This window comes from Sinohyriopsis cumingii, chromosome 1 (assembly GCF_028554795.1).
Source record: "Sinohyriopsis cumingii isolate HCF-2022 chromosome 1, ASM2855479v2, whole genome shotgun sequence".
Lineage (NCBI taxonomy): Eukaryota > Metazoa > Mollusca > Bivalvia > Unionida > Unionidae > Sinohyriopsis > Sinohyriopsis cumingii.
In genome coordinates, this window is record NC_142961.1 from 54,459,224 (window position 1) to 54,725,003 (window position 265,780).

At 35.0% G+C, this 265,780-nt stretch overlaps 1 protein-coding gene across 6 annotated transcripts; it reads right to left on the bottom strand.

Moving 5' to 3' along the window:
* Positions 1–13,057: 13,057 nt before the first annotated feature.
* LOC149806892 (uncharacterized) lies at positions 13,058–240,867 on the bottom strand. 6 transcript variants are annotated; one of them, XM_089959185.1, is made up of 17 exons: positions 240,639–240,867; positions 233,363–233,671; positions 227,431–230,108; positions 226,593–226,759; positions 218,481–218,592; positions 206,731–206,823; positions 202,737–202,923; positions 179,386–179,492; positions 171,116–171,218; positions 163,800–163,907; positions 134,749–134,789; positions 111,820–111,883; positions 99,483–99,539; positions 67,607–67,696; positions 57,833–57,949; positions 50,925–51,011; positions 13,058–13,807 (listed from the first exon to the last, which is right to left on the bottom strand). In XM_089959185.1, the coding sequence occupies exons 2-17, from the start codon at positions 233,612–233,614 to the stop codon at positions 13,661–13,663; spliced, it is 4,410 nt and encodes a 1,469-aa protein (XP_089815311.1). In that variant the 5' UTR covers positions 233,615–233,671; positions 240,639–240,867; the 3' UTR covers positions 13,058–13,660. The 6 variants fall into 6 exon arrangements, 5 of the variants coding, with proteins under 5 accessions (XP_089815311.1, XP_089815302.1, XP_089815319.1 ...); XM_089959176.1 differs by having other exon boundaries at positions 206,620–206,823; XR_016421237.1 differs by lacking the exons at positions 13,058–13,807; positions 50,925–51,011; positions 57,833–57,949 and adding an exon at positions 149,142–149,161 and having other exon boundaries at positions 67,616–67,696; positions 206,620–206,823.
* Positions 240,868–265,780: the final 24,913 nt, after the last annotated feature.

Consider the following 265,780-nt stretch of genomic DNA (forward strand, 5'->3'; position numbering starts at 1 on the left):
CGCTAATATATACTTGATGGTGAACAGTCTTGGTACATTTAAGATATGTTCAACATGAGAGAGAGAGAGAGAGAGAGAGAGAGAGAGAGAGAATAAAAAACAAAATCTAGTATAAACCCACCAAAAGACAAATTGTATAGACTATAATACTACTACTACTAACAATAATAATAATAATAATGAGGACTTTGTATAGCGCCTAATCTTTAGAAGCTCTAAGCGCTTTACAACATTAGCCAACACCTATAAGATAAAAAACATATAATGATATTATTACAAAAACAAACACCATGAAATTAGAAAACATTTAAAAAAAACATGCTGAGAATATTTAAGGTAGGAAACATTATTAGGTCTTTAAGTTTGTTCTTGCAGTCGAAATAAGTGAGTTTTGAGAGCACTCTTGAATGTGATCACTGTGTCTTTGTGTCTAAGTTCAGTGGGCAATTCATTCCACGTTGTTGGGACCTGGTATGCAAAAGAACGCTGTCCATATGACTTTGTTTTCATAGTGGGAATAATGAGTATACGATTGTCAGAAGAGGAGCGTAAGTATCTTGCTGGTGTATACACAGGGGTGAGGTCGGACAGGTATGTTGGACTAGAGTCCGACAGTGAAACGTAGCACAAAGAAATTTTGTGTTTGATTCTGGATCGAATGGATAGCCAGTGTAGGGTACAGAGCAGCGGGGAGGTGTGCTCTGATCTTGGTACTCTAAGTATGATCCGAGCAGCTGTGTTTTGAACTTTTTGAAGTTTCTGGAGCAGATATTGAGATGAACCAGACATAACTGAATTACAATAGTCCAGTCTTGAAAGTACTAAAGAACACACAAGTGTTTTAGTGGCATCAACTGAAAGATATTTGCGAATTGAGCTGATGCGTCTCAGCTCAAGATATGCAGCCTTGCATATGTTCATGATACGTTGGTACAATGCGAGAGTAATATCCAGAGTAACACCTAGGTTTCGTACTGATTGTGTGAATTTAATGTTGGTGTTGCTGATATTTATTGTTTGAGGTAAAGGATGTGAAAGAGAAAGTCTTTGTGTTGTGATCAGAATGGCCTCAGTTTTATCATCATTCATCTGCAGCTTCTAACATGTCATCCATTATTTCACATCAGAAATGCACCTCTCTACACCTTGGATGGTAGCATCAACTTTAGTTGGGTGGCTAGATTTGTATATTTGGGTGTCATCAGGTACAGTTGGTGAGACACTGGATGATGATATACGACACTTGAGAGCGACTGAGTGTACAGAATGAAGAGAACAGGACAAGAACAGACCCCTGTGGAACACCACAACATAGATCAACTGGGCTGGAGTGTATTCCATTTGCAGATATAATTTGTATCCTGTTGACCAAGTAGGACTTGAACCACAGTAAGACTGTATCATAAATGTCAAATACATGCTGGAGACGGTGAAGTAATATATCATGGTCTATTGTGTCAAATGCTGCAGACAAATCAAGGAGTGTGAGGACTAATCTTTCCGCTATCCAACGCAGAGAGAATGTCATGAACTACTTTTAGAAGAGTAGTTTCAGTACTGTGGCAAGGGCGATATGCAGATTGTACATTGCTAAAAAGACTATTTGAATTTAGATGAGATACAAGCTGGGATAGAACAACCTTTTCTAAGATTTTTGGTATGAATGGGAGATTAGAAACTGGGCGGTAGTTCTTTAAATCGTTATGGTCTATTGTTGGTTTCTTCAGCAGAGGTTTAACAATGGCAGTTTTGAAACATGATGGGAATTCCCCGGATGAGAGAGAGATATATTAATAACATCAGTTAGTGAAGGCAATACAGGATCTAAGCACTCAAGCAGCAGTGATGTTGGAATTGGATCAACTTCACATGACTTTGGTGCACTCTTCATCAGGATTGTACTTACGAAATCCATAGAGACAGGTTCAAATGGTGCTAATAGTTGCCGCTCAAATTCTGTATCCCAACTGTATGGTGACGACGAGTCAATTGAAATTATAACCCTTACAAATATAAACACTGGTTTAACAAATGTCTAATAAATTAAAAATATAAATAAACCTGGAAATAATTTAATTTATTTGTTAACATTTACAAAACAATAGACATACTAACAGAGCCAGTAATAATGTCAGAAAGAGAAAGAGCGAAGTAAAGTAGCCATGTTAAATGTATTTGATGGGAATAATTATCTTAATACAATGTCAAGGAAGCAAAAGGCGCAATATATATACTTTTGAAAGAAGTGCCTGAAATATTTTTATTCTGAGTTAACATTACAAGACCATACAAGAGTATGAAGTAAAATAGACGACACAATTGACGTAATACCTGGAAAGGGTTCCGTAGTTAAGTTCACAAACCACCATCATTGACTGAAAGCTCTGTTCTTTATTATGATTTTGAAACTAACAAGGAACACGTTAATCAGCTGTAAACAGAATCAGAATACATTATCGACAATAAAAACATCAAAACACTTACCATCATGATTTATCTCTATATGATATAAATTCGTTAGAAATATAATCCACAACCCTTCACATCTTAAAAAAGACTACAGACGTGTTTTGTTCTCAAGTCGGAGGAAAGAACAAGTTTGTTACGGTGTAGGGATACGTCTAGGCCGTGAACCTGTGATATTCGTTAACCAAATCAAGCGATTTCTGTCCCCCGACTCGGAACAATATACATATATTATATATTTATTACATACCCCTCTTTCTTCTCTTTTACACTTTCATAATACTTTTAGTTTTCAGTGTGAATGAAATTGTAAACGAATTGGGGACATTAACAGTTCGTTTCAATGGGTCTAAGAACGCCGCTGTAGATATGTCAGTGAAAGTACGTAATCGTTCCAGTTTGTGTCTGTGGTAATGAAATATGGATTCAAACATCTGTATTGACAGACCTACAGCTAATGTGAAACTAAATGAGTGTGCAATACAAGAATGTTGCCACCTTCATATTCAAGTTATTCTAAAGATACTTTTTTCATATTATTACAAGTTGATATTTCCATTTCATGATTTATGTACAGGTTAGATTCTTCTGTCAATCAAGTAAATGTCAGCATGCCATTTCATGCTACAGAAAAGAACTTAGTAAAGTCAAAATCCGTATTTCATAACAAGGTTCTTCTCTTCTTGGGTAAACATCATATAGGTCTATTTTTTTACTTTCAAAGTTGCAGATCACACACACGCGCGCGCGCGAGAATTTAGATTCGTTGAAAATACCTTTGAAGCTCGTTTTTTCTTACGTGTTTATTCACAAATAAAAACAATTTTATTGCATATAAATGACTCAGCTTCATAAAGGAACCATTAAGCATGCCCTCATTTCCGTTCTGTATACCATTCATCCTTTATTCGCTGCCAGTAAAGTCTTTTGCTTCTAAACGTCAAGAGAATCGATGGTTAGTAAATATAACTGACTGTAATTGCCCATCTATGTTATGTCTAAATAAATGGGTATATGTGGCTATGTAGTGTCGGTAACTCAATCCTAGCACAAACTAAGGAATATAAAACATGCAAGAACTTGGATCAGATTTAAATCATTTAACAACCGAAACAGTTTGACTTCGTCGACCCCGCAGTAGGATCATTTTCCAAAACGTTTGCAAAGCACAAGTACTTAGTTCGAGTCCCAGGCCAGGCGGACCGGCTGCTGTGTTTTGTCTTATTGGGAAAGACACCTTACTTTCATTGTTCAATAAAACTAATCCAAGCCTCTGATTAAAAGACCTAAGACCTAAAAGCGGGCATAACTTAAATCCAACTAAACGAAAATGATAGGACGCATCTCTGCCACACACCACTATTTCAATCTCATTCTTATGACTTTTCGAGCGATTATTTCCTTTCCTACTGTTTCCATTTTCGCTCTATTTCATTCATTAAATAATAACTTTTACTTTTGAAGATCCCGCGTCTTATAAGCTATCTTTCTTGTTTGATATATTCCTATTGAAACGAAATTACTGGTTTGTTTAGAATCTCAACCTGTTGGTCATTTTATTAAGACATATCTTGTAATTTTCTTGATTGAAAACAACAGCAGGAAATAATTTCAAAAATAAGAGAATGAACAAAATACTGTTTAGCATCATTATTAACAAGCAGCATGTTATTATTAAATAAAAAATACAATTATTTGTTTACCCAAATAAACAAAATGTCATATTACTTTCTTCGACATTAATCCAAGAATCTCACTGATTTAAAGTTCTTTTTGATTCTAATTCGATAAACCGCTCCGGTGGCCTAGTGGTTAGAGCGTCCGCCTCAGATGCGGGAGGTCGTGGGTTCGATCTCCGGCTGAGTCATACCAAAGACTAACAAAAATGGTACTAACAGCTCCTTTGCTTGGCGCTCAGTATTAAGAGGTTAATGTTAGGACTGGTCGGCCTGGTGTCAGGATAATGTGACTGGGTGGAACATCATGCTACATGTCTGCGGCATGGTGCCCCAGTGCTTGACATCACTGTAAACTGCCACACTGCAGACATCGTAGCGATATGACTGCAAAACTGTTAAAGCTACGTTAAAAACCCAAATCACACACCTAGTTCGATAAAACGAACGTTATAAAAAAAGGGTAACTTACATATATTTCACAGATATGACTCGCCAGAAATTTAACAATCAATGTTAGGCTTTGGTTTCATTGGAATGTTAATTAGAAATGTCAGCTCACAATAATTAGTACCACTGACTAAAAACGAAGCCAATAAAGCACGGAGAAAATTCAATGACACTGACTCGACAGGCTGGTAGGGATGAAAGAACTAAGGCGTTGATCTGCATACACAATAAGTAGAAAATATTTATGATGGTTCTTATTGATGTATGTGCTCATTTATAGAAATATGATGGTTAGATAATTTCAGAAAGGCTTCAAAGGCTGTCATCCGTCCTGCAAACCTGTATCCCAATCAATATATATGACATAAAAAGAATTAAAAACTGCTACAATATAACATATTCGAATAAAAAGCGGTCTTACTATGTGAGTAGTAGGCATGCCTCGCTTTAAAATAATTCAGACCTTTACAATAATCACTGACATGAGAACATTTAAATATCAAGCATGAATTGTTAAGTGGACCATCTTTTCTGGCATCATTAGATTTCCTAATGGTGCGAGTAAAATGAAGACAGTTGAGATAATACTTTCTCCTTTCAATGGTTTTGCTCTTTGACTAATATATTTGCGTTTCCTGGTAACTCGTGAGTATAATTTGATTTGTGTCACAGTTAGCTAATCTTGATAACGTTTATATACATGAAATAAACAAAATAAACAAAATTAAAAAAAAAACCATTAGCTCTTAAATATTCAATCTATAAAGCATCACTTTACAATGCTAAATTTGAAGTATTTTCAATGGAATTAACCTCTTCCAGCACGCTACTGAAACCTGACATCAAAAATCGTCAGAAGAAATATGTCGTGCCTAATTAGACTAGTTTCACTTAATGATAGATTGTGAAAGATGCAACAGTTTTATGATTTGTTCAGAACCAATTTCAAATCAAATCCCCATAGTTCGAAGGGAATGAGAATCGTGTTTTTGCTTGTTGCTGTATTTCTTGTTAAGGAGTGTCTCTTTTCTATATAAATAAAAATGCACATAATAATGTTCCTGGATGTGTTAGTATAAATCTTTAAAGTTTACTGAATTAAACCAGTTATATGTGATGATATATTGTCAAAGGTGAGACAATTTTATGGTCCGCTTATTTAGCAACGAATATCCAATCAGGCTGCAATGATTCTTTCTTCATTAAAATGAGAATCGTGTGTCTGTGTGTGTGTGTGTGTGTGAGAGAGAGAGAGAGAGAGAGAGAGAGAGTACAAAGGTACACGGACTGTACCTGTATTTGCATGAGCTTAAAGACTTAAGATATTTACACTACTGCGCATATCGAAGACTGTCGAGATTCGAGAATATAGTGAATAGTCTCTACATGCTGTGGCTGGATCTAAGACTATCATAGCATTACAAAGGACATACAATGTACGTATCATTTCTTCAGACTAGATAAAGACATTCAAAATTGATGCGTATTTGGATCTTTCCTTAATAATAGTATTTTAAGCTAACTAGGCAGGGACACACGATTTTTGTGGTTGGTGTGATAGGAGTAGCGATGACAAAGGTGTGCTAACGAACGGAGGGACAGCTGTCGGACGATGGACAACAGGTCATTCCATTTTCTGGTCTATGATTTGCTGAGCTGAAAATCTCATAGGCACAATTCTTCATCAATAGACTCTAATAGTATTGACCCAGAAAATGAAATTAAAATAACAAATCCAGAATCCGAGACCAAAATAAAAGACATTCCAAGAGTTACCATTCTAAATCAAATTATTAAAAATGGAATGAAAGATTTGACTTGTGGTTTGAATTTGTGAAATTAAACTTTGAAGAACTCCTTTTCTGAGGAAATAAATTTCAGCTAAAAGTGATTAAAGTAAATATACACTGTGCTTCCCAAAAACAAAATTCACGTGTTGGTCATGAAATTCACGTGTTGGTCATAAAATCAGCAATGTTTTGTCTTTGAAGTAATAAAGTGAATCCAGCTGAATTGAATGCTAATGCATAATATTCAGGGGTCATTCAATTTTAGCAAATAGTCTTCCCGAGATGATGTGCTTTTTTGCTCAACATAAACCAGCGTACATAATGATAAGTGTTGCGAGCTTAAGGCAATGAAATCAGCATCATTATACATAACACCAAAATCGTGAATATTATCAATTTTTTTATAGAGTAACCGTTGGCTTATTTGACCATGTTCTCGTCGTTCGATTAGTAGCAATTTTTGGATCCTAACTGTAGCATTGCCTAACGCGATGTATTATGAAATATGTCATTTAGTTTCTTTTAATTTTTCTGTATTTGAATTTAACTCACATAAGATTCAGGTAGGCTTCATACAAACACAGATTTTACTGGTTTGATCTGTACTTCAAGAAACATAATACAGAAGAGCTGCGGCGAGACCCTGCTTGGCCAGAACATCCATACTTATGGTATATCAAAACAAAACATTTATCATTTATGATATTACTGTCGTCATGACGATTAGGAAAAGTCATGTTGTTGCTAGACCAACATAACAATTCTATCCGTTTCGATGGTAACAGTCGCATAACACACACACACTTTCTCTTTCCTTCAATATATATATATATATATATATATATATATATATATATATATATATATATATGTCTGTATATGTGTGTGTGTGTAACCATTGTATGCCACCATGTTCATGGGAAGACTAAAGCAGAAACTTCTCTATGAAGCACCATATACGCCCTTAAGTTGGTGTAGATTCATTTATGCCAAATGCATCGAAACCGGCGACAAGTTCAAAATATGTTTTGAATTCGCCAATAACTTTCACCTTACGATTAAATTCAAGTCAGAGTCATTGAACAGATCCAGTATATTCTCGGACACTCAATATACCCTTCTGGAGGGAAACAGCATAGAATTAGATCAAAACATTCTGGGTCGCATTGTGATGGACACAAGGACCCACTCGTCTATTAATTCTGCACAACTTTGTATTGTTATATCTGTTATTGTAAATTACACCTAGTGATTCTAACGTTTAGGAGTCCAGAGGTTTTCGCAGATTTTTTTGTCTTGTTTTTTTATAAGTTTTTTTTTTCTCCCTCTGATGAAGGCCCCGTTTAGCCCAAAACGTTGGGAAACCATTTCGAATTAGCGCTGTTTTAATTTTTGTGGATGTATATATATATATATATATATATATATATATATATATATATATATATATATATATATATATATATATATATATATATATATAGATAGATAGATAGATAGATAGTATTTACGCTGTATCAATGATATACCACGAGATGTATAAATTTTAAATTTGTCATTAAAAGGATACGAGGCTTACTGAGTTTCCTTTTAATGAAAACTTTATACAATAAGTCGTAATCATTAAAACAGCATACATACTATACATGTATTTTATTTATATCGCATACAAAATACATATATTTGCCCATTGAATGTAGTTAAATATGCTCTGGCCAACTGTATATTGACCGAGTGAATTAACTCCTCACATACCTGCGAGTGTGTCCGCTACAAAATGTAGTTCTGTTTTCCTCTTGCTGTTCAGTCATATTTGAAATTGATAAGTTGATTGTTTTCTTTGAGTTTCTTTTTTTTTATTTACAATGATTAAATCAACATAATACACACTTATGATTTAAATATGAAATATGGATTTTATGAAGAAAGTAGAGCACTACAAACACGGTTAACTTACTGTATACTGAACGCACATGCATTTACGTACTGACGTATGAAAATTAGCGTGGAATAGAAACTAAGAGAAATGACAAACCTACAAGCGGTAATTAAAATATTTTAATATATTTACAGTGGATCTGAGCCATTATTCTGCTTTAATTAACATAACTACCGACCATAAAATTCTTCTGCTTCTTCTTCCTCTCTCGCTCTCTCTCTCTCTCTCTCCTTTAGCCGGTTTGACTTAATTTTACCATCATTCATAGGTCCCAGAGACATCGTCGTATGACACAAACGAAAATCCCCAACGTTCCTATTTTCATGGAATTTCGCCCGTATCTTGCTAAGATGGTGCAGAGAGAGAGAGGGAGAGAGAGAGAGAGACTATTTAATTATAATAACTGATGTTTAGAACATTATAATAAGTTTAAGAAACAACAACAAGGCATTAAATACGTTACAATATGTGTGCCTTGTACACGAAAACAGTAACGTATAGTGTCGCCAGACTACTGAAATTATGTATCATTGATATTATGAGCACAGTAGACAGATTCCAAGGAATATGTAAAGATATCGTTACGACGAACCATATTCTTGTAAGCTACTTTGCGCAATTTCAGTTTTAAGGTTTTCATCCAGCTCAAACTGTTTTTCTCTCTCACTCCAGAGTTCTGCGCATTTTGTCCTTTATGCATAAGAAGGGAGAGGGGAACGGAGTAAAGAAAGGATTGAAGGATTGCGATGAAATTGTATACGGGGATTAATATTACTTTTTATCATTATTTCATACGTTATTAATGATTAATGAGTGTAAATTCATCATCGATCTATAGGCCTGCAGTTGTCAGAATGTTTATATATTTTTTGTATTATTTCGTCATGGGCGGATCACAATTTGATATACCAATAATATTGGTATATCAATTTGCTTTATAACAAACACTTTAAAAGCCACGTTACTATTAACCTTGTTGTTGTAGGGTTGAACGCCATTTTTCAGCACAAGACAGGCTTTACATCGCGGCCAGTATAAATGGTGGAGGAAGAATCCGGGAAAACCCACCGACCCACGAGAAGCTACTGGGAAGCTGAGTGGAGGAAACCTGTTTGGAGGGGGTAGCAACCCTATCTATGTAGGAGATGATCCTGGCAGTTGAGTAAGCGGGAGACCCATGAGTGGCTACCCGAATGCAACAGACTATTTCAACCTCTACTTCTTACTAGACGGATGGTCGAAATGGGCCCGGTCTCAACAAATCGGCTCGTCACGTCACGTTCTAGGAGGTCTTCTTAATTTGCTTCTCTTACTTTCTCTTACTTTTTTTTGTTCCTTGTATCTCTCGTGTCCCCACAATCTATTCCTTTGCTTTCCTTTTTTTCTCATTTCATAAGCGTTCCTAGAAGACGGTGGGGTAACAGGTCAATCGGGAGATATCTTTACTTGCCGAGTCCCTGCACTTAAGAAGTGTCCTCTTGTTGGTCTTCCTGGTGGTCGAGTGAACGCGGGGGATGAAACTAAAACAAAACACGATGGAAATATAAATAAAAAATCAGTCAGAGAGAAACAAACCTCTGTCTGATTCGGACGATGTACGATGTGGCGTGGATTAATTCCCACGCGTCATGGTCATTCAGTCGACTGATGTTTTACAACCGCCTGCCGTACTTTCCACATTTGTAGTCAAAAAGACTATAATTGGGTTAATCGGCATACAAAAGCATGAAAAACTTGCTTGCTTGTGAAGTGTGAAGAGAATCGGTCCGGAAAAGATCCAGAAAGTTAAGAGTTTTTTTGATATTCCAGTGTCGTCTTCACTTCACTCCTCACTCAATTCATCCATCTGTATAATTCACAATCGCGACTTAGCAGGAGTTAGTTACATTAAAATCATCGAAGGAATGAAGAACCAAGGTGCACTGCATTTCCTCAAATTCGTATCCAACGTGGATTAAATTTGTCGGACACCAACACCATGCTACTTACCTTCCATACATCGACGCTACCAAAGGTAGTAAAAGCTGCATTTTTGTAGGTGAAAGTTGAGGTTTACATACCAAATCCATTTCGGTGTTTCAAGTGTCAGAAGTACGGTCAACACGAAGATAGATGGTCCAAACTTTCTGTATGTGGTCGATGCGGCGACTCTTTTCATCGGGAAGCAGAGTGCAAGGCACTCCAAATTTCGCAAAGATCACCTTGCCACCCCAAACACTGCGAAACCTGGAAGCTAGAGAAGGAAACTCAATACAAGTGAAATACAACAAAACCATCCTTTCCAGAGGCCAGAAAGATGGTAGAATTAACCTCCCTACTTGGCACAATCTTCTCAACTGTAGTAAAGACAAAGATTATAAAAGGATGCCCAGACCAAAAAAATCTACCCGAAAGAGCAACATTTTCAAATTTCCCAGATTATAAGCCAGACTAAAAACACTCCATACGGACAACATTCAATAACGACCAAACACCAAAATCACCAACCAAAAAGAAAAAGAACCCTAACAGGCAGCACAAGTGATCGGGTGACACTATAAAGCTGCATAATAGGTTTGGTGACTTTGAGGACATATGTACGGAAGAAACTGCTCCGTGTACTCAAAGCGTCTCCAGACCTACGAACGAAAATTTTAACCAAATAATACCTCCTGATAAATAAGCATATAAATTTTCCTCGCAAAAGGTCTAACCTAAGTTGTACACTATCTCTGGTTTAAATTCTCAATGAAGAACACCATCTTACAATGGAATTGTCGAGGACTTATTAGGAACTATAATAATATTCTTGTATGTGTCACGACTGAAAGTGCAGGAAAACATTCAATGCACCTTTCGAATAATGGTAAACTCAAATCTTTTCATCGTAAACATGATTAGGTACAATCAAAAAAAAAACGTTTTCATGTGTAAAGTCGAATTTTGAATAGTACTGAACCTTAAAGTTGAATGCATTCAGCATTACAATTTTATCACATTTAAGCCAGAAAAGTCTTTGTGAAAGGTCACTTCGACCTTTCTTCTTTTCTTCCCTCCCATGTCAGTGTTAAACTTGAAAGGCTAACTTCTATGACTCATTGAGATTTGACCAGGGCATTGAAATGCTGTCCTGAGAAAGTAAACATTTGAGCTACCAACCATTATCGCCTGATAGGAACCCATGTCCAATTATCATTTTCAAAGGGAAATTGATATGCAACGTAGTTCAGAGGTTCTAGGCTGTCCAAAATCTGACGAAAGAAATGATTATCTTGGGGAACTTTAGGAACCGCTACATACGATTGGTCAGAGTAAATTAAGGGTTACACTTTGGAAGTAATGTGAATTTAAAGTGATGACCTGTGTCGAAATTCTTTAGTCCGAAATCCTGAGAGGAGTAGTTTGGCTCCGAGGAAGCCTAAAAAGGAATAGTGCTTTTCTCATTAAACAAGCGGACCGGGTGACTGTCTTGTAAGAACAGAGAGAGTTTAGTGCTAGACGCACAATTTCTGAAAGAGAACATCATTAAGGCACGGAATTTTCATTTTCCACGTAATTTTATATGTTTGATTGTTTTTTGAAAATGTGTTTGATATGACATGGATCCATATTATGTATCGTTTATTCAATTTCATGGAGATCTCTTGATGCTAACGTTGTTATGCATTTTATCTATTTAATTTTACAGTTACTAGTTCATTGATAGACTTGACGGACTGCATGCTATCCAAGTTTTCATATGTGTAGGATTTCATAGGGTTATATGAAATAATTTCCTTTGTTAGGACGATACTGATTATCGTGAGTTAACGATAATCGCATATTTATATCTGATTTTGTAATGTTTAAATAATCTTGCAAGTTAGGGATTGCTGTGAGCTAGAATTTTGTAAATTTTATGCAATAGTAATCGAGTATGTGGTAGCGTAGGTAAAGAGATGTGGTAATGTTAGATACACCACTCACATGTTATTTTATGGTCGGTCGCCGTGAAGCGAGAGTGATGATCTATCGAATCAGGTCAAAATTTATACAGGGTTTGAATAGCTAGTTATTTATGCTTCTGAGTAACGTAAGTGAGGGAATTTTATGTACGTCTAGAAAGTGATACGTATAGAGATTTAGGGGTAATTTTGTCCTTTAAGGAAACAACTTTCTGGGTGAGAGAGAGAGAGAGAGGATAGTCCGAAGACGGAAGTCTGGAATAGATGACGTGTTCAGAATAAAGGACTAGGAGGTCCAGGAACAGATGAAGCGTTCAGAATAGGAAGACTACAGAATAGGAAGACGTGATACACAGGTCACGAGAGGAAGGTGATGCAATCAGTCGTGAACTTTGCGCTCTTTTCACCACTCGTTATTATAATGAAATAAATCAAAATTAGACACAGCTATTAAATTCTGTTGACATAACTTAGATTGAATTGGAGTTGCCGCTATTAATTGTTATTGAATACATTTTGTTATTTTTCTTGTCTAAGGGGACTCTTATTGCATTATTTCTTCCCAGTAGTCTTGCTTAGTTCTCTGTTGATATTCTATCTACTCCAACCGGGTATAAAATCGATGGAGGTTATCCTCTAGATAACGCTAGCCAAATCCAATTAACCATCCCTCTTACTGAGAGGGCGACGTTACGAACTGTAATATTAATAGAGCATTTAAGAAAGAGATTGTATATTTAGACATACTTAAGACCCAATAAGGTTTCAAAATCTAGTAATATCCTAACGGTTGCAAATGAAAATGAAACAATATATTCTTTAAATGGATTTTATCGGTCTTGTTGCACGACAAGTAGAGCTCAAAATAATTTTACCCTCTGTTATGAAGCATTTATTTAACAATTTTGTTTTGTTTTTTCTACGTTTATCTTTTTGTAAAAAGCCAGTTGATAAATCACACAGCAGAAAACGCTTGAACGGTATTATTTAAGCTGTGTGATTCGGCAAACGACAGCTTTTAATACAATAAACGAAAAACAAACCTCGATAAACTATTGCATTTGCACTCTTAAATTAATGAACCTTCTTTTCATTCAAATACTGTTTTACGTATCTTTTCATTTTCTCACCTTCCAAACCCAGTCCCATTATAAAACATTCTCTCTTATGCCGGTCGATTTCTTGAATAAAAAATCAGATCCAGATATGTGTGTATTTATTACAGACTGAATATATCACTGTTTTTAGTAGAATTAAAGTTTTTGGAGCGTAGTGTTGGGGATGGGCCTGCCTCTCGATACACATGAAAGGGAACAATTCAGAGTTGGCACAAACATGATTACTAACACCTTATGTTGCAAGTCCAAAACCGCTTGAAAAGCGTTCGTTTTAACGATCCAGAATACCGTTTTCAAATCAAGTACCATACAGCATAGAGTGCACTGTTGCCCTAACATCAGTGTCCATGTCGGATGCAATCTTTCTAAAGCACGCTTCTGCTAACTTCTTCTGACGGGAGTCCTCACTGATGACCAACTCTCCAAACAAATATATTCCCATAGCCTGGAAGACAAGAATGTAGTAATGCTTTAAAACCAGCAAGGTATTTCTGTTTGTGTATTTTGTATGCATATATAAATGCGAAAAATAAGATAGTTAAATTTGATACTAAAATAGATAAACAAATCTCGTTGATAAAAATATGATCCATGGGTCTCAAACACGCGGCCCACGGGTCGCATGCAGTCTCTGGAGTTATTTCCTGCGGCCCGCAACGTCAAATAGAATCTGTACAATAATTAATAACGCATTTTTTTTCCCAATGAGGCGGCCCTCGGACCAATGTACTATTCCTCATGTGGCCCTTGTCGTGATTTGAAGTTGAGACCCCGTGATCTAATCTGTCATAAAAGATGGTTGATTTACCTGTATCTGTGTTCAAAAGATCATTGCAATGGTTGTCATTGCAATTGTTGTCAAAACGCTAAATATTAGCACCGCGAATACTCGAAAAGGCGACAATAGCAACAAGGCCAACGTACGGTGAAAATACGTATCCCTTGCTTCTATATGCAGAATAAGACACAATATGACCATCGTTACATCTCTTATGTCATCTACAATCCTATGCGACATGCATAACAACACTTCGCTCAGTTTCTAAAGTTTTCTTCTGTATCCCAATGCCTGTTAAGGTGCGAACGGAGTCTGTCACAAGAACCTATTTATATAAAGAAACAAAATTCATCACAAAAACTATATAAACAAAGAAATAAATAGGGTGGGTAAGGATGGGATAATTGAAGGGTTAAGACCAATATGACTTAATACGAGGAACAGGGATACTTTATCGCTGTCTCATGGAGATAATCTTGGTTAGCAAGGGCTTCTCAATGAAGAGAGGGTAGACCAGAATAATTGGATCTACTAACAGCATGTCAGTGACGTCACCGAGGAAAGTTGATATTGGAAACCAGACAACCAAGTTGTCATAGCTTTTGAATTGCAAACGTTGTTAAATAATTGAAATAATTTGTAATTCAAATAAGAGTATTGACAGAGAATTTCGAATGAAACGGAACTGTGCTCCAAAGAGCCAAAAGGTATATAGTTTTACTGGGAATTAAAGAAAAGGAATGGAAAACATTCCCGCGAGTTTCACGTTTCACTAAATATATTAGGCTGTGTGGCGGGAATGAATGATGGTAAGCTCTAAGGATACTATTAAGCAGACACTAATCAATTAATCTGAATAAACTATAAAAATGACGGCTCAGACTTGTGTCTTCATAGGTTTCTTTAAGGAAAACTTTACTAGCGAGGTCATTTGAAGATAAAAAATCAGGTACCAGTGAAGGATTTTAGAGTCACTTCCCTCCTTTTTTATTACATTGCCTGGAATATCATAAATTCCGATTGTTAATTCATCAACATATAGTAGTCAACACAGAATATCAAGATATGCCTAATTATTTTTAACACATTATCAGTGTTTCCTTCCTCGAAAGCTTTTGTTCAATGCATTGTTGCAGATTAAAATTTAATTCTGATTTATCTTTTTCGTTTCCGTTCAGAACGGAAGAGAATTTAATTGAATTGCACTGAACAAAATCAGTAAAATGAGTACACCGATTCAGAGAATTCAAACATAGTTTGCAGATGACACATACTTGTAACTGAATGTCAGAAAACGTAATTATACTTTTCAAGACTGCACTTATTTTCACTGAATCACGTCTATAAAAGTTAGACAATACCAAAAAGCGTAGGAATGGTAGCAAAAACAATATCACAGGTAAAGCATACCTGGACGTAAATTTTTATTTGATTACTTGTATGTCTCAAATATTGATGATAGATTTAAATACTGACCTTAATGCCATGACAGAAATCACTATGGAATGTCTCAACGTTTCTAATTTTAAAAAGTAAAACGAAAGCGACACCTTTAAGAACGTTCTTGCGCCACGATGGAATGTCTCAACTTGTCTAATTTGAAAAAGTAAAACGAAAGCGACACCTTTGAGAGCGTTCTAGCGCAGCCAGTCTTATTGGCAAAATGTTTTCTTGTATATTGTTAGCGCTGACATTCATGTTATGGAAATATGGCCAAACTGTGACAAATATGGCAAATAACGTAAAAAATGAACTTAGGATAAATGTACTTATAGTAAAAATGACTTAATTTGAGGAAACAAAATTAACCTAAAAAACTGACACGGTCATTATGGATTAAATATAATTTTTAAATTGTCACTAGACCAATATACTTGAGTTGGAGTACGAAAAAGGAATGTGTTATATTCCGGATATAATGAAGGATGAAGTATTCTTTTACCCTCGAAAACAGAAAATAATACTTTGGACAGACGTTCTGTTAGCATAGCCAAACCTACTTCACACGAAGAAACTAAATGCTTCTTAAATTATTGGCAGAGTTAGTGTGGTATTCTCTTTTAAAAAATTTAGAAGGTAAAATAATCTAGTCAATGTTTCTCTACCAAAATAATTAAAAGCTGAAAAATATTTCAATGATACTTTACTTAAAGTCGAATCTCCAATCATAGCTCATTGTAAACAATTATTCTTAAAACTTTCATGGGAATTAATGACTTCTACATTATTTAGACAATAAAACATATGCTCAATCTATTAATTAAAGGGCAAATTGGTTCGAGAAAAAAAAAAACGCTATACTGAAATAAAGTACCGGAAACGTGTATAAAATTTGTTTTTGTACAATAAAAGAAATTGTCAAATACAATATAAATAATAGCAAAATAGATTATAGATGTTTAAAATACTGAAGATAACCGTTGAGGAATATAAGTTACATTTGAAAGCATATTATCTGCTTGAAAACATACACGTATTTCTATCGTTACAAATCTGATACGTTTAAGAAGCCTCGGTCTTGCCGGCTACTGAAAAGGTTCCAGACATTTTTCCCCATTTCCAATTCCTACTCATCATCATCACCTCTAAATTTTCCTGTTTTCGTTCTTCTTCACATTCCCCAATTTTCTTCCCGGTCCATCGTTACTTCAATGTTCAATTTAACTGTCCTCATACGTTTTGTTGTATGTGAAAATAGCTTGATAAATATTATGCAACATGATTTTTATGGACACTACGTGTGTGTGCTTTGATGATATTTGTTAACAATGAATAAAATATGGAGGCAAAAAGGTAAAAGTACATTCCATTAGCAGTATACGTCCGTACAAATTACCATCACTTTACAAACTTCAGTGCCGGATTAAACCCTGTGGAGGTCCTTAGACAGTCGAAATCTAAGGGAAACTCCACGCAAATTATCTCCTAATATGTTTTATCAATATTATTTTGATCCGTTGTCGCGGGGCCCCTAAAAGGCGACGGGCCCATAGGCCGGTGCCAACTCTGCCTATTTGGAAATCCGGCACTGACTAACTTCATACTGACACCTCGCATTTTATTGTAAAAAGTGGAGTTATACTGGGCATAAATCCGATTAACAGCTCTCGTTTTTTCTTTGGATTTTAATGAGTTTTCCAATGAAAGTATCGCGTATTGGGAATAAACGCAAACATTGATCCAATCAGTTTAATCGAAATTTAAATCCAGAACGTTTGGGTTTCAAATACGTGTCCGAAAGATCAGGATTGAAAAGCATAATTTCATCCACAAATCACTAAAATCCTCCATTCCAATCCCTTTGTGTGGGAGTTTAATTACTGACAGTTACCTCGATCTCGGTCCTTTGAGTGTAAATGGAAAGCAAATAACAATCTGCTCATGTATACATAACCCCACATATAGTAGAAACAGCCGATCATTTCCACTAAGAAGGCTTATGCAGTAATGTGCTTTCTAAAAACACAAGCTAAGGAACTATCTCCCAAACTTCACATTATGTTGATATTACAAATTTTACTACATCCTGATAATGTCCTTCTAAAGATAATAATAAATTATATGTTGAATTTTACTTAAATGGTTGCTTTCACAGTTTGTATGTTCCATAGTTTGAGAACATATGAGTCAGAACTAATATATCCGCTCATAACAACAAATACTTCATCCAAAGCTGAACTTAAAGCAAAACAATGTACGTCACAGAGACCTTCATTGTAAGGGTGTCGTTCTAACATAAATGAATTTAATATTCAACTGTCAAATTCCACTATTATGACTTATTTGTCTCACTCACACACACATGCGCGCGCAAACACACACACACACCTATAAACAGTTTCAAAAAAGTTATTGAAGCATGGCATACGAGTCAAAAAGAGCTCTTTTTGCAATTAGTATGTAGAATTTATCAAAATTCTACTCATCATTTTTCCACTCGTCAAGTTTTCTGATTTCAAAGATAGTAAACATAAAACATGCCAAACAGTTACCTACCTGGTCATGACCTAATTTAAAAAATTTAATCACGGCCAACAAAAGCCAATAAAGCTTTTTTGTTGCAAGGGTATGGTACGAACAGAGATGTATTTCATAAACAGTTCCTGAGAAATGAACATCAAACAAAAAATTTAACTCGGGTCTGTGAAACGTAAAATAGGAACCATACTGATCTACTACTGAAGCGAGGGTAGTGTTCGTCAAGTTGCATCACCATGCTTCATCATTTTGTAATGAATAACATGTACATAGCATGATAAAATCTTTAGTAAACCTATGTAGTCATGAGCTAAATGCAAAATCTTATTCTATGCCAATCAAATAGGAAATATCGGTGGCCTATTATTTAAAAATAAGGTTAAGGTATAACATAATTAAAAGTATGTACAAAGGTAGATTCTTCTCCAGAGGGTAGAGTAGGCTGGTTCCCTGCTCAGTATGCTCCCTGCGTTGCACTCTTCTATATTGTAGTGTAACGCATGGAGCATACTAAGCAGGGAACCAGACCAAGGTAGAGCAGAAAACCCATGCCAAATTTTTTTTACCTAAGACTGTGGAAGAGAGAATAGTTGAGAATCAGTAATACTGTACATATGTTTATGATTTTATCTGTGCCGACGCCTACGCATGAAGGGGGGGGGGGGGCGGGGGCGGGCGATGAGTAGTTCAGCTACTACTACTATTTCTAATAACGATGAATTTAGAGCACAAATCTTTGAGGAGTTGATGGAGAAATATATTCCGACCCCCATGTAAAACAGTGACTTTAAAGATAACCACTGTTGGGTGGAAAAATCTTGTCTGTAGTGTTATGTATATTTAATTTTCATTGGTATTTTTTATATTCATTATATAATAATAATAATAATAATAATAATAATAATAATGAGGACTTTGTATAGCGCCTAATCTTTAGAAGCTCTAAGCGCTTTACAACATTAGACAACACCTATAAGATAAAAAAAAAGGATTATGCGATGAATAATTGATTATTCTACTTGACTTTGTCCAAAATCAAGTTATCTGTATTCGTGACTAAAGACACTAATCTTGTTTTCATTGTCATATACAAATAATACATAGCGAATAGTTTTATAAGAGTGTGGGTTAAATAGTAGGACCATTATCATGGTCTGAGTCAAGGACATGATGTTTACCATGTTCTTTATTACAATTTTAGATACATAATCTTCCAGAATGGAATTTTCCATGAAGTAATAGTTTTTATTTTAGTTTAGAGAAAATCATATTTGTGACCCATGTCAAGTAGTGGGCTTTATAATCTTGTATACCTAAGAATTTACTCATTCGTGTTGCAGTAACATCAGAAGCAGAAATGAGTCTTATCGCTGTGTTTAGGATTTCACTTGCACTAGAATTATGTATTCAAATTATTATTCTCTGGAATAACAAAGTACTCAATGATATTCTTGGACAGAAACATTAATTTGAAATTATAGAGAATTCAAACAAGGATATCTTGAATTATATTACTGTAATTCATCAAAAGATATTTGGCACATAATCACACATCAGGCCATTGGTACGTTAGTATATTCGAGACTACGAGCATATCAACGTCTTCAGCGTTGGATCTTATTCGTAACACCACTGGAAATTAATTAGAACTTTACTGAATACTACTGGTAATGAAACGTTTTGGATAATTAAGGATTTAATTCGCATTTCTTTAAGTTCTTTTTTTAAAGTTTCACACTGTATTCTAGGGAAATAAATCATTTGTTGAATTTTACAAAACTTTAGTTTTCGCTCTTTTCTGTTACTTAGTTTAAAACCATAGTGTCGTAATAGTAATAATTCCTGCCTGAGAAAATCCTCCAGAGTCAATTTTTTCGAGAATAGATCGAAATCACATTTCGGAAGCCAGATGTGGCTGTATGGAGGGTTAAGAAATAAATTACTCCTTGGCTAGGGAAAAGCTAATTTTTGGGACCATATGTATTTTATATCGTCGGTCTGTCGGGTCATCATTTACCAAATATATTCAAATTGAACTTTCTCTATTAGACAAGCCTTTTCAAAATAGCGTTCAATGAATACATTTTATCAGCAAAATCACTGAATCGTTGCCTAACGTTACCGGAAATCACGTGACAAAACATCTCATTCGAGCTACATGTAACCTAAAGCCACGTACCTTATGCCGGACATCTTCAGTTAACTGTACACACTAATTAAGGGAATCAGAATGTTGTTATATCAAAAGGGGTGATGCTGGTCATATCTTAAGTGGTGGCCATTTTCCTCACATAAAAGTAAATAAGATGATACAAATAACTTCGAATAATTAAAATGGCGACATAATTACGGCTATTAAATCCTCGATGACATGTACAGGATTGCAAATCTCCTGAAGGGTGATCATCAAACCAGAGCGTATACCTTGCAGTGTGTACTGAGAGTAACACACATTTTTGTCCGTGTATCGAGTTCCACCCTGTCATACGCATGTACTGAGAGTAATACACATTTCTGACTATCTATTTCCACCCTGTCAAACATAAGTTGTTAATGTGAACTCAAGCTGTTTTCTGACAATTTACAACCAGAAAAAATATTTAAAAGGATGTTTATATATATCAAATTGTGATCCTATATTTTAATGACCTTACTTTTCTAATCTTTATCTTGCTTTTGTTACATATCTTTAAAGCATTTCAACATTTTATATTTTACTTGTAGGATACATGTGGACTTTATTCTCAAGGGTTTCTCTTTCTTAAATACTTTAGAGCTTAATATTTTTATAAAAGCATGTAACCCCCTCCCTAAAAAAAACCTGGTCCCAAAAGTGCAAAGAATGGTTCCTAGAAGAGACTGGTGCTAGGCGAAAAGAAATTTAAATAATTCAAGATAAGACGATTTCTTTCTTTTAACTGCTGAGTGTTCAAGGGTAACATGATAATCAAATTAGCTGTTGTGGTGAATATACTGGATGTGAGATTAGCACCATTTATATTTAGGACCAAGTAGGCATCCTCAGAAGTCACTTGTTGAAAACGTCATGTCAATATGACCATCCGTTCAGGTGGATTAGCGACAACAAGATTTTAAATACAGACATCATGTCAGCCGCATCGGATGTACGGTTGGCACTACTATCATTTGGGACTAACTAGGCATCCATAAAAGTGTACTGGTTAAAAACTCCACGCAGATATAATCATTCTTTCTGGAGGTGTATATAAAACAATATTTTTAAAATGGTCATGGTGGATATATTGATAGTTTGCATCAATATCATTTAGGACCAACAAGCCACCATAAGAAGTCATCTGAAGAAAACACCATGTCAAAATAACCTTAATTTTAAAAGTAGTGATAACAAGAGTTTCAAGATGGCCACCATGGTGGCCCTATTGGACGTTACATCAGCACCAGTTAAATTTAAGACCAACAAGACAATATAAGAAGCCTTCTGGTAGAACCCTTGGTAATATATATTTCCGTCATGGAGCAGTAACAATAACAAGATATCAGATGCGCAACATTTCCATTTATAACCAACTAGACATCGCAAGATATATTTAGTTAAAACATTGTCGATATGACCAGCCACACTGAGATAACAATAATAACATTTTCCAGATGGTCATTGTAGCGGCCATATTGGTGGTCAGACTGAAACCATTTTCATTTACCACCAACTAGACATCACAGGAAACCTTTTATTTAAAAAAACAGTAAGTCTTTCAGTGAAAACCACATGCTGATATGGTCATTCATTTAGGATGAGTGGCGATAACAAGATTTTCAAAAGGCATCGTTTTCATTTAGGACTAATTAGACCATGTGTGTATCAGGTTTTATGAAAATCCTCCACGAAGTTTAACAGGAGTAGCGACATAAAATGTTTGTGTTAACGGACAGACAGACAACTGACTAAACCCCATAATATAAGCTTTCTTGGTCTATAATCAAAAATCGATGCAAGTACAAAAATCAAATCAGATCATCGAAATCTGCACATAAACATTACATGCTATTTGCTGGGTGTTTTTATAATCGTGCTAAAGAGATTACTGACGAGGTTTGAGTCCAAAAGGTCTTAAAGACTAATATCAATGTAGATATAATTCACACGGTATGATATAAACATGCCTACCAAATTACTCTTTCCGATGTCAAATAGTTTTTGCTTAAACATGCTTGTTTATTACCCTAGATGTACTAAAATGACCCAATCAAGGCATTTGTTATGCATTCAAACTGGGGCACAAGAATCTAAACGTGTCAAACTATCCTAGTCAATGGAGATAGATAGAGACCCAACAACCGTCAGGAATATAAACAGATTATATATATATATATATATATATATATATATATATATATATATATATGCAAAAAACAACAAATACTATGATTACTGCACGTCCGTAAAAATCAAAAAGCAACTAAATTAACACAAAGGACAACACTTCAGGGTTCGGTTCTGAGACTAGCGAATGTGAGACCTACAACATACAACAGACAGGCAAATACATACAATACAGGTCACACAGACATACAGTTTGTGTCTGGAAGTGTCAGATATCCGTAAACAATCTTTATTTTGTTTACGAGAAAATTAGGAACCCAAATCTATCTCGAAGCAGACTCGTTTTCTAAGCCTTGAATTTATAAAACTAAGCATTATCCTTTCAAATTATGTAAGCCTTTACTCAAGTCTTAATTAGTATTGTTATTAATTGGGCTTGAGTAAAAGTCTAGGTCTAATCCAATATGTGTGGTACGGTAATATTATGAAGAAAAAAAAGCAGGAACGTCGGTACTAATATTATTTTTATAAAAAAAACAGCTCGTGTTTATTTATGTTAGAATTTCCAATCGAAAATTACAAATTCGGAGGTGAAAACGTGGACACGTTCAGTACCGAAATGGTTTTTGCTTTTTTGCGTCGTGATAAAAAGTTACAGGTTCGGGACATTAAAACAGTGTTGGTTAAGTTACCTAAAAAATACATTCTGATGGCCTGTCACACTCAACGTCGCGGGTTCGATACCCGGCCAAGTCTTACAAAAGGCTTATAAAAATGGTACGCTTGGCGCTTAGCGTTAAAAGGTTAGTGTTAGACTGGTCGGCCTGGTATCATGATAATGGACTGGGTGGGACATGATGATGCGCTAGTGCTAGATATCACTATAAACTGCCACACTTGCAGACATTGTAGCGATGACTAGAAAACTGTTAAAATTGTTAAAGCTACGTTACAAATCCAAATCAGACGTATGCACGCCCGCACGCACAAACATCAAAGAGACAGGACTCCATTTAGCCAAAAACCTCGTTATCCTCTTTCAGTGGGAACGGAATTTCTAAACGTTAATTTGCTCCGTTAATCCAAAAATCCGCATAAATCAATATCGGGGTCAAAAGTATAAAACTACTTAATAACATGCCTCAATAATCTATAAGTAATCCGCAAGTTATCTCTCCAAAAAAGAAAAAGAAAGTTCGAAGAATCGTATATATGAAAATAAAGTCAGTCGGGTAACACAGGTGAACCAACGCAAATTTAGAGGTCTGTAAATTTATCAATCTCTGGCAAGTAAAAGTTATAAATTGATCGCTTAATCATGTGTCTGGAAAGACTTAAACAGCGACTATATAAACAATGTCTGCTTTAGCTTCTCGCCGACGAGTTAAATACAAGCACTAGGATCAAATCGCCCGCATTTATGACATAACATATGTGGGTCTTTAGGTCTCTGTTGTTTACCAATTGTATGTAGCAATCACAGTTTGGAGATAGTTTGTACATAAAGTTGATTGATTTAAGCTTTGGACTTTTATATGGCTTCATTTCAGCATTAAAAAGGCGACGTCAATTTTTGGCTCATTAGTACCCATAACAGTTGTAAAATAAAACTTATGACTGCATTTTATTGGTTTACCATAATTATAGGTTACTGAATTTGTATGGGAAAATATGAACGAGTTTTTTTTTTCTGAGAATCGTGCAGCACAACCATGGGAGTACAGTATAAGTCCGAAAAAACGAGTTCACATTTTCCCATACAAATGCAGTGACCTTGTCATATACTCGTTTTGATTTTCTACCTACGGCTTAATAATAAAAAAGAATACATAACATTTACAAAGTCAATGAATTTATTCTATATTCCAAAATAAATACACAACCGTAGATTCATCAATACAAAGTAACGATATTAATGCGCACACAGCGCTGCCCAGCGACATTTTGTACTTCCTCGCGCGCTCGACATTAGTTTTAAAAATGTGTTAATCAAGTATGCGAAACGTTTACATCGTCAGTAAATGTGTATGTGTAATTGTGCTATAGCGTCTACATGTAGCACATAATGCTGATACGTAACTGGCTGTAGTTTATTTCGTCTATCGTATGTCATTTCCTTCTTGTTGTCAATGTCATAGTCAGTCAGGCATTTTCTCGCATCGACTTGATTACGTCAATATTTATAAATGAATGCACGTTTTGAGAAAAAAGAAATAAATATTTTTATTGTAACGTATCAATTACATTTTAAACGTAATATTTGTCACTGAATTAAAAAAGAAACCATAAAATACTGACGTTAATTTATTCCCGGCAACTCATCAGCTAACTTAACTATATCACAAACAATGTTACTCACTTAATTCGAGTAGAATCACTTCTTAACTTTCGTTGATGTTGGAAAAACTTCTGATAGAGTATGGATTAAAGCGTTAGCTTGTAAGTTTGAAAAATATGGAATTACCCATAAACTTCTACAATGACTCAAAAGCTACGTAACAAACCACTACCAGGGATTTTTTTAATCAAAATTTAGTATTAAAAGATGTCAACTAATTGCCGGGATTCCCCAAATGTTCCGCGCCAACGCCTTGACTATTCCTAATCTATATCCACGATATAGCAGACAATGTGAACTCGCTTGTGTGGCATTTGCCGACGACACTTCTCTTGCAACTTCATTAGACCCATTACAAGTATAAAATAGTTTTAAAAATTTATCTTAAAAATTTAATGCATGAGACAACGACTGACTTATTATTTCAAAAACTTCGAAAACATACTTTTATTAATTACAAACAGGCAAACTGACTTTCCCTTTCTTAAGTTCACTTTCAATAATATTAATCTGCTTTCTGTTAAAAGTCATTGACAGCTGGAACAACATTATCCTCGGTTGCTAAATGGACTGATCATATTTAGTATTATGATCCAGAACGCATCTAAATATACATGATGCGCGCGAATAAAAACTCCTCTCGCGGAGCAACTTTGATCAAACTATTTACACTATTCAAACCTCCAATTTTAGAATATGCTTCTTAAGTCCTGGCTAAATGCTGTATTGAAGATTCAGAAAGATCTGAGAACAACAACCCAATGGAAGCTGCTAGCATCGGTACAGGTCTACACTGGATATCAGATCACCTCACTTTCATTCAGGACCAATTAGATATCACAAGACGTATTTTATTGAAAACCCCATATTGATATGACCATTCATTCAGGAAGAGTTGGGATTTTCAAGATGGCTGCTGTGGCGGCAATATTGGTTGACCGAATGATGCCATTTTTCAATTAGGGCCATATGACCAACTAGACCATATATGAATGTGGGTACGTTTCATGGAAATGCTCCGAGTAGTTAATTATGAGTAACGATAATAATGTTGTGCTAACGGACAGAGCATCGTAAACTACAGACGACGGACAACAGGCCATTTCATAACATCTTCTGGTCTGTGATCAGCAGAGGTAATGCAAAATCAAACACTCCAAGCTGTCAAAAACAGGTTCGCGTGGAGAAAAACAAAGCTGAAACTGTTTTCATGAAAAATCGCAAATTTTATCACTTCTGTTAAAAGTACCCGCAAACGATTATGGATATAGTAACAACGACAGAGAGGGACCACAACCTGTTACCGTTCTTTGCTTTCACCAACTGTTGTTTTCACAAGGAATGCTGTTTACTTCAATCAACGACAAAAACAATATTGCACACATTCGAAGAGTTTACATGAGTATTTATGTCGATCATATGATTATATGCTTGCCAGAAAATGCCACTTTGTTTTAACATAGATATCTTGTAATGCAATAAGATCAATTCCAACTTCAGTCATAAATATTATGGAATAGCAGAAATGTGCCGACTCTGGGATGAAAAGTTTTTCCTTTAATTTGAGTATTAAAACTATTGGTTTAAAAATATTTTTTCTCTGAACCCCTACCAATTAGCTACAATTGCAGGACAGAGTCAAACTGGATTATAACAGCAGAGCTGAGATACAATTTGATTTTAAGTCTAAAATAAAGTGCAGATCTGAGGAATACAAGTATCTTAAATTAATATATAGTTAAGGCGTTCGTTCTTCATCAAGTTTCGACTTAAACAATCGTACCTACTGGCAAAACTGGAGGCGGTCGTACATTTTACAACAGTGACTCAAAGAGGGAAAATACTACGTGACATTAGAGCAGTAAGAGGGCTCGTAATGCCAACATAGTTAAACGCACTTAGGCGATTTCTTACACAAAACGGAAATAGAGTCTGATATATTTACTTGGCTGCTTAAAGAACTTAACTGTACTGAAGTGTAAAGCAATGAATCGAAGGGAATACCAATTTGCTTGTTTCGACCAAAGATCAATGTCGCTTAAACACAATGTCACGAACTTCATTAGGACTGCATCAGTTCTTTAATATCTGGTGACATGGAGCAATATAAAATGACAAAGTCGCTTAAAATAAACTCAAACGAACAATTTAACACGGCACCCACTCACAGCAGTAGCAGCTACAAAATTCACGCTATAAACAATGCGCATGAAAAGCCAACATAACGCTGACTGTAATTGGAGGGAAAAAAAACATTTCAAAATTCATAATCTGTATCTAAACGGTGGGATTTAAAATGGGACACTTTAATAAAACATTACTTGAAATGTAATTTTTCAACATAATGCAGCACAAGAGTAGGATTCAACTAATACATTACACAGGTGAAGAGGAAATTTTATACCTGAAATACGGCTGCTTAATCCATGTCATGTACAGTAGTAGTGAAACAAGTTAGCTCCATAGTAGTTGCTCGCTATGAGCAAATTACTCGCCCATCGTTTACTTTTTATTTATAAATGACTTTCAATAACAACAATTCTGTCATTAGGATCGATATGATCTCCCGCTTCTGCATGTCGTATGTTGCTGTGACTGGGTTTAATGCCATTTTTCAGCACAAGAAATACTATGCATGGCGCTCAGTATAACTGGTGGAGGAAGAACCCCGGGAAGAACCAGTGACACACGGGATGCTACTGGCAAGCTTTCTTGCGTACCCACGTTAGCCGAGCCTGAGACTCGAACCCACGCAGACTAAGGTTAGATGGCAGTGATCCGGAACGGTGAGCGCTTTAGAACACTCGGACACTTGGGGCCCCCGCAATTCGTAAGAGGAGAATAATGAAGGCAACCTTTCTTGCCCTGCAACGTATCATATGGTGATGTTCCAGATGAGACGGTCTTTGGACATTTAAAAGAGTGCGGTTGATATCAAAATGTTGGACTCTGAATAGTTCTGTCTCATTCTTAGCTTTATATTTGTTCTGCATACATACGTACGTACGTACATACATACATACATACATACATATGGAAGACATTTATTCTTTATCGAGTTCATAATGGCATTTGTGATATCAAAAACAACGTTTATCATGGCGAGTACTGCTGGAAACAAATATAGATCTGAACGATCCCAAATGAACAATTTAACCATTTTCGTTCAAAAAGAACCACATGAAATAAAGTCTCAATTTGCGCTAATGATTCCTATGTTCACCACCAGTGGCGACAACATCCGGATTAATTGTTAAAGGTATACGTTGACTCAGTAATGATGACAGTTGTTAAATTATTAACCTATTGTATTCAGTATGACATCTACATTGTGAAACAAGTTCTGGTGTCGTCTTCCAAGCGCGAACACGTTTTATATACATCAGCAGTATTAATAATAATGAACAACCTTGCATTGCTCTACATGTTGTTCAAATGGTATTGCATTGAAACTGAAACTGTGAATGCATTTCTGTTAAATATAGTTTCTCAGTTCTTTTCTTTTCATGTAAAGATTCGTCGGATGCCAATAGCGCGTTGACAGTTGGGCTGCAGAGTGTTTAATGCAGAATTTGTAGATGGTATGACATTGAATGGGAGATGAACATCAAATGCTTTGAGTGCCTTTCTACAGCTTATACCCCATCTCATCTCCGTGCAAGGCACTATTTTTTTCGTAATTTTCATCACGACTACTCTATGAAAGCCATAATGAGTTTCTACTAGAACATTTGTTTCAGCTATCCTCTGATGCCCCTAACGATGAACTCAGATATTGCTGATAATCTTGCTTTTCCATATGCATCAATTTGTGTTACAAAGTAATGCTAAACTAACCGAATTTTTTTTTTTGCTTCTATATAATATGTACGACTACTGTTGTATTTAATACATTCCCTGGTCACCCATTTGCCTGCAATTTCAAATGTTTCTTTTTTATATTTTTTTATACAAATAAGTATATATCTAGATTCAACATCCATTATTAAGGAACCCCAGATCATTCAAAAATGATTGTAAATCAAAGTAATCTCGATCAAGCTAAGTAACCAAGATCGAACACGAAAAACTGAGGTCGAATTTGAGTAACTGAGAGTTAACTGGATAACCCGAGAGGGAGAAATGGAGATGGAGCGGGAGAAACCAAGATGAAACTAGGTAATCGAGATCGAAGTTGAGTAATGGAAATCGTGATCAAGCATAAGAATGCGAGTAGGCAATCTGGACCAACCGAGAGGGAGTGGTAGTGGACACTAAATAACTGGAAAGTGAAATCCAAAGGGGTGGGAGAATAAGTGGTCAAATTTAGTTAAGCGGCGTTTTAGAAGTCGTTTAAATGTTTCTCTGTCTTTAAAAACGGTGGCCTTATTTGATGACAGATCGCATAATTTGTATAGATTTTGAAACGTCATCACGTCATAATGTTCTTTCTTAATATCGGTCGAAATTCTAAGCAACAGTCTCGGATAAGTCTTTTACATTTTTTATTTTTTATTTTTAGCAACGACAGCCGTATGCGATTGGGAATCAGCATCATTTGTACAGACTTGAAAGCTCTTTATGCCGTGATAATACTTACTGTTAAACTTGGTCAAATTCTAATCAACGGGGTTGGGCAAGAAGTTTCAATGTTTTCCCTTCTATTTTTAGTGTGTGTGCTTTAGATTTTAACGCATATTTAACAGTCTGAGTCTTATCGCTACGATATCTGCAGTGTGGCAGTATATAGTGATGTCTAGCACTGAGGCATAATACGGCAGACATGTGGCATAATGTCTCACTCAGTCACATTATCTTGACACCGACCAGTTTTAACACTAACTTCTGAATATGAGCGCCAAGCGAGACAGATTCTAGTACCCATTTTTATAAGTCTTTGTCATGACTCTGCCAGGGTTCGAACCCTTGACCTCCCTCATCCCAGGAGGACGCTCGAACCACTTAAGCCATCGGAGTGATCCTCTATTTTTAGTATTGTTCGCCATATTTGATGGTTGATCTGCATCAGTGGCACAAACGTGATGACAATGTGTGCCAGCCTTTTCGATAAGTCGTTCAAATGTTTTTGTGCTATTTTTTGTTTGTTTGTAGTAATATCAATCATATCTGATGACAAATCGGTATCTTCTGCATACATTTGAAAGATGTTCATGTCAGGACGATTTCTGTCATGTTTGGTCAAATTTTATTTCAAATAGTGATGGAGAAGTCGTGTCAAGAATTTTCTACTTTTAGCAACAGATGCATTATTTTGAAGGAGGATGGGCATGATTTTGTATAAGTCTCAAATGTCTTCACGCCAGGATGCTTTCTGCGAAATTTGATCAAATATTGTTCAGTCGTTTAAGCGAAGTCGTTCAAGGGTTTTATATTTCAATCAAGGCAATCGTATTTAATGACGGATTAGCATCAGCTGTACAAATCTTAAATCCCTTTTAGCCAAAATGTTTCTGTAAAATTTAGTCAAATTCTATTCAGCGGTTTTTCAGCAGTGATTTAAATGTTATTGTTTCTGTTTTTAGTATCGGCTGTCTTGCTGACGGCGGTCACCATCAGCTGTACCAATCTGAAAGCCGTCTGTGCCAGGATGCTGCTGTCAAATTTGGTAAAATCCTGTTTAGCGGTATTCAGAAGTCGTTTTCATCTTCCGTTTTATAACATCGATCACATTTTATGACGGATCTGGATCAAACTACATACTATCATCCTGTCTGTCAAGTTTGTCCATTTCTATTGAGCGTTTTTTGTGAGGTCGTTGAATTATTTTTCTCATTTTACTGAAAGTGGTTTTTGTTTTTGGTCATGGCAATCAAATTCGAAGGCGGATCGGCAACACTGTACAAGTATGAAAGGTCATCCAAACAAGATGATTAAGTTTCTATCAAATCTGTTTAGCTATTTTGCAGATGATGTAGTTTAAAGGGGTTTTACTACTTTTAATAATGGTGGCCATATCTGTACGCAAATCTGCATTGTTTGTCAACTATTTTAATCCGTTCGTTGTCTGATCGTGCCAAAATTAGTCCTGCTGTTTTGAGAAGACATTTTAAAAAGAATGAAAGAAATTCTTGTCACACGCATGACGGACTAAGAGCTATACCATAAGCTTACTTGGTCTTCACCCAGGTAATCTTAAATACAGCTATTACAATGATGTCTACAACCTATGTATTTTTATATCTAAGCCAGTTATCAAACCGCTTGAAAGTTTAAATAACATTTTTTTTAAATCTCACTTGATTCGAGAACAATAATTTGGTTTGTAAGTGCATCAGTGTGTGTGTGTGTGTGTGTGTGTGTGTGTGTGTGTGTGAGAGAGAGAGAGAGAGAGATAGAGAGAGAGAGAGAGAGCTGCTGCCTTAACTATTTTGTTTAAATTTTGGAGACAACATTCACTTGGAAGAAAGAGCGCTATTATTGAGGTCAACATTCACTGGAGACAGAGTCCTCTTATTGCGTATATATATATATATATATATATATATATATATATATATATATATATATATATATATATATATATATATATATATATATATATATATATGTGTGTGTGTGTGTGTGTGTGTGTGTGTGTGTGTGTTTGTTTGTATTGATTAAAGTTTAAATAAAGTTAGTACAATAATGGCTATATATGGATTCAAATAAAAGAAAAGTTTAAAAAATTGTATAAATGTTGCTGTTGTAGCGTTTAACGCCATTTTTTCAGCACAAAATAGGCTATACGTGGCGGCCTGTACAACTGGTGGAAGAAGAACCCTGGAAAACCACGGGAAGAACCAACGACCCACGAGTGTATAAATGTTGTTGTTGTTGTAGTGTTCAACGCCATTTTTCAGCACAAGATAGGCTATACATGGCGACCAGTATTAATGGTGGATGAAGAACCCGGGAAAACCCCGGAAAGAACCAACGACCCACGAGAAGCTACCGTCAAGCTTTCTCACATACCCATTGGCCGAGCCACGCAGATAGAGATGAGATGGCAGTGGTCCGTAACGGTGAGCGCTTTAGACCACTCGGCCACTCGGGGCCCCCGTGTATAAATGAACTGCACATACAACAAGGACCATAAACCCTTCGAAATAAATGATGTGAACATTGAGCACAAAAAGATAAAAGGCAAACATTTTTAAAATTCTGTAAAATGCTTAAAAAAGACAAATGTAAGAGATATAAAATCCTTAAAATATAGGTAAACATTTGCTAAAAATATCGAATCCCCACAAATGTCTAAGATGTTCTAAATCGTCATAAAGTTCCTAACTTGAGTTCACATCAAAAAAGGTTTAGTTTCACAGCTTGGAAGTCAATACGCTCGACATGACTTTAACTTTCAGTGGACAATGGTCGAAGCTCGGCTTTTAGGAGGTAAGTACGAGTCACGTTTGTGTCCCAAACGCGTTAGGCACAATACCACACCATCCATGCCACTCTTTAATGGTGGATTTCATGCTACACAACTTATTTGTGTAGTTTTTCTCTCATATATTTTACCACGCATATACAACTTACATACTGAGATAATATTTAAATCAGTGTATGGAACCTCCCATTCGGAAATTAGTGAATGAAGAGCAGCTTTATCTGCTCCAACATTGTCCTTAACACCAATGTGACTAGCCAGCTAACGGTGCTGAATATTAACGGGTTGTAAATTTGAGGTCTTTGCAAGACATTCACAGCGGAATAGGACTACGAAAACATGATTAAGAAATGCGTCGCAAGAAAGCGTCCCATTAAAAAAAATCTGACATTCTATCATAAGGACCAATCTTTCGTCAATGTAATGCCTTTTATTTTATGTACATATCATAATTCTTACTGGCCACACATTATTTGATGCATTCATTCGACAACAAAACAATATTCTTTATGTGACATTATTCCATTACGGTCATGCTAAATCGTCCAAAAGGACGTTTTCTCACGTCGCGGCAGCTCAGTTATAAATGAAGCAGCAAAATCCGGTCATATATAAAACATACGTTGATCTTGCTCATAATCAAACTCAACCAATATTTCTGATGATACGAGACCAAATTAACAGGTCTAATCAAAATCTGATCAAAAATAGTGTTGCTAGAACATTGATGTGGTCAATCAATCAGATTCAAGATCCCATTATTAATACGTGGATCTCGCTCAAATCGTATTCTTCAGAGATCTTGATGATTGTAGCCTACAGTTAAGTATGAGTCAAATCCTAAATAAAATATAGTCTCTACGGTGGCGCTATACAGTTTCGCATTTTGCATGGGTTAGGATTTTAAAGAAAAAGAATGTCCCCGGCTTTCCTCACTGGTTATACTGGCTATTTAAAAAAGACCTTGTATATCTTAGGTATAATGCAAAGAACCTTTAATTCCCTTTATTTTGGTGTATGATTGATGGGTGTACTAAGGGTTATAGAGTATACAGCTTGGCCTTACTTCAAAAGTGCACCTTTCAAAAAAGTGCTAGCTCTACTTGGTCATTTTCACTTCCTGAACTTCAGAGGTAAATTGTATAAAAAAGAGCCGATAACTTTTTTTACATTTTATATATTTGGTAATTCATTCATTGCACTTTCAGAAGCTGGTATTGTCTAGTCTGGCAAAATTCATTTTCCCTATTTTAATAGCTGCTATGTATAGTGTACTTTAGACTAATTCAGACTGATTTTTTAACACAAGGGAGCAGTCATTTTAGTTAGCAGTGTGCTTAAATCATGTAAAATTTCCAAAAGTACAATATCCAAAAGAAATATCATCCACATTACATTAATGTAGCATAGAGGTATGCAAACATTCTCTCCACTGTGCATGTTTTAAATGTGAACTACTTCACCTTACATACGTCACTCTCTCAAAAGTACATATTATCTGGTGAGCGCCACCTGCATTGGCAAATCACGTACAAATTTAAACAACTCGCGTTGACCTCGTTCTTAATGAAACTCTTTTGGTTTTCTTGACCATACGAGTCTCTTGATTTCTGAACTCGCTAACTTTACCTCAATGTCGATTACACAACTCGTTCTTGTCTAGTACGTGTAACTCTTGCTTACATTTGATACCGTTCTCCAGCGCTCCACCTCGATTACTCACACTCGATTTTGATTTCTGCGGCTCGCCTTGTACCACTCTATTTAAATTACGTTGTGTTATACTTGTTTCCCTCAACGATTTGCCATTTCATACTTTCGTGGAAAAAATATATATAATTTCGGAAAATATTTCAACTACTGGCCGGGTAGCTGTGATTCTCGCATATAACACGATGACGGTGCTCTAAGCACTGTACGAAATAAACTAAAATCATAAAACGTTTAATATCAATCCCCCAAAAATGAAAAAAAAAAACTTTTACCCGTTTTGAAATAGAAACAATGAAAGGTCAAAGGTGACAATAACTGAAACTTCTGAAAGGTAGCCACTAACAAGCTGATTGACAAATCAACGTGGAGCTCGCTACATGCCACGTATACATTAAACAAAAACACTACTGCATCAAACCTAGGGTATGTGCTTTTTATATTTTTGTGTCCATTTTTAGTCTTGCTGGATTTTAGTGATTTTGGGGAATCGGTATTGGGAAGATATTTCTCAAACCCAGAAAGTAGTCACTTACTAGGACAAGGCATCTTTATGTACAGTATTCACAAGACTTTTTTTATGGTAGCTTGGAGTAGTGTAGTAAAAATGGACTCTTTAATGTCTTAACACGAAATATTCTCCGGATATGCTCACGCATTAGTCTTGGTCATTCGAAATAGTACTAATTCTGTGCATTGGATATTTGAATTTAGTGGTACGTGGCATGAACTACCGATCCACGGCTATACAAAAGCGTAACGATAAAGCATACAAATGTGAAGCTGGAAAAACTACCAATTAAAGTCTTGCGAATATGTGCTCTTTAGCTGACTAAATAACAATTATTTGTGGTATTAACACGTTTACGAACCCTTCAGTTGACAACGACTAATGTCTTGAGGTCCATGGAAATAGGAGAAATGTCGAGCTCAAATATTACGCAAAGTTTTCGACATCGTTTTGCTCGGTAGTGACTTGCTTTTGGACCTCTTGTGTCATAAAACACTCGAGTCTTCCGTCATAAAACTGTACTAAACATTTCAAGACAAATCTGGTACTACAAACTAAAAATGTTATGCGAAGTGTACAAATGCAGCCATTGCAATGGTCAGAATACGAATGGGATTTCTAGTCGCGTACAGTTTTATGATGGAAGAGCCAAGTGATTCGGACAATATCAGGAACAGTGTTAGAATCGTTAAAAAACAATGCAGAAAACTATCCTTATGCCTTTAAGATTGAGTTAGAAACTCAAATATCTGACTTTTGTTGTACAGAGATCTCCAAGAACACCATCCACCACGTGAAAGAAAAAACATCTAATAATATTTTAAGGAAATAACGCTATCAGATGAGTTTATCTAGCAGCTACAAAGCCGTTATAGCACACACACACACACACACACACACACACACACACAGCTACAAAGCTGTTATATCATACACACATACATACACAGCTACAAAGCCGTTATATCACACACACAGAGCTACAAAGCTGTTATATTACATATATAGACACACACACACACAGCCACAAAGCCGTTATATCACACACACACACACACACACACACACACACAGAGCTACAAAGCTGTTATATCACACAAGCGCAGAGCTACAAAGCCGTTATATCACACACACACACACACACACACACACACACACAGCTACAAAGCTGTTATATCACACACACAATGATTAAAAATACTAATTTTTGTCAAAAATTATTTTGGCTTAGCAGTATCTAACACTGCCCTTTAAATTTAAATTAAAATATAATTAATGTAAAACCATACAAAAAAGTTTTCATTTCACACATCTAATAAGGCGCAAATCTAACGCTTTTTATTTTCCCTGTCAACCTGTAACAATCACCATCATACTCACCGGATTTTAGTAAAATACCAGTTTATATGTTATAAAAGTAAACAATGTAACATCTTTAGGATCCGTCTTAACAAGTACCACCAACACGCTAAACATTGTACAAACATCTGATCTGACTTTCACTCTTCTAAAAAATTATTATATTTTAAGTCGAAAACGGAAAACATAGGAAAGATAAACACACAAACACACTCATAGGGACACAAAAGGGGTTATATTTTGCGTCATTTTTCTTTCTCCTGGCACCTCCGTATATCCATTAAGAAACTTCATATTTATAAGGTGATGTTTGCAAAACTACGTTCTACTCTGTAATATTCTCATTTGAATTTTTTCCTCAATTAAAATAAAACAATAAGTCAATGATACATTAACGTATTTGTTTCAATGGCGATATTTTGAAAAGCATATTAAACTGGCACCGATGAATGTCATTCACAAAGTACAATTGTTGATCGGTTCTTCTGAGGCCAATATGCATTGTTCATCCTGTCAAAATATTTCACTAAATAATCATTTTACAAGCGTTCTTATAGCTTCTTGAGTTCTAAACTTAAGATATCTCAATAAACTGGCAAGCAATTTACATGAAGGCTACATGCACTAAATCTACAACCTTATGTGTACTACAACAGCCATTTTAACAACAGCTTCCAGTGAGATTTCTATCAAAATTTTCTTTGAAACATTTATTATCACTCAATTACCAACCCAAATATGAAAGGTTAAATGAAGATGTATGCCTTCAATTGATTGTCAAAGCATAACAGTCATAAAATACAGTGCAACTCACTTATATCAACCACAAGTGAAATAGAGTGCGAGAATGGATTCAATGGAAAGGTCAAGTGAAACGACGGAGGCGTGGTTAACCCGTGTTTGCCGAGGGGTCGATTGATGTTAATCTTCACAATATATGCTAACATTATTGCAGAATCGATTGCTTTGATCTGTTTATCAAAGGCCATACAGCGGTAATGAAAACGGACTCGGGAGATTTATCAGCATATATGCAAAATATCAAACTTCAGTAAATACGCCTGAGTAATCTAGCTGAAGCCATCTTTCAGCCGTCCAAAGTACTTAAAAGATTTAGAACTTGTTTTATAGTCACCATCAAATGAAGATTAAATTTTCATATGAGCATACTTAACATATGGCTGTGTATACCTCCAAGAACATGCTAAAATCTCATAAGTGTAAAATGTAAAAAAAAAAAAAATATCTGCCCTTTCCCGTATTTTTTTCATATTATTAATGGCAAAATGGACTACAGTATAAAATATATATAAATTGTTAAAAATTTTCAAAACATTCCAGCTTGATTGCATTGTATTCATTTAAGATTGCACACTGGCTGTTTACAATCCGTAAGACAGGCTTTCCATTTTATATTTCACCTTTTTCTCACGCCGACTGAACGACACGTTTTATAAAATTAAGATGTATACAATGAGCCGCCACTGAACTCGATAGACGTGTCAAATGGAGGTGGATATGACTGGGAAACCCCTAGTATTACGACCGATCTTGGCTGTCTGACTAATTGCCTTCAACCATCCTAGAAATGGGATGAAACATATTGCTATACAGAAAGCCCATTTCCTCTGCGCCAACCACGCTCCATGGTTTTATTCATTATGTCCGTTGTAAAAAAAAAAGGCTATATCTGCCTGAAGGTGAAATATTACTCACATAAAGAGTGGATAATTGCGACAAAACATTATCGACAATAAAAAAACTCGCGTATACTCAAGCATGACTCGAAATAATTACTGTACAGGTTATGAACAAAGGACAATAGCAGTAAAATCTAGTCAAATCATGCATCTCTCTGATCACGGTATGTGATATTTATATTTAGTGTAGTTCCATATTAAAACCTGATATTGATATGAGAAATTTTTTTCATATTATTTCCTAAAACGACAGACTTAAAAACATGGAAATGACAATGAGTGCGTGGGGAATGATAAAGCATTGTTGATTCAAAGCCAGTTTGACTTAACTCGATGGATTATATTAATCATTTAAAGCAACAAAATATGCTAATGAAAAAAATTATGTTCCAGCAGAACACAGTTTTGGCCACCACAGAAAAATGAGTACAAAATATTTGGATAAATAAATAAATAAATAAATAGATAGTAATTAACGCCTCCAGCAGTGTGTCCAGACAATTAGCTCAACGAATTTAGTTTAATTTGGGTGTTTTATGGCACTGCAACATATAATAGTTATATGTTGCCGGGGGATAGTGGAGTCAGGTGTCTTGCCCAAGGATACATCATGGAACCAGATCTGGTTGTTGGAATCGAACCCTCTACTTTCTGGTCACGAGTCCAACGCGGTAACCACTGAATGCGTATGTAGGGTGAAAGCGTAATGCTGCAGAACATATGTGGTCAAGAAATGACAGATAATATATAGTGAGCGTCTACAGCTTAGAACTTTCTTTTTATTAAACAATAATCGCTGCAGAAAAATGAATAAAAAGTTTCATATTTCGGAAAAATTACGTTGTTTTTATAAGTTTTAAAAAGCACTGACAATGCTTATTTGATCTCGTATAAATGCCTTCTTTCACTCCCTTATGAAAGTTCAACCCCATAAACAGAAACATGGCTCCCTTCTTTCCTTGATGACTACATGAGTATTTTTGAAGTGATTTTGCCATCATTTTTGTTTCAAGACATGCTGAGGTTGCAAGTAATTTTATGATTTAAAGTTTCATTTCAATTGCACAAATAGGTATCATTTTCTACACCTGTCATATTATGGCGCGTGCATATAGCGTTACCAGGTCCGTCCGTCACAATTTTGTCAACCATTTACTATGAAGGTCGTCGTACAATAATCCAAATTAAGTACAAAGCTTTATATGTAAGACCCAAGTAAAGTTTGACTTTTAAAACTTTTTTAACACAATTTGACAAAGATACCACCAGTGTTTGACTCAGGTCCTTGTTCTTGCATAATGAATCATGCTTGCTTCAACTGCATCGTATTGCCGGAGGCAATAATACAGCATGGAAAGATTTCTACTTTAGTATATATTTATACTTAGTTAGGGATTTTTACTAACATTTGTCGCACATTTTGCGGCTTAATGCCATAATGTTATCTCTTTATTTACACTTCAATTGTAAGAAAAAAGTTTTATTTCTCTGTAAAAAAAAATACAACAAAAATGGCCATAAAGAAGTTTTGACGTTGTACTAACCAGCATCATACTCCCATTCCGCAATACCTAGAATAAAAATTCAGCGTATCTATTTTACAAAAAAGAAACCAAACAGACCTAATTCCTTTACCGGTATTTTGTCAAACCTATTATTGTCGAACCCATAGTATTATACATATATATATATATATATATATATATATATATATATATATATATATATATATATATATATATATAACAATAATAGGTTTGACACAAACCTATTATTGTTGAACCCATAGTATTATATATATATATATATATATATATATATATATATATATATATATATATATATATATATATATATATATATATATATAATACTATGGGTTCAACAATAATAGGTTTGACACACGCGCGCGCGTGTTTATCTCAAAGCCGGCATTATATGCTAACATAGTATGATTTTCATAATAACCTAACAACCTGTTGGACCCAATTCTGTCAAGCGCTTGGCCACGGCGATTTGTTCATGTATTTTAAAATTGTAGACATATTTGGATTCTTTCAAATAAGTCCCGATTAAAAATAAAATAAAAAATACCAAACACATTTGATAGATTTATCTTTCAAATTAGTGTGCCGCAGAAGGTAAAGTATAAACCACCAACATAAACCTTATTTTAAAAAAATGCTATTTGTTAATTATACTTTGAGTACATAAGAAAAGACATGTACATGTATGGTTCCAACAGTAATCCGAGGTATATTTTCACCAATGTTGTTTTTTTGTTTTTTTTCCTGGCCTAAAACTTCCCAAGAAATGAGATGGTATCCTGTGTACACCAGCACCTCTGTTGCAGACACGACTGACTATAAGTATAAGTAAGCAGCCTAGTTTTTGGGGCGAATAAGAATAATAGGTAATGGAGTATACGTTAAGAATTTTAAAAACTGTGCACAGGGGAGTAAAATAGAACAGCTTAGTTAGTTAGTAGTCACTAAAATTTCAGAGATATAAAAAAATTGAAGCGTTTTATCACATTTATAGCTGTAGCATACTGTGATAGAGAAATTTTATTTTCATCATCGTACAGAATGAAACTGTCCTCAATTTTAAAATGATAAACAAATTGAAATAATTTTACCATCAGTACTGCATAGAACCATTTCACATATGTAACAAAGGACCGGAGCTACTGACCCCAAATCAATAGGGTTTGCATTGGGCTAAGGGAGCAAATGTACCAGAATGCGTCAAAATCTGTCCACAAGAACTCCATTAATCAACCAGAAACCAAAACAGACGTCAGACCGCCCGCCCAGATGGATGACGGTAAGCAATAATACCCAACAACTTATTTTGTTCCTTGAGGTGGTCTCTTGCGGCAGTTTCCACTGTGTTTGTCCGATTTATTACTCAGTTCATAATTATGAAACAAAAGTCGAACACACGCGATATTCCATCATTGTTACTTCTGCTTTCTCATTTAACCTTGACTGATTCTTCTTCCTCATTTTCATTGGCTGATAAATCAAGATTTGCGAACCATGTTCCGCGCAACCCAATGTCTCGCCTGCGTGCTTGCGTATCTCCAACCACCCGCTATCTTACTTGCAAAATATTAAAAATTAAATGTAAACACTGAAGACACCGTCATCATCGCTGTCGTCGCGAAAAGCAACACGAGGGTGAGACAAAATTAATTAAAACTATGAACATGTTAGTAGACAATTTTTCTTAATGGAAACCTCTGGAAAGGATGAATATTTGAGATTTGAGTACTGAAACCAATTAAGGTAATCTTAAGAGAGGGTTAAAAGAAGATAATATATAAAAGCTCTTAAATAGGAGTCATGTCATATCCTAATGCGACTGCCTATCTACCAAATATACCTCGTCCCAAACGCGTCTCTAAAATGGACATTCAAAGCTACTTTTACATTTCATATTAGTGTTGTGTAGTGTTGTACGTAGAGGACAGGGCTGTTATCTTTATTCCATCTGAAAATCTGACACTCACTTTTCATTAAATTTTAATTTACGTTAAGTTACAAATATAATTACAGTTCTGTTGTAAACATTTTAATGGCGTGTAAAATGAAAGTGAATCAATAATTTATCACAGACATCATCTCTGTGATAAACCAATCAAAACGGGTTTATATATTATTTATCCCATTCAATCCAATAAATTCTGCGACTTTAACAGTCATTGTTTCTGCTTTCAGAGCAATTTGTGTTACGGAATGCACTGATACATTTATTCTACTATTTTCTGGACTTAAACATTTTTTAAAAAAAAGAAAATAACTAACTTCTAATATAAAATTGTGGATACGGTCCGAGTATAGTGGAAACATGGCTTCGACACGTATGGTAAAATTATTAATATCGAAAGCCTTTAAGATCTAGACATTGTACAGCTGACAAGGAATTTGGTTATAAACAGCTTTTCAATAAATATCCATTACCCACCGACATTCTGCCTTGGTCTACAGAACATTATAACCTGCCCTATTAAATTATCTGCAATGAATTATAGACGATTTTTGTTGATCCTGCATGGGTATGGAGTCTCTGTGGTGCCATTTCCTGATCTAGCTCTGTTCCAAAATGGCGTCTGAGCAATTGTGGGACAAACAGTAATAACGAATCCGCGAAGCTGTTTTGAAATCTGCAAATCTTATAATCTGCACACTATCCGTGTTTTTCCCTTGCATATTCAGTTTTTAAATTCTGAAGAGAATGTGCGAAATATGAATGGCTCTGGATTAAAAGTAGAACTATACTCCATTACATTATTTTCACCGTGACATGTTTTCTTTTTTAATAAATCTTACCATATAAATGATGCATGTGAACTTGAACAATTTCAAAGCTCGATTATACTTAAAGACAGTAGATAATTTTGCCTTGACACCGGAGCTAAATCTAATAAATGTTCATCGGAACATGACGCTGCCATTATTTTTACTGTGCTTTAATAATAAATCGTTTTTAGTGCCGTTTGGAACCAAAGAAAATGCATTTTTTAAATAGTGATGGTTTTCGATTAGGGAAGAAGTCTAATAATATGTGCAGTGGTATGAAAAGGTCAAAAACTTGGGACAGTGGTTAAAGTGTCATGAATGATACCTGAAAACGCATAAGAAGGTCCGTGTCCAATAAGAAATGTGGCATAATTGTAAAAAAAAAAAAAAAAAAACAAAAAAAACACAAAACATAGGACATAGAGAGAGCATTCAGTGCGTCCTGACTGCGGTAAAGGAACCCGATCAAGGCAATTATTTAAGAGAAACAAGCACTTTTCCAACTTGTTGAGCAATATGGTAACTTAATATACCCAACTGTTACATAGCTGATTTGTTCAAAAAAAGGTATACAATAAGCATTTTAGGAATAAGGCTATTATCCGTTTCGTTCTAGAGTGAGTTTATGGTTCTTTGTTCTTTCTTAAAACAGGGATACGACAATTCGTCGAGGCATTAAAAGGGCACGTGTACATTTATGAGAGTCTTCACAAAGTTATGTTCATTAAAATACATGCCCATTGATTAAATTGAATTTAACAATGTGAGAAGGGGCCCCGAGTGACCGAGCGGTCTAAACCGCTGTCCGTCACGGATCACTGCCATCTCACCTCTGTCTGCGTGGGTTCGAGTCCAAGGCTCGGCAAATGTGGATATGTGAGAAAGCTTGCCGGTAGCTTCTCGTGGGTCGGTGATTCTTTCCGGGGTTTTTCCGGTTCTTCCTGCACCATTAATACTGGCCGCCATGTATAGCCTATCTTGTGCTGAAAAATGGCGTTAAACCCTATAACAACAACAACAACAATGTGAGAATATGATCCTGAATAATGTCCATGTGATTTATATCAAAGCAGGTAATTTAAAATGCTTTAAATATCATCCGTGAAGGTTTAATGATAAATGCAATGCAATAATAATCAAGGTAGATGCACTTTGTGTCAATTTTCCCCTTCAGTGGGGGAGGTGAAAAGTTAGCAAGAAGACGTTTTATGTTCTGTAGTCAACGTTTATGCTAATCTGATTATTAAGCTGCCTATCCACAGAATTTCCGCCTAAGATTCGCTTATGATAAAATGAGTGAAAAATAGAATTTATGTAGCCCAAGTGAAAAATAGAAGTTATGCAGCCCAATCGGAAGCAAACTATGAGTGAAAAATAGAATTTATGTAGCCCAGTCAGAAGCAAACTGTGACTCAGATGACACATGCTGATCCAATACTAGTAAAAGTAATAATTTTATCCAAATTTTCATCCTACAAACGTATGAAAAGGGTACTTCTACAATGGAAGCGGTGGCCAATATTCATCACAATGTTGCCTGAATAACAGTAAAAAGTAAAAGTGCTGGCATTTCATCGATTATTGAAACGCCAAGTGTTATTTTCATGACCACTCATTTAATAAGAATTTGTCTTTCACACACCGAGAAGGATGTTCGTTCGTCAAAAACCTACCAATTTGGCAAGTATCACTACACTTATGTTCTGAATGAATACTATTATTATTAAATTAACAGTAATCCTAATACGTACTTTTTGCAACAAACAAAACTAGAATATAATCACCGCTTACATAGTTTAACTCTATCAAGCATTTAGTAGTCTTCAGCAGCCTGGTGTAAACATTAACTATCATGCAGATAATACATTCAGACCAATGTGACCTTGACTTACGAAAAGAAATTGCAGAACTTTATTTTCTATGAAATCATTGCTGAGACGATAAAAACTAAAGAGTGTATTTTTTCCCTTCATAAAATCACTGTTTATAAAATCTGCTTCCATATCAGTACTGCCAACTTCCAGAACTTAGATTTTACTGGGTGTAAGTCACATGTTTTCAGTAACACTGGAGTGACAGCCAGTATGACCGCTATTATAAAAATAGTTCACGCATCAGTGATCACCCTGACTATTTACTACAACAGATGCCTTACACTAAATGAACCAATCTTCTGATAGATATTTATTTGTATGTAAAAAAGAAAGTTAACCTGTTAAGAGTAACCTATCAAAACATACAATGTAATAATATGGAAAGTTTAATACTAAATGAAGATTTATTCCTACTTTCAACTGCACCGGTTTGAAATGGTCTGGTATGTATATAGGATGCAAAGATGCACGTGGTCATGGGCTAAACACAAATACATAACCTATGTTAGCAATGTCTAAAATATAGATCACACTGACCTTCTTTGGTTAAAATAGTATATTACTAAAATAGATGCATCCATTTTATCAAGTGTCAAGACTCTTACCCAAATAGTAATCAAGAAAATTTAAACACAGGAAGTCTCTGAAGCATGGAATATATATGAAGGTCACAAACACCACTTTTTGCAATATGTGAGTAGTACTAATGGTTCGGTCTTTTTATAGTTTTACAATAAGGCAAAACCTAGGTATTTATATCATGCTAAATAAAGTAGAGTAAATAGTAATACCCAAGGACATGCCACAGCATTGAAACTGAGTTTATCCAATGGTGGGCATCAAACCACCCTTCACTCCTATGCCCTGACCATTGAGCTAACATGGATATGCAAGCATCCCCTCACCAAGTTTTATCATTCCAACATGAACAGTGACTTCAAAATGAACTACAAGCATGAAATCTAACCAATGTCAGTGAAGTGCAAAATACGGTCTATAGTAACTTACTTTTGTAATGAAGGTGTATCCCCTCACCAAGTTTCATTACTCTAGATAGAATAGTATTATTCATTAAATCAACACCCACCCCCATCTGTACTGGTATGAACATCAGCATGGCTGATTTACTGGACTAGGATAGCAGATGTACATGTATGTATAAAGCATGCAGAAACCTGTGTTCATATGCTAAATGCAAAAACTTAACCTAAGCCAGTAGTAGATTATAAAGTCTAGGTTACTGTGACCTTATTCTGATGCAGAGTTGTAGTAATAACATAGAATATACAATTGTCAAGCTTAATGATTTTTGCATGAAGTATTAGAAATAAACAAAATATAATCAAAGTTATTGAAGCATGAACTATAGGTCACAGTGACTTCCATTTGGGATGATACAATCAAGTTTCATGATTCCAGATATAACAGTAAGCCTACAGAATGCAAAAAACTATGCGGCCATGAACTAAATACAAAACTTTAACCAAGAAAGTAAATGTACACATAATGTAAATGCACAGGGAAAGGTGCCATTAATACCACTCTAGACTGTCACCTATGACCTGTGATAAAAGAATGTCTGAAATTCACTGAGGCTGTACACTGTGTACTGTTTATGTCCTCTGTTAAAGTAAACTAAAAAAACACTCTAAAATACAAGTATGCCTGCACTGTACATGAGAATTAGGTTGCTTAAGTCTTATATGTATGCTGTTTTCAACAAACTATCAGACATGTGTGACTTGAGACCTTGTGACTTTGCACACAGTATTTTGTCATAGGCTCCAGCTCATTTGACAACAAACATACACATTAATCAACATTCTGCCAAAACATTATTGCCATGTCAATCTTGCCATACTACGATCTGTAACTTGCAAGAGACTTGTCTGGATTCAGCTTATATCACAAGAAGAGACCCAAATAAACCTGACATCACTCACTGGATAGTTGGCAATTGGTAGCTTGTAAATGCAAACTCCCTCATGTATTGAAACTGAAGAGTCAAAAGAAAAGCTTGTCCATAAATGTTTAGTGTAATTAATGTTTTTACCTAGACGAGATATTGGATCACTTCCTCAGCATAAAAAAGGCAAATGATTTAAACAACCAGCATTTACCCCTGGATCTCTTCCTGTCTCTTGGGAGTAGGCCCTTAATCCTAACTCAGAACTGTTCATTGCCCCATCTTTAAAGTACACACACTTATTTGGCATTATAAGGGAAGTTAATCAGTGCAGTCAGTATGTATAATGGGTCTGTCCTTAACACCCTGATGCCATACTAACAGCCTCTGGGGTCATAACTTTGGAAACAAATGAGATCCCCACCAAGGTGCTGATACAAGCTTTCATACCAAATCTGATCACAATCTGACCAGAAATATGACATATATAGTGTTTACAAGCTTAGCCAATCAGATGAAGGTCACCTTGTTGCTATTTGTGTATGTTACTCAAAAGTAAACTTTTCAAAGATTTCAATGATATGAGCTTAAAAACCAAACTTAATAATAAATATAGCCTTAATAGTATTTACAAGTTCCAGGTAGTTGTAAGATCACCTCATTAACATGTGCCGATGATGCTTATAATCAAACTCATTTGAAATCTTGATGATATAAGCTTACATACCAAATTACAGTAATCAAATTCTGATCAGAAATACTGCTTCAAGAATGTTCACAAGGTCTGCCAATCTGATGCCAGACCACCTTAATACTATGCACAGATTTCACTGATAATCACATCCATCTGAGGTCTAGATAATATAAGTTTATGTAAAAAATCTGATTGAAATCTGAAGCCTTCAGAGTATTCAAAAGCATCTGTTAATGGACAGTGGACAGACAATGCATGATATACAAAAAGACCATATCATAAGCTCACTTGGCTTTTGGCCTCGAGAAATAAAAATGCAAAAACAGCCAAAAAAAACTAAGTTGATCATATAACAAATCTGATTAAACAACTACATTAACTGACAACTGGTGGCAGATCAAAGAATGCTCCAACAAATAATTGCCTTTTCTATTTCTTAATGATTGCCCTTTTTTCCTTGACAAAAGTAAGGCTTACTGACAGAAAGTTTATATATGGGGTGAACATTTTATGAAAACTGGAGGAGAACGTTCCATCAAATAATTAGCTCCTGTTTGTTTGCTTATCTAACTCAAACATATGGAGTTTAGGTAAATATTCATACCTAGCTGGGTGATTAGATTAATCAGTGGGCTACTAGAATGAATGTCATGTGAGAGATAATTCATAGCCTCATTACTCAGTCAAGAGTACCAGGCCTGGCCCTAGGATATGCAGGGCCCAAGGCAGCAATTGATGAATGTGGGGCACTAAGCAAAAAAAAGAACTCATCAACATGACTTGTTAGATATGCAAGAAAGTAACTTCAATGATGGCCACATTGACTGACCTGAAATTAATACTGTATGAAAGTTTCCATTGGATAAACATAAATGCAACCTGTGTTGTTGTCTACTTGTTGTTGCCATTATGATTATCCTTTCTCCTATGTAAATATAACAAGGGATCTGACTGGATCAGTTTCTTTCAGCTGCACCTAATCAGACAGCATATAAGTTGGTTTTGGCTAGTTATATTTTAAAAGGGTTGATGTGGAACAAAGTGGAAAAATGACCCTTAGCTAGCAAAGATGCATGATTTTTGCTATATTTTGCACTGTGATAAAATGTACACTTATGTTATTGATAAAAACTTTGCACATTTTGACATTTTCACAGAAAAACCCCATAACCATGTGGTATGTATATCTATATTGCATGTTTTACTTTTGTCATTGATTGTGGATTGTAATGATCATTTGTAAACAACATATTAAACAGGTAATTGCTTGCCATGATCGCATATTATATTTTAAGATAATGACTGCTTGTAAGCAACATATTTCCTTGAATTTGAATTCAGGACACTGGTTTTAACCTTGGAAAAATCCATGGTGTACCTGATTTGTGTCAGGTTGTTTGTTAAAGTTTAAGTAAACCTTATTTACGAATTTGATGGGAAACTTACTTATATCCAGGTCATCTTATTGTGACTTAGGATTTTATATAAATGTTGTGATCAACAGAATAATTTATTTCTATTTTTACATCTGTCTAGTGGAATCAGTCTTTTAGTTGTTTTCAGTTACAATTTTTGAGGAATTATTTATATAAGTTATTCATTGGAATTACAGTGTTCATTGACTTTTGGACTAAAAAAATTGCTCTGGGATTATTGTAAATTCATTCAAAACATTCTGGATTATATCACTTAGATACATTTAGACTGTGAGCATATCAGCACATTCAAGACTATTTGTACATCAGCACATTCACAATTGGAATTCATTTTGAACACTCTATACTTCTGGACAAGTGACAGAACTTTTGGGATTATTTTGGGATTTAATTCACAATATTGTAAATTCCTCTTAAATTTTCATTTCATAAGTTGGAGAATTATATTATTTGCTGAATTTTATAGAACTTATTAGTCTTGCTTTTTCTGTTAATTAGCTTAAGACCCTAGAGTCATAACACCATGCCCAGTAAATATGTATATTTTAAATTACCCATAATTTACCATTACACCTGTCTGCATGAACAATATATACTGATTTTATAAGCACTTGGTTTGATTAGCAAATGTAAAACTCCATATTATAAATAAATGATATCTGAATGAATCTTTGTAACAGACTTCTACATTGCTTGGAAAAATGGTAAAATTGGATCCAAACAAGATAAGAATGCTGTGTTCACACACACACACGACAGAATATGAGGTTTAATTAGGCATGATATCACTCATCTGGCTGACATCAATATAAGTCAGTGTCACATTGTGGGAAAATTTGCAGATACTTCCATGTATACATATATCTTCAATACTTCAATAGTTAATTCACCTAGACTCTTTGTTAGACTGTAGTCAAAGAGCTAGTGTACATGGCCAGAATGTTTGTTGCAAATCGCCCAGGACTTCCATCTCAGACATGAAAGAAATTCAGACTGTGGGAAAATGGGTAACAGAGTGACCAGCAAGGCAGTTTCAAAGAGACATGATCATATCCAATCAAAAATAAGATATTAAAATTAAAGGCAGATTTTCTAAGCAATTAATCTGTTATTTTAGACTAAATTCATTTTGAAATTAGTACATGGGTGAACCCAGCTAAGGTAGGATCACAGAAAGTTTAGATTGTACTCCAAGTGGGAAACTTGCCGCTAGTAAAAGAGAAGAAATTCTCATGGAATTCGAAGTTGGGATCCGCGAATGAAGGCTTCTTAAGGTAACATACCTTTGCCAGAATATGCGTACTACATTCAAAACAAGGAATTTGTAAGATTGATACATTGTTACGAATAGTAGATTGTTGAACTGAAATCCAAGTGTATTGTGTCATTTACTACTACATGTATGTTGCATCGTAATGCATAACTGAATTTATAGAGATTTGTGTTAGAACTGTACTTGCTTATCGGTATATGAACATTTAGCCATTGTTGGACTTAAGCACACGTATAAAAGAGATTTTATATATTTGTATGTGTCATTTGTAAATCACAGGGTGGAAAATGCATATGATTGCTACTGATGATGATAATTTACTATATCGAGAAGTTAACAATTAAGGATGTTTATGCAGGTATTTGAAACTTTTTAATAACAATATTATTGTAGAACAATTAAATATAGAACAAAGTGTGTATGGAATACTTAGATGTGAGTGCATGAGTTGACCTGTTAATTTATTCCCCATTATTGTGAGAAAGTGGTGAATTTTCCTTAGAGTAGAGTAGGAAGACAGATTACATGTCCCTTTTAATTTTACACTCTACAGGAAACTTTCCAGGTGGAAGTGGCAGTAAGACTCACAAAGAGCAGGAACGTGTGAAAAGATACAAAGAGTGCGAGGAAGACGCCATGTCAGAGGATGAGGTGCAGTGGTGGAAGGAGCACTTGACTGTGAGCATCGCAAGTGCCAGAAGAGCACATTAGCAGGGGTACTGGAGTACCAAAGACAACAGAAGGAGTGACAGATGAGTAATTGGATCAAACATTGGAATGGAAATACTCTCTCTCTCTCTTACGACTGTTAAATTTATGTGATCAAATTTGGCAACTTGTAAAAGGTTATCGACTAATATAGTCTGAAGAGTTGAATATGAGAAATTGTCACAGGAATTATTGAATTAATTGTTTTATTTTATTAAATTGTTATACTTTCCACCTTGAGTTATTTATGTACTTAGACTGTCGACTGGGGGCTCGGATTAATTTAAAATTTAATTGTCCATCTTTCTCTGGTATTAGAAATAATACCATAGGAAGCATGTAAGTCAGATACAAGAGCCATTAGCAAACAAATGTGGGTTAGTAGAAAGCTTTCTGTCAAACTTACTTAAATTCTGTTGACTGGTTATGAAATTTTCTCTTTTTACTGTAGCTGCATCCATATTAGATGACAGAGCTGCATCATTTTGTAAAAAAACCCAAAATATCTTTACACCTGGATGCCTTTTGCCAAACTTGGTAAAATTCTACCAAGCAGCTTTTGAATTATATTAAAGCATTTTAAAAAACACTTTTGTTGAAGAGTGGTTTAAATAGACGATATATCAGCATCTATTACACACATCTGAAAGTGCTTTTTGCCAGAAATACTTTCTGTAAAAACTGATCAAATCCTTTTAAGTGTTTTAGAAGAGAATATCATTTAAAGTTTTTCTTACTATTTGTGGTAAAGGCTGACTATCTGAAAACAGATCAGCAAATCTGAAATGCCTATACACCAGGATGCTTTCTTTCAATTTTGGTCAAATTCTCATGTGCAGTTTTATACATTTATCTGTTTTTAGTTACAGTGGTAATATTTGATGGTAGATTGGCATCACTGGACACAAACCTGAATTTCTTAATGCAAGAATGCTTTCTTTTTCATTTGTCTGAAATTGATCCAGTAATTTTGAGAAGCTGACTACAGCAAATATTCATATAAGAATGAGACAATGCACATTGCTTGACAAATATGCTTAATTGACTCCCAACTATGCCATAAGCTCATGCAGTCTTATGGTGATCTAAAAAGCTGATATTGATAAAAAATAATGCATATTCCATTAAGGCATTAAGACATAATCATTGAAGAATCTTAGAAATTAAGGGGAAATATTATGAAATTTTTCTAGATTAGGTTAGCCAAGTTCAGTTTAAACAGCACCTATTTTAAATTATAATGAAACAAAGAATGTTTGTATGGACATAGCTAATTTAAGATCTATGCATACACTGAATCCTTTAATAATTAATAATAACATACCTGATGGTTTACCAGAAACCAAAAAACATCTTGGTAATTAGTCTGCAGCTTGTGTTTGATTACAAGCTCACACCATCTGTGCAGCACCTGCATAGCAAGAAATCATTGTTAGTTAAGCAAGTATGCCAGTAACAAGGCTAACAAATCTAAAAGGTTGTTCAGATCAAGATTTTGTGCAAAAGAATAAAATTCCAAATACAACAAGACATAAATACAAGGAACATTCAAGGGACATGACAAAATTCTCCTTAACAGAGACGTGTCCTTTTATACAGGGTCAGTTCTCTCTGTGTGAATAATAGCATATTTAGTTATGATGGAGTTTTGCAAAAAATGCAAGTTCAGTTTTTAGGTTTAATAGGATTGTTTAACAAATTAGCTGCACTATTACGTTCAATAAAAATGAAATTCCAGCAAGCAAAATGTCAGAATCCAGCTAATGTATGCATGTATGTATTGGGCTTTAATGGCACAGTAATGACTATATGGTGTAGATTTAAGGTAAAGCCCTACAAATGAGGAAAACAAAAACTGAACTAAACCTTTTTGAAAGATATTTTTTTTCATTGACTTGAAGAACATATTATTGGCTACATCATGCTGAGAAAATGGGAGTTAAGTGCCTTTCCCAAGAACACATTTTTGGCTACATCATGCTGAGAAAATGGGAGTTAAGTGCATTTCCCAAGAACACATTATTGGCTACATCATGCTGAGAAAATGGGAGTTAAATGTCATTCCCAAGAACACATTATTGGCTACATCATGCTGAGAAAATGGGAGTTAAGTGCTTTTTCCAAGAACACACAGAGGCAGCGGATCTAGGCTGGATATTGAACCAGTGACCCTTATAGTTTGAAGCTCAAGCAACTCAGCTACCAAGGCTCCCCTTTCGAAAGATAAGCCTTTGGAATAATATAAACATGAAGTACTACAACATATAAGGTACAAAGGCAATTAAGAACACTGTTAACATTATACTATTTCAAAGCCAGACTCACTTGTCAACTCTTTATTTTATACAATAGTCAGAGCTGCAATTTTGTTTATTGGCAGGTTGCCCATCACTATAAATGTAATTTTTTATTTGACTGATGAAAAACTGTATTTTGAAATTAGTCCTACGTGAACTTGTGATAAAATGAGACCTAGCTGAAAATGGTTTTTGTCCACTAAGTAAATGTCAAAATAAGCTAGACTTTCCAAATATGCATACATTTGATAGTGTTTATGGCAAACTGCAAAGGAGGTAATTTGGTGCATGTGTGAAAACATATCTTGTTATGTGCATCTTTATTTACTAAAAACACTTGAGCCTGAACATTACCAATATAAATGTTTGTGATGAAGAAACAAATGATCTCTCCAAAGAACAAGGTTAGAACAACAGACATGGTGTCAATCAATGCTGCATTGGATGGTACCAGTAAATGAATTGGCTACAGTTATTTTTTCAGATGAAACACACATAGTGCCGAGTCAAGATGGGAAAATAAATGGCAAAAGAAACCCCCCAAAACAAGAGTATCCTGAACAGTATTTTATATGCTTGCGATGTTTAAGCAGCAGGAGGAGGTATGCCAGCTGAAAAAAAAGTTTGTCAGCTTTGATGGGGGATTCCCCCATTAAGGCCTCAATGCTGTAATCTGGCCTACAAAAAACTGAAGATATTCCATGACAAAAATGATACAAATTACCACCAGTCAACGAGGCCTCCATGCTGCACTATGGGCCTGAAAAAAAATGCTGACTTTTTTTGTTACCAAAAGTCAATCTGAACTCTGTATGAAATCTGTTATAGAAAAGATGTTTTTGATCAATATAAGTAAATTTTATTTTCTGATCAAACAATTTTGATGTAGCCAGGTTAGTTTTACCATTTGCTACATAGTGCACTGAATTAGTGTGAATATCTAAATATTTTCCAGCAGAATATGTTGAAGGAAATTTCTTTATTTTGTTGTTTCTAAATTTATTGATCTAACTGACCCCGTGTTTTTTTTTGTTTTCCAGTTTTTGCTCATTTGCTATTTTCACTCAATGTGATTGCCTGCAGGTTTTCTAACAATTATCTGTTCTATCATAGTTGATATGGTTGATAATGAGACCATCATCTATCGCACCATTGAAACATTCATAAAGAAATCTGTACAACAGATAACTTTTTATTTTATGACTGCCAGCTATTCAAACTGTGACCAAGATGTAGCCGTTTTTATTGACAACATCAATTTGTTTCTTTAGCTGACAGTGTCTGATCACAATGATTTGCTTGATTATATTTTTTTTTTAGTGGTCTGTCGAGATAATCTTTGGCGTCCTTTTTTTAAATATCATCATCATCATTTTTTATTTCGTAAATTCTTTTCAGTGCACATTATTTTCATCCACCACATGATATACAAAGCTCTGTGTTTCCTGTGACACCAACTCCACATTTCATTCATGACTTTGGCCCATGGCTTCCACATGGTGTTGTTAATCTGATCATCTCCCAGTTATTTTATCCTACTGACATTATTATATAATATTCTGATGTTTAATTAGAAAAGTTACTTGCTTTTTATATAAAATCATGTTAAAGAAAAATATTTTTCTTAATAATATAATGAGAAAGTGGTCAGCTGCAAAACAATTGAGGGAACTGTATTTGAATCCGACTGGGATTAAACCAGAATTCCCTAGTCAAAAATTGCCCAAGAAAATTTATGAGATCAGATAAAATTATGGTTAACCTCAAAGGAAAAAAAATGAGTTTAATTAAGATGGTGCTGCCCATGTTTGGTGAAAATTCTGGATAGATCACAATGGTATTTTTATTGATTCCACCATAAATGATGGACAAGCAGACGAAAAACGATATCTGTTCAGAACAAAGTTTATTGTAAAAAATGATATCCAAGATGGTCCAACATGGATTATCCATCATAAACTCAACCCTGTTAAAGAATCATGATGACATAACAGCGTTGTCACAGTGGACACAATTTCTAAACCAGGTATTTTTGAAGAGATTTACAATATTAGTAAGTGCGACCCTGTATCGGTGTGGCTATTTCACAGTGATGGAACCAATGATGACGATGGTGAATCAACATTTGATTAGTTTGTGCGACCATCTGGTGTACTTTATCTGAAAGAATGTCTCCAACACAAGATGAAAAAAATTGTGGTAAATATATCAACAATATCAGTGGCAGAGCCACTGCTAGCATCAACATAGGTGAATTACTAGTTACTAAGATGGTGATTCGCCGCAGTTGACTCATTTGAGATCTTTGATGCTTGCATGTTCATCAATAAACCTGTTATCGATGATCAACAGATTTCTAATTGATGCTGTTAGAGTCGTCATGAATTTTTTAAATATAAGTATATTTGGATCTTGTGAAATCATTTACTTATGGCATCGAAGATGTTAGTGGCTGTGCCACTGGTGATGGCATCAAGGATGCTACTGTTGGCTTAGCCAACATACGTTGGGGTCATTGGAGAATAGAGCTCGAGCAAACATGTAATTATTCGGAATCAGCTGATGTTAAACCTCCAGTGGTGTATTACTGCAACCATAAATTATCACAACCAATTCTGAGTCCATCAGTGAATGATCCAATCACAAGACATAAAATGGTTTATCTTAATGGTCCTGGTAAAACAACACGTGTGATAAATTAAATTTTGTTAATTGATATTGACAATGCCAGGTGATATATAACAACCGCTACCTGTTGGATCGTTATCTCTGAGAATATCTGGAGGGTCTCTTATTTTGCCCGATGCTGCAGTGATTTGTGGAGAATATTCGTGAGTTATCAGCCATTGAGATATTGCTGCATTTGAATGATGTTCAACCTTGGTAGTGTATGCCATGCCTTCTTTAATTAAAGGTAGATTTACTTCTCCTATTTTCAAACCCTCCCCCATAATGAATTACTAATTCTATCAGTTTTTTAAAGATTTCAGCATTGGACCTCACCTGTTCAGATGCTGTACTGTCAAATTAATTTTTTGTTTAAGATCATCATTTGGATCTTCGAGTATACATTGCTCAAAAAGCCTTCTCAGATCATTTTTTTGGTGTTTTTATGTTCATGCGTTATTTCAGTGATAAGAAACCCCTGATGACTTTCCAGTCTGGGAAGGTCTGGCCACTTTCATCAAGCGAATACCATTGAATTGTCTAATCCACCAAATGATTTTGCTCTGATATCTGGCCAACTATAATAAACTTTTAGTAGTCCCAGTGCAATCTCAGCTGACTGACTTAAAGGTGCTTTTATTGGAGTTGGAAAAACAATATCAAATTCCAGCTGCATTGATGTGGCTGATATCATTGTGGTGATTGTCGGTGTTGTGTTAGTAATAATTTGCTCCAGCTGTGTCATTATTTCTGTGGTCATTATTACCTATATGGTGGATTCTACATGTGTTGATGGCAACATTGCTGTGGGGAACATTGTTGCCTGTGCGGCTATTGGGTTCTTGTGATATGAATAATAAATATCCCTAATTGTAGCAAATTCACTATCTGATATTACACCATCATTTAAACCCATGTTATTTCTGTGTGTTCATGTAATTTCTTACCAACACATCTAGAAAGTTTTTCTGCAATAATATTTAGGGTACCAGCAGCTCCAACAACAACAGCGATAATGATTCCAATCACAGGCGATATCATGTGCATCGCTGATAACATACCAATTAACGCTGTTGTTCCAGTGACCTGTGAGGACACTGCATACACAACATTGTTGATAATGATGATTTCTTGTCTCAGTAATTTTTTTTGTTATGTCATATGCTCATCGATAACTTTTTTTTAGCGATGCCTTCCACATACATGCTTGATTATATCTGTAAGATTGTGTGGGATTCATTGTTGCTCTATCTTATATACTAAGTAATCTATTGAGGTGTTTGTGCGACAAATACTAGACACCACCAATATGCCATTGCGGTTAAGTTTTGTCTTCTGGATCCAATATGAATATTTCCTTGGTATTTTGATTTAACACAACCGACACAGTTCTGGAAAACCTATCGGTGAAATGGCATCATGGAAATGATGTAATGATCTTAAATTTTTGCAGACCTAAACACGGAATGCTTCAAGACCCTGGTGACCTCAGCAATATATTTGATTGTGTTATTTTGTTTTGAACATGCTGCTGAACCAGACCCCACCGTGTACAATGTATTGATGAACGGAGCTGTATAAATTACACCCATGCAAATCTATTTTTTTTAACTCTTTCTCCATGTCAGTGAGCTTAACACCACTGGAGCTCCAAAGAAATCTTTTTTGATTTTATTAAATCTCAGAGTGTTTCTGCAAAAATTCATAAATGCACCTACATGAACTTCATACACAGATCGCAACATGGTTAATTTATCACGCATTGTTATTAACATGGTACTGATTGCGGCACTGCTGTTGTCCACATATTTTTTTGTTTGTTGCGGCATCATCGTCTGATGCCAGCTATTTCTGTTCATGTTCTGGTCCTCGCAATTGATATGCTTGAGTCTATGATTTTTCCATAACGGGATGTTATCGTTGATGATGCCTAAAACTCTCCAGACAATATCAACCCTCCTAATATTGCTTGTCTTTATATATTTATGCCAATCACCATGACTTAAAGTTTTAGTATATTCAGGTTTTATATATTTTTCTTTTTCATGCCATCCAAACCCAGCAATATAAAGTGCTTGGTCTGGATCCTTGATGGCTCCAATACCATCATCAATATATTTATCTATTACGTTGGTTCTACCTCTTGGTGGTTTTGGTAGTTGAACCATGGGTGGTGGCTGAACTGGTGGCGGTGGAGGGGGTTGAAGACAGCCAACAATATCAGCAGGTAATGTCCCAAGAGTTCTTTGGCTGGTTTGACAATTGTTTTAAATAACTGTTCTGTACCTTCTGTAAATTCAAGATGAGCCTTGTGATGCTGTTGCAGCTGCTGTTTGACAGAATCATGTACTGGAAGATATTTCTTAATAGCGTCTAGTCATTGTCTAGCTAATTCAGCCATATGAGATTCCAGAATAAGTGCAGAATCACTCATTATTATTATTACAACAATGATTTAATTACAAATCACAAACAAGATTTCAGTTTATATATTAATGTAACATATTTTTTTACCCCCAAACTACAACACTAGATTATCAGACACCATTACAGTGACTTTTGTGCTTTGGACCCCAAAATCTATAGATTTCTTTATTTTATGCTAAAGTGTATGCCATCAAACAAATTTGGTAAAGGAACTTACTGGTACTCTAGAACAAAGTTACTGTGGAAAAACCATGTTGTTTTGGTATACAAAACAACATAACCCTGTTATCTGAACCAGTGTGATGTTTTGAGAGTGTACTGCTATTGTATTCATAGAACCCTTATGCCTGAGGAGTTTGTGGGTATTCTGGATCAGAATTTATGGCCAGCTGTTTTTAAGCATTTTAACTACAGTAGTTGAATTTTTGATGATGATAATGAACTCATGCACATATGTCAACAACTCTGAAAATCTGACTTCAAAGGTGGATTTCAGAAACAGATTCTAAAAAAAACCTATCCATGGTATCCAAGAAATATGGGTTTCCATTTGTCAAACAAATGAAATCTCTCTATAAAAGTCTATCTACTCAAGAAAAAAAGGAATGTCTAAGTTTCAGGTTGAGTTATCACCATACAGTGAACACATCTGGTTTGTAAATACATTCGGCATAAAATCATCAAGAATACTGGGCAAACAGTATGAGCATACAATCATCAAGAATACTGGGCAAGCAGTATGGGCATAAAGTCATTTAGAATACAGGGCAAAGACTCACTTAAACTTAATCAGCATTAGAGGTACAGAGAATGTAGAATGACCTGAGGCAAGACAACTTACATCAGCATTAGAGGTATGGAGGCTGTAGAAAGGCCGGAGACAAGACAACAAGTGATGGTGAATATGTTCTTCTTTTAAGAGTTCCTCCAAAAACAGCACTAACTGGTCTCCATCTAGCTGCAAATACAATTTTTAGGATATGAAGTTATATATATATATATACATATATATATATATATATATATATATATATATATATATATATATATATATATATATATATATATATAATTTAACCATATTTTAAAAGGGTCTGCAGAATTTAGTGCAATGCCTTTAGGCACATCTTATGATGTAATTAGAATGTATATCATGCCTGTAGCATATATTATAATGTAATTTAAATGTGACTTGCAAAAGCTTAAGATACTGAATCTTAATGTTGTCAATGACACAGCTGCTGAACTAGTGATACTCTATAATGCAAGTCCACCACTTACTGTATGTTGTCTCATGTTTCACTAATGCAGTGTGACCAGCATAAAAAAACACAAATCAAACTGAAAATGTATTTATTGTCAATTCATTCAACTTTTTATGTTGGTATAATTTTTGTGGTTACAAAGAAAAAAATAATTTCTGTTGAGACTTAAATTACTTGATGTGCATAAAAAGAGGTGGGAGACCCATTTTATTTATTTGGATTCATCCTTGGTGGGAGACCCATTTTACTTATTTGGGTTCATCCTTGGTGGGAGACCCATTTTACTTATTTGGGTTCATCCTTTTCCACTGGGGTCTTAATATTTGTGGTACATCCATGAAATCAAGGGATCTGGTGTTTTATCTCACAGTACAGCTGATCTGACAATGGGAATTTGTTGATGGGAACTGAACTTGTGCCTTTGAAATAAAATAAAACTGGTACAACAAAAAGACTGGAAAATGCAGTTTCCTGAAGAGTGTGGTAATATATAAATTATTCAGACCCATGAGGAAACTCTCATTTTGTCCGGATAATGACAACTGGTAGTTTGGATAATTGATTCTCTTGATAATTGGTTGTCTGCATAATCTGCTGTCTTGATAATTGGTTATTTCTATAAATACTTGTCTCGATATGAACCAATATATTTATATCAAACAAAGCCTGTAGTTTTGGGTGACACTACATTGGAACAAGTCTAGAAAAGTGATGTCCATATATTCAATGTTTTACTGTATAGCATTTAATTTACCAGTGATCCTATCTTCATATATACAAACCAAAAGTACCATACAATTAAGTTGAACATACATATATTTGAACACATAAATTTGCTTGTCTTTATTTACATTAATAATTTTTTAATTTGATTTTGACATCTCTAGCTACCATTTTAGTCTCAAGAAGGTCAGGTATATGTTGTTTGCCACTTATCTGTTGTAATGGTTGTTGTTGTTGTGGGGTTTAATGCCAATTTTCAGCACACGATAGGCTATACATGGTGGCCAGTATTATTGGTAGAGGAAGAACCCAGGAAAACCCTGGAAAGAACTACCAACCCAAGAGAAGCTACTGGCAAGCTTTCTCACACATGTTCTTATGGGATTTTACTTTTTGTTACCCTAAGATTTTCTATGTAAAGTGACCAATGGTAACATGTGTTTCTTTTGTGGGGTGGTGTAAAACTAATATTAATTATGTAATACTTACTTGTTGCTACTGTGTGGTTTAAGCTTATTTTTTTCTGGATGAAAAGTACCCCCAACCATATGATGAGAATTTATCCTCCGACAGGATGACACCAGAATGTTCTTAAGTGGAAGCCTATAGCTTCTGGCTCCTGAGCAATATCCTTTATTCTTTATCAGGATATGACCATTAAACCAGTGGAACATTAGTGTAGAGCAGGAGGAGGAAATCAGGAAATAGCAAACAGTAAGTAGTACATCATTAAAATTAATTTACCCACTGCAATCTACAATTAAATAGCAGTAATATATCATCTTTAGTATTGTGTAGTTGAATATGACAGTCTGGTGTGAGGCTGATGAGTGTGGCAAACTCAGAGGGTAATCCCTTCCCAGAAAAGAGAGAAAGGGCATGTGTGTCTCTTATCACCTGAGGTACACTATTACTGATGTGTCATCATCAAAGACCATCATACAGTGACCTATTATTTTACTGGCACACCCCTGAAGGGCTAGAAAAACTGCCCTCATTTTCAAATTGTTAACATGGAGGGCAGATTGTTCCTGGATCAAGAACCCCAAAGAAATAGTAATTTATACTCAAGATGAGTGCCCCACCCAGAATATAATGCATCTGTGAACAGACATGAGCTGGGTTTAGAGGGTGGGCATGAGAACTCTGGCCAGAAACTGGGCCTGACTAGTCCAGCATGAATCAGATGATTGTGGAAATCCAGAGTGAGAGAAGTCTCTGCATTCAGAGGGTCCCTGTGTGGACTCCAGTATGCTAGAATGTGGACCAACAATGAGACAGATCTACTTTGAGGGACTCTAGCTGGCCGTTTATGGATCAATCAAATGCCAAAATGTTAGAGGACAAACAGCTTGCAGTGACCTTAATATGTGGATGGCAACTACTCCCACATAGAGATGTCAAAATTTTGGGAAAGTTCTACCGGGTACAAGTCAGTCCTAACAACCAATTACCCAGGTACCTGATTGAAGGGAAACTGTCTAAAATGTGAATCTGAACTGCTTATTATAGGTTCATACATGCCAACCCCCAAGAGAGATATAAGTGTAACTTATTACTAATATAAGTGGCAAAAAACATAATCTGAGCATAGAAAGAGCAATTTATATATTACATGGCCCTACTTGAGCTTGAAAAAGGAATAAAATATTTCTCAGTGGCAACTGGGGTGGGAAGATTGTATCCTAAATACAAGGTTATGAAGTAAAAAACCAAAAAACATAACAAAAATTGCAAATAATGAGAGAGAGAATTCTATATAGGAATAATATTGGATCTAATGGAAATATTGTATTGTAAGATTGATGCACCATGAAAGAAAACCCTCTATTCACAATGTATGCTCAAAGTGAAGGCAATCTTCTATGGAGAGTGACCCAGAATGTCCTAATGATGCAGGATGTCCAAAAAAGAATGAAAATTCTGAAATCACGTTATGTAAGGATGAATTCTCATTATATGGTTGAAATAAGAGCAGGCAGCAAGAGGTTATGTATAACTGATTTTAAAATATTGTTTCATCACTGTTTGATATGTACCTTCTATACTTGCTTACAAGTCAATCCAACTGCAAATAATATAGACCACGATCTGCCATAACATGATGCACCAATATATGAAGGTCTACATTTTTTTTGGTGTCCTGATTGGTCCTCACAAAACTGTATTGACTCAGATCTACCAGTGCATTATGTGCAAGCAGATCTGGGTCTTTGCAGTTTGCAGTTGGACAAAACTTATAAGCAAGTACATGTAGATGGTTTAACTTGGTCATTCCTCCAAACATATACAGTTCTTGATCACTTAACAGGCATAATGTAACTGCTATTTATTTTCATCAGGGAGTATACATCTTATGAATGTTTTCTGGTGAAATTGAGGTATAGGTAATAAACATTTGAAACGGTAGCTTATTAAGGATTTGACAATAATCTACAACTCTCTGGCCAGTAAAATGACAGGAAAAGTGATGACTGCTTGTGAAATGTTGGAGTATTTCAGATTTTGATTGATATTTTTACATACTCAGGAGTCAAAGCAATCCAAAATAATTTTTAAATGTATAGATTAGTATACATTTTCTTGCATTATGCTCAGCTGAATAACTATCCCCAAAGAAGATCATCACATAAAAAAAAGTATGGAAAAATTATCCTGTCAAAAATTAACTATAATTTACTAACAAATTTATAAAAGTTCATTAAATGCACAGATTGGAGATCACAACAAACAAAAGTGAATACAGTCAAGAGATTTTTTTCAGTCTTGTGCAATTATCAAGATCAGCTTTCCACAACAGAAAGCTTGCCTATTTACAGCAGTTGATAAATTCAACTGACTAACTAATGTCCCATATATTTTTCACTGACTTTGTCTTTCACAGGACTGTTATTGTGACCATTAAACTGTATATCAATTTTTCATATTGATTAATTTCTAGGTGACAAAAGACACAATGACATAATTTCATGTCCAGTCTCTTCCAGACTTGACCTTGATAATGTAATAATGTAATTACCACATCTTTTCAAACAGCATGGTCAATGTATTGATTTCTGAGAAGTGGACATCCTAAAACCTGCAATGTATGTTGTATCACCAGTATATCACCCATGTCCTGAATCCCAAATAACAAAATTATCATGTCAAATCTAAATCTAGTCTGATTCCAAAGTAACATAATGGAAACAAGTGTCCCTAAAATGGACTGATGCTATACTTTCTGAAAAGAATTTCCAGAAATCCATGATATGACTGTTTGGACTGGAATGCAACTAGAGACAAGTAATGAACAGAACTAAATACAAGTCAAGATTCAATATGCTGATAATCAGCTTATTCATTGGAATGCGATTAAATACATGTCAAGATTAAATACCAGAGTGCTAAAGATTTTCTGGCAGAAATTCTGTGGGTGAGGTCAAAATAATTTGTATACAGTAGCCATATTTTACAAGCAAAAAGTTTGTTTTCTACTTAAATGTTGGTATGGCCAACATATCACTAAAGTAGCTGACCCAAAAGTTTTCACATTTTGAGAGGTGACATTGGCATCTTTCTCATTCATGACCAATTGCAAAAAGTGAGAAGTGTTTTGGTGAAAACCACATGCTGATACTGTTATTTATTTAATATAACATGTGTCCAAGTATAACACACACTCATGTATTACCCACAGATTTTAAAAAAAGATGTTTACTTAAATAATAATTTGGTCAATCAGCTCATACACATAGAATCTAATGAAGCCATTTTTAGTTGTTTATATAAATGAAATAAATAAAAAAAAATAAAACAAAAGTCAATCAGGTCAAGCAGAAATGAACTCAGTTTTGGACAAGGTCAAACCCAGTAAAAAATGTTACATTACAATAGCATGTAACGAAATAAAAACAATTTAAAACTACCAGACAAATAATTAAACTGAATATGCATAACAATATGGTAAGAAGTTTCTCAGTGAGAACCCCATATTTATAGGGCCAACTATATATTGTAAGTTTCACAGGGTGAACGCTATGTCTCTAGGACCAACTAGATATTGTAAGAAGTTATTCAGTGCAAACCACATGTCTATAGGACCAAAAACAGATACTGTAAGAAGTTTCTCAGTGCCAACCACATGTCTATGGGACCAACTAGATATTGTAAGAAGTTTCTCAGTGAGAATCCCATATTTATAGGACCAACTAGATATTGTAAGAAGTTTCTCATAAGAAATTACTTTAACAAGATATTTAATATTGCTACAATGGTGGCCATAGCGTAGGCCTGCAGAACCAGCTGCATTTTATAGCATGTTGCAATTTCTATCAAATTTGGGGAAGAAGTAATGATGGCAACCATCAGAGGCATAGTCATCATGTCCCCCCAACCCCCAAACAGCATGAAACAACTGAAACATTTCCAGGAGTAAGTTTCCTTTACAGTTAGATGGCAGAAATTATACCAAAGAAATGCTTAAACTGTAAGAGATTCTGGGGGCTACACCCAATGGGACCCCACTGATTATCCTATTCTACAGATCCCTCACCTATCTGTTTACAGCTCCCCTAAATGATAATTCTGAATCTGCCCCTGATCATGGCCATGAAACTGGAGATCTAATTAGCATCGTTCTCAATTAGGATCAACTACTCAATATAAGATGTCTTTCTTAATGTCTGTGGGGCAACAATTTCAACATGCATCTGAAGATTTCAGGTTCCTTTCTCAAACAATGACGATTTGTTTAATAGTCATAGTAATAAAAGTAGTTATATTATAGCTACTATTTTTCATATGCCAGTTTCAATTCATTGGACCAGCTGTCAATTTTTATGTTATTTTCACATAAGAAATGTTGGTCATTATTGATTATTAATAAAGATAAAACTTATATACAATTACCATATTCACTGATTATCACACAGTCTGGACACTTTATATATAGTGTGTGCAGTTTAATATTTTTTATATTACCACATGTTAACATATCATTTTATGTATTTCTGACTGGTCCAAAATAAGCCCATGAAATTCTTGCACAGTATTCTCTTTACTGATTGGCTGTGACTGTGAGAAAATTTGCTTTAACCCGCCTTATGGAACTTTTTCTTTTTACTATTGCTATGAATATTTTGGTGGCCATTTTCAAAGAGACTAACCAAAGTGAATTGAGAAAAAAATGGTCAGGTCTTTGTGAATATTGCAAATTTAACCCACTGAGGCTCGTTATGCCATGTATTACCATGTGCTGAAAAATGGTGTTAAACCCCAAACAACAACAACAAAATACAATTGAGGGTATTTGTCCATTTATAGTGTGCATGAGGGGAGGGGTGAGCGGTAATCCTGTAACAAGGAATTCGTCCTATATAAAAGAGTGGTTTAAATGTTAACTTCTAGAATCGAATAAACTCACCTCTGTTCACAGAAAAATGTAAACATCGACCAGTCTTTCAACTGACAGACCATTAAGCCTATCAAACTACAGTAATTTTACACAGTAAAATAACTCAGATGATCTAATGTCTCTTATGTTATGCAATTCCACTGTCTCCTGTTCCAAATCAACTAATGCAAATATCCGGTCACAAATACATTACAGTAAATATGGAATTTCTTCATCCAATAATAGTCATTTTACATGAACATCCAAAACATCCAGTGCAAACATAAATGAATCAAAATATGAGACATCACACGAAATTCCTATACACGTTATGTGTTGAGAAATGAAGTTTTCTGAGTCAACTGTTCAATTCTTTCTGAAGGACAATTACTCTTTTGATTCTAATTTGTTAAAGAAAATCTGTTTTAACTATATTGGTTATAAAACTGCCAAAAAAATACTATAGTTTGATACTTTTTTGTTAAGTGCAACAAATGTAAGATACATTGTCTGAGTCAGAAAGAACAAAATTATTTCTTCTTCTTTCTATCAATTTGTAACAATAAAATATTTAAAAAATATGTGATAAACAGAATCTCAAATAGGTAATGATTCAATATTAAATTTATGGAACTCACTGAAAAATGTTTTGCGAGCCAAGGCTCACAAAAGTTGGACATTATTCAACTCATTTCATAAATTCAGTATTAAAATATTACCCATTTGAGATCCTCTATATATGATGGGACACCATAAAACTTGTGTCAGCCTAAATGATTATTACAAATAAGTTTTTTTTATGTATATAGAGTTTTGGGACAATTCATGTCATAATTTCTTTTTAATGACAAACTTTTTGCAATATTCATATACAATAAAAAACTTCTCCACAGGTTTGTTAGTTCAATAAGCGTGACTTGTTTATGAACCCTGTTATGACTCAAAATTAAGTTGACTAAACAATCTATGATTTTGACTGAAAAGGTATACTTCTGCTTAGGTAAAAAGTTAATGGACAGCTAAACAGATTTCGGAAAACAATTATACAGGACAAAGTTATAACCATGTTAGCAGAAGCACAACCCAACAATTTTAGTCCAAATGTATTTCATGATCCTGAGTGAGAAAATAAGATAGAAAAAAGATTGGAAAACTGTTCGCATATCAACAATTACAAAGATCTTGAAAACAGCAGTCAGCAAAACAGTTGCTGTCATAAATATTATGCACTAAACAACTATTTTAACAAAGTAACCAGTAACTTAAAAGAATCACTTTTGAGTAATCGATTTTTAAGCATGGTAGTGCCAGTTTGTGTTACTATCAGTGAGAGTAAGGCCCACACTTACTGCTTATCTTTTACTTGCTACCTTGTGTATTTTGATCATTTTATGTAGAAGCATACAGGAAAAACTAAGTTAAAGACAGAAGAATAAACATATTTATGACATTCTGATGAAAGCTTGAAGAATGATTTTCATATCAAATGCAACATTTTGTGGGAGTGGTATTTTGTCATTTTCAAACATCGTGGGACAAATTTTTCAAGTAAATTTTGTCAGTTCCTAACTTTTGGGCAAACATAATTATTATTTGTCTGCTCTGGGGATATATGTTAATCACAATATTTGAAATAGCAAAAAGAATACTGCTGTGAAAAGCTTTGAGGAACTGGCCAACGCAAACAAAAGGTAACGGTCAAAATTGTGTAATAAGAATTCTTTGAAGGAACTGACACTATTGCATAGCTGAAAAGAGTGTTTCTTTATTTTCACTGCTGAGCTTGGAAAACATTTCTGATATCTATAGCAATAACAAGATTTTAAAACTCACAACTGTGGTAGTAATGTTGGATATAAGACCGGCACTAATTTAATTCAGGACCAACCAAACACCATGTTGAAATATTCATCATTTAAAGAAGAATAGTGACAACAAGATTTTCAAGACGGTCACTGTAGCAGCCATACTGGATGTCCTAGTGACACCATTTTCACTGAGATCAACTAGGCCTTGGGATGAATTTGTGTTTAAGTTTCATTGCAAACATTTAAGTAGCTTAGAAGCAGTATTAATAACAAATCTGCACAAATGGACAGATGAATAGCAGATGATGGACAACAGGCCATCCCATAAGCTTTTCTGGTTTATGATCATAGAGCTATGAAGCAACTAAATGAATCAAGAAAATTATTGTCCATTTATGTTTAGCAAAGGTTGCCATAACCACTAGCCTGGACAGCTCAGTGATGTGTTATAAGCCAGCCTAGTTTAGGAATATAGCTTTGAGCCAAGATCAGGTTATGATTTTTTATTTTATTTATCCCAGCTGTCAGGCAGAATTCCATGTTTATGCATGCAACCTACACTGATTGGGAATATACAGGTGAGGGGAATTAACTGAGACAAGGGTGCATGTCTCAGGTAAGGCAGAGATGAAATGTAGCAGAGCTGACCAGAAGTACTGTCTTGGATACTACAGGTATTAAAGGGTTCATCTTCTTTTAGAGAGGCCCTGAGTATAAGCCAGTATGGCCATACATTTTTTCCCTAAAGGGGGCACTCACCAGTTATTATGTACTTTTAAGAGAGTGATGTATGTAGGGTGAAGTTGTTTGCATTTAAAACATGCACAGTGGAGAGAATGTTGGCATACCTCGATGCTACTTTAATGTAATGTGGCTGACATTTCTTTGGAAATTGTACATGATCTAAGCATACTGCTAACTAAAATGACTGCTCTCTTGTGTTAAAAAAATCAGCCTGAATTAGTCTAAAGTACACTATCTGTAGCAGCTATTAAAATAGGGAAATTTAATTTTGCCAGACTAGACAATACCAGCTTCTGAAAGTGCAATGAATGAATTACCAAATATATAAAATGTAAAAAAAGTTATCGGCTCTTTTTTTATACAATTTACCTCTGAAGTTCAGGAAGTGAAAATGACCAAGTGGAGCTAGCACTCTTTTGTAAAGTACACATCTGGAGTAAGGCCAAGCTGTACACTCTATGACCCATATTACACCCATCAATATGATTGATGGATGTAATATTGGTTATAGAGAATACACCAAAAAAAGGGGAATTAAAGGTTCTTTGAACTATACCTAAGATATACAAGATCTTTTTTAAATAGCCAGTATAACCAGTGAGGAAAGCTGGGGAAATTCTTTTTCTTTAAAATTCTAACACTATGCATAATACGAAACTGTAGAGTGCCAAAAAAGCTTCAGTCTCATTATTCACACTTACTTTTGACAAAATATCCTCTGGATTCTTTTTTCGTCTCTTTGTCCAATGCAATGACTTGTATTCTAACCCAAACTCCTTGAAAGCCTTCACCTGCAAAGTTTGCAAAACGCAAAATGTTTATTCATTATAATGTCATGTCTGTTTAATTTATATTGTATGATTGACCCTTGTCTGTAATTGATGGCAGAAGCTGGGCCTACAAGTCTAATAACATGTAAGGTAAACATGTTACTAAATCTGAGTTCTGAATACCACCTTCATTCTGATCTTTAAATTCAAAAGTAGAATCAGTCTTATTGTTTTGTTCAGTTTTTAATTTGCAAGGATTTATTTAATTAAACTATTCATTGGAATTATAATGTACTCAATATTTATGGACTATATCACTATCTGGGGATTATTATGAATCCATTCAAAGACACTGTGAGGGGGTGGGGTGATATGATCCCCCTCATCTGTTAATGGTACTTTGGTTATGATTGACCACAGTGTTAATCTGCCCACATCAAGCAAACAATAAAATAAAATAAGAAATTAATTGATGGAAATAAATGAGATCTGAGCAAAGATATAGAACAGAACAAAACAAGCCCCCGTATGTAAAATATAAAAATTTAGTCAATTACATAAACAAAATAAAACTGAACATGACATTTTTATGATACACTTTCTCTAGAAGTTTAATTACAAAAATGCAATTAGAAATTCTGTTATACTAATAAAACAAATTTCATCATAGAACTGAGCAACTGTTTGAACTCAAATCTCAAATTGCTGGCACATCAGCATAACCTGATTGCTTCCACTCCTTTCCAAATCACTGCTGGTGACAGGTCAGTGTTGCCATGTTTCTCTCTCTTTCTCTCAGTGTTGCCATATTTTCTCTCTACCCACCCACCCACCCTCTCTCTCTCTCCAACTCTTATTTTTACAATTTACCTTTGAAGTCCAGGAAGTGAAATTGACAAGGCGAAGCTAGCATTTATTTGAAAGTTGCACATTTGAAGAAAGACTAAGCTCTGTACTCAATAACCCAAAATTACACTCATCAATCATACACTAAAATAATGGGAATTCAAGTTATTTTAACAATACCTAAGATTTGCCATGCAAGGTATTTTTTAAATAGCCTGGAAAACCAGTGAGAACAGTTCTTTTTCCTTACAAATCTAAGTCTATGCAGAATATGAAACTGTAGAGCATCATTTTAGGATATGACTTTCTCTTGAGAAGTAGTGATAACAAAACTTTCAAGATGGCTGTCATGTCAGCTATATGAGGTCCAATGCAATATTTTCATTTATAATCAATTACACAGTATAAGAAATCCTTTAGTGAAAACTCAGTGTCAGTATGATCATCCATCCAGGAGTAGTGACAACAAGATTTTCAAGATGGCTGTCATAGTGGCCATAATGACTGCCAGATTAGAACCATTTTCATTTAGGACCAACCAGTCATCATAAAAAGAATTCTGGTGAGAGCGAAACTGAATGAATTTCCAGTCAGGAGTAGTGATAACAAGGTTATCAAGTGGGCTGGCATTGCAGCCATACAGGATGTCAGGTCAGCACCATTTTAATTTAGGACCATACAGACATCATAATTAGCCATTTGGTGAAAACCCTATGTTGATATGACCATCTGTTCAGATGGATTAGCATCAAGAAGATTTTCAAAGTTGAGACTATGGTGGCCATATTGTATGGATGAAATGGACCATTTTCACTGAAGGTCATCTAGACCTTGGGATGAAAGAGTGTGTCAAGTTTCATGGCAATCCTCTGAGTAGTTTTGGAAGAGTAGTGATAACAACCTTGTTCTAATGGATAGAGCTGTGAATAATGGATGATGAATAACAAGCCCTCTCATAAACTCTGCTTATCCATGAGCCAAAAACATCAGCAAGAGCATTCCTCCAAAGTCTGATCAAAGGCTGATTCTGAATGAAACTATGCAAATTATCAAATCTGAAATATATCTTTAAGTTCTTGAATCTTCCTTAATATAACCTTCCTTGTCTAAACCTTTCATTTTTGTTGCAAGTATGGTAATATTATCATATTTCTCTCTCCCTCTTCTTTGTTATGGTGCGAATCAACATAAAACAATTTGTTCCACTGAATAACTCAAAGCTCATTGTTTTCAAATCAGTCAGTAAGGTTCCCAGAGGGGGGATATCAATTAAATCATCTGCCTGATCACTGACCTTTGAGTAGAATATAGGCTCTCATCAAAATAAAACAACAATTAAGGATGGTCAATAAAAATATGTTGGAACACCCTGAAAAGTACTTCAACTTTATCTAACTTGTCAAATCTACAACTACATGAAGATATATTTCGGAATAAATATTGATACCACTAAACTTTGGAACTCTAAAGGGTTTTGTATGTCAATACCATTCAATTTTATAGTAAACAATGGAAATCAGTTAAAAAAATACCAAAAATGTTTGAAAGTTAACAAAACTGTTTTTAAGATGATTATTTGGATTTATTCATTTTGGTAAATGATACACACTGATTCTATTTCATTTCTGCAGTATAAAAAGCGATTACATTTACAGAACATACAGTCTGAAAAAACACTGCTTCTGATAATTATTCAACGGAAGCATGGAAGCATTTACGGTAATAAGTATTCATGACCCATGCTTTTATGGCATCAAGAAATTGGTTACAATTCTTAAGTAAATCTGAATTTCCGTTTTAAAATACCCCAACAAGAACAACAAGAGAGGGACTGATGCTCTACTATCTGAAAAGAATTTCCAAGAATTCAAGACCATTTCTTCTTTTTAGCTGCCGAATTTTAAACCATCTCTGATGTTCCTGAGTTTTAAGATTTTCAAATGAGACACATTGGCAGCCATATATCAGATCAGCACCATTTCATTTAGGACCAACTAGACATCATAAAAAGTCTTCTGGTGAAAGCCCCATGCTGATAAGACCATCCATTTGGAGGAAGTATGAACAAACAAGTGTTACGACACTAGGTTTTATATTAAAAAAGAAATCAAAAATGAAGCCAACAATTTAAAGTAAAATCAAGAAGCTGTTTATTTCTTTAGAAACAAAGTGAACATTTGAGATAATTACAGCATTTTGAATTAAATCCTAAATAAGCCTAAATCTACTATCACACGTCTAAAAATACAGAATGTTCAGAATGAATTCCAATGGTCTTGAATGTCCTGATCTACCACACTGGTGCAATCCAGAATCTCTCTGAATGACATCACAATAATTCAAAATAATGTATTAATTCCAAGTGTCAAAAAGCATTCTGTAATTTCAATGAAAAATTTACATAATTCCTCTTTAACTATATCTAAGTACAACTGTTGATTTTGATCAAATGGATTCCATAGACAGACTAAAACAGAAATGAATTATTTGTTTGCCAAGTCTTTATTTATGCCCATTTTCACTTGCCCTAAACATGAGTCATTGTAATGGAAAATTCGAATAAATTTTGAAGTGAGTCCATTACTGAAGATACTGAACTCAAAAAGTCAACATCTTATTTTCAACTTACAATCATGGACAAAAGTGAGCATCCTACTCACCAATCATAGACAATGATCTTCCAGAAAGTTGGTCATCTTCCATTTATTCACAATGATCTTTAAAATGACAAAACCACCCAAGAATTATAGGACATGTCAAAGAATTACATCCATACACCTAACTTGTATTTACAACCACCTGTTGCAGTGCAGCATAAATGTCACATAAAACACGTACTGACGCAATTGTTTCAGAACTCATCATTGGTGAACAAACTCTGTTTGTCAAATATATCATGAGTATCTTCGACAAGTCCATACATCAGATCATATGTGTCTCTGTACATGAGATCATTAGTAGGAAACTGATGACAAATTGATCTAGCTTCATTAATAACTTTGGGTGCTTTGTTGCCTGCATGAACTGATCACATGAGCATTTCCAGTCAATCGGCAAGGTCATAAGGGTCCATCAAGGCCTTCTCCTTGTTTTACCAGATATTCTTTATATCTTTTTCAGTTGTTCAACAATATTTTTGTTGTATTTTCTCATTATTTCTTCCATTGGGCTGGTTGATCTCTCAATATCTATATCAGCTTGATTTAAGAACTCTTCAAGTTTTTTTACTTTTTGTTCATTTGCTTGCTAAAATCCATGCAGGTTCAATTAGATTTTTTTTCTTTTTGGGATTTGCTGATGGAGGACTGGTACAGGTGTAGCAGGTTTTTGTTTCTGGTATAACCTTTCTATTTGTTGTCTAAGCCACTTAAATTCTTCTTACTTTGTGCCAAATTCTGGCTTAGGTTGTTGTTCTGCTGGCCGGCTCATAAATTGTTTTTGTAGTTCCTGAATAATACATTCTTTTTCTTCTTGTGTTTCAAAGAATAGCTTAGGTATTCGTGACCTAGGGCTTTGTTTTTCTACATGCTGACTTGGTAATTCAAACTGTGGTTGTGGCTGCATCACTGGTTGAGTAGAAAACTTTTCCATATATTCTGCCCATAACTCATCACCTTTCTCAATTCTTTTCTTTGTATATCCATGAACAAAATGGGCACACTGATCCCAGCAGCTTGTTTATTTCTAGTAAACTTTCTGCATAACATTTTCAGCCATTTTTCATCTATGTATTTAGAATTTGTCGTTGACGGTATTCTCATCATATACTCTTTCCAGTTGGTGCGTCTGTGAAGGGCAAATTCTTGATGTTTTGTGAAGATCACTTTGTAAGCTGCTTCATTAAAGAATTGAGGTGGTGTTTTCAACTGTGACTTTTATTCTGCTGGCATTTCTTATATTCTGGCATGTGCCTTTCTAGTATCTTCAATAAGTTCACTGGTGTTTGGTGAGCATACCAATTTCATCAACATCTTCTTTGGCTTCCTCAATTACATCTGGCAAATACTTAATAGTTTCTGCAATTGTTCTTGTGGCATTTTGATAGGGTTGGTGTATTTGGCTATTTTACATACTGGACCAGGTGCTGCATCTATTCCTGCAAGTGCTGCCACTTCTTCCACTGTGGCATTTGTAGCCTTTTTAACATCCTCAGCATGTTCTGCTATTTCCTATGTGGATTTAATCAGAGCCCAAATGTTTGTTCAAACCCTGCTTGAGATCTTAGTAGTTTGTGACAGCTATAACATTTCTTTAACTTTTTGTGTGACCTTTAATTGCATTTTGAATCAATACTTGCTTTTATTGAGTGGCTTTATGGCATCGCTTCCAATACTTTTCTATGGTATCACTACAAGAGATTTTTACATGATTCAGTTTTTGATTATTAAACTAGTGCATCCACAGCCAAACCAACTCAATATTTACTGCAAGTTCCAGTCAAATAAAGGTCAGAAAAGTATATTGGTCCTTTGTGATCCATGCAAACATATCACCAAATTTATCCTATGTGTGGTCCTTAGCACACCCAGTCCAATGAATTTTTCCAAGACCATGCATGCCAATGCCACAAAATATTATCAGCATGTTACAGCTGTCATGGATTACTTTTGGCACATGGGCCTGTTGTTAACATCCATGTCTTTGTGCCCACCTTGTGAAATATCTGTGTGGGACAGACTTGATTTTCAAGCATCGCATTGTTGTACATGACAAGATTGTTTTTGTTTGCATCCAAATTGTCAATAGTAAATGCTGTCTTGATGGTGGAAAATAATTTGAGGTGATGTTGTTACCACTTCTTAAAGTTTTTTGAACATCTTTTAAAACATCATAACATGGTTCATCATCAAGCAATCCCAGGTTAACCATCATAAAACCATATTTAGCAACAGTTGAGTTTTACTTTATCCAGAATGGCCAATGATCAGTGCACAAACTAAGTTTGGAAACAAGGTTAAAATCACCATGCTTGGATGGTTTAGGTGCTGCTTGTATGTAGAAATCAATCACAGTTGCCTGCCTCGTTTCCAAGAAAATTTGTTGCCACTAACTGGAAGGCTTTCCATGTCATCTTTTCCTTGCCATGCAGTGCATGGTCAAATGCATCATCTCAAAGAAGGTAATGAATCTGAGGACCAATAGACACCTTCCTTCATCTTAGCTTCACTTACCTTGGAAATTTTCCATGGAGGTACTTGAAAGCTGCTTGTGTTTTGTCCATGGCCTTGACAAAGTTCTTCATCAGACCCAGCTTGAGGTGCAAGGGTGATAACAAAATCTTCCTTGATTCAACAAGTGGTAAATGCTGAACACTTTTCCTCCCAGGCTCCAATAACTGGCAGAGTGGCCAGTCTCTCTTGATATAGTGGGAATCTCTCACAAGAATATCCCATCTGCAGTCTGCAGACCAGCAAGAGAGCAAGAACCTTAAAATCACCACAAAGCTGCCACTGATGTTGGTCATAGTTCATATACCTCAGAAGTTGTTTCACGCTTTCATAGGTTTCCTTCATATGGGCTGCATGATCAACTGGAAGTGACGGCATGACAAGGGGGGGGATAGGTTCTTTATTTTAAAGACAACCTTACTAAATAGAGTAAAAATGCTGTAAAGGTATGAGGTGATCTTATAGCATTTTCTAATCAATTTCATTATAAAAACCATGATATGAAAGTAAATTCAGTCTATTCAGTTGGCTACCTCACCTCTGAATTTTGAATTAAACTTTCTTTGAAAATTTAAGTGTTATGCATATTTAATTGAATTATCTGTTTATTAGTTCATTTTTATAATATTTTAATCCATTAGATGCAGTTGTAGTGTAATATTGCTTACTGGATTTGATAATGTTAATCCACTTGTAACTGACAAGCCCTTTTTGGATCAGAAAGTTGATCCTATTGAAAAAGAATTCCCTGATTTATACCCAGCTTGTGCAGTTACAATAGCTATGGCAAAGAAAGCTCTTGAATGATGTTGATCAGGAAAGTATTCCTTAAAATGGGATTCTAATGAGAAAATGGACACCTCCTGAGGTACCTGCTGGTAATGAGTGGTCAGTGAACTATCAAATTGTAGTTTCAAAATCATACAGACAGGAAACACTTAGTCTGGCCCATGAAACTCCTTTGGCTGGTCATTTAGGGTTTAATAAGACTTATCACAAGATCTTGAATCACTTCTATTGGCCAAAAATTACAAGTGATGTTTGTAAATACTGCAGATCTTGTCATACTCGTCAAATGGTAGGAAAACCCAATCAGAAGATTCCTATGGCTCATCTGCAACCTGTTCCTGCATTTAGGAGAATAATGGTAGATTGTGTTGTTCCCTACCTAAGACCAAGTCAGGTAACCAATACCTGTTGACCATAATGTGTGTATCAACAAGATTCCCAGAGGCAATTCCTTTGAGGAATATTAAAACTAAAACAATAGTAACAGCTTCCATATAAGTTTTTTTAATCAATTTGGCATTCCCAAATCTGTCTAATCTGGTAAAGGGTCAAATTTTAGGTCTGGAATTTTCCAGCCAATTATGCTTGAATTTGGCATCCAGCAATTCAAGCCAAAAGTGAAATTATGGTTTGACAGAAATACGATGGAGAGAACTTTTGAGTCTGGTAATATTCTGTCTCTCTTGCTCATTCTTCAAAAGTTTCTTCAGATTAGGTTTTATGGCCCTCACAAAGTTAAGACGAAAATGAATGAGTTAAATTATAATAATAGCACTCCTGGGATGTAAATAAATTATAGGAGTACCAGTATGTTGAGAGAGATAGCCAGGTTAAACATGCAATTAATTTAGTTGTACCTGTCCCACTCACTGTGGATTTAAGTGCAGGAATACCATCAGACTCTACTGATTTTGGAGTGACAAATCTTCTAAATTCAGAAATTATCAATAATCTGGACCAGAAACTTTCACATTAGCAACAACAAGAAAGGAATGAACTTAAAGTTATTACTTGAATATGAGCACTTATTTTTATATGTTCCTACAAGAACAAGCAAAATTTATCATGATGTTGAAATCGTAAATTCCACACCTGTACAGGATGAACCCTCTCAAACAGGAATATTTGAAAAAAGAATCACAGTATTTGTTGGAGAATGATTTCATAGAGCTGAGTAAATGTGACTGGGGTTCACCATGTATATTTGTTCCGAAACCAGATAAAACTTTCTGCATGTGCACTGATTATAGAAAGGTGAACATTGCGAGTATAACAGATTCATTTCCATTACCAAGAATTGACAACTGCATTGATAAAATTGGAAATGCAAAGTATGTCACCAAATTTGACCTTCTGAAAAGGTTTTGGCAAACTCCACTGATGGAAAGGGCAAAGGAAATTTTGGCATTTGTGACTCCAGATGGACTTGATCAATATTAAGTGATGTCATTTGGGATGAAGGGTTTGCCAAGTACTTTACAATGTTTAATGAACATAATTACATCTGGTCTAGATAAATGTGATGCTTACATCGATGATGTCATCATCTACAACGACACCTGGAAAGAACATTTAGCAACAATTTGGAAATTCTTTGACAGACTCACTGATGCAAGTTTGACAATTAATTTATTCAAAAGTGAGTTTTGTCATGCTTGTGTAACATTTGTAGGACATATTGTGGAACATGGACAAGTTAAACCTATAGATGCTAAGGTCAAGGCCATCGCATTCCCTGGATATGGCTGGATACTATTGGAAATTTTGTTCCATTTTTTTCGTAATTACTGAACCCTTGACAAATTTATTGAGCAAGTAAAACAAGTCTCTTTGGTCTGAAAATTGTCAGGAGGCTTTTGATAAGTGAAAGGTTACACTGGACAACAAATTTTTACAAAAGTCATGTTACTGAAATAAAATTAGTCAATTCTTATCAATTTTTATGTGCTGAACACGAATATGACAGTCAAATTGCAAAATTGGCTCTAGTTTTTTTGTAATCTGCAAGAAATTAATGTTTACATAACGAAATGCATTCCAATAGTAAAAGGTCAACTGTAATAGCCTACCTATAAAAAATCAAGTCATTGACTACATCTTAGATTTCTTCGCCTGTCTCTTGTACAGCTGTTCGGGAGCATCTCTGAGGAGTGTCCAGCAGTAGTCAGCCAGCATTGTAGTGGACCATTTTCCCTGGTATCTTTGTTCCATTGTTGCGATATCTTGATGAAAACGTTCGCCGTGTTCATCACTAACAATACCACAGTTGCTAGGAAAGAAATCCAAATGGGAATGAAGGAAGTGAATCTTTAGAGACATATTGCAGCCAAGTTTCTTATACTTCATCAACATGTCTTCTACTAGTTCCTTATAGTTTTCTGCCCTAACATTTCCGAGGAAGTTTGTAGAAACTAGGCGAAAAGCATTCCATGCTTGTTTCGCGTCACCTTCCAGCAAGTTGTTGAACCGGTCATCTTTGAAAAGCTCTTGAATCTGAGGACCCACAAAAACTCCCTCTTTAATCTTTGCTTCGCTGAGTCGAGGGAATGTTTCATGCAAGTATCGGAATGCTGGCAAAGTCCGGTCAATGGCTTTCACGAAGTTCTTCATCAAACCTAGTTTGATGTGAAGGGGTGGTAGCAAGATTTTCTGAGCCTCAACCAGAGCTGGGTGTTGGATATTCTTCTCTCCAATGGCTACATTCTGCCTGTGAGTCCATTCCTTCCTCATGTAGTGCATTTCCCTTGCTCGGCTATCCCACTCGCATAAGAAACACATGTATTTTGTATATCCTTGCTGCAGTCCCATTAAAAGGGCAACTACCTTCAAATCACCACAGAGGTGCCAGCTGTACTTGTTATACTCAATGGAATTCAGTAGCTGCCTTAAGTTATCGTATGTCTCTTTCATGTGGACAGCATACGCTACTGGAATAGATGGAAGAATGTTTCCATTGTGCAAAAGCACAGCCTTGAGACTCAGTTTCGAAGAGTCCACAAATAGTCTCCATTCTTGTGGGTCATGAGTGATTTTTAAAGCATTCATGAGGCCCTCAATATTGGAACAGAATATCAGATTACTTTCCTTTCTGAAGAAAGGCTCCAATTGCTGGTGGCGCTTTCGATATGCAGTAATTGTGACATCTTCTTCTAGAAGATTCCATTGTTGGAGTCTTGATCCTAGCAATTCTGCCTTGTTCTTTGATAAGTCCAAATCACGAATCAGGTCATTTAGTTCTTCCTGTGTTATTCTGTGTGGGGTTGATGATGCACCACTTTGAAAATCTGGATCACTGCATGCTGATGGACCAGGAGAAGAACAGGTCGACTCACCTTTGTCTTCGTCAGATGAATCAAGAGAATATTCTGCTGGAGGTTCTGGAATAGGAAGTCCCTCACCATGTGGAACTGGTCTCAATGCAGACGGAATGTTTGGGTAGACTATTCTCGACTTCTTTCGCTTCGTTATTCCGCCGGAAAGAGGAGGAACCAAGCAGAAGTAACAGTCATTTAGGTGGTTGCTTGGCTCTCTCCACACCATTGGGACTGCAAACGGCATTGATGACCTTTTGCAATTCAACCACTGTGAAAGCTGTGTTGTACATGTAGCACAGCATATATGCGGAGCCCAAGGCTTGTCTTGGTCACCAACCTTGCATCCGAAGTAAAGATGATATGCCTTCTTCACTTGAGAATTGATACTTTTCTTCTGGTTGGCAAATGTCACTTCCCCACAAATATAGCAAAAATTGTCCGCGGTATTAACACACTTTCGAGGCATTACTGTTCTTTATTGTACGTAAATGGATAAAATAATAAGTTTTATGTAACAGTAGCTTGAACTGTCTCGCACAACGTCTAAAATATTTTAAATGCTGAACCTATCTGATTGGGCTTTATATAGTACACTGCTTACGTCAGCTTCAGCAGCCGCCTGGCATTAGTATAATAGGCCTACACATGTATAGTACACTGCTGACGTCAACTTACTTCAGCAGCCGCATGGCATTAGTATTGCATTGCTTCAGAAAATGATGCAATCAACTGTGGATGATGTGAGCATGATGGTATTATGCAATGTTACATCATTATTCCGGATGTTGCTGCAGTCCTACTGGAGAAATTTACACAGTGAAACATAGAAAATGAGGTATATGAATATCTTCAAAACGAGAGCCAATACAAATTTTTCACGGTTATATTCGTGTTCGGCACACCAAAATACTACAGATTAGGGCCTTTTCAAGTCAGTAATGATTTCACTGTTGACCAGTGTTATACTTAAAAGTGAACCAGTTCTTACAGCTCCAAATTTTAACCAATCATTTAAACTGTTGATTCAAGTAACGTTTGGGTTGGAGCAGTATTGATTCAAGAAGATAAAAATGGTGTTGGTCATCCAGTGTGCTATTTTTCTAAGAAATTAGGTAAGTACCAGAGAAATTATTCTACAATCAAGATGGAATGTTTGGCTTTGATACTGGCATTACAACACTTTGAAGTTTACATTAGTTCAGCTGCTTCTCGATTATTGTGTTTAGTGATCACAACCCTTTTACTTTCATCGGCAAGATGAAAAACAAAAATCAGAGATAGCTAAGGTGGAGTTTGTTATTGCAGGAATATAATATTAACATCAGACACATCAAGGGAAAAGATAATTTAATAACAGATGCACTTTCCTGTGTATAGAAATGTATTATTTCATGTATATTTTGTACCATTCATAAGATTTCTTCTTATGTTATTTTTTATATATAAGCCACATGTATAATTTACTTTTTCTTTTTCTTTTAGGGGGGAAACTGTTACAAATATTTAATTTAATTGTCTTTTAGTTTGAAATTGTTTTAAAACAAAATTCCATTACATACTATTGTAATGTAATATTGTTCACTGGATTTGATATTGTCCAGAAAAGAGTTCAGTTCTGACTGTAATTATTTTTATTTTCAATGTAAACAATGTAAACAACTAATAACAGAAACATTGTATCTAGTTTCTAGTTGCTGACCTTGTTTCAAAATCAGTGACAGTTTTAGTAAATAACATTTTTTGTATCTTTTTTAATTATCCTTCTTAGAGTAGGAATCATTAAGTTGAATCAAGGTCATACCATGGACTAAGTGACATCAAGCACGTGTTAATGTTAATTGATAAACAAACTTCTATTTTTTGCAAAAGGATGAATCTGTTTTGTATTTTAGTTAGTCTTATAACTGATGTTACGATAAGAATTCTATCAGTCGTGCCTTAACACTTGAGACGTCAAGTTGTTTTATGTTTTGTCCAGTTTGGGCTAAGTTTTTATTTTCTTCAAATTACTGAATTTCAAGAGATTGTTTTCCCTGGAAATACAAAAGTTCTCTGATAATTCGTGGACAAAGACATTTACTGGATTTTATATAGAATTCAGAATCTGGAATAATATTTTCTGTGATACAACAAGAGACTGTTGACACATCAGTACAACGCTGACTATTATAGACGTCATCACCTTCCATTTTGGATTTTCATCAGGATTTGAATTGTGATTCACTTAGGACTTTTCATTGATAGGACTTGTGTTTTTTAATTTTTGGACTTAATTCGCAATACTGTAAGTTCTTTTTTCTTATTTTTCACTTAGTATTTAGGAAAATAAATTATTTGTTAAACTTAACAAAGCTTGTTGTTTTCACTCTTTTCTGTTACCCTTTTTAACAGCATAGACTTGTAACAATAAGCTGTCAGTTTTAGCAAAGTAATGAAATGAACGCCACAATATTTGTAATCACGTTCATTCATAATAGACCAATTTCACAATACCTAAAAATAACGCTCTTGGGTTATCTTGCTAAATCTAAAAAATCCAAAATAAGGCACTCATCGCTGGAAGAATTACAAACAATCAGGATGTGAGAAGTATATCAATTACAGCCTAGAGGACTGACAGTGTTTAACGTTCAAACAGTTAAAAGAAAACTTAAATCTCATTAGTGTGCGTACAAATGGCCATGCTAGTGTCATGCACCTACAATATAATCTGCAGGAAAAAGTACTGTTGTTTAAAAGAATTTAGAATAATGTTACTTTAATTAAAATAATAAAACAACAGAATAATATTATCTTAAATTAAAGTACCAAAACTATGGAATAATCATGTTAACTTAAAATAACCAAACTACAGAATAATGTTAATTTAAATTACAATACCAAAACTGCAGAATAATATTATGTTTATTAAATAACCAAAACCAAAGAATAAAGTTATTTTAAATTACAACACCAAAACTATAGAATAATGTTTTTAGTTACAGTAATTAAAATAACAAAACTATGGAATAATGTTATTTTAAATTAAAATACCATAACACCAGAATAATGTTGTTTTAAATTAAATATTTAGACAAATGTCAGACGTAGATCCATGATTCTGTCAGATCATAGTAGATTTCACTACAGACTAATATTAGTATAAGTCTAATTGGACTTTGGGAAATTTTATTTTAAATTTAAGTTCAATATAAATGGTGGGGTGGGGTAAATATGCAATGATGGTGATTGTTTTATGCTTTTCTACTGATTTTAGTTACAGTTTATTTAAGCTACATACCCCTAAACATGCTTTGATAGCTTAAAACTGTATATACCTCAAAATATGATTGACAAATATTACAACTTAAAACAAGCTTGCTTAAATTTGTTTGGTGCAAAAGATAAAATACACTCTAAAACAAACTTTTAGTAAAAAACCAATTTCAACTAGATATTTTCACCTTCGTGCCTGTGTGTGTTATTTATTTTTTATAAACATGTTGGGGAACATGTTTATTATTATTATTATTATAGATCTACTGTATATATTCTGAATGTTCATTTTTGTTTACTGTAAGTACATGTACCTGATGCTATGATATTATTTTGACTCTCCACTTCAAGTCAATATAAAGAACATTCATCAAGCAGTGATAGCATCATTTTAATTTTAGCGATCAATATCAGGAATGGCAACTCATATAAAATGCATATTGTGAAAGGGGTCCACTGAACAGCTTGGCCTCAAAATTTAATTAGCATTGAGTAAACTCGAGATGATCAATTATGGACATATAAAACTGAGATAATGAGGCAATTATCTATTTTGAACTGAAGAAAACATGCCTGCTGATGTACCACAAGGCTTGAAAATGTATCCTAAAAGTATCTGTAATGAAATCAATCTTGTGTTAGAAATACACCATAATGTCATTGCCTTTAGTTGCTTTCTATTGCAACATATTTTTTTTGGACAATGTATCCAGAGATGCATAGGTTCTTGTAAATTTTTCTCATACAATTTACCCCTGATGTTATAACTCTATGGTTTTTAAGTAACAGAGAAGAGCAAAAACCAACAAGTTTAGTCAAATTCAGCAAATATGGTCTTTTATATCCTTAAAATACAAAGTGAAAATTTAAAATGAACTTACAATATTGTGAATTAAATCCCCCAAATAGTCCTAAACATTCAATGACAAGTCCAAAAGTATAGAGTATTCTGAATTGATTCCATTGATTGTGCTGAAGTACCAATAGCCTTCAAGAGTGTTGATGTACTAACAGACTTTAAGTATCACAATGATATAATCAAAAATCTCTAAATGAATTTTAAAAAATCCTAAACCAGTGATTTAGTCAGAATGTATTAATGAACACTTGTAACTCAAATAAATAAATCCTCTCAAATTAAAACTGAACACAACTAAAAGATTGATTCCACTTAAGATGTTAATAAAGAAATAAATAATTCTGATGTAAACAACCTTAAAATAAAAACCTAAGATGCAATAAAAGGACCAGAATGAGGGTAAAAAGTTTATTTCCAGAACATTTAAAATTACAAACAAGATCGGGCCTATAACTCAAACTTTGTAAAGAACATGGACAACATCATTAGGACCAGGAATTCCCAAGAAAAAAACTAATTTCCTGTACTCAAATCAAAGTAAACATGTTTACCTACAAGTAATAATTATCTGCAAATATAATCTACAATCATAGACAAAAACTAGCTGTCATATATTGCTTACAAAAAATGACAGTCATGTATACACTCTAATAAGCAGAATACTCCAGTTTGTGGTTCTGGACAGGCCTTACATTCTAATTGCTGTACCTGAATACTGGAATGCTTATCTATGCTCAGATGAACAAATTTAGCACTTGGTATATCATTTTCAGTAAGAACACAGAAAAGGTCTCAGCTTGCCATTATGCTGGTGATGAAATTGAGTTGCTTGCTATTTTTAGGAACTGATGTCAATGTGTGTGATGTATCACTGAATTATAAAGAAGTGCACTGATTACACAGCTTACGTCCGCAAAGCACTTAGTCACCTTCTGCAGTCCTGGATTTTAAGACAAGAATTAGTTAAAGATGTTTTGTAATGTAAAATAGGGCAGGAATAATTTTTATGATAGAATAACTAGTTACCTTTGATAGGGCAGAATCAATGGAATAAACATCAGTTACCATTATCAGGTTTCACATCAGCAGCATGTGTGGAGGACGAAATTTGAAAACATATCACATGTTGGGAACAGTTGAAACGATACAGATTGAAGAGTCAGAACAACAGTGACAATTTTAGAAAAGAGGTTGTATTCTGCTAAAAATTATATTCCATATGTAAAGAAAGTGGGTGTTGGTACATCTTAAGGCATATATACACACACAATAATTGATAACAGCACAAATTCAAAATGGTTTCCAAACATTCCAAGCTAAACAAGCTCTTAACACAATCTACAAAACTATTCTGTACTCCTATAGGTTAGAATCACTTGGGACAATTTACAATTAGTTATATAACAATACAAAGTTGTGCAAAAAAATAGACAAGCAGGTTCTTATGCCTACAGCATAGCAAACTAGTATGTTTTCACCTAATTCTAACTTGAAACAAAGGACAGAAATGCAGCTTGTTGAGAGATCAATGCCATCTAAAGGATTTTGCAAAGAAATTATATCCCAGTAGAGTTATTCAAGTGAGTTCTGAAGGATAATAATAATAATAATAATAATAATAATAATAATAATAATAATTTTAACATGTATTGGCAATATTAGCTCACAAACTTGCATTGTTCATTCAGGGGTTCCTAAGGGCTCCGTTTTATGCCATTATCCTCTGTCTTATCTATGTAAATGATCTACCTTTAAATAATTTATTAAAAAAAGCACACAAGAATTTTTGGTCTTATAAATAATAGAAGAGCATCAAGTTCAATTGGGATGTTAGTTTGGTACTGAGTACTGTTACTGGGCATGCTTATAAGTAATAGAAGAGCATCAAGTTCAATTGAGATATTAGTTTGGTACTGAGTACTGTTACTGGGCATGCTTATAAGTAATAGAAGAGCATCAAGTTCAATTGAGATGTTAGTTTGGTACTGAGTACTATTACTGGGCATGCTTATAAATAATAGAAGATCATCAAGTTCAATTGAGATGTTAGTTTGGTACTGAGTACTGTTACTGGGCATGCTTATAAGTAATAGAAGAGCATCAAGTTCAATTGAGATGTTAGTTTGGTACTGAGTACTGTTACTGGGCATGCTTATAAGTAATAGAAGAGCATCAAGTTCAATTGGGATGTTAGTTTGGTACTGAGTACTGTTACTGGGCATGCTTATAAGTAATAGAAGAGCATCAAGTTCAATTGAGATGTTAGTTTGGTACTGAGTACTGTTACTGGGCATGCTTATAAGTAATAGAAGAGCATCAAGTTCAATTGGGATGTTAGTTTGGTACTGAGTACTGTTACTGGGCATGCTTATAAGTAATAGAAGAGCATCAAGTTCAATTGAGATGTTAGTTTGGTACTGAGTACTGTTACTGGGCATGCTTATAAGTAATAGAAGAGCATCAAGTTCAACTGGGATTTTAGTTTGGTACTGAGTACTGTTACTGGGCACCAACTGGGATGTTAGTTTGGTACTGAGTACTGTTACTGGGCACCAACTGGGATGTTAGTTTGGTACTGAGTACTGTTACTGGGCATGCTTGTGAAGAATTTATTGAACATTTCCACAATGTCCTTTACAAATGTTGCTATATGATGATCAGTCTGCTTAAGTCTAGATAGAAAACAACTGTTCTTGGGTGAGTTCAGCTCTAATAGATGCTTTTGCAATATTTTTTACTTTACTTTCATCAAAAGCCTGTTTATAGTATATCCCTTTGCCTTATCTCTCACATGCTTAGCTTTATTCCTCCACTTTCTATTAGCTTTTCATGTCTTTTTTTCTTTTGGAAATTGTCTCTTAGGTGCCTACCTCACTGATCTCAGGGGTAATCGACTTGGATGTAATTTGGTGTTAAACCCTTTTTTTGTTTAATTGGGGCATGCTTGTCTAAGGCTGCATTGAACATCTGATACCACTTTTTGTCTAAGACAGTGTTGACATCAGCTATATTGCAGACTGATTGGAAGGGTTTGCAAATTAAATCACTTAAGAACATTTCCTCATCAGACTGTTTAAAGTCCCTATATTGTATTTCAATGTGTTGACCATTTTTAGATAATCTGGGAACATGTCTAGTTACACAGACAGGATAATCATAACTCAATGCATACACCAGCACATTAATTCACTTATGTTGTCAGATTTATTAGTATAAACATTATTGATGATACTAGCGCATTTATCTGTTACTCATGTTGGGGTGTTAATTAATTGGGTACAATTGTAAGTTTCAAAGTTACTTATCCATGTTAATTGTGGATTTTTTATGTAGTTAATGTTAAAATCACTTAAAATGATACTTTCTAAATCTTCCTTTAGTAAGGCTTTCTGAATTTGCACCTCATATCTATCAATCCAATCATCTGTACAACTAGTTGGCCTGTAAACTGAACATAAGAGTATAGGCTTGGAATGGACAAGGGTTACTTTGATCCAGATACTCTCCACCCCAATAGTCTATAGGCTGACAGTTCTGTTATAACTAATGAAACAGTCTAAACAGAGAATACCCCCATCCCACCGCGGATTCCCTATCTTTTCTTTCAAAGCTGAACCTGTATTTGGAGAGCCAAATCATCAGAGAGAAAGGCTTTGCAGAGACCCAGAATACTGACTGACTTAGCTTGCTTAACATTAATTTAATCTCATTCAATTTTGGAAGGATGTGTTGAGTTTTTGGGTTGACTAGATACAATCCATTTGGTGTTACTATATGAGATTCATAAAAGACTTTTCAATTGCTTAAGTTGTTTACATAAATTGACAGAAGAAGAGTGTTTAAACGGACTAAGGTATGCGGAGAAGTACCTGAAATCCTTAGTCAACAAGAGAACTAATACTCACATACCCTGACATGACAAAACAATTCATTTTGGATACTGATGCTAGTGAAAACGGAATAGGTGCAGTAATTTCCCAGGTTCACCAGGGTCGTGAAAAAGTCATGGCATATGGAAGTAAATCACTGTTAAAATCAGAATGATCCAACTGTGTGACACAGAAAAAATTATTTTGCTATAGTGTACTGTGTGAAACATTTAAAGCCATACTTGTATGGAAATGATTTCTAATTTGGACTGATCACATTACATTGCATTGGCACATGATGTTAAAGAACCCAGAAGGTCAACTGGCCAGATGGCTTGAGGTTTTAGCTCAGTAAGACTTTGAAATCTTACACCGACCAGGCTTGAGTCACAGAAATGTGGATGCATTATCAATAAAGCCATGCCTACAGTGCGGGAGTCAAACAAATTTTGAAAACATTGGAAACAACAAGAAAAATGTGCTACAAACAGTTGCTCTGAGTATGTTATGTTTCAAAAATCATAGCAATGGTATGTATACATCGCAGATACCGGATCAAAGCTGCTGGAACCTCAGTGCAGCGATAATGACCTATCCATAGTTAGACAGTGGGTGACTGGTGGCGTAAGACCATACTGGAATAAGGTATCAGGCCCAAGCAATGAAGTCAAAAGTTTATGGGCTTAATAGGACTAACTTGAGTTTCACAATGGACTTTTGTGTCGGCAATATCAAACATGTGATAGTAAAGCGAGACATCGTAAAGCAATTGTCCCCTATGAACTCTGGAAAAGTGTATTAAAATTTTCTCATAATGGTAAAACTGGAGGCCAACTAGGGATTTCAAAAACCTTTTAATAAAATTAGGCAGGGATATTATTGGGTTCGACTACAGCATGATGTTAGGGAATGATGTGAAGTATGTGCAAGGAAAAAGTCTCCCGGCAAGAAGAGAAGAGCCACGATGCAACTCTGCAAGTCAGTAAGTCCAATGGATAAAATAACATTGGACAGTATGGGACCAGTACCAGAAACTTTATTTGGAAATTAATAAATTCTAGTAACTGGAGACTATTTTACTAAATGGACAGAGACATTTGCATTGCCTAATCAAGCTGTAGCCAGTGTACTTGTTGAAGAGCTACTCTGCAGATTTCGCATGCCCTGCCAAAATCATTCAGTTAAAGGGACACAATTTGAATCTGAAATTTTCCAAGAAATGTGCAGATTATTGGATATGAAAAGACAAAGACAGCTGCTTACCACCCACAGAGCAATGGAATGGCTGAAAGGTTCAACAGATTGCATGCTGTGATGCTTTCTCCATATGTAAATGAACATCAGGACAACTGGGATGAACACTTGCCATATTTAACAATGGCGTATCGCACAGCTGTCCAAAAGTCTACAAATTTCACTCAAAACTTCTTGATGCTGGGTACGGTAGCGACTGTTTCACTCGATATTCAATTTGGACAGCCACCTGATGCATATTCTCAAAATAAACCATCTAAACCAAAGTATGTTATGCCAGAAGAGATTCTACAACAGTTGACTGAACAGGAACAGTTCAAACCAGGTGATATGGTTTGGGTTTACACTCCACAGAGAAAAACAGGACTGTCAGTTAAACTGCTTTCTTGGTGGAAGAGGCCATTTCAAGTTGTTAAATGACTCAGTGATGTGACATACCACGTACAGTGTGGATACAGCGGCAAAACACAAGAGATTCATGTGGGTAGAATGAAATGAGCATGACATGGTTACTGCTTGCTACAATAATCGTGATGATTTATCCTGAGTTACGGATCTACTTTGGCCTTACCCTATGAAAAGTACTGTGTCGGAAAACCTGTAACCAGTGACGCAGTGAACATTTTTATGGATGTAGTCCCTGAACCTCAGTAAAGTTTGAAATCCAACCAAACTGGATTACTACTGAAATCCTAGATGCCATGAAAACATAAGACCAACTCAAGGCTTCCTCCACCATTAATACTGGCTGCCATGTATAGCCTATCATGTGCTGAAAAATGGCATTAAACCCTACAACAACCATTTTCATTTAGGACCAACTAGATCTTGTAAGGAGTCTTTTGGTGAAAACCCCATGTTGATAGGCTTTCCATTCATGAGTAACAAAAACAAAATTTTCAAGGTTGCCTCGGTGGTGGTCATATTGGCACTTTTTTTTATTTAGGCCAAGATGGACCTCATAAGAAGTATTATAGTGAAAATCCTGTTTTAATATATGACCATCCATTCTGGAGGTGTAGTGATAAGATTTTGAAGATGGCTGACGTGCTAGCCATACTGTATGTCTGAGCAGCACTATTTTCATTGTGGACCAATTAGTGTATAGCTTCACAGCAATCGTCCAAGTAGTTTTAGGCAGAGTGGTGATAACATGCTTGTGCAAACAGATGGAAGGATTATGGGTAATGGACAACAGGTCATCCCTTAAACTCTTTCATCTACGATCTGTAGAGCTAAAATCTTGTACACATTTTGGACAAAATTACTTTTGCTTCCATTACATGTAGTCTCCAAATGTTTATGCGGGGTGCAAATATGGACCACCAAAAATGGGTATTGGGGTAAAATGTAGCTGGATGTCCAAAGAGATGGACACATAAAAATAGATATTTATCCATGATTAGTAATGCACACTGGAGTAAAACTGCAAGCTCTGATTAATTATACTTGAATTAAAATGTCGGGTGAGCCACTGGAACTTCATAACACCCTTGCACGAAAAAATAAAGGTGCTATAATGTTTTATTAATGACAGAAGGTGGAAATTAAAACAATCAAAGTACAGCAAGTTCTGAAGTTATTTAATAAAATACACTTCCAAAGTTTTAGAATGAAATTTACATCCTGTGTATTTCTTGCTACATGTATCTGCAATAAGGAATGTTGTATCATCATGTTAACCAGTTTTACAGAAGCCATATCTAGAGTGATGGGAGTTCTATCAGCACATTGGGAGCCACTTATTCTAATTAGAGATTCAAATTATAGATGCAGACAGATTTATTTTTTAATAGATCTGAAACAGTGTCTTCTTTACTGTGGCAGCTACTTAAAATTACAATGGTTTCCCAGTTACTATTACGAATGTAACTATCCCCTCAGTTTGAACCCATTTAGTACTTGCACAGAAACAGAGCAACCCATTTTCGAACAGACATTTCATTATGAACAAAATCACTTGCATAGTGACAGACTCATCCATTAGAACAAACACTTCATTATGAATAAAAACACTTGCATAGCAACATAGTAACACATTAGAACAAACTTTCATCATCAACAACAAATAATGAATCACCAGATAAACAACCATATCTTACTACTTATTATAACCATAGGTGTCAACCCTTTGAGATGAAAACCTGTATGCCAGACCAATCATAGGTGTCAACCCTTTGAGATGAAAACCTGTATGCCAGACCAATCATAGGTGTCAACCCTTTGAGATGAAAACCTGTATGCCAGACCAATCATAGGTGTCAACCCTTTGAGATGAAAACCTGTATGCCAGACCAATCATAGGTGTCAACCCTTTGAGATGAAAACCTGTATGCCAGACCAATAAAAACCTAACAAAGACCACAAAAACCTTACACGAAAAAATGTATTATATAAGCTCAACAGTTTCAAAACAACAAATGCTATACACAAAGTATTTTCACACATATTTACATAATTAATTAAATTTCTGAAACTTTATTTCATTCTTTTTACTTATAACACTATCATCTTCCTGCTTTGGCTAAGCAAAGAAGCTTTTGAATGATGCTGCCTTCTTCATTTCAAAATTTCTTTCATGCAGTTTTGTCCTGAAGTGTTCCTCCAGATCATATATGCTCGATACCACCACTTTAATGTCTTTACTGCATATTTTTACAAAAAGCATGTGAAGATCTTGGATACATCTACAATGAAAGGGAAGACTTTAATCCAATCAGCCTGAAACTTGTCATGACTTGCGTTTCTTTGACTTAGACTTAGCCACTTGATGGATGGAATATTTCAACTAGATGAAGGTAATAAAAATAATTAAAAATTTTTAGATCTGACATGTGATATAGGAAGATCTCCTGATTACAAATATGTTACGAATTTATATTTTCCCCCATAAACCCAATGATATTAGGCCAGGAGCTCTCCAAAAATTGAAATCTAGAAATAAAAAAAATGAAAAGATAGCAGTCCAGAAGTTTACACTTCGTAAGCTGTTAATCGTTTCTATTAAATTGTGTATCTGGTGTTTGAAAAGCTATGAATTTGCTATATGGTGTGCCGATTTTGGTCACAAACTTGATATAAATTGGTAGTGTTACATGTTTTCAAGCCATGAGAATGACATCACTCATTATCTGTACAAAGTCCGTCATTATGGCAATGCATCTTCCTGTATGCATTATGTATCTGATGAACTTAATTCAAATCGATGACAGCTCGATAAAATGCTAGTTCTAAAATCAGTAGAGTATTTATTTTTTACATATACAGTTTTCAATTTTTAAATAAATCGACTTTATCTCCACAGAGAAAAGTCGGAAGAATTACGGTTACACCAACATGACTGCCACACTATGTAAAGTATGAAAATTGATGCAAACTTTTATCATTTGATAGTAATAAGTATAAATAATAAAATAATAATGTATAAAATAAGAAAACATACTTACTACACAGGTAGTTGGTAAATATTAGAAGTCCAAGTGAGCGTCAAATTTCAGAGTGATTAACATCTTCAAGATCTTCACACATAGGAGTTGAACCATGAATGAAACTTGTTTCATTATCAAAGGAAAAGTGTGGTTTTGAGTATGATTTGATTGGTTGTTTCAGGCCACCCTAGTCACAATGAATTCTCATTCTAAAAAGAAAATTATGCCCAGAGCCCCGGATGCACACAAAATGAAAAAAATAAAATTTTTTTAAATTACAATTTTGTATGAAAAAAACTGTACAAAATGGTTGCATGGCTGTACACTGATGAAAAAGGAAAAAAACTGTACAAACTGCGGGCAAACCGTACAAGTTGACACCTATGTAAAACAATGGGTATAAAGTCTAACTTTCTCTTCCAACATAAATGAAGTTACATGAGTAAATGCCCAACATTTCAGGAATACTGAATTGTTTATGCTAGGTCTATTTGAATTTGTACTTATTACAAATCTGCATACAATTATCCAGGTATCTGAATATCAAACTGGAATTCCCATGACTGTAACTTTAATTTTGTAAAGTGTAATCACTTGCACATTGCTAGTAAAAAATATCTGACAGCAGTCTACTGAAATTCAAAATTTTGCATATTAATTTTCACTAACAGGTGGGCAGAGTCTGAGATTCATTAATTGCAAGGGTCTTTATGATAATTTACTTTAGTGATGGGATGCTGTAGTTAAAAGTCATGCACTAGTAACATTAAAAAGTATTTTAAATTACTAATCGATCAATGAAAATGCATCAAATTAATACTGTAATTCTAGTGCAAGTTAAAATTCTTAAGATTATTAAGAATTTAACCTTATTTCATTAATGCTGCTGCTTAAATGAAATTACAATATGAAGGAACTTGCCAATCCATGTGATCTGTCACTAGATGACGCTAGTACACGTGATCTGTCACTAGATGACGCTAGTACACTATGTGATTTTGAGACTGGTTCTCTGTTCATACAAATTCACTTCTGAGCATAATTTTTGAAACATGGAAAGAACAGTAAACATATTCCATCTGGAGGAATAATGTGTGGCTGAGTCTCAGTGAAATGCTAATATTATTATTAATCATTATGAATGTTAGAGTATTTATTTATTTAGTCCAATTATACCTGCAATATCACAAACAAACCATAAAGAAACAAAAACATTTTGCATGCAGAATAGTTATTTTCTTGCAGAAGCCAGCTAATCTATTTGTTCTTGCAGTCGAAATAAGTGAGTTTTGAGAGCCCTCTTGAATGTGATCACTGTGTCTTTGCGTCTAAGTTCAGTGGACAATTCATTCCACGTTGCTGGGCCCTGGTATGCAAAAGATCGCTGTCCATATGACTTTGTTTTCATAGTGGGAATAATGAGTATACGATTGTCAGAAGAGGAGTGTAAGTATCTTGCTGGTGTGTACACATGGGTGAGGTCGGACAGGTATGTTGGACTAGAGTCTGACAGTGAAACGTAGTACAGAGAACAAATTTTGTGTTTGATTCTGGATCGAATGGATAGCCAGTGAAGGGTACAGAACAGCGGGGAGGTGTGCTCTGATTGTGGTACTCTAAGTATGATCTGAGCAGCTGTGTTTTGAACTTTTTGAACTTTCTGGAGTAGATATTGAGATGAACCAGACAGAATTGAGTTACAATAGTCCAGTCTTGAAAGTATTAATGAACACACAAGTGTTTTAGTGGCATCAACTGAAAGATATTTGCAAACTGAGCTGATGTGTCTCAGCTCAAGATATGCAGCCTTGCATATGTTGATGACATGTTGCTGCAATGTGAGAGTACTGTCCAGAGTAACACCTAGGTTTTGTGCTGATTGTGTGAATTTAATGTTGGCATTGCTGATATTTATTGTTTGAGGTAAAGGATGTGAATGAGAAAGTCTTTGTGTTGTGATCAGAATGGCCTCAGTTTTATCATCATTCATCTGCAACTTGTTACATGTCATCCATGATTTCACATCAGAAATGCACCTCTCTACACCTTGGATGGTAGCATCAACTTCAGTTGGGTGGCTAGATTTGTATATTTGGGTGTCATCAGCATACAATTGGTGAGACACTGGATGATGATCTATGACACTTGAGAGCAACTGAGTGTACATAATGAAGAGAACAGGTCCAAGAACAGACCCCTGTGGAACACCACAACATAGATCAACTGGGGTGGAGTGTATTCCATTTGCAGATACAATTTGTGTCCTGTTGACCAAGTAGGACTTGAACCACAGTAAGGCTGTATCATGAATGCCAAATACATGCTGGAGATGGTGAAGTAATATATCATGGTCTATTGTGTCAAATGCTGCAGACAAATCAAGGAGGGTGAGGACTGTAATCTTTTCGCCATCCAACGCAGAGAGAATGTCATTAACTACTTTTAGAAGAGTAGTTTCAGTACTGTGGCAAGGGCGATATGCAGATTGTACATTGCTAAAAAGACTGTTTGAATTTAGATGAGATACAAGCTGGGATAGAACAAACTTTTCTACGATTTTTTTTATATGAATGGGAGATTAGAAACTGGGCGGTAGTTCTTTAAATTGTTATGGTCTAGTGTTGGTTTCTTCAGCAGAGGCTTTACAATGGCAGTTTTGAAAAATGATGGGAATTCCCCAGATGAGAGAGAGGTATTAATAACGTCAGTTAGTGAAAGCAATACTGGATCTAAGCACTCAAGCAGCAGTGATGTTGGAATTGGATCAAGTTCAAATGACTTTGGTGCACTCTTCATCAGGATTGTATGTACGAAATCCATAAAGACAGGTTCAAATGGTGCTAATGGTTGCTGCTCAAATTCTGTATCCCAACTGTATGGTGATGATGAGTCAATTGAAATTGTGGTGTCAAGCTTATCTCTAATGGTTTGTAATTGGTCACGGAAGAAATTTGCAAACATGTACGGAAGGTCGACTGGAGAGAAGGTAGTTGGAAGTGGTGTTGATTTGTTCCTTGATATTAGCTTGTTAGTAATCTCGAAGAGCTCTTTGCAGCTGGAACTTTCCATGATCTTAGTAGTGTAGTGGGCTGATTTCGCTGCATGGACTATATCTGTGACATTCTTCTTAGCGACTTCATAGATTTGCTTATGAATAGTGAGTCTGGTGGAAAGCCTGAGCCTCTCAGCTTTACGGCGGTCTCTTTTAGCAGTGCGAAGCTGGTCCCTAACACTGCTATACCATGGAGAACACTTTTGAATTGATACTCTGCACTTGGTAGCTGGGGCATGTTTGTCAAGCAATGAACGCAGACAGTTATCGAGTTGTTCTGCAGTAGGAGGTAAGCAAGTTGTTAGGTTAGTTTGGATGTCGTGCATTAGTTTGGTTCTATTTATCTTACCGAGGTTTCTCTTAGTAGCAGATAAAGGTGGAGGGTTAGGGACTGATACGTCAAGATGGCATATAATGCAGAGGTGATCTGATGCAAGATCATGGGATACCAGGGAGGACCGTAGAATGTTATCATCAGGTCCATGAAGAATCCAGTCTAAAATGTGACCATGTTTATGGGTGGGTTGGTTAACTGACTGTTTGAGGTTGAAAACATTAATGGAATCTATGAGTTTTGATGTATTTGAGTTTCCGGGACAGTCAAAGTGAAAGCTGAAATCTCCAAGAATAATCAGGTTGCCACCTATCGAATTTCCAGTGATCATTTAAAGCAATTAATGAGGGTCCATCGTAGCATAAACGGGTTGACTGGCGAGTATCACGTGATGGTGGTTTGTTCAAAAACAGTGGAGCAAGACAGCTGAAAAAAAGTCTAATTGTTCTCATTTCCAAAACAAGGAGATGAAGAAACACATACGAATATGGTGACTGGTTGGTCTTAAAAAATTCTTCTAATCCAAAATGGCCAATATGATGGCTGTCTTGAAAATCTTATTACTACTCCTCCAAGATGAAAAACCATATCAATATTGGATTGCCACCAGTAGATTTCTTATAATGTCTGATTTGTACTAAATGGAATTGGTGCCCGTCTGATATTCAATATGGCCACCATGGCAGCCATCTTGAAATCTTGATACTGCTACTCCTCCTAAATAGAAAGTCATATTGATATGGAGTTTTCAGTAGAAGACTAATTATGATATCTTGTTGTTTTGGAATGAAAAAGGTGCTGATCTCACCTCAAACATTGCTGCCATAATTGACATATTGAAAATCTTGGTGATCCTTAACTAATGGTCATGTCAACCTGAGATTTTCACCAAAAGCTTTTTAATGGTTTCCTATTTGTCCTAAATGAAGATGGCCCTGATCTTTAATCCATTCTGGATGTCACAGCTGCCATTTGAAACTCTTAAAACTCCAAAATATCAGATATGGTTTCAACCCTCAGTAGTTAAAAAGAAGAAATGGTCACACCTTATAGATTGTCAAAAATAATTTTGAAAAAATACGAGTAGTATATTTTAATAAAGCAAAGTATTTAAATTAGAATGATAATACATCTTAGGAATTAAATGTAGGCAAAACAAAAATATACAATAGGAATATAATAGGTAACATTCTGAATGGATAAAATAAATATAAAACTAACCTGGAACATGTGGAAAACAATAGTGTATGTAGTCTTGGAAATTAATTTGCTTAATTTTTTCTTACATGCATAATAGCTTAAACTGGACTCATCACAACCAAACCAGGTATTATTAGTGTTACTGACATCAACGACCTCTCACTGCCCAACAAAACAATCTGAAGCCATATTAAAATTTCTTAAATATTTGTTGTTTTTATGTGATAACATATATATGCATTATTTTATGGCATTTGATATGTTAAATTCCTTTAAATACAGATTATTTAAAGTTTTTATTTTGTATTTTATTTTTGAATAAAGAACAATGACCCTGTTTACCTTCCTTTTGAAACAATTACAGATTTAATTATCATTATTAATTAAATATCCAGTTGAGATACAATTTTCTGTATGCTGACCCTGGAAATTATCCATCCATAAAAAATGAATTTTCAGAATGTTGAAACAGTGTTATTCTTCTTTTCATTCATATATAACAGTACTTGACATCACACTCAACTCTTACTATTTCTCAAGACTTCTACTATTTCTTGCAATAATTTTTAATGTGCCTACTGGTCATGGACTTGAAAGCATGATTCAGTAATAGTTACCTTTGTTATTTGTTCACTAATTGTGGCAGGATTAAATTTACAGCAATTTACATCAGATGAAAATTATTGAAGTAATTATACAGTGAATGCATATCTAACAGCTGTATAACATGTTCAGTAATACTGACAAGGACTTTTCAGTAACACTGACAGGGCATTTTGAGTAATAATGACAAGGACTTTTCAGTAACACTGACAGGGCATTTTGAGTAACACTGACAAGGACTTTTCAGTAACACTGACAGGGCATTTTGAGTAATACTGGCAATGAATTTTCAGTAACACTGACAGGGCATTCTGAGTAATACTGGCAATGAATTTTCAGTAACACTGACAGGGCATTTTGAGTAATACTGACATGGACGTTTCAGTAACACTGACAGGGCATTCTGAACAACACTGACAAGGACTTTTGAGTAATACTGACAAAGACTTTTTCTGAAAGGAATAAAATTGATGACGAAAAATGAATAAAAAAGCGATCTAATTCTCACCAGCCAACCCAGTTTTTTTATTGAACAGAAATACATAGGCTGATGTGGCAGCTAGGTACTCCAAACATTTTTTCAGTATAGTCTTGATTGGATTTCATAAGCTTTATTATGTCAATCAACAGGTGAGTGGTATCAGTCCAGTTTGGGTTTTTTCTTCATTTATGGTCTCAGAAATGCATTTAGGGTTTGCATTTATCATTTTCATTTCATGTTGTTTGCTTGTCTGGAACAAAATGGAAATGCATTTTTTGAAGTCTCATTTTGTTCTTCAGAGTGTTCAGTGTTGATATTAAATACTTCTTGACATGTTACTTTTTAAATGAGAGAACTGTGATAAATACTGCTTGAAATGTCACTTCTATAGATAAATTGCACCTCTGAATTTGACTTGAAATGAGTAGCTTATATGATCAACTCACATTTAAGTCAAATTCCAGCATTTAAAGAAAATGATAACATCTGGTCTGGATAACTGATGCATTCATTATTATGGTCATCATCTACAATGATAACTGGAGAGATCACCTGAAAACCATTCAGAAATTCTTAGATTGAGTCAGTGATGCAAATTTGATAATTTAGGTAAAAGTGAGTTTCACCATGCTTGTGTTACATTTTTAGGACATATTGTGGGACACAGTCAAGTTACACCTGTAGAAGTTATTCCCAGGACCTATCAATAAAAAGCAACTGATGCAATTTTGGGGTATGGTTGAATATTATTGGCGATTTCACTAAAAAATTTCCATCATTGTTTAACTCCTGACCAATATTTTTTTGTGTAATTAAACCAAGTTTCATTGGTCTGACTAATATTTTAAGATGGCTTTTTGATAAATTAAAGGACATACTTAAGAGCACACCAGATCTTTCAGACCCAGGTTCAGTCAGTTATTTAAAATGTCTGTTGATGATTTTGATGTAGGTATTGGTGGGGTATTGATTCAAGAAGACAAAAATGGTATGGATCATCCAGTGTGCTATTTCCCTTTAAAAAAAAACTAACAAGCACCAGAGAAATTATTCCACAATTAAGAAGGAATGTTTGGCTTTGCAAAACTTTGAAGCACATATTATTTTATCTCCTTCTTGATTTACTGCTCCGGTGGCCTAGTGGTTAGGGCGTCTGCCTCGGATGCAGGAGGTCATGGGTTTTGATCTCCAGTCGAGTCATACCAAAGACTTGCAAAAATGGTACTAACAGCTGCCTCGCTTGGCACTCAGCATTACGAGGTTACTGTTAGGACTGGTCGGCCTGGTGTCAGGATAATGTGACTGGATGAGACATCATGCTACATGTCTGCGGCATGATGCCCCAGTGCTAGACATCACTTTAAACTGACACACTGCAGACATTGTAGCGATATGCCTGAAAAATTGTTAAAGCTACGTTAAAAATCCAAATCACACACACACCTTCTTGATTATTGTATTCAATGATCATAACCTCCATACTTTCAATAGCAAATTGTAAAACAAAAATCAGAGATTGTTAAAATGGAATTTGATGTTGCACGAATACAACATTGGCATTAGACTAATCAATGGAAAAGATAATCTGATTTCAGATCTTCTTTCATGTGTATAGAAAGTACCATATTGCTTTATTTATATTTTGTGACACTCATAAGGCATCTACCTATGTAATTTTTATTAATGTAGTATCATGTGAATATTTGATTAATATGTAAAAGAAATTCATTGCATAAATCTTTCCTTTTCTTTATGAGGGGAGGTGTTATTTGTATTTATTTTTTGTGCTTGACCTTTATGCATGATTAAGGGTAGAGGTTTGGTACATACCTGCCTTATGTCTTGTTTGTAAGTTATAAATGGGTATTTACTTGGGTTTAAGTTCAAGACTAGCCTTGATTATGACCTTAGTAGATTCTAAAAATGAATTTGTTTACAGTTTGGGATAATTTTCAGTTAAGATTAGATTGAGGTTTTTTTTCAAAAAGACCTATTGAGACATAGGTCAAGTAGTGTTGTATATAAGGTTGGTGTCAACAAGATTATTCATTCCTTCTTTTAATATCAGTCTGGAATAATTTTCTTTTCTGTTCAGATATAATTGAGAGGAATCGTTTATTTAAATTATTCATTGGATTTATAAAGTGCTCATTGACATTTTGGACTAAAACACTATTTTGGGATTATTGTCAATTTATTCAAGAACATTCTGAATTATATCATTGTGATACATAAAGATGGTTGGCAAACTCAAGACCAGGAATTCATTCAGAACACACTGTACTTTCGGACTTCAGGAATATTTGGTATTTAATTCACAATACTATAATTTTCATTTTATAGCTTAGAGAAATAAATTATTTGATGATTTTGCTAAACTTACTCATTTTTTTCTTTGTTTTTGTTACTTAGTTTAAGACCATAGAGTCATAACATGTTTCAGAATGTTATTTTCAGATGTCTCAAATGGTTCATAAGAGTGAGCCTATGAAACGGCCAAGGGGCACTCATTAAACTTGTATATCTTGCACAAAATGTACATGATTACATGGATGTACCATTTATTGACTTAAACAAAATACTGTATCTTCTGAAAAGAAGTCCACTTCTTTCTATCATAAAGGGTAATCAACCAGCTTATTATTATTATTATATGAAGTCTTTTGGTGAAAACCCCATGCTAATATTACTTTCCATTCTGGAAGAGCACCAAAAACAAGATTTTCAAGATGGCTGCCATGGTAGCCAAATTGAATGTCATACTGGCATCATTTTCACTCAGGACCAACTCAACATCATAAAAGTCTTCCAGCGAAAACCTCCTGTTGATATGAGTGTCTATCCAGGAGGAGTAGTGAGAACAAGATTTTCAACATAGCCGCTATGGTGGCCAATAATGACTGTATAAATGGCTCCATTTTCTTTAGGACCAATAAGACTGGGATGAATGTGTGTGTAAAAATCTGACAGCAATGCTCCAAATAGTTTACAAGAAGTAGTAATAATAAACATATGCTTACAGATCAATGGTTAAGGGCTACAGACTATGGACAGTTGATGGCAGATGACAGACAACAAGCCAGCCATAAGCTTTCCTGGTCTATGACCTGTAGAGCTAAAAATGAGCTGAAAAGGGCAGGAAAATTAGAAGTTTTATGGCCATCTCTTTTGTATAGATATAATGAGATGGACAAAAAATATATTTACACATGTAATATAAGTCCACTCATTTCTCATTTATCAAAACTGCTCTCTCATGCGAAGTATCCATGTCCCTGGACTTTATTCACACTACTGAATAGATGTCTCTGGACAGTTCAGAAAAAATTATATTTACTGCACTAACATTACCAACCTGTGCAAGAACTTGCTGTGCCAGCTCATTGTCCTCTTGTAATCCACAACAGATGACCTACACAGAGAAAGACAATAATCCATATTATCATTATTTCATTAAAAAAGTAAAGAAATCTTAAAGCACAGAAAATAGTGAGAGGAACCCTATACATAGTTGAAAGAATATTGCAATAAATATGTTGCAGGAACCAGCTATGAATGTTGGTTTTGTATGAATCAGGTTCACCAAACTAGAATTCAGGAGATTCCAGGTTCAGCTCCCAGTCTGGCTGAACTTTTCACCTTCGTGATATTTGGAAAGAGAGGATGGTAGAATTGTTTGGCATAGAGACACCAAAGAGTGAGGATAGCAGAGGTGGAATAGTCCTGAGGAAATGGTTCAAAATAGTGGATGTGTGAATTACCTGAGATCAGATACTGTTGCCATGCCATCTCATTTGCAAAACAATTTATGTACAAATCAAAGTTTTTATCACCAATATACTGAAAATTTCACAAAATATTTGATGACAAAATTTTAAGTTATGGCTAATTTAGATTTTGAAGTTTCATATGATTGTGAAATAATGAAGGTGTTGGAACATGACAGGAGACATGTATTTGGCCTGCAATCACGCTTACTCATACCTTAACCAGCAATCACAGTACTCAGCTGCCCCGTGTTACTGATCCATTAATTTAAGTAGAGACACAGGGATGTCTCTGACATGACCCTGATATCACTCATTTGGCGACCATAGCTAAACAGCTCACCATTTCACTAAGCAGACTTGTGTAACATTATAAGGAAACAACACATGTAAACTATCTAACAAACTTTATATCATGTTGATTTGAACTATTTTACAACATACTGATAAAAATTCTTTCCAAAGATAAAGGCATAATACATATACTCTGACTCTTGGTCATCAACAAAATCATCCTAGAGCTTGATGATATAAATACATTCATTAACTGTATGAGAAATATGGTCTCTAGATCTAGAGAGGTAATAAACTCAACCAATCAGATACTCTCATTAATATCTGCACATCTTGTTTAATACAGAACCAATCTATGAAAATGATAATATAAGGTTATTTATGAAGGTGTACCAATATACAATTGAAATTCATCCTGCAAAGTGGTAACAAGCTTAGCCATACAGACAAAACAATGCCTCATTACTATGCATAAATCTTGGTCATAATAAAACTTATCCAGCACCTCGTTAATATAAGACTATTTAACAAATAAGGTCAAAATCTGATTAGAAATATAGTTACCATTCTGTTGACAAACTCAGCAAATCAGATGCAAAGTCTCATTTCTATACATAAATTTCACTCAAAAAATAACTTAATGAAAATCAAGATGACATATGCCTTTATACAAATTTGGATCAATTCAAATAAAAATACAGTCTCTACAGTGGGAAAAAACTCATTCCAATGAACGATAACATAAATATGCATGGTTGTCACTCATAATAAACATCATTAATCTTGACAATATTAGCCTATTTACCAAGTCAGACTAAAACTGGATCAGTAATACAGTATATCAAGTGGCAAAAAGCTTAGTCAATCATATACAAAATCACCTCATTAATATGCATGGATCATACTCATTTTCCATAGGCCATTTTAGGAGTGCAATGTGCCATACTGTCCTATAATCACAGTAGGCCACGTGGAAACAGGCTGTGCCAATTAGATACACCAGCACCTCTGTAATATGCATAGATCTTGCTGAACTCATACAAGATCTTGATGATATATGCCTGTATTTCAAGTTTGATCAATATAAAAATATGGCTTCCAGAGTGGTAACAAATTCAGTCCAGTCTGAAAATATGTGTGCATCTCACTCATTATCAAACTCGTCAAAGATTTTTATGATCGAAGCATACAATCCAAATTTGTTCAGAGCAGAAATAAGGCTTCCTGCAATCAGATACAAGATCACTTAATTATGCATGTATCTATCTCATTATCAAACATAACAAGATAATAATGATATAAGGATGTATTTAAAGTTTTAATCAAGATCATAAAAAGAAATATGGCTTCAAAAATGGTAACAAGGTCAGCCAATCTGATGCAAGATCACCTTATTAATATGCAAGGATCTTGCACAATATTTAACTTTTCTCTTTCTGATGACATAAACCCATATATCAAGTCTAAATGAAATCACATCAGAAAATTGGACTCCATAGTGTTAAGAAACAATTTTTGATGAACGGATCATGGACACATGGAAGATGTAGGGTCATATCTTGTGACATGGTGAGACAAAATGCAGTTTAAAAAAAAATAATAAAAACTAATAGGAGGGAACAGAGGCTTCAAAAGCACTGATATAATGTTTAATTGATTTTTACATTAAAATTTGTCTTTGTTATATATTAGAATTATTAAGCATGCTGGAAGCTGAATCAATGATGTCAATATGGAATCATTATGTCAGGTAATGTCACCAAATTTATTCATGTATGATAAATATTTGATAAGCGACTTAATTTTTTCACATTGGGAAAATGTCTCTTTCATAATTATAGTTAACAAGAAAATCTATTATCTTAACTTCAATAATATATAACATATATACTCGCTTATAAGTTGATTCCAACTACAAACAACATAGAACCTGACCTGTCATGTTGTTTGTTCAGCTCATTATACCTAACAAACTGCATAGATCTAGAACTGCTGGCACATTATGCAATATTACATTTAGGCAGGTGCAGTTTTTTAGCTGGGCTTATAAGTGAGTACATATGGTCTGTATTATGAATATGTGGATTCAGTACACTGTATAACAAATAGCTGTTCAAATGAACTTTTTGTCCAAATGTTTGTTAGTGTTCCCACCAAAGAGTATGGATTCCATGGTTCTTCTGTTATCAGAGAATATTACCAAGGTTAAAACTTTTCATCAGATTAAATTGTTAATGTGCACCCTCTTTATAATGCTGTTTATAGAATCCATACAAATTACTTTTTATTGAGGGAACCTGACACTGAGAGATGGTTCCATAAGGCTGGGTCCTGATACTGATTTCAAAACACTAAAGTTTAGGTTTTTTTAAAGGTAAATCACATTTTAATTGATTCACACAAGCCAAGAATAAAGATAAAGTGAATTTTTTTATGTATCAATGATGATAAAAAAATGTGACCAATTGAAGGGCATTTATGATAATATTCATTATAAGAGGAAGGGTAGTAGGGTTATGGAGCTTTACAGTGTGTTCAACCGCCATTCCACTAGTCCATATCAACAGTTTAATTCATCTCTGGGTGCCAAGATCAGATTCAAGAAAAAATATACCAACTTGAAATTTTGCAACAGTTCTATCAAAGTACTGTAAAAGAGACTTGATGTTCAGAGATTTTATGCACTAATTAACATTATTAAAAATAACAAAGACAACATGTTTATTATGAAATGGATACACATGTGATGTGTAACTTTTTATCCGGGGCCCCGAGTGGCCGAGTGGTCTAAAGCGCTCTTCGTTACGGATCACTGCCATCTCACCTCTGTCTGCGGCGGTTCGAGCCTAAGATTCAGCCAATGTGGGTATGTGAGAAAGCTTGCCAGTAGCTTCTCGTGGGTCGGTGGTTCTTTCCGGGGTTTTCCGGGTTCTTCCTCCACCATTAATATTGGCCGCCATGTATAGCCTATCGTGCTGAAAAATGGCGTTAAACCCACAACAACAACAACAACTTTTTATCCTCCAGTTTTCTAAATCTTTAACTTTTAACACCATTCACATTCAGCAAATTAGTTCTAATGAAATTATTGAAAAGGATGAAATGCAGAGCAAAAGCTATTCAGTTTAAGAACTGACTGAGAAATAGATCTGCTTGTGGTGGATTATAGAAAATTTCTCCCATGATAATCCCATGATAATCCCAAAGGTACAACATTGAAGAATTGTTTAAAGTTGGATTGGGGGAAGGAGAAGTTCATCAATGATAGTCTTACATGAGGGTTTGATTTTGAAAATGTGGTTGTTTGTTTTGTTTCAAAAGAGTAACTTTTTGTTTTTAAATTAAAGTAGCCAAAATTAAAATGAAGAGAAAGGGAGTTAGACTTAATCATCACCCACTACCACAGCCACCACTGACTCCTAAATCCATTCTGGATCTGACAGTGGAGAAGGCTTCAGACTGGTTAAAGCTTTCCTAAAATAAAAGTTTGTAAAACTTTTAATAAAGTTGGAATAGGTTAGGACTTTTAAAAGTCAGTATTGATTATCAGTCTCTTTAATATCCATGAACAATTACTTCCTAATTATTTTTCAGCAAACACAGAAAAAGGAGCGTGAAGTAAATGCACTTGTGAGCTTACACAGTTCACTATACCATCCTACATTACACTACATGACCCTTGTACAAGACACACGGGAACCTGGCTTTAAATAAAAACTCTAAATAAAAATTCCATCAAAATGCTTAAAATTTTCTATTTCTGTCTTGAATGATGAGACCGGTCACATAAGAATTGAGTATGATTATGTATATTGGGTTTATTATGAGAGAATTATGGAACATTTCCAAGCTAATAAAAATTGAGGCGATGATGGTACTATACCCTCTTCAATATAACATGAAGTCTTAGGCCATTTTGTAGGTAAAATGATATGTATAATGTACATCATTATGAAGTGTTTTCACTATGAGGTGGTATACTACTGCATTACTCCCACTGGTAGCATTTTAATAAGTGAGTTCTGTAATTGTCATGTTTAATTTTTGCGCTACCTTACAGTGAACACAAAATATCCACTAAGAAGATAATACTGGATACAATACAACAACATTAATCTACTGTAACTAAAATACTAATGAACTGATTTTGCTAAAACCTAAAATTTAGTTTCTGTTCATTTTACACATTAAACATTCATATGTTTTGATGCATTAAAACAGATTTTCCAATCAATGGGCTATGCATACAGCAATCCTCAGAACTAATTATGTATCATGTTAACATCAACACCTGATCAATGCAATAATCAACTATTCACATTTACCTTCACTGTCAATAGGAATCAAAAGTTGTTTAAAGCATAAAAGCAATCAGCAATATGACTTTCTGCAAACTGGGAATATAATGGCTGCAAGAGCTTTTAAAACAATAAATTTGATTGTTTATTTTGTCAAAATCCATTTCTATAACTAACATAGACACTCACTTATAAATGCAATTAAACTGCAAACAACATAGACCCTGATCTGCCATTGCATGATGTACCAGCAGATCAGGGTCAATATTATTTGTTCTACTGATTACTCTTAAATGCACAGGACCAGGTCTGCTAGTGCATTGTGTGATCGCATATTTGTGTCTAGGTATGCATTGGTATTCAAGCAATTGATCTCGTAACTGTTAACTAAATATTGTTTATCTGTGATTCATGTGGACCAATGACTGATTGGACTTGCAGCCAGCTGAAAGATGTTTCAAAAATTACTCCTGCACTCCTTGTATGTCCGAGTTTTTGCTGACTGATATGCTAATAAGAAGGCAGAACATTTGGTAGGGCAATGCAAACATGATTTTGAGCTAAAGCTGCTTAATTTAATCAACAACAGGTTGAATGAATGAACTGACTGACTAACTGATCTGTGGTTAACAGAATATATAATGGCCAGGTTATGGATGTAAACTGTCCCCAAACCAAAGACATACTGCATTCTCTGACATGAGTTGGTCAGTAAAACCACAGCTAGTAAATCTGCTCAGCACTGATGTGATGCCAGCAAGTGTCTGTAAAATAATACATCAAAGATTGCAAATGAATGGTTGAAAGAATTAGCAAGTGAAGAAACTGAAATATAACTGCAAACCTGGAAGCGCGTAGTGGTTTGTCTGATACTTGTCGCTGACCCACCAGTGATCGTTCCATTAATTTATCTTGTGTGAGACATCAGTAAATATAATAAAATGTTCCAGTGTGTATCTATCTGATCCTGCATCTGACATGGACACACCAGTACATGTACTCAAAATTGAGTCTGTGCATGATTATCAAGATTATTCTTATGAAGCATGAGAACCAAACCAACAGAGACTAATCGAACTGCAAGTTCAAGATACATCCAGATATTTCTTGCCCACCTTGGTATTCACTGAAGTTCAAGCTAAAGCTGACAGTAATCCATACAGCAATCAACTAGGTGGTTTCATTAAATATGATGTTATGGCGTTATTCGACATTGCACACTATATTATCAATGGCTGAGAAGTTTGAGGTATGTCATGATAATGTTGACATTGCTATGGATAAAGCCAATAACCGACTATAACTCAGTCAAAGGCCTGATGCACATGTCAAGGATGTACTTGTCAATGCCAACGTGAATTTCAACTTTGGATCCGCAGCATGTAAAAATCAAGGGAGATTTAGCTATGCGATTCTGCTGTCACAAATCTTTAGTTTCTACAGAACTGTTAGAAAAGTTACCTTTGGGGTAAAACATAGAGTTACACTAGTTCGATGTGGCATTTATGACGAAGCTATCTGGCATGCTGAAGGTGCTAATCAAGCTGCAAATGTGGTGCTGCAGTGAAGCTGAAAAATCTGGCACTGTGACACCATCACTTGCTGAGGAATAACAGTTGCTATCATTCATGGAGAGTGGTGGCAAATCAACATCGTCATGGCTGATGATGATCATGAACTTGATTAAAAGCACACCTGTTGGTACATTTGCATGGCAGATTGCATCACAGCAGTGAGTTTCAACATCATGACATGTATTTGTAGCATTTCAGGATGCCAGATGACAGAATTCTCAGATAAGAACCACAACGGTGTTTGATCCACTTGGGGTTAATGAACTTTCTCTGTGGATACATGGACATCAAGAACTATCTGAAGACGTGTTACTGGATTTTGAGAACAATCATGTCACACATACATATCACCATTTGCTGACATTTATGGGATGTGATCAGAGTGTTGATTCTTGTTTGCAGATACCTCAGTGGGATTACACATTATATCCTATTATTTCTCACTGGAACACTTGGATTTGTTTAGACAATCTGTCACTGACATACATTTTGAGCTCGCGTAGGTACACTGCCAGCTGATGTTACTGATTACAGAGTAATTGCTGTGATATTATCAGACAAGACAATGCAGCTTGAAGGTATTTGTGGATGAATATTGGTCACTGTTGTTGTTGAAGGGATTAATGCCATTTTCCAACACAAGATCGGCTATACATGGCAGTCAGTATAAATGGTGGAGGAAGAACCTGGGAAAACCCCAGAAAGAACCATTGACCCACAATAAACTACTGGCAAGCTTTCTCACATACCCACATTGTGTGAACCCAAGACTCAAACCGACACAGACAGAGGTGAGATGGCAATGGTCCATAATGGTGAGCGCTTTAGACCACTCTGCCACTTGGGGCCCCCAATGTTGGTCGTTGATGCAACTGTGGAAGACATATAATTGAATCATTCATGATATTGTATATAATGTCATATCAGCATGTCACTTTTACCCTGACACCTGGTCAGATGAAAAAGCTACAATCAGCATCAGCGAAAAAATCTGGAACAATGATATGACTGATATCAATGGTGTTACTTAATACTTATATAGGAACAATGAATCACACACAATCTTACAGATATAATCAAGTATGTGAGTGCCAGTCATTGCAGAAAAAAAATCACCAATAAGCATATGACAAAACAGCAGTGATATTGGAGACATGTCATCATCATCAATAACGTTGTGTATGTGGTGTCCGTGCTAGTCACTGGAATGATGACTTTAATCAGTACGTTATAGGTGACATGTGATAGCACCCGCAGTTGGAATCGGATTGGCTTTTGCTGTTGGCATTGCTGGTATTCTTAATATTATCGTGAGAAAACTATCTATGTGTGAGTAAAAAATAAGATGAACACACAGAAGCACTGACAATGGCAACAAAGGCACATGTTGCTATATCATCGGGCTAAACAATGGTGAAACATCAGATGGTGAATTTGCTGCAATCAGTGAAAATGTGTTCTGTTTTAGCTGCTTACCAGAATCAGATTTCCTATTATTAGAATTAAAAAAAATGTTGATCATTATTTTTAAATAAAGAATGCATCTGGAGTTACTGGTTTCAAACTGATAACTGATATCTGAAGCTTACCGATAATCACATGTGATAATTCAGTCAGGAGTGCCTCAGTAATCACTACAAAAGCTATTAAAATTGCATGACACATGAAGCTCAGTTGAGACTGGAGGCACGAGAAAGAATTTTGATGGCAGAGACTTGTGTTCATGTCCCAATTTTGATTATCAAAGTTTTTACATATTAATTATTTCTGAGACAGAAAACAGGTAAAGGAAGTGTGAAAGGTAAAATGTGATCGCTGATTCTTTCCTGATACCGGTACTGTAATCTGTATGATCTGCACAGGTCTGCTTGTTTGCTATCAGTAGTTATCTTGAGTCTTGGTGTTAACCCTCATTGACCATTGCTTCATTTTTTGCTTCTTAATATTTTAACAATATATGAAGAAAAAAAATGACAGTGACTAATAAGTGAATACATATGGGTATTGCATAAAAGTTGTCATTAATGCAACAATGAAAACAAGATAAGAAAGCATTTGGAAGAAGGTAGAGTAAATGATTTTAACTACCAATTGCTAATATGGCTTTGAAAACCCTCTGGATAAACTGCAGGTACAGTTCTAAAGAAGAAAATAAAAAGTGAATAGAGGCTTTTTTAAAAACAAGGACCCAATTGTAAAATTATTATTATTATTATTACTATTATTATTATATTTTTAACTCAGGCCTTTCCCATCCTGGTTCTTTCTGACCTGTTATTGGCCTTTCTGGACCATGCCTTTTTAACCCTGGCCTTTTCCATACTGGGCCTTTCTGATGCCTATTGTACAGTTTTGAACTAATATGGTGGCTGCTGGTTGCATTAAAGGGGTGGCCTTTCTTGTGAGGTACTTTTAAACACAAACTTGTCGGTGCCAGGGGATTCTGGCCATAAAAAGTGGGTGGCCACTGGTCAGGGGTGACCTTTATGAATGTGACTGCTGTATTACAATGATGTGAAGTCACAATCTCCGATAATCAGTTTGATTTTAAAAACCAGTATTCAACAGATTTATGTCTCTATGCCTTTAAGGAAACTATTAACTATTATGGTATGTAGAACATGGCAGCCTGGCATTTGCATGTTTTTTAGATGCTAGTAAGGCATTTGATAGGGTCAATCAATGGACACTATATAAAAGGTTGCTTGTCATTCAAAAACCTGTCTATATAGTTTATACTTTAGTTAACTGGTAAACAGTTCTACTACATGTGTTGGGGAAGAGTGATAACCAATGCTTTCCATGTAATCAATGGGGTGATGCAGGGAGGTATTCTTTCCCCTTTGTTATTTAACATATAGATAGATGAGTATATTATAAGATGGGACAAATTACTCTTTAAATGTCTGATATAATTTCATTCTTATCAATACCAGACACGGTCCATTGTAACTTTGTACATACAATATCTATGATCTATTAGGATTAAAATGCTTTTTTTATATGTATATTTTAATTTAGATGTACTGACCATGCAGTCTGAAATAAAGAATTTGTATCTTATCTTTTCTTTCTTATGGATTCAGTTTACCTTAACCCTGATGGGGATATATTTAGTTTTATAGCACATGATCCCACAGGGCTGTATTTTTAAGAAATGAAAATTGCATTCTCCTTTTAAATTGTATGTATTTTAATTAGACTTTGTGCATTTGATGGCGTGCTTTCTAATTTTGTCCATACAGCATGTATATCAGACTCATATTAACACCATTTTCAGGTTCAAAATCACTCACTGGTATTACCATTAACACTTTTCGAGTTCCAATAATCAGATATACTTCATAACTTTAAAAATTATTGTCATCATCACTATCATCAACCAGTATCTGCTGAATGAAATCATCACCTGAAGATGAACCATGCTGGGCATCAGCCATTTGGGTTTTCTAGATAGCCCGTATTTTGAATATGAATTTGTATTACTTCCTTGATGTAAGATTCAAACTACAACACAATGCTTGTTCCAAGGCAGAATGTGCCAAACAAATTTAGTTTAACAACTATTCATGTCAAGCTGAAGAACCCAGATGTGTAAATAGTTGCCTACCTTAAAAGCAGATGTCGCATCAGGTTCTATGATAACTCTACTGGCATCACTTATATCACTACAAGCACTTTAAGGGTGAATGGTTAAATAAAAATTGTATACTGTGCTGGTACATTTTCATGTGCATGACTCTAATTAATTTGTGGGAGTTCTCATGCAACACTGCTCTCCAAGTGCAATTCATACAAACTTTGCACAGCGCCTTGGCATCATGTCTATTTAAGTACTCTACAGATCAATTGATGACCGTTTTTGACAGAGGTGAGATGGCAGTGATCCGTAACGGTGAGCGCTTTAGACCACTCAGCCACTCAGGGCCCCACCATTTTTTGCACTGAATCAACTACATTAAGTTCTGATGGGTGGTTACTGTTTGCCCTGGACTGAATCAAATAATAACCACCAAGATATAAGTCAACAAAGAAACTTTGCATAAAAGTGGTTATTAAATGATGAGTAATGTGCTTCATTATTCATGTAGAACAAATTTGGAAGGTCTCTTTGATGCTGAACATGCTGGTGGAATAAGATATTAAGTACGGAACTGGTGGTGGTGGGGAACAGATTATGAACCAGGTCACTTTGTGTTAATTCACAGATGGTGAGTGAGTGTTGTCAATAGTCTTATTTTGCATTTAGTAACCAAAAAAAAATGATTGCCTGTACCTCAGCTTAAAGAATAACAAGGCAAGTGACTAATAATCATATATGAAGATTAAAATAACTTGCATATGATAAGCATCATTCTGTATCAATTCTCTATCTGTTGTATAAAAAAAATTACCAATGCATCGATATATCAATGAATCAATTCATCACAATATCATTCATATGTTCTGTTGGTATTTAGATATTTCCAGCTGATTGTTAAATCAGGGAACAATGTCATTATTGCATCATAATATTGTCCAATATTTTCTACAGTTTCTAGCTCAGTGCTATCCAGCTTGAATAAAAATGACATATAATGCAGCTCCTGTGGTGCTATTATGAATTCAATGGTTGAAGACATCTTTAATATCCTTTAAATAAGTCACTACATATAATTGGTGATTGCTTAAAAGGGGTAACCTCTAAAACAGTTCAACTGTATTTTATGCTGGTGCAAATTCAATTAAGAAAGCATAATTTAAGTAACATTTATGACTGTGTGTTGGCTTCAGCCTTTTAGAACCTGGACTCAGTTTCAATTACAAAAAGAAAAATCCTTAAAATGAGATTTTTATATAAAAAATCTCACTAATAAAACTCAAGAAAATATTGGAAATTTTCATCTGACGCAGAAATTAAAAAAACAAATAAAAACTATTTAGTAATTTCAGAAATGTAAATCTGGGAAGGTTATTCTTTAAGAAAAAAGTGGATAAATTTCTGAAATTTTCCCCAGCAATAAAATAAATAGTTCTTTAGACAAATCAAGACTGCATTTTAATCCTTGATATTTGTTACATGTTCAGTGGAAAATTTATTGCTGAAACCAAAGCAGTAAGAATATAATTATGACTTATAATCTGGAAAAGATTTTAAATGTTTAATGAAACAAAATAAAATTTCCACCTATATAATGTAACTGAAGGACAAAGCTTTATTTCAAACAGGAGCAATAATTCTTGTAAAAAAAAGTAAAAAGTGATGAAATCTAAACCTGAACAAGGTCTTTTTGATGTAAACTCTAACAGCAAATTCTGCTTCAATTCATGGTGTTAAAGTTATCGAGTGGAAAAATATTAATGACAGAATAAACATGGCATGATGGACATAATGGGTAACACTATCATTATGTCCCATCAATGACATGGCAGCGGCCAAAAAATATGGGTGGTTACCACTAAGTTTCACATGCTTGCATGCAGGATCAAACCCAGGACAGTTGAAATGAAAAGCAAGTCTGTTACCACTCCACTATCCAGACCATCTAAACTGCAAGTCAATACCGTAGAAGCTGCATACAGAACATCTGCAACCATGCTTCAAATCAAATTTGCACAATCCCCAAAATTTAGTATGTTTTTTTTCCCCAACGATTAACAAATTATTAGATGTGGAAATGTCTATACTGACGGTAAATGAAAGAGCAGTGATGCATTTAATCCCCAAAGCAAAATGATTTGTTTGCCTCATGAATGAAGATAATTGTGTTTTACATTACCTTTGGCATGCCGGGGTTATCCAGCCACTCCTGTGTTATGCTTTCTGTGCTAACTCCCTGAAGACTGAAAAAAGAGCCATGAAACCAAAATGAAATGATGATCTGCACTTAACAGAATGTTACATGCAATGCACACTTTAAACAAAACAAATTTCAAAAAGAAAAAAGTTGGATTTGTGCAATATACATAGCAAAATAATTTGTATCAATGGGCTCTACATTTTAGTCCATTTGGAACTAACATCAAATTAGTGTTTAACATTACATGTAACCTTGAGGCATGTCCTGAACTGATTGATTTCACATAGAGGTATTAATACCACATGGACAAATGAACAAATTCAGTCCTGAAGGTTATAATGTGTGCCACAAAGGGTATCCATGGTATACCTTACACATCTTGAAACCTTTCCAACAATTTTCCTAAACCAGTCCCAAATTCATTTGCTTAAGAAAATCTTTACTTTAAGTTTTATAATAGTCTGAAACATTACCATTACAGGTAAATTATTTTAATTAAACAAAACTTAATGCATCAAAATCCAAGTGCTGTGTTTCTAAATCTAATATATAACTCATATTATTATGTGCTCATATTTTATCCATTAACTTTACATTCTTAGATTTATATAGTATTTTTCCTAAGTTAATATTGCATGGCTTCATACTGCATGACACATGTGCCTACAAACAGTATAGTGTTTTAGGAACTACTTTGTAAACAAATCATGTACACGCATGTCATAGATGCCTTAGCTTTTGGCTGATTACATTTGTTTGTGAATGAACTAAACAAGTTGTTTTGTCTATTTGAAAGTAGAGATGATATGTTTAAGTTCACTCAGTCACATGATATTTGCAATGTCAACAACAAACATGAGACACAGTAATTGAAAATGCTATTTTCATCATTGAAACAGTTTTTTAGGAGAAATATTCATAACTTTTTGCAAACAGAATGGCTCAGACTGACCAGTGCTTTCTAGGGCCTAATATTAAAGCATAGAAAAGTGCACTGAGGCCATTAGGACTATCATTTATCTATTAAGATGTACCATTTTACAAGTCATTCAAAACACTAAATCTGAGGAAAAAAATGCAACTGAAAGCTTTGGTTGGAAACTAACTGCCTCAGAGCCAATAACCCAAGACAGCAAAAAAGTATTATTTCCACTGGCTAAAAGGGCTGTGATACTGCAGCTGCTTTGCAATTTTCCTCATTTTCTATTTTGATACAATGTTAGGCTAGCAATAGAAGATATGAACTATGATACAGGCCATAGCTGGGGTCCCTTCAACAGCAAGCATGCAAGTGACAGGACATAAATACATGTCTCCTTTAGCTGGTAATAAGAATGGTAACAAATATACTTACATTTATGCATCCTGAATTTCCTCAAAATGTACTTTCTTAGTTACCTCTGCAAATCTGAATGGCATTACCCATATCACAAAAAAATCTGATACACACCGAAATTGTACTGTAATTTGGAATACATTTCCAAATGAAATCACATTCTCCTGATTGCAATGAATTGACCCAATAAATCCAATCCATCAAAAGCAGAAAATCACACCAACTGAAAGTCTTTTCAATGTGCATATATGACTCTATATTTCAATCTTAAGTAGATCAAAATGATAATTTTTAAAATACTAATGTCAAGCATGCAACACTCTGTACTGATGAATCTACTGTTGTGTATTTATTTTGAAATACAGCATAAATTAATTACCTTGTTTCTTTATCATTAAGCCTTAGATAGGAAAATGAAATGAGTATATAAATTGCTGTATTTGTACGGGAAAATATGAACTTATTTTTTCAGACCAATACTGCAGTATTACTCAGAAAAAAACTTGTTCATATTTTCCCATACGAATGCAATAACCTATATATACAGAACAAAATGAAATGCCCTGGCCAGAATGAAGAAAGAAAAAGATACTAACAACAATAGCTAACTTTAATTCTTATCTTCCAAGACTTATTTTTGGGCCTGCTCAAATAAAACTCACCATGTGACTTTGCTGGAAATGCATTATATAGGTGTTACTTATTACTTAGATAGAAACTTTGCTGTTCACCAATTATCAAGTAATTTTTTTTTTATAGTACTGTGGAATAAAACAATGCTTTTGTGTGAAATTCTAAAGTATAGTTTTCTGTCTGAAAAAATGAATTTTTTTATATAAAAAAATTAGTTTGAGACGGAACTTGAAGGGATAATACTAACACTTAAATAATAGCAAACCTAGAACCAAAAATGACATATTTTCTGTTAATTTTAATAATTAATTACTAATGTTTACTTTTTTCACAAGTCATTATATCACCTTTGAATGCTTTTCTATAGAATTTCATAAAGATATGGTCACCATGTTAATCATAAAAAAAAACAATGTATGACGAGAGACATTAGAATTTCTGATTATCAGAGAGGCCTAATTTTTCTAGTAAAAAACGTTTCTTTGACAACACTTACTGAATCACAAGTTAAGAACTACTAGCACCTCACAAATCCTGCTTTTCCAGGCTAAATCCATTTAGCTGAAAAACTAAAAGTTATCTACCCAACCAGATGGCAGTTAGACTGATCTGCCATTGATACTGGGTTTGGCACCAAATTCCATGAATTTTTCTGTTACTACTTGAGCAGAAGGAATGCATTCTATATGCTGCTGCATGGAGGCTGTGAGGATGTGTATGTGTTATTGAAGAAACATTTTACTAGAAAAACATAGTTTTTCTTCAAATCCATTACCCGATCATATCTTAGGAGAATAGGTAAGAGGTGGATGGGGATATGTACCCTTAACCCAGAGAGACTATCTCAAGTCATTTACGGTATCTGAGACAGCTTCTAGATAATCAAAACAGAGAACAGATTCCACATTTTGGGGAGCAGCTTTGAAAGAGAAAAACTTTTCCTCCCTCAAATCCAGCAAACATCATTAGGCCACATCCTCAAGAAGCTAGCAATTGATGAAGTAAGCAGCCCAAAATGTTAGTAACTCTGCCAGACTGTGGGAACTGCTCCATGCTAAATCTTCAATAACAATATTTAGACTCTGCTTTTCATGAATTGTATATTTTCCTGAATATATTTGCCCCAAGGTTTATGAAAAGAGACAAGCTAATAAAGTGGTATTTCTCAGATTCAACAATGTCCACCATTACTTAACTATGACAGGTTCACTTATAGCTCCAAACCTTTTCTCTTTTGTGAAGAAAATAATGTACACACAACAGTTAAAATATTTGTGTTACCAATTCTATTCTAAAAACACAAATTGCTATTTACACAAGTTTAAGTTTCGAAACACAAGTTTTTTTTTTTTTATCATCAAGGAATAAGTTGTGGAAATCACAGTAATAGTTACTCCCTTACTCAGGAAAAAGATAATAATGGTCAATCAGCAATCAAAACACATGCCTGTGAATGTGCAAGAGTTTGTCATTGCAACTGATATCAATACCAAGTATATGATGGCTTGAAGTCTACATTTCACCTTGAGTTAAAAAGTAACACTACAACTAACTTGGCCAAGGCAAGGGGGAATATCAAAACAGACAGACATTCAATGTTCCTCTAAAAATATCGCTTTCCAAACAGAAGAAGGCAAAGTTTATTTTTTAGACAACTTAGTCGCCCACTTTGCCTGGTAGCCTGACCCTTGATTTCCAAGGAATTTGAAAGATTACGCAGAAAATCACTGAATATTTATCAGAAAATGGTTCACCTTGGTGCATGGGGCATATGAGATGCAGACTGTCATTATTGTGAAAGGATCTAGAAGGGAAGTCATGGAATATTTAGAATCATATTTCATATATCAATACACAAAACTGTTTATCAATGAAGATACGGCCACAATTTTTGCAAGTGGATCCTGGTACAGAATTTTTTTGATCCACTGCTGCATTATTAACCAATTACTGTTTACAATTACATGTTGGACATGTCAGCGGTCATTATGACCAGGCTATTGTGGAATGTTTTAACTGCATACTCAAGAAATGGTTTATTTGAACATCAGTATGCACAGGAATTGTTAATGACGCCATAGTGGTCTCAGTGGGGTAACATGACTACTGCCAGCCATAGCAGCACTAAAGAACAAAATCACATGCACAACTGGATTAAAACCAGCAAGTGCAATTTGGCAAAAGTTTTACTTTTATTCAGAAAATGATTTCAAGGTCGGCACAATTACAAACACTGGGAGACAAATTTGTTTGGTATCTGCATGCACCTGTAGAGTTTGAAGGTGGAAAATGTGCTACTGACCCAGTATGGTCCATCAATGTTTACTATCTCAGAACAGATTGATACTTCAAGACAACCAACACATAATTGATTAGGACCATCACAAGGTGGGCCAAGCATTTGTGTGAGAGAAATTGCAAGTTGTTCAAGTGAATATGGAACTGCCACCAACATTTGCTTTAACATGCTAATGCACTAAAAAAGATGTGTCATTCACAATAGCATTGTGGCCAAATGCATAGGTAGGGATTCCATTGGAGAGCATACATCACTTGGTGAATGGCAACAAGTCCACCATCAAATGTAGAGTCATCGATGAGTCTTCAAAGTTTGTCTTGTTCACTATCATGCACACTGTTGACTTAAATTTATCTGCACAGATTATCCATGGTTTTTCAAAACACAGAATTGTTCATGAGCTTGAAAAGGTCCTTCTCAAACTCATTGGTGGCCTTAGTTCTGAGATCTGTATTCATCTGGATACATGGAGCCATCCATGTGTGCTATTAAAATTCAAGGACTCAATGGGTCATAGTGATACCCATACCCAATCGCTGATACAGCTTAAGGCTTTCTGCATGCAGTACATATTAAATGGTTTTTATCCTAAGACTTGGTACATCATTTTTTGCATTCAGTAAATTTGTGACAAGATTTATCAATGATCGAGCACTGATATGGAGACAAACACAGACAAAGCTTCTGATGCCAGCAGATAATTGTTGATTGTCTCATGTAAATGTTCAGGGTACAGTAGATCAACTTCAAAGAAGTATCTATGGTCACTGTTGAAGATGTTGTAATTGCACATGTTTTGTATGTCAATGTGTGTGTGGTCAATCCACTGAAACAACCAACCAGCAATGGATGCATCATTACCCACTCACAGAGGTTAGTGGTGTTGACGTACATGATGTGACTCTTGGGGGCATTAGAGTCATACCTGTCCATGTCTGCATTGTTGGCATGTGCATATCTGTGAATCACCATCGAAATCCCACCATGATGAGATTTCTCAATAAACAGATGTTTGTCAATATAGGTGAACAATTCCATCTCCATTTTGGTTTTGGACAACAATGCAGACCATTCCCGGTGATGATAAGGAAATGAGCTTGTACACATACATGGAGGTGTCATGAAATTTCTTAAATACATCAGCAAGCAACAGCAACACATCAGTGCACAGATACAGATATCCATGTTTTTGTTGTTGTTGTAGTAGGGTTTAACGCCATTTTTCAGCACACGATAGGCTATACATGGCGGCCAGTATAATTGGTGGAGGAAGAACCCGGGAAAACCCCGGAAAGAACCACCGACCCACGAGAAGCTACTGGCAAGCTTTCTCACATACCCACATTGGCTGAATCCGAGACTCGAACCCACGCAGACAGAGGTGAGATGGCAGTGATCCGTAACGGAGAGCGCTTTAGACCACTCGGCCACTCGGGGGCCCCCATGTTTTTGCAATCAAACCTTGTCTGTGTGCTTGTGTTCTTTTTCTGTATGTCTTCTCAATCCCATGACTTGCAAAAGGCTTTGGCTGGTGGCAAATGAGTTTTGGCAAACTTGATCCAGTCATTCATGTACTTGTATAGAAACACACCTTTTCTCGTTAGCAGGTCTGTCGTGGCTGGATGGTATCAACAAGTGGTTGCAAAGTTTCCTGCTGCTAGGACAAATTTATAACCTACAATGAATCAATAGACTGTAATTGTCCAAGTCTAAACATCATGCATTTTTCCACGCTGATGCCAAGGCAAATGCTTGTACTAATAGGTGACAATCATACCCATGTATGTTATGAAACACCACTGGGATTTTTGTTTTGTTGGGACAAATTCTTAATTGTAAATTAAATATGTTGTATACTGCTCCTCTGTAAGCACCAGTGGTATGACAGTGATCTTAGACTTTGGCATCAGTGGAAGTAAAAGCTACTACACAGATCCAGCAATGAGTAGCTGTGGAATGTTATCACCAGTCATAATCATAACTGCTGGTGAATAGAGCTTTATCAAATCCATTTTGCTGTAACCTTGAACGATTTAAGAAACACCTTAACTGAGTCTTTACCATGATACAAAACTGGTGGTTCAGTTGCCCATCACATCTAATTACTATGTAACAAAATTGGCATAGTTGTTGGTCAGCAATTTGTATTGTTTTATGGTCATTATTTCTACTAGCAATAGCAGATGCATGATGTTTTTGTTTATCCTTAATAAGATGGCAGTGTGTTTCATCATCAGTATTGCAACAGTGTTTTCATCCTCAAAACAGCACTGATTTTCTCCACACATCTACTATCACAAGTATGTCAGCTTTTCTTGTACCTCTTCATGTTTTTATAGTATGCTGACGGGTAAATTGTTTCAGTTGTTGTACAGTTGCTTTTATATTAACAACTGGTAGTGGATTAGTGATCAGTGGTGGAGCATGTTGATTTAGTGCAAATATGGGTCTCAGTAAATTCAAATATGTCAGCTTTTTTCATACAACTTGGTATTCATATTCCATGATGCTGTGTGATTTGTTTTAGCTGATGTACAGTTGGCATGTTTATATACAGAGAAAACTTTCTCTAATTAAAACATCTGTCCATAACTTATTTTAATTTTTGTGCTGTATCAGGATCAGAGACTATAATTGCTTTGATCCTAGCTATTATTTTATTTATTTCTGTACCTACAGAGACTATGATTGCTTTGATCCTAGCTATTATTTCATTTATTTCTGTACCTATTTGCTCAGTCACAGGCAGTAGTGTCAGATTGGGTGTTTTGGTTTCTTCTGCCTGGGTTTTACATGCCTTGTAATATTCATGAACAGATCGACATGGTCTGCAGAACTGATTGTTAGCCATTATATACCACAGTCATTCTTTAATATAACAGAAAATCTATCAGTTTGAGCTATAATTATATCTGCATCAGTTACAAGGCTTGATTATCAATCAAAACTGGGCTTGAGTAATGAAAACTTACATAGCTTAATAATTATCGATCGATTCAGTACTGCTTGCTTTCTAATTAGCTGTATACAGCCTAAAGAATATGTTTATGTTTTGATTACATTTGTAAATTAATCATCCACAGGTTGTGCATTTCTGTATTTTGCTTGCATGCCAAATGATGGGGGTATAGAGGCTGTGGCTTTGGGCCAGACCCAAAGGGGGAAAAAGCCATAATGCCCACTCTGACCCTAACAGTCTCTCCCATGGTCTAAATCTGTAATACAAAAAAAAAAGAGCAGACAATATATACAGGTGTGGCATGTCATTTATCCTGCTTTATAAACTTCAGTGTCCTTGCAGAGCTACACATTATCACAATTTCCAGTAAAAGGCCAGTGTATGTAAAATTAATCCAAGTAGCTGGTCTGTAATTCTGATATGCAAGATGGTAACTGAGACTGTTTCTTTGCTCTCTATCTCATTCCCCAGCAAGTGAAAGTGTCAAAACTTAGCGTATAAACTGATGACATCCTTGTCCCTCAAGGTACATTCATGTGCTTCCCCTTTAGTACCCAGAGTACTGCCATCAATTGATTTGTGTCCACAATATCAAATCTGACAAGCGTTCATAGATTTGCAACCAGAGTAAGCTATACATGTAGAGTGGTTGTGAGTATGATCTTGCCCTAAATCTGTAAGACAATATAGAGCAGACAAGAAATACAGGTGCAGTACAGCATACATCCTACTTTATGTACTTCAGAATGTACATATGGAGCTACACATTATGACACATACCTTTCAAAGGTTGCATATGGCCACCCATAAAGGTAGAGCATCATAGTGTTGCTTTTATTACTTACGAAGAGGTTGCTAAATTATCAATTCAAAAAGTTTCCTTAAGGAAAGGCCAGTTGACTAATCATACAGGTAAAATCAGTGAAGCATCAATTATGGTAGCTATAAATTGGATGTTATGCTTATACAATGCATAGAAAACTTACCTTAATGTATCTGACCACAGTGAAAAATATTCAGTAATATAAATGAATTTTCTATAGTACTGTTAACACCCTAAGGTCTTAAACTAAATGACAGAAAATAGCGAAACCCAGCATGAAATTCAAAATGGCCAGAGAACAGAGGGTTGTTTTATTCCATGTGGATTTAAAAGTCACCAAACATAGGATTTGATCCAGAAACAGTATGTACATATTGCCAAAAGAATCCTACAGCCAATGGCAGCTCAGTAGTCATGAGAAATACCAGCAAGTGTATAAAATATACACCAATTTGTGCTGACAAAAGTAGCTTCAGATTTGTGCAGGTTTTAATGAATAGGCAATATCAGCCCCTAAACTACCAGTAAATGACATTATAGGTGTGGGGCTGACTTATCAGCCTACTGCCTGGGAAGCCAAGCCATGGGGGCTGAGGTACCATTTCATTTTTTCCATATTTTTTAAAAATAAACAGATTTTTCATTTAAATACATTTAGTTATTATTCTCATGACTATTAATACATTTAAAAAAGAAACAGTTTGTAGACGGGTGTTTCTCAAGGGTTGGTGGGTGCTGAAAAATGTGCACACCTGGGTCACCTTTTGGCCCTGCACAAACAAGCAATGGCCCTGGATGCCAATCTATCATCAATGATACTTTCTATTGTAACTTAGTTTACATCAAATTCCAAATAGCCTCTTCCAAGTAACTATTTAATTATAGCTAGCAAAGACATTGGTTGGCAGTTCATTTGTATTTTAAATATGTTATAAATCCTCCTGGCTGTTGGCAGACAAGAGGAGCTCGGCCATTCTTCAAAGCACAAAACAATAATAATGAATGGTTTGTTTAAACTAAATCAAAGGGTGTGACTGCAACAGTCATATGACACTGAATATTTTTTTTAAAAAATATATGAGAGTAATAGATCTTAGCAGCAAAAGGGTTTTGGCCTCAGCTGAATGCTATACATATTACGTGAATCAGTAAATTTAATCATACCAATGTAATTAATACAAAATCATCTGTAGTAAGAACACTCCCAAGGGTGCACAACTCTCTGATTCTCAATAATACATTTTTACTCCATTTATTGGGTTTTAAAATCTTGTGGAACCCTGACATAAAGCCTACTCATAGGACCAAACCAAAAACTGTTTTGTACTTTATGTAGTACAAAGTGTCATAGCTATTCATTAACAGAGACAACTGGGAGCTTCAAAAATGCAGATCTGTCATCCAAAGCTGATGATAAAGATTTGAATTATCTGCAAAATCTATTATCAACAGCTGCATCCAATATTTCACTAGAGTGGCAATCAACCAATTTGGAGTACTAATAAAAAACACTATGCATAAAATCAGATCATAACATAATGCGCATCTACAGTGTAATACTCTGAAACAGAAACTATTGTGGGTATGTCTGAAAAATATTTTGATCAGCCAATCAAAATATGGCTGCCATAATTAACAATTTCTAACAGCAAACTGATTTCATTTGACCTCATGGCAGAAATCTGAAGTGTCTTTTATATATAAAATTAATTAGTGTGTAAAACATTTATTTTTATTACTTGGAAAAAATTTAGAAAAAATGATTAGCATTGTGCTATTTTCAACCTGATCACTATCTACCGCGTATATATCTGATTCAGTTCCCTACAGCCTTGGCTGAAGTACTGATGCATTAAAATTTGATTTTTATGACAACTGATACACTAATTATACAGATGTGAGTGCTGGAAATGTGAGATTAAAAATTGCTTTAATCCCTTCTAGCTAGGTTTGAAAATATTCTATTTCCCAATACACTGGATGTTACTTTCTACATCAATACAGTTAAAACCATTTTTTTGATGGCATAACATTTGAAAATAAAAAAAACAAACAAACAATGGTTCCATGCAAAACTAAGTCTCTAATCTCCATCTTTTATTCACCTTAGCCTAACACCCTTCTGTTGGCAACTAAAACCTCAATTCCCTATCATGCCAAATAAGTGTAGAATTATATACATTTATGATGGAATTATTATAAAATTTCTCCAGGGGATAATGAAAGAACCAGTGGCCAAAGCTGGCTGCATAAATTACCTGATTGCATAAGGTAATTCCTCTTATAATCAGTGTATAAAACCAAACAGAATATATATATATATATATGCATATGTGTGTGCGTGTGTGTATATATATATGTGCGTGTATATATACATATATATATATATATATAAAGTTGCAAACTCTAAGTCTTAAAGTAAGAAAAGAAAAGAGTGAAAACAAAAATGTTTTTGCAAAATTAAACAAATAATTTATTTCTTTAGAATATAAAGTGAAAACTTAGAAAGAACTTAAGAGTATTAAATACTCTGTCAATTAAATCCCAAATAGTCCTAAAAGTTCCATCACAAGTTCAAATGTATAGAGTTCCAAATGAATTCCAGTGGTATTCCGAATGAATTCCAGTTTTGAATGTATTGATGTGCAAACAACCTTGAATATGCAAATGTTCCAACAGTTTTGATGTATCAAAATGATCCAAAATGTCCTTGAATGAACTCACAATAACCCAAAATGGTGATTTAGTCCCAAAACATTGATCACTTTTTAAATTCAGTGAATAATTTAAATAGATAAATACTCTCAAATGAAAACTGAAGAAAAAAAGAAGACCGATTACACTTTGGATGTTAAGATAGGAATGACTAATTTCCAATGTAAACAACTTTATATACCTCTCCACTTGACTGTGTCACAATTACCATTTTCTGAAAATACTCTGTCATCATAATGGACTGCTCCGGTGGTCTAGTGGTTAGAGCATCTGCCTCGGATGCAGTAGGTTGCAAGTTTGAACCCTGGCCAAGTCATACCAAAGACTTATAAAAAATGGTAATAACAGCTGCCTCGCAAGTCATTCAGCATTAAGAAATCAGTGTTAGAACTGGTCGACCTGGTGTCAGGATAATGTGACTGGGTGGGACATCATGCTACATGTCTTTGGCATGATGCCCTAGTGCTAGACATTACTATAAACTGCCACACTGCAGATATTGTAGCGATACGACTGAATTTTTTTAAAAGCTGTGAAATAAATCCAAATCACACACACGCAGAGTAATGGAAAATTACACCAGACTGTAAACAAACTTTATTTCTGGAGCCATGATTGAAATGTATACCATGTTTTATAAAGTCTCAAATGAATTGGAAGATATTAATCAGACAAAAGTATGAAATTTGTATAGATGGGCACAGTTTGTAATACAAATATAGATAATTCTTAAAATGCTGATCAAACCTACATTTTTTACAGAACAAAGTGTCTACTTATGATACAAAAGCATACCAAGTTTCATGAAGATATCTCAAAGGATTCAGAAGATATTAAGTAATTTGTAACGGTGAAACATTTTGTAGAGATAATTCTACTGTGCATTCTGTCATGGTCAGCATGGCACGTAACCATTAAGACTGATGTACTGACTAGGCTCACTACAGCTTGGCAACTTGTAATAATTAACCTCTCCTGTTAGGAAGCATGAATTGAACTTTAATTAGGACGCAGTTAATGGTTAGAAAGAGACAGAATGCAATGTTAATGCAAGGTCAATATTAGTAAACATCAGGAAAATATCAGGAAATTTTGGACCATTTGAAACAGGTGTCATAAAATGACATTTTCTGAATAGGTATTAATAAAGGCACTCAATAGAGAAATTATTCTGACTTTGATTCAATAAAACTTTGGTGGTTAAGGAAGTAGCCAAGCTAAACAAGGGGGTGTCTGTTCCCAGATGGAATTCAGGCTTTTAATAAATTCCACTTCTGAAATTAATCAGTGTAAATTTCGGAGGTGAGCCAGAATTTAGCACCAGGAAATATAAGATTTCTTATTAAATTGTCTAAGAACACATGTTGGAAAGTGAGGGACATGAAGGGAGAGAGATTCGACTTCATAGGGAGGTGTGTTGGAAAGTGAGGGACATAAAGGGAAAGAGATTCACCTTCATAGGGAGGTGTAAGTCTAGAATAAATCACAAGGTTAGTCTCATTTACATACAATGTATGTTCCTTGATGTAAGTTTGTAATTATTTGTTGAATCTATTTATTTAAACTCATACTTCAATTTTTACTTGAGTTCAAAAGTTAACTGATTGCATGCATTTTGTCTCTAATGCAATAAGACTCGTGTATGATATGAATGAGCACGGATTTAGTTGTTTTGTATGTAACAGAAATCATGTGTCATAACAATTTCATGCATTTCTTCGGGTACGCATTGTGAGAATTAATTTATTGGTCTGAAATGAAGTATGCTGAGAACTGATTTTTCTATGTTTTGAAATATATGTCAATGAATCACTATTGAACAAGGTAACTTAGTTAGCACCAGAAGTTTAGTTCATTAATTCACGTGTATTTACATTGTGAATTCTCTTCAATTGAGAATGGAGGAGTGTGTACCGACTGACATAGTTTAATTGGTAATTTATAGTTAACAGCTGGAGGTGGGGGCGGTAATAGTATCTAAGCAGACTAATTATGCCATAGTCCCAGTAGGAATGAGCCATTAGAAAATATATAAATTCACGTTAATAGGCTAATGAGCATGTATTAGGTTGTGAAACGACCATAGCTAATTTCGAATTTCGATAAGATGATACCTGGTGCAAAATAAGGTGGAAATATTTGTTGATCACAAAAGAAAAATCTAATATGTATTTAAGTTGGGGACTATATTTTTATTTGAAGGAAAATACCTCCATACCTGACTGCACAGTGGAAAGGGAGTGGAGTCTGCAACCAAGAGGTTGATGACATGAAGAGGCAAGAGAGAGAGGAGGAAAAAGAAATATGGAAATCTGACATATCACCAACTGTGATTTGGAAAAGACCAGAAGCACCTGGTGATGCTGATATGCCAGCAATTTGTGTTCAATCACTCATTCAAGTATATCATGAAATTTATTCTATCAGTATAATAAAATGTCTAATTGAATTTTGTATAAATTCTGTAACTCTGTTTCCAAGAGAAAGTGATTCATTTAAATGTCATGTTCAATTTCATTTTGTTTATGTAACTGATTAAAATGTTATATTTTACATATAGGGGTTCATATTAAACTGTTCTGTATCTCTCTCAGATTTCTGTTACTCGAACCCTTAATTTGATATTTTATTTTATTGTTTACTCGATCCGGGCAATGACACCATGGTCGATCATCTCCTAGAAAATGATAACCAAAAACCATAAGACGCAGTGGAGATCACACATTTCCACCACTTCCTGACAGTTAACAAATGACAAATTGATGGAGTATACCCTCCCAAACTTCATTTGCAGGGGATGGTGATTTACAATGGCAAGTTATTGCAGTTGCTCTAGTTATATTTTTCTTTTCTCCTTTATCTGATAAAGGAATGTTAAGAACTCTCATCCCCCTGCCAAGCAGCTTACAGATGAATGAGAGTAAATACAGATCTATAAATTCAGTTTTACTAGATGCAACTTTTGAATTTAATCTTTCTATATTACCCAGATGCTAATTTAACATATTGACTCCAATGATGTCACTGTGACCTTAGTAACCTTGACCTCTGATGTTTTAACCACCCACTTAAACTAATATGTACCAAACTTGATATGAATCAATGTGTAGAAACTTAAGACAACAGACTCTTCAAATAGCTCAAAACCTTCCCTGAAAAAAGCTAAACAACAATTTATCCTGTGACCATTATCTGAGACTTGTGGAAACATTATACCCAAAGATGCTCTATGTACACTGCTTAATCTGGTTCAAAGCCTAATGCATATCTATTGACACATGATACCTGTTTTCCAAAATTCTATTTAAAAAAATACTATGACACAGAGTTCATTTTACCTCCACATAAATAGTGATACCTTAAATCCATTGGTAAATATCTTTTCCATTACAACAATTTATCCATGGTAATGTTATAAAGTATGTACTACCTAATTCAAAAACTGTAACCACTGACCCCCCCCCATATTGATAAACAAGAGGTTCAAGTGAAATTTTTGTCTCTAGATCTATAAAGGTAAATAGTTTTGCAAGATCATCTCATTAATATGTGCATATCTCACTTATTACAGAACCTGTCAATGACAGTGATGATATAAGTTTATTTACCAAGTTGGAGCAAAATCTCATTTGAGTTTGATCTTTAAATTGGTATATGTATCATGTTCAGTCAATCACATCCAGATTTACCTCATACATGTGCAGATCTTATTCATGACCAAACTCATCCAACATGTTGATAAAACAAAACCATATAATAAGTTTTATTAAAATCTAATCATCAGAAATATGGTTGCCAGTATGCTGAAAAGGTGACCAGATACAAGATCACATTATTCATGTGCAGTTTAGGCTCAAGATCATACTCAACTGAGATCTTTATGATGGAAGCATATTTACCAACTTCTCAAAAATACAGCCTCTAATCAGATCACCTTAGAAAAGGTATCGGTCTCACTCATTCCAAATCTTGATAACATTTACATAATTACCAAGTTTGATAAAACTGGGTCAGAAAATGGTAAGGAGCTCATCCAATCAGATGCAAGATCAGCTTATTAGTATATATAGATGTTGCCCATAATTAAACTCACTGGATATCCTGATGACATAAACTTATTTAGCAAATCTTATAAAAACCTATCACAAACAGACTTGCCAAAGTACTGACAAGCTCAGTCAATCAGATGCAAGATTGTCCAATTAATATATATCCCACTCATAATTATATCTATCCTGATCATTAAAAAATATCCACCAACTTAAAGTCTGATCAAAATTGGAAATAGCCTCTATAAGTGACACTCTCCAGTTTTGTATTTTGTATGGTGAAATTTTTAAAGAAAAACTATTCCCTATGATTTCCTCATTGGTTATCTTCGCTTTGTAGACTTCAAAGGTAAAATGTAAAAAAAGGAGCCATTACTTTTTTCTCTTTTTACATATTTCTAATTCCATTCATTGCATTTTCAAAAGGTGGTACTGCCTGGTCTTGCAAAATTGTTATCCCATTTTTAATAATTACTTAAGATAATGCACTTTAGATTAATTCAGGATTGTTTTGTTGTGCACATGGTGGCAGCCATTGCTTGGATCATACCTCATTTCCACAAACAATATCCAAAGAAATGTCTGCCACAGTACATGAAAGTAACATAGAAGTAAGCCAACATTCTCTCCACTGTGCATATCACCTTACATGTGTCACTCTCTCAGAAGTATGCAACATCTGTGGGACACCTCCATATTGGTAACTAGCTTAGCCAATCAGATACAAGATCACCTGAATAATATGCATGGATCTTGCACATTATCAGACTCAAGCAATATCTTCATGATATATGCCAATATCCAATTCTGTTCAGAACTGATTTAGAATTCATTATAAGCCTATGTTCCAAAGTTTGATCAAAGTGGAGGAGAAAAATGACCTCCAAAGTTTTAACAACCTCAGATAATTAGATTCAAGATCATCTCATTAATATGCATGGATCTTGCTCCTTAGCAAACCCCTCCAAAATGTTGATGATGACCTTTGACCTTTTAACCCCTGAATCAATTAAAATCGAGGTGAGTGGTAAAAAAACTATTCATCTTTGTGGAAATTGTTTTTCCTTTTTTCTGTCTATGAGTCTTGATATCTGACCTTTAGGATTCCAAATCAAGATGCCTTCCTTTTCTCTAATGCAAATCAAAGTCTTGCCAAAATAGGTGAATAAGAACCCAAGATGCATGCAAAGAGGTCCCCCCTCATACAGCCACCCCTTCTGCACAGGGAAAGTAGCCACATAAGCTGGGTGGCCTTCCCAGAAGGGGACTATAATTTTAGATGTGTATGTATATGTACATGTATGTGTATGTAGTAAGAAAGCTACATGTCACTTCAAAGCATTTAATATTTTTATTTAAAAGTAGCATTAATTATTAAAAGATTTTTCTGATCTTGAGAACAGACTCATTTCAAGTTAACATAAAGATTAATATATATTTATTATTCATGATATAAGCATGAAATGCAAGAGGGGTATTGTTGGCATGCACTTTGCAAAACCATTAAAAAATGTCATTTAAATTTTGGTACATACATTGTTTAGCATTTAAAATAATTCTCTTTCCATTTACTCCATTTTCCCCCTGCTGCAGAATATTCTCCTGATCTGTTACAATGTTGATTACTTGACTTCTCCTAACATAACATTTTTTGACATGAACTCATAACATCTCCCCACTGTCACCAAGTCAAATAATTTTAACTTTTATGAAAGTATTAATTCTCTGTTTGTGTGATGACATGTTTGAGTTTTGTAACGATTTATTCCTGTGTTGCTAATTGTCCAGTACTGCAATTTAATGTAGAGCAGATGAACTGTCACATGATTTCTTTGGTCTTGTCTGGTACCCTGTTTTCTTCAAAGGTTACCTTCTCTCAGTTTGCTAATCCACAAAATCTATATTCAGCCTATGCTAACCATGTTATGATCTTGACAATTACATCTGGTCGTAATCATCAAAGAAAACACCTCAACCACAGTGTGAAGCCCAAAACTCTATCACAACAATGCTGACCCCATTTCCTGTAAATTTTGGCATTAATGATATAATATTAACCTTATTGGCATGTGTACTTTAGCAATCACTTCATTCAGTCATGAAACCATGACAATGGGAAACAGACATCAGTAAACATAATCAGATTATTTACCAAACCAAATGAATTTGATATTAGTTCTGGGCACATATTAAAATTAAATATGTCTGCTTGTAAGGGGTTAATTTTACAGTATTGAACTACTATATTGTCCGCTGGTCACATTAGAGGGATGGCCTTTTTTGTGGGGTACCTTTGAACACAAAGTCAGTGTCAGCAAGGTGTTCTGGCCATATAGAGTGGGTGGCTGCTGGTCGAGGGGGGGGGTCATGAGAGGGACCACTGCAGTATGTGAAAACCATTTTTCTTCTTAAAGTCATTGTGATTTTGACTTTTTTGCTTTTCTTATCTCAATTGCAAGCCTTTAAAAAAGTTAAGTCAAGGTAATGTGCTAAAATGAAATAGGCCAACAGATGGATGAACACATGATAACACAAAATATGACTGTGTTGCTTAATTTGCCAGCCCAGTGAGAGGATGAAAGTCTAAACTAAGCTGTCATTGTGAACTTGCCACCTTATATCAGGCATATAAAAACCAAGATTTAAACAAGAGGCCCTCAGAAGGACTGACTATCTACTGTCTGCAAAATTTTTCCAGGAATTCAAAATACGACCATTTCTTCTTTTTATCAGCTGAGTGTTGATACCATCTATGATATCCTTGAGTGATAAGAGTTTCAAATTAGCTACTGTGGTAAATGATGAAAATGGTAAATAATAGCTGGTAAGTATTACATAACCAAAAATCTGTTTTACATCACCAAAGACTACATTATAATAGCAACTATGCATCAACTTCTATGACTGTGTTGCTGAATTTGCCAGTGGGAGGATGACTGTCTAGACTAAGCTGTCAATGTGAACTTACCACTGCCATCAGTAGGGTGTTCTACTGCTGATCAGACAATGGACATACAAAGTGATAACTGAGCTCAATGAATAAATGTCCTCGCTGTGGCATTGATCAAAGGAACAATGATGATACAGTGTGACAAAAAGTGCCATGGAGATCACCAGCAAGTGACTTTTATGATATCATCCAAAGGAACAAAATGCAAGCAATAGTGCTGACCTCATGGGACCTCATGGGCTATTAATTAATGAAAGAGAGATCTCACCCACCGAGGGCCTGACAAGTTCTTTTATTAGTCCAAACAATCCAAAGAGAGATGGTGGTACCAAATAGAAGGAAGACCATTTTAAAAGTATGGTTTCTGAAAGAAGCTTCACCCAACTGAGGATACATGAGAGATTTAACCATGGCATTAATGAGCAAGAGACTGGAATCTGGAGCTCAAAATAAATGATTAGTTGTGAAACTGTGGGTCAGACCCTCAGTGGAACCCATATAGAAATTAAGAACATTGGAGAGAGCAGCTAAAGGCAAGCAGACATGATCAATACATTTCCTACAACAAAAAATTCTCCACTTGCCATCATGAATCTTGGAAGTAAACTGCCTTCTAGCCTTAGTGATGTATTTGGCAGCCTTGCTCATAACCTGATCTTGATGGACAGATTATTTTACATGAGCCAGGTGTGAAGGTAAAGAACTTGTGGAGTGCTATGCAAGAGGGTCCCTCATCGCTGAGACAGCAGATCCCTCCTCAGTGCTGATTCCTTGTGATCATCAACTGGTCAAAGATATTAATTTACCACAATTGCTAGGGCCACAAGGCAGCTGTCAGAATGAGCCATGACTTGGAAGTCCTGATTATGTGAAGAACCTGAGGAATTATTTTGAAATGTGGGAACAGTTGATCCCACCTCAGAATGAATGTACCCACCACCCATGCCCTCTGGTCTGGAACTTGAGAGAGATAAAGAGGGAGTTTGATGCTTGTCCAAAATCAAGTTTGTGTTGTACCTGACCAGTAACATTTGTTTTGTGGACAACAGAATAAACAGCTGATATTTTTCCTATGATTGTGGATTAAGTATTCAGATTATAATTAATGTAAACATGTTTATTTTAATCTGAGTCTAGGACAATGGAATTCCCCCAAAGAATAACCTGTCAACCTGATGTTTACCACATTCTTTATTGTAATTTTAGTAACAGATTTTATCTTGTTGACAACTTAGAATTTGCTAGAAATGAACTTTTGAGCATCTACCTGTTTCTACTTTTGTGTCCTAGTTTTTTATATAATCATGTTTATTTAAAAATTATTAATTCTTGCATTTAACATCTGAGGCAGAATCAGTCTGATTGTTGTGATGAGTATTTTGTTTGGGTGGAATTATTTATTCAAATTATTATTCACTGGAAATGCAATGTGTTCATCAATAATCATAATCTTGGATACAGACATTAAGTTGGAAATATAGTGAATTCAGGCAAGGACATCTTGAATTATATTATTGGGATTAATCAAAATACTGTTGGCACATCTCCACATCAAAGACCACTATAGGCACATCAACAACTTCAAAGTTGAAGCTTTTTTGAATATAATTAGAACTTTATTCATTAGGACTGGCAACAGAACTTTTTGAACTATTTGGGATTTAATTCACAACACTGTAAATTCTTTTTAAATATTCACGTTGCACAAAAATGTTTGGTTTTCACTTTTTCATGTTACTTAGTTTAAGACCATAGAGTCTTAATAGTTTCTCCATAGACAACCTTCTGAACTGATAATTATTCTTTGCTGCCAAGAGAACCATAGCCTAGAGTAATGTAACTGGTATTACATGCCTGGCTACTAGCTGGTTGTTGTTGTTGTTGTTGTTGTAGGGTTTAACACCATTTTTCAGCACACGACAGGCTATACATGGTGGCCAGAAAGAACCACCAAACCTCGAGAAGCTACTGGCAAGCTTTCTCACATACCCACATTGGCTGAATCCAAGACTCGAACCCATGCAGACAGAGGTGAGATGGCAGTGATCCATAACGGTGAGCTCTTTAGACCACTCAGTCACTCAGGGCCCCGGCTACTAGCTGGTAACTTCTGTATCAAATCCCATTGCAACACTTCTTAATCAGAAAAAAAGAAACAGATGTCTTGACTTTTTGGTCACCTGAATTACTGTTGACTCAAAAATGTTTTTGGTTAAGGTTGAAAAGTGTGTGCATAAGCCATCTTTACTGCAATAAATCTGTTGATCTAGAACATATCAATCAAACCTTTTATGCATACAAATTTGCCCATCTTCAAATGAGAATTAAAGAAAAATAAATAAATATCAAAGTCCTCAAGCTATAAAATAAAGGTTACAACATTCACTCTACAACATGATGTTGATTATCTAAACACCAATAAATGTGACATTTCAATCATCTCAACCACTGGAGTGTCCTTTCAACCCATATATTGTTCCTTATATTATTATGTCAATTCCCAAACACTTGTTTTGCTATGAGTCTGGATGATCAGAGTCTGACTGTACTGCATTGGTCCCTCAATATTGTTTCTGGATGGTCAATCTCTGTACTACAGTGGTTTCTCATCACTGTTCCCCAAAAAATCTGGATAATCAGTGTTTTTCTGTACTACAGTTGTCCCTAGCTACTGTCTACCAGAGAGCCTGGATGATGATGTCTGATGGGACTAGTCATCATACAGTAATATTTCAGAGTGTTCATTCACAACCTTCTCTGAGAGAGCCTGGATGATCCATATTTGTATTACAGTGGCCCCTCCCTACTGTCTCCCAGTGAGTTTGGTCAATTAATGTTTGACAGTACTACAGGGGTCCATCACTATGTCTTCCAAATAGCCTGGATGATCAAAGTTTGACTATACCAAAGTGGTACCTCACTATTTTCCCTCTGAAAGTCTATATGATCAATGTTTGATTACAGTACAGTGGTCCCTTGTTACTGTTTTCCAGCAAGTTTGGATGATCATTGTTTGATTGTACTACAGAGGTAAGTTACTACCATCTCCCAGTGAGTTTGAATGATTAATGTTTGACTGCTACAGTGGCCCTGGTGGGCACGTCAGTGGTTTCACCTAGAAAGTCTGGATGATCAGTTCGGACTATACTATAGTGGTCTCTCACTAATGTCTCCTTGAGAGTATGTGACCCACAAACCTCAAACTGGTTGATTGGTGTTAAATGTACTACAGTAGCCCCTCACTTGTTTTTCCAAGAGACTCTGGTTGATCAGTGTTTGACTATACTGCAGTGATCCATCCACTATTGTCTCCCAGAGAGTCTGAATAATCAATGCCTGTACTACAGTGGTCCCTCACTACTGTCTCCATGAGAGCATGGATAATCAATGCTTGCCTGTCCCACAGAGATCTCTCACTAATGTCTGCCATAGTCTGGATGATCAGTGTTTACCTGTTCAGTGTTGGTCCATCACTATAATGCTGTTCAATGGAGCCATAAATGAGTAGTGTGATGCATGTAATGTTGCCTTACACAGGGGTACCATATATAACATGGGAAAAATAGTCCGACCTGCAACATGGAATCCGTAACCATACCATTTATATCAAGGACTGTGTTCTACTGAGGTTATTCATAAATGAGGGACCATATATACATCTCCAGAAACTGCTGAATATGCATCCAATAAACCTACACTACACATTAAAACAAGACTGACTTCTGAATAATATTCCAGGTCTCCCATCTGGTTAAGAGAATACAAATTATATCTGCAAGTATCTTTATCATCATATGACTAAACACAGATACTTTTCTGTAGTAAAATAAATTTTTGATTCATGAGCTTTTGACCTTTTCACAAGGTCTTCATCAGCAGAATAATTTCTGGACTGGAAGCACATGATCATGTGACGAAATCCTTCTGTACAAGAGCATAAGTCACAATCCAGAATCACAGTTAAACACTGGCTCCCCTCCGTGATTTCAATAGCTTCCGTTATTTTTCTTTCGAGGATATTATTTTCTCTACTGAGTGCTCTGATGTTGTCCCAAGAAAATACAATTCTTTACAATGTTCACCAATTGCTGTCAGAGATTCTCTGTTGGTGTACAAGTGTTTTTAAGTCTGGTTTCAAGACTTCTTGTGGTCTCCCCAATGTAGTCTTTTTCACAATTATCACAATGGAGCTTATAGATGATTGAGCACTTCTTCTTCAAAAGTGTGTGGTCTTTAGGATGTATCAATACTGAGTGGATGGTCTTATATGGCTTGTTGATCATATTAGCCATATATTGTTGAAAGTTTTTTTAAAAATCTTTCATTTTTTATAAATCTTTAATCTTTAGTCTACCAATACACATTGTGCAGTTAGGGGACAGCTGCACATCTTTCTTCTGTTTCTTTCAGATGTTTTTCTCTGTACTTGTTCAGGAAACACAAACACTACATTGTAGTCCTTGGCCCTTAAAACTTTCTTAATATAACTGAGATCACATGGTCTTCCTCAACACTAACAATGCTATTCACCCAATGCAACAGAGTTCTCACCACTTATGTTCAAAATAGTTGTTGAAGTTGAAGTTCAGATACTGGCCTGTATGGGTTGGTTTATGGTATATCATGACTTTTGTTCCCTATCATCTAAAATGTAAACACAAATTTCTATAAATTGCAATTTCTCATACTGTTGCACTTGATAAGTGAACTGGATATTTTCATCAAAGGAATTGAGGTGCTCCAAGAATTCTTAAATTCATGCATCATGGTGAAAGTGTCATCCACATACTGGAACCACACATCAGGTTACTGCAGTGGAAAGAGCATTTGTGTTTAAAATCTTCCACATACAAATCTGTCACCATTATGGATTGGAACTTCTGCCCTTGTACAGAAGGATTTCATCACATGATCAACATTTAGTTGATCACATGACTACAGTCCAGACCTTGTGAAAAGGTCGAAGACTCATCAGTCAAAACTTATTTTGATAGAGAAAGGTATCCATGCTTAGTCATATTAACTTTAAATAGCTATAATAGCAGGCAACAGCATTCATTCTAGAACTTTACCTTCATTATTGTAAAAAACAAAATCTCAAAACATAAATCAATATTTATTAATTTAGAAATTCTCAATCTTACCTACGATGTGAAAAGCTGCTGAAAAACAGATCCAGTACATCCTGAAAATATAATGTGTAAATTTTAATGTGAAATACGAGATTCCTGAAGGGATAATAGATGATTTGCAAAATTAACACTAAAGCTGTGTATTCCCACTAGCATCACTACTAGATATTTATTACTACGTATCACAATTTGTATCTTGCGCTGAGTATCCACATGATTTTGCTTGTGACAATATCATTTAATCTGTTTATTTGTTGGTCCCTCTTGATGCAAATTCAATAAATGTGGACTATGCTGCCGTTAGGGTAACCATCTACAAGGAAAGTTTGGGGTCATCCTTAATAATAATAATAATAATGATGATGATAATAATAATCATAATAATAATAATGATGCTTTATTTATAAAGGGTGACTCATTAGTCAAGGACTATTCTCCCTTGAAGCCCTCCTAAGGAGAGTATAACAATGCACATAATATGAAGAGAGCAATATTTACTGTTTATTTTAACATGTTTAGTATTAAAATACTAAATTCCATTATTTATTAGAAACACATACATGCTCATGATATCTCTTCTTAAATACTCCAATATTTTCAGAAGATTTTACATGTAGTGGAAGCTTGTTCCACAGAACTGTACCAGAGTATTGGAAGCTCTTTTTAAATTGCTCTGATCTTGGTTTTGGTGATAGAAGGTTTCCATGTGATATTGATTTCAACTGGTATTGTGTTGAAAAAGGCCTGAATAAGTCCTGAAGATACTCTGGTGCAGTTCCATGTAGACATTTATATAAAAGAACTGCCCTGTGAAAATCTATCCTGTCACATATTGTGAACCATTTGAGTTCCGCAAACAATGCTTTTGAGGGATGATCTATAGATGCATCTAAAAGTATGCATGCTGCTTGTTTCTGAAGTTTATAAATCCTATCAAGCTCAGATTTAACCCAGTTTCCCCATACATTTGAACAATAATCCACTGTTGGAAGAATATATGACTTGTAGTACAGATTGCGAGTTTCCATAGGTAAATATTTCTTGATTCTGCTGAGTAGGGCAATTTTGGATGACAGTGTTTTACAAAGCTTATCAATATGGTCACTCCATAATAAATTATTATCTACAGACACACCTACAAGCTTTTCATGTTTGACATTTTCTAACGGATGATTATTTATTGCAAGAGATAGCTCTGGGTTCCCTGACTTGTGTAGTTTTTGTGATGTCCCCAAAATCATACATTTTGTTTTTCCTTCATTAATTACCATCCTATTTTATTGTGCCCAGTTTTGGACTCTAATAAGGTCTGAGTTTAATCTCATTTGGATAACTTCAGTATCAGAACTAGATGTATACAAGGTTGCATCATCAGCTAACAAATCTGTATTTGTGGATTCATTTTTTAATGGTGGATCATTGATATAGATAAGGAAGAGGAGAGGGCCTAAAACTGAGCCTTGAGGGACCCCTGAATGAATAGTGCAAATTTGAGAGCTAATATTACCAGTGCTTACTTGTTGAGACCTTTGGTTTAGGTATGATCTAAACCAGTTTAAAGATGGATTGTAACAGTGCAACTTTTGCAGCAGAATTTCATGATCAACAAGATCAAAGGCTTTCTTGAAGTCAATGAAAATAATCCCAGTCATATGTCATTATCCTTTTCCTTCCTTCAGCCAAAGATCAATTAATTTGGTAATTTCTGTTTGGCACGAGTGGTACTTTCTAAATCCTGACTGTGCTTTATTAATTAGTATGTTTAAAAAACTTTATAGAATGGTTACATGCTTTTCAAATAATTTTGACAATACAAGTAGAATTGATATTGGTCTGTAATTCCCTGGATCCTCCTTTTCTCCTTTCTTAAAGATAGATGTAACCTTTGCACATTTCAGTGTTTCTGGAAAATTACCACTCATTATACTTAAGTTTACGATATCCATTAATGACTTTGTTATTACTGGTGCAGCAATTTTAAGAATTCATGGACCAATACCATCCAATCCAGATGATTTATTAATATTCACCTTAATTATCATATCTAAAACATCAGCTTCACTAACATTAGCTACTGAAAAATAATTATCATCAGGAATTTTAGCTCTTATAAATGATAAAAGAGCATCAAGTTCAATTGGGATGTTAGTCTGGTTCTGAATACTGTTACTGGTCTTATGTTACTTGTTTAGGCTCTAATAAACAGTAACAAAAGAAAGAATGAAAACAACATGCTTTGAAAAAAATTTGAAAAATGAAGTACTCCTAGTATGACCTTGATAAAAACCAATCATTTTACTCCAAGAATAAATTAAAAATAAAAGTTGTTTACTTGTCTCAGTGATTTCTGAATCCTGGTCAGGAACAAAGTAAAAAAAATCACAGTGTTTCTATTATTAGGTATTTATAAAAAGGTCAGGTAAAACTGAATTTTCTGGAAAGTATAAAATTCATAATAAACAAAATTACATTACTTTGACATGTAATTAAAATAAAAAGAATTTAAAACTTACAAACAATGTAATTAAATCAAATATAAATTAAATCAAATATATATAACACACCCCCCCCCCCATGAAGAAAAAGAAAGATTTATATGATAAATTCTGTCTGGTTCATCTCAATATCTACTTCAGAAACTTCAATATGTTCAAAACACAGCTGCTCTGATCATCCTTAGAGTACCACGATCAGAGCACACATCCACGCTGCTCTGTACCCTACACTGGCTATCCATTTGATCCAGAATCAAATACAAAATTTGTTCTCTGTGCTACATTTCACTGACGGACTCAAGTCCAACATACCTATCCAACCTCACCCATGTGTACACACAAGCAATATACTTACGCTCCTCTTCTGACAATCATATACTCGCTATGAAAACAAAGTCATATGATGATATGGATAGCGTTCTTTTGCATACCAAGGCACAGCAACATGGAATGAATTGCCCACTGAACTTAGACACAAAGACACAGTGATCGAATTCAAGAGTGCTCTTAAAATGCACATATTTTGACTGCAAGAACAAACTTAAAGACCTAATAATGTTTCCTACATTAAATATTTACAGCATGTTTTTTATGTTTTCTGATTTTATGGTGTTTGTTTTTGGTAATACTATCATTTTATATGTTGGTTTCTTTTTGTTACATTGTTATACATGGGAAAGTGCATCTGCTATTAAATTATTGTTTCCCTTGATGTACCTGATGTCAATATCATATTCCTGTAACATAAAACTCCACCCTAGTAGTCTTTGATTTTTATTTTTCATCTTGCCGATGAAAGTAAGGGGGTTGTGGTCACTAAACACTATAATCGAAGAAGCAGCTGAACTAATGTAAACTTCAAAATGTCGTAAGGCCAATATCAAAGCCAAACATTCCTTCTCAAATGTTAAATAATTTCTTTGGTGCTTATTCAATTTCTTAGAAAAATAGCACACTGGATGATCAATACCATTTTCATCTTCTTGAATCAAAACTGCTCCAACCCCAACATCACTTGCATCAACAAACAGTTTAAATGATTGGCTGAAATTTGGAGCTGTGAGAAATGGCACACTTTTAAGGATGGCTTTTAACTTGTCAAAAGCCTCCTGACATTTTTCAGTCCAAAGGAACTTGTTTTTCTTCCTCAATAAATTTGTCAGTGGTTCAGCAATTATGGAAAAATTGGAACAAAATTTCCGATAGTATCCAGCCATACCCAAAATTCGCATCAGTTGCTTTTCATTAACAGGCACAGGGATTTCAGAGATAGTCTTGACTTTAGCATCTATTGGTTTAACTTGTCCATGTCCCATGATATGTCCAATAAAAACTTTCACATGCACGGCAGAACTGACTTTTGGATAAATTGTCAAACTTGCATCTGTGAGTCTGTCAAAGAATTTCCAAACTGTTGCTAAATGTTCTTTCCATGTGTAGTTGTAGATGATGACATCATCGATGTAAGCATCACAATTGTCTAGACCAGAGGTAATCATATTCATGAGACGTTGAAAAGTACTTGGCGACCCTTTCATCCCATACAGCATTACTTTATATTGGTAATGTCCATCTGGTATCACGAATGCCGAAATTTCCGTTGCTTTTTCTATTAGTGGAATTTGTCAAAATCCTTTCTGAAGGTCAAATTTGGTGACATACTTGGCATTTCCAATCTTATCAATACAGTCATTGATTCTTGGTACTAGAAATGAATGTTTTTGTCACACTATTCACCTTCCTATAATCAATGCACATATGGAAAGTTTAATCTAGTTTTGGAACAAGTATGCATGGTGAACTCCCGTCACTTTCACTGGGCTCTATAAAATAATTTTCCAGCAAATACTGAATTTCTTTTTTCAAGTATTTCTGTTTGAGAGGGTTCATCCTTTATGGGTGTTGTTCCACAGGTTTGGAATTTACAATTTTAACGTAATGGAAAACTTTGTTTGTTCTTGTAGGAACATCTGGAAATAAGTGCTCATATTCAAATAATAACTGTTTAAGTTCATTCTTTTTTGCTCTTGCAAATGTGAAAGTTTCTGGTCCAGATCTTTCATAATTTCAGAATTCTGAAGATTTGTCACTCCAATATCAGTACAACTGTTCTCCAATTGCAACTACATTTGCATTTGTTTTTCTTCTTTATCTTTCTGAAGTTCCAGCTTCCTCAACTCCAATTCCATCTTGTATTTTAATTCTAATTCCTTTACTTTAATGTCAGAGTCTGATACTGATCAAAACCAAAGCACTTTTATCCAAAACATTCTTTTCTACCAAGTACTGGACCACAATATTTTTTATTTCTTGCTTCATTAAGGAAGTCTTTACCTCAGAAAGATCATATTTTCTGGCAAGTTGAATTAATTCATCTTTTTTGAAAAGGTCTAATTGGTCCTGGGTGGGAAATGAAAGAAAGACTTCCTCTTTTGATGACATTTTAGAAAAAGCTTATCGATTTCACTAAAGATTTCAAAAACTAAGGGAATTCAAATTTTAAAAAACAAAGTTTTCTGAAATATTTAGCCAAAATTCAAATATCCCAAGGGCGAGTGACACAATTTCTTATGTTACTTGTTTAGGCTCTAATAAACAGTAACAAAAAAAAGTGAAAACAACAAGCTTTGAAAAAATTTAACAAATAATTTATTTCCTTGGAAAAACACTGTAAAAATGAAAAAATAAGAACTTATGGTTTTAAGAATCAGATCCAAAAATAATCCAAGAATAATCCACAAATCAAATTTAAGAAGTCCTAGTAATGAAATGTTCTAATGCAATTTGAGTTCGAGTCCCGATGAAAAATCCAAAAATGGAAGGCGATGACGTATACTGTAGTCAGTATTGTGCTGTTGTGTCTGCAGTTCTTTGTTGATTTACAAACAATAATATTCCGGTGTTTGAATTTCCAAATAAAATTTAGAGAGCTGTCTTTGTCCAAGAATTCTATATGAGCACTCAAATATTTCCAGGAAAAAGAATTAATCTGTTAGAATCCAAATAATTTGAATAAAAATTAATATCTGGTCACAAACAGACACTTTCAAATGTAAATTAAAAGTAAAAACCCAAACTGAGAAATAGCTTTCTAAGCATCCCTATTAAAACTAACTACTGTGCAATTTTGGAAAACCAAGAATTGCAAAATAGAAGCTGTTTACTTATAAGAAAATCATGTACTTCTAGTATGACCTTGATAAAAACCAATCATTTTATTTTAAGAATGAAATAAAAATAAAAGTTGTTTACTTGTCTCGGTAATTTCTGAATCAAGGTCAAGCACTATGTCAAAAATAGAAACTGTTTCTATTATTAGGTATTTATAAAAAGGTCTGGTCAAACTGAATTTTCTGGAAAGTATCAAATTCCTAGTAAACAAAATTACATTACTCTGACATGTAATTAAAATAAAAAGATTTTAAAACTTACAAACAATTAGGTGTATGTGTGTGTGTGTGATTTGGATTTTTAACGATGCTTTAACAATTTTTCAGTCATATCGCTACGATGTCTGCATGCCGCAGACATGTAGCATCATGTCCCACCCAGTCACATTATCCTGACACTAGGCCGACCAGACCTAAACTAACCTCTTAATGCTAAGCGCCAAGCGAGGCAGCTGTTAGTACCATTTTTGTAAGTCTTTGGTATGACTTGACCAGAGATCGAACCCATGACCTCCCGCAACCGAGGTGGATGCTCTAACCACTAGGCCACCGGAGCGGTTCAAAAACAATTAAGTTAAACCAAATGTAAATTAAATAAAATAAACATAACACTGAAGGATGCTTATAAAGAAATTGTTAAACATTTCCACAATGTCTTGTACAGATGTTGCTAAATCTTCATTTTGCTTAAGTCCAGGGGGAAAACAACTGTTCTTGGGTGGGTTCATCTCTTTTAGATGTTTCCACAATGTCTTGGTACTCTAACTTTCATCAATAGCCTGTTTATAGTAGTTCTCTTTTGCCTTATTTATCAGGTGCTTAGGTTTATTCCTCCACTTTCTATAGCTTTTCATGTCTTTTTCTTGTGGAAATTATCTCCTTGGCTCCAAAACAACTGCTTGGGGCCTCTGGAATTGGGTCAGTGGTCTGGTGTATACATATTTCAATGACATGCACACTGAAATTTTAAAATATTTGTTGACAGAACTTGATTGTAGTCACAAAGTGTGACAGATTTTGCATCATGATCCCAGGGCCATTGTCTGGGACTTGGGGTGAGTATGAAGGATACACAGGGAGGACTGGAATAAGTAAAAAAAAAAAAAACATGCAGATTTTCAATGCCTCCAGATTTGATTTGGACAAATGAAAATAGATCAATTCTGCCATAATAATTTATTAATACTGGAGCACATGCTCTCCAATCATTTACTGAGAAAACCATGAAATGATGTCAGAAAGAAACACCGATACAATATGAGAGCAGAAATATGTTCTTGGAACACATATGCCCTACCAGTGCCTGAAAATTAGGCCTCATACAAAACGTTAACTAAGTTGTAGGCTAGATGGACAAATGAGGTGAATCCTTATTTCTGGTTCCACATACTGCATCTCTGGTCACTGGGAACAATTAAGCAAGTACTGTCTACTTCTAGGCTGATTTATATTATACTGTGTTACAATCTTTTCAACTTAACAATATTTTAAAAATACATCTTTATATATGAATATTTTATAATCTGATAAAACACTAATGTTTAATATAGAAAGACTATGAAGTCTTGTTATAAATCTTCAACTATTAGTACTTAAATGACCTCTTTTGAAGAGGCCCCAAGTGGCCGATTGGTCTAAAGCACTCTCCATCACGGATCACTGCCATCTCACCTCTGCCTGCGTGGGTTCGAGTCTTGGGCTTGGCCAATGTAGATATGTGAGAAAGCCTGCCGGTAGCTTCTCGTGGGTCGGTGGTTCTTTCCAGGATTTTCCCTGAGTTCTTCCTCCCCCATTAATACTGGCCGCTGTATATAGCCTATTTTGTGCTGAAAAATGGCATTAAACCCTATAACAACAACAACAACAACCTCTTTTGAACTTTTTCTATTTTCAATCATACATTTTTTTAAAAACATTGTTTTAAATAAATTCTATTTCTATACATTGTTTTCATATTTTAAATATCTCTGCAAATTTAAGTGCAGAAAATCACTGGCACAGAATTTACTGACACCAGTGATTGTGTGATACTTGGAATATTTTAATCTTAAAATTACGTTTGAAAGTGGAAGGTCATAAAGACAAGTAGGAAGAAGAACAAGTCATGTTTTTTATGAATTAAATAAACTCTTTTGAATTCATTTTCATTTTTAGTGTAACAATGGTCAATATGTGATGAGAACCGAACCCTCTCCTAAAGTTGACAAATTCAAGCATTGATGAAAATTTCATTTTTTGAAAAACTGCAACAATTGATAATATGAATAGGAATGAATTCAAAGTACCCTCAGAGGCACAACAATTCAAGTCAATGTCCTTGTCATCTGCAGTGACAGCATCAACAACATCAATGATACAGTATAACAGATTATTTTTACTGCTAAAAATTTTTTTTTACATCATAGTGATGAAACTTTTGAGTAAAATGTTTCATTGATAATCAAAAATTAAATCAAACATTTTCTTCCTCAAATAAAATACCTGATCATAATACCTTAAGAGAACTATTACTACCTCATAAATTCAGCACTCTCAGATTAAAACTTTTTAACTAGAAAGCTAAAATTTATCTGCTGAACTATGTGGCAGTTAGTGACTTTCCATTGATACCAGGACTGGTGCCAAATCTCATGAAATCGTCATTTACTACTGGAGTGGAAGGCATGCTCCCTTCATACATGTAAATGGGGGAAGGCTGAGAGGCTGCATTATGATTGGTTAAGTATTATTGAAGAAACACATTTTACATATAAAAAAATTTGATTATGTTACCTGATCATAACACTTTAGAAGAATAGGTAAGAGGTGTAGGGAGATACATCCCCTTAACCTGAAGAGAGACCATCTCCAGTCCCTAATGGTATGCAAGACAGCAGCTAGATAACCCAACTGGAAAGTAGACTCCATATGTCAGAAAGCAACTTCGAAAGAGAAAAGTTTTCCCTCCCACAAGTCATGAAGCCACGTCCCAATGAAGCTGTGAAACCTTTTGCACCATTACTGTAGGACCACCAGACTTAGGATAAACAATCTCTGCGATAAAACTGGAGAATTATTGTAATCGGATCTGAATCCCACAGCATGGATAATAACAATCAGAGAACAGTTTCGCTCATATGCAATTTTTGGTGCGACAGTCTTAACTTCATGAGCCAAGATGCAAAGCAAATTCATTTGGTTTGGGGTTATTTTCACAATGTGGAATGAATAATAGCCAACTTTATGCATGACAAAAGTGTCTGTGTTGATATACCATCCTGTCTCCCATTGATGGCAAGAAAAGGCATGATCTCCCTCAACACAATGGCTCAGTCTTTCTTAAGCACCATTTCAGAGTTTGCACTGGGTCATGTTGTCTAAAGCACTTACCCTTACTGATCACTGCCATCTACCCTCAGTCCATGTTGGTTCAAGTCTCAGGCTCAGCCAATATGGGTATGCGAGAAAGCAGCCAGTAGCTTCCATGGGTCAGGGGTTCTTACCTGGGTTTTTCCCAGGTTCTTCCTCCACCAGTTATACTGGCCACCATATATTGCCTATCTTGAACTGAGAAACGGCATAAGACCCAAACCAAGAACATCAACCAAAGTCTGATTAAAATGAATGGTAGCCTGTTCTTGGCGATAAAAGCAGGGGGCATCATGAGTGATACTGACCCATCTTGTCGGAACTTCATGTAGACAGGTCCAACAACAGGACATGGATTTACTGATTCTGCCAGCCATTCATCAATGCAATGAGGCAGGTCTTATGTGAGGGGTGAACCAATGAAGCTCTTGAGTGCAGTTCAAATTTGTCTTGTTTAGCCAGGTTAGTACCCATGATAGATTCCAGTTGGTCAAGGATCCAATGTCACTGGACATGGCAATCCAAAATAAACATAAGATCAAACTTGTATTCATTTGTCTGATATGTTCTCTTGAATTATGATGCATTGTGCCAGTGGTCATAGAACAGTAGGTTATAATTGTGATTGGTGGTAACTGTTTCTCATTGAAGAACCATTGGAAATTATACTGAGGTATGGATGCCTGCAGTGGCATACAGTGTTCTTGTGAGCACCACTGTGACAATAGATTACAATGCCTTCGCACACCTTGAAGGCAGAGAGTCCATCTGGATTCTCCATGATTTGTTGTAAGAATTGTTTGTTTCCAAGCATGTATTTTAAGAGGATCCAGACAAGCAGGTTCAGAAACTCTGAGCTAGGATGAAACACCTGTCATCAAGGTTGCTTAAAGCAGATGAGGGAATATCTTTGTTCCTGGCAATGCTGTTGTGAGACTGATGAGGTTGATCCAAGATTGATCACTATGGAGTAATCACTATGAGACACTCTGATATTATTTTGTTTTGCTTCCTGTATCACCTTCAAAACCTGAGGTGTTGGATGAGAAGTGTTTACAGTTGGTCATTCCAATCTATAGAAAGAGCAATGGTTATCTGAATGAGAAATAGGTTAGAATACTGTTCTTCAACCTTGTTGCCAATAGGTCTATCAGAGTTCAATCTCATCAGATACCTATTGAGTGAAAACCAAGGGAGGAAGAGACCATTATGCTTGAATTAGTTCATTCTTGCAGGACAATGAGTCTGCCGATACATTAGTCAGCCTAGGATTTGTCAAACTTGGACATGGATTTGTCATTGAGGACACCACTTTAGAAAATCCCAAACAAGAATACAACAGTCTGGGGACATGGTTCCACCTTGCCATTTGAGATAAGTCACCAGAGTAGTGCTGTTGGAAAGACTGAAAACTCATTCCTGTGCAGGTTTTTTCAGCCACCAATGAAAAGCTTCTGGAATTTTTTGATCTAGGAAAAGGTGATGAGTAAATAATGGTCCTGATGGGAACAAACTCCATTGGCATCTCAAAATTGTAGGAGACTTGCCCTTGCAGGTCCTCTGTGTTCACATCCATACAGAACATCATTGCTGGAAGTTGTACTTTCAGAGTTATTCCCAAAACAAGTTAGTAAGGTTTCCCTGCCTCTGAGATGGAACCTCATATTGTGCAGATTGTGAAAGCTGGTCCAAATGGCCAAAGATTCAGCCTCTATTTGGACCACAGAATCATTGTAATGGGAGCCCATGATGGTAACCTAGAAATTAGATTGTCCACTGTGGCACTGACCAAACCCAGCAGGCAAAAGAATTCTCCAGTAGGCGGATTATTCTGTATAGGCAAGGAATCCACCATTGTAATAATTCAGTTCCCTTTCCCTGGGAAGACATACTCTGTTGAGGTTAAGGTTGAGTTTCAGACCTAGATGACCAAAATCTTGAAACTGTATGAGATCAGAGATTCCCATGTTGACAAGGAGACTGAGAATGAGAAGGAGGATAATAATATCATGTATTGCTCTGAGATGTAACTAGCCTACTAATTTGTAGGTTTTTTTGTAGGCAAAGCACAGGACCTTGTGGAAGCCATGTGAGTGGTGATGTGAAGTCATATCTCTTGCAAGTCCATACTGATTGTGTAGTTACCCCATTGGACAGCATTAAGAACCCATTGTTCCATTCCATTGTGAACCCAAGAGCATCAATGAGTTGCTAGAATGTGCTAAGGCTGACAAACACATACAGAATGCTGCTTTTGTAGCTGACGGAAACCTGAGCAAAGGTAGAGGTGTGCTGAATGTGAAACTGGTTCTTCCGGAAACCACTTGCTGGACCCATGTCATACAGGAAACCTTCCTCATTTGGCAGCAAAAGATATGAGCATTCCCCCTACCATGATCAAGGGTATCAAAGTGATGTCATTTGAAAAAGGGAGGGTCTTATGAAGAGAAAATACTGGAGAAAATGATTGCCCTCCCTTTGCCTCTTTTCCACTTAGAACTATGGTTTTCTACAGTTGTAAATTTGGAAGGACTGCTTTCCAGTGGCCTGTGTTCTAAGGTCATCATTGTGATCTTATGTTGATTGCACTGCAAATTCCTCTACTATAACTGAGACGGTGAGAGATAGAAAAAAGGCATCCTTGGTGACTTGTTTGTGAATTCAATCAACCTGATAATTAGAGAAGAGATCAGATGATTAAGGTTGAGAGTGTATGTTGCTGAAAAAGTGGGCCATGCTAAAAATAGGCTACCATGGAAGCAAATGAAAGTTGACTCTTCCATAGTCAATGATTGCCTCATGTCAGAATTGTAGACTAGGCAGGTTTTTGAACAGGAATGAGGAGGACAGAACTCCAATGTGTTATGTATATCTATATCTCATGGTTTCTGATTTCATCTAATTTTTAAATGTTTAATCTTTGCTGTAAATTGTACAGAATCTTCCGATAATTTTGCTTACATGACCTGAGGCTGTTAAGAGCATAATATTGCATATAATCTATAAATAGATGCTTACGAATGTGTTGACAATTATTAATAATAATCTTAATAATAAGACTTCATGGCACCTTTGGATTTTAATTCATCATTGGCTGATGGGGTTTTGACATTGCTAATAGAATTCACTAACTTCCCATTGGTTGGGCTAAATCACATGAATAAGTGAGTTCGATGCAAAATCAGTCATGAGATCTGTCACTGAGTATAGTATGAAATAAGAGTCATAATATTAGGTGTATATAAGGAAGAGAACTGAACAATCAGATTCATTTTAACTTTTGAGTCAATTTTATTACTTGTATTCCTGTTATAAGTCTGCAGACATGCATTAAGTTGTACTTCAATATTATTTGAGAGGATAAACATTGGTGTTGACTGCTTTGTGGACTACAATATTATTCTGGAACTATTGTGAAATAGTGTGTGTGCATGTATGTGTGTGTGTGTGTGTGTGTGTGTGAGAGAGAGAGAGAGAGAGAGAGAGAGATTTGGATTTTTAACATAGCTTTAAGAAATTTGGCAGGTTATAGTGATGTCTAGCACCGGCCATCATGCTGCATCCATGTAGCAGGATGTCCCACCTGGTCACATTATCTTGACACCTGGCTGATCCGTCCTAACACTAATCTTTTAATGTTGAGCACCTAGCGAGGCAGCTGTTAGTACCATTTATGTAAGTCTTTGATATGACTAGGCTAGGGTTCGAACCCACAAAAGAAACAATATTATTCTGGAACTGTTGTGAAATACTGGAGAGAGTTCTGGATGAATACATCTTGACAACTTCACAATTCTTGGCAGACCAGTACATTTCTGGTTTTTAAATTTATACAGAACTTTTCATTTATTTCTTGGTTTCATAGAATTTTCTCAGGATTATTCTAGATTCACAATATAATACTAAAAGTTCCTCTTGCATTTTCATTTATGACTTTGATAATTAAATTCTTTTGTTTAGTTCTATAAAACATGGTTTTGCTTCTTTTTATTACTTAGTTTCTGACCACAGTTTAACAAATGGGAGTGGCCAGAAAAATTCTTCAGTCAGAATCTTAAGGCTGAGTTTTCATGCACCATAGTAAGATCTAATAACACTAAGGGAACTTAAAAAAGCCAGTTTTCATCTAATAACACTAAGGGAACTTAAAAAAATCAGTTTTCATCCAATAACATTAAGGGAACTTAAAAAAGCCAGTTTTCATCAAATAACATTAAGGGAACTTAAAAAAGCCAGTTTTCATCTAATAACACTAAGGGAACTTAAAAAAAAACAGTTTTCATCTAATAACACTAATGGAACTTTAAAAAAAAAAACAGTTTTCATCATATTGGATTAAGCGGATTAGGCAGTGAAGCCGATGTCTCCAGTGCTACCTGCAGAGTAGATGGAGAAGAATGTCAAGGATGGCAGCTCACTACACTTGTAGTACTTATTAGTTATTTCCCATAATTTCCAAGGTAACGGTTATCTCTGGGTGGCAAAGATTTGAGGATGAGTGAAGAGACTTTGCTCAGAAACTGAGATTCCAAGCTGGACATGTACATTAAAGAAGAAAATGCGATGCAATACCTATGTCTTTATCATGGTTATTTGTTTTCTAACCAATGTATCTTAATCCACATATATGTAATCTAATTTAAACATATGATATCAGTGCATGCTGCTTTAGTGAAATTACATCCGATGCACATGCATTTAATACTAATCATCATGCAAATATTTTCAAATCCTTCTCAATGTCAGGTTCCAATATTTTTTCATACATGATCTCTTCCCCAAAATTACACATTACTGTTCATACTTTGGAAAAATATTTATTTTGTTATATATAAAAAAAATTACATGACATACAATGAAATGATCTGAATAAAAAAATCCATATATAAGTCAATTCTGAGTATAAGATGAAGCTTTATGAGTGTTCATACCAAGTTACACTCAACAATAAATACATGTAAAATGTTGCAAATTGCCTGTACATGCTGAAAATGAGAGCATCACTATTAATACTTGCAAAATGGATGCTATGTGGGAAGGCCAATTTTTGACTGTCTACGCAGGTAAAATCACTGCAGCATCACTAACAGTAACTACATGCATGAAGTGGCTACGATGAGTAAACCATGTATAAAAAACCTACCTGAATATCCAACCACAGTGGAAGCTATGCAGTAATATAAATGAGTTCTCTACAGTACACACAAAATCTGCACATAAAAAGGTACTTAAGCGCCATTATTGATATAACAAAAGAGATGCTACAATATCCATTGTGAGACAATGTTACCTGTAGGAAAGGTCCAATGATGTACTTACTATACAGGTAAATTCAGCAAAGTGCCACATATATAACTATGAAGCAGATGCTACAACAATACAGAAAAATTACCTGTATGTATCCAGACACAGCTGAAATTATACAGCAATATTAAATGAGTTTTCTATTGGATGCACCAGATCTGTACTTATCGATATGGTTATACAATGTCATGGGACATGATCATGACCTGTGCAGGTATTTATGAAATGCACCGAAGTGTGTGAAGATGGAAAAGCTATAACACTGAAAAGTCAGAAACTTTGTCACCAGTGATAGAAAGAACAGAAAAGTTGTAAATTTATGGATGGAGTATACTTCTTTTGTGAAGATGAAACTCTTCCAACTTGTTTTAAGGTAGAAAACTTCCAAACTGCATGTATGATTTTGCAAGGCCTCTCTGAAGAGAGCATGCTACTCAGCAGTAATAACAGACATATGCATGGGATTTGGTGCCAGTCCTGGCATCAAGTGGAAATTCATTCTAACTGTCATCTAGGTGGGCAGATATTTTTTAGCTCTTTAGCTATGATGTTTTAATCTGGGACAGCTGGATTTGCAAGAAAATAGTAGTTCTCCCAAGGTATCATGATCAGGTAACATATTTGAGGAAGAAAATGATTTAATATTTGATCTTCAAAATTATTTTTAATGCACTGAGGGATAATGGAGTATAAGGCATTTAAATCCATATTTAAATGCACATAAGCATCATCTGTCCAACAGTGAAAGGCCTTCATGCTAGGATGCTTTGTCGAATTGGTCAAATTCTGTTCAGCATTTTGCTGCATAATTGTTTTTCCATTTTTAGTAATGGTGACCATACCTCAAGACTGATCTACATCATTTTCAGCCATTCATCTCCAGATGCTGTTACTATTAATGACCAAATTCTAATGTTTTAAGAGGAAGTCATTTAGATGTCTCTCTTTTTAAGTAACAATCACCATATTCGATAGCAGATCAGCATTATTTTGTACAAAAGCCTTTCATGCCAGAATACTTTGTCATATCTGGTCAAATTACATTCAGCAGATTTTGAGATGTGGCTTGAAAGATTTTTTTCTATTTTTTAGCAATGATGGTCATATCTGATGGTGATTCACCACCATTGCTAAGACAAAAAAGAAAGTTCTTTTATACCAGGGTGACCAATGTCATATTGGGGCAAATTCTGTCCAGATGTCTCTGAGAAGAAATAATTTTCTCTAGTTTTTAATTTTATTTTTAGTAATATCAGACCCTTTTGATGACAGATTGGGATCATTTTTCTAAACTTAAAGCCAATCATGACTGGGTGCTTACTGTCAAATTTGATTGCATTCTGCAAATCAGTTTTTTCAAAAACTTCTTTCATGGAATTTCTATTTTTAGTAATGTCATATATATTTGATGGTGTGATTGACATCATTTATGAAGTGAAATGCCATCATGCCTGCATGTTTAAAAAAATAAAAAAAATAAAATAGGTCTAAATCTGCTTAGCTGTTTTGAAAACATTTTTCTTTTTAAAAAAAAACTATTTTAGTAATTGCTGCCATATTTAAGACTGGATTGACATCATCTGTGTAAAACTGAAGCATATCATGCCTGGGTGCATGACATGGGGCCCAGCTCTCTACCACCTGCAGAGCTGGGACTAAGGTGGCGCTCTTCAGCTTCGTATTTTGCATAGGGTTAGGATTTTAAAGAAAAAGAATTTCATGGCTTTCCTCACTGGTTATACTGGCTATTTAAAAAAGACCTTGTATATCTTAGGTATAATGCAAAGAAGCTTTAATTCCCTTTATTTTGGTGTATGATTGATGGGGGTACTATGGGTTATAGAGTATACAGCTTAGCCTTACTTCAGATGTGCACCTTTCAAAAAGGTGCTAGCTCTACTTGGTCATTTTCACTTCCTGAACTTCAGGAGTAAATTGTATAAAAAAAAGCCAATAACTTTTTTTACATTTGATATATTTGGTAATTCATTCTTTGCACTTTCAGAAGCTGGTATTGTCTAGTCTGGCAAAATTCATTTTCCCTATTTTAATAGCTGCTATGTATAGTGTACTTTAGACTAATTCAGGCTGATTTTTTAACACAAGGGAGTAGTCATTTTAGTTAGCAGTGTGCTTAAATCATGTAAAATTTCCAAAAGTACAATATCCAAAAGAGATATCATCTACATTACATTAATGTAGCATAGAGGTATGCTAACATTCTATCCACTGTGCATGTTTTAAATGCGAACTACTTCACCTTACATATGTCACTCTCTCAAAAGTACATATTATCTGGTGAGCGCACCCTAAACAAAAGAACTTCAATTTGGAAACCCAAATTCAGGAAAAGGGACTTTACTCTTCTCAGTGTCTTAGCAATATAAAGGTGCATAAAAACTTTGGTTGAAATGCACTACTCCTTACTAACGTTAAGGTGCAGAAAGCAAATTTTGAACAATAGATAATCAAGGGCCATAACTATGCTAAATGATAATGTGACTTCAAATTAATCTTATTCTGGGTCTTGTCAGTAAAATTTATATTTGTTTGAAGTGCAACTGAGCTCAATAACATTATGCTGCAGAAACCAAGGTCAGGAGTATGATAATCAAGGACAAAACTAACCTATAAATGATGCTGTGGAATGCTGAAAATCAAACTTGTTCAAGGTCTCATCAATCCAAAGTCACAAGCCAAATCTGGCTCAAATCTTGTGGGGATAAATTCAGGGGGATAAGCAATCAGTGGGCTATAAATCTTATAAACAAGACCATTCCCAATACAAAGGCACATGAAAGTCCATAAGACAGTGTTTGCACCAAACTGTATCAGAATATGTTGAATGGTTCTTCAGCTATTCCAGTTACAATCAACATCCTGTGTAAAGATATAAAATTCAATGTCAAGGGCCAAAAGCCTATCCAAAAGGGAGTTAATGAGACAAAGCTTATAAAAGGTACATCAAGGTCACTGAGACAATTCACATACCAAACTACATCAAAATACACATACTTTGTACAGTTCTTGAACTATGCTGGTTACAAGGATCAACTGTTGTGGAGATGTAATATTGATGAAAAAAGGGCAGTAACTAAGTAACAAATTGGACCTGAAAATAGCATCCAATTATGTCAAAGTGTTGAGACTTTTGCTGGGTACAAGAAGTGTTAATTGATTTTTCTTTCTTTCAATAATATTTTATTCTTTCCACTAAATTTTCATTTTTTTTTTTTAGTTTCATAAACATTATTTAGCGATCAATAATGTATACTTACAGCAGAAATGTGTGTGTGTGTGTGTGTGTATGTGTGATTAGGATTTTTAATGTAGCTTCAAAAATTTTTCAGTCATATCGCTACAATGTAAGCAGTGTGGCAGTTTATAGTGATGTCTAGCACTGGGGCATCATGCCACAGACACATAGCATGATGTCCCACCCAGTCACATTATCCTGACACCAGGCAGACCAGTCCTAACACTAACCTCTTAATGCTGAGCGCCAAGCAAGGCAGCTGTTAGTGCCATTTTTGTAAGTCTTTGGTATGACTCGGCCGGGGTTCGAACCCATGACCTCCCGCTTCCGAGGCAGACACTCTAACCAGTAGGCCACCAGAGCGGTCTACAGCAGAAATAACAGCATAAACATACACAATACAGATGATTTGAGGGAACAGCAAAATCTGACACAATAATATTGTACATATATATTTCAGGAACCAACAATATTAAATATTAAATTTACAATAATGTGTTTACTAAGACAGCACAATATTTATTTTCTTCAATCTTTTTTTTTCTTTCTACCTTTGCCAAGGAAAACCAACATAAAGAATACTAGCCAAGTTCAACTTGTTTATATAATGTAACAGATCAATAGAAAGAAGGAATGATATTTCTTATATATACTGGCTAAACAATAACAAACATAAATCTAAAGAAATGAACACTGCTGACATTTGTTTAATCCACTGATATTTTAACTATGAGTGCTTAAGAATGTCTGAAGAATAGTGTTGATTGCTCTAAAATCAACAACAGTAATATATATCACTGACATTTATTAAATCCACTGCTGAAGTCAAGACCATTTATGAATCAACATTATGAAATCAACTTTGAATAAGAAGTCATGTATTTTGTTAAATTTCTTTCCAAACATCATTCTTTGTATGCCGTAAAAAAAAACATCATGCAATAAAATTTTGATCAATGAATATGTCACAAATGCCTTCTTGAGGCCATAATTTTATACTTAAATACCAATTGAATAAGTTTTTTTATCAAGACAAATTCGTGCAGTAGTTCTATTTTTAGCTCATTTTATGTGCAATGATCAAAAATACAATGTACCCAGTTTTATTTAAACGTGAAACATGTCAATCTACCACAACAGCTATGTCTACAAGTGTTTCTGTGAGAACCTAATTAAGTACTTAGAGCATTCTTTTTATTCTGGATTTGCACAAGTATTTATTGTATTGTTGCAATGAATTAAAAGCTGACCTCCTTGTATTACCATGCTAATTACATTTTTTTGGTATCAAATACAGGCGATGAAAAAATGAAACGTTAAAAGACATGCAGATCATAAGAGCTAATGTCAAGTGTCAGGTCAACTCATTTCAAGTCATCAGTTGAACAGTGTTACAACATTTTAGGTGAACATAATATAATTAAACTACATTAAATTTGTAGTTAACTTGTGATTCCTGAATTGGCACTCAGAGATTTCATCAGTGCTGAGATGTTTCACTATTACTTGCAATTAAATCATGGCAAGAATATTTTACTAATAGAACAATGAAAAAATTTACTTCCAACAGTGACGGCTGTTTCATGAACTCAATGTTCCCCACTTTTAAAAAAAAAACAGGAATCTTGCTGGATTGTGAATTTGAATCAATAACTAGCCTGGTTCCCTACTTATTATGATTCTTGCACCAAATTCAACAACAGAAGAGAGCAAAGCAAGTAACATACTGATCAGGGAACCAGACTACTCAACATAAAGCAGTGATGTAATACACAATTTTTTGCATACACATAATGGATTTTTTAAACCGATTGGAATAATATTAACAATCTCTCAGCAGTTTTGCGTCTTGAAAATAAAAGTCATTTCTACATAAAAACGAATAACTTTGTCAGAAAAAGTGCTTTATTAACAATTATTTCCAACGTGATTTTAAAACAAGTATTCAGCCATTAAACAGACCAGTTCACTTCCCCCACCCCTCTGCGGTTTTCTTAATGTTCAACGAGGATGGCATCATTTCAAATTGTTATGCAGGTACCTCGATAACTCACACCCTCACTTTATAGTGAGGTCAGTGTTTTTAGACCCTGTTGTGTGCGAGTTATTGAGGAAGAGGTGTATTAACAGTGTCCATGTCATAATTGTTACAACTCTATTGTCTTAAACTAAGGAACAGAAAAGAGCGATAACCAATAACTTAGTAAAATTCAACAAATAATTTATTTCCCTAGAATATATACAAAATGAAAATTCAAAAAGAACTTACAGTATTGTGAATTAAATCTCAAATAGTCCTAAAAGTTATATGATGATTCTAAATGTATAGAGTATTCCATGTGAATTCCAGCAATGTTCTGAAAGAATTCCAAACTTGAATGTGCTGATGCACCAATAGCCTGGAAAAATGTCGATGTACTAAAAGTCTTGATGTATCACAATAATTTAATCCAAAATGTCTTTAAATAAATTTACAAAATCCCAAAACAGTGTTTTACTTCAAGAATATTATTGAGCACTTTGTATTTCCAGCAAATAATTTAAATAAATAAATTCTCTCAAATATAAATGAAATATGACTAGAATTAAAGAATCACGTTACAATAGGAATGCAGAATTTCCATTAGCATCTCCAACAATATGAGGAATATGATGAGGGTCATTTTCCTACTAAATTCATGAACAAAACTGAAGTTAAAGATAGGTATTAATACTCCTAATAGAAACAACCAGAATATTTATTTAAAAAAAACTAAGATACAATCACAGAACCAGGATGAGGGTCACTTTCCCATCAAATTCACAAACAATATCCCCCATAGAAACTTTCAGGATCAAAAGGCCACATAAATATGTTTTCCTCCAAGTAATAATGATAGTAATATATAATATAAAATAATGGACAAGAATCAGCTATATAATATGTTGGTTATAAAAATAACATTGGTCAAGTAGGCCCAACTGCAAACCTCAATTTTGGTCAAAAGTCAATCACACAATAAAAATTAAACATACATAACATATAATTACTGACAAAAGAACAGACAGGATACATATTAAATATACATGATTTAGATGTGCATTCTGATCCTCACTCATATATTAATAGATATATATTGAGAAATTTTCAACTTTAGGTCTCTGTGCAAAGAAATTTGTAAAGAACTAAGGGCAGTCTTCATTTGGTGTACTGGATGTTGTCATAATTATGCCAACATCCCTTATTTTAGTGTTTAAGATAAGGAAATTTCCATCTGTATCACAAATTTCCTTTACATCTTAGTTTATAAATGTGTTTTATAATTGAATAGTAACCCCCTGCTGCTACTGGAATAATAAGAAAACCTGGCATCATTTCTCCAGGATGGTTCTCCATTTTCTGTACTATAACCAAGTATATATTTCCACATCTTGAAAAAATATCTTTTATTTTGAACTTCTTAGAAAAAAGTTCTCTGCAATTCAGGCAACTAATTCTTAGATTACTCATTCAATAAATGAGCATATAATTAACTCACATAATGATAAAATAATCCATTGGACATCTATAATGATTATGGTAGCTGTTCACCAACATATGATCTGACTCCCACTTAGAATTTCAGTATTATTCCACCCATAAAAAGCCTGCTGTTTTATGCTATCCATCATTTATACTGCCTACAAAAACATCAAGGATGTTTGCTCTTATTTCATTATAAGCAAGAAAGAGTGTTTCAGAAAATGACTTACATGTCAATAACATTTCTATGATGCTAGATAATACTTGTAGTTTTGAAAATGTACTATATTTGTCAAACAAACAAAAAATACATTTACTTTCTTATGGATGGCTATAACAATCATACTAATGTTATCTTATGCACAATTTATATGTAAATTGAACCAAATATCATATATTAATTCTGAACTTTAAGTTAAAATCCATAAAGTGTGGTTATTTATGAGTATATAAAGAGTGTCAATGCTGATCAATGTAAACCCCTTCTCAAAATATGGTTCCAATCATATGTGTATAACTGAAAATGCTACAATCAAATTACACATACATACCAACCACAACAGTAAGTATCACATGAAAAACACAATTTTTGACTCCAACCTTCTGACATAGTTATGTTTAGAAAAACATGATTTTCAGTATCCTCAGCACACAAAAATGAGTATAAGAGGTCCTTTTTTGCCGCCAAGTAACCTGTTGACTGTATAAAACAAAACGGTTCTACTTAGTGTTAATGTAAAACTATCCTTGTACAGTTGACTGTCACCAGAATAACTACAATGTATTGTAATCTGAGATAAACATTCATCTTTTTAATTATTAATTAACTGGCTGACAATTGCTAGGGTGATGTCATGTCAAGTCCAATGGAATGGCATACTTAAAATGTGTTGAGTTAAGATGCACATTGCTTTTGCAGAGTTGATTGCTTGATGTGTATTGTGTCATCACTTCTAAAGATGAACAATAAATCTGCCAGGAGCAAGCTTGGATTCTGATGATTATTGAATGAATTTAAATTTGTTTTTGAATATAAACTAAAGGCATGCACAATAACATGTGCTTGCTTGCAAGCCAATATATGCATGATTATATATGAAAAAATCACATTTATTTAAAGTTTGTATCAAACAGGAAAATCTTATTAGATGTTTTAAAACTGATCTCAGTTTTCTTTAAAAAAAATTGATTTTAGGATACAAAAGCTTGGTTTATCCTAAGTGGTCACCACTGTACATTCCACTTGTCTGGATCAAAATAATGCAGTAACTAAACATGTGCATGTGAATTTACTGTATATGAATAGATATGCATAAAACTGACTGTACTACTATTTTCTTCTTGTTTTTATGAATTGTTTATCATCCTTGTGCTTTCTTTCAACTTCTCTGATCTTAAACATAGACATTTGTGGGAAGATATAGAAACTTTTGAAGATCTGTTATAAAATCAGCTGTTCTACCATATATTATTGTTATTATGTTTAACTTTTACTAAAGTATCCAAACAATTTGGCTTAAATGTAAAAAAATGTAATGTTAGAAAAAATATCTTGCTATATCTTAAATGTTGAATACCATTTTAGTTTATCAATAAAGACATAAACACAGAATATACAGCTCAGACATTATTGACTTTGAGTGTTTAATCTTGGCACTTCAGTGAAAACAAAATATATGTTATGCCTATATTAGGCAGCACCTGAACAATCTAAGCAACAGGTTCCCATCCTTTTTGGACTGCAACCCTAAAATTATCTTTTCTGAGCCTCACAACCCTGTTTCGATATTCTGATATGTTTTGCCACCCCCAAAAAATACCTGTAATTCTCAGCCACCCTCCAGAATGCCCTTGAGACCTTGATTTGAGTCACAATCTGGTGGTTGGAAACCACTGAACTAAGCCAGATAGTTAGAATTCTAAAATCTTAGTTTTTTCAATCATTCAAAGCATGGCTTACTTGGCAAGAAAGTGGACAGCTCAATTACAATGAATAATTATAAAAAATATATAACTTTTCATGATTTTGCACAATCTGAGCAGGAATTGGTAACCATTTCATCTTCTGCAGATTAAAATAAAATTTACATAATACTCATCCAGTGTCCACAACAAATTTCTGACTAAAAAAGAAATTATTATTGCATAAGAAATAAACTATAAAGGGATACCAACTTAATGAATTCATGGATAAATCTTATGCAAATTAGGCTTTTCAGTCTCCAGACTGATGTGCAGTAAATGATTAAGTCACTGAAGCAATGATGTAGGAGAACTCATTATGCTAATTGCACAGGTACAGTACACTGTTTAATTATCTTTATAAAAGATTTATGGCAAGTTCGTGATCTGCAGCAACACGTTTCTGAAGTCAGATGTTATCACATACATAAAACTCAAAACATGATTATTTCAACAGTTGGAATAGTGTACCAGTGTAATACATTTTGAAGGCAAAAGGTTGAAAAGCAGCTCTGAGTCAGGGAAGGATGAGCCATGATGATTCTGTGAAGCATAGCAGCAAGAGGGAGAATTTTTTTCTTTGGACATACTGCACACACCATATCTACAATAGTCATTCTGGATTGTATGGCACCTTTTGACATTGCAATACCACCCAACATTAAGACAATGCAGAAATGAAGAGATCAATCCAAAAAGTAATTAACATGCTTAAACAATATCAAACAACCATGTTACAAGAGCTAAATTACTTTTCTACCAATTCACTGCAAAGCACAATCTGTCATTTGCTGATCAATTTTTGGACCAGCATTTTTTACGCTGCCACACAGCAATGCTGATGCAGAAAGATCATTTTCTATTCTAAGAAAAATGCAACAAGATCGTCAGGGAAGTCTGAACAACAGCACTTTCCAATCTCTAATAAGTGCAAAGATGAACACAAATTTCAAGTGCATTACCTTCAAACCCTCTAACGAACTACTGAAAGACTACATTTATTTAAGACTGTATTCCAATGTCCAGTAGATTTTAAAAATAGAAGCTTAGTGTATTTTCTGACTGAATGGCTGCGTGATTGTGAAATGTGAGTGGGGTCACATGTCTGTGTAAGTGTAAGGTGATGATTTTTAGTGCTTCAAAGAAAACAAAAACAGCTGTCCCCCATTATAATTCACTTTACTATAATGCAATTCCAGATAATTATAACAGTAGTGATATGGACCCAGAATCAAAATTATAAAGTGCACATGACTGTCAAATTTCCTTTAGCACCAAAGCCATTCCAGCAGATCAGTGACTTGACCTCTGTAAATAAAGCTCATAGATTATAAAGAAGGTCATTGTCAACCATTGTTTACTGACACCTGGATAAAAAAAGATCACAGAAAGACTTAGTGGCGGCATGTCCTTTGAACTTACCACAGCCGTCTATAATCTGTTGCAGTAGACGTTCATTGCATAATGTAGTTACATTACAAATAAGGTCTATTCCAACAATTAAGTGTCACTTTCCAGTGAAATAAAATTAAAACTGAGTTTAGTCTTGTCAGTAATTACGAGGGAATTAAGACATTTAATCATGCAATGAAAAGTCCAGGGAAGAAAAAAAAAGCTTACTTTGTGAATAGGATCAGGATTTTAAGTGATTCATGGAGGAAGATGTTGAAGAGGCTAAAGTTGTTCTACAGGGACATTTTAACTCATTTGTTATCATTTCAGCACTGAATAAAAGTGGATGAGGACTGCCCCACTGTCCAAAGTAAGACTAATCATCCAGTTCTTCTTCGTGCCAAAAAAGAAAATTTCAATCACTTATCAACAGGATCTACTAATAACAGTGACCAGGAGAATCTGCCAGAAATGACCAATACTGTTTCAGAAGCCATATTTGCATTCAAGAAAGGACACGGAGCCCTTGAAAATTATGCAGCTGAAAAATATCACAGGCTTTGCTAAATTAAAAAAAAAAGAATAATCTGGCTGGTCCCTATTATGCAGCTGAAAAATATCACAGGCTTTGCTAAATTAAAAAAAAAAATAATCTGGCTGGTCCCTATTATGCAGCTGAAAAATATCACAGGCTTTGCTAAATTAAAAAAAAAAGAATAATCTGGCTGGTCCCTAAAAATCATGAAATACTTCCAATAGGAAATGCACATCAACTCAGTGAATAGTGATCATTCTTTTTGGATTAGCACTTTCTTTGTGAACAAATAAGTTTGTTCCAATATCACTAAATTTTAAATGGATAACATACATGTAAATTTGTCTCTTTTTGTGTGATATTCCATGTACTGAAATTGTTAAAAGCATGCTGCACATCATATGATTTCTAATAATCATATATAACTTATATTTTGAACTGAAAACGTTATTTTATTGATTACAAAAATGACTTGACATTATTCGTGCACTTGTCACAGATAGATCTTCATTTATTTAATTACAAAATGGGTGTAGAAGTGGTAAATACGTGACTGTGAGCTCCTAATTACACAAAACTAAGCTTTTAAAATCAGGCTGCACTGGCCTTAAAAGCAAACTAAATTTAATTGTTTTTTTCTCTTTTCAAGTGGTTATAACATTTGTAATCACTTAAAATTTGATACATCTGTTGATATAAATTATAGCTGACAACTATATTTATTATTATAATGATGTGTTTATACCATTGTTTTTAATGTTCTGATCTGATCTCTCATATATAAAACAATAAGAGTGCAAAGAAAGCAATGTAAAAATTGGTATAATTTTATTTAATTTTTTAAAAATATTATTGGACATGTATAAATACCATGCAGTGAAGAAAAACAACATAATTTACATAAAATAACACTATTATTATACTGTAATAGATTCAGGATTAACAAGTTCTGTACCATAATGGGGTTGGGGTGGATTTTACTACTGTATGTGAATTCTCCATTCGTTATTAGAGATGTTTCTTTTAAGATATTAGTGATGCATGTTTAGCTCATTGGACCTAGGGCAGTGCAGGAGCATGTAGTTGTGGCAAATTAGTTGCTTTGTGGTTACATGAATTTTTACGTATAACTGCTCCCTATTTTCGATAATGCGCCACTTCATAGGCATGTTCTCAGACTTCCTGCGATCCATGGAGTCAGATTATACTGAATTACTAGTTAGGTAATCCCATATTTATTATGTAGGTTGGAAATCTCTGTCAATACGTTTTAGCTATTACTATGTTGATCATTATATTACACTTCGCTTGTCAAGGTTTGACATTTTATATTCAGCACCGTTTCTTGCACAAATTACATGCTTGTGTTACCTCATTTAATACCAGATGTGTTTTTCCATCATGTGGTTGCTTGATGTGAACATCACGACACGTGTAGTAAATATGAAGTTTCAGGTTGTTCGTGTTTCGCGGTAAACGAACTTTTCGACGATTGAGTCAAGTTCTTACGGACACCATCTTTGTTCGTTTCTGACCCATGACCTCGATGGTTAGATATTACAGGTATGTGATTCACATACATTTACACTTAGATGAAGTCACAGTGAACTTATTGCCGAAAGTAATATCTTAAATATACCGACTTTATATAAAAACTGTTAGATTTATTGAGTAATGTAATTTGTGTTGTGCATAGTAGCAACCTCCCCAGCAACCGCAATTCTTTTAGTATCATTATACCCTGTCATTGGTTTGCCACAGTTTATCCATTCGAGAACTGTTGTTTTACTACTGAAAACTATATAGAAATATTAGGATACAGAGTTTTTGTCTCAGAGTTTTGTACAGAATAAGATATAAGATATGAGAATATTTTATATGTTGGAATATATTGAACCTTATTCATATGTGATCGATATCGCAAGATTGCGATAGACTGAGGTTTGCCAGTTTGCCACATCTGATTCGTTGGCGGATTCGGTCTGCCATTTCTGATTGGTTCAGTACTGTCACGTGGTATAAAACCGGTTATATATTGGAGTGGAAGACAGTACTTGTCAGATAACTGCAGAGTGCGGTAAACTTCAAAACGATAATAACATCTGTGAAGTCCAATACTCCTTTTAGGTAATGACATATATAAATTGCTAAATAATAATAGTATAGGACTGACAAAGTAATAATAATACTCTGAATTATGTGGACATTAATTAGGTAAAAAGCTAGTAAAATAAGCAATACCTGGAATATTTAAATGTCCGTGTTTTTAACAATATGCTGAGACAAGCATTCTGGAAAATTACGTAGAAATGTTGAGTAAGTAAATTAATCTTCAGAATTATCGTGCAGTTATCTCCCACCACATTGGTAACCTGGGTTAAACGAATACAAAGCAAATCTTCAACTCTCGTCTGTTAGGGTCACTCTATGATTTCCAATTATTATTTAATTTATTTAACATTGAAACGGACTATTATGTGCTGAGACATTTTATTGAAAAGATCCTGGAACAAGACATCGGAAATTAATGTCAGTATCAAATTCTTACAATACAAGAGTGCAAGCAACGAGTGTTTCAGGAGTATATTTGTCTTATTCCAAATGAATATTGTGTACTGGTAACAGTTTTCCAGTTTCTTAGCTAAGTTACTTTCATTAAACATTTTTGGTTGACTTTACTGTTGAGTGGAACTTCTTCAATTAACCCTCTCTAGCAGACAGGAATTAGAGATCGCTTACAATACATTTTACTGGATTTTTTTGTTTACCACCACAAACACACACACACAAGTATACTCAACATTTTTTATTATTTTTGCTATACCACTGTTTGGTACGTAATGTGGTTGACAGTTATGCATCCAAACTACTGCATTTTAACAGTGGAGAATGTTATTTTCTTTTATTCAAATCTGAATTTCTGGTTATTGTCTTATATGAGTAGACAACTTATTCCCAATTGTATGTTGCTGCTTTCTTGAGTCATGTGCAGTGCACCCACTTTGGACCTCAAAACACATTTATTAATCTCAAAAGGCCCCTAACACTGTCATGGAGGTTGGCAGACATGGTTACACTAGGAATTTATCATATCACCAATGCATCCACTTATAAATCTGAATTATCTGAACATAAATAGTACCCAATAAATGAACTTTAATTACTAAATGTCAGCAAAATTGATGAAGCACAAAATATTAGTTCAAGACCTTATTTTGCACAAAGGGTATAGTACTTATCACAATGCATCCTCTCACCAAATCTCAAGACTACAATGAGGATGGTATGCATATAGCATGCCAAAAACTACTGAAGTCACAAAACCTTAATCAAACCAGCAAAATAAACTTCCTTTCTTGTATGTGTGTGGTAGTAACAGAGATGCATATCATCATCAACTTCAATAAACCATACCTGAGAAATTAAAATCAAAATATAAAATTTAATGCAAGTCATTGATGCATAATATATTGAACTTAATGACCTATTTCTGCAATGAGGGAAGAGTGCAAAAAATTTAAGCAATTTTCAGTCAAGCATGAATCATCAGTCACAGTAACCTACCTTTGTACTGAGGGTGAAGTATTCATCAAGATGCATCACCTAACAAAGTTTCATTATTCCAAGTACAACCATATATGTACAGGATGCAAAAATGTATGGATGTATTAACATTCAATGACACACCTGCACAATAATAACTATATATACCCATTTAAAAATAGAATGAATTATCTTTCACAGCATAAGCCCTACTAAATGAACGTAAACATAAGTACCACAGGTAAAAGGTAAATATGTTACAATTCTGTAAAATGCATATAAAATAATAAGATAAAGGTAAAAAGTATAAAATGAAAATTACATGCCTGGGTCAAAATGGGTCAGCAGTATCAAAACATCATATGTGGTCATAAGCTACATGCAAAAACTTAGCATGAGCTAGTAAATGTGAAATTAAGGTCACTGTGAACTTTGTTTTAAGAAATGCATAAAATCAGTTAGTCTGATGACTGGAGCATGAAAATGAGAAATAAACTTAAATTACAAAATTAACCATCAACTTTTAATGTATATATCAATATTTTTGCTCACTTACCTTTGATGTTATAAGTTGCCCATGGAAGTGTTGTACAAATTTTAAGAGAAACCCATGAAAATCTTCTATTCCAACTAATTCTTCCAGATGTTTTAGTAAAAAGTATCCCTGTAAAAAAAGGCACAATGTGTGCATTAAATCTGCAAAAAGCATTCTATTTTACACAATTATATTAAACTAAAAATTCATATAATTTTTTAGGTACATAGAATCCTTAAATCTTGCACATGCTGACATAATATGTAATGTACAAACTCAGAATGGAGAGGTCACAAGTTTGAGGCTCCCTTTAGATATGTGAATGATAACAACTGAAACATCACAGTAATAAACTTGCAGAAAATATTGATACTGTTTCACAGAACTAATGGTCAAGACAATCCCCGAATAAAAAATATTTGCAAACTGCTGTTTTGTGGCTAGACTCAGTTCAACACAGTGATCCCTTATTATATGTTCAGTAGAGCCTGAACATGAGGCCCAAGTGGGCTTGATATCATTCACCCTCTTATGTAAATATTAGTTGACTGTTTCACTGAGCAATACAGTCTGATACATAATTTGCAAAGAAAAATGCATAAGTTAGTGTGCATGCATTTTTCTCAAATTCATCAAAGATCTTGCATAATGATTTAAACTTATTTACCAAGTTTTATCAGATGAAAAATAGTTTCCAGGGAGGAAACAGACTTTGCCATTTCATTAATATGCACAGATTCCACACATTTCAAAGACTTTGATGACAAAATCTTATAAGGTTGCAATGCTAATCAAAGTTTCTAAATATGTACACTGTATGCAATAACTGATGCCATTTAAGTGAACTCAATCAAAACTCAATATTTCATCAGATCTGTACATTAGGCTTAAAATTGATGGCTATTTATACATTTATATAAACCACTGACATCACTCAGCTTGTAGCTGTTTCTTTTGTTGTCAGCCGTTTACATATTATTGAGAGGATTAAGGTTTTAAGACATGACTTGTTTGAATATATCATAGAATTTAAGTAAAACATCCTAATGATTGCCGTGATATTATTTTTGTACTGCTACATATATGTACATGATGAAAAAATTGACTATACAACCAGATGTGACATGTGCAAAAGATGTTTTTGTAGGATGTACAATGAGGTAGTTTGATCATCAACTGAAATCTAGTTCCAAAAGTCCGCTCGACCCAAGTGATCAAACGAGTATATGAAGTGTTATGTATATTTTATTCGTATTGTGTGCTGGCATTTCTCCATGATTATATGTTATGTATATGTATACCGTGCAAGTGACCTTATTATTTTGTAAACAACATATTACATAGATTTCTACATATTCAGATCATTATTACTGCAGGTACTTGAGTTTGAATTTAGGGCATTGGCGTTCACCTTTGGAATTCCTGGTGTACTTGCTGTTTTACATGTCCTTTTCAAATTTTTAAGTAAGAGACCTGACTTTGTTTACAACTTAGAATATTCTAGAAATGAATTTTATGGGAAAATGCCCATCATCATGGTTCTGTTATTGTGTCTTAAGTTTTCACATAAGGTTGAAGCAACTGAAATTTTTCATTCCATAAATTAACAGCAGTCTCAGAAGAATCCATTCAAGTTATGTTTCAGTAAATATTTGAGAGAATTTATTTACTTACATCATTCATTGGAATTACAAAGTGCTCATTAATAATTTCAGACTAAATCACTATATTGGGATTATTTTGAATCTATTCAATGACATTTTCAATTATATCATATCACTGGCACATCTGATCAATCAATGGTAATAAGCTCTGCTAATCAGGTACAAGATATAAGCTCATTTAAGGGAAGTTACAGAAGGAGTGGTTATATAAACTGAAACTACTCTTCTAAAGGTAGTTAATGACATTCTCTCTGCATTGGATAGCGGAAAGATTACAGTCCTCACCCTCCTTGATTTGTCTGCAGCAGACCATGATATATTACTTCACCGTCTCCAGCATGTATTTGGTATTTATGATACAGCCTTACTGTGGTTCAAGCCCTACTTGGTCAGCAGGACACAAATTGTATCTGCAAATGGAATACACTCCACCCCAGTTGATCTATGTTGTGGTGTTCCACAGGGGTCTGTTCTTGGACCTGTTCTTTTCATTCTGTACACTCAGTCGCTCTCAAGTGTCATAGATCATCATCCAGTGTCTCACCAACTGTACGCTAATGACACCCAAATATATAAATCTAGCCACCCAACTGAAGTTGATGCTACCATCCAAGGTGTAGAGAGGTGCATTTCTGATGTGAAATCATGGATGACATGTAACAAGCTGCAGATGAATGATGATAAAACTGAGGCCATTCTGATCACAACACAAAGACTTTCTCATTCACATCCTTTACCTCAAACAATAAATATCAGCAACACCAACATTAAATTCACACAATTAGTATGAAACCTAGGTGTTACTCTTGACAGTACTCTCACACTGCAGCAACATGTCATGAACATATGCAAGGCTGCATATCTTGAGCTGAGACGCATCAGCTCAATTCGCAAATATCTTTCAGTTGATGCCACTAAAACACTTGTGTGTTCATTAGTACTTTCAAGACTGGACTATTGTAACTCAATTCTGTCTGGTTCATCCCAATATCTGCTCCAGAAACTTCAAAAAGTTCAAAACACATCTGCTCAGATCATACTTAGAGTACCATGATCAGAGCACACCTCCCCGCTGCCCTGTACCCTATACTGGCTATCCAATCGATCCAGAATCAAACACAAAATTTGTTCTCTGTGCTACGTTTCACTGTCGGACTCTAGTCCAACATACCTATCCAACCTCACCCATGTGTACACACCAGCAAGATACTTACGCTCCTCTTCTGACAATCGCATACTCATTATTCCCACTATGAAAATAAAGTCATATGGACAGCGTTCTTTTGCATACCTGGGCCCAGCAATGTGGAATGAATTGCCCACTGAATTTAGACACAAAGACACAGTGATCACATTCAAGAGTGCTCTCAAAACTCACTTGTTTTGACCGCAAGAACAAACTTAAAGACCTAATAATGTTTCTTACCTTGAATATTCTCAGCATGTTTTTTTAATGTTTTCTAGTTTCATGGTGTTTGTTTTTGTAATCATATCATTATATGTTTTTAATCTTATAGGTGTTGTCTAATTTTGTAAAGCGCTTAAACCTTCTAAAGATTAGGCGCTATACAAAGTCCTCATTATTATTCTTATATAAGAGGGGAACCATGTTAGTCTTATATCATGATGATTTTGGATGAGTTTGACACATATTTATATTTCTGTCATTGAATGTTTGAAATCATAATGTGGGAAAAATATGAAGTCTTTCAATTGCAATTATCAAAAAGACGCTATGGAATTTAATGTCTATTTCATTTTGAGTGCAGTAAGGAGGACGTAATTGCACTTATATTTGAAATTACTGTACAATTTCAAAATGTGTAATCAAGATTGAGGACCTATAACATGGCTCATGTAATTTGGATTTACAGAACTAAGAAAGTACATTTTGAGGAAATTCAGGATGTAAAACTGTAAGTATATTTTCTTTGCCATTCTTATCACCAGATAAAGAAGACAGAATATGACTTGTCACTTGTATGGCATTTGTAGGGACCCCTTCTTGCATCTGTTGTATAAAGTAGCTAGCCTAAATCTGAAACACTGTATCAAGCGGAATGTGCCACGAAACATCTGTTTTAATTCATTCAGAAGCACATTTAAACAACCACAATGTAAAGCGCCTCTTACGCGAGTGTACATGATTTGTTTACAAATCAAAAGTGCTGGCATTTGCATCCATTGTTTTGTTTACAGCAGAAAGTAGTTCCTTTATGCACATGAATGCAATATGTGTATTTGCATGCGAGTTCAGTATTGGGTAATATTGAACGGTTCTGACAATGTAAAGTTAACGTAGAAAAATATGAGCATATAATAACATTTGGGTTTTAATTCACAATACTGTAAGTGTCTCTTGAATTTCAGTTTGTATTGCAGAGAAATAAATATCTTAGAGTACTTAAACTATTGGTTTCACTTTCTTTATGTTACACAATTTAAGACCTAGAATCATAATAAGATAAAGTCCCAATCATGAGAAACTTTAAAAATGTTTTGCTGAAATATGTGGAATCTGACCACAACAATATTCAATGTAGCAAACTATGCAAACAATGTGTTGATGAAATAAAGATTTAATTTTTTTGTGGAAAATGTCATTAATTTTAAAAAGTATACAGCTCTCCCACATTAAAGTGTGATTAACATTAGTCTGGATATAACACTGTAGTGCTATGGACCCCAAAATAAAAATTATAAAACTAATATTAAATTTTTTTTTTAAATAGTTGACATCAGCTGAAACCTTTACATCAAAAACTACTGTACTCAATTTGGACATTACCAGAAAGTTTTTTACATTCTCTGTTGTATTAAGGCAAGGTAAGATATTGTATTCCTATCAAGCTATTGAACACTCAGAATTACCAATGTCTCCAATAAGCCATAATTGTCATTGGTCCATATCAACTATTGTATTTGGCTCAAGTACAAAGGATTGTCGAATTTTCCTTTAGCACTAAGCCACCTAAGCAGATCAGTGACTTAATCTCTGTAAATACAGCTCAATATTACCATAGAAACAACACCAACAAATAAAATGTGTGTTCAGTTTCACTTGATTGCTTCTACAGACTGAATTCCAACTGAATTCAATATTATTGATTATATCATTAATACATTCTGTTCCTATGGGATCAATGATATAAACATGCCATGAACAAGATGACATAATAGTTTAAAATCATTCTCATATGTTCTTTCATAATCTTAAATGCATAATTGGCATGAAAAAATGGATATAAAATATGGATAAATGACATTTAGATACATAAAAATACATAAAACTGGATTGTAAAGGTACAAATATCTCTAATGAAAATTGAAGTAGTACTTTATGAATAGAGATAACGGTTTTATTACTTTTTATTATGTATTATTTATAATTTTAATTTGAATTGATAAAATAATGAAGATTGTTCATTATCTTTTATATTCCAAATACTTCAATTTTTAATTTATTTGTCAGTATCTAATTTAATAGTAAATAAAAAATATGTTGCATTCTTTAAACTATGTTAATTTTAAGAGTGAAATTTAAATTATGTCCCATTTGTACAATTATTTAACAAGAATCCAATATTGTTCTAACTTAAAGAATAAATTTAAAATAATGAAAAAGCACTAAAATCAACACCATAAGATTTTTTTATTATATTAGCATAGTTTATAAATAATTAACATGCAACAAATTTAAAATATAACATAATTATTTGTTTTATAAAATACTTTTTTATTTATATTACTGTGAGTAGTTATCAAATAAAAATTGTACTTATATAATTTGAGTTACAGTGGAATAAACATATATAACTCTCATTATAAATAAAAACACATTACAGAAGAAAACGCAACATACATTTTGAATTGTCTTATTACTGAACGTCATACAAAATTTTGAATTTAGACCTTTTGGATATATTGTATTAAGAAGGTGAATCCAATATGTTTTCTCTAACAGACATTCCATCTCTAAATTAACAATATCAATAGGCTGAAATGGAAAATCTTATAAAGTATGGAAACCATCATTAAAGTATGCAGCGACATGTGTTGGAAAACACTGATCTGTATAATTATTTATATCAAATCTATGTTGGTTCATGCATTTAGATACCTGCTGACTGGTTTGTCCAATATATTCTATGACACAATTATTACAGGTGATTAAATATATAACGTTCAATGTTACTACACAACTAGCTTCATAATCCATCCTAAATATGTGTGTGTGTGTGTGTGTTGCAGTGCAGCCAAGGAGAGATAGCTTTTGATTTACATAATGTAGCTACAGTACAAATAAGGTCTACTCAAATAATTAGTCATTAACCAGTGAAATCAGATTTAAAACTTAGTTAGTCTTACCAGTAATTACAAGTGAATTAAGACACTTAATCTTGCATAGGATACATCCATGAGATGGAAACTTTTTTTGTGGACAGAATTATGATTTAAAGGGATTAATGGAGGAGCATGTTCAAGACACTAATGCTGTGCTATGGGGACATTTTACCTCTATTGACAATGTTCACCACTGGATCAAAATTGATGAGGACTTTTGAATGTAAGACATGCTGACATGATCAATTTCTTTCTAGGCGCCAAGAGAGAAAATTGAGGAAGAAGGAGAGAAAAAACAACTATCAGCAGTTATAATTTTGTTTACTATTCATTTAACCCAACACCAGCCTAACTAATGACAATGACTGATACTTGTCTACATTATAAATAGACACTGTATTTACTCAACTTAAGTTGGGACATGAAACCAGTGTTTGCCTAACTCAAATGTGTTTAACTCTTACCCCTTTCACATTTCACTCCATTTTTCCTAGAAAAATGATCATTCATTGACGATATTTAATCAGATTTTCAGTATTACATTAATTGAATTGATCTGGAAGCATGTTCATTATTCTCCCCATGTAAGCAACAATTATTCAGCAAGCACTGCTTATGATATACTTTGTCGCTGTTTTAAAACATGGGTATGGGGTCATGGTTTGTTGCATAGCAAAGTGCTAATTTTACTTCCTGCAAATTATTTAACAATGGGGATTATGATAGTCACAAGTTAGATAAAATATTTCTCCCATTTTTTAAAACTGTTGCTGAAAATCTGTTTCTTAATGTCACTGATTAAGTTTTTAATAATAGTACAATCAGGGCTTGTAAGTAAAAATAATTGTGAGACATGATGTGATCATGCTCTATTTTAATTCATGTTATAACAAAGCATATTATAGCATTGTACTACTGTACTAATATTGTCCCAAAATATCAACCCATGTAAATTATAAAATGTCTATTTAATATAGCAATACAACGTTATCCATAAAAGGTCAAATCCTGACTCACTTGGAACAAACTTAATGTTTCTTTGTACAAAATTCACTGCATAAATAACTTCATTTTACTTGCACAGTGAATTCCATATAAAGTTCTCAAACTTGTATCAAGTTTTTACTCTTCATGACTCGATATTAGTCATAGGTGGTTTCTGATGTAGAAAAAGCCAAACATCCTTTGAGAAAACCACCAACCTTGGATGGGGTAACATTTATCTTTGCTAGTCGCAGAACCTTGGATAAAACTCAAGACTACAATCGATGAGTTTATGTCCAAGCACTGCCCTTTCCAAACCACAATAAATCCAACAGTATAATTTACCTTGAGGTAGTGGACCTGCATATATCCCTTTTCAGGATTCATCCCATTCTTGACATACTGCACTGTGGATCCATCCAGCATTATCTCTTGGCCCTTGTTTGGTCTGCAAAATAAAGTTAAATACTTCAATAAGGTGACCAGGCAATGTGGCTTTCTAAATTATCCTAATCTTAAAAACAAACCTGTTCATCCTTTGCTTTCTAAGATTTATTCTCTTTCTTTGTTTGGCTGGTTTGATTGGCTCCCTTAAGAAACAGAAGTGATGACCCAAAAGAAACACAACATGGCATCTCAATTAAACATCACTCATACCCAGACACAGTATAACACCATTTCAAGCTCTACTGCCACAGCAGAATTTTTTGACAGTTGTAATGATGGAGAAAGATGACATAAATGACATGCTGCATTTGCAACCTTCCTAGGACTTTGCAATTTTGTATTCAGCTTGTCTTATTTTGTGAGAGTTTGGTATACACTGTCTTATTTAGTGAGAGTTTGGAATACACTGTCTTATTTAGTGAGAGTTTGGAATACACTGTCTTATTTAGTGAGAGCTTGGTATACACTGTCTTATTTAGAGAGAGTTTGGTATACACTCTTATTTGGTGAGAGTTTGGTATACACTGTCTTATTTAGTGAGAGTTTGGAATACACTGTCTTATTTAGTGAGAGTTTGGAATACACTGTCTTATTTAGTGAGAGCTTGGTATACACTGTGGTTTTTTAAAACCCTTCAACCTTATAAGACAGACAGTCTAAGTCTTGAAATTGAGTCCGACTGCACGTTGATGCCATGTTTTTGTCTTCTGCATTCCTCTTCTAGAGGATATTTGGTAGAGCTATTGCACCAAATTTCAATCCTGTGGCTATTGAAATAATCAAGATATAAACTGAAATTTAATCATCACCAGGACATGCCTAATTGGCTTTGTCTATTCAAGCAAGTCGTTTGGGATAGCAAAACATTTGACACAATTACATTGTCTTGTAAAATGTCACTGACAGCCTTTATTTTTTAAAGATTTTAGGCCTTATGACTTAGATGAAATTTATTAATAACAGCTACTCGTTCATTGCATAAGGTCTGTTTTTTTAAAATAAAACCACATATCTGATAGCTGTAAAAGAAAATGCTTCATGCAGCAAACTTTCTTACACACACTCTTCCTCTACACACAATGACCAGGTTGAGTTCAAAAGACTGCTGCATAGCAATAACCAGAAGGGCTGATTATACATAAAAATACAGTGCCCTCCAAATAAAAATTGTGAACTCCCTTTGTCAAAATCTGAGAAATCAGAGGCCAATTTCCCAGATGAACCAAAAGTGCTCAGATTTTAAGTTGTGATAAAGTGAAGATTATCAAATACATAATAAACCTTGGTCTGGACTTTCCCTTTAACCCATGTCACTGAAGCAAACTTATAACTACAGTAACCTATTTTGTATATTTTTTGTACATAAAGAAGCGTGACTCGAGGGCTCAGTATCTGAGAATACGGAGTAACCATGAGTCAATCTCCTACTCATTATCAAGTGAGTAAGTCAAGAGTCAGCTGCATCAAGAAGGGATCCTTTCTTTGTCCTCTGAACATTTTTGGAAAACTCCATTTTCATCCAGGTAATGTACCTGGTGTAAAACAGTACTTAACAACTATAGGTCGAATTCCTCAAAGGTTTGCCTCCTCAACAAAATGTTCCTGCAGACTTAACAAAAACAAAATCCATGACTCTTCCAAAATATTTTGTGCCATTTCACAAAATTCAATGACCATTTATTATATGAAATGAAACCGCTTATCAATCATAATTGTTTTGTGTTCAAAATGACCTTTTTAATCAGTGCTTGGTGCCTAATGAAATTAGCAGTTACCAATTTTCTGAACTCCATTACCAGAAATTCCATGACTTTTCCAAAACTATGCAAGGTTTAGGGAAATTCCATGACTTCTTTCGAGGCCCTTGAAATTTATTATTTAAATTCCAAAATGTTTCTAGGATTCCAGGACCTGCATGAACCATGTCAACAATTTCTATTTTCTCATCCATCTCCCATTTCTAATATTTTCCTCTGCTCGGCAACCTTGTAGCAGCATGCAAAAATGCTACCAGCCTGCCATCACATATTTTGCTTTGAATACTGAACTTCTGCTCGCCTTATATGTCAAAGAAACAACACATCCTTTACTTTGAACACTGTACTTTTATTCAGGTCATATATGTCAAACAAAACAACACAGCCTTTGCTTTTAATACTGAACTTCTACTTAGCTCATATATGTCAATGAAACAACACATCCTTTACTTTGAATACTGTACTTTTATTCAGGTCATATATGTCAAACAAAACAACACGGCCTTTGCTTTGAATACTGTACTTTTATTCAGTTCATATATGTCAAACAAAACAACACATCCTTTACTTTGAATACTGAACTTCTACTTGGCTCATATATGTCAAACAAAACAATACATCCTTTACTTTGAATACTGTACTTTTATTCAGGTCATATATGTCAAACAAAACAACATGGCCTTTGCTTTGAATACTGTACTTTTATTCAGTTCATATATGTCAAACAAAACAACACATCCTTTGCTTTGAATACTGAACTTCTACTTGGCTCATACATGTCAAACAAAACAATACATCCTTTGCTTTGAATACTGAACTTTAGTCAATTTAGATAAAAGATTCTGTTGAATGTTCAAACTCTTAGCTTGCCTACCATTAGTAACAAATTATTTTTATGATGACATAGCTATTGTGTCACAGACGGAGACTCCCATTCTATAAATGGCCACCTACCATACACCCTCAACAAGAATTCATAAGCTTAAATATGGCTCTAAAAACGAAAGATAATAATTTTAAAAACAAAAACAAAAAATAATAAATACAATTTTAAGGAATTGCAATTACAACAGTATATTAAAAACATTCTGAGTTTATCATGGTATAAATTATCAGTTGCCAACTCACACAGCTTACATGAAACCCTTCAGTCATGATAAACTCAGAAAAAAACATCAAACTCTTTAATGCCTCAATTAAACACTTCCATGTTTTCATATAAGAGTTGATCAAACATATAGTCCTCAAACAACACATTATTTTACATATCTAATCGCACATCAGAATTTTTTTGAAGACATTAGAAACCTGATTCAGATATATAACTGAAAATGTAAAATTAACAAGAAACAGAAAGATTAAAAAAAATGACAAAATTAGGATATCATTTTAATGGCAGGCCTAATGCTATAAACTACAAATGGGAATCTCAATCTGTTTGACATTTCATGTGTAGTACAAAGATTTCATCAATATTTATTAACTAGATTAGGAGATATATAGCAGATCTCAAATGGGTAATGACTTAATACTGAACTTACGAAACGCATTGAATAATGTCTAGCTTTTTCAAACCTTCACGAGCAAAAGCTGGACATTATTTAATGAGTTTCATAAATTTAATATTAAATCATTACCCATATGAGACTTTTTATCACGTAGTTTATTTCAGTAAAAATTACTTAGATAAAAAGAAGAATGAATAATTTAGTTCATTCTGACATACACTGTGCCTATTATTTCTTTTGTATAAAAAAATAGTCCCAAACAAAGTTGAAATAGTAAAAGCATATTATACATTTTTGCTAACTATAAATCAAAGAATAAACATCCATACAAATAAACAGAACATTTTACAAAAGACAAAACATTTGTCAACACAAAATGTTCAATGCATGTGATGTCACATTGTTTGATATGTTGCACAGTACAAGTTTGAGTTGACCTACAAAACAAAGTGACAGTGTTTACGTTGAAATTTTACATCACAACTAAACATTACATTGTTGCAATATTTTTGTGAAAAAAAGATTACTGGATGTAGAAATATACATATTTACTGTAATGTATTTATGACCAGATATTTACAGTATTTGATTTGGAACATTAGTTTGTACAGAAGACGTAAACAAATATCTTTTTGTTTTTGAGTCAGACTTGCATCACATATATGCTGTGTAAATATGCTTTGGTTCTGTCAGTTGGGGAGACCGGGTTATGTCTACATTCTTCTGTGAAAAAAGGTGAGTTTATTTACTTCAATAAGTTCACATTTAAACCAAGCTTGTATATAGGGTGGAGTCCATGCTACAGATATACCGCTCATCCATCCCCACCCTCACCCTCGCTATCACCTGAGCAATACCCATAGTTTTACTTGTTATTGTTCTTGTTCCAGAGGTTTTTCCACTTTTCATGTTATGATATGTTATACATGACATAACAAACCCCTGTGGGGGTAAATTGACAATATTGAGAGAGACATGACCATTTTTTTCCCAATTCCCTTTTGTGAGTCAAATAAAAAAATGGTGGCCAAAAGTGTTCAATGACAACAAAAAAATCCTGAAGGTGGGGTTACAAAAGTTTTTCCATGATTGCAGCCAATCAGTCAAGAGACTACTGCACAATAATTTCATGAGCTTATTTGGACCAATCAGAATCACATAAAGTGACATCTTCACATGCAATAATATAAACAATAGTAAACTGCACACACTATAGGCAAAGTGTACCAACTATGAGTAAAGCTGTTGAATTGCCACTAAAATTCAACCTCCATGGAAAGTGCCAAATGACAATGCTTTGATGCACTGCATATTCATTTGACATTTAGCTGATAAAGAAATTGCTACTTTATAATCTTCTATGTTTGATGATGTTACGACATTGAAGACATACTGCTACAGCAATCAACAACACACCTCCTTTGTGTAGTACAATCAGAATACAATCTAAAAGCTTCGCAATCTACAATTATGGTAGAACAATGGTGATTTGAATGTGGGATACCTCTTTGACATGACTTGGAATTGTGTCAAGTAAACTGCAGAAATTGTTCATGGCCTGGGGGGAATATTTTTAAATGTACATTTAATCTTTTTTTTATCTTGCTAATCATTGATTGCATTGAGTCCAGATGTTCAGATATTGCATAAATCATGATATTGAATAATTCAGAGCCAAGTGATATGGGGGTCTCATGTCTACCTTTATTCTTTTCATTAAAAAAATTGTCAATATTTTATATCATTTGTGCAATTATAAATTGTCTCATTCCAACCTTTTGCTGAGAAATTTAAAGGATTTCACAAAAATACAAAGTTCTATGTACAAAAAATATATGATACATTTGATTATAATTTGAATGGATGGATGGTGTACAAGAAATCTGAGGAAACCAGAAACTATATAAATTGCCATAAATTCTAAATTTAACTAAAGTCAAAGAAATATGAAAGTTCTCGTGAACTACTTTTCATGGAGTTGTCTTCTTAACTAAATTCACTAAAGTATGAAATTTTAATTACAGTTGCCTACATGCAAGATTCTAGGACTAACATTGTCTAAGAAAGTGACGTAAATGCCAAACTTGACCCAAGTCAATGAAGCATGAAAATTTGGTCATTGTCAATGGTGACAAACTCAATAGGAGATATTTATATATATAGCTGCATGACCTATAGGCTCACAATGTCTGAAAGCCTGACCTAAATGCAAAATTTCAATAAGGTGTGAAAGAATGATGCTTCTTCCTTCATGTATATTTGATTTGTATTGTCTGCTTGACCTTAGTCCGAAACTGAAGTTGGAGTTTGGGCCTATGTGACTAATGTTGTTTTAAAAATTACATATGCTTGGGTCTGAGTTTAGGACCTTGGTTTTTTTTGTTGGAAATTCTATGGTCAACCTGCCTTTTGTCATGTTTGTAAGTTAGAAATAGGTTGTTTACTGATATTTAAGCTCAAGGTCTAGACATATTAGCAAAATTTAGAATGTCCTAGAAGCAAACCTGTTTATAAATTATATGGTAAACTGACCAAAACCATGGTCATCTTATTCTATATAAGGTTCTGAAGTAAAAAACAAATCTTCATTCCTGTCTTAAGATCAGTCTGTGATGGAATCAATTTTAGTTGTGTACAGTTATAATTTGAGGGAAATTATTTATTCATTAGAATTACGAAGTACTCACTGATATTTTAGACCAAAGCACTATTTTGGGATTATTGTAAATTCATTCAAAGACATTCTGGATTATAGCAATATGATACATAAAGACTGTTAGCACATTAGCACCTTCAAGACTACTGTTACAAAAACACATTTAAGATTTGAATTCATTCGGAATACCACTGGAATTCATTCAGAACAATACATACTTTTTGACTTCTCCCAGAACTTTTAGAATTATTTTGGATTTAATTCACAATACTGAAAGTTCCTCTTAAATTTTCACTATTTTTAATGTAGGGAATTAAACTATTAATTTATGACCACAGAGTTGAAACACTTCCTTGGTATAATTTTCGTGTTTTATTTTTTATTTAAATTTGGATAAAATTATTCAAATTAAAAATTTATGAATGCTTATATTCAAGAAAATGTTAACAATTGTAACTGGAAAGGCACCAACTTTGGAGCAGCACTGAAATGAGAATTTTGATAGTACTTCACTTCAACTACTACTACCACTTCTACCACTAATACATCATACTCATCCATTACTTATGACTATTACTACTTACACTACTATTTCTCCTCCTCCTTTAATATTACTACCCTTACCACTACATCTGCTATTAATATTACTTCTAATTTACTTACTACTACTGAAACTGCTAATACTTTGCTCATTCCTTCTATAGTTCATTCCATGCAGCATTACAAATAATATCTCTGTCTGTAACTCAGTGAAATTTTTAAGTCAACATCTTTAAATGTAAGTAAAATTACTTAATTCCTTTCGTACATGAACTATTTCAACACCACCTGTATCAACAGAGTAAAACTTGCCACTCATTACATGCTGAAACAGGGTGGTCCCTTTATGTCAAATTCTTGGATACTGCCATAACCTGAGAAAGAGTCTATTTCTTTATTAAAGAGTTATCAGCTTTCCTATTCGAACTCATCTGGTCATAATGTAGTTGCCTCCCTTTGATTTCTTTGCAGTATCAATAATTGGCTCTTTCAGAACTCAAAATATACATGATGGATTACATGTACACAGACCAGACATTACATAAATGGTGTTGTGCTGTATGTCAATATGAATTATCTTTAAATTATTTGTGCACAAAATAAATTTGGTAATATTTGCAACACTTGAAGATGTAACATGAAAATTCATTGAGAAAAACACATGTATCATTTGCAATGGTGTGTGGAATGAACTTTAGGCTGGTACATCCTATTACCGCATTGCTACTTGAAAACATACACAAGAGAGTGTCAGTATACTTTTCATTTTTATCCTACTGCATCAATACTTAACAAGCATGCCTTTCATCATGAATGATTTTGGCTCACCAAACCAAGGTGTCCTCTGATTGGAGGTACTTTAAGGAGAACATCCTATTACCATGGCAATTGAAAAATACAGTGACATCCATAGCATGGTGTTAAGTAATTTTGATACAAAACCTGGAATTATTATGCAATGGCAACACATCTAATAAAATGTTTCAAAATTAAATCAATAAATTTTTAATTAAGATCTCGGTATACCCAAGCTGTAGTAGATCCATTAAATAAGTGTGACTTATCATATTCTTATGTTATGTTACATTGCATATTTGTAGTTAACCCAACCACTGTATATGTTAATTATATGCCTCATGTCTAGAAAGCATCCTTTATGAACCTGAAGGGATGGCAGGGTTTATTAACTTGCCTTTTATGGTACTGACCTAAAACCTACACAAAAACAAAACTCACTAATGCTCCATTAATAGTCCGCCACAAGTCAGATAACAATTAATCACAAAAAGCTTAAGTCATGTCATCTATGCTGCATAGATTGCTTTTATTATGAAGCAAAGGATTTTCTGACATTATCTGGCATGATTTTACAAGTGAAATTAAAAGGACTGGATCTTGATATGGTATAAATGGGAATTGATCACTTACTTACAAGTGTATATTTAACGGAATTCATTTTTACTATGGCTAGAGTATTTCTTTCAACTGTTAAACAAGTGAACTTCTGGTAAATATGTTTGCATAAAGGCCATTCAGATGTGACACATGGTCACAACAGTTCTCACTCAAATGCCACTATAATAGGCATTTTATGCGGTAATGGGATGTCATAAACTAGTAGTTTAGCTATTACTACAACTACTACTATCACAACTTTTCTAATCACTACTGCTACTGCAGCTGTAGCTCCTCCTAAAACATTCTTACCTTAAAATGTGAAACCTTTCATCAGTATTGTGCAGCTCTGCTTTTAAGACTCTGTACTTTAGATAGTCTCTTATACCAAAATGATTAAGTCTCTCTTCTTCATTCCACTTAAATAAAAGAAGAAACTTTTAAATAAAAACCAAGCCCAGTAACATATTTTGCATTAAATAAACTAATTCTTCTATACTAAGCTGCCTCCCAGCAAATACTTTAAAAAAATGATGGTTCTTATTATTACAAATACTCCTTTAATTACAAAGTACACTTTACATACAGTGTGTGCAGTTTAATATTTTATGTATGACCAACATGTTAACATATCACTTTATGTGACACTGAACGGTCAAAAAGAAGCCCATGACATTTTTGCACTGTATTCTCTTTACTGATTGGCTGAGGTTGTAGGAATTTTTATAACCCTACCTTCTGAACATTTTGTTTTTACTTTTTCTATCAACATTTCAACAGCCTTTTATTGAATTGATTGCCCAAATGATAGTGAAGAGAAAAAAAAATCACATCTGTCTAAATAAGGCCAATTTACCCCACAGGGGGTCATTAGACCAAGTATAGCATACCATGTACTGAAAAAAGGCATAAAACCCCAAAACAAGAACAACAACAAATAAAACAAAGGGTATCAGATACTGATAGCGGGTAGTGGGGGGAGGGGTGGATGGTATACCCTAACATGGAATCCACCCTGTATACAAGCGCAGTTTAAATGTTAACTTTTTTAATATGCATAAATAAACTCACCTCTGTTGAAAGAAGAATGTGGACATAAATTGGTCTCCCAAATGACAGAAATGTACCCAGCCTTAGCATTTTTACATGGTAGAAATTAGCTAAACTTTCTTATGTGATGCAATTCCAACTCAAAATAAAATATTCTATGCCTAATGTGGTCTACTGTTCCAAGTCAAATAATGCAAATATCTGATAAAATGACATTACAGTAAATCTGGAATTTCAACATCCTGTAATCATCCCTTCAAATGAATACCCAACATCTGGAATGCTTAGTAGTGAAACGGACATACATTAAAGGTGAACATTGATTGTCTATCTTAACCCAAGTCAAACTATGTGACATCACAAGGAATTTCCATTGGACATTTCTGTGTAGATAAAATGATGTTGCCTGTGTCAAATGTTTTATTCATTCCGGAAGACTGTTGCTCTTCGATTCATTATTTGTAAAAAAATTTACTTTTAAATGTTAATGGTTATAGAAGGGCATCTGGAACTATTTTTTATGCATACCAAATGAAAAGTGCAGATTCAGAATGAATGAAATTATTTATTCTTATTTCTCACTCTTTCCATTAAAATATAAATTATGTGATAAACAGAATCTCGAATGGGTAATGATTTAATATTAAATTTATGAAACTTGTTGAATAATGTCCAGCTTTTGCTTGGAAAGGCTCTCAAAAACTGGACATTATTCAACTTGTTTCATAAATTCATTATTAAATCAATGCCTATTTGAGATCTTCTATTAAAACCTACACATTTCAATAGTGTTTTTTTAAAATACTTTTTTAAGCAGTAAGTGATGGGCTTATTCCTAATCATAAGTTTACACATGCACAAAAATTTGTTCAAAATGTGCTCAACTTAAAAGTTAATATTCTTTAAATGTTAAGAAAGCAGGACCTGGTGATATAGCCCAGTGTTCAATCAAGGATTCAATGATATTAGGTCAGTAGTCCCCAGATATTTTCTGAAGGAGGCATGTGCAACCATGTGCAACTTCCTCCAGGGTGACAGCTGGATAAGTGATTTTAAAAGCCAGATGCTATGATGTAAATAAAACTAGTTCATGAGACATAGGTTGCACATGTATATTCTGCAGGGATCAGTCAAAACTTTGATAAACCAATTTTAATATCATTCTATATTACTATTTTAACTACAATTATATCTATGCTTTTCCTGTTTTATGAATTTCATACTATGGAATTATATTGGAATAAATGTTAAAAAAATTTAAAATCAAATTTCCCAAATTCATCGTTTTGTGACATCATCAGCACTCTTCCCATATTCAAGGCTGCATCTACTGTTTAATTATTTTTTTTCATTTGGGTCATATGGCCCCTTACCTCTTGAAAAAGAAAGGCCAACAATGTGAGGTAGATAGGCCCATAGTTCATTATGAATTAACAAGAAAAATAAATCATCAAGTTGCCAATTATACACAAATTACACAAATTGTTTGTGCATATAATATTATTGATGTTTAAACTGTCAAAGAACAGTGCCTGAAAACCAAAATGCAACTTTCATCATACTCGTAATATCAACTAAAGAGCATTAATCTGTCCCCAAAATTCATGAAATAAAGATAAAATTTATTTTATGTACTCATTTAGATCAACAGTATTTTTCAAGCACATGCATAAATACCAAAAATGAGCATCAACATCACATGCTCAGATTTTTATTTATGAGAAGTTTCCATCTTCATGAGTAACATTTCAGTCTCTATGAAAATGCAAAAATTACCAAAGCAAAGAATCAACTGAAAAGGCTTGCATAGGTATAAAAATCATCACAGCAAAGAATCAACTGAAAAGGCTTGCATAGGTATAAAAATCATCACAGCAAAGAATCAAATGGAAAGGCTTGCATAGGTATAAAAATCATCACAGCAAAGAATCAAATGGAAAGGCTTGCATAGGTATAAAAATCATCACAGCAAAGAATCAACTGGAAAGGCTTGTATGGGTATGAAAATGATCACAGCAAAGAATCAACTGGAAAGGTTTGTATGGGTATGAAAATGATCACAGCATACAATCAAATGGAAAGGCTTGCATAGGTATAAAAATGATCACAGCAAAGAATCAACTGAAAAGGCTTGCATAGGTATAAAAATGATCACAGCAAAGAATCAACTGGAAAAGCTTGCATAGGTATAAAAATGATCACAACAAAGAATCAACTGAAAAGGCTTGCATAGGTATAAAAATGATCACAACAAAGAATCAACTGGAAAGGCTTGCATAGGTATAAAGATGATCACAGCAAAGAATCAACTGGAAAGGCTTGCATAGGTATAAAAATGATCACAGCAAAGAATCAACTGAAAAGGCTTGCATAGGTATAAAGATGATCACAGCAAAGAATCAACTGGAAAGGCTTGCATAGGTATAAAAATGATCACAACAAAGAATCAACTGAAAAGGTTTGCATAGGTATAAAGATGATCACAGCAAAGAATCAACTGAAAAGGCTTGCATAGGTATAAAAATGATCACAGCAAAGAATCAACTGGAAAGGCTTTCATAGGTATAAAAATGATCACAGCAAAGAATCAAATGGAAAGGCTTGCATAGGTTTAAAAATGATCACAGCAACGAATCAACTGAAAAGGCTTGCATAGGTATAAAAATGATCACAGCAAAGCATCACCTGGAAAGGATTTCATAGGTACAAAAATGATCACAACAAAGAATGAACTGGAAAGGATATCATAGGTAAACAAATTATCACAGCAAAGAATGAACTGGAAAGGCTTGCATAGGTATAAAAATGATCACAGCAAAGAATCAACTTGAAAGGATTTCATAGGTATAAAAATGATCACAGTAAAGAATCAACTGCAAAAACTTGCAAAGGTGTAAAAATGATCACAGCAAAGAATCAACTGGAAAGGCTTGCATAGGTATAAAAATGATCACAGCAAAGAATCAACTTGAAAGGATTTCATAGGTGTAAAAATGATCACAGTAAAGAATCAACTGGAAAAGCTTGCAAAGGTATAAAAATGATTGCAGCAAAGAATCAACTTGAAAGGATTTCATAGGTGTAAAAATGATCACAGCAAAGAATCAACTGGAAAGGACTGCATAGGTGTAAAAATGATCTGTGTACTGGACATGTTATGTACATCTATAGATGATAAGAGTCTGCTTACAGAGTTTCCTCCCTTTTCCCTTTCAAATGTACTCTTATGTTGTCTAATGGTGATAATTTCTCAATGCAGAGACATCTAAAGATGATGGTGTTTAGCTATCTTGGCTTATCCATAATAGATTTATGCAGAAATGTAATTATTCATATTATGAATGGAAGACTCTTAGATCATAAAAACGATCAACTGACATGCATGACTCACAATGGTTATTGATAATATACGTTCTTCTGAAATATATATTACCAGTTTTGGAGTTGAGACTCATGGCAAATCAACTCATTTTCCTATACATAGTTTATTTGACAAAGTCAATACCTGGGACATGAAGGTAGCACTTCTGAAACCAGAACCACAATGAAAGTTGATCAAATTCGTTTTGGTTGAGACAAAACTAATAATGATACTTGTAGCCATGGTAAATGGGACTATATCCCTCTCACTTAAGACAAAATACAATCATTTGCAAGAATGTTTAGTATAGCCTATGAAGACATAAAGAATGGTCTTTTCAAATATCTTCACAACGATCTTGACTTCTCCTGCAAAAAATAAGCTATAATATATCAGAATATAAGTTTAATTTTTCGGACTAGAGGCAAGGCTCCTAATATGATAACAATGCAACCTTCTTGGTGGGATAAAGAATGCAATATTGCAAAATAAATAAAATTACTTTTTACTATGCTTCATTAGTTACATTAGTCTGATAATATTGTTAGTGATGAACATTGTAAATAATAGCACATAGCAAAATAGTGATCTGTGAAAAATTCAGGTAGATGCTAACAAGTGGCAACATTGAAAACAATAAACACGAATTAAATATGTCTTACTGGATGGTATTCCTGTTTAAATCTGTTAATTCAGTTTCAGTGGAAGCCAATTTTTCTTAGTTAAATATGTTTCTTTCTTCGAGAATACTTTTTCAATCATAATACCTTAGGTGAACTACTACTACCTCACAAATCCAGACCTCCTAGATGCTACTTTTAGCTAAAGGGAGCTAAAAGTTGTCTGCCAACCTATGTTGTGGTAAGGCAGAGTGATCTCCCTTTAAATATAAGACCTGGCATCACAGTCTAAGAACCCTTCAGTTACTACTGGAGTGGAAGGTATGCTCTCCACAGATGTAACTGCAGGGAAGCCAGGAGGATATATGTGTATTATGGTTTGGTAAAATGTGTATTATGATGGGGTTTCTTTCTCAAAGAAACATTTTTGACTAGGTTTACTTGTTTCTTCTTTAAATAAGTTTGCCAATCATAGTACTTTTGGAGAATAGGTAAGAGGTGGAGGGAGGTACATCCCCTTACCTCAGAGATACCATCTCTGGTCCCCTAAGGTATGTAAAATATCTTCTAGGTAACCCGAGGGGACTCCATCTGTTGGAGCAAGGCTTCAAACAGGGAAGAAATGTTTCCCCCTACAAATCCATCTCAAGCTGTGAAGCTAAATTTTAAAAAGCTGTTGATCGAACTGTAAGGGTGACCTGTTTGAGCTGTGGATATAGGTCCTACCAGGTCGAATTGAGCCCTCTGCAATGACAGATTGCAGAAATAAAAGCTAGAGAATGTTGATCTCCATCCCACAGCCTGAATGATGTCTGTTAGCAAACAGTTCTGGTCGAATGCCATACTGGTGGCAACTGCTCATGAGCCAAAATGCATTAATAAGTTCATCTAATCTGGGGTTATTTCCCTATATTCTGAGTGAAAAACCCACTTTTTCAGGATGAGATATTTTGTGTTGATAGCTCCCCCTGTCCTGTCTTGAGAGGCAGAAAGAGGCATGATCTCCCTCGATGCAATGACTCTGTACAATTAAGGTACCACTTCAAAGCCCGAACTGAGTCTTGTAGGTGGCCTTCAGATCATGTGTCCAGATAAGACAGAACTTTCATGATAAAAGTGTCTGGTTAACCATGGAAGGAATGTGGTTCTTGGTGATGAAAGAGGATGCTGCCATAAGTAAGAATGACCTGTCTTGTCAGAACTCCATGTAATTCAGGTCTGCTGATAGGACATGCATTTCACTAATTCTGTCTGCAGTCACTAATACTATGAGGAAGCAAGTCTTTTAGGAAAGGTGTGCTAGAGATGCCCTTGAAATTGGTTTAAAGGTGTCTTGATCAAACCAGGCTAATATCCAAGATAGGTTCCACTTGTGCATAGGGTTAATGTTTTTTGGCCACGTATACTAAAAAAAAAAGTTGGTGAGTAGGTCAGATAAGTCCTTGTTTTGTCCAAAATCATTTCTTCCATGATGATGAAAGGTGTTAGCAATTGTATAGCAGTAACCTTTTATCAGGTGCAAAGTTTCTTTGAAGAGCCACAGGAAGTCAGCTATTTACAGTATAGATGCCAGAAGAGGTATGACATGTTTGTTTGTGCAACACTGGGTGAAAATGTACAATGTGCCTTCGTATGCTTTCAGAGTGGAGGGCCTTCTTGCTAGAGTGATTCTCTCACTGGTTGTGAGAATTGTTTATTTCTGAGGGCTTGTTTAATAAGATTCAAACATGCAATTTCCGTAGCTCTGAGTAGGAATGAAACTACTGCTGTTATGGTTGTTTGAATAGATGAGGGAAAATCCAAATTCTCAGAGGAGTTCCTGTTGTGAGTTTGATGAGGCTGTTGATCCATGACTTCTCCCATCTGAGTGGAGCAATGAGGATAAGGTGACACTCTGATTCTCTTGATTTTTGTATCAGAATCAGAGGTGCTGGAGGGTAGGCATATGCATCCAGGCCATTTCCAATCTATCAATAGAGTGTTGACTGCCCATGCTTCAAGTCTGGGACTGGAGATATGGCGGTTAGGAATTTGGTATTCCACCTTGTCACAAATAGGTCCAAAAAGGGTTGATAGCATCAGGTACATATATGAATGAAAATTGAGGAATGAAGAGACCATTCTATTTGTATTAGTTCATTGTTTTGGGACAAAGATTTGGTCAGCAGTCCTGGTATATGATGAATTTGTATGTGGATTTGTTACTGACAACACCACTTTAGAAAGTCCCACACCAAGACACAAAGGTCTTGGGACTTGGTTCCTGCTGCCATTTGAGATAAGTCACCACTTTAGGACTGGGTTCATCCTTGTCATTTGCGATAGGACACCACAGTAGAGTTGCCAGATAGAATGAAAACTCCCTTGTCATGCAAATATTCCTGCCACCAGTGAAACACTTACACAATGGCCATCATCTCCAGAATTTATTTATATGAAGATGTTTTTTCTTTGGCTAAACATGCACTGCTGGCTCCTGAAAAGATGGTAGTAGGTGGGCTTCCCTGCTTTCCATACTTGCATCAGTACAAACTGTCATCTGGGGAATTTTACTTGTTGATGTATACCCACCGTGAGCCGAGTTAGGTTGCCCAGATTCCGAAGATGGTACGTCAAATGTGTGCAGATGGTGAGAGGATGGTCCAGTGGGCAAACTTTAGGCCTCCATTCGGGCAGACGAATCATTTGCAAGGAATCCATAACAAGGTGACCTAGGACCATGAGGTCTGCTGTCACGTTGAGCAAGCCAAGAAGCTGAAGGAATTCCTGTGCCGATAGAATACCTCAAAAGTAAAGGTGCTACCATGGTTTGGATTTCAATGCCTAATTTTGAGGGAGACAAAATATGTTGTCTGTGTATTGAACTCCATACTTAGGAGAACAAATTATTGATATGATAATTGGTTAGATATTTCCTTGGTGATGAGAAGTCCATATTGGCAACATGGGTTATCATGTCTTGTTAGATCTAACTCAATGATGTTTCTGCAAGATGTCATCCAGGTAACTTGATGTTGCTGCCATAGAAATGATCTAGACATACACCGTTACTCGATTCATTAGACGAATGAAGACCCAGGGGCTGATGTTGAGAACCAATGGGAGTGCCCTGAATTATATTGTATTATATTATATTATATTGTACTATGCATATTAGGAAGCTGGCAAAGAGGAAAATGCCAATACTTCATTTACCACAAATTTAAATGTACCTATTGAGACTATGGACTCTAACAATTCAATGGACACTATGGTAAATTAAAAAGTTAACAGATTTTCAGGGTCTGTATGTGACTTTTCAGATGCTAATATATAAGAACATTTAACATAGGAAATAGGATGTCAAAATGATAAAAGTAGTATGAGACAATCTCAGTGTGTGCCCCATTACTGATGACATATAATTGATATGAAACTAAATACAAAAAGTTTTAACATAGGTCACTTAAATGTACAAGGGTATAGTGGGAAAAATAGACCAGATTAAGTTAATGTTGTCTTCCAAGGAAAATAATATACATGTTTTAGGACTTGCTGAAACAAAATTAAATGCTAACCACAATGATAATCTATTTCACTGTCAAGGCTTCAATAAACCATTACACAGGGACAGAAAGACAGCAAGGGGAAGTCTTGTTGTATACATTAGGGAAGATGTAAATGCAGAAAGGCGACCTGGCTTGGAGTCACATGAAATTGAGAGTATTTGGGAGGAAATTTCTCAAAACAATGCAAAATCATTCCTAGTTGGTTTAATGTGTAGGCCACCTTCCACCAAAGCAATTTGGAATGATAACTTTTTGAAACAAATGAAAAATGTTCGTGCACAGGAGAAAGAAACATATATACTAGGAGATATAAATAAGGACCTTCTCAATACTCAAATAAGGAACAACTGGATAGAATGAATTGAATCATTAGGCCTAGTCCAGCTGGTAAATGAACCCACAAGTGTAACAGAATATCAAGCACTCTTACTGATCACATTTATATGAACCTACTAGACAATGTGGCTTATGTTAATGTACCTAACGTTGGTCTTAGTGACCACTATCCTACTTTTTTGACAAGAAAGGTTAAACGCAAGAGAAATAAGAAAAATACACACAAAACTATCACTTACAGATCATTCCAAATTTTTAATGAGGAACAATTTCTTGATGACCTATATAAAATTCCATGGAATCCAAAATTTAGACGAGGCTGAGGGTGTGGACTGACTTATTTATGTATGTAGTCTCTAAGCATTCACCACTGAAAGTACATCAAGTGAAGAATGAAATCCAACCTAATTGGCTTACTACTGAAATCCTAGATGTTATGAAAACAGGAGACAAATTCAAGGCTATGGGAAACCATGCACAATATAAACTATTGAGAAACAAAATAACAAGTATGATTAACTTATATCAATCATTGCTTGAAAACAGAAACAGCAAATACAAACTCCATTTGGAAAGTCTTAAATGAACTCACTGGAGGAACACACAAAGATCAGACAAATAAAATTCACTCACTTCTGGAAAATTAAACCAGTCACTGATGACACCAACATTACATTACCACAAAGTTAAACGAACCAGTGATAGAAAACAACTTTAATGAACTGAAAAAGTTCTGCAGCAGCAAAATCCCTAAAGGGGTATGTTTTTCTATCCCACCAGTATCAAAAAACTTTGTTAAAAAATGTTTCAGTGATACCAAGAAAGCTATAAGACTTGATCAGATTGGTCCACAACTCATTAAATCTTCTGCCTCTGCTATTTCTGATAGTACAAGATTCATAATCAATTTAAGTATTGTAACCTCATCTGTCCCCAAAATATGGAAAACTGCAAAAGTAATGCCTATTCCCAAATCTGGTTCTAAGGATGATGCTGATAACTACTGGCCAATCTCAATACTACCAAACTCGTCAAAATTCACTGAAAAACATGTCCATGATTCATTCATGTTAGATTTAGCCAAACACTTGCTGTTACACCCTAATCAATCAGGCTTTAGACAGAAACATTCAATGTGAAACTGCCTTGATCTCCCTAACTGATAAATGGCTTCAAGCACTTGATCATGGTAGAATAATAATTTTTGCAGAGTTCAGGAAAGCTTTTGACATGGTGGATCATGAAATCCTTTTGAAGAAACTGAAAATTTACCAATGTGATGAAAGCACAGTTAGATGGTTTGCTTCATACTTAAGTGAGAGAGCAAAGCATGTTTATATAAATAATGTTCTGTCTGAACCTGGAACAATTAGATATAGTACCACAAGGCTCAATTCTAGGTCCATCATTGTTTATATTGTTCATTAACGACCTACCACTTTTACTAAGGGACTCAATATCATATACAGATCTGTATGCAGATGACACAAATTTGTAAAACATACAAGACACAAAGCATGAACTGGAAATTTCTTTACAAGACACCTTAAACAAACTGGACAACTGGTGAACATTCAATGGCATGGTGGTAAATACTGGTAAAACTAAAATATTATTTATCTCAATAATGGCAAAAAAGAACAAATCTTGATAGTGATTAACTATGTCTGACATGGAAGGATAAAAATTTACAAATAGTCTGTCATGACAGACTACTTGGTGTATTGGTAGATAATAACCTATCATGGACTGAACATATCAAACATATTAGTAAAAAAAGTTAATTCAAGTTTATGGCTTCTCAGTAGGATAAGGCATTTTCTCCCTGAAAAGCAAAGAAAAATATTTTATAAAAGTTACATACAACCCTATTTAGATTACTGTAATACAGTATGGGGTAATTCAAATGATAAAAACATAGCAAAGCTGGCACATCTTCAAAAATGAGCATTTGGGCTAATATCAATCCAGAAAGAAAGCAAGGAAAATTTAGCTGGTAAGTTAAAAATATTACCTATCAATGGTGATTGATGGTGCTTAAGTCATTGACTGGATGCAGAGTACTGTTTGTCTCTGGGACCAAAAAAAGTCTGGAATAAACAACAGGACCCTCTGTGCTATATCCACTATGGTATACAAAAACTATAGCTTTCAATGAGTGGAGCTTCAGTATGACGATTTTCAGAGGTTCATGTCCTATGAGTGGCCCTTGGATCCTTTTATTGATTTCCCATACTATCCCTGTATCAATGCTGTGGTTGTGGGAGGGAGGGAAATCAGTCTCCTGGGTGGTTTGTTTGTGGACTTCTTCAATCTGGCTGGTAAACAGAAGATAAGAAGGTAAACGTTGTGCTCTTAGCCTGGTTTTATGGTGGTCCTTCAAGAAAGTAAAGGCAGAGAGCACTGAGTTGCATTCCAACAATTGTAAATTTGTAGCTGCAGTTACAGCATTGGCCAAAGTATGTTGCTCTACTCAGTGCTCAGGCCATTCTTGAGACCAACTCCAATGCATGCCCTGAGGTATTCAGAGTGGGAGAAGATAAGCTATGTTCTGTCTTTGGAAGATAGCCATAAAAACTAAAGTTCAACATCGAAGCCATGGCAACCATATTGCACACTAACTACCTAGTGTCATCAAAGGCCATCCAGTCCAAACATGTGGAGTGTGGCTTTGTCATCCCCAAAGCAGTGATATCACTGCCAACTATTGGGGTTTCCAAATGTAAGACTGTTGTGTGGTAAAGGTAAAACCACTGACAAACTGATGATGAAGGCTGGTCAGACTGTCTGTAACTCTCCCAGACTACAAAAGTAACTGAAGTTAGACTCATCTATTCCATTGTAAAATCAACAGATGCTGGAGCTCTGGTCAAGGTTGTTGATGGAGTGGGAAGAGAACAAAACTCTGGGGGTCAAAGGTAGAAAACAGCCTCAATGAAGACTAGGAAAGCTGAATCTTCCAGTGCCATCAGTCCTCTATAATGCTTGAGACTTAGCTGACAAAGAGTGATGAGGTCTGTCGCTCACTAAACTTGTAGAATGCCCTGAATTAAAAACCATAGCTTTGAGACAGCTGCTAAGTAAAGAATCTCTTCTCGCAGCAGAGTATAGAGTAACTGTTGTTGAAGCATGAGGAACTATTCATGGCATCGTGCCGAATGAGTGTCGAGGTAATATGAGGTTAGACTGGTCCCTGAACATGTCTGCAAAAGTTATATTTGACGTAATGGATGCCAGGTTGATTGAGCCCATAATATTGATGTTTTGGCCCTTTGTAATCCCAAGTATAAGGCCTTGGCTGGTCACAACAAAAATAGGCCATTCATGTGGGGAGGATACAATTAAGATTATCAGTCTGGGTGGGTTATGGGATGTTTGTACCATGTAACCTGTCCATATGTCTTTTATGTGAGAGGGAACTTGCCTGTTTGTAAGTTCTTTCCCTTGTTGTTCTGGAATAAGAATCAAGTTAAACCCCAAGGAGGCAAGGTAGAGGGAGTTGCCAAATATGCTGGGTCCTGTGGTAGTGACTTAGGTGACGTAGCTGATTCAGGGCATGTCAATGTCTGGAGCTTTGTGGTTGAAGGGTAATTTGATTTATCTCCCTTGTCCACAAGAAATTCTCACACAGAGGAAAAGTCAGCACACAGACTGGTGATGTCTTTGTCCTGAGCTGTGTGTTTTTGAGCTTTGCCCATACTTCTAATCTGTAATACAAATAGAGAAAAACACATAAAACAGCAGATCTGCACCTGTCTTTTAGAATGCAATGGTGGTGCAGAGCTAAATCTTAAAAAGCTGACCCAGAAATTGATAAAAGACAGTCTAATAAAGCATTGAAGTGTACAGGTAAAATATAACGACAATACTGCCTGTAGTGAGGAGAAGTATTAACCTGTGGGCCTGCACATGCAATGTTTGAATACAATGTGGGCACAGAGCTATACCAGATGATGGTAACCTGGAAAAAAGTGATAGCAGACAATCTCAATAACAATGCTACCTGTAGAGATGGTCAAGGATGGCATGTACAAGTAGAATCATTGAACCCTGGTGTTCCAAGGCTGAGGATGCTGTGGTAAAGAAAATGCACCAGAAATTATGGAATTGAGTTTCTTAACCCTTTACCTCATAGAGCTAAGTTACCCAGTGCAGTGCGCTATAAATAGAACACCTGTTACCTATTCGACTCCATACGCATAGGCCTGCCTGTTAAATGTTAAGCAGTGTAGTGTATGTTACGTTTAACAGCAATTTTAATCATTTTACATTTTTGGTACACATCTATTATGTGTGGAAAAATTTAAGAGCAAAGTCTGATTGTTATAGCTGTGTAATTATTTTTCATGGAAGAATTTTTTATGTGCTTTAAAATCTTGAGAGAACTCATTCACTGTCAAGTCAGTGAAGCCACATGACCAACTATAGTTGCCATTTCTCATACTCGAAATTTACAAGTTTTTTGTCTGCTTCTACATCACTAAGTCATCTGAATTTGATAACTTATAAAAACTAATTGCTGCCTACATGAATATCAGAGCCTTTACCTAAGTTATTCAAGCTTTCATAGTTGTGATTCTAATCGTGAAAACTTTGTAAATAATGAATGAAATCCACAACCTCTATTTTGGAGAGTGGAGATTACGACCCAGTTACCTTAAATAGCAGATTTCGACCAGAGTATAAGCAGTGACCACGTGATCTGATGTAATTGTCATTCGCTGAAATGAATGTAGTATCTAATAGGGGACTTTCCCTGAAGGTGGCGCTACAAAAACCCGCTTAAAATGGCTGATTTTACAGCAGGCGTCAAAAGGCGCTTCGGGGGTGCTCACCAGTTATTATGTACTTTTGAGAGAGTGACATATGTAAGGTGAAGTTGTTTGCATTTAAAACATGCACAGTAGAGAGAATGGTGGCATACCTTTACGCTACATTAATGTAATGTGGATGATATTTCTTTGGATATTGTACTTTTGGAAATTGTACATGATTTAAACACACTGCTAACTAAAATGAATGCTCCCTTGTGCTAAAAAAATCAGCCTGAATTAGTGTAAAGTACACTATCCATAGCAGCTATTAAAATATTGAAAATGAATTTTGCCAGACTAGACAATACCAGCTTCTGAAAGTGCAATGAATGAATTACCAAATATATAAAAAGTAAAAAAAAGTTATCGGCTCTTTTTTATACAATTTACCTCTGAAGTTCAAGACGTGAAAATGACCAAGTGAAGCTAGCACATTTTTGAAAGGTGCACATCTGGAGTAACACCAAGCTGTATATGCTATAACCCATATTACACCCATCAATCATATACCAAAATAAAGGGAATTAAAGGTTCTTTGAATTATACCTAAGATATACAAGGTCTTTTTTAATAGCCAGTATAACCAGTGAGGAAAGCCAGGGAAATTCTTTTTCTTTAAAATCCTAACCCTATGCAAAATACAAAACTGTAGAGCACCACCTTCCATGCGAATGGAGTAGAGGCATCAAAAGGCACCTGCATGAGGTAAAGGGTTAATGGCATAAAGACATGCACACATAAAAAGATTGTAACCTGAACCTATCTTGTGAAGTTGCATAGGCTACTCATACGAGTGACTAAGCACTCTTTAAATATGATAGAATGCTTAGGCAGATAAACATGACTCAATTGTCGCCAACAGAAACATGCATGTGCAAAACGCAATTGAGTAAACTGTATAGAAAGCCAACCTGTACTTGTCTGACCAGAGTGGAAGCAATGCAGAAATGTACATAAGTGTCTACATTACACACAAAAAACCTTCACATAAAAGGGATTTTAGATATGTACAAAGTAGCTGCAACAATAACCATTATGAGGCAATTACCTGTAGGGAAAAAGACCTACAGACTTCCTGTACAAGCAAAAAACATTGAAGTAGGTGCCCAGATGAGACGAATGCCTTGGAACAGAAACTCAGATATGTACCTATATGTAATGGAATTATACATATATCAGAAGTTTTTATAAGCACTAGAGACTTACATGTACAAATTAATTATAGCCCGAACTGAATGTGAAATTGGTTAGGGTCCCTGTGCATGTACCTAAATGTGTGATGGTGACAAAGTGTTAGCAAACTGTAAAAGCAGAACTTTGTCGGGATAGGAAGAGAAAAAGTCGGAAATATAAATGGAGTATACTTTCCTTAGAAGTGAAAAACTCTTCCAACTTGTGATGGTATATCTTCCACATAGATTCTGGCTTTTGCAAGGTCCCTTGTGACGAGAGCATGCTTCTTGTAATAACTGAAGGGTTCTAAGACTCTGCTGCTATGTCTTATACATAAGGGGAGATCACTCTACCAGACCACCACATAGGTTGCCCGACAACTTCTAGCTCCCTTTAGCTAAATGTAGTATCTGGGCAGGCTGGATTTGCAAGCTAACAGTAGTTCTCCTAAGGTATTATGATTGGGTAATGTATTTAAAGAAGAAACAGTATAATCGTGGCATGTTCTCTTCTATTAGAACATGAAAAGAGTCAATCGACCATCAGGGTTGTTCCATTAAAACATATATGGGACCCAGGGAAGGCAATCTGAAAGTGGGATACTCGCCCATAGATGCAATTTAGAATTTTCTAATAATTTTAATATGAACTCTGTGAATCAAAAGCACCCTGGCATATAATTTTAAAAAACTAGCATCCCTGGGTTTAATGTAAGAGCCCTCACAACATTACCATTGATCACTTCTGTGAGGATCTAATTAAGTGCCAGCAGTGTTTTGATCTATAACTTGGGAAGTGCTTGTTGCATTGTAAAAAATGTATCAAAAGAGACCTGTGGTATTTTGTCACATTAAGTATGTCTTTGTGTCAAATCAAATAAGTGAGGACAATCAAATTGTTCAAAGGCATGCAAATCCTACCTGTATAAGCTCTTGTGATCACTAATGTGTTTCAAATTCTATTTTATTTTACCAGCTGAACATGCATGTTCTTAAACATCGTCAAAGTATACATATTAATTAGTAAATTATCCTAATCATTTGATATGATCATGGAGCATAAAGGAACCAAGTGAAAGGCATACTTAGTAAATAAATGATGGGTTCAAACGAAAAGAGGCACAGATGGCAAACAATACAGAATTAGATAATGCTGTGTGCACTTTTTACTATCTCTGGAACAAATCTAAAGGTCCAGGCAGAGAAAATGGCAAAAATTATGGATGACTGATTTCATGGCAAGCCATGGATGGCTTTGGAGATTCCAGTGCCAACATGGAATAAAAGAAAATTTGTCCTCAGGAGAGATAAGTTCAGTAAATCATGCTGTGAAATGTGAAGTGATATTACTTAAGTGTGTCACAAAGTGCAAATGCTATTGTGTTCTCATTTGGGATTTTAAAAATATATTTTTAGACCCATTAAATCATGTTTGGTAATGATTAATCTACATAAATAATTTTTTTGTGTTCTAATGTAACTAGTTCTATCAATCAACTGATCTATCTAGTGAAAAAAATGAAAACAACATAAGTTTCATTATGTTTCTCAAAACATTAATGCTGACCTTTTTGAAAAAAGAGATCTCATTCAATCTGAACAAACAATAAAACTAGAATGCATCCAAATGAAGACAAACAGCAATGATGCTATAGACTATGTGTTTAGTGGTGCACAAGTTTATAGTACAGAAACCATGTGGAATAGTATTTTTAATGATTTTTTTAAATATAGTTTATCCTGAAATTAAAGGTAATTTATGATGAAAAACTAACTACACCATTATAAGTAAGGAGATATTTATTCACAGATACTATCAACATGATTATAAATGATTATTCAGCAAAGAAACCTGCCACCACCTACCCCTGTTCTACGTTTGCCCACCCATCAATTTCCATTCTTTTATTAACTTTTTTAACAGGTCCCTCAGTAACTCAATTCCTCACTTAGAGTACATTCATTGTTTTTTGACTCCTCTGTGCACAAGTTTTTTAAGAAGCAGTTTAGTAAACATTTTAAGAGATATTGTAATGACTGTACGCCTTCGGACACTATAAGTCTAGGGACACCCTAAAATATTTTCAAAATTAATTTTTTATGACCTATAAATGTTGGGACACAAAATTAAAGCAATATTTTCATGTAATATAAGTCTTGGGACACCTTCAATATTTTTTTTCTTTCTAATTAATCAATGTATTTTCTCGATTGTAACAAATTTTAAAAAAGTGATCGCGGTTGTTAAGGGACTATCATCAGGAATTATTACATGGGAATGTTATAAATTGATATAATTTGTTTGAAAAGTCAATAAATATTTTTAATAATCATCTGTTTTCTTAATATTTCAACCCATTTCAAAGGCGCATAATTTGATCGATGCAAGAGTTGAGCATTAGTGGGTTGCTGTAAGAATTAACAACAGTAAGCTATCCCTTTTGTCTTCAGTTTATTATTCTATGCTTAATCATTTGTGCATTAGAATACTGTATCAATGCACCAGTAATTACGTTCGGGGCCCCGAGTGGCCGAGTGGTCTAAAGCGCTCTCCGTTACGGATCACTGCCATCTCACCTCTGTCTGCGGCGGTTCGAGTCTAGGATTCAGCCAATGTGGGTATGTGAGAAAGCTTGCCAGTAGCTTCTTGTGGGTCGGTGGTTCTTTCCGGGGTTTTCCCGGGTTCTTCCTCCACCATTAATACTGGCCGCCATGTATAGCCTATCGTGTGCTGAAAAATGGCGTTAAGCCCCAAAACAACAACAACAAGTAATTACGTTCTATTTTGCCTTGAAAATGTAATAACCTAACTTGTTAAAACTGTATTCTCAGTATGACTAGAATGAACAAGAACAGTGTTTGGTTCGACACTCGCATATAGTCATAGTGTTTATGTCACAGTGTCACTGTATGTACATGGAAGATTTTGACCTGCACTAAATGAAGTACATCCCTTGGATTTCAAATTTAGGCACAACTGCACAAAGCTTAACTAATAACTCCAAACTACAATAAAGAAATTTCAGAAATAATGCTTTGAAAATAATTGTAAAACCGTAAATACTCAAACTTAGTTTGCTTTCATGCAAGCAACCATAAATAAGTACTGGTTTACTCGGCTATGGCAATCATGCAATTCAACCGAGCAAGTGTCCATACCTTAGTTGATTGACAATGATACTGCCATCAATGGTTATTCAGTCCAATATAATTTTGGGGGTCCAAATAATTTAGTACCATTATTATGCAGGGCATCTCATCTTGCTCAACCCAATTTAGATTTTCCAACAGTTGATTCATGTGGAGTGAAGTTGTAAAACAAACCATTACTGGCATTGCGGCCAGACAAAAATCCCCCTTTTCCCAAGCCAGTTTCATGGTTCAAACAATTACCTCGTCTCTTGTCAGGAAACAAAAGATAAATCTGCCAATTATAAACACAAGGAAACACCAAGACAAACCGCTGTCCAAACAAAAGGTGGAATGAATACTCTGTTGAAAGTTACAGAAAGCCAAAACAAAACCAAAATGTATTAATGATCATCAGTTAAATGAATATACTGTATGCTGGTTATGCTACTTGTACAAGTAAAGGTGTCTTTTCATATGATTTACATCACATTGCTGGACCATTTATATCTATGAAAAACAGTTAACTTGTGAACGCGTTGGTCAAAATATAATAATACAGCAATTGACATCTTTATAAATGTGATTTGTAAGAAAGAGATTTGTTAAAACGATGAATAAAGCAAAAAATGTGCATCTAGTATTTTTGGAAATAAACAAAGATATACAATTTGCACAGTGTAAGTACTGGTCTGTATACTGTATCATCACCAGGTAAACTCTAAGCGTCTCATGAATTATTGAAGTTTTAACTTACTTTTATTTTATTTCATGTTGGAAAAACTGGAAAATATGCACATGCAAGAAAATAACATAAATATAGTCAATACTAGTTTATAACAGTTTCTTGAACGAACAAGAGTTGTTCACTGCTGTGTGCAGTGATGATCTTGGCAATTTTTTCTAGGACTTGTTTTTTTTATGTCTATAAGTGTTGGGACACCAAAAACGCTATAATTTTTAAATGCACATAAATCTTGGGACACAGAAAACAATAATAAAGACTTACAATCATTATGTCATTATAAAAACCTGAAAAGCTGTGTCTAAATACCTAAAGGTTTAACTACTTATTTCAAATACATATTAAGCACAAGGAAAGGTTGTGTTTTGAGCCACATCATGCTTTCCTTTTTAATTATTGGTCCTTTTACACAGCTTTAGCTTGAACGCAACAGAAGTGAATTATCTCGGAAGATATTTATGATGATTTTGCAATACTGTACACTGATACTATTGCAAATTGTGCTGATACAGTAGGACTCTTACAACAACAAATAAATATCACTGAACATTTCTTTGATAAAAAGGGGCATGATGGTCAACCTTGAAAAACTAAAATCACTGTTTTCATAAATAGGGAATATGCAAAAGGAAGTTTGGTGTTTCAAAGAAAGACACACTGAATATGTGCCTTACTACAAGTACATGGGCTTATTTTTCACCCCAAAGTTGGTTTGGACAAAAGCAGAGCTCAGACAATTGAGCAATTATAATGATTTTAAATTCTAAAATATGATTTGGCTGTTTAAGTGCTGAGGATGTTTTTAAAATTTTTGATTCTGTGATAAACCCAATTGCTTGCTATGGGTCAGAAATTTGGGGTAAGAATTTAGTAGAAATATTGAAATCATGCAGTACACCTTTTGCAAACAGTATTTAGGTGTTCCTAAAACTAGTAATACAGTGCAAGCCTGATATAACGCGCCCCGCTATAACGCGAATTCAGATATAACGCGGTCGTGACATGGCTCCTGAATTTTCTTATATTCATTCACACATGAAATTTTTCTTCTTCTTCAAAGTACACAAAATAGTATATAACAAATTTATTATCATTATGGGGAAGAGATTGTGTATGAACTCGAATTTAATATGATCGTGGTGTGGTTCCTGAAATTTTAAATACATGTATGTGTATTTTTCTCATACCAGGAAAAAAATTTTTTTTTAAGTACGAGAAGTAATGTGTAAAACGTTTATTATCATTTTGGGGAAGAGTTCGTGTATGAATTTTAATATAATACAATCGTGGCGCAGCTTCTGAAATTTAACAATATCACCAGCTTCTTGAGTCTTTATGCCAAAATAAACATTATCGGAAATGTTACTTATTACTGGTCCATGAGTAAAGCCAGTAAGTCATCTTTGTGATTGTCTTCAATTAATTCTGTATACAATCGTTGCTCAAACAACAGCCGACATATGTTTCTTCTTTAACTGCATACACAACCAAGCAGCATACAATGCGATGGTTGATAAAAGATTCTCACAGTTTAATAAACATCAAAAAACAAAATCTGCCAATATGTTTGCTGGGCTTGGCGGTGTTATTAGATGCAATCAGTTGACCAGTAAATAATGTCCACTTTATTAGCTGGAAATTGAAAGGGTATGAAATTGTACATGTGTTCAGCTTTAAAAAAATGTATAAACGTGACTCGTGACCATTGCAGGCCGACTGCACTTAGCTCTCTGGTTTGACATGGGTATGGTGTTTGTTTATGAACTCGTTATTAATTTCCTATTTTTTATAAAAATATTTTACCATTATGGAAAAGCAAGTTCACAAATGCAAGTCGTTCTCTGCACTTTGCGCAATGATTAGTATAGTAGTTTTCACATGTTTCTTTCGATATTCACAAAATCTGAAGTAAAAGTTACATGCACACTGAATGCATGTGTTGATTGTTAATTATTCTTGCTGTAGCCGTTCAAACGAATAGATATACAAGCGTTAGTTATTCGAAATTTGCAATAGATAAATGTACACGGAAACACATATGAGAAAATTTTAGCAGTATGAAATTTGTACAGACACCATTCATAGACCCTGGAACGTATCGAACTGTACACGTGCTTTGTCTTTCTTAACCTAATTTTAATGTTAATTTTTCCAAATGAATTCAGACACATAATGATGTGTGATAAAATTATTGAATAGTTTAAATATATATGAAATATTTGCAATGGAATTACATATATTATGGATTAATTGCAAGCCACGATGGTACGATATCAGACGGTAAGTAAACGGTATTGATACTCTGTTCATGCTGTATATTAGACATTGAATTCAGACACAATAATCTGGGAAAAAATTACTGAATATTGTAAATCTGTGTGCAATTTTTCAATGGAATTACATGCATTATAGATGAACTGCATGCCACGATGGCACGATAGTAAACATGTTGATACCCTATTCATCATATACATTAGACATGAATACACGTACATGTGCCAATGAGTTGTTCTCTGAGAAAAGTAAAATACTGTATAACCCTGTATTAATGCGACCCCGATATTAACGTGATCCAATTTTTTGGACCCCAATTATCGCGTTATTGTGGGGTTCCTCTATAATGTAATTGTGTCAGGGAAGAGCAGACTATACCCATTCTGTACTCATATTTTTTTTACAATGTATTTAAATACTGGCTGAAGCTTGTAAGAATGCCTTCAACTCTCTACCCACACCAACGTTATTTAATGTTGAAAAGATCAGATGAAGCTAAATATGTAAATTGAGCTAGCAAAGTTAAAGACATATTATTTCACTATGACTTTGGGTATGTCTGGCTAAAATAAGATGATGGACACAAAAACCAATTTTTCTCACAAATTATGCAAAGAACTGAAGATTCGGCTTTCCAAAACTGGCAAAGCAATATTAACAATTCACATAAATGTGGGTATTATAGTATGTAAAAAACTGAATTAGAACTAGATAATTAAGTACCATGTGGATTATCATATCGTTTTAGAAAGTTACTTGCTAAATGTTGGTACTCAGCATACATGCTGAAAGTAGAGTCTAGTTGGCATAGTAGGATTGAGAAAAATAATAGGGATTGTGACTTATACTGGAAAATATTCATTTCATAGAAGATGAATTCCATTAAATATGTATTTGTCCTGCTTATGACCATCTAAGAATGAAATATTTTAATTAAGTTTATTATCTTTATCCATCTTTAGGAGAGATTTGTCATAATAATCTATTAATTATAAGAAAGATTTCTTATTATATCAATTTGGCTTTTTGTTTGAGACAATCTTTGATAACTCATACCAATGGTAAATGATACATTTTGTAGAAGTCACATGTTTACAAGTCACACACTAATTCTTTATAGTAAATTATGTATACATATGCTGAACACCACAGTTAATACCTGTACATCATGGCACACAATGTATTTAGTTTTATTTTATCTTGTAAATGGGACAGTGGCATAAATTTTTAATAAAGTGGTTTTACTCTAAAATCATCTTAAAATAAATCATCATCAATCTACTTTTAAAATTAATATATCAACCTTTTATATCGTCAGTATCAATCCCGATATCTTTTTTCCGTTTCTAAAAGGAACTGAGAGAAAAACTTCATTAGTGTATTTCATTATTGAATGTCAAATGTTATCACTTTGTATTCAGTTTTCAATCAGAGCTGCTGTCTTTCCAGTCACTTAAATCTTTACAGTTTAACAGAGCAGCAGAATGACTCAAAACAGTTCATCAAATTCAACTACTTGATTTAAAACAGGCTTTATGAAATTTACAGCTCATAAAAAAGGTACATTATGTTAACACATACATACTAAATGGGCTATTGAGTCACTTTATCCTATCAATCATCAGCAAGCAAGCCAAGTGGATATGAAATGAGCTGGTGTAAAAGCATTGAACTAGGTCTTCACTTTATTGATATTTATTTCTTCATCTTCAACACTTTCAGCTCTTTCTTAGGAATTATGTTTGGAAATTTTTAACAAGTGTTATCCCATTTTATCATATGGCAGGTCTGAGACACATGGCACTGTACAGTTAAGTACAGTCAATCAGATCTCAGCTTCCAAAAATTACATCATTGACTGGTTTATGGATCTTTCCCATACAGAACCAACATAGACTTCCATGCATAAGAAGAAAAACTTGTGTGAGATTTATATAAATCTCTAGACAAATGCTAATTTTCTGTGCCATTCTGAGCAAAAAGAGATCTTGGATGAATCACAGTCCAACATGCATCCTTGAATATTCAGTGAAAGGAGCTATCCATCATTTAATTCACAGTGAAAAATCGGAGGTTTAAGATAACGTACGATTCTTGTAGTAGGCAATGATGCCTTTACTACTGACTTTATTACCACTCTAATTTCTTTCCAAGCATTCATTCAGCAGTGGAAGGATGAAGAAAGGAAAGCTTCTTTAGACAATTTCAGTTGGACAGTATCACTTTGATTTAATAACTTTGTGTGATTCTCTGTGAAGCAGTTGGTAACTTATTCACAAATCAACTCTTAAGATATCTGCTTGCATGTGGTGTGACTGTTTATCATTTATTGCAACACAAATAGGAGGCTGTACATATGAAGCAGTCTGACTAGTCTAGCTAAACCATCAGACTTTGTCAGGCCAGAATTCAACTACATTATGCTCATCCCATGAAAAATATAACAACTTACAGAAGACAAATAAAAATTGTGCTGATTATGATTTTATTTGGTGCAAATGGTGCACAAATTCAGCCTGAATTGAACCTTAATATCCCATGAACATAAAAAGTCACAAAGTATTTGAATATAAATTATGTCAGTAAAAAGTTTCTCAATCTATGGTGTTAGTACCTTCATAATGTGACAGTGTATATACTCCTCTGAGTACGTGCAGAATCCCTCACTAAGCCATTCTTCTGTCCAATCCTTTGGACCGATTAGAAGCCCAAACCATGAATGACTCATCTCATGTGCCACCCTGACACACATCATGAGGTCTGCTGATAGTATGGACTGAGACAAAAACATCAGGCTGGGACTGAAGTTATAATAGAAATTTTACAGTTGTTAGCATACAGCTGGATACATTTATTTGGCAATATAACTCTCTTCTGCAGATTTATATAAATTTGTAGTTTGTCAGAAATGTCACTTTAAAAGATTGAGGAATATAAAGTGTATAATGACAAAATTACAAGTGTTGCAATTTTATATTATCCACAGAGTCACAATCAGCTTTGTATATCCCCATTTGAATCCCTTTTTTCTCAAAATTTTTAGGGACCCCAATATTTGGAGTACAATTTATTTCTTCAACAATCCTTATCTGATCATAATTCCTGAGTTAACTTTTAGATATAAAAGAAGTTGTCTGCCTACATAGGTCTTAGCTGGACAAAGGTGCTTTCCTTGGATATTGAGACTGGAACCAATCCCCATCCATACTTACTACTGGTGGGGAATGCACACTCTGTCATCAGGATGTAACCGCAGAGAGATTGGGAGCATGTAGTTGAATTAGTTTTATGACTGGGTAAGTATTATCAAAAGAAACATATTTTACATCCCATACCCTGGGAAAGGTCCATTTCTTATCCACTAAGGTATGTGAGGCAGCTTCAACCCTTGAGATATATAAAGGCTAGAGTATTGACTCCATATGCCAAGATGTGGTAGATCCAGAAACAAATTTCCACTGGTAAATCAAGCCACATCATTGAGACGATGCCAATGACATCATAAGGTAGCCTGCTGCACTGATGCCTTATATCACACCAGGCCAAACTGAGCCCTTTGGGATAAAAGGTCTCAGAGGAACTACTAGAGAATGTATTCTCTGCCCTCAATCCCTTATCTTGTTTAATGTCCATCAAGGAAAAGTTGTTCTCTGATGCTATACTTTCTTAGTGACTAACTAACTTCAAGAGCTGAAAATGTGCAATAATTTCATTTGATCTTGGGTTAGTTGTCTTCATTCAGAACAAATATCACATCTTATGCAGGACAACAAAGCATGAGCTGAGAAATCGACTTTTCCCTGCTTCCAAGATATTAAAAAATAGATCTTCCTCTTCGCACTGGACCAGTTTGTTGCAGGTATCACTTTAAAGCCCTTACAGGGTCCTGTAAATCTTCCTAAGTTAAAGGGTCCATAGAATAAAGAGGCTTTACAACAAAAGACTGATTGTCCATGAATGAGATCTGTTTTTAGCCATGTTCACAGGGGCCATGATGAGTGAAATCAAACCATCATGATGGAACTGATGCTGCTTACTGTTTCTAGCTAGAGTAACTAGGAATCATATTTAATATGACAGGTGAATGAATAATGCCCTCAATAACAGTTCAAATGGTGAACTATTCAACCATGTCAGAACCTATGGGTGATTCCTGCACTGGGCCCAAGATTTCATCCAAGGTCATATTTCACCAGAAGGTTGCATAGGTCTTTGTTTTGTCTCATATCTTCCCCTCCTAGATGCCAAAACATGTCCCCCCACCACTTGCCTTCTGAGATAATTCACTCCTTTGGAGACAATGAATAAAATAGGTATACCCTTTCGATATTTGGACTCCTGCCACGAATGACGTGCATTCACTATGGCCTTCTCTGGCAGACTGCTGCATAATAGTTATTCCTGAGGACACAATCTGCTGGCTTCTTGAAATACTGGATGGAGGTAAGCACCCCAGCACACTATATCTGGCATCTGTACAAATCAGGATTCCCAAAGACTGAGTATACAAGAGAACATCCACACTGTAGGTAAAACAAGGTTCTCCATTTACTTTGGGGTACACTGGGACAACAGAATCATTTGCCTTCGCCTCATAATCAGAATGATGAGATACTCTTTTGCACTCAGATCGACTGGTGAAGGAATTTTTGAGCCAGGATGTGATTTTTTGAGAGGACTGAATGTGCTGTTGAGAGGATTTCAATGCATGTTCTTCAGGAAGACACCTTGTTTACATGCATTTTACTCAATACTTTGGGGGAGGGGACTTCTTGAGATGTTTCATTACAGCTTTGTCCTTGTTCACATGGAATCCAAAGTGGATCAGAGGTGAAATAAGAACTGCATACTTCTCTCTAGAATATAAGGCACTTGGTGCTTTTATTAAATGCCAACCAGGTAGGTGGAAATCACTGAAGGTGAAGTGGCTCTGAAAAGCAACACAACTCTGTCAATTATTAACATGAAGACACTGGGACTGATGTTCATATCAAAGGAAGGTGCCCTGAATTGGTATACCGAGTCCCTGAATGAGCAAATTAAGAGCTGGGTCTATAACAAGCCAAACAATACCACTGGCCATAGGCAGCAAGAATGGTCTGAATCAACATCCTCATGAACTGCTGCAGGATGTCAACTTAGTACAGGACTCTTGGAACATCTACAATTAAGGTAACATAAAAGAACAGGGGTACAGAACATGGTCTAGAGGACCTGCAAAATAAACTGTATGCATGCAGTGCAGCACATAGGATCTGGAGGGCATGGACAATGTTCCCCACCCTCTAGATATGGGAGACATACAACATTTTAAAAAGACCACAGGGGCTCATATCACTGCTTACAATATAACTACAACATAGGAAGATACTTCTGCCATTTTTCCTTCAACCTATTTAATAATCTACATTGATATCTCAAGCTAAACTCTACATAATGTAATAACTTTAGCACAGATGTTTCACTCAGACATTTAACTCTTTAGGCCTACATGAAATATCACTAACCATCCCACCTCTAAGGAATGCCAGCATATTTTCCAACGTTACTGCTGGATAAGGCCATGATGACAACTGCTTGATATGCAAGTACAATGAGTTGAATGGAATGCTGCCCTCTCATTGGTCAACTAAAAAATATGTGCTGCACCTACTGATAACCTCATTTCCAGCAGACCAGTCAGAGGGCAGTTACACTAGTGGCCTTCAAAGACTTTACATTGTAACCCAGCCAACTCCCACAAACCTTACATGTTTTCATTGCAAGATACATCATTTATAAAATCGATATGTTCATTGCCATCTTACAGTTTTTATCAACTTAACAAATCTGAACATTGCTAACACCTAAATAGATGTGGACTAAGATCCACTAAAGAAAAGCCATGCTTGTATTTCTTTATTTTTTCCTGACAAAAAAGCTTGCAAATAAATTTTAGCTTCTTTTATCTAAAAGTGTTACCCGAGAGGGCTGGATTTGCATGGTAGTAGTTCTGAATACCCGCAATGTCAAATTAGTCAAAATTAAAGTCAATGTGGTCTGGATACAAAAACTTTAAACTTAAAAATATCTGTATACAAACTTTAGATGTTGTATTGATACAAACTTTAAACATGAAAATGTCAGGATACAAAATTTCAGACATACAGCAATATTTCACCAAAGTATGAGTTAAGTATACACTATAGGTGACTTTAAAAAAAACTTTAATGCAGCCTTATTAATATTGCTGATGAGAACTGCAGTATCTTAATTTTTCTGATGATGCAACAATGCCAGTGTCACTGCAGGAAATATATTTACACCTCACTGTTCACATATGTGACAATACTGTCCATACTGACATACCCTGCCATGCCATACTGACCATACTGACACCTTGCCATGCCATACTGACCATACTGACATACCTTGCCATGCCATACTGACATACCTTGCCATGCCATACTGTCCATACTGACATACCTTGCCATGCCATACTATCCATACTGACATACCTTGCCATGCCAAGACTGTTAAAACTGTAGGGAACAATAAGTATATCCAGTCGTTTGAAAGGGTGAGGCCCCAGAAAGGAGGCTGATGCTTCCATGCATGAAGGAATATACCTTCCCAATACTGCTTGGGCTGCCTTTTGTAGTGATGATGGTGAGAATATTCTGCAGGCTAGATACAACTTGGCAGTCTCAACATCAAACATCCTGAAAAAAAGATTACTATGACATTTCTTTTCTTTCTGGAAATAAAAAGTCAAAACTAGTAAAAGAAAAGAGAAGAAAATTATCATGCTTCTAACACTCTGACTCATCTTTCAACCCTTTTTACATAAGTCATAATAGGTATCAGTTTTAGATGATGTTAACATATAAATTATTATTTAGTAAGAAACTGCCAATTCTACCTTAAATTATAAGCAATATTTACAACAATAAACTAACAAAAGCAAACAATTTCCCAGATGAGAGTATCATTCTGCACTGCTGTAGAACTGATTTCAAAAAAGATCCAATGTGGGTATGTGAGAAAGCTTGCCAGTAGCTTCTCGTGGGTCGGTGGTTCTTCCCAGGGTTTTCCCGGGTTCTTCCTCCACCATTAATACTGGCCGCCATACATAGCCTATCGTGTGCTGAAAAATGGCGTTAAACCCAACAACAACAACAACAATCAAAAAAGATCAACAAGAGTACCATGAATGGCAAATTTTCTACGTACATCAATTATTTTTGTAAATTCTATTCACGTATTCAAAATTTGTAGTAACTGTCTATAGCTACATTTTGGATACTGGTATAGATTCTATTTTCAGATATTAAGAGTGAAGATTGCATAAGATCTATAAATATTTGTTGACGTAGGTGTTTGCAACCATTAATAATGACATACATAATAAAACCCAGTTAAAAATTTTGTTCTAATTTCTCACTGACTAGTGGGTTCTTAGAAGAGTTCAATTGGATGGGTTTGGTCACACAGGTATTTTGAAATATTAGATTAAGTAGCAAGATCTGTCACATAGGTAAAATTTTGCAACATATAGTCATAATAGACTCTTGAAGGTATATATATGGAGAGAACTGGCAATCAGATTCGTTCCTATTTTGTATACATTCCTATTTCGGATTCTTATTTCATACATTAAAATCAATTTGCAGATGTATTTAATGTTGTTTTTAGGAGACCTTGGTTAGGATTATTCACTGGAATTAGAAAGTGCTCATTGGACTAGAACATGATCCTGGGATTATTGTAAACTATTCAAAGGAGTTCTGGACAATGCCACTGTGATACATACATTCAACAATCTGAAATTTATTGGAACATTTAATTCTTTTGGACTTCATATGAACTTTGTTAAGATTATTTTGGATTCAGTTCATAATACTGTAAGCTTCTCTAAAATTTTCATTTTATCACTTTCATAATTAAATTATTTGTTAAGTTTTGCAAACCATGCTGGTTTTGCTTCTGTCTGTTACTTAGTTTATGACCATGGAGTTGTAACACATTATACATCACCCCAGTGTTTAATATTTCTCTATGTAGTCAGTAGTAATAAAGGCTGACTAGTATAGAGATCACTGACCAACAGGGTCTCAATCACCTTGACCATTTCAGAAAGTATTCTGTCTCGAACAAAAGTTTTGTACAGAAACCATTGTTTTTGTATTAGACCTACCATAAACATAATCTCTGACCTCAACACACCAGAATCTATATTTGCATTACCCTATTTACTATCAACACTACCCATGGGGAACAATCTGCAATGGTCCTTTAATGCTGGTGGCTGCCTGTGATGGCATTTCCTTGTTTTTCATGAGTATGCATATACAAAAATACACCATCAACAACACAATGTAATGATCTTCTATACTTTGGTAAAAGTGCCTGTTTCATCAATCCGAAAATGACTGTATTTCAATGAGAAACTTTGTCTCATTCAAACAGTATGAAAGGTCATGTTGGGAGACAAGGGCAAGAAAATATTACTTGCACTAACTGTGACTGGTTAAGCAGGTCAATGCATATTCATGAGAAACCAGGTAATCTCTGCACAGATGGCCATGGGTGATACAGGAGCACAGTGGATTGTAAACCATGGCTTGTGATGATGTCTAAGTGCAATCCATCCACAAAGTTTGCTCAAGAAACATACTTCAGAACAACAAGTTATACTGAAAAATATTTTTCTCCTGAGCCTACATTACCATAATCTGTGAATGTTAATCCCACAATTGATAGGCCTCTTCCATACCACATGAGAAAGCCCTCTACAAACTTTGGTCATGGTACATAGCCATGTCTAGAAGTAAAGTTTATATGCAAAAATAATGTCTTCAGTCACCAACTTTTTGAACACCAAATCAGTTGGCTTCTGTCTTAACCAACACATAACTTATCTACAAATTTTTGCAAAGTTTTTTTGTTCAAAAGCCATAGAAATTTTATATTTTTTCCAGTCAATGACCTTGACCTTTGAGCTTTTGATCCCAAGATCAATAGGTTTCTTTCTTACTCCAAGTGTAAGTCATCTACAAGTGTTATGTATATTTGATTTAATCTGATTTAATTGTTTGTAAGTTTTAAAATCTTTTTATTTATTTTTTAAATTTAGTACCGGTATATGTCAAAATAATGTAGTTCTGTTGACTAGGAACTCATACTTTTTCCAGAAAATAGTTTTGACCTTGACTGTTCATTTTAGTAAACACATAAGGGTGACCTGTTTCCTGACCTTAATTCAAAATTAGTAACAGTCACGTCAACAAGTTTTTTTTTAAATCTGTTTTTATTGTGGGAATAATAAAGTTGAGATTGAGGCTGTTGGATATGTGACCCTTGACTTGTAAATAGATTTTAGTTAAGTAAACAACTTTGATTCTCGGAGTAAAATGATTGGTTCCTATCAAGGACATACAGGGGCTAGGTGATTTTTTATATGTAAACATGATCACATGACCCTTATCCAGGGCAAAAAAATTAAAGTTTTAAACCATCATTTTAGACAAATAATCACAGTCGGGCCTCTAAACATTGAGACATAAAGGTGTTTCTTTTATTGTGTCATTTTGGGAATTACATTTTAATGTTTATTGAAAATATTTGGATTCTAAAAAGATTAATTCATTTCTCTGGAAATATTTCTGTGCTCATACAGAATTCTTGAACAAAGACATTTCTTAAAAATTTTATTCAGATTTCAAACACTGGATTAATTGTGTTTCTACAAGGAACTGTAGGCCACAACACAACTTTGAACATGATAAAGCATACGTCATCACCTTCCATCTTGGATTTGTCAGGATTCGAACTTGAATTCATTAGAACATTTTATTATTAGGACTTCTAAAATTGTATTCATGGATTATTTTTGGATTTTATTCTTAACACCGTAAGTTCTTATTTTTTCATTTTACAGTATTTTTTCCAGGGAAATAAAAAAAATAATTTATTATATTTTTCAAAGCTTGTTGTTTTTACTCTTTCTTGTGTTACTGTTTTTTTTAGCCTAAACAAGTAACATAAGACAAGGTTTGGTATTGTGCAGAAACCATTTTTCTTCTTTCAGTCACAGTTACCTTGACCTTTTACCTTTTGGCCACCCTATCAAGAGGATTTTTCCTACCCAAAGTGCAAGGAATCCACAAAATTCAATACAAGTCTGTTAAGTAGAACTAATATTACTATGTGTAAACCATATTCCATTTTTCACTCACAGTGACTTCAATCTTTGACATTATGACCCTCCAATCTATTGGCTTCCTTCTTTCAAGATAAACTTACCTCTAAAGTTTGGCAAAAGTAAATTATGTAGAACTGAAGATATCATATAGAAAAGGAAAAGATAATGACCAGAATGTATCGATGACCTGATAAACAGACAGACATGGTCAATGTATAATACCATCCGCCAAAGGAAGGACATATAAAAATATAATCCCAAATCACAGACGTCTTACTAAGACTTTGATCTTCTTTACAATCTTTCCAGAGAGTCTGATCTTACAATTAAATCTTGAATCCAGGAATCTTACACTAAAATCTAGAATCCAGCAATCTTACACTCAAGTCTATAATCCTGCAATCTTACACTCAAGTCTAGAATCCTGCAATCTTACACTCAAGTCTAGAATCCAGCAATCTTACACTCAAGTCTAGAATCCAGCAATCTTACACTTAAGTCCAGAATCCACCAATCTTACACAAAAGTCTATAATCCAGCAATTTTACACTGAAGTCTAGAATCCTGCAATCTTACACTCAAGTCTAGAATCCAGCAATCTTACACTTAAGTCTAGAATCCAGCAATCTTACACAAGTCTATAATCCAGCAATTTTACACTGAAGTCTAGAATCCTGCAATCTTACACTCAAGTCTAGAATCCTGCAATCTTACACTCAAGTCTAGAATCCTGCAATCTTTCACTCAAGTCTAGAATCCTGCAATCGTACACTCAAGTCTATAATCCTGCAATCTTACACTCAAGTCTAGAATCCAGCAATCTTACACTTAAGTCTAGAATCCAGCAATCTTACACTCAAGTCTAGAATCCTGCAATCTTTCACTCAAGTCTATAATCCTGCAATCTTACACAAAAGTCTATAATCCAGCAATTTTACACTGAAGTCTAGAATCCTGCAATCTTACACTCATGTCTAGAATCCTGCAATCTTACACTCAAGTCTAGAATCCTGCAATCGTACACTCAATTCTAGAATCCAGCAATCTTACACTCAAGTCTAGAATCCAGCAATCTTACAATGAAGTCTAGAATCCAGCAATCTTACACTTAAGTCCAGAATCCAGCAATCTTACACTTAAGTCTATAATCCTGCAATCTTACACTTGTCTAGAATCCTGCAATCTTACACTCAAGTCTAGAATCCAGCAATCTTACACTCAATTCTAGAATCCAGCAATCTTACAATGAAGTCTAGAATCCAGCAATCTTACACTTAAGTCCAGAATCCAGCAATCTTACACTCAAGTCTATAATCCTGCAATCTTACACTTGTCTAGAATCCTGCAATCTTACACTCAAGTCTAGAATCCAGCAATCTTACACTCAAGTCTAGAATCCAGCAATCTTACACTTAAGTCCAGAATCCAGCAATCTTACACAAAAGTCTATAATCCAGCAATTTTACACTGAAGTCTAGAATCCTGCAATCTTACACTCAAGTCTAGAATCCTGCAATCTTACACTCAAGTCTAGAATCCAGCAATCTTACACAAAAGTCTAGAATCCAGCAATCTTACACAAGTCTATAATCCAGCAATTTTACACTGAAGTCTAGAATCCTGCAATCTTACACTCAAGTCTAGAATCCAGCAATCTTACACTCAAGTCTAGAATCCAGCAATCTTACACTTAAGTCCAGAATCCAGCAATCTTACACAAAAGTCTATAATCCAGCAATTTTACACTGAAGTCTAGAATCCTGCAATCTTACACTCAAGTCTAGAATCCTGCAATCTTACACTCAAGTCTAGAATCCAGCAATCTTACACAAAAGTCTAGAATCCAGCAATCTTACACAAGTCTATAATCCAGCAATTTTACACTGAAGTCTAGAATCCTGCAATCTTACACTCAAGTCTAGAATCCTGCAATCTTACACTCGTCTAGAATCCTGCAATCTTACACTCAAGTCTAGAATCCAGCAATCTTACACTTAAGTCTAGAATCCAGCAATCTTACACTCAAGTCTAGAATTCTGCAATCTTACACTCAAGTCTATAATCCTGCAATCTTACACAAAAGTCTATAATCCAGCAATTTTACACTTAAGTCTAGAATCCTGCAATCTTACACTCAAGTCTAGAATCCTGCAATCTTACACTCAAGTCTAGAATCCAGCAATCGTACACTCAAGTCTAGAATCCAGCAATCTTACACTCAAGTCTAGAATTCTGCAATCTTACACTCAAGTCTAGAATCCTGCAATCTTACACTCAAGTCTATAATCCTGCAATCTTACACTCAAGTCTAGAATCCAGCAATCTTACACTCAAGTCTAGAATCCAGCAATCTTACACTTAAGTCCAGAATCCACCAATCTTACACAAAAGTCTATAATCCAGCAATTTTACACTGAAGTCTAGAATCCTGCAATCTTACACTCAAGTCTAGAATCCAGCAATCTTACACTTAAGTCTAGAATCCAGCAATCTTACACAAGTCTATAATCCAGCAATTTTACACTGAAGTCTAGAATCCTGCAATCTTACACTCAAGTCTAGAATCCTGCAATCTTACACTCAAGTCTAGAATCCTGCAATCTTTCACTCAAGTCTAGAATCCTGCAATCGTACACTCAAGTCTATAATCCTGCAATCTTACACTCAAGTCTAGAATCCAGCAATCTTACACTTAAGTCTAGAATCCAGCAATCTTACACTCAAGTCTAGAATCCTGCAATCTTTCACTCAAGTCTATAATCCTGCAATCTTACACAAAAGTCTATAATCCAGCAATTTTACACTGAAGTCTAGAATCCTGCAATCTTACACTCATGTCTAGAATCCTGCAATCTTACACTCAAGTCTAGAATCCAGCAATCGTACACTCAATTCTAGAATCCAGCAATCTTACACTCAAGTCTAGAATCCAGCAATCTTACAATGAAGTCTAGAATCCAGCAATCTTACACTTAAGTCCAGAATCCAGCAATCTTACACTCAAGTCTATAATCCTGCAATCTTACACTTGTCTAGAATCCTGCAATCTTACACTCAAGTCTAGAATCCAGCAATCTTACACTCAATTCTAGAATCCAGCAATCTTACACTCAAGTCTATAATCCTGCAATCTTACACTTAAGTCCAGAATCCAGCAATCTTACACTCAAGTCTATAATCCTGCAATCTTACACTTGTCTAGAATCCTGCAATCTTACACTCAAGTCTAGAATCCAGCAATCTTACACTCAAGTCTAGAATCCAGCAATCTTACACTTAAGTCCAGAATCCAGCAATCTTACACAAAAGTCTATAATCCAGCAATTTTACACTGAAGTCTAGAATCCTGCAATCTTACACTCAAGTCTAGAATCCTGCAATCTTACACTCAAGTCTAGAATCCAGCAATCTTACACAAAAGTCTAGAATCCAGCAATCTTACACAAGTCTATAATCCAGCAATTTTACACTGAAGTCTAGAATCCTGCAATCTTACACTCAAGTCTAGAATCCAGCAATCTTACACTCAAGTCTAGAATCCAGCAATCTTACACTTAAGTCCAGAATCCAGCAATCTTACACAAAAGTCTATAATCCAGCAATTTTACACTGAAGTCTAGAATCCTGCAATCTTACACTCAAGTCTAGAATCCTGCAATCTTACACTCAAGTCTAGAATCCAGCAATCTTACACAAAAGTCTAGAATCCAGCAATCTTACACAAGTCTATAATCCAGCAATTTTACACTGAAGTCTAGAATCCTGCAATCTTACACTCAAGTCTAGAATCCAGCAATCTTACACTCGTCTAGAATCCTGCAATCTTACACTCAAGTCTAGAATCCAGCAATCTTACACTTAAGTCTAGAATCCAGCAATCTTACACTCAAGTCTAGAATTCTGCAATCTTACACTCAAGTCTATAATCCTGCAATCTTACACAAAAGTCTATAATCCAGCAATTTTACACTTAAGTCTAGAATCCTGCAATCTTACACTCATGTCTAGAATCCTGCAATCTTACACTCAAGTCTAGAATCCAGCAATCGTACACTCAAGTCTAGAATCCAGCAATCTTACACTCAAGTCTAGAATTCTGCAATCTTACACTCAAGTCTAGAATCCTGCAATCTTACACTCAAGTCTATAATCCTGCAATCTTACACTCAAGTCTAGAATCCAGCAATCTTACACTCAAGTCTAGAATCCTGCAATCTTACAATGAAGTCTAGAATCCAGCAATCTTACACTCAAGTCTATAATTCTGCAATCTTACACTCAAGTCTAGAATCCTGCAATCTTACACTCAAGTCTATAATCTTGCAATCTAACACTCAAGTCTAGAATCCTGCAATCTTACACTTAAGTCTATAATCCCGCAATCTTACACTCAAGTCTAGAATCCAGCAATCTTACACTCAATTCTAGAATCCAGCAATCTTACAATGAAGTCTAGAATCCAGCAATCTTACACTTAAGTCCAGAATCCAGCAATCTTACACTCAAGTCTATAATCCTGCAATCTTACACTTGTCTAGAATCCTGCAATCTTACACTCAAGTCTAGAATCCAGCAATCTTACACTCAAGTCTAGAATCCAGCAATCTTACACTTAAGTCCAGAATCCAGCAATCTTACACAAAAGTCTATAATCCAGCAATTTTACACTGAAGTCTAGAATCCTGCAATCTTACACTCAAGTCTAGAATCCTGCAATCTTACACTCAAGTCTAGAATCCAGCAATCTTACACAAAAGTCTAGAATCCAGCAATCTTACACAAGTCTATAATCCAGCAATTTTACACTGAAGTCTAGAATCCTGCAATCTTACACTCAAGTCTAGAATCCAGCAATCTTACACTCAAGTCTAGAATCCAGCAATCTTACACTTAAGTCCAGAATCCAGCAATCTTACACAAAAGTCTATAATCCAGCAATTTTACACTGAAGTCTAGAATCCTGCAATCTTACACTCAAGTCTAGAATCCTGCAATCTTACACTCAAGTCTAGAATCCAGCAATCTTACACAAAAGTCTAGAATCCAGCAATCTTACACAAGTCTATAATCCAGCAATTTTACACTGAAGTCTAGAATCCTGCAATCTTACACTCAAGTCTAGAATCCTGCAATCTTACACTCGTCTAGAATCCTGCAATCTTACACTCAAGTCTAGAATCCAGCAATCTTACACTTAAGTCTAGAATCCAGCAATCTTACACTCAAGTCTAGAATTCTGCAATCTTACACTCAAGTCTATAATCCTGCAATCTTACACAAAAGTCTATAATCCAGCAATTTTACACTTAAGTCTAGAATCCTGCAATCTTACACTCAAGTCTAGAATCCTGCAATCTTACACTCAAGTCTAGAATCCAGCAATCGTACACTCAAGTCTAGAATCCAGCAATCTTACACTCAAGTCTAGAATTCTGCAATCTTACACTCAAGTCTAGAATCCTGCAATCTTACACTCAAGTCTATAATCCTGCAATCTTACACTCAAGTCTAGAATCCAGCAATCTTACACTCAAGTCTAGAATCCAGCAATCTTACACTTAAGTCCAGAATCCACCAATCTTACACAAAAGTCTATAATCCAGCAATTTTACACTGAAGTCTAGAATCCTGCAATCTTACACTCAAGTCTAGAATCCAGCAATCTTACACTTAAGTCTAGAATCCAGCAATCTTACACAAGTCTATAATCCAGCAATTTTACACTGAAGTCTAGAATCCTGCAATCTTACACTCAAGTCTAGGATCCTGCAATCTTTCACTCAAGTCTAGAATCCTGCAATCGTACACTCAAGTCTATAATCCTGCAATCTTACACTCAAGTCTAGAATCCAGCAATCTTACACTTAAGTCTAGAATCCAGCAATCTTACACTCAAGTCTAGAATCCTGCAATCTTTCACTCAAGTCTATAATCCTGCAATCTTACACAAAAGTCTATAATCCAGCAATTTTACACTGAAGTCTAGAATCCTGCAATCTTACACTCATGTCTAGAATCCTGCAATCTTACACTCAAGTCTAGAATCCAGCAATCGTACACTCAATTCTAGAATCCAGCAATCTTACACTCAAGTCTAGAATCCAGCAATCTTACAATGAAGTCTAGAATCCAGCAATCTTACACTTAAGTCCAGAATCCAGCAATCTTACACTCAAGTCTATAATCCTGCAATCTTACACTTGTCTAGAATCCTGCAATCTTACACTCAAGTCTAGAATCCAGCAATCTTACACTCAATTCTAGAATCCAGCAATCTTACAATGAAGTCTAGAATCCAGCAATCTTACACTTAAGTCCAGAATCCAGCAATCTTACACTCAAGTCTATAATCCTGCAATCTTACACTTGTCTAGAATCCTGCAATCTTACACTCAAGTCTAGAATCCAGCAATCTTACACTCAAGTCTAGAATCCAGCAATCTTACACTTAAGTCCAGAATCCAGCAATCTTACACAAAAGTCTATAATCCAGCAATTTTACACTGAAGTCTAGAATCCTGCAATCTTACACTCAAGTCTAGAATCCTGCAATCTTACACTCAAGTCTAGAATCCAGCAATCTTACACAAAAGTCTAGAATCCAGCAATCTTACACAAGTCTATAATCCAGCAATTTTACACTGAAGTCTAGAATCCTGCAATCTTACACTCAAGTCTAGAATCCAGCAATCTTACACTCAAGTCTAGAATCCAGCAATCTTACACTTAAGTCCAGAATCCAGCAATCTTACACAAAAGTCTATAATCCAGCAATTTTACACTGAAGTCTAGAATCCTGCAATCTTACACTCAAGTCTAGAATCCAGCAATCTTACACAAAAGTCTAGAATCCAGCAATCTTACACAAGTCTATAATCCAGCAATTTTACACTGAAGTCTAGAATCCTGCAATCTTACACTCAAGTCTAGAATCCAGCAATCTTACACTCGTCTAGAATCCTGCAATCTTACACTCAAGTCTAGAATCCAGCAATCTTACACTTAAGTCTAGAATCCAGCAATCTTACACTCAAGTCTAGAATTCTGCAATCTTACACTCAAGTCTATAATCCTGCAATCTTACACAAAAGTCTATAATCCAGCAATTTTACACTTAAGTCTAGAATCCTGCAATCTTACACTCATGTCTAGAATCCTGCAATCTTACACTCAAGTCTAGAATCCAGCAATCGTACACTCAAGTCTAGAATCCAGCAATCTTACACTCAAGTCTAGAATTCTGCAATCTTACACTCAAGTCTAGAATCCTGCAATCTTACACTCAAGTCTATAATCCTGCAATCTTACACTCAAGTCTAGAATCCAGCAATCTTACACTCAAGTCTAGAATCCTGCAATCTTACAATGAAGTCTAGAATCCAGCAATCTTACACTCAAGTCTATAATTCTGCAATCTTACACTCAAGTCTAGAATCCTGCAATCTTACACTCAAGTCTATAATCTTGCAATCTAACACTCAAGTCTAGAATCCTGCAATCTTACACTTAAGTCTATAATCCCGCAATCTTACACTCAAGTCTAGAATCCTGCAATCTTACACTCAAGTCTATAATCCTGCAATCTTACACTCAAGGCTAGAATCCAGCAATCTTACACTTAAGTCTAGAATCCAGCAATATTACACTTTAATCTAGAATCAAGCAATCATACAATTAAGTCTAGAATCCAGCAATATTACACTTTAATCTAGAATCAAGCAATCATACAATTAAGTCTAGAATCCAGCAATATTAAAATGAAGTCTAGAATCCAGCAATTGTACAATTTAGTGTAGAATCCAGCAATATTACACTTTAATCTAGAATCAAGCAATCATACAATTAAGTCTAGAATCCAGCAATCTTACACTTAAGTCTAGAATCCAGCAATATTAAAATGAAGATCCAGCAATTGTACAATTTAGTGTAGAATCCAGCAATATTACACTTTAATCTAGAATCAAGCAATCATACAATTAAGTCTAGAATCCAGCAATCTTACCTTTAAGTAAAGAATACAGCAATTTTGTACTTAAGTTTAGAATAAAACAATATTGCATTAGACTCCAGAATAAAGCAATTTTTACACTCAAATCTAGAATCCATCAATCTTGCTGGATGAAATTTTATCCAGGCTCAAGTTTCACTTTTTCAAAATTTAATATTCATCCATACCTGATGTCCTCATCATTACTCAGTAATCTTATCTCCCTCCATTTACCAACTGCCAATGCCAATGTTGAACTGGGCATTGCCATTTCAGTGTGATAGCAATAGGACTTCAATCCTGTAAGGAAAATATGTTAACTTTGTGAAGTACAAACTGTTAGCAAATTTGCAAGGTAACTTCAGTCACTAAAATAGTTTGAAACAAAAGCAAATGATATTGTATCAAAGTTCAGGTGTTAAGTTGTGAATATGTTGAGCTGACCATATATGTGAAAATTTAATAATACTAAATTATTATGATTTTCAGAAATAATATCATATTTAAGAAAAAGGTCTCAAATAAAACTAGTCAAAACACATCAGAGTCAAATTAATTCTATCAAACGAGAGATCCTGACACTCACAAGAATGACTGAAGCCTTTAAGATAATATACACTAACATATACTACACTACACTTTTACAAAGTCTGATACTTTTAATTTATCAAAGTCTGAAGCTGGTAATTTATCTTAAAGTCGAATGTTGGTAATTTATCAAAAATATGCTGGTAATTTATCATAAAGTCTGATGCTGTTAATTTATCATAAAGTCTGATGCTGGTAATTTATCAAAAAGTCTGATACTGCTTGTTGTTTTTGTGATAGACTTTAATGCCATTTTCAGCACAAGATAGGCTATACATGGCAGTCAGTAAAAAGGGTGGAGAAAGAACCCAGGAAAACCAGGAAAGAACCACTGACCCATGAGAAACTATTGGCAAGCTGCCTCACATACCCACACTGGCCAAGCCTGAGACTCAAACCCACACAGACAGAGGTGAGATAGCAGTGATCCATAATGGTGAGAACTTTAGACCACTCAGGGCCCCTTGATACTGGTAATTTTTCATAAAGCCTGATGCTGGCAATAAACATATATACTCACTTAGAAACTGAGTCCATCTACAAACAACCCTGATCTGCCATTGCATAATGCACCAGAAGATCGGGCTCTGTTATTTGTTCTATTGATTACATCTGCAAACAACAGAAATCCAAATCTGCTGGCACATTATATCATGGTAGATCCGGGTCTGTGCAGTTTGACTGGACGTTTGAGTATATACAGTAATTCTTTTACATTTTAAAATACCAATTTGGACAATACTTATTGCAGTTCATTTATGAATAATTTATACACAGTGTACATGCAAACACAATGTACATGTATTCAGATCATAAATATTACAGGATAAACATGCAATATAATTGAAGACATTGTTTATAAGACTTTTGCCAGGAATTTCAATATTTTTCAACAATGTTTCGAGGACAATTTCATTTTCAAGCAATAAAATTAACAGTGAGTAAAGTTTTTAAGATTACTGTTGATTATTGGTAAGAAGAGTCTATGAAATTTCTGATTTAACTATTTTATTCTTCAACAAGAAAAATGAAATATATTTTGTTAGACTAGGCCTATTTGAAGGCAGTATCAGGGGATGATGGTGGGTAAAGTAGTTAACAGTCTTATTAGTCTGAGTTTCTGATTCCTCAAGCTTTTCATGTTCAAGCAAAAACATGTTCTAAATTTATTCCTATTGTCAATATTTCCTTCTTTTTGTGCTCTTGACCTTTTCAATGGTACATCCAAGCACTTTAAGCCAGCGTCAATTTCCTTTTGGCAAACAATACACATAACTTTTTGTTAATTGATTGGCCTCCCCATACCAACATAAAGCACTTATGGCAATCATGCTTGAAAATACTTGACCAATTATTTTATCAGTTTTTTCATTAATGACCAAGTCAACACAGCAACAATTTATTTAAATATGATGAAGTGATCATGATCCGAAATGTAGTTGAGTACAATAATGAGTACATAAGTGACCCAACATGGAAGTATTATTAAGTGACCATAAAATCTTATTGTAAGTGACCCAACATGGAAGTCTTATGTAAGTGACCCTACACTAAAGTCTTACTGTAAGTGACCCAACATGGAAGTCTTACTGTAAGTGACCCTTTACTAAAGTCTCACTGTAAGTGACGCAACATGGAAGTCTTATGCAAGTGACCCTACAATAAAGTCTTACTGTAAGCGACCCTACACTAAAGTCTTACTGTAAGTAACCTAAATTGAAAGTCTTATGTAAGTGACCCTACACTAAAGTCTTACTGTAAATGACCCAAATTGAAAGTCTTAATGTAAGTGATCCAACATGAATGTATTACTTTAAGTGTCCCAAAATAGAAGTCTTACTGTAAGTGACCCAACAGTGAAGTCTTAATGTAAATGACCCAAATCGAAGTCTCACTATGAGTGACCCAAATCGAAGTCTCACTATTAATGACCCAAATGGAAGTCTTACTGTAAGTGACCCAAATGGAAGTCTTACTGTAAGTGACCCAACAGTGAAGTCTTACTGTAAGTGACCCAACAGTGAAGTCTTACTGTAAGTGACCCAAATGGAAGCCTTCCTGTAAATGACCCAAATGGAAGTCTTAATGTAAGTGACCCAAATGAAGTCTGACCATTCTGGTGGCCTTGTGGTTAGAGCGTCCGCCTCAGATGTGGGAGGTCGTGGGTTCGATCCATGGACTAGTCATACCAAAGACTTATAAAAATGGAACTAACAGCTGCCTCACTTGGCACTCCACATTAAGAGGTTAGTGATAGGACTAGTCAGCCTGGTGTCAGGCTAATGTGACTGGGTAGGACATTATGCTACATGTCTGCGGCATGATGCCCCAGTGCTAGACATCACTATACACTGTCACAATGCAGAATCATAGCATATGAGTGAAAAATTGTTAAAGCTACGTTAAAAATCTAAATCATACACACACCAAATGGAAGTCTTACTGTAAGTGACCCAAATGAAAGTCTTACTGTAAGTGACCCAACATGAAAGTCTTATTGTAAATGACACTTTCAAGATTGTGTGAACCATGCCTGATGGACTTTAATAAATTATGCTTTGGATAATTGAAAGCAATCTTGTACACTATAAATGATGAAGGAAAAAAAACCTCATCAATTACTTTCTGTAAACAAGGTGATAACTATTCTATGTATCAGTATCTATTACATTTTTTCTTGTGAGATAATATCTGCACATCAAGAGTACTCAATACATATTCATTTACAGGTAATTTGTCACTGAAAAAGGTGGCATGAATCTGTGTGAACTGTAGTTTTAAGCATAACTTATATTTAAAAAATTATAGCTCCATAAAAAATAAGTGTTCTGCACAACCCCATGTCTCAACTAGGTCTGTACATTGATGAATGATCCCTCCGACTTGCAAAAACTGTAAAATCATTAACAATATTTCACTGCAAGAAAAGCGATACAATTAATTCTCCCTTGTTTTAACAAAGTAGCTGGGGTCCATAACTGATGACAGCATTATGTACCAAGCCACTGTAATTTGATGAGTGCATGTGTGTCAAACATATACACCACTCCCTCGATAACTCGAGCCCTGATAACTCGCGAACCCACTTATAATGTGGTGTCAGGCATGAATCCCATTTTTTAAACCCGAAAATACCCACCCCCCAAATTATCCTTATTTGTTGAACTTGAAGAAAATCACAATAAAAATTGGTAACAGAAACTTTGATGTATCGCTCGTTTTATCGTTGAAAATGGTAGACAGGACTTGGAAATTTTAATCACACTATGAAATATCAAATTTAAAAATAACTTGTACAATTTTTTACATTTTCTTTCCAAACGACATTCCTAGTAAACCGCAATTAACGATATGTAAGGAAATTTTGATCAATAACAATGTCACTTACGCCAAGTGGAGGCAGTACTTCAATAAATAAATACAAATTAAATAATTTTTTTATCAATTGAAATTTGTGTTCTAGTTCCATTTTTTAGTTCCTTTTAAGTGTAATCGTCATAAGTGCAATGTGTCCTCTTGTAATTAAACGTAAAATGCATCAATCTACCATAACAGCTATGTCCGCAAGCATTTCTCTGAGAACCTAATTAAGTGCCGACCGTGTTTTGATAACTGACTTGCAGAAGTATTTGTTGTATTGTTGCACTGAATTAAAAGCTAGCCTCCTTTATATTATCACGTTAATTGTCTTTTGAATAAAAGAAAGGAGGTGGAATAAAAGAAAAGTTAAAAGGCACAAAAATCAAACTAACTTAAAATCGAGCAACCTCGGTTGTACGTCAGGTGAGCTCACCTCACTTGATCAATCGAACACTGTAATAAACATTATTGTGTATGTAACAGAAACTACCTTAAATTAACCAACTCTTTCTTAACTGTGATCAAAGATAACAAGGCAGCAAAGTGAAAAGAATACTTCGTAAAATAAAGAGCATGATTTCACAGATACGGACCATTGTGGGCAAGCGAGTTTCAGAGAATTCTTGAACTGGCATTTAGAGATATCCTCAGGGATGATAAGAAATTTCATTATTACTTCAAATGAAATCATGACATTAACATTGTACTGAACAATAAAAAATTGAGTTTCGACGTAGATGTGTCACAAAATAAATGTCGCGTGTTTTTGAAAAAGAAAAGGAATCTTATTTGGTGGTGTATCAACAGTTAGTCTTGTTCCCAAATTGTGGACTACCGATTTGGCAAGATACTATTAAATACCACTACGGGAACCAGACTCATCAAGAAACCAAAAAGCAGTGACGTAATACACAGATTTTTTGCATACACGTGATGGTTGTTCAAACCAGGTGGAACAATCTTTCATATGTTGGATATTTTGAGGAGAAAAAATTGTTATTTAAACAGAGTAACAACTTCATTAGAAAAAGCGCATTATTAAAAATTATTATCGATGTGATTGTAAAATGAGGAATCAGTCATTAAACAGCCCAGTTCCCTAACGCCGCCCCCCCCCACCCCGGTTTTCTCAATGTCAAAGCGCTTTTTTTTCAATTTTTGGCGGTTCCTCGGTAACTCATGCCTCGCTTATAGTGTGGTCTATGTTTGTGGACCCCGTTGTGCGTGAGTTATCAAGGGAGAGGTGTAGTAAGAATTCTAAATTATATGAATTAAATTTATTTAATGGTATTTGTGAATTCAATTCTGTCAAATAGAGAAATGGTTTAGAAAGGAAATAGAGATATAATTCATTTTGTTTTCTTTCATTCCATATTGTTACAACTTCAATGGACAAATTCAAAGACAATGGTTTAGTCATGGGATCCATAGCAGTACCGTGTTATATCTAAAATCACCTTATACTGAATTTTCATGGATAATGGACATTTTATGGATAATGGACATTTCCTCATCTTTTTGGATTTGTAACATGATGACTCTGTTTTTTATCAAAATGTATATGTAATGATCTAGAACCTTTTTTATTTGGTCTTGAATGCTGAAAGTTTATAGAAACCAATTTTTCTTAGTAAAATATGTTTCTTCGAGAATACTTACCTATCATAATACTTTAGGGGAACTTATAATATCTCACAAATCCAGCCCTCCAAGATTCTACAATTAGCTAAAAGTAGCTAAATGTTGTCAGCCGACCAATGTGGCAGTTGGGCAGAGTGATCTCCCCTGGCGGCAAAGTCTCAGAACCATTCAGTTACTACTCGAGTGGAAGGCATGCTCTCTATGGATGTAACTGCACTGAGGCTGGGAGGGTGTATGTGTATTATCATTGGGTAAGTATTCTCAAAGAAACATATTTTACTAGGAAAATTTGGTTTCTTCTTTAAATATGTTACCCTATCATAATACCTTTAGGATAATAGGTAAGAGGTGGATGGACATACATCCCCTTACCCCAGAGATACCATCTCCAGTCCCTTAAGGTATGTGAGACAGCTTCTAGGTAGCATGACTGAAGTGTGAGGAAATATTCTTGTCATCCTGCTGAATGAGTGACTCCAGGTGGTATGTGGGCTAGACTGGACCCTGCACACATCTGCAAAAGGTCAGGATCAAAGTACTGGAAGTAGGCCTGATAGTGACTGAGCCCTTAATATTAATGTGTTGGTCTTTTGTGATCCCTAGTATATGGCCTAGGTCAGTCGCAATGGAAATAGGCCTCCCATGTGAGAAGGATATCATTAGGATCATCAGTTGAATGTGAGGGAACTTGAACTTATGTTAGCTCTGTCATTCACTGTTTCACAATAGGAATCAAGTCTAACCACAAGGAGGCAAGGTAGAGGGAATTGGAAATGCCTGTGGTGTTGACTAGGGTAACGGAGCTGTTTCAGAGTGTGTCAATGTCTGGTGCTTTGTGCTGGAAGGGTAAGAGTTGATTATCTCTGTTCTCTGCCAAAAATGATCACACTGAGGAAAGGACAGCATGCAGGCTGGTAATGTCTTCATCCTGAGCTATGTGTTTTTGCACACAAGCCTGGACTTCAATTTACACATGCCCAAAATATCACCTTTTTTAACATTGTCACACAACTTTGGAATAGCTAGGTAACATATTGTCAATGAGCAATGTCGTGGGTCTCAGCAGCTTCCACCCTGATTTTTCACTTCACAGACCTTACTTCATAGACCTTATTTCAACAGACCCCATGTGCACAGGTGTAGAGGTCACAGGGTTCGGCTGTGGCAACATATGCCTATGCCCTAGGATCACCCCCAGCAAGCATTCTGTTTAATTTGCCCTTTCACATATGGCAAGTCTAGGTCAATGTCATGACTGGGAGTGAATCGTTAGTCCTGTTAGCAAACTGGACTTCCACCATCTTCACTGTGTAATCTCCAGGCTTGACATATTTGTTACCAACCAAGGCCGGATAACTACAGCTTGTATCATACAGTATGGTTGCTGTCTCACCATTTACCATAGGTATCACTGTGTTCATCCGCTTCTTAATAGTATGCGGAGTTACCACATTAAACACTGTCTGACGATACTTCCTAAAGTCCTTAACAACATGGCCTGGCTTGTTGCAGCCGTAGCATAGGAGATCTCCTATATGCCCAATGATACCATTATCTGCCTTCTGGGCATTCCCTGTAACACAGAAATGACCACAATTGGGATTACTAGCCCAGGCTTCTCTCAGTTCTGACCATTTTGTTTTTGGAATGCCCCCTTGATGACATTCCTTGGTTTATTTATGCTGGGTCAGTCAATGCTACCCCAGGTGGTTGGACATGAATTTACAATCTCATAATGCTCCATCATGTTGATATCTTCCAAAGTCGAGAACTCATGCTCCACTGGGAACATAAATCTCTCCAATACATATTTAAAACATGCTTTTTCAACATGTCTTTGCATATACCCTCATATGTTAATGTCCTACCCATCATTCTGATCTACTTATCAGTAAGAATTCTGTAAATGTCTATAAGAGATAAACAGAAAACACGTTTTGTCTTTTTAGTAGAGCTGGATTCTAGAGGCAGTAGGCTTATATCACTAATGTTAATGTGATCTAAAGGAGAAATATTCCTTAAAATGCTACATCAGGTAAGTTCATCAAACTGGACTATCACAACATGTAAAGAGCAATGTCACCATCACCCAACTGAATTTCAGGACCAAATATACACCATCACCCAACTGAATTTCAGGACCAAATATACAATTACGACTGTGACATGATTTACTGAACAAATTAATGTGTATCACCAATCCGGTGGCCTAGTGGTTAGAGCGTCGACCTCGGATGTGGGAGGTCATGAGTTCGATCCATGGCCGAGTCATATCAAAGACTTACAAAAATGGTACTAACAGCTGCCTCGCTTGGCGCTCAGCATTAAGAGGTTAGTGTTAGGACTGCTCGGCCTGATGTCAGGATAATGTGACTGGGTGGGACATCATGCTACATGTCTGCAGCATGATGCCCCAGTGCTAGATATCACTATAAAGTATCACACTGCAGACATCCTAGCGATATGACTGAAAAATTGTTAAAGCTACATTAAAAATCAAAATCACACACACACACAGCTTAACATTTGGGTTCAATTTAAGTTAAATCTACGAAAATGATGAATGATTTCTAACTTTTCTTAGCACTGATATAAACTATTTGACGCACTTCAGAAAATTAAAATGAAATAAGGAGTAATCATGTATGGTCCTCTATTTATTTACAGTAGTTATTTTTGTGCAGATAAATATAACTGTCTGACATAATTACCACATCTGGATGTTGTTACTGTAGGCTCCTTATCTCCACTCATTAAAACAGTATACTGTGGCTCAACATGTATGCATGCATCCCATGTTGCCATGGCATCTGGAACATCCTGACTAGGAAACAGGGATCTGTTGTTAATCCAGTGCCCATGTGTGTACACACACTCACTGTAAAAATAAATGAAGTACAAAGATATTATCTTTGCAATGAACAAACTATTGGAATATTAAACTGGAAATAAAATAGAATTTGTTGTCACATAAAAAAGGAAGAAAAAGTAAAGTAACAATTAAAACAAACAATTAAATTTACATTGTGAATATAAAATGTAATGCTTATTATCTCAGTGACAAATATCTGGCTTCTAGTTCTGCTGATCAAAAATGATTATCTGAATTATTGTCAACTTTCAAGATATAGATATTAAATTCAAAACGTTTGTTGGGTTACATGTAATGGATAATATGACACTAAACTGACAAAAATAATATCCTACATTTATTTGCATGGACAGATCAGGATGATTACATCAATTGTCTCCCCTCTCTTTTTGGGGCCTAGATAAAGCATCTGTAATCTACATGCTTTGCACCTATATGACCCACTCTTTGACCTCTGATTTAAGAACCTGCAAGAGTAAATGGTTGATCATCCAAAATCTTGTTTCCTCTGGGTGCTCCAGCATCCTTCACTTTAAAGTATATCTCATTACAAATCAAAATTGTTAAGAGTAGGTTTGTGAGAATTTGTTTTATAATCAATATAAAAGATATATATTTAAAGGAGAAAGAAACTTTATAAACACAAATTTATATCATGCAAAACAAAGCAAACCCACTTTCCATCTTGATCCTGGGTCCATTTGAGTGAAGATCCCTGAGGATCTGTTGTGAAGTGGATCCTAATAATCCGTGGAAAGTCCTGCACATGTTGTACACCTGGTTTGCAGATCCTAATACAGTTTTTACTTGTCTCATGGAAAAGCCTTTTTCTAACTGCAATCAAAGAAATCTCTCGTGTTTTGTCTTGTTTCACTTGTTCATCACTCCCTCCAGCAAGTTTTTCATCTTCTTTTACATGTTTGTTACTTTCTCTGCAAATAATATTACTGCCTGTGAGAATTTTGTCATTTCTTTTGCTATGATCATTTGTCTCCCACCTAAATTCACTCTTAGTATGCTGGGTAGGATCATCATTTCTTTTGACCAGTAATTCATTCTCTACAAAACCGTCTTTATTTCTTCTGACAGTTTCATCCTTTGCTTGTGATAATCCATCTTCAACTCTGACAAAATTATCATAATTCTTTTGGACAAGTTTACCATTCACATGGACAAAATCATCACTCCCTATGACATGTACATTGTTTCCTTTGCAAATTAAACAGCTCTGCACACATTCATTATGTTTCTGGAGCAGTTCATCATGTGTTTGACTCATAGGAGATGTGCTGTCATGTACTACCATCTCCTCAACATAGTCAACTAAAATGTTCCAGCTATCCAAAATCAAATGAAAGTCTGTACTGTGGCTGTTGTTAATTTCTAGAGTTGACTCCAACTCAACATTCGACTGCTTACTGCAAGAAGCTTTGACATCTTCAGACTTTGGTACACTGTGTAAATCAGTACTGTCTATGGTCACATGTGAATTTATTAATTTATCAGGTGCCTGCTCTAGCTTACTTAATATCTCAGAATTAGAACTGTGACTCATGAGATTACTTGTAGATGAATCAACAGGATTATTATTAGTAAACCTAATAGTTTGGCAGATTGGAGATTGTTTCTCTAACTTACGACAAGCATAAGTATGATCCTGATTAGCTGAGTCTGAGATTCCCAATATTTCAGCCTTAATGACTGGGTGTGTACTTGAGTAATTCAACACAAAACCATCAGTTGCTGAACTTGGTCCTGAAACTAATTCATGAGATGCCACAATTGTATTTGATTTGTCCACATATTTAATGTGACATACCTGAGCCTCAGCTGAATGAACTGCATCAAAGTTATGATCTGACTGTGACTCAGATGTGCCTGAGTTATAACATTCCTGAGCTTCAGAAGATGAAAGAGCTTCTGTACTATGACACACTGCTGCTTCAACTGATGTGTCTATACCTGAGGTGTAACAAAGGGCAACAGCAGATGATCTATTTATATAAGAACCTGAGTGATAACACACCTGGGCCTCATCTGACATGGTTTCACCTGAATTATGATACACATGAGTTTCTGTTGATGACTCTGCACCAATCCTGTGACACTGCTGAGCTCCAACTAATGAGCCTAAAAATAACCCATGACACAATTTTCCCTTACCTGATACTTCTTTGCCTAAACTATGACTCACTTCTGTCCCAATTTTCAAGTTCAAACTTAAATTGCAACATACTTGAGCCTCATCTGATGAGATGATTCCTAAATTCTGACACTCTTGAGCTCCACCTAGTAAATCCATGACTGCATTGGCAGTTGCACAAGTGTCCAACAAAGAGTCAACACTTGAGTTGTTATATACCCGAGTTTCAGTTGGTGGTAATATATCCATGTTAGAGCAAAGTTTTCCTGCACCTGATTTGTTTATACCTGAGGTACAAAAACCCTTGGATTTTGTGAAAAAGTCTACACCTGAGCTGTCATCATTACTTGAAGTAACTATTCCAAGTTTATGACTCACCTGAGGTGTGTCTGGACATGAATTGTCACACAATTGTTCTTTACCTGAAGTAATAGTTCCTGAGAGGTAACATGTTTCGGCTTCACTGGATGAGCACATACCTGACTTTTGAAATATTTCTGTAAATACATGCAGGTTTCCACCCACATTGTGACACACCTGAGTGATATTATGTAACTCTACATCTTTATTGTAACATATTTTTTCTTCTGAACATGTCTCTATACCTGAACTTGTCTCTATACCTGAACATGTCTCTATACCTGTATCACAAAGCATATGAACTTCACTTGATGCATCTGCAGTTTGATCATGACAGAAAAGCTGAGTTTGAGTAGGTGAATTTTTAAATGAATTCAGCTGCACTTCAGGTTTACTGGATGTTTGAGTCCCTATCTGCAATTCATGGGGCCCTTGAGCACAATCTGATATGTGTGTACCAGAATTCTGACAGGAGTGAAATTCAATCTTTGAACCTGAGTTTGGAAATGAAAACAAATCAGTTGTTATTTCTGCAGATGAGTTTGGGTACAAATGTGTTTCCTGTAATGAGCTATAACAGTGATCGATTAAAATACTGGGGTGTTTATTTTCAGTCTCTGCAGTCAATACAACTGACTCTTTGTCACAGAATGGTGGCATTTCACATGGTGAGCAAGAAATATGACTGTCATTTGCATTATAAAGATGCAGTTGTTTGATAGAAAACAGCCTTGAAGTAGACTGCTGGAACAAAAAAGAGTCTACTACAGCTGAGGCTGCTAATTCAGATGCCATCTCTGTTTGCACATTACTAATTAGATCTTTGTCAACGGATTCCTGGTCCAGAACATTCTGAAATGGAAAATAATAGTCAATCCACAGTTATAAACAACATAACAGTCAATCCATAGTTATATACAATATAACAGTCAATCCATAGTTATATACAATATAACAGTCAATCCATAGTTATACACAACATAACAGTCAATCCATAGTTATACACAAAGTAACAGTCAATCCACAGTTATATACAACATAACAGTCAATCCATAGTTCTATACAAAGTAACAGTCAATTCATAGTTACATACAATATAACAGAATATCACAATCATGGCCATTTAGTACCTATTAAGAAGTAAGTTCTGAATATTAAAAGTTAAAAATTGCTTTAGGAGGATAAACCCTTCAAAATAAATATGAACATGTACTCCTATAATGTAGACAATAAAGGTACAGGTAATAAAAATTCCTTAAAAGGTAAACAAAAACAATAATGGTAAAATAGTAAAACCTTTAAAATACTGGGTCAAAATTTGCTATATACAGTAATATAAACTGCATCCTTTTTGACAAAGACCTTTTCCAGTGTGCAAATCATCAAATAACTTCTATAAAAAAAACTTCTGTCTCACATAGTGAAAGTCAAAACACTTTGTTGGAATATGTTGTACTGTCAGTGGACACAAGCAAGGCATAAATTCTGAACAGATCACACTTCAGAAGATATACATACATGTAAGTCAGATATACAAACATGTAATTCAGATATACATACATGTAAATCAGGTATACATACATGTAAGTCAGGTGTACATATCCTATATGAGAGTAGCACTATGCCATCTCAACTCTCTTTTGTTTTATATGAGGGGTGCCACTCTTCAGTGATGGGATTGATATCTCAAAACTTGTTCTGTAGAGTTTTGGTTTTACATATTTACAAAGTAGACAAAACATGCTGATTTATATAATGGCCACTTTTAGAAAAGAAGGCTATGATGTGACATGTTTACATTCGGATCTCCACCTGACGTAAAATCTGTTCAGTCTCACAAGAGTTGTATTTATCCACTACAATATGCACAATGGTGCATCTCTCTTGTACAATAGAAGCATGTCAATAAAAGAATACAGACAATCAGAGGGTGTTCAGTTTTTAATATTAAGTATATCTCTGATGAAGAGTAAAAAATGTGTAGAAAGGGTGAATATATATCAATGCACACTGATGTCATGTCTATGGAAGAGTTATATGATGTTATCATCTGTAGCAGACATTGTGAGAATGGGGATGAAAGAAATTTGCCAATGATTATTCCAAGGAAAATTGGCAGTGAAATTGAGTTGCCACATGCCAGTTCAACTCCCGAGATTTACTATCCAATACAACCTTTGTATGACTTTGTTGTCATGGGATTTAATGCCATTTTTCAACACTGGTTAGGCTATACATGGCAGCCAGTATCGCTAGTGGAGGAAGAACCCATGAAAACAGCAGGAAGAACCTCTAACCCAAAGGAAGCTACTGGCAAGCTTTGTCATGTACCCACACTGGCCAAGCTTGAGACTCAAACCCACACCGTCAGAGGTGAGATGGCAGTAACAGCTCATGTATAGAGTGTGAACTACAGCCTAATCAAAGTTTCCAGTTTCTAGAATCTAGTAGATCTACATGTTACACTTACTGATATAAAGACATTTCCTGCTTATTTGTGCATGAGATCTATACATACATTCTACCTTTAATTCTTTTTTCATATTCTCTACCATTTATTGCAATAATCAGGTACAATAGTGCTGTTTATCAGGAGAACTCAAACACTAAGTATTAAGCTTGAATGTTGCATTTTCAGCAAGGGTGGGGTGGGCTGGATGGTGGAGAGATTTATTGATTTATTTTTACAAATTCTAACACAAATAACTGTAAAACAATTCTTGTTGTAATTTGTGAAAGAAATTACTAAATACATTATATTAGCTGATAACATATATTATCTTGCAGTAAAAGAAAAACATCCTGGCTCAAATAAAATCCAGTTTCCACCCACCAGAAATTAAATGGTCAGTCCCTAAGAAGCCTGAACTCTAAAAGGAAGAAAATAAGGTTGGCATGTGTGTAAATGAGTCAAAATTATATATTTTATCATATATCAGTAAAACTTGTTTTAATTTAAATCCATGAAAGTGAGCTATTTGCTGGAATATGGAAATTGCACTAAACCTTAATAGACAAAATAATGAGTGGGCAGGTCACAAGTGAAATGGGGATAGTAAAGGAGACAAAGATACAAAGATAGTTTTTCTTTTATAAAATATATTATTTTTCTCTAGCTAAAATGACTGGCAGAGTAAGGTCTTTTTGCTCTACAAATCAGAGGACCTTTTCTCAAAATGATCAGTCCTTATTAAAGCCAAACAAACTTCTCTAGGTCTGACAACTTGTATTTAATTTCCTTGGGGTGGGGATCCTGGGATTTTTCTTCCAACCCTGATATTTATTTTTTCCTGAAATAATTTTTGTTTCAGTTAATATGTTGGATAGAACTTTTTCAACAAATCAAAAGGATATTTTTTTCAAGCTATTTGAGGGATAGAAATTTTGTTTTGTAACCCCACCCAAATTAAATGGTCAGTCCCTTGCATGTAGTTTGTTTCACTTCAAAATCAATAAAAATGTGATATCACATTATTTATTATCTCATCTTTAATTTTTTAAAGATATACAATATCCTACTCTTCAAAGTAAACCACCTTTTTAAAAGCATTCACTAGCTGTATATGTGTTTTTATATTTTTATAAACAGCTCATATGTTTTTTAATGTTTCAAATAAACAAATTTTAATTTAGAAATATGTACTTGAACATATGGAACTTGGAGCCTGCAATAAAGAATTCTTATCTTATCTTTTAAACTGGCCTTACTCTATAATATGGTAATATATATATATATGGCTTTCCAAAGTGGATCCTGAAAGATGGGCTGATCTGGTTACTCCACCCCACCCTTCCCAAAAAAGCATGAAACAACAAGATTATTTTCTAAAATAAGTTTTCTGAACAGTTAGATGGTTAAAATTACGCCCTGGAAATATTTAAAATTCTGGAGCTTCCATGGGCTTTGCATCTTGAGCGTCACTAGGGTCCCATCCCAACGACCCCTTGCCAACTTGTTTATACACTCCCCTGATATTTCTGGATCTGCTCCTGACTTTCTTCAAGGGTACTGTTACTCCCAGCTTTCCAATGATCTAACTTCCTATTAATCCAGTCTATTCTGATACCTCCATAAGATCAATTACTGACTTCTGTGAAATTCTTACCTGTAGAGAGTGAGAAGAAGCAGCACCACTGTCATCACATGCTTTCTCATCATCTTGCTCCTTGATTACTGTTGTCACCAATTTTTCACTTTGTACATCAGGAATTTGACTTTCACAGAAAAGTGTGATGGAACCCTTGAATCTTTTTTCCTCAAATACACAGGTAAGGTCAAGGACATAGTGATGAATATGGATATCTCTGCTGTTAGACATTAATGGAAGGTCAAGGTCATGTTCATCATCATCTGCCATTCTTGCATGCTTTTCCCATATGGATACAAATATCTGCTATGGCACTGAAGAAATGTCCTATGAAAATGAGAAAATAATACTTAAGTTTACTAAAGAACTGCACTGGAATTTTCTGTTTAGAATCTGGCTCCTATTTAACATTTACACATTATTAAGATGCATTTCTTTTAAAATTCCCCATCCCTTCTTTACTTAGATTTTCTTTTCAAACAAATAAAGGTTGATTTAATGCTGAATTATACTCTTTTGCTTCTTCCTTTTTTAAGAACTGTAGCCCCCAAATTTATAAAACTTATAAAATGTTAAACTCGCAGACATTAGTGGTTTCAAGGCAAAAAACTGTACACAACAACAAAATTTAAATTATTTTCAATTGCAAAATAAGTTGTTCTTATGTAAACTAATTGGTATCTAAAGCATTTTTTCACTTTTAGCAATTTTGGTGATCAATGATGCCACCAGAGTATGGTAAGAGATACCAATTATACCTAGTTAAATATGTTTCTTTGAGAATACTTACCCAATCGTAATACCATAGGCGTACTAATACTACCTCATAAATCCAGCCCTCCCAGATACTACTTTTAGCTAAAGGGAGCTTAAACTTGTCTGCCAGCCTATGTGGTAGCCAGGCAGAGTGACCTCCCCTTAGCTATAAGACTTGGCAGCAAAGCCTAATAATACCTCAGTTACTACTGGAGTGGAAGGTACGCTCTCTATGAATGTAACTGCATTGAGGCTGGGAGGGTGTATGTGTATTATGATTGGGTAAGTATTCTCTAAGAAACATATTTTACAAGGAAACATTGGTATCTCTTACCATACTTAGTTGGCATCATTGATCACCAAAATCACTAAAAGGTGATAAAATTCCCCACCCCACCTCACAATTCCAGCGGAAGTTATGAAGCCACCTCTTAAGATGCCATTGATCAAATTGGAAGGGTGACCTGTTGAACTGCAGATGTAAGTCCTACCAGATTGAATTGGGCCCTCTGGGATGACAGATCTCAGAGATAAAAGCTAAAGAATGTGGACTCCGATCTCCATCCTACAACCTGAATGATGTCGGTTAGCAAACAGTTCCAGTCTAATGCTAGGTTGGATTTACTTCCATTGCTCACAATGGCCAATCTCAATGCCTTCCTATTACATATCCCCCACGCCTATCTCGGGTTAGTAACCCAAAATCCATTATGTAAAAGTGTCCTCCTACTATGACATGTTTAGAACATGGTTAAAAAATATTACAAAATTTCATTATGACTCAGGTAAGGAGAGAAAACACAAGAGGCACAAGTGGGACTGAGAACACTCAGTTACACACATCTAACAGCCAAGTTAGACCAGTTGACAAAGAAACCTGGGCAAGCAGATACTTTTGGCTGAACTTTCTCCAGTGTTCTTGATTCCACCTTAAGAAAATAAATGTTGCAATGTTTCATGTTTTGTATTTTCATCCACATCTGTTGGTACATCAGTATACAATGTGACCCTGCTATAGCATGATCCATTACAACATGAATTCAGATATAATATGATCATGGCATGGATCCTAAAATTTCCTATATTTGTATTTTTCTTGTACACAGAAAATATTTTTTCTTCTTAAAAGTATGAAACATAATGTGTAAAAAGATTATTCAGGGATCGTGCTGGCCTTTGCCAATGTCACAAATTGCTATTTTTTCTATTGGCAACAAAATGTACCATCTGGTGATATTTTTTGCAACAACATTGTTGGCTGTTTAAACTTATATATACAATCCTGGGTTTGTAGTTGAGAAATTCAAAAGCACCATTGAAGGAAGCCGCAAACTTGGATATAAAATGCACTAGAATCTATTGTTACATAAACAAATCCTTTGTTCATATTGACAAACTATCTTAAAGGTGCTTTGTTATGTCAAATTTTGCTTATACTGACATCTGGCTTGAGTAGTGTACCGGTATATGGTGATACACTCAAATAGTCATGCTACCAGATATGCTACAATTGACCAGACTTTGAAGACAGGAATAGGAATGGCAACAATATACCAAAGGACAGCTAATTCTTTTTTTAAAAATGTACCTGGAAAAAAAGTTTTGCTGAAACTTCAAATAAAACTTTGTAAAAATATGAAAAAAAGCATTTGTTTGGCCCTTCAAAGTTGTCCTTTAGCAGTGACTTCACTAACAAATGCACCCTTTATCAAAGCAAGCAGATTACAATCTTCAATAAAAGCAAAGCACCTTTCATCAAAGAAAGTGTGACATCATACATGTGTAACTGATCAATCAAAACCCTCTGTGCGTGAGTCATAGTTCCACTGGTACTATCCACAGATGACTGCCTCTTCGATACCACTCTGTGCTAATACCTCACAGTAGTCACTTGTATATATTAAAGTTATTGATAATTAGAATAGGGTGTCTCACCTTCATGTTTAAAAGCAATCACACGACATGGTGTCAGAAGTGTGTACATAATTCGAATAGCACATGGATCGAAAATGGATATTTTGAAACAAGAACTTTACAATCCATGGAAGATTTTGCACAAAAACATTAGAAACTTTGAAAATTCAGCATTTGAAAATAGTACTTTCAAAATGGATCTTTCTGGTGTGCCAATCCCTACCATGGACTGGGACAATTCCAACCTTACCACATCATGGAATTCCAACAGCACTGTGAATTAATATTTAATGGATCAATTAATCAAAAGAGAGATGGGGTCAAAGCCAACTGCATTCTATTTTTTTGGGTAGTCGACAAAGGTAGAGATATTTTCAGCACATGGACTCTGACAGATGAAAAAAAAGGACCCATCAATGCGCTTTACAAAATTCAAACATCACATGCAACCAAAATTAAATCCAGTCTTTGCCAGATTCAAGTTTAACAATGAAATCCAAGGCTCCAACACAGTCGACTAATATGTGACTTCATTGAAACTCTTGGCCAAGGACTGTCTCTTCAAAGGCAAAGATAACATGATTCATGACAGAATTGTTTTTGAGGTATCGTCATTAAAGTCATGAGAAAATCTAATCAACGAAGATGAAATGTTCACTTTGGAAAGGACTATTAACATCAGTTCAAGCCAGGAATATGCCCAGGAGCAGCTCCAGACCATGTCTGCATGAGCCAGACAGGAAGTACATGCGACAATTCAATGACAGGCCCAGACAAAAGAACTACAGCCGAAGAAGAAATGGGCCACGTTTTCCAGATGAAGCATCAATGTTACCTGTGGAAACTGCAGATACAAATCACATTCAAGCCAGGACAAGTGCCCCACAAAAGGAAAGACTTACAATAAGTGTCATAAACTCAATCACTTTGAGATGTGATGTGATTTAGGTTTTTAACATAGCTTTAACAATTTTTCAGTCATATCACTACAATGTCTACAATGTGGCAGTTTATAGTGATGTCTAGCATTGTGGCATCAAGCTGCAGACATGTAGCATGATGTCCCACCCAGTCACATTATCCTGACACCAGGCCGACCAGACCTAACATTAACCTCTTAATGCTGAACGCCAAGCAAGACAGCTGTTAGTGCCATTTTTATAAGTCTTTGGTATGACTCAGCTGGGAATCAAACCCACAACATCCCGCATCCAAGACAGATGCTCTAACCACTAGGCCACCAGAGCGGTCTAATCACTTTGATAAAGTCTGCAGATCAAAAATGGTGTGATTAACAAAGAACATCAAAATGAGGATTTATATATTGACAGTGTAAAAAAGGATATAACTGCTAATGCCCAGACATAGAGGTAGGTCCTAATTCAGTTTCTATTGATTTTAAATTGGATACTGGCTCATAAGTTAACATCATACCCTTGCATTTATTCAAAAAGCTAGGCATAAAGCATCCCCTTCAACCTAAGGTATTTCTTAAAACCAATGGTAAATGCAAATATGCATACTATGAAATAGAGCACTTCATTTGAATATGAGAAAGAAAACAACACAAATGCATATATATATATATATATATATATATATATATATATATATATATTGCATGTCTTGATTTGCTCCCACTTCTCCCTGTTCAGCTCTCACTTCACCCTGTTCTGTCCAAAAGAAGAAGTCACTTCTCCCTACAATTAAGTCTAGCTTGACCTCTGACTATCAGTTGTAGATGTGTTAATAGTGGAAGGTCACAAAATAGTCATACCACAAGTCCTCAGGCAGTAAATGCTAGAAACTGTACATTCAGGACATTTTGGTATTGAGAAGTGTTTGACAAGAGCCAGATGTGTCCTTTTTTGGCCAAGAATCTCCGCTGACATTTCTGATTTAGTGTCAAAATGCTCTATCTCCTTAGAGCACTGAAGTTCTAACCAAAAGGAACCTCTCATCACCCATAATGTCCCTGAATACCCATGGCAAAAAGTCACCACAGACCTATTTATATGTTATTATAAAGAGTATACTGTTGTAGTAGATTATTTCAGTTGCTACTCTGAAGTTAAGGCACTCGCAATTACAATTATTTTTACTGTTATCAATCACATGAAAAGCATATTCATGTGCTTTGGTATGCCAAAGTCATTGTCAGCGAAAACAAACAAGCTATTCTTCCCGCGAGTACGCAAACTTCATGAAAGAATGGGACTTTAAGCATGTTACATCGAGTCCCACATACCCTCAGTCTAATGGCCTTAGCAGAGAAAACAGTTCAAACTGTAAAGAGAATTCTCTCAAAAGCAAAAGCTGACAGCTGAGAACCACTTACTGGTATATTAGAGTATCAAGCCGCTGCTCTTGATATCGGGTAATCACCAGCACAATTCTGATGGGGAGTCAACTCAAATAAATTCTCCCAACAACCCACAAATTAATTCCTCAAACACCCAACAACGCTGAGGTCAAAAAGAAAATTATACTTTATAAGAAGAAAACAAAGTACTATTATGATAGTACTATTTTGATAAAGGTGCAAAACCACTAAAACCACTTAAGGAAGGGGAATCAGCTTGATTGAAAGGTCAAAATTGGGAACCTGCCATTGTAATAAGAAGACACAATGAAAGGTCATACTCAGTTCACACTAAAGATGGTACCATTTATGGTAACAACAGAGGTTAGCTCATGAAAACTAATGAAACACCCCTCCTGCAATATAATATAAGTGCGTCCTATCTCAGGTTGAAAACACTGTGAACAGCTTTAACAGTCCCCGCAAATGCCAGTAAATCAATTTCAGTATCAATGGAATCTCAGTTTCAGCCAAAGTACGCCTGAGCCTGATGCAACAATCCCAAAAGTCTGTCAGCAAAGCAGAGATCACACATGTTCTGGAAGACTAGTAAAACCAAAGACAATAGTGTCAGCATAACATCAGTAACTTCCTAAACCTGGACATATCCTGGATAACAAACAGTTCTGAAATCCTGTACTCACAGCAGTAGTGTAGCACAATTTATGGTTGTGTTGCTAAGCAATGAGTGTCAGCTAGTAGAATAGTCATTAGTGTAACACAATTAAATTTATGGTTTTGTTGTTAAGCACAGATGGTAATTCAAGATATGGACCAGGAGTGCACATTAAATAGCAATCAAACAAGCAAAAGGATCTTTGAAATATTTAGTGCACTCTCAGTCTGTCTCAGAGATTTATTCATTGATCACTGTAATCATTACTATCAAAGACGTCCTTGATTTTGATGTATTAGTTATAATGGCTTATAAGTTTAGACAGTGTATTAAAAGTTTATTAAAACTTTTTCTTATAAGAGAGATGTAACATTATACATGTGTAGCTGACCAATCAGAACCCTCTGTGCACGAGTCATAGTTCTACTGGTACTATCTACAGGTGTCTTCTACTTTGATACCACTCTGTGTTAAGACCTCACAGTAGTCACTTGCATATATTAAAGTTATTGATAGTTAGAACATGGCATCTCATCTTTACGTTTTAAAACATTAACACATCTGGATGTCAGCACCAAACTTAAATAAAAGCAATGAAATCTGATGGATTGTTGTATTTTCCAAAGTGACTGGAAGACATATATTGTGTCAGAAAAGTTTCCTTTTTGCAGGAAAAGCATTTACGTTTAAGATCATCAGGCTTTGTAACCAATCATGGCATAAAATGCAAATTAAATTTCCAATCTTTTAAAACCATAGATATCTGGCCTACAAGTTAATTGAAGTTGTTAAACTTTTTAATTTGTTCACGTTTTCATTTCCCTACGACACCAATTAGTGAAATAATCAGTGTTTAATTCCTACATGACCTGTGTGACTTTTACTATAGTAACACTAACAGTCACATGAGTCATGTATGTGCATTTACTCATTTTAAAATAAATTGTTCTTTTAAAATTGAACACCAATTTTGTTTAACCAAAGTCTATTAATTCCTAATTGTTGAATGCTCTGCACCTTAACTGTCATCAAGAAACTTTCTGACGAAAATTATCGATCTCAATGGTCTTTTACAGAGGTGGCCATGTACTAAACTTGGGTCAGGAAAAGAGTACATCGAGTGGTATAGTCACAATATAGGGTGGTACAATCTTTTTAATCAATATTTGTAGCTTTTATTGTGACATCACAGTGCGCTACATTCAATCCGGATTGTATCTGATCACACCTTTATATTCATTTTGTCCAAAAATGTTGATTTTGCCGTATGCACTTTTCGGGGTGTCGAAATAATGATCTTCGAAAGGAATGCAGATGAATAAGAATCCAAATGAAGTGATTAGTTACCACTTAATGGTACAACCGTTACTGAAACTGTTGGTGCTGAATGCCTAGATGACCCGTGTGACTTGAACTTTTATGGTTTTTGTGTAGGTTCATTTTCATAGGGCTTCGTTACAAAGAAAATTAGGAGTATCCGTCAATGAATCAAGGGATAGGTTAGAACTCCCATCCATTGATTCACTGACAGATACTCCTAATTTTCATTGTAACGAACCCCCCGTATGTGGGTTTTTATTTTTAATCACAGGAACCTGACGTTTTATCAATAAACTACGGCGAAATCTCTGACAACATGAAATCACCTTATCGTTGTTTTTATAGCCCAGAGTGGTGGCCTGCTGAAGTACATCTGAATAGCAAATTTTACCAGGATTTGAAAGGATGAAATCATGGAAAGCGGAATAATCTACTGACTACTGATATGTATCATTATAAACTTATTTCTAGTTAGTTACAGAATGTTTTGACTTTAACATTTTCGAATTAACGCTTTTTCAGGTGGTGTATGTTAAATTTGTTAGAGTTACTTCCCTTCCGGTTATATCCTATACTTGTTAATGTACCATTCTGCGACTATAAATAGGTGATAGATTCCGGCCATATAAAGAAATTTGCTTCTGGAAATATAAAATAATAAGGAATACAAAAATTATTAATAATAAAGAATAGACTGCTAATAGCAAATACTTATATGACAAACAATTTTGCATTTTCATACAAGAAACTCAAAAATGCATATCACTAGCAACCATGAAACCACTTAGATCTGGCTCTTAACCATTTTGGTGCTACATCATCGTGATATTATTGTACACAATCAAACCGATTAAATATGACACGAGGAAGGGTTTATCATTAATAAATTCGGTATGAAGCGTACATAGGGTGGGGTAGGAAGAGTTTAAGAAATATTTGGCATTACTAACTGTAAGATTCACACTAAACTTGCTGTAGATATTACTGACAGCAAGTTATATTTCAAACATAATGATTATCCAGTCTGGCAAATTCTATTTCATCTGCATCGATGATAAATGATTTAAATTTGCCAGCTCTTGCACAATCTTGACGTTGGCGTGCTCAATGCGCGAGTGACTACGTTGCAGTTGAGAAGATCATTTGTTTTTTTATACATTGCGAAATGGAGGCATATGCCAGATCTGGTTATCTTTTTTTACTCAATCCTGCCAGCATTCACTGACTAGGCTCTGTTTACATCACATTGTTCATCTTATATTTCTTTGAGCTGAGAGAAACTTAGACTGTTTGGCGATAGCGATTTGTGATTTGACCAATATACTGGCAGCACTTTTTTTTACAAAAAGTACTCGGATTGAAAATTTCACCAATAGATGTTCAGACCAGAGCCATTTCCTAATTTTCAAACCAATGGATTTGGCCTGTAAGGTTGCAACTTTTATGTTCATTTTTTTCAACTGCAATACTAAACACTAAAGTTAATATTATTTAAACTAGACGGATTTTCGATTTTAATAATTCACTGGTAGCAAATTTTATAACAAAACGTACTCGGAATGAAAATTTCACCTCTAGCTGTTAAGACCGAAGTTGTTTCCCCAAGTGTAGGACACAGACATGTTGCATGTGCCGCCCATTGAGGAGGATGCAAAGCTCATAGTTCGCATTTGCATTGTTAAGGTGAAAGACGCTGAAGATTGTGATTGGCTGCAGGCGCCATTTCTTGAAGAAGTCCATCATTTCCTCCATATCCTTGTTCAGTACCTCCTCAAGCTCAGTAAACCAGTGACTTTGGGTCCTGACATCAATGTCATTTGCGTACATAAACTTGCGCAACTCTGTTTCAGACAAGTCATTGATACAAATATTGAACATAAATGGAGAAAGAACAGACCCCTGTGAGAGTTCATTAGTCTGACGTATCCACGAGATACCGATCTCTCGGATGTGCACTCTGAAGCGCCTGCCGCGAAGGAACATTTCGATAGTCTCAAGGATCCAGCGAGACAATACTCTGGAAATTCTTCAGCAAGAAGCCCTGCATGCCAAACCGTGTCATATGCTGCTGTTATATCAAGGAAAACAACTCCAGTTTAATGTTCCTCTGAAAAGCGTTCTCAACAAACGCAGTCAGGGCAAAGACTTGATCGCATGCGCTGCTGCCATGTCTGAAGCCTGCCTGCTCAACAATTATGATGTTCTCCAAGTCCGAACCGTATCTTTGGAGAAGCAGGAGTTCCAGTACCTTAAAACAGACTGAAATCAAGGAGATTTGTCGAGTATGGGGATCTTTGCCAGGCTTAGGGATCACAATAATCTTTATCTGACACCACAAAGTTGGCATGCACTTTTCCATAACAACCCAGATTTTATAAACGGGCGAGTCAAATCTTTGCTTTCGGGACAAGATGCTTCAGGAACTCAGGCAGGATATCGGCGTATCCTGCTGATTTGCTTGATTTAATGTTGGAGAGCACCTTTTCAAGTTCTGCTGCGGTAAATGCCTCTGGAGTATTTTGATCTAGTTCATCTGACTTCCGGCGGCAGTATTGTCGCAACTAATCTCATACTTGACGTCGGTGCTTTTTCTCCAGAGGTGCATGCATTGGTTTGACTTTGGACAGATCACTGTCATTCTACAACCACTTGAAGAAAACTCCAGCAAAACTGAGCACTCGAAATAACCTACTCAGCAAACTGTCTGGCTCAACATGTGTCACTAGTGCTCAGACACTCGAGACATCAGCAGTGACCCTCTGTTATTCGACAGCCGAGTATTGCACACCTGTCTGGTACTCAGCATTCCTATTCCACATCTCCGTCGCCAGGAAGCAACAACAAAACTGCTGGCTAAGGTCTATGCCAGTGAGAAACTTCCAATGGCAATGGATATCACTTTAAATGAGGTGGTCCGCTTGGCTTTGAGACATCCAATCTGGTTAGGTCAGTTGTCGGAGTATATGACAGCTATTTCGGCATGGAATGATGAGTGGTCTAAAACAGATGTTGTAAACCACTCCCTCAGCAGCAGAGAGGGTGAACAGACCACTTGCTGGAAGGTCCATTTTTGAAAAATGAAGCTTCCTACGAAAATGAAAAAAACTAAGGTTAATAACGTCAAACCAGAGCCTCTAACTTACTGAGAGTTTCTCTAACTGGGTTACTCTATCTTTGTCGTTCGTGTTTTTTCAACTTATGTGTGTTTTGTTTACCCACGGTGACGCTTATTTGTGGTCTCACCCTGCTGCTATAAATGTGTGAGTAAATAAATCATTATTGTATCAATCTCTCAACCAAATATTTTATCAAGACCTATACGATATCGCGATCGATGATCATGCAAATCTATTGTTATAAATCCGTCTGGAGTAGACTGTGCTTTTGAAAGGAAGTTTTTAAACCTAATCATGTCCATATCTCCTGAACACCAAGTCTGATGAATGTTTCGCAGAATATGTGTATCGACTCAATTAAAAAACAACTAAAATATTACAATTATCTCCGATTTATTTAGGTATTTGTGAATATCGCTGAGTAACATAAATCACGTCAGAAATTTTATGTCGGCCTCGAGAAAATATTCTAGCTGGATTTGATTGTTTGTCCAGCATTACGTCATCGTATACCACGAGATTGTTAATAATCCATCGAGGTCATCTAAAGATGGGGCTTCATCAATATCAGTGAAAGAATCAATAATAGCATTACCCTCTTCGTCCAACAATTTTGCGTTTTCATTAAAATATTTAAGTACATCGTAACATCTCTGATCTCTGACGGAGTTACTAAATACAACTTATCCCACCTGAGCCATCTCATTATCAAATCAAGTAATAATTATGTTTTACCCGATCCGGATGGACCTAGTATTATCATTCTAATGGAATTCGGTAATGCTGAAATATGTTTGACTGGCTCTTGTTTTCGTGTCGCTGAGAAATCAATGACATCCATGTTATACAAATATAACAAATAATATGGATTCATACTGTGTTCGATGTAGAGCATCCACCCCCACAAGTGGATTAACAACAATAATAATAATAATAATAAATAAAAAGCGTGTACTTACAGGTAAATGTGTAAAATGTGGTACAAATAAATATAAATTTATTTCTAATAATAAAATTGGCGGTGATATAGCTATTTCATTAGAAAAATTACCAGGAACTCCATGGGCTAAATACACAGAAGAAAAACATCTTCCTGGATATAATTATTGTGGTCCTGGAACTCGACTTGATATCCGACTTGACGAGCAAGATCACCAAGACCTGGAGAGTATCCAATAAATGCGATTGATCAAACATGTCACGTTCATGATGTAGCTTATTAAAAATAAAGATCAACAAACAACAACGACATATTGCAGATATGAAGTTAATTCACTCGTCAAATTCCATAAAAAGTAAATCTTTTAGAGAATCATTAGCAAATTGGAAGGTAAGATCTGCGATGAAAGGTAAATAGTATTAGAAGCCGGTAATTAATCATCCGATTATTAAAATAAAGGAATCAATTTATTATAGCCCAAAGAGGATATTGGAGGGGTAGATCAGCGATTGGTAAACATGCTGATGCAGTAAATGTTACACGTTAAGTTGCTGCGAAATGATTAGCACGACAGGCAATTAGGCAAATTTACCTTCCACCACCGATAAAAATTCAGCATGCACATTTTGATGTCAACATTACTAATGAAGTTCATCAAGCAGATATTTTATTTTTACCACATGCTACTATTAAAATTGGTCGAAGTCAATCACGTACATACAAATACGCGTTAACTGTCGTTGATGTTGCAAGTAGATATAAGGAAGCAGATCCGTTATCAACTAAAACAGCAGCTGAAGTTATATCTGCTTTTGAACGAATTTATCAACGAGGACCCTTGCGATGGCCACAGATGCTAAAGGTTGATCCTGGCAAGGAATTTCTTGGTGCACTATCATCTCTGATGAAAAAAACAAAACAAAAAAATCAGACGAGAACATACTGCAATTCACCGTGATCAGGCAATTGTTGAGCGATTTAATCGAACACTTGCTGAGCGATTATTTGAATATCAATATCCAAATGAAATAATTCAGAAAGATATCAGATCTCGCGAATGGGTTGCAAAATTACCAAGTGTGATAGATGCGTTAAATAATGAAATTACTCGAACAACTGCCATGAAACCTACTAATGCGATTACAAAAAAAAAACATATGCCAATACAACGACATCAATTTTCAAAACAACCAGTATTAGGTAATGTGACTGTCAGGTATTTATATGAACCCGGTGAACTTGAAGGCGATAAAAAAAAGAGCAACTGGTCCTATTTGGAGTATTACGACACATACAATTTCTAGCGTGGTAAGATCTAACGGTAGACCTGCAATCTACACATTAGATTCAACTGCTCTGCAACGTTAATTTGTACGTGAACAATTACAAGCAATTCCTGAAGACACAATTACCACTGCATTTACTTTTGTAAACTAGCACCTCGACGTCCATTACATTCAAGACAGGTCAGCATCACATTTTCACGTGTAACTACGGTAAATTGTCTTGGATTATTATTTGAATACTGCCACAACATTACTGTTTTACAGCTCGCACAATGACTATTTTGTCGTTGTTTCAATGTCGTCATACATTCAGCATCGAGATCATAGTTGTGCTTCTTTTTATTTTGTCACATTGTTTATAACTAATTTTTTTCTTACTATATCATCGTTAGTTTCCTTAATTTGATCATTATTTTCTGTGAAGTCTATGAAAACCCTCCGCAGCTGAGATATTCTTCTGACTCGAGACACTGCGAGATAAACTAAATTTGACCATTCGATACGATCATCGATGATCCAAGCATTTGCATCAGAGATGGTTAATCCTTGTGATGAATGAATTCTCATTGCGTGTCCATGGAGATTTGTCCATAGTTAACACGATCTCAACAACACTGACAGGAACTAAAACAATATCATTTAATACAAGAGGTTGTTTTTCTGACGATCCTGGTATATCAACGTCGATATTCTGTCGTCGCATATCAGCTGGTCAATAACACGATGGTACAGGTAAATTTGAATTTTTTTATTTATGTAACATAAATAATTGTTGTTGAAGTGTATCACGAACTATCTTTCTACTTGCAACTATCAAATCACTGGTCTTCATAAATTCCAAAAATTGTTAATAGGAGTTTCTGACATTATTTCACGCATTATTTCACATTGAATTTTATTCGGTTGTAGTCTGATTAATTTCTGAAAATCTCTCAATTCTGGATCAAGTGCTCTATGATCATCAGTTATTTCTTCATAATAATCTATAAAATTCCTCAGCCATTTATGTGGAAACAATCCAACAAAAGGTGGTGGTTGAACATGATCGCCAAACATTATTACAGCAGTATTTTTTATCAATAACCTTTCAAGAAATATATTTAACGTTTCTAATTAAACAGTTCATATTTCATCCCAAACAATGATCCTTGGAATATATTTCTCTCCCATTCGTTCAGGGGTCCATTTATCTCCCTTCCATCAAAAGAATTTATAATAAGAGCATGATTTAATATTTCTTTCTCTCATTTCTCTTGCGAGTCTGTGTGTAGGTGTTAGTACAACTATTTCTGAACGACTGAACCTTCCAGATAAATTCAGTTAAACTGTTTAATGCCTAGCTAAAGGATCATATACAGATGCTGCTGATGACAATTTTGATATTTGATTTTTTTGGGTAAAAAATATCCTTAATTTCAACGTGGGCGGATTAAATTTTTTTAGTATATTATCATTTTTATTCTCCATTCACCCCATGATGCATAAGTGCCGATATGTAGTTGTTCTAGCAATTCCGTATTCTTTTTACTGATACAAAATGAATCCGTAGCGACTCTGTCATCAACCTCAGAAACTCTATTTATCATTGACAATAGATTAATCGAAACGTACGTGAGCACTGAAGATCTTAAATGAGTAAACTGTGGTGACTCGCCATCATTATAACTCCCAATTGTACCTAATTTAGTCCCGTCTGATAAATTAACATTACTTTGACTAATAAACGTATTTCTATTCGTTGTATCAGCAATTATAAAAAAATTTCAGCATCATCCATAATGAATCTTGTACAATGTCGTTTATGATCATATGATCCTCCTTGGACGAATTTACCGATTATTTTTATGCCAAGATCTTTTGTGATTGTATTCTCAAAATCAGTTAAATCAGGATTTTCATCATCAGAATATTTCTTTTGTTGTGATAACCTAACTTGTTTCTGCGGATCATACGGTATAACTGCTTCACTTACTGTTAACAGTAATAGTATTTTTACATCGAACTTATATCGTAATTATACTGTTGGGGCCCACATTTTTTCTGAAAAATATTTGCCAAACCAGACATAACAAATCGGATGAAGATTTTTCGGCAAATTTAAAATGACTCTATGCAAGCGAATCCAGTCAAAACAAAATCTGGTAATGGTCCATTTATCGATATTCTGGTCATCTTCGTGTGTTGGATGTCCAAATCGCTCAAAATATTTAGAACACTCTCCCATACCAAGAACACTTCCCAGATAACATGCAAGCACATCAACCGAAATAACATCCCTATAGTCGTATTGATTATTCCATAATCCACCGTGTCCGTATTCGATACAACTGCGTTGTATCTCTTCAAGAAAACCCAAATCGTGTTGATTTCCAAGAATTTTTGTCTCTAGCAAAATCATCAGCAATTGACAGAAGGGTAAAACAATTACTCAGTAATCATCCAGCATCGTCATGTGTATATTTCAACGCAATATACTTCATTTCTTCGTGGATAGATTCTGTGCGATCAATATCTCAATTCGGTCGTACAAACTGATCAAAATTTCCATTATCTGAACTTTGAAATAACCATATGGATACAGGATCGTTCTTGCATATTTCCTTAATAAAATCAAATATATCTCCTTGGGAAAATTTAACGATTCGATTTCGTGGAATTATTGTTACTGCATTAGCCTACGCATGCGCATTAGGATCAATAATTTCAAACGAAGCGCCTTTCGATTTATACTTTGATTCGTATAAAATCTCTCCAGTTATAGTTCTTACTTATATTGGGAATTTTAATTTCTTTCCGAATTCAGCAAGATCTTTTATTGTAGCTCCTTTATCCCTGACTGATTCAGCCCATTTGTTTATTTTTCACGTCGCTGATCCATTAAACCATTTCCACGTAAGTCCATAAATACAGAGACTGGTGCAGAAATAAAATTTCTATCAATAAATAAAGATGGTAAATATTTTGATATTCACCCGCATTCGGTACTATATGTCAAAGATAATATTACCAGATTGGCGATTTCGAAGAAAAATAAACAAAAAAGTACATTTCAGAATATACCTATTTTGTTATAAATATACTGAAGAGAGATAACTCTGTCAAGATAAGATCTCTCCGGTAGAGTAATTAAGTAGTTACCTCGCTTATTACTACGTAATATTTATACAAGTAATTAAGATGTTATTTTTGTTGTGTCATCGTAAACTAATTATACAAATATACAACAACTTAACTATCTGCGTGATATTCAACACAATTTACGAAAATATTTCACTTACCGCTGTTCACTCCAGAATGCACTTCCAGACTGACTGGGAGAGAACGATCCTGTGTCTTTTATAGTAATGTGTCTTTTATAGTAATGAAAACAACCATTAGAATATTCGAGAAAATCACGATATTTCCAAAAAAAAACTTAATTATGTGATTTTCTGGAACATTGGTCCAAGCAAAATCACGGAAGATTTCCAAACGTATTTTCTAGAATGGCTTTGAATTTCCAAAGCTAATTATTTACCACATATTTCTCTTGGGGAATTTCCAACGTATTTTCTAGAAATTATGGTGATTTCCAAAAGTAACTCGTTACTACGTATTTCTGTTCGGGGATTTTCAAAAGCATTATCTAGAATGGCTTGGGGATTTCCAAATGTATTTTCTAGAAATGACGGTGATTTCCAAAAATAACTCGTTACTACTTATTTAAGGTGGGGAATTTCCAAAAATACCTCATTCACTACGTATGTCTGTTGGGAATTTCCAACGTATTGCTCTATATTGTATAATTGTCTTGGTTGAGGAATACAATATATATATATATACATATATATATATATATATATATATATAGACAAATATTAATGACATTATTTCTGCAATTAAATTTTTTAGTCATAAAATTCAGCTTGATCCAGAATAAATTGTTATTTAGAAATATTAGAGGCACGTAAATTTGAAGACAGATATACACTTCAAGCGGAATATAGATTTATGAAGCAGATCCAACAGGCTATGTTTCAATCTTTGGCTACTGTGAAAGATACAGAAGTTACAAAATTCGTATCTCTCTCAAACATGATTGAGAAAATTATATCAAAACTAGCTAAGGAATAGGAAACGAAAAAAATTATTAACATGCGCGTGAGGCAGTTGAAAAAGTTTATGTACGTCATTAATTAAAGTCAAAGTAGTAAAAGGGATTTTGAAAGTGAAAGTAGTGAAAATGCTACTGATGAAAATGAAAATTATGGCAGCTGGGGTCGTGGTTAATTATCCCTTGATTTTATTCTGCCTGAGAAATAAAAAAAAATAATTTGATTAGTTCAATTTTTTTCTCTTATAATTTGAATAAACCCATAAAATCGTCAAGATTTTACGTAGAGATTAATATTAAGAATTTCTTGTCTTAAGTCAAATAACCGTCCGAAATGGTCAGTAAGTTTGAAATGTATCCTTGATAATAGCGGATTATGACATCGCAAATAGACCGGATTAATGGGTTTTTGTACAATCAAATATCCAGGAGGTACTTGAGGCGTAACTGTGTATACAATACATCCTTGCTGGGCCTGACTGGATGTTTTAAGATCTATTTGATAGATGCCATTAATTGCATGACATACAAGATTGACTACGATTTTTGCTGTGATATTTACAATTCCTGGTGAATATGTCTACCGCCACCGTACGGATCATTTTTATGTTTGATAATATTTGATGGCGGGTCTATTTTTTTCCATGACTCTACACTTTTTGGAAAGTTTTCATTAATAAGATCGTTGACTGATTTGTTGAGTACATCAGTGGAAAGTACTGATATTGCAAACTTTAACAGATCTACTTCGGTTATTTTATAATGATCAAAAAAAAATATTTTTAGTGTAGTATTAAATTTAATACCTTTTGGGGTTTCTCCACTTAATTCTTCATCAAACATCACCTCTTCAACAATAAGCCAGTTGACATATTCAAGATCCGATATAACTTGATTTAGATGTTGTATTGTTTCGATGATTTGTTGTTTTACATCGTTATTATAGTATTGCGTGATATTAGAAAATAAATTTCGTAGGTCATCAAGTACACGTGTGTATTCAGGTTTAATATCGTCAGAAAAAAGTTCTAAAAATGTTTTTTCATCGATAACTGGAAAAAAGGTTTCGTCTTCAAAATCATATAATGTTCTTGCTAATTTAGGAAGCTTTTTACCAACAGATGTAGTAAAATAATTTTCAGGACGAGAATGATTATCTCCTCTTATTTGTCATATCGTAATCCATAATTTCAATATTTTGGAAGATTTATAATTATTCTTTTTACCCGTGAGGAAATCAGCAAGTTTTGCTTCCGGCGATCCTTGATAAACATGTGTTACCTCTAGCCATCCTAACACACTTCTGATCGATGATTGATACATATCTCCAACATAATCTTGTGAACTTATTTCTATTGCAAGTGATAAAGTTGGTTCGTGAATGGTGATAGCTATTTTCGATTCTTTATAGATTTAATTCTGCGCGGAATTCATCCTTGACTTCTTCGATTTGATAACTACCTGTAGGTATACTCACAATTTGCCAATAGAGAGTTCCATCTGGTTTATTTTTATTTGCAGATACCAGTGAATTATTTGCTGGCAATCCTCCAAATGATTTTGATCTGATATTTGGCCAGCTGGTTCCAGCGAAAACAACAGACGCCGAATATACAATTATGTCAACGACAACTACACGTCTGCGATATTTCTTTTTACTTTTATTGTATACTCGTCAACGATATTTTTGAGTTTTGTTTGCCATTTACGTGCTTGATTGTATCTGTAATGTTGAACGTTGATTGGGGAGCTCATATTTTAAGTAGGTGGGAATTAAGCAACTAATTCAAGACACTAAAAATACAACACAAGGTTGTCTTTTTCGACAGGATCCACCACGAGTATTCTCTCGTTCTTTTTGATCCAACATAGCTAACACACATCCAGTAAACTCGTTAATTGGATAACGCCGTGGTGTTGTGGTGGATATCGTAAATGTTGTAGTATCAGGTACTGGTAATCTGTATAACCCGGTAACCTCAGTACGCTGTTTAATGGATTTATTAAGTGGTGACCATAATACTGATCCAGATGTTACCGTATATACTATACGATCGGTAATTGTTTTTATATCAGAGAGCTTACTGTCGATGTCTGGTGGAGTTCAAAAAAATTCGTTAATGGTTGTTTTTATGTTTCTACGAAAATTTGTAAACGCTTGTACATGATTAGAATATTCAGATCTAAATGTGGTCATTCCATCATTGATTGTCATTAACGAGTTCATCATCGGAATGTTGCTATCATCGACATATTTCATTGTTGCAGCGTCATCGCTTGATTCTATTTGTCCAAGACCAGTAATTTTATTATTAGTCATATTGAGAGAACAAGTCATTGTATCGCCTGCGGTTAATACACGATCATTGATAACAGTTCTGAGCATGTTGTTGTTGCTGTCTACTTATCTTTTTGTTATCACATCATCATCTGATTTTAGTTCTCTTACATCAATTATTGTATTTTTACTCATATTGAGATCGCCATCCATAATATCTCCAATTCTTCTGATACGTCCACCAATTTCTCTCATGATTGATAGAACTGATTCCTCCGAGTTTTTAATTTTACCGTTTTTAGTAAACACCACTAAGTTATCTTCTGCTGCATCTGGAACCCTCAGAATAATATCTGTCAACGGGATATTACTCGTCTTTAATCGTCATTGTTTATCTTGAGAAAACGACTTCACTTTGGTCCACATTTGTTTGACTCAAAAGATTAGCGAGTTCATCCTTAACCTCGTCAAGTGGTGTATATTTAGATTAGTTGCCTTCCTGAGTCTTAGTTTACGATCTGTTTACAACGACGCGTCTACTTGTATAATCGTGCACGACTATATGAGGTTGTAATGCTGATGATGACACAGCGTCAAGTACAGCAATTATTTCACGCTCGCCTATTGGTGGATCTGTTATTGTTTGTGGTGGTAATGGTGAAAACCAGACTGGAGTTTTTAGTGTGCTTACGTAATTTACAAATTCTTTTGGTTGTGCCAGTCCATACGAATCAAAAATAATTCCACGTGGATCAATTGTGTATGCAAACCAATGAGTACCAGGACCAGAACTAATATCGAGATTAATGATACCTGTTTCAATATTGTTGGGTCGTTCAGGTAACTGATTACGTATAAAAACACCTCTAAAACTCTTGATATTTAATTTTATCAGCATCAAGTAAATCAAAAATTTGAGATTGGACGGAATAATTAAGTGCTCCTGGAAGTCTCAGACCTTTTCCGTATCGATAAGGAGTTCCTGGAAGTCTTAGACCTTTCCCTCTATTTTAAATCCCTTTCCTCTTATTTTATCTATTGCTAAGTCAGCAAGTTTACCACCAGCAGCTCCAGCAGCACCAAGTGCAACTGTTTTTGTAAAGCTGGTATAGCTGCGAGAAATGGAAATATTCCGCCAGTTTTTAATCGAGTCTTTAACTGTACCAGAGAAAGATTGAGTTTAACGCATGTTTTTGATTATTTCGCGATATTGAAATGTCTGAGTTGACGTTCTGACAATAATAGTTTATTTTGACCAACTGTGATCTGATATTTTTTTAGTGATATTTTTATTCCACAGTTCTTTGATGAATTTGACTTAAGTTTTTTTAATCCGACCAGGAGTTAGACTGACACTAACATGATGATATGACATTATAAATATCGTGAGCGATTTAATTACATATTTTCTGCTGGAGCAGCAATAACTTTTATTTGTCCACCAACACCTTCAAGTAGTATTGCTTTGTCTGTGAGTATAACAGCTATTGCTGTGTAACACCAGCAGGCAGTCGAGCTACACGGGCTCGAAAATGTATATCAACGACAGGTTGCCTGAATAAATTTAAAATGTTCCAATGAAAAGTAATAGATAGGATACAATGTTGTGAAATCCCGCTGAGACATATGCAAGCCAGTGTCAACATGTTAAGAACGCCCCATAGATGTCATCAACCGATGATAAGCACGTGCAACATGATTTTGATCAAAATTTAACAAAACTTCTTCAGAAGGTTCTTGATGTCCGTTTATCCTCAAAGCATATTCAGAAACTCCAAGTTTGACAAATACCATTGAATTTCGTTCCTGTGAATCTATTCTAGCATTTTCCTGAAAAGCAATAAATATATGTCTTGGTGCAGAAACTCCTTGCCGTGTTGCTATTTGCTATGTAAATAAACCAGCCGCATTACTTTGAACGCGACCTGTAGTCACTGTGACCTTGATAACAATGATTTGCCACTTAAATTCATAAAAAAGCAAGTAGTTTTTCTTATTCAGCAAACAGAAAAATTCATGATAATCACGGTCATATTTGAAAGGTCTATTTTTAGGTATAGAATACATATTTTTAATCTAATCACTTTCATTTTGCCAAAATTCAATATATTTAGGTTTTACATATTTTGATGTTTTATTATATCCCCGTGTGGCAATATTTACTGCATCATCGTAATTTTTCATGTGGCCGATACCTCGAGTCGTAAATTTATTCTTAATATTAATTAGTTCTTGAGGTTCTTGTTTAGGTTTTTAAGGAGATTGCAAAGGAGATTATGGTTTTTGTTGTGGTCGAGGTGATTGTTGTTGCGACCGAAGAGATTATGGTTTTTGGGATATTTGTCGTTCTAATTGTTGCTGCGGTGGAGGAAGTTCATAAGAAGGTTCTTGCTGAAAAGTTTGTTGCTTATGGTGAAGTTGAGCAGGTTGTCGTTGAAGCTGAGCACCTAAATAATATGTATCTATTTCTTCTAAATACGCTAGATATATTCAATCATCACTTGAAATTCGTTTTTTATCAAAATATACGAGATATATTCATTTATACCAAGTTTCTCTACTTACAGATTTATTATGTTCAGGTTTTAAATATCTTTCTCTGTAACTAAAACTTCAAGCTGCAAACGCACTTAGTTTGTTCAAATCTTTCTTCCCTTTTATTTCCACAATAGCTTCATCAGTACATTTTTCAAGCATTTTAATTTGTTCTTCTGGTTCTGCTTCTTCTTTTAGTTCTGGTTTTGGTTTTGATGCAAGATATTTTTTTACTTCGCTAATACATTCAAGTATTTCTTCACCTACAGGAGGAGGCTGAGCAGCAGCTATTTTAGTTGGAAGATCTCGTAAAATCGTTTTTTTATATATAAGTTCTTTCTGCTATCTTTTTAGTTTCCGTAGCATTTTGTTCTACCGCGGGAAGAAGACTTCAGTAGCTTCTGCAACTCTTTCATTAACCTTTGTAACAGGTTTCAAACATTGTTCTTTATCTTCTGCATATTCAACTTGTGCTTCTTGGCGTTCTTGCAGTTTTTCTTTGAGAGCGTCACGAACAGGCATATATTTTTTGATTGCTTCTAATCGCTCTCGAGCTAATCTAGCTGTATAAGATTCCATTTTTTTATATATAATAATGATTTAATTACTGACACATTTATATCAGCAGAGAGGGTGCGACCAACAGTGAGTGTCCGAAAGGTAAACAAAACATATACAAAATTTTAAAAAACACAAACGACAAACATGAAGTAACAAAATAAACTAACCCAATTAAAGAAACTCGGTAAATTAGAGGCTTCGGTTTGACGTTATGGACCTTCCAGCAAGTGGTCTGTTCACCCTCTCTGCTGCTTCCTCTTAGCTGAGCTACCTGTATGCCCTACTAGCTTCAGACTTCCACGACATATATGGACCACGCTGAACCATTTCCGGACAGGACGGAGTCGTTGTGCAGTCAGCCTTATACGATGGGGCCAGGCCACTGACTCTTCCTGTAGCTATGGAGCGCTACAGACCATGTCACACTTTGTGAACAACAGTCCACTGACAAAGTTCCCCGGTGGACTGCAGGCCCAGTACCTTGCTGATGATGACGCTGTTAAACGGCTGTGAATGCACTGCACACGATAAATAAATAAATAAATAAATAAATAAATATTACACTGACAGAATTGCAATCACAACGGATCTTATCATTCGTATTGTAGACATAATCCAACATCGCATTTGTAAGTACTGAATGTACTTTATATGAGAGAAAGAGAGTGATTTGGATTTTTAACGTAGCTTTAACAATTTTTCAGTCATATCGCTACGATGTCTGCAGTGTGGCAGTTTATAGTGATGTCTAGCACTGGGACATTACGCCGCGGATATGTAGCATGATGTCCCACCCAGTCACATTATCCTGACACCAGGCCGACCAGTCCTAACACTAACCTCTTAATGCTGAGCGCCAAGCGAGGCAACTGTTAGTAGAGAGAGAGAATGTTAATACGTTGCTGGCTCTGTTTAGCGGGAAATGTAACATTGTAATATTAAAGGTCTCGAATGGGAATTTAAAACCGAGGCTATAAAATTTGGTTCTAAATATGGCACTCCAGACCCAACCATGTCATTCTGGTCCCATATTTCAAATGTAATTATACCTATCTACTATCCAGAACCTAATCTTATAACATATTTTTACAGCGTGGAAGGTACAATCTTTTTTCTTATTCTATTTTCGTAAACATGCAGATAGTCGATATGCAAAATGACAGTATTTTGATCTTTGATATCGACAATGCATTTAACATATATGGGTCTCTATATTATCAAACAGAAAATGTAAGGTTAAAACTACACCTACTATTAATAAAGCCATTAGATGTAAACAATACTCACTAATCTAGTAGGGTAGGATTTAAAAGAAAAGGTATATAAAAAAAGTAATTTGAAAATTTCAATCTCTTGTAAGTAAAAACTATCTTTTGTATCCCTCCACCACCCTTTGATCCCACGCGGGGGGGGGGGGTTGGAGGGCAAGTGCCAATTATTCAAAATAAGACCCTATAACACTCGTCACAAAACAAATAATTTCCGAAATCATCTTTGTTCAGTCGCTGCCATTTTAGAACTTTAATATAAACCTTTCGTTCATAATTATGTACCAGACTTTCTCCAAGGGTCTACTATTTGATGATCTAAGGAACATACAATTATGTGAGGATCCACTGTGTTGATGCAAAGTCTTGATCCTGACCTGACCTAAGTACACAGTTTGTATTTGCTAACCTGCTAACATGTATATCAATCACAACACTCTCTGAAAATAAACACACCCTGTGTTTAAAACACTATTTCCATATTAGCATTCCATCTCAGGATTTTGCATCCTCAATTTAAGAGCTTTCTAAGCCGAGCCATGGTGGGTTTTCAGAAATTGCAAATAAAGATCGAAAAGGAAATGTCTGGCTGTACGCTACAAAATGAGACTGAATCTGTTGCGTTAGGCACTGTGGCGCAACTTTTTATTTTTATACTAGCCATCCTAGCAACAGCGTGTAAAAACTAATCAGGACGCTCGCTAAACCACAGGCGAATGGATATTGCCTAACAACATCGGCTTACTCACAAAGTTGATCTGAATTGGTGAGACTGTCATATAAAATACACACACACACACACACACACACACACACACATATATATATATATATATATATATATATATATATATATATATATATATATATATATATATATAGATAGATAGATAGATAATCTGACAACGAACAGTGCGTAACTAGTATTTTACCAGCCTGAGCGCATAGTCAAGACAAACAAATAAAACAGAAAAACTGTTATGTATGCAATGGCTGTTTCTACAGGAATTAGATCTTTAACTTTATTATGTTTCAACTAGCTTCTTTGCTGATACTGGAAAATATTTGTACTGACCAAGAAATCAATGAGCCATAACGACATCTGTTATTTTGTATAAATTTATGTAAACGCAAATTATATCCCGGATATTTCATTGTTATAGCAGTCATTATAGACTATTAAGCAAATTTAGAGAATCATTTAAAAGAAAATAAGTCGGCTGCAAAAGATAATTTGATGTATGTATGGTTGCCTTTTTCTAGTCTTCTTGGTTTAAGCCGCTTGGTTTCATTTTTCTAAGGCGGCGTATCCAGTCAGATTCCTTTTCTTTCCTGGTTTGGGAACTCCAGCTGGGGTTGTGAACAATTACAATAAGTGTTATATCACTGAAAGTGTGGCCAGGGAAGGAGAAATGTTCTGCGACCGGGGTTCTGTACAGCTTTTTTGTCATCCATTCAGATCTATGAAGGTTGACTGCCTCATCTAGTATAATGGAGACGATGTCTCAACCAATACAGAAAACACTCAAAACTTTTCGCAATGAAACTAATGCCGTACTTCGTCTAAAGCATTATTTCACTCTTTTGCATCATTTCTTCGAAACAAACACAGTCACTAAATATCTTCAGATTCATGTCAAGCCGCAAATTATTGGTAAGAACTCAAACAGATTCAACAAGAGATGGAATAAAATAACACACGATGCGTCCATGAAACATGCAGCCATACTTGGGGAAAACTTAAATCATCAATATCTAGTCAGTAACCATCGAAGGATTAAAAACAGCAGCTAAATTAAGGTTCCACAGAGGAACAATTGCAAACGCTTTACTCTAAATTATACAAGGATCGAAAACGACTCTCTGCAAAACTATATAAAGTCAGAGAATGAAAACTTAGAAGTCATGATGTACAACCAAATCACTGTTGTAAAGAAACGTCAGTTGACGAGATTTCTTCTAAAAACAAACGTAAGAAGAAAAATCGCCGTAAAAGGAAGAATAGTAAGCATTCTATAGCAAAAAGTAATTCAGCTGTTACTAACTCAGTGGTCAATATCTCAAAGTTAGAACTTACGGAGGCAGAAATAAAACTTGTATCGAAGGGTTTGAGTTTCTTTCCCAGTCCAAAGACATGTGACAGAGGGAAACTGAAATAGGACACCTAAGAGTTTAGCCGCCGACTAAGACTCAATGCCCATTTTGCCTTGCAGCCAATAAATAAATCAGAGGAAAATATAAGCTGCGACCAACCCATATTTAGAAAGAAAAGTAATTGAACCCCTGCAAAAAGTTCAATTCCAAATCTAGAAGCCTTTATCAACTCCAGACACATCAGCCATACTAACAAATACTCTAATTCGACAAAAGAAGAAACAGATGCCCTACACTCACTGAAAAAGCAGAACAGACATCATAATTAAGCCTGCAGATAAGGGTTCCGTTGTGGTCGTTATTAATAGAGAAGACTACATAAGTGAAGCAAGTAGACATCTAAGTGACGGTAGTTTCTACCAAAGACTAGACTATGATCCAACACTGGAATATGCAAAAACCATCACTAATATTATTGACGATGCGTACCAAATCGGGCACATAGTCCAGCAAACAAGAAACTACTTAAGCCCAAAAAACCCAAGAGCAGGTAGATTTTATCTTCTACCTAAAATCCACAAACAAGGAAACCTGGGCAGACCTATACTCTCCGGTAACTGGCATCCCACAGAAAGGATATCAGACTATTTGGATCATTTTCTGAGACCACATGTCCACTAATTACCATTATATCTTCATTACACGACAGATTACCTCAAAAAAGCAAAGCAAGCAAACCATTGCTGCCAGATACATTGCTTGTTTCCTTAGACGTCACATCTTTGTATACTAACATACCGCACAACAAAGGGATACAGGCGTGTAGAGAAGCATGGGAAACTAGAACTGTAGACAATCCACTCACACACTTCCTAGTCCAACTCTAGGAGCTTGTCCTAAAACTCAGTAACTTTGAATTCAATGAAGGTACAAAAAATGACCACTTCGTATGCTAATATTTTTATGGGAAATTGGATGGTCAACTTTTAGCATCGGTTGAACTTACACCATACTAGTGGGTACGCTATATTGATGATATAGAAATGAAGTGCCAACATGGAAGAGAAAGATTAGATGATTTCATATCAAAGGCAAACAACTTCTATTCCTCAATAAAATTCACGGCAGAAGTCTCTAACTCAAACCACGTTTTCCTGGACACAACAGCCAGACTGGTAGAAAACAAACTCCATATAGATATCTACTCGAAACCAACCAACAAACACCAGTATCTCCTCCCAAGCAGCTGTCATCCAAAACACTGCATTAAGAACATACCATATAGTCAGACACTGAGGATACGCAGAATTTGCTCCGACGATGAAAAAAAATTCCTTAAATGGTCTGAACAACTATCTAAACATTTAATTTACAGAGTCTACGACAAAGACCTGATTACGGAATCAACCTAAAGGACTAAACAAACTGCGATGACCTACTAAAATATGGAAAGAAGGAAAAGGATGATACGATACCATTTATCTTGACCTACCATCCAGACAACCCCAAAGTAGGTAAAATCATCGGGAAACACTGGCCAGTCGTAGAATCGTCGGACGCACTAAAGTTAATCATCCCTAACAAACCTGTAGTAGCCTACCGGAAACAAAAAATCTCAAGGATATCATAGCAGGACGAAGCTAACGCCAGTCACTAGTCAAGACCATCCTAGTTAATCTGGTCCCTGTGGCGATAAAAGGTGCAAAACCTATCAACAGATGATAGAGTCCAGGACATTTTCAAACACAGTGACTAGATAACAACTAAACATATGTGGTCCAAACAAAACGTGCAAAACAGAATGTCAATTATCACATCAAATGTAAGATCTGTAGCCTTCAGTATGACGGAGAAACTGAAAAGCTTCACCAAAGGATCAACCTTCATAGATCAGATTGGATGACAAAGAAGTTGTACAGAAGCCCGGTCGCAGAACACTTCTCCTCCCCATGCCACACTTTCAGTGATATAACACTTATTGCAATTGCTCACAACCCCAAGTGCAAGTTCAGAGAGAGAGAGAGAGAGAGAGAGAGAGAGGGAGGGAGGGACAGAGGGAGAGAGAGAGAGAGAGAAAAATGTTATTGAAACTAAAAGAATTATGACTGGCAGGTGGAAAACATCCCCCTTTACATACAAGTTCAGATTTTGATGTTACCAAACTATTTGGTTAGCACCTTCTTTAAAAGTACAAGTAGATCAATAATTTTCTCACTTTAAGAAAATTGCTGGAAACTTCAAATGTTCAAGAAAATATTGGACTTTGTTAATACAGAGTGGACTTATCGACAAGTTTTTGAAGTATACACTTCGCTGCCGCTACAACAAAGTGCTGCTTATAATGTAGTTAAAGAATAAATCTTGAAGGGTTATGACTTGGTACCTGGGGCAAAGGGTTGGAAACTGTTGAAAAGAAAATGAATAAACCTGTCTCGAATTTGCAAAAGAAAAATAAAAACTTTTTGAAAGGTGGTGCTCAGCAGACAGGGTACGTTATTTCTGATAGCTTCAGTTTGAAAAGTAAGCGACAGACAAATGCTCTTATTTCTAAGAGATCAGAGTCACAATATTGTATTGAAAGTGATAGATTTGTTGAGTCAAACAAATCCACGGCTAATTTTAATATGGAGAATTTTGAACCATTCATTTCGAAAGGTTCTAAATCACTTATTACTGATTCTGCCAAGCCTATTCCTATTTAAATATTAAGAGACACATGAGCTTCTCAGAATCTTTTATTATCAGGTTCTTTGCCTTTACCTGAGAAGTCTTCTTCTAGTTAGAGTGATTTATTCAGGGAGTAGAGTTCAGCTTTTGTTTATGTTCCTCTCTATTGTGCCAATTTGACATCGGACGTAGTCTTAGAACTCGTGCTTGTTGGAATAGTGTATTATTTTCCCATTCAGAGTATTATTTATTACGAGGCAGTGACGTAGCTGGAGATAAGGCAGAGGCTAATCCATTTGAATCTGATAAGCCTTGTTTGGATCAAAATGTTGGTTCCATTCATAATAAAATCCCTGATTTATATCCAGTTTGTGCAGTTTACGTGGCAGTGGCAAAATGAACTCTTGAGAATGATGTTCATCAATAAAATATTCCTTTATCTGACACATTTATTGGTCAGACTTTTCATTACGTCATTTTTGCTATTCGTATTGATCAATCAAGAGGTATTGATCACAGTGGTCCTCTTTTTACTGCTCATTCTCTATATTATGATAAAGGTAACCAAAGACAACCACTCATTGTTGAACAGGAACAAGATCCTGAGATTTCCTGTTTGTTTCAGAGGGAAACTAAAGACACACAAGTACCTGTTTGTTATCTTGGGAACAATGGGGTCCTTATGAAGAAATGGAGATCACACGATGTCTCCGCTGGTAAAGGGTGTCAGTTAGTTATCAAATTTTTGTTCATGATTCATATCGACAGGAAATTCTTAGTCTAGCTTATCAAACTCCCTTGGCTAATCATGTAGAATTCAATAAGACTTTTCACAAGATCTCGAATCATTTTTACTGGCAAAAAATTGAAAGCGATCTTTCTAATTATTATAGATCTTAGCACAAATCTTGTCAAACGGTAGTACCACCCAAAGAGAATATACCTGATGCTCATTTGTAACATAGTCCAGCATTTGACGAAACATTTAACAGAAATATGTTTAACTGTGCCTGTCCCTTACCTAAGACCACGTCATTAAACCAATACTTGTTGACCATAAGATTTTCAGAAGCAATTAGTTTGATAAATCTTAAAACTAAAACCATAGCAAAAGCTCTAATGAAGTTTTTCTTTACACTTTTTGGCTTTCCCAAATCTGATCAATCTGATCAATGGGATCAAGTGTCATATTTTATGTCTGGTATTTTCCAACAAGTTATGCATGAATTAGACATTCAACAGTTCAAATCTTCTGCCTATTACCCTGAAAGTCAATGCGTTTTTAAAAGATTTTATCAAACCCTGACGAATATGATTCGGTCGTATTGCTTTGATGCAGGAAAATATAACGATGAGAGTGTTCATTTACTATTCTTCGCTGCTAGGGAATAAGTTCAAGAATCGTTAGGTTAGTCCCTTTGAACTAGTTTTTGGGTAAACTGTCCGTGGATCGTCTAAGTTATTAAAATCTAAATTTTTTCAAATGAAGAAGTTTAGTCTTCTTGAATATGTTTTCAATTTCAAATTTAAGTTGTCAAACGTTTGTGAAGTATCAAGAACTAATCTTTACTCTACGGAGTCAAAAATGAAATTAAAGTGTGATAGAACTTCAAAGGAAATTATGTTTTCGGCCTGGTAATAGATTCTTGACTCTCTTGTCCGAACCTTGAAATCCTCTTCAGGCTAAGTGTTATAGCCCATATACAATTGAAAAATGTAACTTACTTAAATTATATCACTAATGCACGTGGGAGGCGGAAAAAGAACACCATTGCCATATAAATATGCTAAAGCGGAATTTAGGTGAAGGTAGCCCTCTTAATCATCCAATCAATTGAATTCTACCTGGCCCACACAATGAGTAATATAAACGATGGATAGCAATCTGACTGTAGTGACTTTGGTTCAACCAATATTTTAAATACTGAAATATTTAATAATCTGATCCAGAAACTTTCACATCTTCAACCACAGTAAAAGAGTGAATTAAAACGGATGTTATATCAAATATGAACACTTTTTTCCGTATGTTCCAACACAAACAAATGCAATCTACATTGGCATTGTAATTGCAGATTCAACAGCTGTGAAACAGCATCCTTTCAGTATTAATCCTCTCAATAATGGATGTTGGAGAAAAGGAATTCGGAATTCAGTATTTGCGGGACAACGATTACATAGAACCAAGTAAATGTAACTGGATTTTTTTACCACATATTCTTGTACCTAAACAAGATAATACTTTCCGCATGTGTACTGACGATATAAAAATTAAAAGCGTGACCAAACCGGATTACTTTCCAATGCCAAGAATCGATAACTGCATTGAAAAAATTGGAAATGAAAAATATGTCACAAAGTTTGACCTTTTGAAAGGATTCTGGCATATTCTACTCACGGAAAGATCAAACTAATTTTTGGGTTTTGCAACTGCAGACGGTCTTGATCAATATAAAGCGATCCCGCCCGTTTGGTATGAACAATTCTGCTTCAATATTCCAGCTTTTAATGAATATTCATCGACGACTCCTGGGACATCTGTTCTAGATAATTGTTGTGCGCACATCGAGGATGTCATCATCTATAATACCTGGAAAGATTATTTGGAAACCATTCGGAATCTCTCTGATTGACTCAGTGATGGAAATCTGACAATTAATTTAGGTATATGCAAGTTTTGCCATGTTTGTGTTACATTTTTAGAACCTACTGTGGCATGGCCAAGTTAAACATGTTGATAGGTTAAGGTCAAGGATATCTCTTAATTTCCAGTGCCTATCAGCAAAAAGCAACTGATGCGAATTTCGGGTATGGCTGAATATTATCAAAAATTTGGCTGACAAAATTGCATAATTGCGCAGCCCCTGACCAATTTTTCGAGTGAGAAATCCAATTTCTATTGGTCTGACAAATAGTAGGAGGCTTCTAATAAATTAAAGGTCATACTTAAGAGTGTTCCAGTTCTTTCCGCTCCAAATTTCAATCAATTTTTTAAACTGTCTCTTGATGCAAGTGATGAAGGGGTTGGTGCAGCATAGATTCAAGAAGACAAAAATGACGTGTAACATCCAGTGCTCTGTTTTCCTAAAGAACTATTCAAATGCCAGAGAAAATATTCCACAATCGAGAAGGAATATTTGGCTTTAAGACTGACTTTGCAACACTTTGAAGTGTATAATAGTTCAGTTCCTTGTCCGGTTATTGTATTCATTGATTACAACCCACCTTACTTTCATTAAAGGTCACTGGCCACCTATATTTTACAAACGTGTGATATTATTATAATTATAAACAAAACGCATTGGTTATGTATGCACACCATAAAAATGTTTAATTAGACTTAAAACTCCGCTTTATAAAATGAAAACATTATTCGGCAATCTCCGTAAACCATCGGTAGTTTCCGCGTGCCAAAATCGGATTTATCCCTTCTATTCAACCTAGCCATTCAAGTGTTTAATTTCCCCACGTAAATGTCTATGTAATGTAGCGTACGATCGTGCTTTTGTACAGCAAATATGGTGCACTGTGTTGCATACGGATGTAACCAAAAGAGTGATGATGGGAAAGCGTTCATTCTTTATCCGAAAAACCATGTTTACCAGAAAAAAAAGTGTATCTGATCTGTGGGATCGAATGGGGGAGGGATGGGAAAGTTATATCATTTATGCCGGATTATAGTGAATTTGGCCCATAGACAATTCGGCCCAACTCGAAATACAATTCGGCCAAACTTAATAATAGTTTGTACGTTCTTTTTTTCAACAAAAAAGTAGATGCTATGTAAGACTGGTTTTAGGAAAGAAAACAAAAATTAACCAGACTATTTTGATATTCTTTGAAAGAAAATAATCATACTTCGTAACGTACATATTTATGAGAGAAAACACAAAATGACATATCTTGCTTGTTCTAATTAAAATATTTATATACATTTTTTGTGCTAAAAAATATATGCATCTGCAAAACGACATTCTCAGTTTAAGTCTTCCGGTCAAATTATCAATAATCATGTATAAAACAAAACTACGTAACAGATAATATTCTACATAATACGTATACATTTTGCTAAGGGTAGTGTACATGAGATATTATAACAAATATACTTAATTTTAGGCTTCACGTTGTAACACAGCTGCATACAATACATACTAGATTACACATGAGAGAGAGAGAGAGAGAGAATAGTGTTGAGCATTTTGTCAGTATTTAGCTGCTGCAATATGAAGCTCTTACCAGTTAATTTTATTGTTTGTTTTTATTTTTCAAGTTGTTTTAGCGTTTGTGCGCGTAAATTGAAAGCTTGTCATTACTGGTCAATATCGTTAATCATATTTGCTCCATTATTCCGTACAAATTAGAAAGGAAATAATTTTGCGTTTAATTTGTGCCCCCCCCACACACACACACACATACACACGCTCACGATACAAAATACATTGATAAACGTACACTTGTTTGAAAATAAAATGAAAGAAATTAACCTCGCATTGTTATCATATATTCCTTCTTTTTTCATCATGCGAAAATTATTTTTTAAAAATATATATCCACGAACTCCGTATATGTAGCGGATGCCGGCTTGCGCATAAATCCTTAGTGTAGTGTGTATCGCTTATGTCAAATAACA

What these genes read in the sequence shown, in the direction of transcription:
- LOC149806892 (XM_089959176.1), bottom strand. Translation starts at nt 233,614, where the DNA reads ATGGCAGATGATGATGAACATGACCTTGACCTTCCATTAATGTCTAAC. An exon ending in CTTCTTCTCACTCTCTACAG is followed by an intron (nt 230,109 to 233,362) that starts GTAAGAATTTCA and finishes TTTCCATTTCAG; the next exon opens with AATGTTCTGGACCAGGAATC. An exon ending in GGCAACTTATAACATCAAAG is followed by an intron (nt 134,790 to 163,799) that starts GTAAGTGAGCAA and finishes TTATATTTTCAG; the next exon opens with GATGTACTGGATCTGTTTTT.